At 38.2% G+C, this 219377-nt stretch overlaps 6 protein-coding genes and 1 pseudogene across 19 annotated transcripts; 2 read left to right on the forward strand and 5 right to left on the reverse strand.

The window, feature by feature from the left end:
* Positions 1-6757: 6757 nt before the first annotated feature.
* LOC122492612 lies at positions 6758-14349 on the reverse strand. The gene is made up of 3 exons (XM_043596104.1): positions 14293-14349; positions 13120-13574; positions 6758-8127 (listed from the first exon to the last, which is right to left on the reverse strand). The coding sequence occupies exons 1-3, from the start codon at positions 14347-14349 to the stop codon at positions 8010-8012; spliced, it is 630 nt and encodes a 209-aa protein (XP_043452039.1). The 3' UTR covers positions 6758-8009.
* HNRNPH3 (heterogeneous nuclear ribonucleoprotein H3) lies at positions 12403-24386 on the forward strand. Of its 5 annotated transcripts, none has more exons than XM_043596479.1 (10): positions 12403-12616; positions 17515-17649; positions 18173-18311; positions 18824-19008; positions 19465-19551; positions 19862-19977; positions 21592-21727; positions 22737-22832; positions 22909-23001; positions 23142-24386. In XM_043596479.1, exons 2-10 carry the CDS (start codon positions 17538-17540, stop codon positions 23216-23218), a joined length of 1041 nt encoding a protein of 346 aa, XP_043452414.1. In that variant the 5' UTR covers positions 12403-12616; positions 17515-17537; the 3' UTR covers positions 23219-24386. The 5 variants fall into 5 exon arrangements, with proteins under 5 accessions (XP_043452414.1, XP_043452418.1, XP_043452415.1 ...); XM_043596483.1 differs by having other exon boundaries at positions 18824-18963; XM_043596480.1 differs by having other exon boundaries at positions 12403-12597.
* Positions 24387-24684: 298 nt separating this feature from the next.
* On the reverse strand, positions 24685-74902 carry RUFY2 (RUN and FYVE domain containing 2). 9 transcript variants are annotated; one of them, XM_043596472.1, is made up of 18 exons: positions 74513-74902; positions 72429-72602; positions 68297-68414; positions 65360-65461; positions 62922-63045; positions 62666-62727; positions 61198-61263; positions 56896-56965; positions 54356-54457; positions 54099-54215; positions 52360-52527; positions 51398-51495; positions 48892-49011; positions 39899-40028; positions 39382-39476; positions 32947-32995; positions 27032-27109; positions 24685-26945 (listed from the first exon to the last, which is right to left on the reverse strand). In XM_043596472.1, exons 1-18 carry the CDS (start codon positions 74514-74516, stop codon positions 26802-26804), a joined length of 1821 nt encoding a protein of 606 aa, XP_043452407.1. In that variant the 5' UTR covers positions 74517-74902; the 3' UTR covers positions 24685-26801. The 9 variants fall into 9 exon arrangements, with proteins under 9 accessions (XP_043452407.1, XP_043452408.1, XP_043452406.1 ...); XM_043596473.1 differs by having other exon boundaries at positions 56896-56962; positions 74513-74890; XM_043596471.1 differs by lacking the exon at positions 74513-74902 and adding an exon at positions 74077-74474 and having other exon boundaries at positions 56896-56962.
* A 5324-nt stretch (positions 74903-80226) lies between these two features.
* On the reverse strand, positions 80227-132580 carry DNA2 (DNA replication helicase/nuclease 2). The gene is made up of 21 exons (XM_043596485.1): positions 132410-132580; positions 130794-130976; positions 128788-128971; positions 126696-126841; positions 119033-119164; positions 111979-112198; positions 106561-106678; positions 105840-106005; positions 103344-103538; positions 101833-102063; positions 99275-99391; positions 99087-99196; positions 98138-98247; positions 96789-97013; positions 91402-91595; positions 91220-91309; positions 90931-91135; positions 86316-86405; positions 85329-85511; positions 82564-82710; positions 80227-81376 (listed from the first exon to the last, which is right to left on the reverse strand). Exons 1-21 carry the CDS (start codon positions 132478-132480, stop codon positions 81308-81310), a joined length of 3186 nt encoding a protein of 1061 aa, XP_043452420.1. The 5' UTR covers positions 132481-132580; the 3' UTR covers positions 80227-81307.
* On the forward strand, positions 127036-127113 carry LOC122493656 (annotated as a pseudogene).
* A 6716-nt stretch (positions 132581-139296) lies between the features above and the next one.
* Positions 139297-190826, reverse strand: SLC25A16 (solute carrier family 25 member 16). Of its 2 annotated transcripts, none has more exons than XM_043596486.1 (9): positions 190566-190826; positions 186387-186479; positions 176528-176661; positions 175135-175198; positions 154269-154390; positions 153844-153910; positions 148850-149012; positions 144252-144320; positions 139297-141219 (listed from the first exon to the last, which is right to left on the reverse strand). In XM_043596486.1, the coding sequence occupies exons 1-9, from the start codon at positions 190684-190686 to the stop codon at positions 141063-141065; spliced, it is 990 nt and encodes a 329-aa protein (XP_043452421.1). In that variant the 5' UTR covers positions 190687-190826; the 3' UTR covers positions 139297-141062. The 2 variants fall into 2 exon arrangements, with proteins under 2 accessions (XP_043452421.1, XP_043452422.1); XM_043596487.1 differs by having other exon boundaries at positions 141142-141247; positions 190566-190811.
* A 21247-nt stretch (positions 190827-212073) lies between these two features.
* LOC122492613 (basic salivary proline-rich protein 2-like) lies at positions 212074-213526 on the reverse strand. The gene is made up of 2 exons (XM_043596105.1): positions 213477-213526; positions 212074-212863 (listed from the first exon to the last, which is right to left on the reverse strand). Exons 1-2 carry the CDS (start codon positions 213524-213526, stop codon positions 212074-212076), a joined length of 840 nt encoding a protein of 279 aa, XP_043452040.1.
* Positions 213527-219377: the final 5851 nt, after the last annotated feature.

A 219377-nucleotide genomic window follows, 5' to 3' on the forward strand; every position in this document is an offset into this window, starting at 1 on the left:
TATTCTCTTTCATTGATCTATAAGTCTATTTTTGCACCAGTTATACATTTTGATTACTACAGCTTTGTAGTAATCTGGGATTGTGTCACCTCCAATTTTGTTCTTTTTCAGATTGCTTTGGTTAATCAGGATCTTTTGTGGTGCCATACAAATTTTAGCGTCATTTGTTCCAGTTCAGTCAAAAATGCTGTTGGTATTTTGATAGGGATTGCATTACATCTGTAGATTGCTTTGGGTAGTATGAACATTTTAATATTTGTTCTTCCAATCCATGAACATGGAATATCTTTCCATTTGCTTGTGTCATTTTCAATTTCTCTCATCAATGTTTTATAGTCCTCAGAGTACAGGTTTTTCAGCTCCTTGGTTAAGTTTATTCCTAGATATTTTATTATTTTTGGTGCAATTGTAAATGGGATTATTTTCTTAATTTATATGAAACACTAGAATTTGAAAGCAAATGTATCATTTTATCATTTAGGAAAAATGTGTGAAATTCCAAACAAAATTAAAAGAAATACTAGAAAACTGTATTGTCTTAAGCATGCAAGATTTATTTCTGATTACATAAAAATAGTTGTTGACCAAGTGTAAGGGTTTTTTTGTTTCGTTTTGTTTTTTAAGAGAGAATGAGATTACAAGCAGGGAATAAGGGCAGAGGGAGAGAGAGAGAAGGGAGAGGGAAAGAGAGAGAGAGAGAGAGAGAGAGAGAGAGAGAGAGATGAGAGAGAATCCTAACTAGGCTCCATGCTCAGCCTGATGCAGAGCTCAATCCCATGACCCTGGGATCATGGCCTGAGCTAAAACCAAGAATCAGACGTTTAACCAACTGAGCCACCCAGAAGCCTCAATTCTGCTGCATTCTAAAATCTGAGAAACATTGTTCTAGAACAAATAAAAATGTTTAAGAAACTTACACTTGGTCAGGGCACCTGGGCAGCTCAGTCACGTAAGCGTCTGACTCTTGATTTCAGCTCAGGTCATGATCTCACAGTTTGTGATATCAAGCCCTGAGTTGGGCTCTGCACTGACAGCATGGAGTCTGCTTGGGATTCTCTCCCTCTTTCTCTCTCTGTTCCTTGCCAGCTCAAGCTCGCTTTCTCTCTCTCTCTCTCTCTCTCTCTCTCTCTCTCTCTCATCTCTTTCTCTCTCAAATATAAATAAACTCTTAAAAATTAAAAAAAAAGTGCATCAGAATCATCTTTGGGGGATTTGTTAAAATACAGATTACTGAACTTCATGCCCAGAATTTCTGATTTCATAAGTCTGAGATGAGGCACAAGAATTTACATTTCTAACAGGTTTCCAAGTGATGCTGATGCTATACTTGAAGAATCATATAGAAAATGCATGATGTTTCTAATGCCTTAAATCATAAAAATATTTATCTAAAATGTTATATAATTTGATTTTAATTTTTATTCTTGGTCAAAAAGTAGAGAAAGGAAGAGTTGTTTTTTTTTTTTTTAATGTAATCAATTGATAGCCCTGTTGTGCCCTATGGTGACAGATTATGCTTAAGGTAAAATTCACATTAACAATTTATTTATTTTTTTTTTCAACATTTTTTATTTATTTTTGGGACAGAGAGAGACAGAGCATGAACGGGGGAGGGGCAGAGAGAGAGGGAGACACAGAATCGGAAACAGGCTCCAGGCTCCGAGCCATCAGCCCAGAGCCCGACGAGGGGCTCGAACTCACGGACTGCGAGATTGTGACCTGGCTGAAGTCGGACGCTTAACCGACTGCGCCACCCAGGCGCCCCAACAACTTATTTTTTAAACATTACTTTGTATTTCCTAAATGCCAGGCACATGCCAGACTTTGGGGATAAAAAGATAAATAAGTCACTAGCTCTCTTTCAAAGAATTCTCAACCAGTGGGGAACCCAACATAAAAATTGTAATATGAAAGAAATTACATAAGATGCTTAGGAACATGATGCTAGGGCAATAACTGCCCAGGAGACAGTCAGAGGGAGCTTCAGAGATGAGGTGGCATTTAAGTTGGTCCAAAAACATACACAAAAAAGTGTCTGGCTGTTCCAAAAGTGGGAATAGGTATCTTAGGCAGAGTGCATGGATTGATGACAGGGCAAGCAAATTGGATATAGAAATAGAGGAGCGAAGAGGATAGGAGAGAGCAGAGGTGAGCCTTTAAAGATCTGCTGGAGCCGTTGTCTACAATTTGATCTTCATCTTTGTAGATTTGGAAATCCAAACTTCAGTTCAACAGTGACTGTGTGTCAGGCTCCAATGCCAGGTACCCTGGGAGAGGAGAGACATCAGTGAGTGAGCTATACTTCTCAATCTCAAGGCTCTTCTAATCTTTATTACTGAATATGTCTCTGTTTTTTTTTCTCTCTCTCCCCTTAAAATAAATTGTGATTTCATTTCTGCAAGGAAAAAGCAGCATAACCTCCCATTGAATTGCTGAGAAAATTTGAGGCAGGTAAAGTTTAAGCAGCTTGCCTTTCTTCACCCAGTAAGTAGGCTTGCACAAATTCTGGCATCCTGGTTACCCTAAGGTGGTCCTGAGGTGCAGATACCAGGCAGGGTGTTTTTCAAATGACCCAAATTATTTAATTTAATTATTTATTCTTCTCTAGTTTTAATCACATTCCATTTGGACCCCTAGAGTGGCTTTATATGCCCTTCAAAAATGCCAAATAAATATGCTGTTTAAAGAGGAATCAATTACCCCGAGAGGGTACAAGTTCATAAATCTACATTTATATGATGATTTCTCAATTATTCGTATCTCTTTTTTAACTTTTTTTAAAGTTTTTAATCATCAATTTAGTATATGAATATAATCTCCTTATAAACAATAAGATAGTACAGAAAAAACTAAAATCCCATTTGACAATTCCATCCTACCTCCCCCAGAGATCCATCAGGTTTGTTTTTGAGAACTGTGTGGACACTTTCCTGAATTCTTTTTTGATTTGAGAGAGCGTGTGCAGGAGAGAAGGGCAGAATGAGAGAGAGAGAAGAAAGAAATTCAGAGAGAAAATCTCAAGCAGGCTTCACAGTCAGCACAGAACTGAACATGGGGCTGATCCCACGACCCTAGGATCATGACCTGAGTCAGACACTCAACTGACTGAGCTACCCAGGCACCCTGACACTTTCCTGAATTCTAATCTACCAAGTAAATGTAGAGAAATCATAAGCCTCACATTCAAATAGCTTAGTCATTAAACCTGCCCATGGGTGTGCCTGGGAACACTAATGCTTATTTGTCCCTCTGTAATACTCTTAGTTTGTTTACAGTCTCCTGGGACTACAGACAACAGAAAGTTGATTCCTGTTATTCCCTAGCTCTTAGCACAAAAGAATCCACTTAGCTTTTGCTTATGACTGCTGCCTCAAAACTAGGTTACTCATTAGTAAATACCAGTTTACTTCCTTGAAAATGTAAAATCCTTAAGAATAGAGTACTGGCATTCAAAATGTACATAAACACTGTCTATGTTACTAGCTGGTAAAAAGAAAATAACTATAAAAAATAATTATAAGTAAAATAAGTTTTAAATCAAAATCTGGAAGAAAGTTTATGTTTGAATTAGTTTCATCTAGCGGTGAAGATTATATATATATATGTATGCGTGTGTGTGTGTGTGTGTGTATATATATATATATATATGGCACTCTATTACTTTGTGTTTACTATTATGCATATTTCCTAGACTTAATAGAGCTCTGGAACACTGCCTTTGCTAAAATATTAGCCTGGTTTTGTTAAAATAATAACCTGGTTTTGAATTCCTCACCTATGTTTATGTTCAAACACCCACTGTTTTGGAATTTTTCACATTTCTGTTGAAGTTTACCATTCTCATCATTATGACATACTATTTATCAACCAAATTAAAAAAATTTTATGTTTATTTTTGCAGGAGAGAGACAGGGCATGAGTGGGGGAGAGGCAGAGAGAGAGGGAGACACAGAATCCTAAATGGGCTCAAGGCTCTGAGCTGTCAGCAGAGCCCGATGTGGGGCTCGAACTCACAAACCCCAAGATCATGACCTGAGCCAAAGTTGGATGCTTAACTGACTGAGCCACCCAGACACCCCTCAACCAAATTTTTTTTTAAATTTTTTTTTCAACGTTTATTTATTTTTGGGACAGAGAGAGACAGAGCATGAACGAGGGAGGGGCAGAGAGAGAGGGAGACACAGAATTGGAAACAGGCTCCAGGCTCTGAGCCATCAGCCCAGAGCCTGACGCGGGGCTCGAACTCACGGACCGCGAGATCGTGACCTGGCTGAAGTCCGACGCTTAACCGACTGCGCCACCCAGGCGCCCCTAAATTTTTAAAAAATACTTTGACTACTTGAAAATAAGACCCACATTCTTGCCCCCTAAAAAGTCCAAGGAGTTAGAGTGAACTGAAGAAAATAGGTTATAAACTGATGTTATGATTCTTTCTAAGAAAAACATGATTCAGCACTTTGTTTGCAGTAGTAAAACTTTGAACATAGGCCAAAAATTGCTTAGGCTGTTTCTACTGCAATATAGTAGGTATCCAACTATACTGCATATTTGTATTTTGAATTCTGAATCTCTGGATAGTCTCACAGTTAAAAGACATCAATCTTTTTGTAAAGCACTATGAAATTTTGCTCTATCTTGAAATTAATGGGGAAAAGTGGATCTACAGAGTCTCTAGAGAAAAATGCTATCTCTCTACAACATACTATTTGGATTTAACTTTAGCAATGGTGAGAAATAGTGGGCTTTTTAATATTATAGATCTTATTACAATCTTATGAATAAGTAAACAAAATAATAATAACTCTTAAAAACTTTTAGCCTTCTCTATTTATGTATATCCTTCTGTTTTCTTTATGTACACTTACAAATGCATTCTTACAGAAATATACATATATTATTCAAAAATATTCATATATATGATATATAGAGATATAAAATATATATCATATATATACAAAGTTATATATAGATATAAAATATGTAGTTAACACAAAAGAAAGCAGTAATGGAGGAATAGAGAAACAAAGACACAAGACATGTAGAAAATAAATAGCAAATGACAAACTTATACCATAACTTATCAGTAGCTGTATCAAATGTAAATGGAATAAACTCTCTAATCAAAAGGCAGATGTCAGCAGAATTAATTTTTTTTAACTAATCTAACTATGCTTTCTATAAGAGACACACTTTTTTTTAATTTTTAAATTTTATTCATTCAAAAAAATTTTTTAACATTTATTTAATTTTGAGAGACAGTGCGAGACAGAGCATGAGCAGGGGTGGTGCAAAGGGGGGTGGGGGGGGTGGGACACAGAATCCAACACAAGCTCCAGGCTCTGAGCTGTCAGCACAGAGCCCAACACGGGGCTTGAACCCACGGACTGTGAGATCATGACCTGAGCCGAAGTCAAACACTTAACCCAGGTGCCCCTAAATTTTATTTAAATCCAAGTTAGTTAACATGTGGTGTAATAATGATTTCAGGAGTAGAATTTAGTGATTTATCACTTACATACAACACCAGTGTTCATCCCAATAAGTGCCCTCCTTAATGCACATCACCCATTTAGACCATCCTTGGACACAACACCCCTCCAGCAACCCTGTTTGTTCTCGGTATTTAAGAGTCTCACATGGTTTGCATCCATCTCTCTTTTTATCTTATTTTTCCCTCCATTCTCCTATGTTCATCTGTTTTGTTTCTTCAATTCCACATGAGTGAAATCATATGATATTTGTCTTTCTCTGACTGACTTATTTTCCTTAGCAAAATACACTCTAGTTCCATTCATGTTGTTGCAAATGGCAAGATTTCATTCTTTTTCATCACCGAGTATATATATCACATATTCTTTATCCACTCATCAGTCAATGGACATTTGGGCTCTTTCCATAATTTGGCTATTGTTGATAGTGTTGCTATAAACATTAGGGTGCATGTACCCCTTCAAATAAGAATTTTTATATCCTTCAGATAAATACCTAGTAGTGCAATTGTTGGACAGTACATATCCTGCTTGGGATTCTCTCTCTCTCTCTCTCCCTCTCAGTCCCTCCCCCACCTTTCTCTCTCTCAAAATAAATAAATAAACATTTGAAAATAAATATTTCTTGAAGGCATCCTCTTATATATCTATCCTTACTGTTCTAGTTTAAGGCCTCATCATCTCTGCTGAGCCTTCTCCTAGTCTTCTCTCTTCTCCTCTCGACATCCACCCTCCGTACTTCAGCCAGAAGTATATAATCTGAGGTTGATCTCAATCTAAAAACAAAAGCCAAGCTCTACAAGGTAGCATAAAAACTCCCCCAAGATCTGGTTACTACCTATACCCTTCCTTTATTTTGCAGTGCTCCAGCTGCTTAGAATTCCCACTTCTATCAAATTATTTCCTGCCTCCATGCCTTGGATCCTATTGTGTCCTCAGCCTTGAATGCCTTTTCTAGGTAAATTTTACTTATTATCCAGTTTTTAGCTCAGGAGTTATCTCCGGTTATGCTAATGGTCTTACTCTATGTTCCTCAAACACTCTATGCTTACCTTATTTGAGTACTTTCTATAGTTTAATATATTCATTTAATGGAGTACCTATATGCTCCTCAATTTCTATTGTATCAACAGCAACCATGTCTGCCTATATTAGAAAAACAACAATACATTACATGTGACATATTACTTATTCTGTCCAGAGGTGATACTTGGTATTCATATGAGTTCACAGATTTCCTTGGAATAATTTGCTGCCCTGCAACACAGTGCTTAGAACACCATATTTAATAAAAATTCAACAAGAATGAGCCAAATTTATTAACAATGATGGGACACACATGAAAGAGGATATGACTAGAATTATTTGCTACTAATCTCTATCCTATATAACAACCTAACAACCCACTTTAGAGATTGAAAACTGAGGTTCAGAAAAGTTAAATGCCTCAGAATCAAGCAGCTGGTAGGGAAGTGTCAAAGCTGAGATTGGAACCAAAGCCTCGATTATGAAGACCATACTAAGTTTTGCCATTGAATTTCTTTGTAAAATTTGAAGCATTAATTTATCTCTTGGTTCTTCTATTTTTTGGCCCATAAAATAATAACTTGCTAGCCTGTATTGAAAACTAGTTACTTAAAGTGCTCTACCCCCAATATAATCATCATTGTATATGGAGAGACATAGGTACATATATAATGAAAATTATATTTTCATTTACCACTCAGAAACTGAAAATCATGTGTATGGGGAAACAGTCTGCTACTGTATTATCTGTGCTATTTCTAAGTTATTAATGTGCTTATGACACATTAAAAGCTGTACAATAATTTGATTTAAATTCCTACGTAGCTCACTTTTGTAGCTGTTGTCTCTATTCTTCACAATAATCCACTAGAACAGAAAGAATGTTCAATACTTCTAGTTATTTCCAAAAAATAGAAAAAGGGTGTGTTAGGTGCTTTCTTCCTTTTAAGTTTCCATCTGTTTACTTAGTGTATAATTGAAATTGGGTGAAATATTTTGGTTTCCCTACTCCCAGAATGAACAGTTAAAAGTGACTTAAACAAAAAGTATCAAGAATGTAAACTATGTAATGAAACCTTGTCTTGAGAAATAATTTTGAATCATGACAAGGAAGATCACTGCTTTTCCAAAGACACTAGATAAGTATGATATAAATCAAAGAACAAGCATTTTACAAAACCTTAGTAAGACAGATTTAGTGTTCAAAGGCATCAACTACTTTATAAACACACTCCTAGAAACTTATTTGTGGGTTTTGCTACTTTTTTTTTTAGTTTATTTGCTTTTCATAATGGCAAAAAGATTATGGTAAAATCCAGTTTTTATGTTATTTTAGAATGCTATTGGAGGTATGTGAACAATAACTAATTTTTAGTGAATGTGTCTTCCCTCTCCCAGCAGGGTGCAATCTCTTTCAATTTCTCTTTCTTTTTGTTTCTCTGGGCCCTGCATGGAATTTTCCTCTCCTCTTCATCCTGATGGTGTAATACATGATTACATATTTGTTGTCTTGTTTTCCTCTGGGGAGTGTGGGTACTTCCATTTCCTCTCCTTTTTCATTTTTCTCTCATTATGGCCTCCAACAAGATCCTCTCCGGAGTTCCTCTGATCTCTGTACTAGTAGAAAAGTACTGTAATGACCGAAAGGAAGACAAAGAGAAAACAAAATCTCAAAAGCAGCTCGGAGCCCTTAGTTCTAAGCATCTCTATGGAAACAATTCCACAGAGATCAATCTGGAAATAATCTGTAGGGATCACTGGAGCAGTGATGAACCAATCCACCAAGACTTACAGGATTCAATTTGCCAATGGGAATAGTAGATAGACTTTTTTTTTTTCTTTTGAGAAAAATAGTAAAATAGGAAGCCAAATAAAAATTAGGTTTGCCTCTAGGGCACCTGTCTGGCTCAGTCGGTGGAGCATGCAACTTTTGATCTCAGGGTGTGGGTTCAAGCCCCACACTGGGTGTAGAGATTACTTAAAAAAAATAATAATAATAATAAAAAGAAAATCTTTTTTAAAATTACATTTGCCCCAAAATTAGTGTCCTTTTTTTAAAATGCTTATTTTTTATTTTTGAGAGAGAGAGCGCAAGCGAGAGAGGGGCAGAGAGAGGGGGGGACAGAGGGTACAAAGTAGACTCCACACTGACAGCCCCCTGATGGCGGGGCTTGAACTCACACACCGTGAGATCATGACCTGAAATCGGATGCTCAACCAACTGAGCCATTCAGGTGCCCCTAGTGTACTTTTTTTTTTAATTCAAAGCTACTTGCTGTAATAAAAAAGCAAAAGGAATACATGTACTAATTTCAAGTCCTTCCTAAGAATTTACACTGGCAAACAACAAAGTGCCCAATATACAGGAATTGTGGCCAAAACACAAAGAAAACATTGCAGTTCAGTGGTGAAAAGCCATTAGAATGATTTAAGGATTGTGGCCCAGAACCATACAAATTAAGTATGTGGAAAGAATGCCAAACTCAATCAGGCACTAAATGTATTATTTGAATTCAGGCAAGAGGTAAAAGGGATTACAGCATTCCATCTGCCAAATCAAGTTGAAAGACTGTAAAGGTAAAGTAGTGATGTAACTAGAACCCAGGAAGAACTCCATCTGAAGTGTGGGAGCTTAGAGTCTTACTAACATAGCAATTTTTTTTTTGAGGAGAGGGGCTGAAGGTGTCAGTGACACCAGTACATCAAGTTTCAGGCCTCTTCAAACATCTCTAGCCAGGAGCATAATGGTGGCTCAGTTGGTTAAGCGACAAACTTCAGCTCAGGTCACGGATCTCACGGTTCAGGAGTTTGAGCCCCACGTTGGGCTCTGTGCTGCCGGCTTGGAGCCTGGCACCTGCTTCAAATTCTGTGTGTGTGTCTCTCTGCCCCTCTTCTCTCTCTCTCTCTCTCTCTCTCTCTCTCTCTCTCTCAATAAATAAATAAATAAATAAATAAATAAATAAATAAATAAATAAATAAAACATTAAAAAAAAAGTCTCCAGCCAATGAACTGTCTCCTGAGATGGTAATGTTTGTTAAGTAACTTCAATTTGCCTAAAATGATGCTTGTTCCCTTAATGCATAGGGTTAGGTTATTTGCAACCCCAGGAAGGTCTAGAATGCTTTAAGACCCTAGCCCCTACAGTAAAACCATTTTGATTCAAATCCTAGCTTCCATTACTAGGTGTATGACCTTGAGCAACTTTTTGTACTTCCTCTTTTTTTTTTAATTTTTAAATTTTTTTAAAAGATTTTTTTTTTTTTAACATTCATTCTTGAGAGACAGAAAGATCATGAGTGGGGAAGGGGCAGAGAGAGAGGGAGACAGAATCTGAAACAGGCTCCAGGATCCAAGCTTTCAGCACAGAGCCCAACACAGGGCTCAAACCCACGAACTGTAAGATCATGACCTGAGCCAAAGTTGGACACCCAACTGACTCAGCCACCCAGGCGCCCCCCCTCTTTTTTTTTTAATGTTTATTTATTTTGAGAGAGAGAGGGAGAGAGAGAGCACAAGCAGGGGAGGGAGAGAGAGAGGGGGGGAGAGAATCCCAAGCAGGCTTCGTGCTGTCAGTACAGAGTCCAACTTGGGGCTCAAACCCATGAACCATGAGATTATGATCTGAGCAGAAGTCAAGAATCAGACACTTAACCCACTGAGCCACCCTGGTGCCCCAACTTTTGTACTTCTAAACTCATGCATCTGATCTGTAAAATGGGGACAATAATTATCCTTTAGATTGTAAGGAGTCAGTGAATTAAGCACAGCACTAGCTCAAGCAAGCTCTTAATAAATATGAATCATGTTATGTTATCCAGGTTTTGTTTTTCTGTGTCTTGTAATAATGACCACACTGTCCCATCCCCCTTTCTCCAAGAGGTATTTTGAAGGAGTGGGCTCAAGAAAATTAGGGCATTATGACCTAGCCAATTCTTACTGTCCTACATTTGTCTTAAGCAGGTTTGAGGCTGAATTAAACCATAAATGGACATTTCCATTATATGCAGGTAACTGGTCTCTGGCCTACACCTTACACATTGCAGATCTCATGGGGTAAAAAATTATCCAAGCTTCTCCACTGCTAACACCCCTTATACCCCTTCAAGGTCTTCCCAACTTCTATAGTAGAACGTACAAAGTCTTTGGATATTAAAGGTCTGCAACCTAGTATTGTTGGGGTTTTAGGGTGATGGTGGGGTTCAGAGCTGACGGCCAAGAAAGAATTCTTGAAGACATCTTTGGTGCAAAAAGGTGATTTTATTAAAGCACAGGACAAGATCCGTGGGCAGAGAAAGAGATGCACTGGGGTTGTGCAGAGTGACTGCTTATATACTGTGGAGTTGGGGGAGCTGAAGTCAAAAGAAAGTTTCTTAAAGGGATTTCCATATACTAAAGAGGATTTACAGATTACTGGAAGCCTAGGTGTTGCCAAACTAAGGTTGTTTTTTTACCTCTAGCAAAGCATTATCATTAAGATAGTAGGGAGTTCCCAGAGATTATGCTATTGATGAGATATCTGTAAACTGATGGAAACTATCAGTTTAACCATTTGATTTCTGTCCTTTCCTTTGTTTTTGGGCAGCCAGGGGTACCTGAGGAATATCACACATAGCCCACCTGAGGGTGGGGGGGATTGTGCTAGTTTGTGCTTAGCCCTCAGCTTGCCTTAGTATCCCTCATCAGCATTGTCCACATTTCCAACTACAGGAACATCCCTGTGTTCAAATTCATTTCTTTCCCTCTCTTGCACTTCATGTACAGTTCCTATGTTTGCACTTGCACTGATCTCTTTACCAGGACTGGCCTGCACCCATTCAACAGAAATTTGGCTTGAAATTTTTTTAATTAAAAAAAAAAAAGTCCCTAAGGACTTTGGTGGCGTAGGACAGCACAACCAAAAAATACTAGGTAGGTGTCACTTGCACTGCAATTTTCAAGAACGCAAAGCCCTGTTTATAAAACAACCCTAAATTGTCAGTCCTCAGCACCTGATCCATGCCCCAGGTTATAAAGTGGGAGAGATGAAACTAACAAACAAAAAATAACAAATAGACTCCTCCAAAGGGAGAACAAACTGGTGGTTGCCAGAGGGGAGGTGGGTGAGGGGATGAGTGAAATAGATAAAGGGGATTAAGAGGTACAGTGCTTCCTGGTAAGCAGTGAGTAGTATGTATATACATAATTACCAAATCATTGTTGTATACCTGAAACTAATATAACACTGCATATTAATTATACGTCAATATAGACAAGTGGAGAGATGAACTTTCTCGTGGGACTAGTTGGGGGGAGGGGGTTTATCAAGAAGCCCCTCAGGGAGGATGCCCGCCTGTGGGTAGGGGGCTGGGCCCGGTGCCCTAGCGCCACTACAGGGAAGGAGGAGCCCCAGATTAGAGGCGGAATGGGGGCCTGGTACCCACTATGGTGTCTTCGCAGCGGGGAAACAATATTTTTACCGCATAACGCAAACCTGACAAGAAAATCCCTCTCCGCATTTGGCCTCCGTATCACGTGGCATCCTTTCCCTGCAGGTGACGAGGGCGGGGGGAGGGGTTAGGGTGGGGACTCTATCGAATTTGTTTTTGGTGGGGACAGAGTACTGGAAAACTTTTCCAAACTGCGACACCATGGTTCCTTCAACACACACTGGCTGCAACTGCCACTTCACATCCTCCCCGAATGGGCAGAAAGGTGAGCTCTGAGCATTTAACAGTTTTACAGTAACCCGCGCGTCTAACTAGACTTCCTCTCCCACTCTCCCCACCTCCTCCTCAAACAAATTGGTCGGCCCACCAGCGTGCATGCGCACTTCTTGCCTCCAGCGCCAAGGCGGGAGCGACTCCCAGGTCTCGCGAGAGCGGGTAGTTGGTCTTCGTTGCTCTCGCCCCACCCCCTCCTTCTCGCTCGCTCTCTCCCATCCCCCCAAGCCAGTCGCTCTGCTGCGCAGCTCCCTTAGCGGTTGCCACCGCCTGAGACGGTTGGAAGAACCGTTGTGGTGAGCGCTACACGAGGCGAGCGACTTCTTCCTCTTCACGACCGACCCCTCGAGCGCCAGAGTCGGCGTTACTGTCGCCCGACAGGGTATCTGAAGTAAAAGGGGGTAGGTTGGGCTGGTGGTTTCGAGAGCGGAGTCGGGAGAAGGACGAAAGAGAGACTGGCGGGGGGGGGGGGGGAAGTGTGGAGGTCGCTGCTCGGAGGCGGTCACACTGCGCCTCCCAGGCGATCTCACACTTCAAGGAGGGCGGCCTGCGGTGGGGGAGAACTTGCTCAGGTGAAATTCAGTGGACGAAACTGAGGCCCGAAGTGGGGGTCATCCAGCATTTCCCCTCTTTCCCTGCTGGTTTGGCCTCCGCCATTTTGGGTACGGTGGCGCGGCCACTTCGGCTTCCCGCCCTTCTCCCTCTTTCTACTTTTTTGCCCCTAAGCTTCCTAAAACTGATTTAGAAGGCCGGGGGGAGGTCACAGCGCCCCCGGAAGGGGAGCGAAGCGAGCAGGGAAAGGTTGGGCACTTGGTGGGGCGGGGGGGGAGGGTCTGGGCTGGCGGGCGCGCTCCCGATGGAAATGGCGCCGGATGGGCCTGGCCTCCCACCGCGGCCTCCCTACCTCCGCAGTCTCGGCTGGGCTACCCCGGGCTGGCGGGACTGCGAGTGACTTCTGACGCAGATTCCCAAGATGAGAGAGGCTGGAGCTGGGGGAGGAAAGCCAATGGCGACGAAGGCGCTCAACTCCCAAATCCAGGACAAAGGAGGCAGACGGCCTCCTTTGTAATTCCGCCGCCCGGTGGCGAAGGTTTTTAAGCCAGGCTTGGCTGTCGGACGGAGAGATGGGGGGCGGGGGGGAAGGGGCGTACTCTCCTTAGCTCTCCGGTCTCTAGGGCAGCTAGATAAACGAAAAGTCTCCGGGGAGGAATAAAGGACGCTTAGCCGGCCCTTATATTCCAGATTTGGAACTTCGAAAAGAGTACGTACTGATTCTCCAGAGGGTTTTATTCTTCTCACATTTCTCTTAAACGTAAAGACTTTGTGGGTGATTGTTTTTGTAAGAAGAAAAGCGGGTGACTTCCAATAGGAATGTGAAATGGGCAACTTAATCGTTCGGGTGCAGTGAACTCCGATAACAGCCTTTTGAACTTTTGGGCAGGGGTGGGTGGTTTAGCAGTGGGTTTTGTGTAGTTTGGCACCACACTGAGTAATAATGTAAGTAGGAGTTTTACCTTTGGGAAGCAGTTAAAACAGTGATGGCATAAATTTGTGTAGGAATTTAATTACTTTCAATATTAAGTCTCCAAGAGTTGTATGTAGTGCAGAGAGGCTGTAGAAGTAAAATACATCAAAATACAGTTAGCATTTATTTTCTTTTGGCAGCTAAGCATGTTTTTTATTTAGTATAGGACAGTGGTGATATTTTGGCCAAGAAAAAAAGCCTACTCAACAACAAAAAAACAAACCGAAAGCCCAGTCACGTGGTGGTGTGATGGGGGGGCGGGGGTTCCTTAGAACTGTACAGAGAAGCTAGGTCCGTAATTTTCACTGAGTACCTAAAAAAGTGAGTCAGGGCCTGAGAATTTTATAAAGAGTTCCCGATAATGAATATGCGTCCTTACAAGAACTCTTATTACCTACTTTTTTCAGCTTTAAAAACAAAAAACCTTCCTACTGTTGAAGATGGTCTGATTTTAGTAGCCTTTGAAAAAGCCTAGTTTTCTGTAAAGTAGTACATGATATAATGGCTTTCCTAATTGGATTACCCTAGAAACCTTTTTTTGTGTCCTTTTACCTGCATAATCTGGAAATCCATCTGATTACTAATTACCTTTATATTTTTAATAACCATGTTCTTTTTTTCTTTCTTTGATGTTCTTATTTTGGTATACAAGTGGCTGAGCTGCAATACGTGATGGTAAACTTTGTTTTAAAAAAGAACTCCTTTATAATTTTAGGGACTTAACATCTCCTTTAGGTATTAGTGGTGTGTCTACCTTTTCTACTGATAATTAAGGAGCAAACACATTGGCAAGGGGAAATGATGTAAGATGTTCAGTTTAATTATCACTTTATTGCCAAAATTTGAAGTTCATTCTCATTTTTTAAGACCAGTGAGCTACCATTTATAAAGTCATTTATTGTTACATCAAACCCTAACTTCATTATATTTCAGAAGATAGTATATGCCTCTGTGTAATAAAGGAATTTTATATTTCATTTAACCTCTTAGATGCTTAGCAACTTGGAGATAGAATTCACATACCATAAACTTCACCTATTTAAAATCATGTGGACTTTTGTGACTGGCTTCTTTCACTTAATATCATGTTTAGGAAATTAAAGTCTCACTCAAAAGTGACTTCAGTTGTACTAGTTCAGCTGCTGGTATTTTTAATTGGTGCTAACACTTGGAAGTCTTAAAGCAGAATTGGGATTAGTCGTGAAACTCTTGCAAAGAAAGGTCGAGATGGATTATCCTGAATAATTGGTAGACTCTAGGTAGTGTCTGAGACCGCTTTATTAACGTATTAGAGCAAATTGTCTTTTTGTATGCTTTCAGAGTTTGTCTTGGTTTTGTTTTGTAAGTAGAATTCTAGACTCAAATTTTGAGTTTTGAAGGAATAATCAAGTGTGGCTTTTAAAATTGTGTAGTCTTCATACATGTAGAGTGGAGGAGAGTCATCCTGTGAAATAATTTGTCTTCTGAATCTGGTTAACTTTTTCTCCACTTAAAATTGTGTTAAGTTTATTATTGTGTTTTTTACAGGCTTAATATTTTGTTAGTTTTGTATAGGTCTTTTTAGTATAGACTGATCCAAAAATCAAAACTAGTGTGCTTGCTTGTGTTTCTTAGAAAGGGCTAAAGTTTATAGTGAAGATAAGTAGTTACCATCTTTTTGTTTGTTCCCAAAACAAAATATCTTTACTTTGAAGAAAGAAACGTGCTAAATAATAAAAAGCGTTACACCAAGGTCTTTTTACAACACATTAAATTGATTTTGCAAACTACTTACATGTTTCATAAGTAACATTTGATGTTACATCCTTTAATTTTTCTTTTTTCTATTGAGTCATCTTTTATAGGAATTTTTTTAAGTTGATGCCATTTTTTAAAGTCTTCTGGGTTTTTTTTTTAAGAAAATGGTAGAGATCTTCAAAATGTCGTAACTTTTTCTCAAACTGATTCAGGGTCTACTTTTTTCAGGACTACTCTGCTTTTTATCTAATAGGTGCTATAGAAAACATTTCCAAAAAGCACTCCTTTTTCCTCTGCCTTGGACATAATCCTTCCTTAGGAAGCTTGAAAGCTTAAGCCTATGTTGACTATGGAAAAGACTTTATCTGTATTTCAAGACTCAGGATAGTTTTCTGTCCTTTAATTAAGGTTTCTTTATTTTGTTTGTGGTATAATTCAGTAGTTATACAGGGCCCTTTAAAACCCAGTGACTACCATTGAATGATTAACCATGCTACAGACCAAGCATTAATAAACGAGTCTTAAAAGTAACAGTCCGGTGAAGTATAAGCACCTGTGCTATCTGTATTTTACAGTTGAACAGAGAGGTTAAGAAGTTTGCTTACATCAGCCATTGAGTGGCAGAATAGGGATTCAAAATCAGGGTTTTTTTTTTTTATGATTTTTTGTTTGTTTTCTTAAAAATTCACATCAAGTATTCATGTGCGTAAAAATCAGTTGTAACGTCTGATAAAAAATTCAAAATCTTCCCACTTTGGTGTCTGTCTAGAGTGCCTCCCAGGATTTTTAAAACCACAAAACAAGTCTCAAAGTTGTTATTTACATGCAGAGGTATTTAATAACCACATTTGGAAAATTTGTCCGTTAGCTTTTTTTTAAATGTACCAATTCTAGCAAAAAAAAATAATTTACTTTTTGCAGATGCTACTTCTCACAGTTGCACTGATAATTAGATGGTGTGAAATTAAATATTAGTGAACACTGTTATGGAATGCCTTCAAGCGTAAAGGAATCAAGTGAACAAATTGTTTTGTTTACAGGGGAGGAGGTGGTGAGGGAAAGGTTTGAAATACTCAGGTGAGTAGGATTCCTACAGCTGCTTAGTGAAATTTGTAGCGTCTGGTAAGTTTCTGCAGCTGAAGGACTTCTGCATTAGCCTCTTTAAAATGTACTGGAATTCTAAAAGGATGGTTGTCTCTTGGGAAGGGAGCTGGGTGTGGATGGGTTCTTTTTGGAAGGCTAGGAGGGCTTCTTACTGTACCCTAAAAACAATGTGAATGTGTTGCCTTTTAAAATTTGTGTGTAAAAGTAAAAGCAGTGAGTAAACTCATCTTTAATATACTCCAAACAGGTAGCTCAAAAAACAGACACTGTTGGAAGGCCTTTTGAGGCCTTTTACCCCGATTTTAAAACTTACCCTAATTAAGTCATTTTAAAACTTGCTTTTGAGAAGTGTTTAGATTTAAAGTAGAGATAGGAATTTTTTCTCCTCCTTCAAAAGCAATTTGTTCAGATTTAAAGTGCATCTAAAAAGTTACGACTTTTGTAATGCCATTTTTCTAATATTGAAGGAAGTACTCCATGAACTTTTGGCTTAGGCTCTTGCTGTAAGTGGACACTGGTGGTATGTGCAGCTTTTGAGTAATTAAGTTTTAAAGAATTTGCATAATGATTCAAATGAATAATAAAACCTGAAAAGTGAATGAAAATTGGAGAAATGAGGAAAAGGCTAGAGTTGACAATAAGGTGACAGGAAATGGAATTTGAAGACTAATCTGAAATTGTGTAAGTTTTCTTAAGATTGGGCATTATAAAATATTTGGGCCTTAGAAATTCAGTACTTTGTGGGTGGTGGGACAGGTTTCACTCACTTTTCCCTTTTTGCCAACCCCAAAATGGGAAGGTGTTTTGCCTTTGCATTGTCAACAAGCCATATGTTACATTTCCTGTTGTACACCACTGAGTGGTGTTTCTTCAGTGCCTGTAGCAAGAGTATATTTTGATTGACTGCTTTATGTGCTTGTTTATTTTTTATAGCATTTAAATCAAACGTTATTGAGATGGATTGGGTTATGAAACATAATGGTCCAAATGACGCTAGTGATGGGACAGTACGACTTCGTGGACTGCCATTTGGTTGCAGCAAAGAGGAAATAGTTCAGTTCTTTCAAGGTACCTCTAGTATTAGTCAAAGTTTAGTAGTATTTTAATTATATATTTTTATTATATTACTCAGTTTTTAATTTGTAAAACCCATTTGTTTTGGGGTCTTTTTGAGTATAGTATCTTGGTTAATGTATTATGTTATGAAATATGCTCCAGTTAATATTCAGTACAGAATGTGTAGAATATGTAAAACCTAACTAATGTGCAGTAAACTTAATTGAGAGTAATTATGTGTGATGAACCATGAATTATATGGAGCATAAATTTGATTTGGCTTTTTAAATGTAATATAGGTGAGCTTTTAGTGTATGTAATTTAAAAAAGACACTGGTTGCAAAAAAAAAATATGTAATCCAGTAATATTTGAAAAAAATCTTCCGCTTGTATTATGGGGTGATGGGAAACTTAAGCTTTTTTGTTTTGTTTGTTTTGTTTTGTTTAGACTTGTTTTAAATATTTGATTCAGATGGGAATGTTTCAGCCTTTAACACTGTTCCCCTTGATGGGGTTATTTGTCCTTGGGTTAAAGGGTTGGAAATCGTGCCAAATGGGATAACATTGACGATGGACTACCAGGGGAGAAGCACAGGGGAGGCCTTCGTGCAGTTTGCTTCAAAGGAGATAGCAGAAAATGCTCTGGGGAAACACAAGGAAAGAATAGGGCACAGGTGGGGATGGAGAGTTTGGGATGGTGTTAAATTTTTATTTTTGGGGGTTGTGGGTCACTATTGCTTAAATGGGGGGGTTACAATAACATTTTTCTGGGGTAGTTTAAAAGAATTGATAATTATCTAAATTTAACTTGGAAACTACAGATTTGGGTGGGGAATTAATGCTAATAGTTTGCTTAAATTAAAATTAGATTGTTTCCATTTCTCTATAGGATGTTGATAAATGCTTTTTTATAATCAGCTATTTTCTCTAAACACCTATGATGTACTAAAGGAAACAAGCTAAAATTATTATGAATTGTTTTCAAATGACTAATTTATTTATGTAAAACTTAAATATTAATTATTTAAGTTTGTAGGTGTAAAAAATGTTAATTTATGGTGTATTTAGGCAATTTAAATTGGGTTATGTATCTAGATGTAGAAAAACTTACTGCATTTTTGCCCAGTATCTTATTTATTCTAATACATTTACGCTATAACTTGTACCTTAAACCATTTTTAAATAGGTATATTGAGATCTTCAGAAGTAGCAGGAGTGAAATCAAAGGATTTTATGATCCACCAAGAAGATTGCTGGGCCAGCGACCGGGACCATATGATAGACCGATAGGAGGAAGAGGGGGTTATTATGGAGCTGGGCGTGGAAGTATGTATGACAGAATGCGACGAGGAGGTGATGGATATGATGGTGGTATGTGTATCTAACGAACAAAGGTTCTGTTGTCATTTTCTTAATGTTCCTGACACTTTGTCAAGAAATATAGAAATGGCAGTAATTTCAGTACCTACTAGGTTTTAAAAACCTGTTCATGAAAATATGAATTCCCATGGCCAGCTATGGGACTTGATTGATGCACATACTGGCACCTACATAATACAGAAATTAAAATGAAGATTTTGGCATATTTTGACATTTTCTGTTTAACGTCAGAATGAAAGTTAATTTGATGTCTAAATGTATCCTTTTGAGATTTTTTTTTATTTCCACCAAGCGTTAACTGCTTTTTTTCACATGCACTGAGTTGGGAGTTGCAAACTTGTAATAATAAGATAACCAGACTGCTTGTCACAGAATGTTTCTATAAACTGGATTTATAAAATTTATCTCTTGAAAGTGTATTCATGTATTTCTCATTAAATTATACAGGTTATGGAGGTTTTGATGACTATGGTGGCTATAATAATTATGGCTATGGAAATGATGGCTTCGATGACAGAATGAGAGATGGAAGAGGTAAATATTAAAGACATTCATTTTTAGGTGCATATTAGTATTTTACTACCATTTGTGGTTTAATATAGGTTAAGTGACTTGTATAAAAATAGTCATTTCAGTGCATCCGTACATGGGGCTTTTATACAGATATATACTTACAGTATTTGATATTCAGAATGATTATTTGATGTTTAGAACAACTGTGTTAAGATTTCTTGGGTGGCAAAGAAAAAAGTATAAATAGGAAAAGTTATGTATAGAGAAGAAGTGTTGTCAAAAGACTTTATTACATGTATCAGCCACTTATAATCTTTGGAAATTATATTAGGTATGGGAGGACACGGCTATGGTGGAGCTGGTGATGCAAGTTCGGGATTTCATGGTGGTCATTTTGTACATATGAGAGGATTACCTTTTCGTGCAACTGAAAATGACATTGCTAATGTGAGTAATTTTAGTAATTAATAGTTTTATTCACGTATCCAATTTTGAAGCATTCTTAAATGGACTCATGTTTTTTATAGTTTTAATGTCAGAATTCCTTTAATACTATATATAAATATGTGTGTGTGTGTGTGTGTGTGTGTATATATATATATATATCCTTATCAATGAATTTTTTTTTGCCCATTGTATATTGATTTACTTAGAAAGTCCAGTTAAGAATTCAGTGAAGAGATGCTTAGGTGGCTCAGTTAAGCATCTGACTCTTGATTTTGGCCCAGGTCATGATCTCAGGGTTTCAGGGGTTCGAGCCCTGCATCGGGCTCTGTGCTGACCATGCAGAGCCTGCTTAGGATTCTCCCTCTCTGCTCCTCCTCCCCTCATGCTCTCTTTCAAATAAGTAAACTTTTTTAAAAAATTTAGTGAAAAGTGATCAGCATAGAGTAGAGATGACTGGAATATTATTGCCCTTGTGTCAAGTTTTGGAAGTGGAAATACGTTAACAAGTCAAAGTTCAGTTTGACTTTCTAGCTATATTGTGATTAGAAACAGGAGCTGTGAAAATAATGGGCATAGATGCTATTGCTGATTTGAAATTGGTTGATTTCAAATTGGTTAGAGAATCTGCAAACTTCAGCCCAGGTGCATCTAGTCACATCCATTCTTACCTCCTGAGTAGTTGCCGTAGAGATCCTGGGGGCCTTACAAAGCCAAGACTACTATCTAGTTCTAAAATGAATTTAGCTGTAGATCTTACTGGGAACTGATGGCCTAAGTACCTTTTTAGGGTTGCTTCAACCTAGTTAACTTGTGATTAGAACTAAGTAATATATTTTGGGAGCTGTCCACATATAGTTGGTATAGGTTTATCAAATTCCATTGGTCTAAATTTTCTGCACATGTTTCTAAGTGTCAGGTGACCTATTTATCCTTTAGCAATTTCAAAATACTTTCCTTGGGACGACAGAGGACTTAACTCCTCTCCCTCTTAGTGGTAGGATATGACACATTTTCTGTTTAGAGTGAACTGTGTTTTGGGTTAGAATTTTTTTTTCTTTTAATATCACTTAGCTTGCTTTTTCTTTTACTTAGGTTATTTTTTTAAGTAGGCTTCAAACTGGGTGGAGCTCAACACAAGGCTTGAACTCATGACCGTGAGATCAAGACCTGAGCCAAGATCAAGAGTTGGACACTTAACCAACTGAGCCACTAAGGCACTCTTATTAGCTTAAAATTTTTAATGTTTATTTTTGAGAGCGCAGGAGAGGGGCAGAGAGAGAGGGAGACAAAGAATCAGAAGCAGGCTCCAGGCTCTGAGCTGTCAGCAGAGCACAGTGTGGGGGCTCAAATTCACAAGCAGTGAGATCATGACCTGAGGTGAAGTCAGACACTTAACCAACTGAGCCACCAGGTGCCCCTTATTAGCTTATTTTAAAGAGAATTTCTTTGCATTTTCCCCTAAGTGTATAATTTTATATTCCCAGAACCGTTGTAGTTGATCTGTTAGCCTTGCAATACAGGGCAGTAGAGAGGTTTGTTTTAATGCATAAGGGTATGTGGTAATTTACTTCTGATAATCTAAATAGAAAAATTAATAACAAATGTTTTGTTTAGTTCTTCTCACCACTAAATCCAATACGAGTGCATATTGATATTGGAGCTGATGGCAGAGCAACAGGAGAAGCAGATGTAGAATTTGTGACACATGAAGATGCCGTAGCTGCCATGTCTAAAGATAAGAATAACATGCGTAAGTGGTATATTTGGCTTGCTAACTCATTTCTCAGGTGTGAATTTCTAAAATAACTCTCATTTGTAATTCCTCGTATGTAAGATGTTAGGATCTGTAGATACAATTCTTGGCAGTTATTGGGACCTGAAACCATATGGCCTCTAATAAGTTTAGACTTTTTAAAGGCTTTTTACGGGCCTTTTTAATGAAAAGGTAATTCAGGCTTAGTACTTGACAGGTTATTACAGCTTAAGTTATTAATGAGGGAAAATAGGTATGTTACTTGCATTTGCCTGAGTTCCCATGCCATTTGCAAATCACCACTTAACCCATATGTCAACTAACTCGGGGAAGTTATTTCTGCATGTTATCAAATCCATTTTAAATATTAAATTTTACCCTGACTAGTGATTCCTAAATCTGACTATACACAGATCATTTTGTAGTCAGTAGAAAATAGGTTTTTGTGGACATTACTTTCACGATTCTAGTTCAGTTCTTGGAGACGTGGAATATACATTTTTTTGAGAAAGCGAGCACGTGTAGGGGAAGGGCAGAGGGAAGGAATATCCCAAGCAGGCTCCATGCCCAGCACACACAGCCTGATGTAGGGCTTGGTCTCATGGATCTCATGACCATGAGATAATGACCTGAGCCGAAGTCAAGAGTGGGATGGATGCTTAATCAACTGAGCCAGCCACCCAGGTGTCCCTGGGGACATGGAATATATTTTAAAAAGTACACTAGCTGGTTCTGTAATAATGAATCAGCCCTTTTTATAGATGAGGAACAGAGTCCTCATCCAGTTTTTGCTTGTTCAGGGTTGTACAATTTGAACAAACTTGGTAAGTTAGGTTTGTAGCCCATCTGGCATTCATTTTATCACTCCACTAGGAAGTCTGTAAATAGGAAGTCTATAAACATGCTTTCAGGTTAATATTAGCTAGTCATTATTTTTATGCTTTTATTGATAAATTTGATCCATCATTGCTTTCATCCCTATTAATCTTTTCTTTTTTTCTTAAAGAACATCGGTACATTGAACTCTTCTTGAATTCTACTCCTGGAGGCGGTTCTGGAATGGGAGGTTCTGGAATGGGAGGCTATGGCAGAGATGGAATGGGTATGTAAAGTTTTTTAAATAAGCAGAGTTACACATTTTACGGTCAATCTCAAACTTTTTTTTTTTTCTTTTTAAGATAATCAGGGAGGTTATGGATCTGTTGGAAGAATGGGAATGGGTAACAATTACAGTGGAGGATATGGTACTCCCGATGGCTTGGGTGGTTATGGTAAGTGTCTTTGGTTACTGTGGTTTGATCTGTTAGTCCCCATGTGTGGACATTTTTAAGCTCATGTTATCTTTAACGTAGTATGCACTGATATTTCCTGCTAAACAATTCTTGTGTTTTTTGTTTTTTTTTTTTTAAAGGCCGTGGCGGTGGAGGCAGTGGAGGTTACTATGGGCAAGGTGGCATGAGTGGAGGTGGATGGCGTGGGATGTATTAAAGCATAACCACCAACATCAAAGTCCTGACAACAGTGTCTGGTCTACTAGACTTTCTTACAGATTTAATTTCTTTTGTATTTTAAGAACTTTATAATGACTGAAGGAATGTGTTTTCAAAATATTATTTGGTAAAGCAACAGATTGTGATGGGAAAATCTGTTTTCTGTAGGTTTTATTTGTTGCATACTTTGACTTAAAAATAAATTTTTATATTCAAACCACTGATGTTGATACTTTTTATATACTAGTTACTCCTAAGGATGTGCTGCTTTCATAAGATTTGGGTTGATGTATTTTACTATTAGCTCTACAAGTAGTAGTATAGTGTAATTTTAGAGGACAATGGTTCACCTTTGCATAAACCACAAGTCTTTAATAAGCAGACATCTGGAATAGAGCTTGGAAAATAGTGTAACTTTTTTCTTTTAATTTCTCCTGGACAGTACTGTAAATATATAAAACTTAAAGATGAGTGTAGGTGGCTTCAGGAGTATAAATTCCACTAATTTCTATATTAGTCATTCTTTTTCAAATGTCATTTATCAAGCATAGCTCTGAAATGAAGATCTAAAAGGTATCTGGATTTATGAATATTCCTAATTGTGTTACCTGGGGATGAGAGTGTTGGAAGTTTAAATTCTAGCCCTAGAGTTTAGAATAAGATTCACTCAGCACTTGACTGAAGTACCAAAAATGTTTCCCAAAAAATGATAGTTGTAAGTTATCTCTAAATGTTAGACTAGGTTAAGGTTCTCAGTGACATGAGAATTCAGTACAAAAAGTATTTACTGTGGAGTATAATTCTCACAGCTGTTATTTTCAGTTTTCCTGCCCAATAGTTAAAGTATATGGTTTTTTAGTAACTGTATAAATGATTAAACAAATGTAAGAGACAAGTCCATGTGATAGTCAATTAAAATGAGAGTCCTGGAAGTTGGATTTTGCATTTGATATCTGTTTGGAGTTTTAGAGCCATTGTGTTTAAAAATACTATATGTAGCAAGGAAAAGGTGCTTTTTACTTTTAATCCCTTTGATCAATATGGCTTTTTTCCAAATTGGCTAATGGATCAAAATGAAACCTGTCAATGTGAATTCAGTTATTGACCTTGTTACTTGTTTTTGCTAGAAATGTTATTAATGTAATAAATATCAACATGGGAGATAATAGTGTGGTCTGTCCTAGAATGCTTTGTGTCGGTTACTGATTGTAAATCATATTGGTAAAAGGTGCCGTATCTACGTGAACACTGGACAAAGTGACTCCGAAGGAGTGATTTCTGCTGTTAGAGAAGGAAGCTGTGTTAGCTTAAATGGAGCAGTGACTTGTTTAATGCTTGTACTCCTCCCTTAATTATCCGTTTAAGTATTAGGCTCATACCACTTAACCCTTTAAAGATCCTATGGGCTTTTATTTTCCCAGGACTACCCTATTAAAATCAAGAAATAAAAGTCATAAATGCAAGTTAGCCTTTCAAAGGGCAATTTTTCATATCTTTTATTTGGTTTATAAAATTCACATTTTGTTTTAAAACATCACGGAGTAAGAATTACAATTCCTTGGCACCACCATAGCATTACTGTAGTACTGGCTAGACGGAATGGTTTGTGAGATTCATAGTTTCTATGAGGGCAAATCCTGACAAATAGAAAGTGTAGATTCACAATACAAATTAAGTTTTATAACAAAATCCAAAATTTAGTAATAGTTTTTAAATAAGAGCCCAAACTAAATGAAGCAAGTTGTATTCCTGTCCCAAAGGCTTGCATACAAAAAGCCCAAATCAATGGGGATAATGGGAGTGTTTTGAATAATGAATTTAAAGGGGACTGAAAATCATGGTCTGTTGAATGAAACCAGCCTTGGAATTTAAGCAAAATCACATTCAAAAATTTGTTCTAGTAAGCACAGTAATAAACACCTAGTATTTGAAATTTCATATTTGCTTATTCTCATTTTTAGTAAGCATAAAAATGGTAATTCATCCCATCAATACAAAACAGTTCAAGAATATAATTCATCTCTTGACAATATTTGTCGACATTCAAGAAAGACCACCTAAAAATCTGTACAGCAGTTCCAACTGAAGACCTCAAAAGCTAACTGGATATGGAGAAAATAATGCAAGTAAAATACTGGTTTCGTACTTTGGCAATTTAGAAAATTCGTTTTTTAAACCCAAGTGAAAATATGTATATTCTGAGGAAATGATCCTGCAGAGTAAGCATTTTAGGTAGGAGGGAAGTGGTCATGATTAATTCTCTATAATATTCCTAGGATTAATAAATTCCTATCTGTGTGAAAGATTCATAGACTTAAAGTGCATGGCTAAAAACACCTAAGAGGGGTCTCCCAAGTGGTGATGCTATTCAAAGATTACTCATACAAGGGTAACTTTACATATTCTTGGTATGCTACAAGCAGTATAATGGGATTAGTGTTCACTGAATCTTTCATGCTTGACATAGTTCATGTGTTCATGGCAGGGCTGAGACCAGATCATCTGTTCCAGAAAGAATCCTGCCTTAGAGGTTCTCATTATATGGTGAAGAGTTCACTGTGTTTATAACTGCAGTAGTGGATCACTATGATGTAATGCTTCCTAAAAGTCACTAGAATGGAAATCTAATAAAGTTAATTACCCAAGTCCTATCAAAGGCAAAGTTTAGCTATTTTAGATTTCTCCTTTAATGCTCAGAGGAGAACCAATCAGGAGCCTGTAATCCCTTACTATTAATAAACCTTTTTTCTGGGGACAGATTTTTCTTTTGAAAGAGGTATGAGCCCTCCCTGAAAAAACTAGCAGTGTTAGCAGGTATAGCATATGGAAAGATCTGTAAGAACTTTTTTCTTTTTTTGGTAAAAAGAAAGGTAAAGGAGGATAAGTTTTAACTTCCTTTCAAAGGAAAAAATTGAGGTAAAATAATACCTCTTTAAACCACTGTATCTGAGAAGAACTAATAAATACATTAATGATTAGAGGATGACCAAAAGGAAATTCTATAGGATAAAGTACTGGCCTTTTCTAACGCAAGACGGGCAAATGAAGTAGGGCAGAAAGGACAAAGTTAAGGTTGAAATCTTTGCAAGCTAAGGAAAAGTCTTGAGTTGGAATATTAATACTTGCAAAAAGTCCAATGTATTTCTGATCTTTCTCTGAAAACTGAAGCTTTAAAGTGCATTAAAACTACAGGCATCATCAAATGCCAACTTGACAATCTGGAGAATTAATATGCACCCCTACAGAAGGCCTTTACAAAATAAGGCAAGTGTGTGTGTGTGTGTGTGTGTGTGTGAGCTTTGTTATCTGGCCTTTTAAATGGCGTTAAAAGTTGCATGATTTAAATGGCGTTAAAAGTTAATGAGGAATTAAGCTAAAGTTAAAGCATGCCCTGTTGAAAGTTCTTGAATAACAATGAGCTATTCTATAGCTTCTAATTCCCATGAATGTGTGGAAGATAAAACTGGTAACTAATACCATCTGAAAGCTGCTTAAGAAGGACTGTCTAAACACAGCATATGCAGGTTCATACATTAACCCATTGTAGGTACTTTCATACGTAAGGACTTAGTTCTGGAGTTTTATGGCAAGTTAGATGAGCATCTCTGGATCAGCAATGCGTGACAGGAATCACAAACCCGTACTGGCTTTGGTGAAGAAGGCAACGGCAGTTCATTGTCAGAGCAAGCATTACAGAAAATTTCCCCACAGTTTCTACAGTGGTGCTATTAAATGGAAAAATCAAAGAATGAATAAAATTAGAAGACATGTTTGCACCAAAGCTTTTGGATTCACTTCCTATCTCCCTTACCTTTCTCTTGGAGAGTGAGAATTCCTTTTCACAAAGTTTACAATGTGTTGCTTCTTTGTCTTTCAACCAAACCAGTCCCTAGTAGGAAGAAGTGTGCATATTAATGCTCAAAGTGTTAACAGTAAAAATTACATGTGAAAACATTTTCAACCAAGAACCTCTTGTAGGAATATATAGAAATACTGAAATAGTTGGAGAGAGAAACAAGTATGGGATTTGCTTCAAAATAATCTGGATAAGGAAGAAGGGGTAGGGGTTGAATACAAATAAAATAAGATTGGCAATATATTGTTAAATATTGAAACTGGGTTAACTTCTCTGTACAACTGTATGTGGACATTTCCATGATTTTTGTTTTTAAATCTATTGATGGGAGTTCACTTTAAGAAAGAAAAAACTGGGGTGCCTGGGTGGCTCAGTCAGTTAAGCATCCGACTTTGGCTCAGGTCATGATCTCACGGTTTGTGAGTTCGAGCCCCGTGTCGGGCTCTGCAGACAGCTCTGGGCAGACAGCTCGGAGCCTGGAGGCTGCTTCGGATTCTTTGTCTCCCTCTCTCTCTCTGCCCCTCCCCAGCTTGCACTCTGTCTCTCCCTCTCTCAAAAATAACATTAAAAAAAAAAATTAAAAAAAAAAAAGAAAAAACCTTGGACATTATCTAGTCCAACAATAAGGATACATTTTCACTATGAAATGCACGAGTTTGGCATAATGTATACCATATACCACCATAAGTCCTTAAATTTGAAGAGAATTTGGAAATCACATTTGAAGTTGTCATTTTAGATACCACCTTACGTTGTTTTATATGACTATTAATTTCCCTTAAGTTATATAACAAATTTAATAGCTACTGTGTAGATAAGTAGAAAATGTATGTAAGTAGTCTTTAACTGGTGAGAGTTAACTTGACACCTGAAATTTCTAAATTGACCCATTCTTAACCCATCCAAGACCCTGGCTAAGAACATTTTTTCCCTACAAAAGCAACTTTGTTAGATGATGCCAGCTTTATAATGAGAAGATACTTGAGTGCTTCTGATTCTCACCACATGTTCCTTTTTAAAATAGCCCAGACTAAGGCACAATGCCAAAGAACCAAGCAGATCCTTGAACAAGTTGGGGGTTAGAGGGGCCAATCCACCACAGAGGCAAAAAAATCCACGTATAACTGGAACTCCCCAAAGTTTAACTACATTTAAAAACCTGTTGACCAGAAGCATTACGAATTAACAGTTAATACATATTTTGCAAATGTATTACATGTATATATTATATATTCTTAATCAACTGAGCCACCCAGGCGCCCTATATTATATATTCTTAAAGTAAGCTAGAGAAAAGAAAAAAACCTGGATAGCTACTATCAAATACCAGTAAAGAATCAAATGACTTGGGGGCACCTGGGTGGTTCAGTCGGTTGAGCGTCCGACTTTGGCTCAGGTCATGATCTCACGGTCCGTGAGTTCTAGTCCGTGTTGACTAGAGCTGACAGCTCAGAGCCTGGAGCCTGCTCTGGATGCTGTGTGTGTCTCTTTCTCTGCCCCTCCCCTACTTGTGCTTTGTCTCAAAAATAAATATTTAAAAATTTTTAAAAAATGATTTGAATTGTAGAATTTTTTTTTTTAATTTTTTTTTTTCAACGTTTATTTATTTTTGGGACAGAGAGAGACAGAGCATGAACGGGGGAGGGGCAGAGAGAGAGGGAGACACAGAATCGGAAACAGGCTCCAGGCTCTGAGCCATCAGCCCAGAGCCTGACGCGGGGCTCGAACTCACGGACCGCGAGATCGTGACCTGGCTGAAGTCGGACGCTTAACCGACTGCGCCACCCAGGCGCCCCTGTAGAATTTTTTTTTAAAGCAAGATGAGAACTCAAAAATAATCCAGTGTGGGCCACCTGGGTGGCTCAGTCGGTTAAGCATCCGACTTCAGCTCAGGTCATGATCTCGTGGTTCGTGGGTTTGAGCTCAGCATCAGGCTCTTTGCTGACAGCTTGGAGCCTAGAGCCTGCTTTGGATTCTGTGTCTCCCTCTCTCTCTCTGCCCCTTCCCCACTCATGCTCTCTCTCAAAAAGAAAAAAGAAAACATTTAAAATAATAATCCAATGCAACTTGATGAATGCCATTAAAAAGGAAAGTGACTTCCCAAATGTCCAAAAGTCACCTAGTGGAAGCAGATTTGCTTCCTGCCAAGCTATACCTTAAGGGATGGCAAGCCTGATGTGAAGCAGGTTTCAAAGCAGCATCATTAGGTTCAGAATTAATCTTTCTGACATCAGAGCTTGGCCTTCCAATCTTACTTTAATCTGACTGAATTCACCCTGCCTGTCTCCCAAATAGAAAGGCTGTATGTGTACACTGCAGGGCAAGCCTTGTGCATCAGCTGGAAGGGACCTCAGAGATTAGCAACTCCATTCCCATTTTACAGATGTGAAAACTTGTCCAGAGAGCTGAAGTTGCCTCCTCAAGGAAACAGCAGTTTTCAAGCAGAGCCAAAACTAGAAGCTATCATTCTGTAAACATGGCCATTATTCTCTGTCCAATTCCAAAATGTCAGCTGCCCAACTTACACCCCCAAGACAGGATATTAGAGGATCCTTCTCTGGAGAAACTCAATTGCCCCAGAGAAAAGTCCTATAGATATTAACATAATTTGGAGAGGGTTGCCAACAGTTTGTGAGTTAACAGATTTCTCAATGGTGAGGCTTACCGTAACAACCCACTCTCATCCACCCAGCCAACACACACAGGACTTCCAAGATTTTTTGTGCCTTTATTGAGATGGGAGGATATTCCAACATTTAAGGAATGACAGGCAGGACGTACTTCAGCCAAAGAAACCCAAGAAGGGAATTCAGAAGACAGAATGGCAGTAGCAAAAGAAAACTTAAAATTTTTTTTTTCAACGTTTTTATTTATTTTTGGGACACAGAGAGACAGAGCATGAACGGGGGAGGGGCAGAGAGAGGAGACACAGAATCGGAAACAGGCTCCAGGCTCTGAGCCATCCGCCCAGAGCCCGACGCGGGGCTCGAACTCACGGACCGCGAGATCGTGACCTGTCTGAAGTCGGACGCTTAACCGACTGCGCCACCCAGGCGCCCCAAGAAAACTTTAAAGAAACTATAATGAATATCATCAGAGATAAAATGCAGATTGCTAATTTTAAAAGGAAAAATGAGTAAGGCCTGCTGAATATTAAAAATATGGTAGCAGGGATAAAAATTCTCAGAGAAGTCTGCACCAGAATCTAACCAAGCCTTTTAGGTTTAACTTCCAGTTTACAGGCAATAAGAGGACAGAGGAACAAGTTTGCTACTATGAAACGGCAGATAAAATCCAGAATGTAAGAAACTGGAGGACAGCCCTCCCAGACCCAATCAACAGGTCAATAGCAAGGACAAGAAAAATTAAGTCGCATATAAATAAATCCATTTTCATATGTATACAAAAACAAAAATCTAGACATTTTATAAAGATAGACAAGAATGATAAAACTATAAAGAAAAACAACAGTGGTTAACACAAAATAGAGAATTACTACTGTAAAGAGGAGAATGTAATCTCCCTATAAACTAAGTCACAGAGTATGCCATCGTTTTTAAGTTGTATGAATACAGTTATATACATGGTATGTGTCATAATGAAAAAAATTTTACAGAGTTTAAATAATGACAGCTGGGCAGACACCCATACCCGTCCAAAAAAATGTGAGAGCAAAATAAAAGGCATCTATGCAGATGCACAAATTCTTAAAACATTGACCTTCATTCAACATTTTCCAGGAAGCTATCAAAGAATGCATTGTCCCAAACAAGGGAGTAAACCAAGAAAGAAGTTAAGGGGTTCAGGTAACAGGAGCTCTAACATTCAAGAAGGGTAAAGGGAATTCTGAGAATGGAAGAAAAGGAAAATGTCAAGACAGGGCTAACCAGACCAGACTGGAGCAGGAGAGCAAAGAACTCCAGGAGGGAGGACTCCAAGGAAAAAAAAATTAAATAATTACCTGATTCATTTTACCATGTGGAAAACTTTTATCAAGCATATTATAGAGGTATTTAAAGGTATGAGCAAACTCTGATGTTCAAATACAACAAAACTTTTAAGGCAATTATTAACTCCAGAGGAAAAAAGTAGTTCAAGAAAGAAAATATAGTCACAATATATACCACATGGCCCAACAAAGAATATTTCAATAGCCATAATAAAGTATATCCAGTAAATGAATTCTACAGAAACTTTTACTTAATTATATTGGGAGGACGATGAAGAGCAAACAGACCAAGGTGAGAGTGAGCAAATACTCCTCATCTACCATGTTAACCAGGCAATAGACAGGTCTAAAATAGGGGCGCCTGGGTGTCTCAGTTGGTTAAGCACCTGACTCTTGGTTTCTGCTCAGGTCATGATCTCATGGTTCGTTTTCAAGCCCCGCTTTGGGCTCTGTGCTGACAGCGTGGAGCCTGCTGGGGATATTCTCTTTGTCTGTCTGTCTCTCTCTCAAAGAAATAAATAATAATATATATCTAAAATAGGTCTTAAATAAATGAGTGAATTATACTGCATATTATTTAGAAATAGAGGGATAAGTGCCAGAAGAAATAACCAAGAGGATTCAGAGTAGCTCCCTTCAGATGGCAGGAGCTAGGGTGGATAAGGCATAAGGGGGTGAAGAACAAGAGACTGCTACTATTTTTTTTTAAGTCCTCCTAGCACTAATTTACCTTTTAAATTATTTACATGTAACATTTTCATGTTTTTTGATAAAAAACAAAATGGAGGCACATGGCTGGCTCAGTCAGAGGAGCGTGCAACTCTTGACCTTGTGGTTGTGACTTCAGGCCCCACACTGGGTGTAGGGATTACTTAATTTTTTTTAAGTGTATTATTTTGTTTTGAGAGAGAGAGAAAGAGAAAGCATGTGCAGGGGAGGGACAGAGGGAGAGAGAGGATCCCAAGCAGGCTCCACGTTGTCAGCACAGAGCCCAACATGGGGTGCAAACTCACAAACCATGACATCATGACCTGAGCTGAAATCACAAGTCAAACACTTAATCAACTGAGCCACCCAAGGGCTCCCAAAATAAATAACTTTTTAAAAACGGGAAGCTATGAGGCTCCTGGGTGGCTCAGTTGGTTAAGCATCCAACTTTGGCTCAGGTCACGATCTCGCGGTTTGTGGGTTCAAGCCCTGTGTCGGGCTCTGTGCTGACAGCTCAGAGCCTGGGGCCTGCTTCAGATTCTGTGTCTCCCCCTCTCTCTGCCCCTCCCCTGCTCAGGCTCGTCTCTCTCTGTCTCTGTCTCTCAATAGTAAATAAACATTTAAAAAAATAATAATTAAAAAAATGGGAAGCTATGTGGTAGGAGGCAATCTCACTGAAGTACTCACAGAGAGACCATTTTTCTCCTGTGTTGTAGAAGGGATTCCTGTATCCAGACACATTCAGAATCATATACTGATAGACTGTACTAATCACTTTTCACACATATTAACCTCAATATTCAAAGCAACGCCGTGCAAAATCATAAGGCCATTTCACCAGCCATTTCAGAAGAGAAAACAGACTCCATAAAGGTATGACCTGTTGAAGGTCAAAACCTGATAAGTAACAGACCAGGATAGGAACTCAGGCTCAAAGTCAAAGACTGTTTCACTTTGTCATGCCGTGCTTTGTAGGAGAGTAGATAAAATTATTTCCAAGGTCATTTCCAACATGATTATTAATTCTAGAGGAATATTAGGGAGGAGCTGGATCCCCATCATCCCAGCTCCCTGTTTAGTGCTCCTGCCTCTATACATCATGGGACTCGATTACAATACCTTAGATTCATACAGGACTTTTTTTTTTACCTTCTGTCGGAGACTGTCACATATATCTGTACTTCCCTACTTGAGGAAGACACTTCCTACTCACCTGCAGTGCTTTGTTGGCTTCTTTTATATCTTCTATTTTAAGTTTTGATCTAAAAAGATTATAAAATAGATCCATATTTCAGTAAATACATTAAATATAGAACATCCAGCAATTCATTATTAAGGTATTGGATTTTCATAGAATACAAAGTTGTACATACATGATTCTAATCATCTTTGACTAGAATTATATTTTGTTTTCCTGTGTTTTCTAAATTTCCTAAAGCAAAAATGTCCTTTTTAAATTTAAAAATTGCTTTAACAGAAGAATATTGGCATTTTCATGTGGTTATAACAATATTAATAAAAGCTATCATTTATTGTAGGCTTATGTGTGCCAGACACCTTGCTATAAACTTCACATGCATATACTCATTTAGTCTTAAAAAAAACCCCAAAACCCTATTTTAAAGATCAGTTAAAAACAACAACAACAACAAAGATCAATAAGGTGAAGCCTAATGAGGTTTCACCCCCGTAAGAGGTCACAGAGGTAGTAACTGCGCAAGGCAGGATTCAAACCCTGGTCTCCATAACGCTGGAGCCCACATGCTAACCATTACGCACACTGTTCCTCTACCAGGTGCAAAAGAATGATAAGAATAGAAATATTAAGGAAAATAGAGTTGTGATACTTTTCACCTTTTGAAAACACATGTTAATGAACATGCAGATTACAAACAGCAGTAATTATCTGTGATCCCACCACCAAGAGACAATAATCTACATGTTGAGATGAGTATGTACGTATTTTAAATGGAACCATCAGTTATATAATTTTCCATAAACAGCTCTTTTCAGGTAATATCTCCTGAAAGGCTGAGAGCTGACTGTTATTAAGTATCTGCCACATCATTATCTTAAGTGGTTACGTCGTAAACAACGAAAAATATAAAGTAGTTTATATAATTATCTACTGTTGAACTTTCAACTTGTTTCAAATTCTTTGCCACAAAAATTGTTCATTAAAATTAGAATGACCAAAATATTTTATTATTTTTCTCAGGATAACTTATAAATGAAACTACTGAATCAAAAGGTCCATGAACTAACATCTCTGCTCCTGAGGTAGAACATTAGGAACTTGCTTCATACTACAAATGCTTTGTTCAAGACATAAAAACAAAAATGTTAGTTTTTTACCCAGTTCACACTTTTACAATGGGAATAATCAATGTAAAATTACACAGCTTAAAAGTACAAACACAATACTAAAATTTTCTTGGCTGAATTCACATCTACAAAATGTGCCTGAACAAAATTAATGCTGATGGGAATCATGGCCAAAACAGCAACTGTGCTACACAGAAAAACTGAATATGGAATGAAAGTAGCTTAATGGCATTCACTGCATAAATCGTTATGAATGCCTTCATTCACAGCTATGGACTATATAGAGAGAGAGACACCGTAAAGATTGTCCCCCTGTGATACGAACTGCCAAAGTATCCCAAAGAAAGGAGTATCAGTTACAGTTCCAATAAAAGCAATGTACAAGAACATGTCCTCTTTGTCCTGGACAGGGAGGAAACAGATGCCTATATTATACATTTTAATTAGCTTTCATTTAGGAACAAGAATTTAAAGTGTGTGAAATATATTTGATCATGGCATGAAGACAGCACAGAGAAGGGCCAAAATCAGATAGGAGACTGTAACAAATATGACACAATCGATTATGACACGATTACGATACTAGAGGAAAACACCCATAAATTCCACAAGCCTCTGATAATCCCAAAACCTCTGCTTGTGAGGAAAGAAAACAAATCTGTAAGTTTGTTTACGTGGAAAGAATATCATTTACAGAATACTACATTTGGAAGAGTCCTGGAAATTTTCTTTTCTTAAACTAAAAATTCTTGTTGTTGGAATGTAGGCCTTGGTGAGGTTAAAGGGAAAGTTAGCTATCACCCTTCATGTATTTAAAAAAAATTTTTTTTAATGTTTATTTATTTTTGAGAGAGACAGAGACAGAATGCGAGTGGGTTGGGGCAGAGAGAGAGGAAGGCACAGAATCGAAGCAGGCTCCAGGCTCCGAGCTGTCAGCACAGGGCCTGATGTGTGGCTTGAACTCACAAGCTGTGAGATCATGACCTGAGCTGAAGTCAGACGCTCAACCAAGCCACTCAGGTGACCCTTCATTTATTTTAAACTCAGTCATTATAACACAGATATATTAGTTTACATTCTCTTCCTTGTATACTCCACCCTGACATTTCATGCTCCACATTTTCTTCAAATATGAAGTTTATCTTCATTTTGTTCAACCCTCAAATTAGTCTCTCTACAACTATAATTCACTCAGGACATTTAAAACCTTTCAAAATCTATCAAAAATTATTTTAAAGAATCCTTCAATAAGAAGTCAATAGGAGTAAATATTTCATTAGTGAAAATATTTTTCTAGATAAAATTAATCATTTACATTTAAAATCATAGGTTCAGAAAGTGAGCACTAGAGAGTAATTTTCCCATCCAACCTCATCTGACAAGAAAATGATACTCCAGTTGTGATAAGCAAAGGCACTGTGCTAGCTGCTTTCACATATTTATTCTCAGTTAATTAGAAAAAGAACCCTTTGGGGATTTTACAGCTCTCCAATTTACAAATGTAGAAGTGGGCTTAAAGGGGTTAAATAACCCTAAGTCACAAAGCTGGTAAATGGTAGATGAATACTAATGAATACTAATTTTTAAGTTTAATCATAATTTGAAAATGATTGAATGTTAAGTTTAAAAACTATTCTATCCAGGGGCACCTGGGTGGCTCAGTCAGTTAAGCATCCAACTCTTGGTTTTGGCTTAGGTCATGATCTCATGGGTTCATGAGTTCGAACCCCATGTCAGGCTCTGCGATGGCAGCATGGATCCTGCTTGAGAGAAATTCTCTCTCTCTCTCTCTCTCTCTCTCTCTCTCTCTCTCTCTGCCCCTCCCCCACTCATGTTGTCTCTCAAATAAACTTAAAATAAATAAAAACTATTCTTCCTGAAATATAACTCTTACCTTTTAACAAAATTAAATTTGGTTCCTATTATTCCAAATGACCTTTCTCCTCCCACTCCCCATTTTAAATAATATCCAAATGGTCTATATATAGCCTAAAGGCTTCTGGTGAAATAGAAGCAAAGATTATAAAGTACTGATCCAACCTCAGTCAACAAATTTTGTAACAAATATTCATCACCCTGTGTATCAGGTAAGAATTGGTTTTTACTTAATTTCAATCTGATAGCTTCTAATCACAGGAGTAGGAGGATGAAGAGAAGGAACAGGCATTTCACAGATAAACTGGTACAGGGAAACTCACAGGGGCCACTGCACCTCATCCAGCCCCGATAAATTATTCTCGCCACTCAGAGGACAACAGTTGAGAAAGATAAAATAAATTCTGACTCAAAACGGGCCCTACCCATGTCTTATGAACTATGGTCCCAGAAACAGTAGAGGAAAACTAATAAATCTGCGCCACAAAAATCTGAAGATTAATGAGAAAAAATGTATCATAAATGAAGGACAAAAGACAAACTGGTAAAAAAAAAAAGATGTACACCGTGTACAACTTTTAAAATCCCATAAGAAAAAAATGAGCAAGTCAACCAAAAAATATGCAAAAGATATGAATAGGCAATAAACTATAAATACAAATGCAATACAAATGCATACAGATACTTAGGGGCACCCGGCTGGTTTAGTCGGTGGAGCATATGACTCTTGATCTCAGGGTCGTGGGTTCAAGCCCCATATTGGCAATAGAGATTACTTAAAAAATAAATAAATATAGATGCTCAACCTTGCTTATGGTTAAAGAAACACAAATTAAAACAAGAATTTCAACTGTCAAAGTGGCAAAAACAGGCATTCTCTCCTACTACTGGATGGAGGATGTTTTGTTATGACCAGAATTTTTTAAAGCACATTCTTTCTGGGGCAGCAATCACCTCTAGGAAATTACTTTTCAGATATCCTCATTAAAGTATATCGGGGTGCCTGGGTGGCTCTGTCGGTTGAACGTCTGACTTCGGCTCAGGTCATGATCTCACAGTTTGTGACTTCAAGCCCCGCTTCAGACTCTGTGTCTCCCTCTCTCTCTGTCCCTAACCCACTCGCATTCTGTCTCTGTCTCTCTCAAAAATAAATATTAAAAAAAATTTTTTAAGTATATCAAGATATCAACATGTACATACAAGGATGTTCACAGCAGTATCATTTATAAAAGAAAAAAATTAGAAACAGTTTCAATTATAGCACATCCATCCTATGGAATATCAGTATGTACTGATACAGAAAAACCTCTAATATATTCCTAAAAAGACAAAAAAAAAAAAAAGAAAGAAAGAAACCCACAAACTTCAGAAGAACATGCATACAGTAGTTTACACAGGGGTTAGACATGCAGTCCATACATGCAAAAAAACTTGGTCAAAATGACTCTTGAAAATTCCTTAAATAGCGCATAAAGTTCAGTATAGATTGTTGAGTATATCCAACTTTGAGCAGTAATTTTCATGCAAAATAAAATTTGAGAAACAATGAACCAGTCTAAAGGAAAAAGGGGGGAAAAAGTGAATTCAGGGGCGCCTGGCTGGCTCAGTCAGTAGAGCACACAATTGTTGATCTCAGGGTTATAGGTCCAAACCCCACATTGGGGGTAGAGATTACTTAAAAATAAAATCTTCAAAAGAAAAAAAGTGATGAATTCAGCTATCTGAACATTCAAATGATCATGAGTTTACAACTCCACAGTCTTTAGCACTGCATGGGAGATGGGTGAAAAGTTACTCCCATTTTACTATTCTAATCTGTTTTGGGGTTTTTTTGTTTTTTGGGATTTTTTTTGAGAGAGAGAGAGAGAGAGTGTGTGCGCACAGGTGAGCAAGGGGCAGAAAGAGAGAGGGAGAGAGGGAGGGGGGAGAGAGAGAGAGAGAGCGAGCGAGAGCAGGGCTCACACAAAGCGGGACCCGTGCTTACAAACCATGAGATCATGACTTGAGCTGAAGTCCAATGCTTAACCACCCAGGCACCCCTATTCTAATCTGTTTTAATATTAAGCCTTTATGATCTTAATAAAAGTATTTTTTGTTGTGGGGATTGTACATTGCTGAGTACTTGGCACTTGGAATAGTGCCTGGCATATAATACAAGCTTAATATTTGTCAAATGAATATATGGGAAATAAAGTAATAAACACTTAGCATAGGGTCCGAGTCAAAGTGCTCACTAGGTGGATGCCAGATTAGAATTGAAATCTTTCTTATCAGAGTCACAATGCAAATTGTTCTTTGAATTGATAGAAACAAAAATAGCTTTATCTTTGTTGTTTTTTTTTTTAAGCCAACTCTACCCTCCAACGTGGGTTCAAACCCATGACCCTGAGATCAAGAGCCTCGTGCTCTAACAACTGAACCAGCCAGGTGCCCCAACAGCTTTATCTTTTTGAAAACTGGTATTTCCTTTAGTGGTTTTAGTGAACTACTCTTTCCTGTGGCAACCGGAAACTGGTTTCAAGACTTCTTAAAGAAATCTCATCTTTAGCAATGAAGTCTCCATTCTAGTTATGATTTCTATTGAGTTTAATTTTTACAAATGATATATAGGTACATATATGTAACTAACCACATCCACATAAAGGCCGAGATGCTCAGGTACAGTTTTGTTCTAAGGTGTACAAACTTCCTAACCATATAAAACATCAAAGGGATTTACATAGGTGACAAGATTGCGGGCACTGTAGCTTTCTTACTCTTACTCTTCGGTGTTAAAAAAGGTGACACTTTTTTTTTTTTTTTTTTTTTTTACATGGCAGTGATACATTTAATACTAAATTAAACCTTCTAGAGCTTATCTCAGATACTTGGCAGTATGTTCTATCAGGGCACAAAGATGAAGCTGCTAACCCAAAACACAGACTACACGGAACAAGGAGGAAGGTGTGAGAAAGAACAACATTTCTCCTTCTTGTCTTTCTAGGAACCCAGTAACACTTCACTGCAACAGAACCAACTTTGCTGTATGAAGTTAAGCCCCAACTCTAGCATAAAACACTCTCCACTCCTCACAATGTTAGCTCCTTCTCAAAACAGTCTGAACAAGATCTCTCCAGATAGTTTGGAAATTTGGTTTCTGTTTTTCTGGGAAAAACATATTAAATGGACTTCTGAATTCTCTAATTTGAAGAAATTAGAGTCTTAACTTTTATCTACAGGAAATGTTTAGAGCTAAATTTACTAAACTGAACACAACTTTTAACAAAATCCCTCCAATCCACAGTCTTGCATGTTTATCCTTAAGGTTTTTGTTTGGTTTTGATTTTCCTTAATAGTTCATATCTTTCTTTTCTACATTTAAACTTTTCTTCCTATTTGGTTCGGCACTCATTCATACCTTTATACAAGTCAATGATTACAGAGATCAAGAAAAAAAAGGAGAAATTACTCGCTAAGTTTGCTGCCAAGTTCTTGAAGAGCTTGCTCCTGTTCGTGATGTACTTTTTTCAACTGCTGATTTTCATCCTGGATGTTAAGGAACTCCTTCAAAACAATAAAAAGACAGAAAATGCAATTTAAAGGAAATAAACAAGAAACTCCAAATTGTATACATACAATAATTAGGAACACATATCCTTTAGTTTTTTATAAAAAATAGAACTCTATGTCCAAGTTCTTTCATCGCTGCTCCATCAAATATCACCTATTTCACATTCATTTAATCTCCTTACTGGTTTTGTGTTTTTTAAGTAAACTCTCCAACCAACGTGGGGCTCGAACTCACAACTCTAAGATCAAGAGTTGCATATATTACCAACCGAGTCAGCCAAGAGCCACTTCTTATTGGTATTTTTAAAGATGACTAGTATATTCTGTCTCTTTGGTATAAATATAAATTATGATTTCTCCTTTTAAGTAACTTAGTTTTCAAAGATATAATTTTTAAAAGTTTTACCACCATTTACTTTTTTAAGACTAATGATTTGCTGGGTCTCATTTCTAAGATGAGATAAGGCATCTTTCTCCTTTTGAAGATCTTCCTGCAAAGTCTGCCTCCATTCCTTCTCAATCTTCAAATCAGTTTCCAGTTGCACCCTTGAATGACAAATACACAGAAGCTTAGTGCTATTTATCACACGAGAGTTGTTTGTACTCTTTAGTAACAGCATCTTTTTGGTTGATTGTTTTCACTTTTGTGCATTTCTTCAGGTATTTTCTTTCATAAATATTTTTTGGTAAATAAGTTCAGCAGCACAGGGTTTTTTGATCCCGAGGTATCAACTTATTTGCCAACCACAAAAACTCCTTGCTAAATAATAATTTATGTCATTTTTCAATTCTGTAAACATAAGTACTGTAAGAACACAGAAAATGCCTGGAAGGGCATATCACACGATTAAAACTAGTTACATCTGGGGAATGGAATCAAGGAGAAAAATGTGAGGTTTTAATTATTTACATTTCTGTGCCATGGGAAAATTTTACAACAAACTATATTTCTGATATAAGAAGTACAGCCACCACTAAAGCAATTTAACATCAGTCACAGAAAAATCAACCCTCATACAAAGTGTTACTTTACAGACTACTGCTGAAAGCTGACCAATTACAAGACAAATCTAAGACCAAGGAGACACTGGGGGGAAATCCATACTGCCTGGAAATGCCAATTCACATCTGAAACACCACCTCATCATTCTAATAGGTACTAGCTGGCAAAACAAAAGTAGTCAAACTCCTACATTTTAGGATACTGAAAAGAAATCATTTTGAAAATTATTGCTCATAAGTAGGTATTACAGATGAGGCATATGCTGATAATGCTACAGTTTCTAATACTTTAAATTTTAATTCCAATGTATCATAATATGGACACTATCACAATATTACATCATTTTAATATTCTTGTGTTAATATTTTGATTACTTTTGTTTCTTCATAAAGTTAGCATTTCCATCTACAGCCACATTATTTCTCAGTGAAGTAAATTTCAGATTTTATAATTCAGGATGAAGAGAAGAGATACCTCTAAATGGAATTTACAAATTGTTTATAAATACTATTTCACTATACATTCGAAAAGAATACAGGGACGCCTGGATGGCTCAGTCAGTTAAGCATCCGACTCTTGATTTCAGCTCAGGTCATGATCTCACGGTTCATGAGTTCAAGCCCTGCATCAGGCTCCGCACTGGCAATGTGTAGTCTGCTTGGGATTCTTTCTCTCTCTCTGCTCTCCCCACTCTCACTCTCTCAAAAATAGATAAATCAATTAAAAGGGAAAAAAAAGAATACAGAAACAGGTTTATGTTACTAAAAGTGAAATAACTAAACTACAGAGTGGCCTCATCATCCAGAATCAGAAAAAGACTGAGAGAAAAAGCAAGGGAAAAAAAATTTTAAGTTATTATAAATATATTGTCAAAACACATGTTGACCACCAAAGTTGGAAACCATAAAGGAAGAAAAAAGGAAAAATACAACTACATGAATATTTTAAATATCTAAATGAAAAAACCACTATGAACAAAGTTTAAAAACAGTAAACTTAGAAAACATTTCACTGTCTGTGAAATACCCAGAGTAAATACATAAAGAGTTTTTTTTTTTTTTAATGTTTTTTAAGGTTTATTTACTTCTGAGAGAGGGAGACAGACAGACAGACAGAGACAGAGTGTGAGCAGGTGATGGGCACAGAGAAGGAGACACAGAATCCAAAGCAGTCTTTCAGCACAAAGCCTGACATGAGGCTCAAACTCACAAACCACGATATCATGACCTGAGCCGAAGTCAGACACTTAACTGACTGAGCCACCCAGGCGCCCCAATACATTAAGGGCTCTTACAAATAAATATTAATAAGCTGAACACCCCAAGGGAAAAAAGTAGATGATAGGAGCTGGTAACTAACCAAATAAAGATATATAAAAGGATCTCACCAATACTCAAAGATGTAAATTCAAAGAATTAAGCACAATTTTTCAGGCTAAAGGATTCCTTCAGGTTAACTGATATGATGGTATAGGCCTACGTTAATTGATATGATACAATGTCCATGACATAGTAAATGCCATAAACAAAATACTAAGGAGCATGTAGCATGATCCTCTGTCTAAAAAACATAAAAAACATCTATGCATACCAGAAAAAAGGATACTCACCAAATGTTAAAAAAGTTTGCTCTAATTTTTATTTTCTTCACATTTTTCTGTATTTTCTTACATTTAACCAACAGCATGTAATATTTTCATAGTCAGAAATCAATAAAGTTACTTCTCCAAAATGGGAATTTGTTTTTCTTGGACACAGTCCCAGCTGCCCATTTCTACAGAAACCATTTCAATTTTTTAAGCCATCAGGGAGAATCAAATTGTTCACATGTTCATACTCTACCAAAATGTCACATGTTCACATGTTCATACTCTACCAAAATGTCACCAACTGAGAGACAAACTTACTTTATGGCTTCAGCAGAAACAAACATCTTCTCTCTACAGTTGTACCCAAGACTTATTGAATAGGTTAGCCCTATAGGGAAGGGCCAGGTCCCTACAGTGTTAATTGGATCATCCTTTGGTCAAGGAATAGCTGCATCAATGCAGATAAATATCAGATTTGTCTAAGTGATTCAGTAACACAGAGTACCAGAATTTTAAAACTGTATTCTAGTGACTGGCAAAAGTGTTCCAGTCTTGCTTTTCATGTTTTTCATTTGGTAGGGCACAGGCTTAAACAACAAAATATTTCACATCATTAAAAAACCTGATGACTTAGGGGCTCCTGGGTGGCTAAGTCAGTTGAGCATCCGACTTCAGTTCAGGTCATGATCTCACAGTCCATGGGTTTGAGCTGGCGTTGGGCTCTGTGCTGACAGCTCAGAGCTTGGAGCCTGCTTCGGATTCTGTGTCTCTCTGCCCCTCCCCTGCTTGAGCTCTGAGCTCCGTCTCTCTCTCTCTCTCAAAAGTAAATAAACATAAAAAAAAAAAAAAAAGAAAGAAAGAAACCTGATGAATTAAATGCTTCTTGTGATTTTTGTTGCCAAGGGAGCCTTGAAAATGCTAGCTATCCTTTTATGGAAGCATTAAAATTAAGAGAAAATGTTTGTTTACTGAGTGTTTTTGTTTTGGGGGATGGGTTTTAGTTTCATAATGTACAAATGATGCAAGTTTTCAACTAAGGTGATACTCCTTAGCCTAAAGCCTTATTCTACAGAATAAGAAAAATGTTATTTTTGTAGTAGGTTAAAAGGAACTTTAAAAAAATGATTACAAAAAAAAACGCCCCAAGAAAAGCCTCCTCTCTCTTGCTAAAGAACCGGGAAGAGGTAGCCTAGCATGATAGAAACCTTTGTGACAATACATACCCTGTTTCTAAGTATTAGAAACTGTATTTACTCTGTGACAATACCACCCTGGAGCAGGTGGAAGGTGGAGAAAACCATAGGCCCCCAACCACTGTCAGCAAAAGCTAAGTGGGGAGCCTGGACTTTCACTACCACTCAGCAGTAATGAGATGTCTACCACCCTTATATTAGTGGAGACTATATGGGGAACCTGGACTTTTATCCCTACATCAGTAACAAGGCATTTCTCACTTTCACCACAGGGTAAGTGAAAGCCAAGTGAAAAACCTAAATTTCAACCCCTGCCCAGTGTAATGAGATACCTCTAATTCTCCCCCTCCAGGATGTTATCAGCAGAGACCAAGAGGAAAGGCTGGACTTCCACTCCTACTTTATGGTAACAAGACACAACTCCTCTCCTCCACTGTGTCAGTGGAGAGTAAGTGGAAAGCATAGATTTCAATCCTTGCCCCATAGTTAGGCACCCTTCTCTATCCCATCCAGAATGGTCCTAGGCTTCTGCTATACTCACTTGGTATAAAGAGTCAGTGTCTATATTTCTCCCTGCTGGTGTGGTTTCAGTGGAGAACTGCTCAAATGTAAAATTAAATTAGATGCAGTCTCATAATTCTCAAGACATCCAGAATGCAATTGAAAAAAATTTGTCATAACAAGACCCAAGAAAAATCCCAACTTCGATGAGAAAAAACAGATGCCACCATGTCAGATAATTCTAGACAAGAATTTCAAAGCAGTCATCATAAAAATGCTCCTATGACCAATTAAAAACATACCTGAAACAAAACAGGAAGCTTTAGCAAAAAAAGAAAGGAGGAAGAAAATACACTCAAATGAAAATCTTAGAACTGAAAACTACAATAACCACCCTAAATGGCTCAGTAGAATGAAGATGATGATAAAAGAATGGATTTCAAAACACTACCGTAGAGGGGTGCCCAGCCAGCTCAGTCAGTAGAACAAGCAATTCTTGATCTCAGGGTCATGAGTTCAAGTCCCATGTTGAGAATGGAGCCTACTTAAAAATGAGAAACAAAACACACAACACTACAATAGAAATTACCCAATTTGAACAAGAAAGAAAAAATAGACTGGAAACTTACAGGACTATAAAAAAAAAAAAAAAAAATTCTAACATTCAATGTTATCAGAATTCCAGAGAAGAGAAAGCAGGTGGACTGGAAAATGTATGTAGGAAAAAAGATGCCTAAAAATTTCCAAATTTGTCAAAGATAAACCTAAAGATTCAAGAAGCTGACCAATTGCTTCTTGTCCTTTTAGCTAAGATAAAGTGTAGTATCAAGAAGATGACCATGGGGCGCTTGGGTGGTCACTCAGTTGAGTGTCAGACTTCGGCTCAGGTCCTGATCTCACAGTTCACGAGTTCAAGGCTCACCTTGGGCTCTGTGCTTACAGCTCAGAGCCTGCAGCCTGCTTTGGATTCTGTGTCTCCCCCTCTCTCTGCCCCTCCCCTGCTCATTCTCTGCCTCTGTCTCAAAAATAAACACACACACACACACACACACACACACACACACACACACACAGAAGATGACCAAAGCCCAAAAAGGATAAATCCAAAAGAAAATAATCTTGGGTAAAGGAACAAGGATTCAAATGACAGTGTTTTCCATCAGAAACTATGGAGACCAAAGAAAATATTCAACCCTTTTTAAGTGCTGAAAGAAAAGAACTGTCAATTTGGAATTCTAAGGATATTCTGAAAATATCCTTCAGAAATGAAGCTGACGGACTTCAAGCTGTATTATAAAGCTGTAATCATCAAGACAGTATGGTATGGGCACAAAAACAGACACTCAGATAAATGGAACAGAATAGAGAACCAAAATGGTTCCAAAAATGGACCCACAAACGTATGGCCAACTAATCTTTGACAAAGCAGGAAAGAATCTAATGGAATAAAGACAGTCTCTTCAGCAAATGGTGCTGGGAAAACTGGACAGCGACATGCAGAAAAATGAACCTGGACCACTTTCTTACACCATACACAAAAATAAACTCAAAATGGATGAAAGACCTCAATGTAAGACAGAAAGCCATAAAAATTCTCCAGAAGAAAGCAGGCAAAAACCTCTTTGACCTTGGCTGCAGCAACTTCTTACTCAACACATCTCCAGAGGCAGGGAAACAAAAGCAAAAATGAACTATTGGGACCTCATCAAAATAAAAAGCTTCTGCACAGTGAAGGAAACAAACAGTAAAACTAAAAGGCAACTGACAGAATGGGAGAAGATATTTACAAATGACATATCAGACAAAGAGTTAGTATCCAAAATCTATAAAGAACTTCTCAAACTCAACACCCAAAAAGCAAATAATCCAGTGAAGAAATGGGCGAAAGAAATGAATACACACTTCTCCAAAGAAGACATCCAGATGACCAACTGACACATAAAACAGTGCTCAACATCACTCATCCTCAGGGAAATACAAATGAAAAACCACAATGAGATACCATCTCACACCTGTCACAATGGCTAACATTAACAACTCAAGCAACAACAGATGTTGGTGAGGATGCAGAGAAAGAGGATCTCTTTTGCACTGCTGGTGGGAATGCAAACTAGTGCAGCCACTCTGGAAGACAGTATGGAGGTTCCTCAAAAAATTAAAAATAGAACTACCCTATGACCCAGCAATTGTACTACTAAATTGTACTAGGTATTTATCCAAGGGATACACGTGTCCTGTTTGTAAGGGACATATGCACCCCAATGTTTGTAGCAGCACTATCAACAATAGCCAAAGTATAGAAAGAGCCCAAATGCCCATCGATGGATGAATGGATAAAGAAGGTGTGGTATATATAACCACAATGGAGTATTACTCGGCAATCAAAAAGAATGAAATCTTGCCAAACACAGCTACATGGATGGAACTAGAGGGTATTATGCTAAGTGAAATTAGTCGGAGAAAGACAAACATCATATGACTTCACTCATATTATGACTTTAAGATACAAAATAGATGAACATAAGGGAAGCGAGGCAAAAATAATATAAAAACAGGGAGGGGGACAAAAACATAAGACAGTCCTAAATATGGAGAACAAACAGAGAGTTACTAGAGGAGTCATGGGAGGGAGGATGGGCTAAATGGGTAAGGGGCATTAAGGAATCTACCCTTGAAATAATTGTTGCACTATATGCTAACTTGAATGTAAATTAAAAAAAGAAATTAAAAAAAAAAAAAGAAATGAAGGTGAAATCAAGACTGCAGATGGGAGGAAACAAAACAACTAAGAGAATTTGCTGCCAATAGACCTACCCTAAAAAGAATGGCAAAAGAAGTTCTCCAGACACAAAGAAGAAAACTTAAAATATCAAGAGTGAAGAAGAAATAACAAAGAGTTTTCTGAATTATGTTTCAGGGTTGAAGCACAAACTATAATATTGTCTGATGTAGGGGCACCTGGCTAGCTCCGCTGTAGAGCATGCAACTCTTGATCTCAGAGTTGTGACTTCAAACCCCATGCTGGGCTTAGAGTTTACTTAAAAAAATTAATAAAAACTTTCTAATACTGTCTGATGTGGTTCTCAATATTATGCAGGGAAAATATTTAAGCAACTTATGTTATGAAGGGGAGTGGATAGGGGCACCTGGGTGGCTCAGTCAGTTGAGCGTCCAATTTTGTCTCAGGTCATGATCTCACGGTTCATGGGTTTGAGCCCCGCATTCGGCTCTGTGCTGACAGCTCAGAGCCTGGGGCCTCTCTCAGATTCTGTGTCTCCCTCTCTCACTGCTCTCGCTCTCTCAAAAAAAAAATTTATAAAGGGAAGTGAATAAAAAGATCCAAGTGGAGGTAAGACTTCCACACTTCATTCAAAGTAGTAAAACACCAGTAGACTGTGAAAAGCTGCAAACATACAAGAAAGTAGAGCAATCACTAGAATATCTATACAAAGGAATACACTTAAAAGCACTAGAGATAAATAGGAATTCTAAGTTATATTCAACCCATGAGAAGGCAGGAAAAATGAAATAAAGGAATGAGAAAAAAAACAATAAAATAGTAGACTTAAGCTCTCATATCAACAATTACACTAAATGTAAATGGACTAAATACATCGTTAAAACAGATTGTCAGGGGGCACCTGGGTGGCTCAGTCGGCTAAGCACCCAACTCTTGACTTTGGCTCAGGTCATGATCTCACAGTTTATGGGATCAAGCCCTGTGTCTGGCTCTGCACTGATACTGTGGACCCTGCTTGGGATTATCTCCCTGCCCCTCTCTACTTGTACATGTGCATGCTCGCTCTCTCTCAAATATAAACTTTAAAAAAAAAGATTGTCAGAACAGATAAAAAACGTGAACTATGAGAAACTTACTTCAAATATACTGATAATAATAAATATTAGACCAAAAGTTTAAAGACTGAAAAATGCAAACATTAATTTTTTGTTTACTACATGACATTAACCAAAAGAAAGCAGCTGTGGCTCTATTAATATCCTGTAAAGAAAATTATCAGAGACAAGGAGGCATATCACAAAATGATAAAAAGATTAATTCGCCAAAAAGACACAGCAATCCTAAATGTGTTGGCACCAAACAGAATCAGAATACAAGAAGCAAAACTGATAGAACTAAAAGTAGAAATACACAAATCTACAATTATAGATGGGATATTCAAGAAATGCCCTCTCGATAACTGACAGAACTATTAGAAAATGAGCAAGACTAGAGGAAGAACTTATCACTTCAATCACTGAATCTTGCAGCTTAGCAAGTTACACATCATAAATGGCATGTAGTCTTAATGATCTATTAAATATGATACATAACTATTTCCTATTGTTGTTAATTTTTCCCCACATACTTACTGGGGAATAAATACTGATGTTTATAAAGTAAAAACTAAAATACCCCTGTTAATCTGCCATCACTCCCCTGAGTGAATCTGAATTCTTTGAACCTGAATCTGAATTCTTTGAACTTTTTTTTTTTTTTTAACATTTATTTATTTTTGAGACAGAGAGAGACAGAGCATGAATGGGGGAGGGGCAGAGAGAAAGGGAGACACAGAATCTGAAACAGGCTCCAGGCTCTGAGTGTCAGCACAGAGCCCGACGCGGGGCTCAAACTCACGGACCGTGAGATCGTGACCTGAGCCGAAGTCGGCCGCTTAACCGACTGAGCCACCCAGGCACCCCTGAACTCTTTTCTATGTATATGTAAATATACATATGTACATGGTTTTAATTTTATAAAAAATGGGATATTTCACATAGTATCTGCAACTTGTGTTTTTCTTCAGTCCAATGACATATACTGACATCCTTCCTAGTTGGTGATATACAGATCTATCATATGAAGTACTAATAAAAATATTCTCATAAAACATCATGTTCTATGATAATATAAGTTCCTTTGAGTTATAAAGGCCTATTACACTCAGTATCTGGAAACATAGGTTTTATCATAATTATGTTTTCTAACTTTTTTTTCCCAAGGAGAACTCCACAATCTAGCTGTAATCATTAACGAAAATATAGGTATCCTATCTTGATGTGCAAAAAAGGGGCAGTGGAAATTATGTTAATACAAGTATTTGTTTCCAAGAGTGAAATACTCACAGCTGTTTCTCCTTTTGGGAGATTTGTTTCTGCAGACTGTCGGATTTACTCTGACACTCTTGTAGATATTTCTTGTCTTCATCTTCAGCTTCCATTTGCGCCTTCTCTGCTTGCTGCAATCTGGTGTAATTCAAATCAACTTTGGGTAAAACTGAGGCTAGAACTAGGGTGTAAAAGGGTGAAGAAGACAAATAAAAGAAAAATGGGGAAATAGAAACATTTCTAAATGAAAACAAAGTTTGGGGGGAAACTCACAAACTCAAACGTGAAAGAGCCACACAATGTCTAGAAATTGTTTTGTGATTTTTTTTCAACATAACATATAATATGCCCAGAATACTATCTTCAAATTTGTTTTATTTCTTGTTCATAATTAACAATGCAAAGCAATACAGCCTTTACCACTTATGTAGAGCATTATGAATCAACTTTGAAAGTATAATAGGTGCATTACTGCCTTTTTACAAAACCATGTAAAGCACAGTATTTATGTCTACACTAGGTGAAGGAGCCACATTTGTTATTTACTATGCTAGGATGTGTATGCCAGGAATCAAGTGTGCTACAAGGCCAAGAGCAAAGACCTGCAATTACTTCAAATAACAGCCAAGTCCTCCCTGTAGGATCTTTATGCATTTACTAAATTATGCCAAAAGCTCTGTGTGTGTATGCACATGTGCGTGTTAAGATTCAAAGGAATATGGTATTAGTTGGCAACATTCTCTAGAGATCATTTTTGTTCATCACTGACATTTAAAAATTAGCTAAAAATGTGACTTTCATTTGCTGTTTTTATTTTAAGTCATTGCTTCTCACTGTGCTTAGCTCCACTCCCTGCCTCCCATCTAGGATTTCTTAGATTTAACTTTGATATTTTTATAAGAAAACATTTCCCACATATTCAAGAGACATTAACTCCTTGTAGGGGATCACAGGTAAAATTGCTATTCGACTAGCCAAAAAATTGCCTCTTTTCTTCCTAAAACCATACCAATGGGGCAACCCTGACACATTTTAGAAGTATAAATGCCACTTCTAAGCAAATGAGAGTAACATTCAAGTTATCTCTAAATCTAAATTTAAAACATTAAGGTGAGGGGATAGGGCACATTTCTCTAAGATTACAGAAACCGAAATAAAACTCAGAGTGAGGTAGGGCTTGAAGTTGTGCTATCATCGAAGAGGGCTAAGGGAACTGGAAAACTGAGCTGCTAAAGCACAAGAGAATGGCCAATCTGGGTTGTAAACTATTTTAAAACATATTTAAAAATCAGTAAAGAAGCCATTAGGCCAAGAGGGAAAAAATTTGTGCCAACACATTGTGAAACCAAAGGTTAACTTATTTTGAAACAATGTTTATATTTTCCATCAAAAAGTAGCTAAAAAGATAAAACTGCACTTGAAAATCCTGACCTCCAAAAGGTCAATACTCAAATCAGCCTTTGTGCACAAGGTTTGAGGAATGTGTTTTTGGAAATCCAAGTGCACCCACTCTGCTTTATGGCAGTGTATTACCATAGCAGCTGATCAAGAAGTGTATAGGGTTCCTAATACCCTTTTCAAATACTTAACAGCATAAATTATTTTCTATTTAATATATTATAAAATTGTTGATTCTCTTTTAGTCTGTTTAAATACAAGTGGTTTTCAGAAAGATATATCTTTGACCAGCTTGTACTGGTCTTGAGTGTCACTGCTGGCGTATTTCACCAATGACATTGCAATTGTCCTAGTTTGAGTTAACAAATCATTGTCACTTCATAATGGAATGGACAGAAATCAAAGACAGAAAAAGGTAATAAAGATGTCCAAAATGTAAAAATGGGGATAAAGAAAACAAAAAGAAAAAAGAAGAAAGAGGATGTCAATAAAAGAATATTCATGTCAATAAAGCATTAATAGTTATGTTTTTCATAAGTAGATTCAAAGAAAGCAATGATAAGACATATGTTGACACCAACATGACAGATCAATGGAAATACATTACATTTTCCAACAATAAAAGTGAAAAATGCCAATATAAAACAATTCAATTTAAATAAAATTATTTCTTGGTTTCAGTTGAGGGTCCTAGCTCAAAGAAACACTAAACTGCAAACTCAAGGCCTAATTTCAGATAGAGATGGTGAATGACAAAAGATATGACAATCAATATGCATGGAAATCAATCAGGGATAATTCCACCATAGATTTTGTTCGTTTTTCACTTTTTTAAGTTTTTGCTTGTGTATTTGTTTTATGTAATAAATTGAACCACATGAAATTGTCAATATCAGACCTTTTTATGAAAATCCACAAAATGGTAAATTCAAATGAATCAGCCTAATACAAAGCAACTTGATTCCATGCAACAACCAAAACAAAAAAGGCAAAATCCTACTGGGGGGGTGAGGGGGAAGGTCCTAAACTAAATTTTCCTAATGGTTTTTGTGGCAGCTGTCAGAGTTGAATAAAGAAAAGGGAGAAAAAAAGGAAAAAAAAGAAACTAAGACTGGAGGTTCTGTACCTTTGTTCCAGCTGCCTCATAGCTACAGTAATTTTATTGGTTTTTTCTTCTAGTCGGGCAATTATTTCATTTTTTTCTTTCAAGCCATCTTCAGAACTCTATTTAGAAAAAAGAAAAACTATAGTGGCTTTGATTTTCAACCTGAATACTTTTAAGTTTTGTATACCATTTCACTATGGAATTTTTACTTTGAAATGAACAGTAGATCAAAATACTCCTATGATATAAAGTAAAGCAGTAGACTACTAGTCTGCAATTAAAATGTAATAAAGAAACACACACACACACACACACACACACACACACACACACACACTCTTTGCCTTCAGTGTTTTTTTTTGGAAAACAACAAAATAAACTCTTGTAAACTATGTAAAATAATTTCAATGTAAAGTATTTCAAATTAAATATAAAGAGCTTTTGGCACCAAACTACTTAAACAGTGATGTCCCTTTATGAGAGAATTTGTAACAATTATTGTAGGAAAGCATTTCAATTAAAATTAAATCTTTCTTGGGGCCCTTGGCTGGCTCAGTCAGTACACCATGTGACTCTGATCTTGGGGTTGTAGGTATGAGCCCCATATCAGGTGTAGGGATTACCTAAAAAAATAAAATCTTTTAAAAAAATCTAAATCTTTCTCAGGACTATACTGTATAAAGAATTCACAAAAATGTCCTGCATATTTAGGGTGAATTTTCCCAAAAGATTCAATCTTCATACTTAACCTTTCAGCATTTAAAAGGAAATCAGGTAGGTGATTTTTTTGTTGATACCTTACTTAAGAAATAGTCTGCTCTATTTCTTAAGCTTCCATTTAGAAAAAAAGTCACTGGTTTTGATTACCAATATGGCACAGTTAAAATGACTCATCCCTTTAAAAACCAGATGCTTCATACAAATAGTCATTTTCAATTTCCATTCAACTCAAGAAATTCCAAGAATTTAAGAATGATCCTTACCTGCAACTTTTGATACATCTCTATGTTAATTGATTTAACTTCCTCTAGTTGTTGCCGAAGGCCTATCAGAGTATCTTGTTTCTCATGGATATCTTTCTCCAACAACTTCATGGCAAGTTCAATCTCATGTTTCATACTAACTTGTACTGCTAGCTCATTCTCCACATCCTGCAATTTCAATATATATTCAATTCACACACCACTTCAGGATGTCAAAAATCAGATACACAACAGTTAATAAGAACACAAAAGATTTTCTATTCAATATGCACAGTACTCTTCTGAAGTATAAGCCCCACTAAAGGGAATCAACCAGGTCCTATAACAACATAAAATTCCAAATATTTTCAACTGCATATTTTGCTAAAATGAAAGTATTTTCTAGATTCTGTTAATTATCATTATTCTACTAATTCAAGAATTAAGTATTTTTATGCCTCATTAATTCGGTATTAATTTTCCTTAATCAAAGAAAAAAAGCAGTCAGCACAAGTGAAGGCCAAAGATAACTCAAAAATCCCACCTCATAGTTTTAATTTCTTCTCTTCAAGAATTTTATATCAGAATGAAAAGAATTTTCCTAATATAAATAAATAGCATAACAGATATATAGCAAAAGGGATAGAAAGGCTGGCAATACTCTTTTCTTGACCTGGGTGGTGATTACATAGGTATTAATGTTATTACCCATTAAGGTGTACATTTGTATTTTTCTATAGATATTAGAACAATTTAAAAGGTTAAAAAATAAGTTAATTTTTTAAAAGTAACCTCTATGCCAAACATGGGGCTTGAACTCATGACCCCAAGATCAAGAGTCGCACATTCTACCAAATGAGCCAGCCAGGTGCTCCCAAAATAAGTTCATTTTAAACACGATTTTACTGGGGTGCCTGGGTGGCTCAGTCCATTAAGCTTGACTCTTGATTTCAGCTCGTGTCATGATCCCACGGTTCATAGGTTTGAGCCCTGCCTGGGGCTCTGTGGGGACAGTGTGGAACCTGCTAGAGATTCTGTCTCCTTCTCTCTCTTTCCCCTCCCCACTGGTGCTCTCTCTCAAATAAATATATAAATATATAAATAAATAAAAACTTTCGGTGCCTGGGTGGCTTAGTTAAGCGTCTGACTTGGGCTCAGGTCATGATCTCACAGTTTGTGGGTTCAAGCCCCACGTCAGGCTTTGCTCTCACCAAGAAGCCTGCTTCAGATTCTCTGTCTCCCTCTCTCTTTGCCTCTCCCCGACTCATGCTCTCTCAAAAATAAACATTAAACAAAAAAACTTTTTAATAAATAAATAAAAACTTTAATATGGTTTTACTCATTTCACTCAATCCACTCATTTCACAGTTTAAAAACACTTTAAAGGGGCACCTGGGTGGCTCTGTCAGTTAAGTGTCTGACTCTTGGTTTTGGCTCAGGTCACGATCTCACAGTTCATGAGTTCAAGCCATACATCAGGTTCTGCACTATCAGCACAGAGCCTGCTTAGGATTCTCTCTCTCTCCCACTCTCTCTGCCCTCCCCTGCTCACTCTATCTCTCAAAATAAATAAACTTTAAAAAAATTTTAAAAACACTTTAAAAAACAATTGATAAAGTAGGAACTTAAAAGAACTTGAGGGAGTTGCAAGCTGGTGAGATTTCTATACCACCCAAGAAGATAAGGTTAAAGAAGAGATTTTAAATGGTACTTAAGGGCAAATTATTATGATTATTATTATTTTTGCTAATAATACCTACCTGTCTTAACTGAGATTCATCTCGAAGCTGCCTTCTGGCCTCGTTGTACATTTCATCAAGCCCCTGCCGAGAATGCTTATATGTTTGAAGCTCAGTTTCCACATCTACTTTGGTAACCTAGAAAGAAAACATAAGTTTTTACTATTTAATCATTACTATTAATACAGCACAGAAATAAATATCCAGTCTATGCACAAGTCCTCCAAAGTGGCAATTTCTGACATAAGATGGTCTGTTTGCAATCAGTCTATACTTACCTCTAGGTTCTGCTGTGTTTTCATTAAAATCAATTTATTTTCACTTCGTAATTGATGATTTTCTTCTTGGAGTTTAATGATATTATTCTTTGCTATTGCTAACTAAAAATTACAAAACAGGGCAAGAAAAAGAATTTAAACACCATTACTTATACTTGCTTTACAGGTTATGTTCATGGCTATAAACAACAAAATATAAAATCCTAAAACTAGTCAAATGTCTCACATGTACAGAAGTTTTCGTAAGAAAAATACGCTATTATCCCAAGATACCAGTAAAAAAATTATACTCTTATTTCTACTATTTCCTTTTATTAGTCAAAATATGTTAGTTAAAACATATTATGCTTATCTGATTTATAATATTTTCTGAATACAAAGTGCCAGGAAACAATAAGACTGTAAAGATCTGTGTAAAGACAAGATCTACAAGGAAAGAAGGCTGTGCGATCACTGAAAATGTGATACAGACCTTCACAATAACCAAATAGGACACTCTCTGAAATACAGGAATAATACTGAGTGACCATCACAAATATGAGACATTTCTCAACATCAGAGGTAACCATGAATGACTGAGTGGCTTGGCTCTGATGCCTAGAATGAAAAGAGGGATTCCAGGAAAGGAAAGCAGGGCCTACCCCTAATGTTGGCTTGCACATAAATTTCTGAACACTTCATCAGGGATATAACTTGAACTTTAGAGTGAGCCTAAGGCCAAGAAGAGGCACAAACTAGTGAGCAGCTCTCTCTAATGGTCCCCATCTATCTATCAAATGGTGCTGATGGCCAACAAATGTGAAAAGATGCTCAACATCACTGATCATCAGGGAAATGCAAATCAAAACCATGATGGCTAAAATCACCTGTAAGAATGGCTAAAATAAAAAACACAAGAAACAACAGGTGTTTACAAGGATGTGGAGAAAAAGGAAGCCTCAGGCACTGTTGGTAGGAATATACACTGGCTCAGCCACTGGGGAAAATAGTATGCAGGTTCCTGAAAAACTTAAAAATAGAACTACCCTACCATCTAGTAATCACATTACCGGGCATTTACTAGAAAAAATACAAAAATACTAATTCAGAGATACATGCATCCCTATGGTTATTGCAGCATTATTTACAATAGCCAAACTATGGAGGTGGCCCAAGTATCCACTGACTGATGAATGGATAAAACAGTTGTGGTATATGGGGTGCCTCGGTGGCTCAGTCAGTTAAGCATCCAACTTCTGCTCAGGTCATGATCTTGCAGTTTATGAGTTGAAGCCCCACGGTGGGCTCTGTGCTGACAGCTCGGAGCTTGGAGCCTGCTTCAGATTCTGTGTCTCCCTCTCTCTCTGCCCCTCCCCCATTCATGCTCAGTCTCTGTCTGTCTCTCTATCTATCAAATAAGTAAACACTAAAAAAAATTTTTTTTAAGTTGTAGTATAATATATACAATGGAGTATTATTCAGTCATAAAAAAGAATGAAATCTTGCAATTTGCAATGACATGATGGATAGAGCCAGAGTATAATGCTAAGCAAAATAAGTCAGTCAGAGAAAGACAAATACAGTATGATCTCATTCATGTGGAATTTAAGAAACAAATGAGCAAAGAAAAAAAAAAAAACAACAGAGAAATCAAGAAACAGACTCTTAACTATAGAAAGAACAGACTGATGGTTACCAGAACGAAAGTGGGGGGGGGGGGGGGAGGGCAAAACAGGTGATAGGGATTAAACAGTACACTTATGATTTAAAGAAAAAACTATCAAATGGTCCCAAACCATCAAAACGAAGATGCATTCTAAACTGCAATCATGTAAATAATCATGTGCTCTCTGATTTGGAAAAATGAGGCCACTTCTAAACTAACAATTTTAATTAACATAGAAAGTAGGGTTCATAGCACTCATAACAGATTTCACCCTCTTAGCCCAAATCATTCGGAAAATACAAAGCAGTAACTCTGTGATTTGATAGATTAAAAAAAAAAAAGATCTTAAAGTAACTTTACAAACAGTACTAAAAAGAGAGCAGAGATAAATTTCTGGTCTGGGACCACCAGATAGCCACTTTGACAACGCAGGAAACCAGAACATATGGGATGAGTTTTACACTTGGGAGGGGTGGAGAAAGGGTGGACATGATCATGTAGTGGTGCTTGTAAAGAAAAGGAATCTGAATAGTACAACAAGAAGGACAGTATCATTTTAACAGGAATTTCAAACTATAGGTGAGTCACTATCTACATACAGGTCATCCAGATTTTAGAATGAGAAACATTTATTTATAGAAGAGCTTATAGGAGTGTCATCTTTGGAGCTAATTTCTAGGAGTATCTCACAGATTCACCTAAGAATTTGCCTGAGAATATGTGATTTCTCTAGAACTTCTAATCATCAATTACAACAATATTGCAAATACTCCATCATAATGATGAAAATGTGTCTGTGCACATGCACATGCTTAATATATTCATACTTAAAATGGAAAAGGTTCACAAATACTAGGTCCATGAAAGACAATTATCCACGGCTGGATTACAATACCTCTTCAATCAGCTTAGTATTTGACTTTTCTAATGAGTCAACTCTTGAATGGAGACTGCTGACTGTGCTGCTGAAATTAATAAAGAAAAAACTCATTCAAATCACACAAACTCACAAAGGCAAAAAAAGTATGTTATCTTGGACTTAATGTGTTGACTAACAAGTACCAATTGCCCTGAATTTTTTTTTTTTTTTTGAAGGTTAACTAATCCTTCTTTTCCTTGTTTTTCCTTTTTTTTTTTTTTAAGTTTTTATTTCAATTCTGGTTAGTTAACAGCCCTGAATTTTTGGGTGTAGGAAATTTCATTAAGTTGGATAACTTCATTTGCCTAGGACAGCATTAAAGACTATAGAAAAGGAATCACTTCTGTTAAAATTACATTTTACGCTGCTCATTACTTTTGTTGTCTTCTTAGAGTCCTTCTTACATTTAACTTATAATACTTAGAAATGGATTCCACACAAAGATCATCAAATATTGTTAAAACTAAATTCAAAATTACTTTTTAATGGATGAACTTTAAATATCTACTTTATAAGTGGCTTAATGACGCTTACACAGTGGTCTCCAACACAAACCTCATTCAGTTTCCCCTATCCACTTTCATAATAACTTAGAGACCTCTAAAGTCACCTATAGTTTGAGAACTGTGAATACCACATACACATCAGGTACCTGGTCAACCTGTAGCTAAGCAAACACCCTGACTTTCAAAGATATAGTTGAAAGTCATGTTATGCCACATGAACAACTTGGTTTTTTGCATTTTTATTTAAACTGATCAAGACTGAACATTATTGTACATTTTATTGAGTCTATTTATCAACGCCTTGATTCTACCATCTCAAACTTTAATAAGACATGATATGCTGTATATATTAAAATAAAATCTACAGTAGATTTCAGCACATTTTATACCAGCCTCAGAAATAAATGTTGGTATTTTAGCTTAACTGGTGAAACAAGAAAAATGTTTTTTCATTCATATTGAATCATTTTTAATGTTTTTATTTATTTTTGAGACAGAGAGAGACAGAGCATGAGCAGGGGAGGGGCAGAAAGGGAGGGAGACACAGAATCCAAAGCAGGCTCCAGGCTCTGAGCTGTCAGCACAGAGCCTGACAAGGGGCTTGAACTCACGGACTGTGAGAATATGACCTGAGCTGAAGTTGGACGCTTAATGGACTGAGCCACCCAGGCACCCCGAATCATTTTTAAATATAATCATTCTTGGGGCACCTGGGTGGCTCAGTCCGTTAAGCGTCCAACTTCGGCTCAGGTTATGATCTCACGGTTTGTGAGTTCGAGCCCTGCATCAGGCTCTGTGCTGACAGCTCAGAGCCTAGAGCCTGGAGCCTGCTTTGGATTCTGTGTGTGTCTCTCTCTCTCTGCCCCTACCCCACTACACTCTGTCTCTGTCTCAAAAATAAACATTTAAAAATAAATAAATAAATATAATATTCTTAGGTAAACAACTTGAGTTTTTCAAGAACAGCACGAGCCTGCTTTGGATTCTGTCTCTCCCTCTCTCTCTGCCCCTCCCCTGCTCATGTGCTATCTCTGTCTCTCAAAAATAAACATTAAAAAAAAAAATGACAGAGAGAGAGAGAGACAGAGCCTGAAGTGGGGCTCGGACTGACGGACTGTGAGATCATGACCTGAGCCGAAGTCAGACGCTTAACCAACTGAGCCACCCAGGCACCCCAAAAAAAGCACTTTTAAAAACAATAAATCATCACAGTGGTTTTTTTGAATGAAGGAAAATATGAGTTCTATTTTTTTCTATATCTATTTTCTGTATTTTTGAAATATTCTAAATATACAAAAACTTTCTAATTAGAAAAACAATGAAACATTTTTAAATACATAAAATGTACAAAAATAAGGCACTAGTATTGCTGTAAATGATTTAATACACATAATTTAAAAGAAAATGAGAAAAACTCTCTGAACCAAATGGAATAGACTCTAAGATAAACTGAATAAAAACACTGAAGTATAGAATAGTGTGTTGGGGTGCCTGGGTGGCTCAGTCGGTTAAGCGTCCGACTTCAGCTCAGGTCACGATCTCACAGTTTGTGAATTTGAGCCCCGTGTCGGGCTCTGTGCTGCCAGTTTAGAGCCTGGAGCCTGCTTCGAATTCTGTGTCTCCCTTTCTCTCTGCTCCTCCCCCACTCATGCTCTGCCTCTCTCTCTCTCTCCTTCAAAAAAAAAAAAAAAATTAATAGTGTGAAAGTTATACTACTTTATGTGTAAAAAAAAAAAAGAGAGGAAGGTGAGAACTTTAAGAATATATATTCATATTCTTGTCTATTTGTATAAAGTATCTCTGGAAGCATACACAAGAACTTATTAATGATTCCTGAAAAGGGAAACCAGGTAGTTGTTCAGGTGAAAGGAAGACTTTTTTTGGGTGTGTTTTTTGAAGTTTAAACCATGTGAATACATTACCTGCTCCCAAAAAGGAATAAAGGTTTAAAATTAAATAAATAAGGAATACAAAGTTGCATTTAGAAATATAATCTCAATCTCAGAAATATAAATTACTAAATACACATACATACACACATATTTCGTATGAACATTAAAACTCCTTTAAAAAAGGCACAAATATGGGGCGCCTGGGTGGCACAGTAGGTTGAGCGTCCGACTTCAGCCAGGTCACGATCTCGCGGTCCGTGAGTTCGAGCCCTGCATCAGGCTCTGGGCTGATGGCTCAGAGCCTGGAGCCTGTTTCCGATTCTGTGTCTCCCTCTCTCTCTGCCCCTCCCCCGTTCATGCTCTGTCTCCCTCTGTCCCAAAAATAAAAATAAACGTTGAAAAAAAAAAAAAAGGCACAAATAGAAGATCTTTCCTATCCAACTTCACAGAGAAAGCAAAGCAAGAATTACAGCTTTAGTTTCTTCTTCTAAATGGGAAAATGTTTAATTATATTTTATGCTTACTGAAACTTAGAAAATCATAAAAGTATAAAAAATTATTCATAATACCATCACCCAAAGATTGCCATTTTTGCTACTCATTTTAATTAATGGGAACAGTCCATTTCTAACTACATATCAAAGATTCCTCACTATACCTATGCTATTTTGTCCAAAATGAAACGTGTTGTTAAGTGTAAAATACACATTGGATTGTGAAGACAATACAAAAAAAGAATATAAGGTATCTCATGAAAAGTTTTTATACTGAATGATAATATTTTGGGTATATACTGGATTGAATAAAATATAGTTCTAAAATAATTTCAAGTTTCTTTTGATATGGTTACTAGAATTTTAAATTATCTGTATAACAACTCACATTATACTTCTATTAGACAGAACTGCACTATACTATTTTACATTCAGATCTCTGAAATTCTTCCCAGAGTATTCACTGACAGCTTCAATGCCCAGGTGACACTGTAAGGAAAAAAATTCCACCATGGGAGGCAACAGCCACATTTACACATGAAGCTTGAAGTAGGAAAAATGAATTTTCGAATCATGAAAATGATATAAACTTCCACTATATCTAGCCTTTTTTTCTCAAGGGTACAGGGATAAGTTTGAAATTGAATTTTTTTTTTTTAAGTTTACTTATTTGTTTTGAGAGAGAGAAAGAGAGCGAGCCTGTCCATGTCTAGGGAAGGGGGAAGAGAGTGCCCCTTGAGAAAATCCCAAGCAGGCTCTGCACTGACAGTGCAGAGGGGCTCAAACTCACAAACTGTGAGATCATGACCTAAACCAAAATCAAGAGTGGGACACTTAAGGGTGTCTGGGTGGCTTGGGTGGTTGAATGACTGACTCTTGATTTCACCTCAGGTCATGATCTCACAGTTCATGATTCGAGCCCCGCACTGGGCTTTGTGCTGATACTGCAGAGTCTGCCTGGGATTCTTTCTCTCTCTCCCTCTCTTTCTCTGTCTCTGTTCCTCCCCACACCCTATGTGCCCTCTCTCAAAATAAATAAATAAACTTAATTTTTTTTTTTTTAAAGAGTGGGACACTTAACCAACTGAGCCACCTAGATGCCCCTGAAATTGTATCCTTTTTTTTTTTTTTTTTACCTCTCTTCAGAAATTCTATCTTTAAATTCTCTCAAGGTCCTATTTGAAAATCTGACTCTCATTTTTTGTTAAAAATTAATTATCTCCAAGATTTCTCTGTATTCTTAATTTCCACTCTCTATTCCCTCAACCCGTTCTCAAAGATGTTTAGTAGGAAGGAATAGGGTAAAGCTGACCTAAAAAGGATGAAGAAAACCCCTAAGACAATAGTCACAAATGTACGAAGTATTCAAGTATCCATAATACTTACTTCAGTTGTCTGTTTAATTCTTCAACATAATTCTTCTGGTCTAATATGGCAGCAATTTGAACATTCCTAAAGATGGGGAAAAGTAGTTTTGTGTCAGTTGAAAAGGTGTTCAATGGATGACCAAACAAGTATCTACATCACCTAAAACTGTTGTAAAACATAATGGCAAAAAAATTATCTTGCTTTCATTTAAGAAAAATTTTTTAACATTTTTATTAATTTTTTGAAGAGATAAGGTGTGAGCAGAGGAGGGGCGGAGAGAAAGGGAGACACAGAATCTGAAGCAGGCTACAGGCTCTGAGCCGTCAGCACAGAGCCTAACATGCGGCTCCAACCCACAAACCCCAAGATCATTTAAGTTGGATGCTCAACAGACTGAGCTACCCAGGCACCCCACATTATCTTACTTTTAAAATAAAATTCAACATTTTTACATTAAGGAGGCAGTAAACGGTGTACTAATTATAACCTTTATTAAATCTAGTATTAACAAGTAATCTATTTAACAATACCATTAAAAAATATATTTAAGAATTCTTTTTGCATCAGGGCTCCTGTGAGGCTCAGTTAAGCGCTGACTTCCACTCAGGTCATGATCTGGCAGTTCATGAGTTCTGGCCCCTTGTCAGGCTCTGTGCTGACAGCTCTTCAGATTCTGTGCTTCAGATTCTGTGTCTTCCTCACTCTCTGCCCCTCCCCCACTCATGCCCAGTCTCTCTCTCTCTCTCCAAAATAAAATAAACATTAAAAAAAAAAAAAAGACGGGGTGCCTGGGTGGCTCAGTTGGTTAAGCGTCCAACTTCGGCTCAGGTCATGATCTCACAGTTCCTGGGTTTGAGCCCACATGGAGCTCTGTGCTGACAGCTCAGAGCCTAGAGTCTGCTTCGGATTCTGTGTCTCCCTCTCTCTCTCCCCCACTCATTCTCTCTCTCTGTCTCAAAAATAAATATAATGTTAAAAAAAAATTTTTTTTAAGAATTTCTTTTGCATCAGTATATTTTTTATTGAAATATACTTGATATAACTATAAATTTAAGGTGTACATATTATTTTGATACATTTGTGATAGGACTCCAACTGTAGCAATAATTAGCACAGCTATTATGCTACATAGTTACCCTTTCTCTTAGCTGGAATGAGTGTATTTTAAATTTAAACACTGGATCTTGAAATGAACCAGCATTTGTAAACTTGTGAATAAGTTTTCATCTCTTTTACCACAAAAAACAGCTGATTATTAAAATAGGTCTCAAGAACAGGTGTGACCAAAAGTCATACCTCGTATTAAAGCCTCCTTCTAAGTGATTTTTGCCTTGTGAAACTTTTATATGGAAGCAAAACAAAATAAAGCAGGAACTATGCACAAAAAAATAAATAAAAACTACATTATCAGTAGATGGACCCCATGGTGATTTGTAAAGAGCTCCATAGAAAATACAACATGTGAAATAACTTAGGAAAATCGTACCTTTCTTTATTTCCAATATCTTCTTCATTCTTTAAATACATGGAAAAATCAATCACTCCAACCTAAAGTAAATAATGTTATTTTTATTTAAAGGGGAGAAATATTAGAAGTACATTTAACATGCAACTGAATTTCACTCTTAAGTTTCCTTTCATGTTTAATAGCACTGTTTACAATTTAGAGTTGTAAACTGGATCCAAGAGGAACAGCACAAACTAAAAACTCTCTGCATTTGGTTTTGGTCACTTTCACTTACTTGTGAGTCTAAATCTTCTCCCTTTACACAGAGATTCGCATCTATCACATTCAGGCCAACCAGCAGCCCAACAATCACTGCTCCTTCTTCTTCCATCATTAGTGCATGATACTCATAAAATTCACTGTGGAAATCAAAATAAAAAGCTTAAAACACAAATTTCTTTCAAACATAAATTTAAAATCTCAGCCCAGTAATATAAACATGAAATCCATACAAATTAGGTCTCTTCAAATCAGCTTTTCTAGATGTGAATAACAAACATTTTGAAATATTAGTGTCTATATAGACAACGCAAAAGAATGGGAAACAGAAAAGAGAAAAAAGAATTTTGAGACAGAGAAAGAAAAGAGAAGCAAAGAAATATATATCAAAAGAAAAAGAGGCATCACTGAGGTCTGGAATGTCTGTGACTCTCAGAAGACATAGTGACTATTACTGATCTGATTACAATACTTCTCAGAGTTGACTTTTCAAGCCTAGGATTTATTAAGAGTCTTGGGACAAATACTAAGGTAGGTAATGATACATGAAACATTTCAAAGCCCATGTTCAAATCAACATTTGATATGTACATTGCAAGTGTTCTTAATAATCATCAACTAAAGATACTTATGGATATCTATATACTAAAAAATGTTCAAACAAAGGACTTGTGAAAGAAATAGGACAATCTAAAAACTAAGACTTGACAATTACGTATTCATGGAACTAATTACCATGGTCTCATGCCTTCCTCAAGAAGTCCCATTTACAGTATTTAATCACTTTCATTGACCTTCAGAATATTACTGAGAAATTGCTGATGCTTAAAGTATGGTCATTCTCATTTAACAAATGGGAAGAACCAAGATGTATAACCAGAGTCATAAGTAAAACCAAAAATGACCAGATTTGGGGCACCTGGGTAGCTCAGTTCGTTAAGCATCCAACTCTTGATTTTGGCTTATGTCATGATCTCACAGTTCGTGAGATCAAGCTCCACATCGGGGCTCCATGCTGACAGTGTGGAGTGTCCTTGGGATTCTCACTCTCCTCCCTCTCTCCCCCTTCTCACTCTCCTCCCTCTCTCCCCCTCCCCCTGCTCATACAAAGTCTCTTTCTCTCTTTCAAAAGAAATAAACATTAAAAAAGAAATGACCAGATTCTCCAAAACATTAGAGAGGCACTCCAAGAGAAGAAGTGTAAATGGAGGGACAGCCATGGGCTGCTCCCTTTGACAACTGATTATCTTACTTTGAAATTTTCAAAGTCTGCTTAAAAATATATGGCCTTCGGGGCACCTGGGTGGCTCAGTCAGTTGAGCATCCGACTTCGGCTCAGGTCATGGTCTCGCAGTCCACGGGTTCGAGCCCCCTGTCGGGCTCTGTGCTGAGAGCTCAGAGCCTGGAGCCTGCTTTGGATTCTTTGTCTCCTTCTGTTTCTGCCCCTCCCCCACTCATTCTCTCTCTCTCTCTCTCTCTCTCTCTCTCTCTCTCTCTCTCTCTCTCTCCCTCTCTCTCTCTCCCTCTCTCTGTCAAAAATAAACATTAAAAAAAAATTTTTTTTTTAAATATATGGCCTTCAATTTAAACTGACAGTTTAGGGCGCCTGGGTGGCGCAGTCGGTTAAGCGTCCGACTTCAGCCAGGTCACGATCTCGCGGTCTGTGAGTTCGAGCCCCGCGTCAGGCTCTGGGCTGATGGCTCAGAGCCTGGAGCCTGTTTCCGATTCTGTGTCTCCCTCTCTCTCTGCCTCTCCCCCGTTCATGCTCTGTCTCTCTCTGTCCCCAAAATAAATAAACGTTGAAAAAAAAAAAAAAACAGTTTAAAATTTTTTTTTTCAACATTTTTTCAACGTTTATTTATTTTGGGGACAGAGAGAGACAGAGCATGAACGGGGGAGAGGCAGAGAGAGAGGGAGACACAGAATCGGAAACAGGCTCCAGGCTCTGAGCTGTCAGCCCAGAGCCTGACGCGGGGCTCGAACTCACAGACCGCGAGATCGTGACCTGGCTGAAGTCGGACGCTTAACCGACTGCGCCACCCAGGCGCCCTAAACTGACAGTTTAAAAAGTGCCCACAACACAGGTGAAATAGTTTAGTATGTAAAAAGAAACCTCTTGAATTAAAGTTCCAAATCCCAATACAAATTTTTATTCATAGAATTAACTCTAATTTAGAAAAAAAAAATGAAACTAACTTACAAATATAACACATAAATAAATTTCCTGCTTATCAGCCAAAACAAAGCTTATGGTATTCATTTTTTAGGCTAGTTCCTGATCCGTGTTATGTCCTTACCATGATTTTCTCTCTCATGTTGCTCTTCTTTTATTTTATACCATCTTATTGTATTTGTGTCTCCTTTTGTACCACATCTTTAATTCTCTTTGGAAAATAGGATATAAATGAAATTTTTAAAATGAAAATGAACATGATATAATGGTATGGTACTAACCTTAGGAGATCCCTTTGAATAATTAAGCAACGCAGGTAATCAGCCATTTTTTTTTGCATGAGGGCTAATCGAAGCCATGCTCTTGCACGACCCAGGGGGGTCCTAAAAAGCAAAACGAACTGGTCAGAAAACTGCTCCAACCCTTATAGAATATGTAGTCTATTATACTATTTCTGTTGAGGTACATATTAATAAATAAAAACTGCAATTTATCATGGTTTCATCTTTGTGTCTACAGTTTTAAGCTAGCTCTTTGAGCATGCAATCTAATCCCTGGGAGCTATTTAAGTCTCTATGGTAAACCTGCACCTGCAAGACATCTAGGTAACATTTTATGCCTTAGAAGAAAGGACTCTGAATAGTGAGGCTATTTCTATAAGAAATATTTTGTCCAAACAGACCTAACCCTCTAAAGATGAATATGCAAGGAGCTCCTGGCTGGCTTAATCAGTACAGGTAGTTCAAGAGTAGTTCAAGAGCCACACTGGGCATAGAGGTTACTTAAAAAATAGTAATAATAATAATAATAATAATAATAATAAAAGATGAATATACAAAATTCATCAAATAAGGCAGTATAATGCCTTCAAAAAGTAACTGACATTATGGGATGCCTGGGTGGCTCAGTCAGTTGAGCATCCGATTCTTGATTTCAGCTCAGGTCATGATCTCAGGGTTCATGAGTTCAAGCCTCACATCCAGCTCTGCACTGACAGTGAGGAGCCTGCTTGAAATTCTTTCTCTGCCCCTCCCCTTCACACATGCTCTTTCCCTCTCAAAAATAAACATTAAAAAACAAAAGTAACTGACATCATATCTGAATTTTAAAAATCATAACAAAAAAGAAGGCATTGAGCTGGTAATTAATTAAAGAGAAATCACCAGGCTGCTTGTTATTTTTCAAATGTTTCTCTATCCAGTTGTCCATAAAAAATTCAATCTCACACATCTTATCCAAGTTCTATCATTTAGTAAAAGTAAAAGCAAATTTTACAGAATATGTATGGTTTCTTAAAGAGAAAGATATCATTCACACTTTTATGTTTTCTTATACAAAGAATGTTTCAGCAGGTATTATGGGAGGAAAATTAATCTTCACAACAAAGAGCTAATGAGATTTTTTATGGTTTAGCATTTTAATGAATACCATTCTTCAGAAAACATTTTTTACTCTTGTAGAGTTAGGCTTTTTAAAAACAATATGAACATGTATTTTCATATTAAAATAACCAAATTGTGTATTTCTAAGATTTTATTTTTAAATAATCTCTACACCCAATGTGGGGCATGAACTCACAACCCCAAGATCAAGAGCCAGCCAGGCACCCCTGCTTATACTTCTCTTTTTGAGACTTATAATTCCCTTTTTCTTCTATCTTTGCTGAAAATCACTATCCTTCTTAATATATCATTATAAGATACATCAAGTGTGAACATCACTTGCTATTTAACTCTAAAACCTGAGTTTGAGGGGCACCAGGCTGGCTCAGTTGATACAGCATGTGACTCTTGATCTCAGCATGAGTTCAAGCCCCACACTGAGTATAGAGATTACTTACAAAAAATAATAATGATAATAAATAAGAATAAAATTAAAACTGAGTTTGAATCCTCACTCTGCCATGTATTAACTATAACTTCTCTGACCTTTATTTTTCGCATCTATGTAATTATTATAATAATCTCTACCCTGTAAGACTGAAGTAAGCGCTAAATGAGACAATTCATGGAAAACAATCATTTTATTACCCTGATACAGTGCTTAATAAACAGTAGCCATTTACTTTATCATTCAATTAACTACAACTTGGAAATATTTGGATGTTGTGTTAACAGCCAGAAAACCCTACCATATTCCCTGTAACATGTAAAACTCTCAATTATAAAGCTAAGAGAAAGTACACTGATAATCTGACAGAAAATGCAACGTTTACAACATATTATATATATTTGTTTGGTGAAATGGGCACATGACACTATACATTCCAATTTTCAGAGAAAAAAAGTAATTTGCACCAGTCCCATATATATAAATGTCTTATATGAGAATTCAAATCTCCTGAGCCTATGCCCTGGATTTAACCTAAATCAGGCTTCAGCAAATAGTTACTTGCTGCCGACTAGCTTACTCCTGCAAACTAGCTTAACACTCAGGAAACAGAAATGCATAATGGACACATCTTATTTTATTATTTTTTTTTTAATTTTTTTTAACGTTTATTTATTTTTGAGACAGAGAAAGAGCATGAAGGGGGGAGGGTCAGAGAGAGGGAGACACAGAATCTGAAACAGGCTCCAGGCTCTGAGCTGTCAGCACAGAGCCTGACGCAGGGCTCAAACTCATGGGCCGCAAGATCATGACCTGAGCTGAAGTCGGCCGCTCAACCGAGCCACCCAGGCGCCCCGACACATCTTATTTTAAAGGGACCTACAGTTTCCTGCAATACAATGCAGAATTGAAGTCACAGAATAAAGGAGTGAATACAGTGATAGGGTATAAATGGAAAAGCAGTTAGTTCTTACTGAAGGGGCTAAAACAGGGGGCTCCTGGGTGGCTCAGTTAAGTGTCAGACTTTGGTTCAGGTCATGATCTCATGGATCGTGGGTTCGATCCCCACATCAGGCTCTGTGCTAACAGCTCAGAGCTTGGAGCCTGCTTTGGATTCTGTGTCTCCCCCTTTCTCTCTGCCCCTCCCCGACTTGCGCTCTGTCTCTCTCTCTCAAAAATAAACCTTAAAAAAAACCGAAGAGGCTAAGAGAAAGTTCATAAAGGAAATGAAATTTGAGCTAAGCCATATAGAAAGAATAGAATTTTATTAGGAGAGAATGCAAAAAGGCTACTTATAGCTAAGAGAAGATAATAGAGTGTAAGGTACTTTTAAGAAACAGTAAATATTCTTTTGTGGTCAGAAATGAACAAGTAATAAGATTACTTACTTGAGACCAGGTAAATCCCGGACACTGGCTCCTATTTCCTCTGCTTCTGGGTACAGCTTTTCCACCAGTTCCAAGGGGCCCCAGATAGTTTTGTTATAACTCAAAAATGATTTTCTTACTGGAAAAAAAAAAAAAGTACATATAATGCATACAACTTCAACATATAAAATTGTAATAACTTCCTTTTAAATATTTAGTTTCAACGTTTCTAACTTAATACACAATTATTCAAAGACCTTTCCTCTCTTATCACTACACAGCCCTACTGATCAGAAACCTATTTATCAGGATCCTGATATTTTTCCTTATCAGAAATATGCATCTTGGCCATTCTTCCCTATGAGAAATATGCAGGCAGGTAATTAAAGTAAAAAAATAACTGGGATTATTCTTTACCAGTATCAAAATAAAGAAGTTTGGCAGCCCTAGCAGGGTGATCTTTATCAGCTTATTAAATAAACCAAAGACAAATAAGTAGTTATTTTACTTTTAACATAAAGGGTGTGAGAATTGGGTAATATAAAAAACCATGAAATCACTACATATTTCTTTCTTAGTACTGACCAGATCTCCTGCAGATCAAGGGTGATTATCATATGCACTAACCAAGGACAATCACCAAGATAAGCAATTTTTCCTTTCGGGGGAAAAAATCAGCACAAAGTAGCTTCACATTGATTCATCAAGACAAGCCTATGACTGTTAGGACATGCCTCCTGATATTTTGTGAAGTAAAGGCAAATAAATTCAGAAAAGAATTTAGGTATACCTGGATGGCTTAGTGGGTTAAGCATGAGAATCTTGATTTCAGCCCAGATCATGATCTCACAGTTCCACGACAGCTCTGCACTGACAGTGCGGAACCTGCTTGGGATCCTCTCTCTCCCTCTTTCTCTGCCCCTCCCCGGCTTGCTCTCTTTCTCTCCCTCTCTCTCTCTCTCTCTCAAAAATAAATTAATTAATTTAAAAAAAAAAAAAGGAAAGAAGAGTTTAAAATTTAACTATTTGGCCATCACTTTGCAAATTCCATTTCTGCAGCATGGGAGAAAATAAAGGTTTTTGTCACTGCTGTTTTTTTTTAATAAAAGTTTGTCGAAAAGCAAATTAAAGCTCAAGGTGTTAGGAGTGCCTTGGGTGGCTCAGTTGGTTAAGTGTCCGACATGGGCTCAGGTCATGATCTTGCAGTTTATGGGTTGGAGCCCTGCGTCAAGCTCTGTGCTGTCAGCTCAGAGCCTGGAACCTGCTTGGGATTCTGTGCCTCCCTCTCTCTCTCTCTCTCTCTGCCCCTCCCCCACTCATGCTCCAACTCTCTCTCTCTCAAAACTAAGTAAACATTTAAAAAAACAATTCTTCTTAAACTCAAGGTGTTAGATCAGATTGGTGGCTTCTTGATGTATTGAAAGAAGTATTTAGAGACTGATAATATTAAGAGTAGGAAAAAATATGATGTTTGATAAATCAGTGAAGCCTTCATAGAGGCCAGTTGCCTATATCCTTTGACCCAGTAATTCTACTCCTAGGAATCCTCTCCTAAAGAGAGCAAGTATACAAACACACGTACCCAACAATGTACTTACAGTACAATTTTTTTTAACTTTATTTATTTTGAGAGAGAGAGAGAACATACAAGTGGGGAAGGGTCAGAAAGAGAGGGAAGGAGAGAGAGTCCCAAGCAGGCTCCGCGATGTCAGTGCAAAGCCCAACATGGGGCTCAAACCCATGAACTGTGAGATCTGTGAGAACCGAGCCAAAATCAAAAGTCATAAGCTTAACCACCTGAGCCACCCAGGAGCCCCAACACAATATTAATAGTAAAAAATTGGAAGCAACCTAAGGGTACACTAAGAGGAGGACAGTTAATTAAGTTATGGTATACATATACTATGAAACTTTATAGAGCCATTAAAAATGTGATAAAGATCTCTATGTAAATGGAAAGATCTCCAAACCGTATCACCAATCTTTTAAAACAAAGTCACAGAATAATACTTATAGCATAATTCTATATACAGTAAAAGAAAAAAAAAAAACAGAAAAGAGCTAGAACAATGACAAGGAATAGACAAGGAAGAGAATGAAGGAAACAGTTTTTGTTCTATGTGCTTCTATGTTGTTTGGTTCATGTACAAAAAGAGTAGATTTCACTATTCTTTACACAATTTTTAAGAATTACTTTGTTTTCAGAGCACCTGGGTGGCTCAGTGGGTTGAACATCCGACTGTTGGTTTCAGCTCAGGTCAAGATCTCAATTTGTGAGATCAAGCCCTGCATGGAGTCCTGGGACTCTGTCCCTCCCTCTCTCTCTGCCCCTCCCACCGCATGCACCTGTGTGCACACTCTCTCTCTCTCTCAAAATAAATAAAATTAAAAAAAATTACTTCATCGTCAATTGAAGAAAAAGTGGAATCTAAAAAAAACAAAATAAAAACCAGAACAGAGTGGTGGTTGCCAGAGCCAGAGAGTGGAGGCAGAGGAAATGGGTAAAGGTAGTCAAAAGGTATAAACTTCCAGTTATAAAATAAGTAAGCCATAAGGATGTAATGTACAGCATGATGACTACAATAATACTGTCATATATTTGAAAGTTGCTAAGAGTAAATATTAAAAGTTCATCAAAAGAAAAAAATTGTTAACTATGTATGGTGATGGATATCACCATATTGTGGTGATCATTTCACAATACATAAAAATATCATATTATGTTGTATACCTGAAAATAATGAAAAATATCATATGTTGTATATCTGAAAATAATGTTAATTATATCTCAATAAAAATTTTTAATTAAAAAAAGAAATTAGTACTTTAATAACATCACATAGAGTCTCAAATTTCGATGTCAAGGCTCCTTCTCAATTTTATGTAAAGCTCTTTTGCTGTTTACATTGATCCTCACTTTCCTGCCCCTTAGAACTTCTAGGTCTGCCCAACTTAACCAGGTTCATACTAGACCAACAAGGAACCAGGCAAGCTTCTTTTGCATTATAATAGTCACTTCTTTTGCATTATAATAGTCACTTGGGTATAAACTCTTACTCACAGAGCCCCTACACAGCTGATCAAAAGAAGTAGAGACCAAAACTACCAACAACTGTTAATACAATAAGTAAAAGAATAGTTATTACACAATGTATATTAAATAACTAAATGTAATATAAACATTTCACAAGTAACAATAAATTCAACTGTGTAGAAGAATACAATATCCACTATCATCATCATTTCCAGGGAACACTCACATTTCTACGATAACCCAATCCAGAAGAAAATCTTTCTAGATCTCTTCCAGGGTCCCAAGGAGGTTTATATTTCAACAATCAACTATTTTTTAAAAAATTTTTTTAATGTCTACTTTTGAGAGAGAGACAGCATGAGTGGGGAAGAGGCAGAGAGAGAGGGAGACACAGAATCTGAAGCAGGCTCCAGGCTCTGAGCTGTCAGCACAGAGCCCAACATGGGGCTTGAACTCACGGACCACAAGATCATGACCTGAGCCTAACTGGGACTCTTAACCGACTGAGCCACCCAGATGCCCCAACAATCAACTATTTTAATGTATTTGTTCAATAGGCCTGAAACTAGCAATAAGACTTCATATTGGGATCACTAAGCTTAATTTTTTTTTTTAAATTTTAACATTGTTTTAAGCTTAAAATTTTTTAAATAACTATAATTCCCCTAGAAAACAAATCACTTCAGAATATGTTGGGGCGGGGGGAGGAAATGGAAAATGTTTTTACAAAACACTAAGTAGGCATCTTTTTTTTTTTTTTTTTTTTTTTAATTTTGAGAGAATGAGCAGAGCAGGGCAGGGCCAGAAAGAGGTAGAGAGAGATTCCCAAACAGGCTCCAATGTGGGCTCGATCTAATGAACCGGAGCCAAAACCAAGAGTCAGATGCTTAACCAAATGAGACACCAAGGAGCCCCTAAGTAGGCATTTTCCGAAGACAACTTACTTAAGAAAACATAAAGCAGTAGGCTGTTTTCTCCCAAAACCAACCCACCCAGTATTTTTCAAATGTAAAGTAACAATAATTATGGCCTCAACAAATACCACATTTTCCAGGATGTTTAAGATGGAACAAGGGGATTATATATTAATTAGTTTTTTTTTTTTTAATCTCATGATACCTTTAAGACCATGTTTCAGACAATGTTCCATAACAACAAAGAACTGCTGCAAGGGGGGATAGTCAGAATCCAAAGTGCGGCCAAAGCTCAGAGCAGATTCAATGAGTCCTTTGATACTCAACTTAGCCATGTTTAACAAGTTTGCTCTCTCTACAGCTGTGGGGTCTTTTGTAGCTGAAAGCACAAGAAAGGAGTCCATCATCATTTGCAAGACATGACATTGAAAAATATACAAACCCTTTCATTCTGCTGTAAAATGAACAATGCTGTTTTTCTCTGGTTGACAAATTAGTCTCCCTAACTAACCCACGCTTTTTTTTTTTTTTTGTCTCTCACACACACCATAGAACATTACCATGCCTATCCAAGACACAGTTTATGGATTATTCTCAAGACCGTGCAAATTTGTTATTTTCTGGTATTTATTTTACTTTTTGTGGTACCTCTTCAGGGAGAATGAATTTTGATTTTTTTTTTTTAATGACTTCTGGAGCTAAGATTGGAGTAATAACATATTTAAGAGTCTCATGCAAAAGGTGGACAGCAGTAGTCCAAGGATGAATCTCAAGGCAAAAAATGTTCAGAACTGGCAATAAAAGGCAATTACAATTTTAAAATTACAGTATCATCTATAAATATGACAGGTAAATAAAAACAACTGGACAAATAAGGGGATACAGGCAAAGCCATTCAATTCTTTCATTTTAGCCCTCTTTCCATCTTGTTTTTTCCTTGCTACTGTAGTTCTGTATTTCATGACTCCTTTATTTTCCCAGAGGAAATAAAAGCAGAGTCCTTATTTCACATTTAAGTTTCCTGCCCCTCCACACAGCTGATTCAGTCAAAAACTAAGTTAACAGATACATTTAAAAAAAAAAAACTGATTTTTAATTGATATTTTCATATCACAAAACTCCTTTTCTTCCCCACAAATTTTATTCTTAATTTAGAAATTCAGATGTTTCCCCCTATTCTCACCACTGTTGTGACAGGCAGGAATATTTACAGCCAACACAGATGACAAAATGAAGTGCAGAAAAATGAAAGCACTTAGTATAACCTTTCATAATCTCTGGCAAATCTACTAGTCCAAGTGAACCAAGTGTCCGTTCCTCCTCTACTGAACAAAAGTCCAGGGTTTCCAATGATCCAGTATTCAAGTTCTGAGCTAAGGGTGAAACCTGAGTCAGAATTCTAAGCAACTAAAAATGCAAACACCCACAACAGCTATGACCAAGCTAACTGGTGGAAAATCTGCACACACATCATTCCTTCAAATCTGCATCGTGGTATGATTCCCTCATTTTTCGGAAACCACTTGATGTTTCATAATCTGTACCAATTCTCATTTTTCTTAACAGTGTGGATCACGATCCGTAACTTGTGAAGGGACAAGCAGACAAAAGGCGCCTTTACAGCTGCTCCGAGGCAGGTCCATGCTCCGCGCCCGCAGCTTCCTCGCCCGGGAGCGTTTACACGCCGACCGCGCCCCGCCCGGGCTCGAAGATGTGTCCGGCTCTTCGCAGCCCCAACAAGGCCAAGGGCCGGTCCCCTCGTCTCGCCCGGGCCCAGAGTCCCCTCCCTGCCTCCCTGCAGTAAGGCTGCCCAAAGGGCTCGGGGCGCCCCAGGTTCCCCACGGAGGGCTCACCCGGGGTCCTGCGCGCCATCGCTGCACCTCTCCCGCCCTTGGCGTCGGGCACCCAAGCCAAAACCTGAGACGCGTCTTCCCTCCGCCACCCCCAAACCTGAAAAGTCATCGCCCGTCCGCGGCTGTTCCACCGACCCGGGAGCGGCCCCCTGGCCGACCCTGGCTTCGCCCCTTGGAAGTCGTCAGACAAGGAGCCCTCGGCCATTAGGCCCTAGAACCCGGGCGGGGTCGGAAGGGAACAAGGGGCGGCCGCGCGTTGCCATGGCGATCCCCGGCGCCCCCGAGTCCCCGGCTGCCCCCGCCCAGGTCCAGGCCCGGACTCGGGCCCCAGTGGCGACCCGAGGCCTCGGTGCCTATCACCACGGGTCCTCCTCGCCCGGCCGCGTCCTAGGACGGAGAGCCCAGGGTCCGCTCGCTCTCGGTCCGCTCCCCTTACCCATGGCGGCGACGGCGGCGCGGTCTCGGGCGGGGACGCCCTGGGCCCCGCCAGCAGATTCCTTCAGGCGCGCGGCGGCCGCCACGGCGTCTGCCACCAGGCCTGCCGCGGCCCACAGCGCTCCCGGCGGCGGGAGGACGCCCGGGCGGTCCCGCGGCGCCGCGAGCGGGGGGCCGCGGGGCCTGCAACCCGCGGGAGAGAAACCCGCCCTCGCCAGGCCTCCTCGCGTCCAGTCGGACCGGAAGGAGAAGGAAGAGGAGCGTGAAGGTGACCTCGCGTGTGAGGAGCCTGAGGCCGGTCACCGGCCGGACCACCAGTCTCTCACCGGGGGGCTTCGCTGGCGCGCTGGGGCCGCTTTGCCAAAGGGTGCGAGCCACGTGCAATCGTTTCCATCCACACGGGGGCGGGGCTCATCTGACACACCTGACCGCTTCCCTTCACTCTTCTCAAACTCTTAGGGGAGCAGAAGAATTTAGAAAATCTGAAGCAGTTAACAGTAGGCAGAAATCTGCTGCAACTAAGCAGCCCCCAAACGACTTTTAAACTAGTAAATACACCGGCAGGGGGAAGGGCCACACTAATCAAGGGACAGAGGTATAGAGATAAAGCTACCTGTTTCTCATTTAAGGGGGCACCTGGGTGGCTCAGTCGGTTAGGTATCCGACCTTGGCTCAGGCCATGATCTCACTGTTTGCGAGTTCAAGCCCCGCATCGGGATCTATTCTGATCGCTCAGAGCCTGGAGCCTGCTTCAGATTCTGTCTTCCTTGCTCTCTGCCCCTGCCGTGTTCACACTCTGTCTCTCTCTCTCACAAAAATAAACTCAAAAAAAAATTTTTTTTTAAGAGGAAAAAAAACCCACATGGGCACATGACGGTAGGTTAAGCCTGGGAAACTTAAGCTATTACCTAGTTAGATCAGCAATTGTTAAGACAGTGGCGGAGCCGGAAAGACTGAGAAATTTCATGAAAATGGGGCTCTGTTTTTCTCTTCAACACCTTGGCCAGTATAGTTCTGTTATGTTTATTTCTTTTGGTTTTTAATTTTCTTTACTGTGAGATAATCATACATAAAGAAAAAAGTATAAAACATATATACAGTGTCATGAGCAAGCTATAAAGATACAAACACGAGTTGTGTTTTTCCACAATGTCAGCCTTATTCAGTCATAAAACAAGATTAACATAATTATAAAACAAGTTCAGGATTCTGAACTCAATGACATTTCACCACGTGATTAACTGGGGTTTACAAGTCACACAACAAAAGATAACACAGCCAGTAGGAAGTTAACAAACCGAACCAGAAGTCTGTGGGTGTGCAGTTGAGATAAAGCCTCAGTCTTGTTGGGTCACCTCTTAGCATTTACATATTATGTTCAAGCACTGAAGGATCTCAGTTTTGTTCTGAGATCCATCAGGCAGAGCCTTCAGCAGCAGCTGCCTTTTTGAAGTGTTCACAGAGGGGTGTCTGAGGTGTCTTGACGGTTTGCTAAAATATCCTCCCTTTTTTTATTTAATGTTTTTATTTATTTTTGACAGACCAAGCATGAGTGGGGGAGGGGTAGAGGGAGGAAGACACAGAATCCCAAGCAGGTTCCAGGCTCTGACCTGTCAGCACAGAGCCGGACTTGGGGCTCAGACTCAGCCAAAGTCAGATGCTTAACCGACTGAGCCATGCGGATGCCCCTTTTTAATTTTTTAAAAATGTTTATTTTTGAGAGTGCACAAGCAGGGGAGGGGCAGAGAGAGAAGGACAGAGGGTCCAAAGCGAGCTCCACACTGACAGCAGGAACTGTCCATCCAGGGGTGGAACTTGTGAACCACAGTATCATGACCTGATCTGAAGTCAGATGCTTAACCAACCGAGCCACCCAGGTGGCCCAATCCTCCCTTTTTTAAAGGAATTGAATTAGTCTTCGGCTCCTGCAGAGCTCCTCTGCTTCTGCTTGTTATCAGACTTGTACTGGGGTACAGTCAGCAGGTGCTGGTCTCCTCAAATATCTGATTGCTGCAGTACCCTTAACTGCTTGGTTATTGCTGGACATAAGTGACTCGCTCTCTACAAGTTTAAAGAATCATTATAAAATGAACAGCTGGGTGACTACCACCAGATCAGTGAGCACAGGATGGACCCATTCACCATTCACCTAGCCACCATTCATCATCCCCCTAGGTAAATACTATTCTGGCTTTTATGAGAATCATTTCCTTGCTTTGCTGTTTCTACCATGCAAATATGTGCCCCTAAACCAAGTAGTTTATTTTTCCTGTTTGTAAGCTTTTCACAAATGGAGTAACATGAATTTTATTACACTTCTTTTGTTCAACATCAATCATGTCCAAGTTCCAGGTTGTAGGGTTTCCAGGTTGTATGATATATATCCTTATGCCAATGTGCAAGAGAGTCAGTAGGTCATACCGTTAAGAATAGGGGGGCGCATAGGTGGCTCAGCTGGTTAAGCATCTGACTCTTGATTTTGGCTCAGGTCATGATTTCACAGTTTATGAGTATGGCTGGTGAGTTTGAGCCCCGCTCTGCACACACTCTCTCAAAATAAATAAGGTATGCCTTTCTTTAAATTCAATGACAAACTTGGGGAGTCTGGGTGGCTCAGTTAAGCATCCGACTCTTGATTTTGGCTCAGGTCATGATCTCGGGGTCTGTGAGTTCAAGCTCCATCTCTGCTGTCAGTGCAGAGCCCACTTGGGATTCTCTCTCTCCCTAACCCACTCGTGTATGTGTACGTACTCACTCTCAAAAAAAAAATAAGCTTAAAAAATAAAAAAAAAAAATTTACTGGGGCACCTGGATGGCTCAGTTAAGCTTCTGACTTTGGCTGAGGTCACGATCTCACGGTTCATGAGATTGAGCCCCGCATCAGGCTCTGTGCTGACAGCTCAGAACCTGGAGCCTGCTTTGGATTCTGTGTCTTCCTCCCTCTCTGCTCCTCCCCCACTCGTGCTCTAGGTCTCTCAAAACATAAATAAACATTAAAAAAAAATTTACTGACAAACTTTTTAAAACTTTTCTCAAAATGTATCAGCAGTTTGGTTTTTCTGTTGCTCTATGTTCGTTCTAATGCTTAGAATTGTGAGAATTTCTTTTCTGGCCAATCTTCTAGGTAAGCGATTGTATGATGGGTCTATTTTGTATGTATCTCATTATTTTACTGATGATACTGAGCACTTCCCCCATGTTTAATATTTGGAGTTTCTCCTTTGCAAAGAAACTGTTCAGATCTTTAGCCAGTTTTTCTTTTGCCCGTTTTCTTATTGGCCTGTACATGTTACTTAATATTCTACATACTAGTTTGGTGTCAATTATGTGTTGTCATTTTCTAATATTTTCACTGTATAGAGACTTTGATAAATATAAATTCTTACTGTCCTTGTAGTTGAATTTATGGTTTATGCTTTACTGTCTTAAGAAATCCTCCCCACCTCAAGGTCATGAAGAGTTACATAGCTTTTAAGAGTTACATAGCTTCATCTTTCATGTTTAGGCCTGTTGTTGCACCCAGAATTGATTTTAGTGAATGGTGTGAAACAGGATCAAATTTCACTTTTTCCTTATGTGTAGACAACTATTCCATTATCCTTTCACCACTGATCTTCCATGCCCCCTCTATTATTAGTGCACATGTAATTATACATCAGTTCCTAGGCCAGAGTCTTTTTCATTTTCAAAACCACTCTATGAGGATAGAATTAGCTCCATTTTGCAGATGAAACTAAACTCTAAAAGGTTAAATAGCTTGCCTCTCTATTCAGAGAACTAAGGGACAGAACCAGAATTTGAGCCAATATAAATTGGCTTGATTTTCATATATCAAGATACAGGAAGTTTTTAGTGTTCCGAGGAGTCTAAAACTCATTACAAGTCTAACCCCTTCTATCTTGCTATTAAATATTGAAATATGACTGACTTTGTTCATTTTTCTTCTCTCCAAGTGATGGGTAAAGAAGGAAGTATTTGTATTCTAAGTGCATTTGAGAAAGCATATAAAATTAAGTATTTATTTTATAGAACCATGAAAACAAAGGAAAAGAGCTTTATTTCCTAGGTTGCTTTTCCCCCAGGGACTTTATAGGTGACAAGTAGGAAAGATATTTAATTCAGCAATAGACCAGTTTTATTTAAAGCAAGCAAATAAATTCTCCCTTTGAGGTAGATATTCTTAAGCTCCAAAATATACATTTGCTGGGTATTCTAGTCCCCTTGTGTTGAAAAGAATTGGAATTTAGTGTCTATGTTTAAAAATTTTTTTTTAATTTATTTTTGAGACAGAGACAGAGCATGAGCGGGGAAGGGACAGAGAGGGACAGGGACAGGGAGACACAGAAGGGACAGGGAGACACAGAATCGGAAGCAGGCTCCAGGCTCCGACCTGTCAGCACAGAGCCCGACATGGGGCTTGAACTCACAGACTACAAGATCATGACCTGAGCTGAAGTCGGACGCTCAACCGACTGAGCCACCCAGGCGCCCCCTAGTGTCTATGTTTAAACTAAATTAACAGGATTAAAGTAGAATATTAATCTATTCTAAGCCCTTGATTTACTAAAGCTAACAATCTAGGTTTTTAAGCTTACTAATATCATCATATAACAAAAATACTATTTTTTAAAAGCTCATCACTGGGCACCTGGGTGGCTCAGTTGCTTGAGCATCCAACTTCGGCTCAGGCCATGATCTCATGGTTCGTGAGTTCGAGCCCCATGTTGGGCTCTGCATGGACAGCCCAGAGACTGCCCATCTCCCTCTCTCTCTGCCCCATTCCCGCTGATGCATGCACACACATTCTCTCTCAAAAATACATATTTTTTAAAAATAATAAAAACTTAAAAAATTAAAAAGCTCATCACATACTGAAGTATAGCAGTGAAATTAGATGACATCTAGAATTTGCTTTAAAACATCTCAGCAAAGGAGAAAAAGAATATTGAAAATATTGCAGCAAAATCTTCCATTACATATGGGTGATGGGTATATTACATATGGGTGATGAGTATATGTATATACAGGAATTTACTGTTCTACTTTTGTGTCTTTTTTTTTTTTTTTTTGAGAGAGAGAGCGAGCGAGCGAGCAGGGGAGAGGAGCAGAGGAAAAAAGGGAGAGAATCTTAAGCAGTCTCCATGCCCAGTGCAGAGCCCGACAGGGATTGATCCCACAACCCTGGGATCACGACCTAAACCGAAATCAAGAGCCAGATGCTCAACTGACCGAGCCACTCCAGCACCCCTTTTGTGTCTTTTTTATATGTGATATACCCTAATATTTTCCACTCTTTTCCTTTAAAAGCAAAGCTGGTTGTAACCTATTAAAATTGCTTTCATGTGCCAGTATTGGGAATCATGGTTTGTAATCCATGGTCTCTAATACTTCCTTGTATGTTTCTTTTAACTATACTAAACTATTTTTGCTGTTGCCTATACATTTCTTTTCCTTTTCCCATTTGTTGTACCCTCTATCTAGATTTGTCTACAATTTATGCAATTCTACCCAGTCTTTACCAGACTTTAATAAGATACCTTCTCCAAAAAGCCTTTTCTTTCCCTGCCAAAAGAATGGTTTCCATTTTTGTGCTACAAAAGTATTTATATACAGCTTTACAGCATTATCAACATTTCACTTGTTACTACCTGAAAAAATGCTGGGCAACCCTGAACTTAATTAGTAATCAGGATTAATAATTGATATACTAAGGTCTAACAGTAGAAAACAATTTATTTAATAAAAAACTTCAAGTAATTTTTAAGGAACATGTGAGGTGAGGTAGAAGCAACAATTTTAACACATTTAACATTCATTAAAAAAAAAAATACAACCTTGAGAGAGATATCCTCCCACAGAAGATGGATACAGTAAAGTTAAAATTGATCACCATTTACTTAACTTAAGCATTTTGAGGCAATTATTTTACAAAAATATCTTTATTCCCAAGAAAAAGAGAGAGAGAGAGAGAGAGAAAACTGAGTAGTGTTTCAAAACAAAGGGTCATATGAACAATAGGTGAAAATAAACTTTTTATCATCAATTCAGCAAACAAAACTTCTCAAAATAATTATTTTCTTTTATATCAAAATCTACTGAAAATAACAAGTGGGAGATTAAGGGGCAATCAGGAATTAGGGAGAAATAATAAATTTATAATTAATAGTTTAAAAGACTAGATTTAAAGTAAAAATATACCTTATACCAAAAAGCAATAGTCAGGGGAAAAATCCTGAAAAATGGTCTTTGGATCAGAGATCTCAAAACACAGAAAAGAATCACACCTGTGTCCTCATCATCATAAGGCTGTGCTTAGGTAATAAAAACAAATAATTTTCTTTCCCTAATCTCTTAAAGAATGAGCAAAATATGATAACCTATAAAATCAAATTAGTATTGAAATTTTAGTCTTAAAGTTTCTCAGATCCTAGAGTTAACCCATCAATAAAGCTGATAAAAATTTGTCAAACTGTTTCTAGGTCACACAAAAACATACTTATAGTACGTATAAACATACTTTTCAGTTTTGGGTACACTTATACTGAAACAATACTGTGTTAAATTCTGCATAGTGATAGAACTTTATGTTTAAAAGATTATACCAAAAAAAATAAATAAATAAACAAAAAACTGGAACTCTGAGCAGAGTACATTTTACATTATTTCATATCCTTGGGATAAAAGTGATCTTCATAGTCTAACCAGACACTTTTCACAGATATCCAAATTATAAATAACAGGTAATATTTAGAGAAGATCACTATGCCAGTGAAAGAAAATCAAGGAAAACAGTGCTTTATCTTCTTTGAAAACCACCTAATACATGACAAAGACTTTCATGTTCCTCTGATGGAAGATCCATGATGTAAAATAAATTAAGGAAGATATACTTAACACAAAATGGAATTGCAGGAAGACATTTATGACATTATTCAACATTTTGTAATTTGGTTTAAAGAAGTGCTAAATGGATAATAATGTACCTAAGCAATAAGGTTTATATATCATAGCCTAAGACCTTCATATAATTTTTTAAAAGATGATTTATCTTAATAACCCATAATATGACTAGGAATAATTCTCCATTTTTTAATTCTTTCAATTTAATTTTTCCACACGAGAGCACGAGCAGGGGAGGGGCAAAAAGAGGGGACTGACTCAGAACTCAGTCTCACAGATTGGATCTCATAATCGTGAGATCATGAACTAAGTCAAAATCAAGAGTCCAGATGCTTAACTGACTGAGCCATGCAGGCACCCCTTTTTGTTTATATTAATGTTCTGTTCCAGATTAAAGAAAAATAATTATAAATTATTGTGAGAGGATCCAGAAGGGGTAAGAAACATGCATTCTGCTCCTAGGGCAGCAGATCAAGTCCCTTTTCTTCCCTTTCTCCCTTCACAAATCATCCTTCTCCATCACCTTCATTATTTCAGTTTTTGCTTAAAATTACTTCCTGTGACAGGGCACCTGGGTGGCTCAGTTAAGTGTCCAAACCTGATCTGAACTCAGGTCTTGATCTCAGGGTTGTGAGTTCAAGCCCCATGTTGGAGTCCACACTGGGCATGGAGCCTACTTAAAAAAATAATGATAAAGTAAAATAAAATAGGGGTGCCTGGGTGGTTCAGTCAGTTAAGCCTGATTCATGGTTTCAGCTCAGGTTACAATCTCACAGTTTGTGAGTTTGAACATCACGTTGGGCTCTGTTGGGCTCTGTGTGCATGGACAGTGCAGACCCTGCTTGGGATTCTTTCTCTCTGTCTCTGCACCCTCCCTGCTCCCTCTCTCTGTCTCTCTCTCAAAATAAATAAACTAAACTAAAATAAAATAAAATAAATAAAAATAAAATTAAAATAAAATAAAAATAAAATAAAATAAAATAATAAAGTAAAATAAAATAACTTCCTGACAATTGTTTTCTCTCTTTCCTTTGTAAAATCAGGTCTTTGAAATATGCCCACAGAAAACACAGGACACTAAGTTTTAATTATACAAGTACATAAAATACTCACAAAGCACAAATGTGACCATATACAAAACAAAAAGGATATTAATTTTTCTGAGTTTAGATGATGAAGTAACTTCCCCAAAGGAGGATAGCGGTTTAGTGAGGGTACACATCCCAGAAGAATTAGTTTATGTTTGGCTCTGGTTATAGCAACATTAAGACGTCGCCAATCTCTCAGGAGTTCACCAAGCTGAAAGAAATAATTTTCAATTTATTTGAGTTTTCTTATATATTTAAGTTTGTTATAGCAAAGAACAGTTTGTTGTGAACTATTTTCCTACTTTAAGCATATAGTGCAGAAAAGATTCACCAACACATTTAAAATTCTATAGGCAGTTGGAAAAACTTGTTCACAACACCAACTTACAAATATTTTATCTTGGGTGCAATATCCTAGCTATAATTTAAGGAACTGAAGCTATATCCACTCATTATAACATTGCTGGTTACAGCAATAAAAACTTGTAATAGCAGAAGACTCAGAGGAATGATTAAACTGACTGGGTAGCTTCGTCGGTTAAGGATCCAACTTCAGCTCAGGTCATGATCTTGTGGTTCGTAAGTTCAAGCCCTGCATCTGGCTGTCTGCTTTTTCCACAGTGGCTACACCAGTTTGCATTCCTACCAACAGTGCATGAGGGTTCCTTTTTCCCCACATTCTCACCAACACCTGTTTTTCCTTGTGTTTTTGATTTTAGCCATTCTGACAGGTGTGAGGTGATACCTCATTGTGATTTTGATTTTGATTTCCTTGATAATTAATGTTCTTTTCATGTGTCTATTGGCCATCTGCCTGTCTTTGGAGAAATGTCTATTCCTGTTTTCTGCCCATTTTTTAGTTGGATTGGTTTTTTTGGTATTGAGTTGTATACAATTTGGGTTTTTTTTTTTTGGTAACCTATAATTCCTTTATGCAAACAGGTATGAATCAGTATTCATATTTCCTTTTTTTTACACAGAAGGTAATGTATATACTCTAACGGACTTTCCTTTGTTCACTTAAAAAATAGCTTACAGATCTTTCCATGTCGATACACAGAAAGAGACTTCATTCTGTTCTTACAATTGCATAGTTTCTTATGGTATATAAGTGTCATGGTTTGTGTGTATGTGTATATCTATCAAAATATCTATCTATATAGATATATGTATATGTTTTCATGTATATGTGTTTTTAGTGTTTATTTTTGAGAGAGGGAGAGAGAGAGAGCATGAGTAGGGGAGGGGCAGAGAGAGGGGGCAGACAGAGGATCCGAATCAGTCTCTGTGCTCACCAGAATGGAGGTTCCTCAAAAAATTAAAAATAGAATTACCATATGATCCAGTAATTTCACTACTTACTAGGTATTTAACCAAAGAATACAAAAACACTAATTTGTATGTACCCTAATGATTATTAAGCATTATTTACAACAGCCAAATTATGGAAACAGCCCAAGTACCCACTGATAGATCAATGGATTGGTATGTATACATATGGAATACTTGTGAGCCATAAAAAAGAAAGAAATCTTGCCATTTGCAACAGCATGGATGGATCTACAGGGTCTAATCCAAGTGAAATAAGTCACAGAAAGACAAATACTATATTATTTCACTCATATGTGGAATTTAAGAAACAAAACAAACATACAAAGAAAAAAGACAAAAAACCAGACTGTTAACTCTTAAAAAACAAACTGGTGGTTACCAGAGGGGAGGTGGGTAGAGGGATATATGAAATAGGTAAAGGGAAGTAGGAGTACATGATCACCATGGGCACTGAGTAATGTATAGCATTGTTGAATCACTGTATCACAAACGTGAAACTAATATAACACTGTATGTTAACTATACTGAAATTAAAATTAAAAAATAAAAAACAGGGGCACTTGGGTGGCTCGGTTGGTTGAGCATCTGACTTCAGCTTGGGTCCATGATCTCATGGTTCATGGGTCCAAGCTCCATATCAGGCTCTGCACTCACAGTGTGGAGCTTGTTTGGGATTCTCTCTCTCTGCCCTTCCCCAACCACCACACATGTGCATGCATGCTCTCTATCTCTCTCTCAAAATAAATAAACAAACATTAAAAAAAATTATGATTATCTGTAAAGGTGAGAACTGAGTGGAAGAGGAACTGGTAGAAAGGAGACTTTTTACTACATATATTTTTAGAACCTTATGAAGGTATCTCATATAATCTAGAAACAGGAATCAAAAGAGGTAAAAATGCAAAAAACAAAACAAAACAAACAAACAAACCCTGGAATTATATATAAAATTAAGAGTATATCGAAGGAAGCCTCTATGTTTAAAATGCCCCAAACACAACAGCCAAAAGATGGAAGCAACCCAAATATTCACTGATGGATGAGCAGACAAACAAAAGGTGCCCTTTCCATGCAATGCAATATTACTCAGCCTTAAAAAGGGACAAACTTCTGACATACTACACAGTGGATGAACCTCGAAAATACCACGCCGAATGAAACAAGCCAAGTACAAAAGGACAAATACTGTACAAGTCCACTTAAATGAGGTGACTATGGCAGTCAAATTCAGAGACATAAAGCAGAATGATGTTTACCAGAGACTGGAGGGACAAAGAATTGGAAGGTTGTTATTCATGGGTATAGAGTTTCAATTTCTCAAAATGAAAAAGTTCTGGAGATCTGTTGCAAAACACTATGAATAAACTTAACACCACTGAACTGTATATTGAAAAATGGTGATGATTTAAAATTTTACATTACATTTTTACCACAACCTAAAAAAAAGAAAAGAAAAAAATGTCCCAAGCAAATCAGAAGAAAATACAATGAACTCACAGGTCCATCTTTATTACTTCTAACAAAAGTTACTAGAATGATACTTTTGTCTCTTCCTTGGTATTTGTCTACGGTGTTAACTTCAACCATTCCAATAGAAGAATGGGACAATAAATCATTGATGATCTTTAACTGCTGCCTGTATGGTGCAATAATACCAATATCAGAGGGTTTACATCCAGCCTAAACAGAAAAAAAAACACAATGAAAATGAAAATCCTGATTTCTGTTAAAGCTTTACTAAACTTATTAAATGTGTGCCCAATTAATGTTTATAACAGATCCTCTTGTTGCAAGGAGTAAATACAATTGCTAAATTTGCTCTAAATCTATATCTGTATTTCCCGAGATTAAATAATTTCCTCAGGGCACCTGGGTGGTTCAGTCGGTTAAAGGATCCAACTTCGGCTCAGGTAATGATCTCACAGTTCATGTGAGTTTGAGCCCCACATTGGGGTCTGTGCTGACAGCTCCGAGCCTGGAGGCTGCTTCAGATTCTGTCTCCCTCTTTCCCTGCCTCACCCCTGCTTGTGCTCTGTGTCTCTTAATGAATAAACATTAAACAAAATTTTTAAGTAATTTCCTCAAACATGACTCCCTTGATTTTTATTGATTCATGGCAGTATAATGGTTTGCATGCCACTACAACAGTGCTGCCATTAAAAAAAAAAGTACAAAAAATACATTACACCCTGCTATCCCTTACATTGAAGTTTCCAATCCCCAACCATACTGATCATACTGACTACAACCCTACATGACACAATCAGAATTATCTGATGTTACAAAAAATTAACCTAAATGGAAACCCAAATTACCATTATAAAAAATTATATCCTAGATAGTTTTCTCAAAACAGAACAAAAGCAATCAGGCTGCATCTTAATGAACAAGGATTAACGTTAATTCTTACGTTCCTTGCATTCTAACATTATACTGCATTTCACTTTAATATTAATTAGCCCTCAAAATTAAAATTTAAATTACCTTAATAAACATTGAGGTCAGGAAAACTATTAGTTTGGCTTCTGTTATATTGCTCACACCACCCTTTTCAACTTGTTCTGGTGCTGGAACCTAAAAAGAAAAATAGGTTAAGAGTACTGTCAGTACACAGGTAGCCATAGAGACTAAACAACCAGTTGTGGAGACCAGTGAAAAATATTGTCATTTTAAAAACTGAAGGTAAAAGATGGGGTGCTCGGGTAGCTCAGTTGGTTAAGCACCCAACTCTTGATTTCAGCTCAGGTCATGATGCCAGGGGTCCTGGGATTGAGACTCGTGCTCAGCATGGAGCCTGTTTGGGATTCTCTCTCCTTCTCCCCCTCTCCCCCACTCACTCTAGCTCTCTAAAAAAAATTAAAAATAAAAGTTGAAGGTAAAAGAATAAAAATGAATGACATTAGCCACTTTCAGAAAGTCACCCAGAGGCACCCCATCTTAAACATCCTACAGTTCAGATTAAAATCTCTGTGAAAGCTGACCACACATTGGGCTTCACATAACTTCCTTTGTTATCTCCCAGTTTATAAGCATCAGAAGCTAGAAAAGATAAGTAACTTGCCCAAGACTTCACAATAAATCATAGCACTAGGATTCAAACCTAGATCTGAACCTAGTATCTGTTCTCTTTCCATATTCTTGTTGCCTTTTATTTTTTACTTTTATAATTTACTTATTTTTAAATTTACATCCAAATTAGTTAGCATATAGTACAACAATGATTTCAGGAGTAGATTCCTTAGTGCCCTTACCCATTTAGCCTATCCCTCCTCCCACAACGCCTCCAACAACCCTGTTTCTTCTCTATATTTAAGACTCTCTTATGTTTTGTCCCCCTCCCTGTTTTTATATTCTTTTTGCTTCCCTTCCCTTATGTTCATCTGTTTTGTATCTTACAGTCCTCATATGGGTGAAGTCATATATTTGCCTTTCTCCAACTGACTAATTTCGCTTTGCATAATACCCTCTAGTTCCATTCACGTAGTGGCAAATGGCAAGAGTTCATTCTTTCTGATTGCCGAGTAACACTCCATTGTATATAGATATACATCACATCTTCTTTATCCATTCATGAGATGACGGACATTTGGGCTTTTTCCATACTTTGGCTATTGTTGATAGTGCTGCTATAAACACTGGGGTGTGCATGCCCCTTTGAAACAGCGTACCTGCATCTCTTGGATAAATACCTAGTAGTGCAATTGCTGGGTTGTAGGGTAGTTCTATTTCTAATTTTTTGAGAAACCTCCATACTGTTTTCCAGAGTGGCGGCACCAGCTTGCATTCCCACCAGCAATGCAAAAGAGATCCTCTTTCCTCACATCCTCGCCAACGTCTGTTGTTGCCTGAGTTGTTAATGTTAGCCATTCTGACAGGGGTGAGGTGATATCTCACTGTGGTTTTGATTTGTATTTTCCTGATGATGAGTGATGTGGAGCATTTTCTCATGTGTCAGCTGGCCATCTGGATGTCTTCTTTGGAGAAGTGTCTATTCATGTATTTTGCCCATTTCTTCACTGGATTATTTGTTTTTTGGGGTGTTGAGTTTGGGAAGTTCTTTACAGATTTTGGATACTAACCCTTTATTGGATAATGTTATTTGTAAATATCTTCTCCCATTCCGTCGCTTGCCTTTTAGTTTTGCTGATGGTTTCCCTCGCTGTGTAGGAGCTTTTTATTTTGATGAGGTCCCAGTAGTTCATTTTTGCTTTTGTTTCCCTTGCCTCCGGAGACGTGCTGAGTAAGAAGTTGCTGCGGCCGAGGTCAAAGAGGTTTTTGCCTGAATTTTCCTCTAGGATTTTGATGGCTTCCTGTCTTACATTTAGGTCTTTCATCCTTTTTTGAGTTTATTTTTGTGTATGGTGTAACAAAGTGGTCCAGGTCCATTTTTCTGCATATCACTGTCTAGTTTTTCCAGTACCATTTGCTGGAGACCGTCTTTATTCCATTGGATATTCTTTCCTGCTTTGTCAAAGATTAGTTGGCCATACATTTATGGGTGCATGTCTGGGTTCTCTATTCTGTTCCATTGATCTGAGCGTCTATTTTTGTGCCATCTTGTTGCCTTTTATACAAATAATGAAGCCCATCGTTCCCTAGGTTCTACCATCCCCGGTAAAACTCTCCGAGGACTATTTTGTTCCTACATAATTCTTAAGTAATCTTGATGATGACGTTGATTATACATTATTATTATTATTATTATTATTATTATTATTAATTACAGTAGGCCCCATTGCCCAACATGGGGCTTGAACTTAGGACCCTGAGATCAAAAGTCACATGCTCAGGGCACCTGGGTGGCTTAGTCAGTTGATCATTCAACTTCAGCTCAGGTCATGATCTCATGGTTCCTCAGTTTGAGCCCCTCATGGGGCTCACTGCTGTCAGTACAGAGCCTACTTTGGATCTTCTGTCTCCTTCTCTCTGCCCCTCCCTGGCTTGTACTCTCTCTCTCAAAAGTAAATAAACCTTAAAAAAAAAAAAAGAGTTACATGCTGTGCTGACTAAGTCAGCCAGGCAACCAAATCTTGATTATTTTTTACTTATTTTTTTGCATTTTTTTAAAAGTTTATTTGAGAGAGAGAGAAGAAAGCATGCATACACATGGGGGGAGGGGCAGAGAGAGAGGGAAGAGAGAGAATTCTGCACTGACAATGTACAGCCCGATGCTGGGCTCAAACCCACAAACCATGAGATCATGACATGAGGTGAAGTCGGATGCTTAATGGACTGAGAGACCCAAATGCCCCAATCTTGATTATTTTTAATACATTTTATTTGGATTCTTGATGCTAAGAAAGAAAAAAACTGAGTAGCAAAAACAAAAAATGATTGGTGAGGAAAATAATTGTAAATTATAACTAAAAAATTGGAATTGAGGTTTCTAAATGTAATCATTTGTGAAATCAGTTTACTGAAAAAATTTCCCAGAGCCCACTTGCCCCTATTTATTACTCCTTGAACCTGAAATGTTAAGGGCAATATCCAAGAGAATGAAAATTCCATCATGGTACACAGTGGGGTCCTATTTTTATTCTTATTTATTAAAAAAAAATTTTTTTTAATGTTTATTTCTTTTTCAGAGAGAGAGAGAGAGAGAGACAGAGCACGAACAGGGGAGGAGCAGAGAGAGAGGGAGACACAGAATCTGAAACAGGCTCCAGGCTCTGAGCTGTCAGCACAGAGCCTGATGCGGGGCTCGAATTCACAAACCATGAGATGACCCGAGCCGAAGCCAGATGCTCAACTGACTGAGCCACCCAGGCGCCCCTCTTACTTACTTACTTATTTTAAAGTAAACTCTATGCCCATTGTGGGGCTCAAACTCATGACCCTGAGATCAAGGGTTGCATGCTCTACAGACTGAGACAGCCAGGCTCCCCTGCAAGAGGGGCCCTATTTTTAACAAAGCTGACTCCACTGATCATAATAACAAAAGATATAATTATTTTATACTATATGCATACATATAATTGATAACTATTCTTATCTGAAGTCATATAAAGACTTCCAAATCAAGTGCTGGGAAGCACTATATAAAACACACTATTGAAATACAAGGTTAAAACTTTTTCTTAGTCCCTAGAAGTAAGAATCAAGTCATTGAAAGTCCTTGTGAAGATTTTCGTTTAATGACAAGTTTGTAAAGAGGTCTTTATGTGCATATGTGGAGGCAAGAGGTGGTATTTGGGAAATATCTGTACTGTCAAGCTCAATTTTGCTGTGAACCCAAAACTCCTCTAAAAAAAGAAAGTCTCCATTTGTAAACCCAGCCCTTTGATAACATCAATGCCAATTTCTTTTCTAAGAAATGTAATTATACACTTGAGTTCACTTTCTTTTCTTTTTTTTTGGTTAACTTTCTAGCTTTCCTACTTTAAAAGTCAATTTTGACATCTATTAATTCCAGAATAAAGTGCCTTCCAAAGATACTGGGTCAATAGAAAGAAGATTCTTTTGTGTTGAAGTAAAAGAAATACACTAGTTTTAACTGGTAAGTTCTATTAAAGCATTCACTATTAAAAACTCAAGAATTTGGGGCGCCTGGGTGGCGCAGTCGGTTAAGCGTCTGACTTCAGCCAGGTCACGATCTCGCGGTCCGTGAGTTCGAGCCCCGCGTCAGGCTCTGGGCTGATGGCTCAGAGCCTGGAGCCTGTTTCCGATTCTGTGTCTCCCTCTCTCTCTGCCCCTCCCCCGTTCATGCTCTGTCTCTCTCTGTCCCAAAAATAAATAAACGCTGAAAAAAAAAATTACAAAAACAAACAAACAAACAAAAAAACTCAAGAATTTAAATAACAGGACTTGAGGTGCCTGGGTGGCTCTGTCAGGTAAGTGTCATACTTCAGCTCAGGTCATGATCTTACAGCTCATGGGTTTAAGCCCTGTATTGGGGTCTGTGCGGACAGCTCAGAGCCTGGAGCCTGCTTCCCATTCTGTGTCTCCCTCTCTCTCTGTCCCTCCCCCCACTGATTCTCTGTTTCTCTCAAAAATACATAAAACGTTAAAAACAGTTTTTTAATGTTATAAACAAACAAACAAACAATAGGACAAAAGGAGAAAAACCAAGAAAATACTTAGGTTTTGTTGTTGTTGTTACCTTATCTGTATTAAGAAAACAAACAGGATTGTTTGGCTCAAATACTCCAATCATCCAAGGATTTTCAGAATAATCAGCATAAAATTCCAGTTCCAGCTTTACAGCTTTAAAGTTAGGTAGGTTTATCACTGCATTGGCCACTTTGTCTGATCCACACTCCAGCTTTCCTTCATATGTCAGTTTATTACTTAAGGACATAATTTTACTAAGGGAATTACAAAAATAATTTTAGTTCTGGTAGATGAAAACGAACATAAAAATCACTCATAGCTGACACTCTTAGAAATACCTGTTCATTCTGTACTGCACAGTTAATTGTACGACAGCATTCTTATTCTGTTCCAGCCTCTTGAATAAGCTTTCACTCATGCCAAGAGCTCTGTCAACAAATCAAATTCAGGCTTATCAGTATACTGAAATGGTTCCTTAGGAAGAATCTAATTTAAAATTAAAATGTCAATGTCTGCTTACCTTGCTTCATGGTTTAGCACCAAGGGAGGAAGCTGCTGATGATCCCCCACCAACACAAATCTTTGCGAAAAAAAAAGTGGCCCTAGGCAGACTGGTTGGCTAATTTGAGAGGCTTCATCCACAATACAAAAATCAAAAGTTTTACGAGAAAATATTGGATGGTTTATTCCCATACACGTTGTTGCCACTATACGCTAAAAACAAAGAAAATAGATCAGTTATCTAATATATATAAGAAACATAACTTGCTTTTCCCATTTTTTAAATTAAAGGCTCAAAAAGAAGATTTTTGTCCCAAACAACAGAAATCCCGCAATATTATTTAATTCTGAAACATTTACAGTATGCAAGAAAAATTTAATTTTTTACTACAAATTGAAAAATCAAGTAAATTTTCTGGACACTATAACAGTGCTCAAATTGGGATATTTCCCAACAAAAATCTGAAACATTCAAGAGGCAGTAAGTTCATTTTTTAAAAGTTTTTATTTATTTAGTTAAGTAATCTCTACACCCAATGTGGGGGGCTCTAACTCACAACTCAGAGATCAAGAGTTGCATGCTCTTCCAACTGAGCCAGGCAGGCACCCTGATAATTTTTTTAAATGTGAACCAGGAGTTCACTTCTGGGAAGTGGAGTACTTTTCCTCCCTCCTCCCACAAAGCACACAACTAAAAATTCTAAAACATTATATATAAAACAAACATAAGGACTCTGAAAGGTGGAGTAAAGGTAGACCAGTTGGACACCTTGGGACCCAAGGAACAGCACAGAAGTTTGTTCCCTGGATTTTCTTTTGGCCTCACATATCCCAGCTTTGGAGCTGAAGAAGCTAGTGACCCAGGAGCACCAATGGTGCAGACAAAAAAACCTCAAACAAAAGCCAAAGGAACAGGAAAGACAAAGCCTTGTATGCAGAAAACTTGTATACAGCCACTCTATCCTAGCCAAATACCACAGAAAACACTGTGATCTTACATAACCCCCACCGATGCCAGCAAAGGCACCCCAATATCCTACTGAGGTAGTAACAGAGAAGCCAAGCAGGGAGCCGGGACTTTCATCCCTGCTAGTTGATAATAAGCGCGCACCATAAAGTGTCAGTGGAGACCATGTGGGGAACCTAGACATCCACCCCATCCAGCAGGAACGAGGAGCCCCCACCCCATGTGTTAATAGAGGCTGAATGGTAACCTGCATTTCAACTCTCACCTGGCAGCAATGAGGTGGCATACACTCCTGCCCTATCAGAGTAATGTCAGAGGAAAGTCAGCTTAAACAGAAGTTTTAAATAATATAATATAAAAGTGTTCTGGTTTCATCAAAACTAGGAAATCTAGGAAAATCTCAAACTGAATGAAAAAAAGACAGTTAATAGATGCCAACTCCAAGGATGAAACAGATGTTAGAATTGTATAACAAAGATTTTTTTAATTTTTTAATGTTTTTTTATTTTTATTTTTTATGTTTATTTATTTTTGAGAGTGAGAGAGACAGAGCACAGGCAGGGGAGGGGGAGAGAGAGAGGGAGACACAGAATCTGAAGCAGGCTCCAGGCTCTGAGCTATCAGCACGAAGCCCTACACAGGGCTCAAACCCGGAACCGTAAAATCATGACCTGCACCGAAACCTGACGCTTAACCAACTGAGTCACCCAGGTGCTCCAAAAGTTTCTTTTTTTAAGTTTATTTTCAAAATTTTTAGTAATCTCTACACCCAATGTGGGGCTTGAAATCACGACCCCAACCAAGATCAAGAGTATATGACAAGGATTTTAAAGCAGCCATGATAAAAATGTTTCACTGAAAAGCTATGAACATACTTGAATCAAAAAAATACAAAGTCTCAACAAAGAAATAGAAGATGAAAGCAAAAGCAAATGGAAATTTTAGAACTAAAAACACAATAACTGAAATTTTAAAATCATGGGGCGCCTGGGGCTCAGTCATTTAAGCGTCTGACTTTTGATTTCAGCTCAGGTCACGATCTCATGGTTCTTGAGTTCAAGCCCAATATAGGGCTTCAAGCTGCCTATGTGGCGCCTGCTTGGAATTCTCTCTCTCTCTCTCTCTCTCTCTCTCTCTCTCTCTCTCTCCCCATCTCTCTCTGTCCCTTCCCTGCTCACTCGCTCTCTCTCTCAAAATAAATAAACTTTTAAAAAAATTTAAAAATCATGGAATAGACTCAATAGCAGGGGACAGGGGAAAAATACAGTGAACCAAGAGACAGAAAAACAGAAATTATACAGGCCAAATAACAGAAAGAAAACAGACTGAGGGAAAAAAAATGAATCTAGTGGAACTATCAAAAAATCCAACATTTGTGTCTTCACAGTCCTACAGGGAGAAAATAAAAAGGAAAGAGCTGAAAAAGCACTAGAAGAAATCATGGCTGAAAAAGCAATCCTGTCTGAAAATGTCCCAAGTCTGACAAGAGACATTAAATCTATATTAAATCTATAGGTTCAATAAGCTGCGAAAACTTCAAACGTGATAAATAGAAAAGAAAAAACACTACAATACACACCATTATTAAAATTCTAAAAACTAAAAGAAAAAAATCTGGAAAGGAGTCCAAGAAAATAACAACTTGCTATAGGGGAAAATATTCTAATTCAAATGTCAGCATATTTCTCATTAGAAATAACAGAATACTTAAAAAAAAAAATCATGGAATCCTTAAAAAAGTGGTAGAATATTTTTCCAGTACTAAAAGAAAACAAATTATTTACCCAGAATCCTATAAGTAACAAAATAATCCTTCAGAGATGAAGACATTCTCACAAGGAAGGAAAACTAAGAGAATTTGTTGCCAATAGACCCACTACCCTAAAAGAATGAATAAAGGAAGATCTTTAAACAGAAAGGAAATAATAAAAGAATGCAAATTTGGAGGGAACATCAGGAGAGAAGAACATAGTAAACAAAAATATGGATAAATAAAATAGGTTTTTCATTTCTTCCAAATTATGTTTCATGGTTGAAGCAAAAATTAGAACACAGTCTGACACAGTCTATGTAGGAGGAATATTTAAGACAATCATAAACAGGAGAAGGTAAGGGACATAAATGGAAGTAAGGTTTCAAACTTCACTAGCACTAGTAAAATGACATAATCAATGGACTGACTATACATTATGTATATACAATGTAATGCTTAGATCAAGAGAGCATCCACTAAAAGCTATTCAAAGTGATACACACAAAAACACTATAGAGAAATCAAAATAGAATTCTAAAAAGTGTTCAAGTAACCCATAAGGCAGGAAAAACAAAACAGAATCAAAAAAGAGAGAGAAGCACCCAGCTGGCTCAGTCAGTAGAGTGTGTGACTCTTAATTTCTGGGCTATGAGTTCAAGCCCCATGTTGGGCAAAAGGATTACTTAAAAACAAAAACAGAAACAAAAACAAACCACTAAACATACAACTACCAAATGATCCAGAAATTGCACTCCTGGGCATTTATCCAATAGACTTAGGTTCACACAAAACCCTGTACGTGATTGTCTCCAGCAGTTTTATTCATAATAGCCAAAAACTATCCAGATGTTTTCAGTGATTGAATGGTTAAACAAACTGTGGTACATCCATACAATGGAACAATACTCCCCAGTAAAAAAACCCAACTATTGACACATTCAATAATCTGAATCTCCAGGGCATTAGACTAAGTGAAAAACACCAACCCCAGAAGATTACATATTATACGATCTCATTTATATAACATTCTTGAAATGACAAAATTGTAGAAATGGAGAACAGACAAGTGGTTATTAGGGGTTAAGGAGGGGGTGGGGCAAAAAAGAAGTGGGTGTAGTTGTAAAAGTGCAACGCAAGTAATCCTTGTGGTAAAGGAGCTATTCTGAAGGAGCTATTCTGTATCCAGACAGTATCAATGTCAATATCCTAGTTCTTTACTAGTTTTGTAAAATGGTGCCATTGGGCAAAGGATATACATGATGTCTATTATTTCTTACTACTGCATGCAAATCTATAGTTATCTCAAATACTAAGTTTAATTTTTAAAAAGTCAATCAGATATACATCTTAGCCACTTCAAAATTTTTCAATAACTGCTATAGACATTTGACAAAGGACTTGAAGGAACAGCCTATTACATTTACTTTAAGAGATTTTTTTTCAGACAAAAATATCAGTTAATTCCAGAGGGGCACCTGGCTGGCTCAGTAAATAAAGCATGTGACTCTTGATCATGGGGGTTGAGTTCGAGCCCCATCTTAGGGGTGGAGATTACTTAAAAATAAAATCTTTAAAAAAAAAAACAAAAAACAAAAACACTTCCCATAAAAATATATACAAAACATTAAATAATAAAATAAAAGCTAGGTTCTATATCAAAGTCTGGAAATACCTATAACAAGTCTGTTCATGTACCATTGCTTTGAATTTGAACTTGCTAAAAAATCCCGATTATTAGTAATATAATAACATGTAATATAATAATGTGTTTGGTGTTCCTCTGGGTTTCTGGCACAGAGCTCCTAAAACCCTTGGAATTTCCTGAGTGCAAGGGGTGAGAGGAATATCTTTTGTTATTCATAATAAATCCCTTTCAACCACACCTCAGTTTATGCTAATGAGATGGGAGTTGGTTGCCAGAGGAACAAACCTAGAGATTAAAGAGTCAAAACTTTCAGCTCCACCCCCTCCCCTCTACCTCAGGGAAGGGGAGAGGGGTGGGGATTGAGCTAATCACCAACCACCAATGATTTAATCAGTCATGCCTACATGATGGAATCTTCATAAAAACCCTAAACAAAGGGGTTTGAAGAGCTTTTGGTTTGATGAACACCTGGTGTTGAGAAGGTGGTTCATCTGCAGAGGGCATAGAGCTCCATGCCCCTCTCCATATTCCTTACCCTATGCATCTCTTACATCTGGCTGTTCCTGAATTGTACCCTACATAATACATCCAGTAATATAGTAAGTAAGTAAAGCACTTACTTGAACTCTGTGAGCCATTCTAGCAAATTCTCAACCCAAGGAGGGGGTCATGGGAACCGCAATTTATGCCTGGTTATGCAGATAACACAGAAGGCCCAGATTTACAACTGAGAACTGAAAGGGGTAGTACAATCTTATTGGGACTGAGCCCTAACTTGTGGAATCTGCACTAACTCCAGGTAGTTAGTGTCAGAAGTGTTTTTGAGTAAAGAGCAACAAGTTTTCCTTTATTAGGATATTTTAATCTAGAAGATGGGAGCCCTGAATAAGAAACCAGAAACCTCGTCTCAGTTCAAAAGCAAACAGTAAATTATAAATTAATAAATTGGTCAACGTGACTGAATTTCCCAGAATGCCATTACTCCAATCACTCTAGCTGCAAAAATTACTGTTGGCATTATCATGCAATAATTGTACTTACATGACTATTGTAGAGTTCTTCTAGAAGAGCTAAGGATGTAATGGACTTGGATCGGCAAACTTCCTCCTCTGTGAATTTCTGGATGTCTAGATGTACCTTCTGAGTCTGACCCAAACGCAAAAATCCTATTTTAAACTTTGCTAACTTCAAAAGAATATTGTCAACAGCAGAGTGTGTATAGCTGGTCAACAGAACACTAAAACCACAGGCATAGAGAATTCTTACCTAATAGTGAATAAAAGAAAGGAAAATAGCATTATTTTTAACTCCAGATAATTTTTAACATGCTTATATTTTTCAAACAGAATCAGAAAACTTAATAGTTAGGAAGCATATCTTAAGAGCTGAGCCAAGGTAACTTTTTATTAAGTTAAAGTGTTTTATGACAAACAATCATATGGCATTATTGTTATTAAGGATATGTTAATAACATACTATTAGTGATAATAAAATTGAATACATATGAACTTTGAATAGTGCCTTGCAAACAGTATTAATCGATAAATATTTGTTGCCATCATTTTGGTTATTCTAAGATTAGCACAGAAATTTACTGACATGGAGGGAGAATACCAGAAAAATCTATTTCAACTACTTCTATATAATTTATCATTTTTATTTACTTTATTGTTTAATGTTTATTATTAAATATTTATATTTATATATTTATATATATATTCTATAAATAATTATACTTATATAAATATTAGATTTATAAATATTTTCTATTTACACATATATTTTAAAATTTTTAAATATTTTTAAATACTTAAAAATTTTTAAATATTTAAAAATGTATAAATATAACATTATATTTATAATATATAAACATATATTATATAATATTTAAATATATATAAATATTTATATTTATATATTAAATATTTATTATTTTTGAGAGACAGGAAAAAAGTGTGCACACATGCACGCACATGCAAGCAAGGGAGAGGCAGAGATAGGGAGACAGAGGATCTGAAGCAGTCTCTGTGCTGACAGCAGAGAACCTGATGTGAAGCTTGAACTCACAAACCACAAGATCATGACCTGGGCCCAAGTCAGATGCTTAGCCGACTGAGCCACCAGGCATTTTTTAAAGGGAAGGAAAACATACAATGACATACATGCCACCAACAGAAAGAGATCTCAGACAATCCTAAATGCAGGAAACCTACAACATGATTACAATTTTTTGTGACTTAGTTTTTCTATTTCTCCTGTCATTCTAAAAGGTTAATTTGAAATGAAGACTTGATTTAAAATTCAGCCCTTTTGATAGCAGACATCACACTGTCTGAACTTAGAAGCTGATTTAAATACTTAGTTTCTAAGCAAAAGAATAATAACCTTACGAGAGTACATATGGTAGTTGTTTTTCCTGTTCCAGGCATGCCCACGATGAGTGTGTAGTCTTTTGAAAGAAGTACCTTTTTCATTGCTTGCCTCTGAGGTTTATTCAAACCTGCATTTAAATTTTAAAATAATGGGAAAAAGAATGTTGGATTTCAGTGAGCAAATTAACTAGAAGAAAAGTAGCCTTGGGGTGACTGGGTGGCTCAGTCCATTAAGCCCCGTCTACGGCTTAGGTCATAATCTCACAGTTTATGAGTTCAAGCCCCACATCGGGCTCTGTGCTGACAGTGCAGCCTGGAGCCTGCTTCAGATTCTGTGTCTCCCTCTCTCTGCCTCTGCCCTGCTCTCTCTCTCTCTCTCTCTCTCTCTCTCTCAAAAGAGAAAGCAGCCTCTATTCAAGTCTGTTCTTCAATACATCTGTCTCTTTCTTCTTTTTCTTTTTCTTTCTTTCTTTCTTTCTTTCTTTCTTTCTTTCTTTCTTTCTTTTCTTTCTTTCTCTCTTTCTTTTCTTTCTTTCTTCCCTCCCTCCTTCCTTCCTTCCTTTCTTCCTTCCTTTTTTAAATGTTTATGCATTTTTGAGAGAGAGATATAAAGCACAAAGAGAGGAAGGGCAGAGAGAAAGGGAGACACAGAATCTGAAGCAGGCTCCAGGCTCTAAGCTGTCAGCACAGAGCCCTATGAGGGGCCTTAACTCAGGAACTGTGAGATCATGACCTGAGCTGAAGGTAGATGCTTAACCGACTGAGCCACCTAGGCGCCCCCAATAGGTCTTTTCAAAATAAGAAAATGTGACAGTGATGTTAAAGTGTATATGTAAACTGTTTCCTAAGAGAATCTGTCCAAAAATTATAACTGCAAGTTAAATAAATAACACGATAGACTATGACATACATTACATTATAAATACAACCAAGAACAATGGTAGAAGACATGCTCATTATCACATACCTTTCAGAATGCAGGCAACTGTATCCTTTGCATCATGTGGAAGAACAGAACTGAGGTAGGATATAAACTGAGGTTCACGAAAGTCAATGATCAAATCTCGAAGTTTCTGACTGACAAGGAAAAAAATGCTTTTAGTAATATTCCTTAGGAAAGTGGGGTAAATTTCAGATTTATTCATTGTTACAAACCTGACACGAGTATTTTCCATCAATTTAGAAAGATTTCCTAATGGAGTATCTATATCACAATTCTTTTCTTCCTGGTCCAATCTGAACAAAGTTGATTCTGGGAGTACTGACAAGTTCCTACAACAGCAAAACACATGTACATAAATGTTTTTCATTTAACACGGTCAGTCTATGTAAGAAATACACTGCTGTTTGCTAAGAGTAAATGGGCCAGAATAGCTATTAAAAATGGCTACTAGGCCCTAAAATTCATACTTGCCAATCAAAGACAATAGAAGAAGGGTGGACTGGCAGGAAAAGAGAGAAAAGTAGGGTACAAGACACTAAGGTCAAAGCAGTTAATCAGGAACCTACATCTGCTGACAATTCACTAGCCCTTGGTTTACAGTCTAGCCTGGGCTCACCACCCCCAGAAGGATCCTGAACACATGGCCCCTCTCTCTTCTAGCCTGGAGCACAGGTCTCTTTCCTGATGCCTTCTCCCACTCTTCCTCCAGCTCCTCAAACCCTAGGGTTCCTTCCATGGTCCTGTATACTGCTCTTCCTTGGAATTTCCCTTTGGTTCCAAGCCCTTATGTGGCTCTGACCTCATATTCCTCTTCCAACTGGTTGCTCACCCAAGCTTCAGGTTTGGATATCCATCAGGCAGCAGTATCTTTCCACATGGCCAAACCAAGGCTATTAAACTGAATATATTCAAAACTGAACAAATCTTTATCCCTGCTGAACCTGATCCTCATTCTGTGGTTCTGATCCCAGTTAATAGCACTTGCTTCTATACCACTGTTTTATTCTTCCCTCTCCCTTAACCTCACCCTCTTCCCAACCTGCATATTCAACCAGCATACATTGTAAAAGGAGAAAATGAAATGGTGAGAGCTCAGAATAAGCTTCATAGCTGACAAAGGGGGTCTAGCCTGCCTGCCATTCATGTGATTGTGAGAACTAGATCAGATTATGTCTACATAAGCATTATAAAACAGAACATGCTAGATAAATGTTTGGCAGTTTGGTAGCTCCTCAAAATATTAAACTCAAAATAGTGCATAGCCCAGCAATACCACTGGTAGGTACCTACAAAGGAAAATAAAAAATATATTCACATATGGGGCGCCTGGGTGGCTCAGTCAGTTGAGCATCCGACTAGCTCAGATCATGATCTCACGGTTCATGAGTTCAGGCCCTTCATCGGGCTCTGTGCTGACAGCTCAGAGTCTGGAGCCTGCTTCAGATTCTGTGTCTCCCTCTTTCTCTCTGCCCCTCAAAAATAAAGAAAACTAATAAAAAATATTTAAAATATATATATATATTCACATAAAAATTTGTATGTGTATATTTATAGCAACACTAGCTATAACACCCAAAATGTGAAAACAAGTCAAATGTCAATCAGCTGATAAATGGAGGAGCAAAATGTGGCCTATCCACATAACAGAATATTATTCAGACATACAGAAATAAGGTACTGGTAAATGCCAAAACTTAGATGAACCTCATAAACATTATACCAAGTAAAAGAAGCTAGGCAATAAACAACAACAACACATATTTTGATTCTATTTATATGAAATATCCAGACTAGATGCATCCATAGAGACAGAAAACAGAATAGTTGTTGCCAGGGACTGAGGGGAGATAGACTGCTTAATGGGAATGTTTCCTTTCAGGGTGATGAAAATACTAGATAGAAGTGACAGTTACACAATATACTGTGAATGTATTAAAGGTCACTGAACTGTATGTTTTTAAATGGCTAGTGGTTAATTTTGTGTTATGTGAATTTTACATTTTTTTTTTTTTTTTTTAATTTTTTTTTTTCAACGTTTATTTATTTTTGGGACAGAGAGAGACAGAGCATGAGCGGGGGAGGGGCAGAGAGAGAGGGAGACACAGAATCGGAAACAGGCTCCAGGCTCCGAGCCATCAGCCCAGAGCCTGACGCGGGGCTCGAACTCACGGACCGCGAGATCGTGACCTGGCTGAAGTCGGACGCTTAACCGACTGCGCCACCCAGGCGCCCCTACATTTTTTTTAAGAAAAGGGAATGAAGTGGGGCACCTGGCTGGGTCAGTCGGCGGAGCATGCAACTCTTGACCTAGAGGTGGAGAGTTCAAGCCCTAGGTTGGGCATAGGGATTAGTTAAAAAAAAAAAAAAAAAAAAAAAAAAAAAAAAGGAAGGAGTGGGGGAATGAAGTATTGACATGTGCTACTCCATGAAGATGAATCTCAGTAACAGTATGCTACGTGAAAAATGCCAGTCACAAAAGACCACATATTGCATAATCCCATTTATAGGAAATGTTCAGAACAGGCACATTTAGAGAGACAGAAAAGAAACTGGTGACTCCCTAGTGTAGGGGGTGTGAATACCAAAGGGTACAAGGGTTCTTTCTGGAGTAATGAAAATATGCTAAAACTGACTTTGGTGATGGCTGCACAACTCTAAGGATATACTAAAAACCATGGAATTGTATACTTTAAACGAATGACTAGTATAGTATGTAATTTACATATCAATAAAGCTGTTACCCACCCCCTCCAACGGAACTTTTCATTACCTGTCTAATAAACAGGTTACTGATGTCATGTTAATCTCCTTCACATATCCCCTAGACAAAGCAAACAGTGTTCTCTCTTCTCCACTTAAAATAACTCTATCACCTGCCATTAGATTTGTGATAGGCATGGCACCATTTTTACGTTGAAAATTATGTAAATATTGCCCATCACAAACTGTCTTTACACGTTCTGTTCTAATCAGGTTTCCAATGCAGTTGCCACTCTCTTCCCTATGAAACAGAGAGAAAGAGAAAAAGCTTCCATTTACATCATATATATAAATACTGTATTTGCATTTTTCCACAATTTACTTGTTCCTCTGACCCCTGGAAGTTATAATGGTAACAATGAGTCCATCATTTTTACATTTTCTACAATCTACACTGAAGTGTTAGAAATGCTAAGGAAACATTCTGTTAGTTTTAAAATAATCTCTCACCAAACCATCCCTAGACAAGTGCTAGGAAGCACATCCCTTGTACCCACAGGCTGGTTTCTCTGAACAACATGTATCAGCACTTTGAACTCTGAACAATACCTCAACTTCATATGCTGATACATGTAACATTACAGAAAGCAAATGGTAATAACGTTTCCTGAACCTGATGTGAAGAAAATAGTGCCTATTTCTTTAGTATTTATAAAAGGATTTGTAATTATTCTTATTAAAATAATGGCAAGCAAACTGATAATTCCACTGTTTCTAAGAGATAAGTATTAAGCATTTACAATCTCTCAGGCACTACTATTAAATACTATACAACTTCAGAAGCTTGTTGGCATGTACACTTGACACATTCACTATACTTATGGAGTCTATCAAAAGCTACTTACACTTTATCCACTGTAATGACTCCTTGTGTTAAAATTTACTATTAAGAAAATGATTCAATTATTTCTAAAGTCACATTAAAATCAATATTCATTCTCAAAAGTTATAAACAAGTAGATCAAAAGCAACTAAATACTAAAGAAAAATACTATGTAAAGATAACAAAATTACTTATTTATATGCAACTTGTAAAAAAAATAGATATCACAAAATGACTAACCAACTTTAGAAAATTTGAATCCATTATTTATAAGCAACTTGTAAAAAAACAGATCTCACAAAATGAAAGATGGACCAACTTTAGAAAATTTGAATCTGTATCAGAACTTACTAAATATATAAACTTTATAAAATACTAAGTGAAACTTCATTAACTTGTACTCTACTAGGATGCTAAAATTCACCTTATGATATATTAAACTTTATGCTCTTTTCAATGATAAACAAGGACTTACCAATAATTTTTAAAATAAGATTTCTCAAGTCATATTTAACCTACTAAAAGTAACAATTGTGCTCTACTTAGAAATAATTCCTTCATAGCCATCTAGAGTTGGCATGAATATATGAAACTGCACATCTCTGAAATGTTATTACATATCCTGACATTTTTCCAAATGTCATCCCATTAGCTAATATAAGTTACTGACGTTTTACTGTATTAAATGGACCACTCACATTTCTGAAGCAGGCATTAACCATATATGTTGGTGATTCTTTTTATTATCCTTTGATTGTGACTCCAGGGTTAACATTAGACACCAAAGGCTGAAATACTCCAAGTGTGAAAGCTTCAGATGTTGGGTTTCTTCTTTTATTTTGGGCAGCATGCCAATCGGGACTGAACTGTCATCCATCTGTTGTTCAACTGCTCTAAAGATATAGCTCCAAGTCAGAGATGTATATAAAATATTAGACTGGCTAGCTATAAAAATGAGGCTATTTCTAAAATAAGCACATGTATATGATGATCACCATAGCTTATAACCAAAGCTCCTAATTTTCGTTAAGTCATTTCAACATGTTACAAGCAAAATGGCTTTTTATAAAACAAAATGCATAAGAAACCCAGTACTGCATTATTTTGCTTTTAAGGACTATCACCCTAACTTAAGTTTGGGATACTCTAGTTTTCATTCCTATATGTAGCAAATCTTGGCTTTTTATACAATTTCATTTCTCAAAATCACAATATTGTACATCCAGCTCTGTATCATAAGAATGTCAACATAAAAACATGGAGAATTGTATGGAATATAAATTCTGCTTAATACTAATTTTGGGATTATTGTATAGAAATAAATGTTATAGAGGCATACAAAACATAAAGAATAAAATAAGATTTCTTCTGACTTTAAGAGATCATTTATTTGATAAAATACTTTTAAAAGTCCTTTATGGGGACCTGGGTGGCTCAGCTGGTTAAGTGTCTGACTTCAGCTCAGGTCATGATCTCAAGGTTCGTGGGCAGCCTGGAGCCTACCTCTGATCTGTGTTTCCCTCTCTCTGCCCCTCCCCCGCTCACACTCCGTCTCTCCCTCTCAAAAATAATAATAATAATAAACATTAAAAAAATTAAAAAGTAAATAAATAAAAGTGCTTTATGTGGGAGCGCTTGGGTGGCTCGGTTGTGTCCAACTTTGGCTTAGGTCATGATCTCATGGTTCGTGGGTTCGAGCCCTGCAAACAGTTCTGTGCTGACAGCTCAGAGCCAAGAGCCTGCTTTGGATTCTGTGTCTCCCTCTCTCTGGCCCTCCCCTGGTCACGCTCTGTGTCTCTCTCAAAAATAAATAAACATTAAAAAAAAAAGTCCTTTATGTGAATAGACTGAATTAGAACTTTGGACTTAAACAAAAGAACTTTGGTCTTGCTTTGATATTGTTTCCTACTCTGTATTTACATCTAACTACTTTTTTGTGTCCTTCAAGATTTCCACTGGCCTACGAAGGTCCATAAGACACCTAATAAACTCCCCATACATAGAAAAATACACATATAGGCACCTGGCTAGCTTAGTCAGTAAAGCATGCAACTCTTTATCTCAAGACTGGAAGTTAGAGCCCCATGCTGGGTATAGAGATCACCTAAAAAAAAAAAAAAAAATCTTAAAAAAAGAAAAGAAAAATAGACACCTATAAACAAAACAAGTCTGTTGAATCATACTAAAAGAAACAATTTCCCTGTTTTTAACTAGACAAGGCATGAAATTAAAATAGCAACTAAGAACTGGAAGATTTCTTAAATATCATTTAAGAAAAGTTACTTAGAATTCCTATACTAATTCCCTTTTTCTCTTTTTAAGATTTTTTATTTTGGGGTACCTGGGTGGCTCAGTCGGTTGAGCATCTGACTTCGGCTCAGGTCATGATCTCACGGTTCATGAGTCTGAGCCCTGCGTTGGGCTCTGTGCTGACAGCTCAGAACCTGGAGCCTGCTTCAAATGCTGTGTCTCCCTCTCTCTCTCCCCCTCCACTGCTTGCACTCTCTCTCTCTCAAAAATAAATAAACATTAAATTTTTTTTTAATTTTTTAAATTTAAATTATTATTTTTTTTAATGTTTATTTGAGAAAGAGACAGAGAAAGAGAGAGGACATCAGTAGGGAGGGGCAGAGAGAGAGGGAGAAAGAGAATCCCAAGGAGGCTCCACGGTCAGTGCAAAGCCCGATGTAGGGCTCAACTCCACAAACAATGAGATCATGACCTGAGATGAAATCAAGAGTCAGACGCCCAACCAACTGAGGCGCCCAGGTGCTCCAAAGATTTTTTATTTTTAAGTAATCTCTACACTCTGCATGGGGTTCAAACTTACAACTCCGAGATCAATTCGCATGTTGAGCCAGCCAGACCAGTTGAGCTAGCCAGACGTCCCTTAACCAGATTCCATTAAGTCCTAAAATTATTTCATTTCCCCAGAAACTATTTGCAGCAAAAATAAGTAACCACTTTTGGAAAAAGCTTAGAATGCATTCTATTATTCCCCAAGGAAAAAGGCTGCTTACAAAATATGAACTGTGCTTTTATTCCCCCTACTCTCTTCATTTTAGGAATACTACCCACAAAGAAAAATAACTAAAATGAAATCATCAATGCCAGACCATACAACAAAGTTAAATCCTTTTAAGTTGAGTAAATACTTAACTGGAACGAATACTTTTGGAAGGCAATGTTTTTACCTGCTATAAAGAGCACAGTTGCCAACATGTGAACAGTATTTACAAGTTTGCTCTTCCTCAATTATTTGTGGCAAAGCAGCAAGGTTTGTTTTCTCCTTTCCAACAGAAGATTTGCTAATACGGTTAGACAAAGAGAATGCCATCTGGTTTCTTAGCCTTAATAATTCTATGGGGGAAAAAGGGGGGTAGTTTAAGAATTAAGTAAAGCTTATTACATATCCTTCTCACATAAAGCTTTCAGATTTAAAAACATAAAATAAACAACATTCGTATTTCCCATTACACTAGAATAACCACTGTTAACAAATTGGCATATATTTCCCTTCAACTGTTGCTCACTTGATAAGTTCTTTTAAACAACCATATATCTCATAAACAGTAAATATTGTGAAGTTGGTATTTATAATTAAATTTTAAGGATGAATACAGCTATCTAGAATGTCTCAAATATAAGACAGGAAGCTTAAAATAAATTTTTGAATAATAAAACTTTAAAAGGTTAATGTTTTCATCTATACAGTATATTGTTCAAATTCTTTTAAAAATATACCACAATCAATCAATCAATGAATCAATCAATCCACAACTATACATTACAACCTGTATTAGGCCTAGCAAATACAGTGGATACTGCCAGGTATATACACAGATTGCCAAATGTTAAAGGAAAAAAACAAACAAACAAAACCCAGGGAAGTAAATTGAGAGAGAACAGCTCAACCTCTTTTATCAAGATGTTTGGCGGGCACAGGGTACATGTGGCCAGTCTTGAGGTAAAGGAGCAGGCCGGCCTCTGGATCAGCTCTCCTCTCTTGACTTAGCAGTGTGTACAGAACAAGCTGTGAAAAAACATTGTACATTTTGTCAAATAAAACTTGAGCTCTCATATTTCCATGCATGTTTAGCAATCAACACATATTGTAATTTTAAAGTCAAAAGGTCAATGAAGTTATTTCCACTTTGAAAACAATACAAGGCAAATTAGTAGAGGTAACAGGATAATTCAATGACAAATATTTAATTTCCACAACATGACCACTGTTTATACTTCTCAGTTTTACACCAAAAAGAGATACATAGAATTTTTCTTAGTAAATATTTAGATTTCCAATAAATTAAAGAGGGAAATTAACCAAACTATATTTCACATTCTGAAGTTAACAGACTTTAGACACTATTTTCCATGTTTAAAATAAGTGAACTAAATAAAATAAATAAAATAAGTGAACTAAACACAAAAATGCGTGTTACTTATGTCATAGTTACTGGGACAACTAAGTGAGACTAACTCTACAGCGTTCACTGCTTTTTGCAGAGCATGAGTCATTATTAACTGCGTTAAATTTATGTGGTGCTCTCCTGGGAAACCATCTAAGACAAGTCAGAAACAGCTGGTTTACAGTTCGTGAAAACACCTTAGCAGTAATGGCAAGTCATTCAGTCACAGACACCCTACTAACAAGTTAGCTTGTTTTCCAAGAGATTTCCAAGATGAAAATGTTGAATGATTTGTCTTTAAATCATTCTAAAATACCAACACCAGTCATTGTAATTAACATGCCTACATAGGTCAAATTATAATTACATTCTTGTTTTCTAAGCTATATTTAAAATATAATGGGGCACCTGGCTGGCTCAGTCAGTAGAGCATAAGACTCTTGATCTCGGGCTTGAGCCCCCCATTGCATGTAAAGATTACTTAAAAATAAAATATATTTTTTAAATTTTATTTATTTTGAGAGAGAGAGCATGCACACAAAAGCTGGGGAGGAGAAGAGAGAGAGAGAGAGAGAGAGAGAGAGAGAGAGAGAGAGAGAATCCCAAGCAGGCTCCTGGCTGTCAGCACAGAACCTGATGTGGCGCTTGATCCCAAATCAAGATGCCCTTACATAATATCCTGATGAAGGGCTGTTGCTTCAATATTTGAGCCTATGAAGCATGTTTTGGGAGGCAGTTTTACAAACATACTACTCGTGTTCGTGTTCCCTGATACAGCATCGGTACCAAATAAAACTTTTGAAAAACTTTTTTAAATTAAAATCAATCCATAAGTGACAGGGTAGAGCCTTGGGGCTGTAGACCAAGGGAGTCATCTGAAATTGTTTCCTTCTGTGCTATTTTTCCCTCCAAAGGAACTGAGGCAGAAGGAAGGAATATAAAGAACTCTGATGCTGGAACTTATTAGAAGGGAAAAGTATCTGAAATGACATTTTCTTATATTGTAACAAAAGGAAATTGGGTTGAAATTTTACAGTATTATTATAATTCAACTGTATCACAAGTTAAACAGGTTTCTTTTTTTTTATATATAAGCTGGTTTAGATATCATAGCTCCATATAATATTTTTCCTTTAAAAAATGTGTTTTGGGTGCCTGGGTGGCTCAGGTCATGATCTCATGGTTTGTGAGTTTGAGCCCTGCATCAGGCTCTGTGCTGACAGCTCAGAGCCTGGAGCCTGCTTTGGTTTCTATGTCTTCTCTCTCTTCTGCCCGCCCCCCCACCTTGCCCCCATTCATGCTCTGTCTCCATCTCTCTCTCAAAAATAAATAAACATTACAAACATTTTTTTTTTTTAAATGTGTTTTAGGGGTGCCTGGCTGGCTCAGTCAGCAGAGCATGTGACTCTTCATGTCAAGGTTGGGAATTCAAACCCCATGCTGAGAGCTTACTTTAAAAAAATAACAAAATTGGGGCTCCTGGGTGGCTAAGTTGGTTAAGCATCTGACTGGCTCAGGCCATGATCTCATGATTCATGGGTTTGAGTCTCACATCAGACTCTGCACTGTCAGCACAAAGCCTGTGTGGGATTCTCTCTCTCCTTCTTTCTCTGCCCCTTCCCTGCTCTTTCTCTCTCTCAAATAAATAAACTTAAAAAAAAAAAAAAAAGACAAAAAAATAACAAAATTTAGGGGGGCCTGGGGAGCTCAGTTGTTTGAGCATCTGACTCTTGATTTCTGCTCAGGTCATGATCTCATGGTCCATGAGATCGACCCCACGTGGGGCTCCGTGCTGAGTGTGAAGCCTTCTTGGGATTCTCTTTTCCCTCTCTCTCTGCCCCTTCCCCAAGTGCTCTCTCCTGCTCTCAATAAATAAACAGAAAAAAAAAAAAAGAAAAAAGACATGAGTTTTGGTAACATTATCCATTTATAAAGACCTTCCTTAAATTAAGTTAGTCTATAACATGAGCTTTTTCTGCATTACCAAAGTGAAACAGTCAGATCTTCTAAGAGGGGATATATATGTCTTTCCTCATCCCCAATACCTATATAACTCAATGGTTTACTGTAATTTCTTCAATGTCTCTTTTTTACTTTTTGTTGTTGTTGTTAATTTTAGAGAGAGAGAGAGGGAGAGAGAGAGAGAACACACACGCATGACTAGGGGAAAGTGGCAGAGGGAGAAAGAATCATAAGCAGGCTCCATCTTCTACCCAGAGCCCAACCTGGGGCTCAATCCCACAACCCTGGGGTCACGACCTGAGCGGAAATTAAGAGTCAGATTCTCAACCCACTGAACCACCCAGGTGCCCCTCCTTCATTCCTGAATAGTGAATATGCAATATAAATTCCAATATTTAAAAAAAAAAAATTTTTTTTTAACGTTTATTTATTTTTGAGACAGAGAGAGACAAAGCATGAATGGGGGAGGGTCAGAGAGAGGGAGACACAGAATCTGAAACAGGCTTCAGGCTCCGAGCTGTCAGCACAGAGCCCGACACGAGGCTCGAACTCACAGACCGCGAGATCATGACCTGAGCCGAAGTCGGCCGCCCAACCGACTGAGCCACCCAGGCGCCCCATAAATTCCAATATTTTTGTTTGAGCCTTGCTCTAATCATTTTCCTCGTGTTTTAATACAAGAAATACTATATTATTCTTAAAATTCTTCTTGTAGCTTCTCTTCTTGCAAAGATAAAAGTTTCAACTGACTAAAATTAATTACAATTAATATTCTTTGTATACAGTAATATTCTTGAAGGTAAAGTCAGAATGGCAACCTTAGAATGTCTTTGAATCTTGACAACTTTAGATGCTAAAATGTTTTTATATTTCTCTTCCTTTTAGCAATCAAAAGTGATTTCAATCAAACTTGTCATTAAAAAAAGTAAAATTTTCGGTCACATGTACATAGAACACTTTTTTTCAAATCTTTGACTTCAAAAACAGCTTTTCTTATATCTTGGCATGATTTTCCTTCCTCAAGAGAGCTTTAATCTTTAATTAATTTAATCTTTAATTCATTATTTTAGCCATTCCTGTATTGCCAAAGTGAAAAGTTCAAGTCTTCTAATAGCAGAAATCTATTTTTTCCTCTACCTCCAATATCTGTAAAACCCAATAAGGGGTGAAACACCAATTCCCAAATGGAAAAGCTTGCATGGGAACATTTGGTGATGGGTATACAATTAAGAATGGTGAGACAGATTTAATGAGAAAAAGTCCCTTTAATCGCTAATTAAGTATTTTGAATCCGAACAGTACTTTATATAAAATCTGTTGAAACTAAAAAAAAAAAAAAAAAAAAAAATCTGCTGAAATATCATGTAAAATTCCAAGGGCAAAAGGAAATTTAAGTTATATTACAAATGCTATGTTGTTATATTATTTATTCCCATAATATATATTATACCATAATAATACAATAATAGTACTATCTTTTAGTTTTACCTTTGTTGGTATAAAACTGTCTAGAACATAAATAAACTTAAAAAAAAATATTTGGGGCATCTGGGCTCAGTCGGTTAAGCACCCAACTCTTGATTTTGGCTCGGGGCATCATCTTGCAGTTGGCGGGTTCAAGCCCCACATTGGGCTCTGCACTGATAGTATGGAGCCTGCCTGGGATTCTCTCTCCCCTTGTCTCTCTCTCTGCTCCTCCTCCACATGTGCGCTCTCTCTCTCTCTCAAAATAAATAAATAAGCTTAAAAAAAAAAAAAACCTGTTTAGAATATGCCACAGACTGCCAATGTGGAGATGGGCAGAGGGAATGAAAATAATGAGAAAATTGGGAGGGGGGGATGCGCTGAATAGGTAAGGGGCATTAAGGAATCTACTGAAATCACTGTTGTACTATATGACAACTAACTTGAATGTAAATTTAAAAAAATAAATTAAATGAAAAATAAAAAAATTTTTAAAAAGAAAATAATTAGAAAACAAAATAAAATTTCATGTTAATTGCTTTAAGTCATTATAAATAATATAAATTCCAGATTGTTTTGGAAGACAATAAAAGACTGTCGGGTTTATACATACCTAATACAAATCCATATTAAGATTTCTCAGAAACTTTAATACGCTAACATGCATCATTACATCTTCAAATATACTTGGTTTCTGCAACTTTTATCACCAAAGAATTATTTTTTTAGGAGTATCTGTTTCATAGTTTGGCAGCATAAACTTGGCAACACTGGCCTACAAATTCAGCTATCATATTTCTTTGCTGGGGAAAACTTTCTGCTATAGCTATGTATACATTTATAAACAAATTGAGTACTCTGGGTACGTCCCAAATTGAAAAGGACTGAGGGGCTCCTGGCTGGCTCAGTTAGAAGAGCATATTGATTTAGGAGTCATGAGTTTGAGCCCCATGTTGGGTGTAGAGATTATTTAAAAAAAAAAAAAAAAAGTACTATATGAAACTTAAATAACAATTATACAAATTGAACCAAAATATGTAAGCAGACCTACATTTTTCTCAGACCTATTTTTTTTTCATTGTTTTAATGTTTTATTTATTTTTGAGAGCGAGAAAGAGAGGGAGACAGAGTATGAGCGGGGAAGAGGCAGGGAGAGAGGGAGACACAGAATCCGAAGCAGGCTCAAGGCTCTGAACTGCCAACACAGGGCCCGCATGGGACTAGCACCCACAAACCATGAGATCATGACTTAAGCTAAAGTCAGATGCTTAACCGACTGAGCCACCCAGGCGCCCCAAATATATATGTTTTTTAAATGTGTATTTATTTTGAGAGAGAGTGCAAGTGGAGAAGGCGTAGAGAGAGAGAATCTCAAGCACGACACACGACTTGATCTACAAACCATGAGATGACTTGAGCCAAAATCAAGAATCAGACACTTAACCAACTGACCCACCCAGAAACTCCCAATTTTCTTATTAAGACTTATACCCACCTGACTACGATGTTCGATAGAATTTAACTCTTTGCCAGTTTTAAGTTCCAAAGGCATTATCTTATATTTCGTTTTATATCCTCGATGTATTTTCACACCAACTGTGACATCTATTTTGCCTTTCAATCCAAACCTAGGGGACCAAATGCTTTCTTCAATATCCAATGAATTTATGACTTCAATATTACACGTTGAATTATTGTTACTACCATCACTTGGCCTAAAAAACAAAACACAAAAATACTTAATTAGAACACTTAGCTCGTTTCTCATATGCTGGCATTAACTTCATTTTACAACAGAGAATGTGGGGATGGGAAACCATCCACATACCTTTATAGCAGTGATTCTCAAAGTGTGGCTCCTAGACTGGCAGCATCAGCATCACCTGGGAACTTGTTATAAAAGCAAATTCTCAGGCTCCACTCCAGACCTACTCAATCAGAAACTCTCTAGGTGAAGCCGAGCAATTTGTTTCACAAACTCTGCAAGTGATCCTGATGCATGCTCAAGTTTGAGAACTGCTATCCTATAGCCTCTAACTAATGTAATTTAAATTTCCTTAATGTTTATCATCTATCCTTTTCAGTTCATTTCTACTACAATCTTCCTAACTTGGGCCTTTAAATTCCCCAGTCCTAGATTACTACAGAAGTCTATTTAGACTATGGAAGCCACAATACCAATCTGAATATTCTGATATACAATTATTACACTGATTAATATAAAATGGCTTGAATATGGTTGCACCCAGGGTAGCAAAGGTGTGTTCTTCATTAACACCATATTAAACTGTGTATGAGCTACCTTTCCCCATCACCTATGCAGTGTGTGTCTTGATTATCCAACATTTCACCGCTATACTCCCCACAACTATCTTCAAAAGGACCTCATGTGCTCCTACATTTCCTCATTGTTTTCTTTACTTAATCATTAAATGAATCCATCTCTGTCACTATCAATATTTAAAACTAAGTACTCAGCATTGTTGTTTGTATTACAAGAGGTTCTGAGTTTAATATCTTAACTGTTAAAAAAGCCAAGAGCACAGGAAGGAGGAAAAAAAATCTATAAACATCAAAGGAATTAGGGGATGAAAATAACTTTCCAAGCCTCTTATACTTTTCTTAGATCTAAGATTTATTTTCAGAGCAGTAAGTTATTCTTCAGGAGAAAAGTCAGATAAGCACTAACTTTTATTAATCCTATTTCAGACTCAAAGCCAAATAAGATATTAAATCTAATGGAAATCTTACATGAAAAGGAAAATTTTTCTAGTAATAAAATGTAGTTTAAGGGCACCTGGGTGACTCAATCAGTTAAGCAGTCTTAATTTCGGCTTGGGTCATGATCTCACGGTTCGTGGGTTTGGGCCCCACATGTGGCTCTGCAATGATGGTGCAGAGCCTGCTTGGCATTCTCTCTCTCCCTCTCTCTCTGCCCCTTCCTGGCTCACTCTCTCTCAAAAAAAAAAAAATTTTTTTTTAAGTATTTTATGACATATAAAAATTGAGATTTATTATAACCATCAGAATACATGATTTAGTTGACTCTGGTTTACTAATTTTATGTTATTTATTTATATCAGCAGCTATTTCTTAACAATATGAGAATATTTTTTAAGAGAAAAATTGCCACCTTCAGTAACTTTTTTAGCTGTTTCAGGATGCTTCAAATATAATCTCCAGGTATGTATGAAATTCAAGAAAGCTACAACTTATCTGAAATTTCTTAAATATTATTGTTTCCTCTACCCAAATGTTACCTAATCGTGTTATATATTCAAATATGCTGTGAAATAACACAAACTTTGTTATTCACAAAATGTTACATATATACTTAATAGAAGATAGGTAATGAAACTGTTAATGTTGCTAATAAAGTTCATTCCCCTAGAAAAAAAAGTAATGTGATTTTACACCTAGATCTGTGGAATAAATGACAGTATTTGAATTCAACTACTATGATTTTAATCAACATAATGCTATAAAACTCCTTCAAGAAGGACCTGATGGAGAATAGAGTATCATGAAAATGAAGAAAATATACATTTACCACCAATTGATGAGAAAGGTGTCTCTTTAAAAGGCTTTTAAAGGTCTCATTCTTGGGATGCCTGGGTGACTTAGTCGGTTAAGCATCTGACTTTGGCACAGGTCATGATCTCACGGCTTGTGAGTTTGAGCCCTGCATCGGGTTCTGTGCTGATAGCTCAGAGCCTGGAGCCTGATTCAGATTCTGTGTCTCTTTCTCTCTCTGCTCCTCCCCCGCTCACACAGTCTCTCTCTCTCTCTCTCTCTCTTTCTCAAAATAAACATTAAAAAATTTTAAAAAAAATAAATAAAGGACTCATTCTCTGTGCTATATACTAAATTTTTTGTTGTCGTTGGTTTTGTTTTGTTTTGTTTTTTTAAAGACTGGCTATAAACTGCTGGGAAAAGGGCACAAGCTAAAATACAGAGGAGCGCCTTCTTCACAGACATATAAGATTCCGTTAGAAATAACGGAGACAAAGAAAAATCTTATACCAAAACACAGAGATGAGAACACTGAGCTGGGAATCTTGGTTCCTACTATAGACTCAACTCCATCACTGTTTCTCATATAAAACCTAAACAAGTCACACTACATTTCAAGTCAAAGACAACTCTGAATCCCACCCTTTCCCCAGCTTCCTGATATATTTCTTCCAGCCTACCAAATCCCTTGTTGATCCATCCTAATCCCTCAGCCTCCTTTGATGGAGTCTACTCATCTCCCCCTCTGTCCTTACATAACACACCCTTACCTCCCAGAGTTCTGTGCCTCTTCTGTTGCCCTGCATGTTTTCTTTGAGCAATGCCCTCCACTCCTATGTTTTCAACTACCAGCAACAGAGTTTTGGAGAGAGTTAGTCTCCCTGTAACACTAGTACCTAGCATAATCCTGAGCACAGACACAGCATATGGAATACATGTTTGCTGAATAGGTTAAGTCCATGAGTCTATGAGAAAATGCAGCTTATGACTGCAAAAACACTAAGTTTTAACCAAAAGAAAAAACATGGAGACAAAATGCTAAAACAATTAAAGAGTAAAAGAAAAGCTAATATCTGAAACAACCATGAAAATGGATATTCACTACAATTTTAACTTTCAAGCAAATTTAAAGAACTCCAAAATAAACAAGAAAGGAAAAGAAAGGTGTGTAGTGAGGGAGGGTAAATAAGGATAAAGAAACAATTAGGAACAAGAGAAATCAAAAATTCAGCTTGTAATTATTACAGAAAATCAAGAGACAAGAATGACAGAAATACTACAAAACAATGCAAGGAATCAAGAAAAGAATGACTACTTAATAAACACTTAGTTGTTTATCACAATGAAGACTAAAGAACCAAGATCCATGCCCCATCCTAGACACAGGCAATCTGCTCCAAAGAAATAACAAAGAATGAAGCATTTATAAATTTATAAAAAACACTACAAGGAGAGGCTGGGGGTTGGGTGGGGGACACCTGGGTGTTGGACTTTGGCTCAGGTCATGATCTCACGGTTCACAAGTTCGAGTCTCACATCAGTCTCGCTGCTGTCAGCACAGAGCCCACTTTGGATCCTCTGTCCCCTTCTCTCTGCTGCTGCCCAGCTTTGGATCCTCTGTCCCCTTCTCTCTGCTGCTGCCCAGCTTGCATGCGCTCTCTTTCTCAAAAATAAATAAACATTGAAAAAAAACAAAACACTACAAGGGGGCACCTAGGTGGCTCAGTCAGTTAAGCATCCTACTCTTGATTTCAGCTCAGGTCATCATCCCAGGGTCGTGGGATTGAGCCCTGGAGTCTGCTTAAGATTTTCTCATTTCTTCTGCCCCCCTCCCTGCTCAAGTGTTCTCTCTCTCTAAAAAAAATTAAATTAAATTTAGTTTATTTTTAAAGTTTAATTTATAAATAAATATGTATTTCAAAATAAAAAAAATAATAAATAAAATAATATAAAAATCTAAATCCTGGCAAACTGATTGTGGTAATGGTGCACAACTCTACAAATATACTGAGAGTCACTGAACTGTAAATAATAATAAAATAAATAAAAATAATTAAAATCCTGCTGGCAGATATAGGATTTCTTAAATTATCATTTTTTTAAAGCTTATTTATTTATTTTTGAGAGACAAAGAAAGAGGGTGAGCAAGGGAGGGGGCAGAGAAAGGGAGGGAGAGAATCCCAAGCAGGCTTTATGCTATCAGCACAGAGCCCAATGCAGGGGGAAGAGCAGAGAGACAGAGAAGAAGAGAGAATCCCAAGAAACTTCTGCGCTGCCTGACTTGGGGCTGGATCTCACAACTGTGTGATCAAAACCTGAGCCAATGGGGCGCCTGGGTGGCGCAGTCGGTTAAGCGTCCGACTTCAACCAGGTCACGATCTCGCGGTCCGTGAGTTCGAGCCCCGCGTCGGGCTCTGGGCTGATGGCTCAGAGCCTGGAGCCTGCTTCTGATTCTGTGTCTCCCTCTCTCTCTGCCCCTTCCCCATTCATGCTCTGTCTCTCTCTGTCCCAAAAATAAATAAACGTTGAAAACCTGAGCCAAAATCAAGAGTCTGACACTTAACCGACTGAGCCACCCAGGCACCCCAGACACAGGACATTAAACATTACTAGCAACCTTCTAAAATGATTACAAAATTCTCAGAGAATTCTAGCAATATGTAAAAGGTTGTAAAATTTCTAAATATCTTTGATGAAATAGTCCACTTCTGAGATTTCAATGCCAGGAAATAAGTGTTCTCATAGTCAACCCTTCCACTAGTGTACCCGCATTCCTTCTCCACACTCAAGACATAACTGAACTCTCCCATCTCTCAGGATGAATTCTGCCTTCTCTGTGGAACTCTCCCTGTCAGCATATGAACATGTCATACTTCCCATCTTCAAAACAACAGCAAATCTCTCTTAACCCCACATGAGCCTCTGCCTACCATTCCATTTCTGTGTGTTCTTTCATAGAACAACCTCTCAGTATGGTTGTCTAACTCCCTGTCTCCAAATCCTCCTCTACCAGTCTCTCTTGATGCCCTTCTAAACACACCTGCTCCCCTAGAATCACTGCTGACTATTCTTTCCCTCTTACTCCACATCCAATCCAAAATCTATCAGTTCCACCTCTCAAGTCTGACCAAAATCCAACTGATTCTCATCACTTCCACAACTCTCACTGTGGTCTAAGCCACCGGCTTCTCTTACTTGGATTCTTGAAAGAGCCTCCAAATTGGTCTACCTCTGCCCTTATCCTACATCATAGTCCCAAAAAAGCAGCCAGAATGGGCCTTTTAAAAGTAAATCTGAGCAATGCATAAACTAGTACAGGGGTTAAGTCACACAGCTAAATTGTGGCAAAACTGGGATTCACATCTGGTCTCAGTATCTCCTTTTTTCTTTATTAAAAAAAAATTTTTTTTAATGTTTATTTTTGAGAGATAGAGTGCAAGAGGGGGAGGGGCAGAGAGAGAAGGAGACACAGAATCTGAAGCAGGATCCAGGCTTAGAGCTGTCAGCAGTGCCTGATGCAGGGCTTGAATCCATAGAAATGCAAGATCATGACGTGAATCTAAGTCAGACACTTAACCAACTAAGCCAACCCAGTCACTGCTGTCCTTTGAACCAGGGAACCTCAGACAACAAATTGATCAAAGGAACTGACGGTTCCCAAGATTTCTGTTGCACAAGTCTTAAACAAGTTATTCAGATCACAAAATGTCCTGAGATAAAATACTAAGAATGTTGAAAAAAAATATTAAGAATATTAAGAAAAAGTTAAGAATATTTACATGAATGGAAGCCGTGCCTATTCAAAAAAAAAAGAAAAAGAAAATGTTGCTCATTTAAAAAAAAAAAAAGTTAAATCAAAACCCTCTGTGCAAACTCTCCAGTGGCTTCTTATCTAATCAGAACAGCAGCCAAAGTCCTGACATGCTTCTTCCAAGGCCCCAGGAAAGCTACTTCTGCTCCTTCCTGTCTCACTCTGCTCCGGCCACCCTGGCAAGTGTGCATCACCCAGGGCTTTTACCTGGAACGTTCTTCCTGGAGACAGCTGCACGGTTACCTCCTTGATTTCCTTCAGGCTTCACCTCAACACCAGCTTGTTACAGAGGCCTTTCACAACCATTCAGTGGAAACATGTCCCACCACCACCACTACCAACTCCACTTTCCTTCTCACATTATTCCACACTGCATTTATCACAATCCAGCCCCCTGTTATTTACTTGTTCAGTAGTCTAGAAGCACCTTGAAGTCAGCTGCTTTTTTTTCATACAATAATCCCAGCACATAGAACATCATTACTTGGCACATATTAAGCATTCAATAAATATTTGTTGAATGAGTAAATAATGAAAGAGAAAAAAAAAAGTATTACCTATTATCAATGCTACTTTAAGGGGGAAAACAATAAAATCCCAATGCCAAACAGCATTAAATGGTTAAACGCAGGATTTAAACATAAAGCACAAATCCACAGGACAATCAACAGATGACATAGTCCATATGTGATAGTAATAGAAATATATATGAAATTAGGACCCCCACAATATTTACAAATTGGTTATTTAAAAAACATACTGACAGGGGCGCCTGGGTGGCTCAGTCGGTTAAGCGGCCGACTTCAGCTCAGGTCATGATCTCACGGTCTGTGAGTTCGAGCCCCGCGTCGGGCTCTGTGCTGACAGCTCAGAGCCTGGAGCCTGTTTCGGATTCTGTGTCTCCCTCTCTCTGACCCTCCCCCATTCATGCTCTGTCTCTCTCTGTCTCAAAAATAAATAAACGTTAAAAAAAAAAAAATTAAAAAAAATAAATAAATAAAAAACATACTGACATACAAAAATCAGAAGAGTTTATTATAGTGAAAATAGAATTTTTATTCACTAGATTATTTTTGGTTTTGGAAAGACAGAACTGTAATTTATAAAATAAGCAAACAAAAGCTAGTTGTAATAACTTGACCTTTTAAAAAGCTTTAATTCAACATACAGAATAAAATCCTAATCTGAACATATGAACACCATATAAACAAAATGAGTTTCTTACAGAGAGAGCTGCATCTGAGGGAAGTCAGTTGAAATATATTTATGCATGAAATCTCCGGCCCATTTAGAAAATGAAGGAAGATACTCCTCTACTTCTTGTTTTATCTCATCTTGATTCAAATTTAAGCGATACCTGCCAAAATAAGAGATTAAACATGAAAGCATGAATATGAAAAAAGTAAGGACAAAAATATCCAAATAAGCAACTTAAGTTACCCAGCAACTAATTAACGGATATATAACGCGGTGTATACATGGGGCACCTGGCTGGCTCAATCATAGAACATATAACTCTTGATCTCAGGGTCATGAGTTCAAGCCCCACATTGGGGATAGAGTTTACTTAAAAAATAAATAAAATCTTCTGTGGGGGTGCCTGGATAGCTCAGTCAGTTAAGTGCCTGACTTCAGCTCAGGTCATGATCTCATGGTTGGTGGGTTCAAGCCCCATTTGGGGCTCGCTGCTGTTAGCACAGAGCCCGCTTCGGATCCTCTGTCCTCCCTGCTCTCTGCCCCTTCCCTGCTCATGCACTCTCTCTCAATAATAAACAGACATTTAAAAAAAAATTTTTTTTTTTAATGTGGTACATATGTACAATGGAATATTATTCAACCTTAAAAAGAAAGACAGCAGAACCCTCTGAGCCCTCCAAAAGAACTGGTTCAGCAGGGAAGACAAAATTAGCAACCCTAGCTCTGCCAAGATTGTGTCTCCTGGGCATAGCAGCAACCTCAAGCTGAAAGAGAAGCTGAAATTCCTCAAGCCAGAGAGCAACTGCTAATACCAAAATACCCCAAATGATCATACATTCAGAATACCAGAGGCAAAGGTTATCCTTACAAAAGGCTGCTTCAAATCTGGCAACTTCCAGTTGATAAAAGAAGATGTAGGCGAGAATGCGGGAAAACAAGGATTCATGTAAACTAGGACAATGCCTATAGAGAACAATTTGGCAATAATTATCAAAAATGTTATTTATTTTTGGGGCGCCTGGGTGGCTCAGTCGGTTAAGCATCCAATTTCAGTTCAGGTCATGACCTCACAGCTCATGAGTTCAAGCCCCATATTGGGCTCTGTGCTGACAGTTCAGAGCCTGGAGCCTGCTTCAGATTCTGTGTCTCCGTCTCTCTCTGCCACTACCCTGCTCATGCTCTCTTTCCTTCAAAAATAAATATTTCAATAAATATTTTTTTAATGTTTATTTATTTAAATAATCTCTGCACTCAACATGGGGCTCAAACTCACAACCCCAAGATCAAGAGTCACATGCTATTCCAACTGAGTCAGCCAGCCTCAGTATTCAAAATACTAGATGTACCCAGACTAGATCCTGTCCTGGAGGGGAAAAGATGGTATGAAGGAAGGACATTATTGGACAAAAATGTGGACAGATCAGACAAAAGTATTTTACCAATATTAAATTTCCTGACGTTGAAACCATATTGTGATTACATAAAAGAAAAGCCTAATCTTAGGAAACACACACTATACATTATGATTTTTTACTTCAGGGGCATAAGCCCTGAGCCCATCTGGCTCATCATTAGTGACAACGAGCCATGAGCAAAGTCCTTGGCTAGCAGCAAGCTGCCTCATCAAGCACTTAGGCCCCTCACCCAGCCATCAAACATCACCACGTGCCTGGCCCCAACCACAGAGAGTATGGGGAGTAAAGGCCTGAAGGCAAGGTGAGCAAGATCAGCTCTTCCCATTGCAGTAAGCATCCTGAGAGCACAGGGCACCCCAGGATGTCCAGGGCCCTGCTCAATCTGTTCTATACTACACAACCTTAGGGGAAAAAAATCTATACACACGCACACACACATTTAGCAGATGAATCTGAGTAAACAGTACATGAGTGTTGACTGCACTAATCTTGCAACTTTTCTTTAAATTTGAAATTATTTCCAAATAAAAAGATTTTTTAAATGTTTTAAGTGTACATATTCTGTGGCCCAACAATTCCACTTCTAAGTATTTAACCCAATATATGCCTCACAGGTGTGAAATAAAAGATGTATAAAGGTATTTCTTAGGGGCGCCTTACTTAGTACAGCATACAACTCTTGATCTCAGGGTCGTGAGTTCAAGCTGTGCATTGGGTATGGAGCCTACTTTAAAAAAAATCTTGGGGCATCTTGGTTGAACATCTGACTTTGGCTCGGAACCCACAGTTCATGGGTTCAAGTGCCATATCAGGTTTTGCGTTGACAGTACAGAGCCTGTTTCGGATTCTGTCTCCCTCTCTCTCTGCCCCTCACCTGTTCAAGCTCTCTCTCTCTCAGAAATAAACATTAAAGAAAATGTTTTTAAATCTTTAAAAAAAAAAGTTATCTCTTATAGGATTGCTAATAAAAGCAAAGATTGAAATGCCAAGGAGATACTTAAATAAATTACAGTACATCCATACAATGAAACATTATGTCATTATTAATTAAAAATGAGACAGCTTGATGAGTACTGATATGGAATGATCAGCAAGATTTAATCTTTAACGTGAACTTAAATCTTTAAGTGAACAATAATATACATGGTATTCTACAATTTACCTAATGAAAAATATATAGGTGTGTGTGTGTGTGTAGGTGTGGATGTGTGTATACACACACACACATACATTGTCACACATAAATGTTTGAAATCTCTGTGAAAGGATATATAAGAAACTGATAGCAATGGTTGTCTTTAGGGAAAGGAACTAGGTAACAAGTAGGATACAGGGAGAAAGGACTTACTTTTTTACCATATACCTTCTTATACTATTACAATATGGTAAACATAAATTTATAATCTGTTTAGAAATAATAACATTATTTTAAAAATACCTGCACAATTGGGTACTCATTTCCTTTTTTTATTATTATTTAATTTTTTTAACCTTTATTTTTGAGAGAAAGAAAGAGAGAGAATACAAGTGGGGAAGGAGCAGAGAGAGAGGGAAACACAGAATCCAAAGCAGGCTCAAGTCTCAAGCTGTCAGCACAAAGCCCAATGTGGGGCTCACTCATGAACCATGAGATCATGACCTGAGCCAAAGTCAGATGCTTAACAGACTGAGCCACCCAGGCACCCTGTGTAATCTTTTCCTAAATAACTTTCTCTAACCATCTTGGAGCCATTCTTTACTGTCATAATCTCCTTAGGCAGATTCTCCCAAGTGTTTTATTTCTTACAGAGCAGGACTCTATTTAAAATCTCCAAACCAGGGGCGCCTGGGTGGCGCAGTCGGTTAAGCATCCGACTTCAGCCAGGTCACGATCTCGCGGTCTGTGAGTTCGAGCCCCGCGTCAGGCTCTGGGCTGATGGCTCAGAGCCTGGAGCCTGTTTCCGATTCTGTGTCTCCCTCTCTCTCTGCCCCTCCCCCGTTCATGCTCTGTCTCTCTCTGTCCCAAAAATAAATAAACGTTGAAAAAAAAAAAAAAATTAAAAAAAAAAAAAATCTCCAAACCAGTTCATACTCATTATTTAATGTCTTCTGCATCTAAATTCTCCCTTTTTGCCAAAAACCATAAAATACCTAGGAATAAACCTAACCAAAGAGATGAAAAACGATTCACTGAAAACTACAGAAAGCTTATGAAAGAGATTGAAGAAAACACAAAAAAAATGGAAAAACAGTCCATGCTCGTGGATTAGAAGAACAAATACTGTTCAAATGTCAATACTACCCAAACCAATCTACATATTCAATGCAATCCCTTTCAAAATAACACTGGCATTCTTCACAGAGATAGAACAAACTATCCTGTATGGAACCAGAAAAGACCCTGAGTAAGCCAAAACAATCCTGAAAAAGAAAACCAAAGCCAGAGGCATCACAATTCCGCACTTCAAGCTGTATTACAAAGCTATAGTCATCAAGACAGTATGGTACTGGCACATGAACAGACACATAGATCAAGGGAACAGAATAGAGAACCCAGAAATAGACCCACAAACATATGGCCAACTAATCTTTGACAAAGCAGGACAGAATATCCAATGGAAAAAAGACAGTCTCAGTGCACCTGGGTGGCTCAGTCGGCTAAGCTTCCGACTTCAGCTCAGGTCATGATCTCACGGTTTGTGAGTTCGAGCCCTATGTCAGACTCTGTGCTGACACCTCAGAGCCTGGAGCCTGCTTTGGATTCTGTGTCTCATTCTCTGTCTGCCCCTCCCCAACTTGTACTCTGTGTCTCTATATCTCTCAAAAATAAATGTAAAAAAAAAAAAATTTTTTTTTAAAAGTCTCTTCAGCAAATGTTGTTGGGAAAACTGGACAGCGACATGCAGAAGAATGAACCTGGACCACTTTCTTACACCATACACAAAAATAAACTCAAAATGGATGAAAGACCTAAACATAAAACAGGAAGCCATCAAAATCCTATAGGAGAAAACAGGCAACAACCTCTTTGACCTCAGCTGCAGCAACTTCTTACTTGACATGTCTCTAGAGGTAAGGGCAACAAAACAAAAATGAACTACTGGGACCTCATCAACATAAAAACCTTCTGGGGGTCCCTGGGTGGCTCAGTCGGTTAAGCTTCCAACTTTGGCTTAGGTCATGATCTCACGGTTTATGGGTTTAAGACCCGCTTCGGGCTCTGTACTGACAGCTCAGAGCCTGGAGCCTGCTTCAGATATTCTCTCTCTCAAAAATAAACTTAAAAAGAAGTTTACTAAGAAACTTTAAAGAAAATTAAACATCAAAAGCTTCTGCACAGCAAAGGAAACAATCAGCAAAACTAAAAGGCAACTGATGGAATGGGAGAACATATTTGCAAATAACATATCAAATAAAGTGTTAGGATCCAAAATCTATAAAGAACTTACCAACTCAATACCCAAAATACAAATAATCCAGTGAAGAAATGGGCAAAAGACATGAATAGACACGTTCCCAAAGAGGACACCCGGATGGCTAACAGACACATGAAAAGATGTTCAACATCACTCATCATCAGGGACATACAAAAAAAAAAAAAAAAAAAAAAAAAAAAGGCACTATGGTTTCCTGCTTGCTCACTTCCTTAGACACTTTAATCTGAAGTAGCACCTGCCATGTTGTGAGAACACATTAGACAGCGCTACAGAGAGGCTCACGTGGCAACAAAATGAGGCCTCATGACTACAACAGCCAGCTAGGAATTCAGGCCTCATGACAACAGCCATGTGAATGCATCATCATGGAAGCAGATCCTCCCTTCAAATGACCAGCTCCACAAGGGAGCCCCACGGGAGACCCTGAGCCGGTACCTTCCAGTTAAACCACCTCTGAATTCCTAACCTAACATAGTTTGCTAACAGAAACTATGAGGTAATAGATTAGACACGAGTCATTTAAAGCTACTAAGTTTAGATGTGATTTATTTCAGGGGAATAATCAATACCACATGCAACAGATAAGGCATCACTGTATGTTGACTAGGATATGACCAAAAAAAAGTTAAAACTCTGAAATGCAAAAAACAAGTGTTGGCAAAGATGTGGAAAAACAAAAAACAAAAAAAAACAAAAAAAATCCTCTGTTGCACTGTTGGTGGGAATGCAAACTGGCGCAGCCACTGTGGAAAACAGTAGGGAGGTTCCTTAAAAAATTAAAAATAGAACTACTCTTTGATCCAGTAATCACACTACTGGGTATTTATCCCAAGAATACAAAAACACTAATTTGAAAGGATTTATGCACTGCCTATGTTTATAGCAGCATTATTTACAATAGCCAAATTATAGAAGCAGTCCAAGTGTCCATCGGTAGATGAATGGATAAAGAAGATGTGATACACACACATACACACATGCGCACACATCCATGTATAATGGAATATTACTCAGCCATAAAAAAGAATGAAATCTTGCCATTTGCAACACCATGGATGGTTCTAGAGAGTATAATACTAAGTAAAATAAGTCTGTTAGAGAAAGACAAACACCATATGATTTCATGCATATGTGGAATTTAAGAAACAAACCAAATGAACAAAAAACAAAAGAGACAAACCAAAAAAGACTCTTAACTATAGACAACAGAGGGTTACCAATGGAGGTGAGTGGTGGAATGGTGAAATAGGTGAAAGGGATTAAGTGGTACACTTATGATGAGCAGAGAGTAATATACAGAATTGCTGAATCACTATACTGTACACTTGAAACTAATATAACACTGTATGTTAACTATAGTGGAATTAAAATTTTAAACTTCATTTAAAAAATAAGTTTCTAATTTTAAAAATTTTTCAAATTTCTAATTACAAAAAAGAAAAATGGGGTGCTGTGTGGCTCAGTTAACTGTCCCACTGTGGATTTCGGCTCAGGTCATGATCTCAGTTTGTGAGTTAGAACCTTGATCAGATTCTGCATTGAGAGCATAGAACCTGCTTGGGATTCTCAGTCTCTCTCTCCCTGCCCCTCCCCTGCTCATGCACACACACATGCTCTCTCCCTCTCAAAATAAATGAATAAACTTTAAAAAATAAAAATAAAAAGGCAAAATGTAAATAACAGCTGTGTTTTACTGAAATGCAAAGTGGCAAATAAGGCAATAAGTAGAACTCTTTAAAGCAAAAGCTTTATGAAATCTACTCATATTCTGAATGTCATGCTATGTAGTCATGACCAAGGGACAGCTTCTGTGTGTTTCAGTTTCTTTCGGTTGCTGTGAGATTATATAAGATGTCTAAAAGCACTGAACACAATGCCTGACACATGTCAGGGATCTAAAATGTTTTCAAGACAATAGGTCATATGACATTAGTAAATAAGTTGTGTGGCATTTTGGAACACACTTTTTCCATATAAACAGCGAAACAGAATTACATCTGGGAAAAGCAGATTTATGTCAACTAGTCTGGAAATCAAAATTACCACTAATAAAAATACTTCTGTGAAAAAAAGAGTGTCTGCAATAGGAGTGATGACAGAACAGCAGATTATGCCAACCCCTCTGCATGTAATCACTCACAAAATGCCAACAATTAGGGGCGACTGGGTGGCTCAGTCAGTTAAGCACCGACTTTGGCTCAGGTCACGGTCTCATGGTTTGTGAGTTCAAGCTCCACGTCAAGCTCTGTGCTGTCAGCTGAGCCTGGAGCCTGCTTCTGATTCTGTGTGTCTCTCTCTCTGCCCTTTCCCCGCTTGCACTCTGTCACTCTCTCTCTCAAATATAAATAAAACATTAAAAAAATAAAAATAAAATAATAAAATAAAATAAAAAATGCCAACAATTAGCCATTTGTGGGTTTGTATGTATTTTCTCCACTGTCACAAAAGTCTGCAAAATAGGATTTACTGCCTTTTTCAAAACCTTTCAAAAATAGTAACCTGTTCAATCCTAAAACTAGCAAAGCTAGAATGTAAAACCAAGTCCATCTGATTCCCAAACCCATACAATTTTCAGTATGTCACATAACTACAAGTAAGGCAAAACATTTTTTACACTGAGAACAGCTGAAGAATCTATTGCACACATGTACAGAATATTCAGATATTTTTAGCTCAAGAGTTTCTATTCTGCAATTTCAGAAGCTCTTCACAGAACTGCAGTGGGGTACTACAACCCTGGAATCTATATTCTAGTATTACTCTGATTTATATTTAATACTCTAATAGCCAAATACCTTCTGGATTCCAGGAATAGATTTTATAATAGAATTGTACCTACAGCATGTCTTGTACTACTTACATTTCCTTCAGATGTTTTATTTCTCGAATAGTTTGAAAAGCATATTCTTGTAGTTTTTCTGGGGCAAAGCTATTGCTTATTGCTTTTTGAAATACTTCATGAAGAACTGTACCAATCAGCATTTGACGTGTGGCTGGATTACAGCTCTATTTAAAAAAAAAAAAATCATATATTTTATTCCACACTATTAACACACATGATCTCATATTTATTACCAATTTTAACTACCATAGCCAAACTGCACTAGTGAGACAAATGCTAAAATATTAAACAATTTTTATTCTAGTAAGTAGAATTACAGATGACTTTCACTTTCTTCTATTCAGAACTATCCGAATTAAAGACTATACTTTCAGGGATCATTTCTATAGTTTGTTATTAGAGAAGTTTCTCTGAACGTAAAGAATTACCCAAATTATTTTACAAGCATGTTATTTTTAAAGAAAATCAGTAATTTCCACTTTGAAAATATTAAAAATTACCTATATGAAAAATTTCAATGTATTTTCAAATACTTAATATATTCTTTTCTAATTTCACTTTATAATCTACCGAAATAAAATGCAATAAAGCCATGGCTCATAAACTCATGTAAGTAAAAGACATTATTCAAACATAAAATTTAAATTTACAGCACAGATTTCTGACAAGTTCTCTCCACTCAAAAAGAAATAGTTATTTAAAAAAAGAAAAGGGTGCCTAGGTGGCTCAGTCTGTTGAGTATTCTGACTTCTGCTCAAGTCATGATCTCACAGTTCGTGGATTCAAGCCTTGCATCGGGCTCTGTGCTGACAGCTCAGAGCTGGAGCTTGCTTCAGATTCTGTGTGTGTCTCTCTTTCTTTGTCCCTCCCGCACTTATGCTCTGTCTCTGCCTCTCAAAAATAAACATTATAAGAAATTTTTAAAGAAAAAAAAAAAGGCATATTATTTCTCAATTAACCCTTTTCTTAGCCTAGACATTCCCCTTAAAGCTATCAAAAAACTAGATAAAGTCCACCAAAACATGCTTCAGGAATTTAAAAAATTAATTTACAGAGGGATTCTCTGTACTATTCATGCAAGTTCTTAACAAGTCTAAAAGAACTACGAAGTAAAAAGTTTCTAAAACAATTTTGGTTTTCTACATAGATATAAATTGTATAATTTTTAAAATACACTGAAAGGAAGAGAAAACTCTTAATAAAAACCCAGGTTCTTCAGTAAATGGAACTGAAACAAAGAGGGTAAGAATAGGTAGAATATAGATTAAAAAAAACTTAGACCTATCAAAACATAAATCAAAGACTCTGGGGGTGCCTGGCTGCCTCAGTTGGTAAAGCATCTGACTCTTGATCTCAGGGTTGTGGGTTCGAGCCCCACACTGGGTATAGATATTACTTAAAAATAAAATCTTAAAAAAAAAACCAAAAAACCTTGTTTGAATTCTGACAAACCAACTGAAGAAAAAACTACTTTCTATTAAAGACATTACAGAGAAATAATGGGACATTATCTATCTGGGCATTATAGATAAACTGGGCATTATATTAATGAAAGGAAATACTTTTAATTTTATGGTGTATGATAAAGGTATCATATTTATATTTTTAAAAGATCCACCTTCATTTACATGCAAAATAATATAATGTTTGAGAACAGCAAAATGGGTATATGGGAAATTATTCGAATCATCTATTTATGTATGTTTGAAATTTTCCAGAATATTTTTTTATGAGAGACAGTCACATTTATTTTTAGTTTATTGGAAATCACATGAAGCCAAGTTTGGAAATTCCTAGAAGCATTAAAAAATATCATCGCTTACATTACTTTTATCACTAGAATTAATTATTTTGTTAAGCACTGATCAAGATTCAAAGGATTCAGTCACCTGGACTTGAGTCCTAGCACTGCCACTTACTAGCTACAGTAACTCTCACCAAGTCATTTAACATTTAACCTCTCTGAGCCTGATTTTCCTCATCTGTAAAATGCAGCTGATTATTACCATCTACCTCACAGGAATTTGTGACGACTAAATGAAATAAGAGTATAAAAGTGCTCTGTAAACTCTAAGACCCTGCAGAAACATTAGCTGTTAATATTATTCACCCTAAAAGTTTCACTTAGGACAGCTCTTCTCATACATCGAATACTACTGGCTATGCTTGTGCCAGAAATCAGTATGTCTGGATATAGAATCAAATATCCAAAATCTTCATCTATTATCCAAGTATCAGATATGCAGTCTCCCTCCAAATGAATGATGTCCCCTGGCTCCACTGGTAAAGAGCACCTAAAAATAAAGCAAAATATACATAGTTTAGGTTCCTATATTTAAACATGTTAAGGAAGCTTCAAAAAGCAAATGAGTACTTTATCTGAAGGAATAGTATTTGTAAATTTCTGGGTCTTTCAAAATAATTTCATACTAGGATGCAGTCTTCAGAATCAACTCCTACTCATTCTACTCCTTTCTACCTTTGAAATACAACTGAGAACACTCAGGGGTCTTCCTTAAATACCAAAAAGGAAAACTGCTTAGTGTTAGCATCATTTACTGCAAAAGCTATCAAATCTTTAATAGCGTGAACACATAGCTCCACTTATGGATTAGCTTATTTCAATAATAATTCTCTCATTCTTAAGATTTTTAGCATTTCTACAGTTTATGTAAGTCTTGAGACATGAAGACAAACCCAATGTGTTAAGAATAAAAACATACTGGGGCACCGGGGTGGCAGTTGGTTAAATGTCCAACCTTGATTTTGGTTCAATCTCATGAACCGTGAGATTGAGCCCTGATTTGGGGCTCCAGCATGGAGCCTGCTTGGGATTCTCTCTCCTCTTTCTCTGTTCTTCCCCCAAGCTAATGTGCATACACAACCTCTCTCTCTCACTCTCTCTGAAAATAATGAATAAATGCTAAAAAAGAAAAAAAAAGAGAACAAAATCGTATTTATCATTCTTATCTAGACAAAGAGCCTAAATAGACAAAATTAGACCTCCACTTTCTCTGAATTTCCCCTTTACCCCTCACATACCATACTTTGCTTGTGTAGAGAAACCTAGGGTTTCAGAATGTTCTTATGCTGTAATTAATTTTGCTTTTAGTGAAAATAATTACGAGTTTTAAGCTGCAATCTTAAAAAGTATTGGGAAGGGGCGCCTGGGTGGCTCAGTCGGTTAAGCGGCCGACTTCGACTCAGGTCATGATCTCGAGGTCAGTGAGTTCAAGCCCCGTGTCGGGCTCTGTGCTGACAGCTCAGGGCCTGGAGCCTGTTTCAGATTCTGTGTCTCCCTGTCTCTGACCCTCCCCCCGTTCATGCTCTGTCTCTCTCTGTCTCAAAAATAAATAAACGTTAAAAAAAAATTTTTTTTTTAAGTACTGGGAAACTTTGGAAGTAGTCATCTAATAAGGTCCTTTGTTTGGGTTTGGGCCCCGCGTCGGGCTCTGTGCTGACAGCTCAGAGCCTGGAGCCTGCTTGGGATTCTGTGTCTCCCTCTCTCTCTGCCCCTCCCCTGCTCATGCTCTGTCTCTGTCTTAAAAATAAATAAAAACATTAAAAAAAAATTAATAAGGCCCTTTGTAGTTAATTTTCTTTTTTTATGCTTATGTTTTTGGGTTTTTTTTTAATGTTTATTTATTTTTGAGAGAGAAAGTGAACAAGAGAGGAGCAGAGAGACGAACCCACAAACCATGAGATCATGACCTGAGCTGAAGTCAGACGCTTAACCAACTGAGCCACCCAGGTGCCCATATGTTTATTTTTGAATGAGAGAGACAGAGCGTGAGTACGGGAGGGGCAGAGAGAGAGAGAGAGAGAGAGGAGAATCTGAAGCAGCCTCCAGGCTGAGCTGCAGCACAGAGCCTGACATGGGGCTTGAACTCACAAGCTGTGAGATCATGACCTGGGCCTAAGTTGGACACTTAACTGACTGAGCCACCCAGGTACCCCGTACTTAATTTTCAAATGACAATAAAGATCAATTTCAGAATAAGGGCTTTGAGATGCTGAGGTAATAAGCAAAATGTCTACATGGAATTAATTCAGGTTCATATCTGCTCCCTTAAGACTCTTAAGCCAGATCAGTGCTCAAAGTCACACAAAAATTACCAGTCATTCCTAAGGATACACAGTTCTTTATATTCTAGTGACTGAGAAGCAGTGATGATTAGGTGCTTTTCATGGTTTCCTTCTTCATTCTGTACAGTATTGACTGCTAATACCAGGTACCGGTTATCCATTCCTCGGCTCAGAACTGTTTTAGAAAAGGAAGCTTCCACTTTCTTCTGAAATCTGAAGCATACACAAACAGAACTACTGTAGCATGAAATAAGCCATCCAATTTCCTTTATCTACAAACCAGCCTTCTAGTTTTCTAGGTTTGTTTCTTCTAGAAAGCTTATCACAATGACCATTAGCTAAAATACGTAAAAATTAAGAGAGCAAGGGCATAGCAGAATTCCGATTATAAAACTTCCCAAAAGTAATGCCATTTAAAACATGCTTGTGATACGAGTTTTTCCAAATACTGTATAGGTTCTCAGGAGCTCTGTGAAACATCCATGATTATGAGGATTAAGGATAAACTGAGAAATATCAAATAACAAATTCCTACCACTGGTGCAAACCCTTCCAAAGTACAAATAAAAGCAAATGTCCTGTACACCATCTTTTTTGTAAATGAAAGGTATTGTTAAGGAAAACCATAGTGGAGGTGGTTTGCTGAAATACTACCTTGAGCCACAGTATTGTATCAATCTTTAGGAGCCTACTTAGAAATTATCTAGTTGTACCTACTATTTAATGAAGAAAATCTTTCTGTAAAATCTCAGTATGAATCAACTAGCACCTACTTCCTAGAGAAAAGCAAGCTTAATACCTGTCACATTAGTTCATTCATACAGTGACTCAACTCAGAAATTTTTCATTTATAATGGGCAAGTCAACTGCACAATACTTTTATCCATTGATCCTAGCCGCCTGAAAACTATGCAGGACTGCTCTAACCGCTCTAGAAAATATTAAGTCCCTCTTTAGTCCTTCCAGTTTGATTGCAGTCTTTATCAGTGACAGTACAAGAGTCCACAGTCATTACCTCTCTAATTATAATACCAAATGCCTTCCTATTACCCTCAAACTATCTTTGTCACCCAACCCTAGACTCTTACTACTTTGTAATCGCCTCATTCACCTACTCCAGGGAGCCTCAGGCTGCGAAATTCCCAAAGGTCAGTTGGGACACCTTAAGGATCTCGCAAAGGTATTGCTGATCAAAACCCAAAACGCAAAGATCCGGCAACAATAATTATCATTATTATTAACTGAAAAGAATTCCACATTATGCTGGTCAAGTTGCCCTGACCATTTAGTCCAAGTTGAGGATGCAGAGTTCTCCGTGGGATAAGTTTCTCCCACTACATAAGGAGAAAAGCATCTAGCAGTTGCAATTTCCTTTTATGAAGGCTAGTTTAAGGTGACTGGCACTCCCCGAATACGGGCAAGAATGAACGGTTGAGTAAGCAGTTTTCGAGCTCTGGCCCAAGTGCGGACCCAAAGAGAACCCTATGAAACAGATCCCAGCTCGGGAAACTCGTCCGGCACCCTGGGACCCAAGCGGGATCATTTTATCCCAAGCCTGGCTTCCCGGAGGCGTGGGTGCCGCCTCTCCCGCTCCTTTCTTTCAAATCTCCCGCCTTGCTCCCAAACCCTCCCTCCGCTCTGCTCACAGCTCCGCCGGCGGACCAGCCTCTTCCCCGAGACTCTTCTTCAACAGCTCCAGTTCTTCCAGCTGCAACATCACGAGGGAAGACACTGCAAACACACGCCAGTTAAAACCAGGGAAACGGAGAACCTCAGAGAAGGAAAAGAAGCGCGAGTCCGCGAGGCGCCGCACGCATGCGCATGTCCGCCTGCCCACCGCAGTCCCAAGTGACCTGCGCGAAGCAGCCCCTCCCAGCCCGGCATGCTCCACGTGGAGAGCGGCGCTTGGGCAGAGATTTTAAGAGATCCTTGCTCCCTTGCTTATGCGTTAGGAAAATTGGGGGTGTTCTTAATCTGGCCCAAATATTCTCGCATTTTCTCTAGACACGCCAACGCATGCTCAACACACACTCTTAGAACAGAACCAATTACCCAAACCCAGGCGTCCCTTGTTAGCATGCAGAATTTTCCATTGTTTTGGGAGAAAACCTTGCCTTTTTTTTCTGGAAAATTGAGAAAATAGAAGCCATCAGGTAGGAATTTCCTCATGATACCACGACTTTCTACAAAAGTACTAATATCCGTGCTTGTCTTATATCCTCTTTCCACTTTTTCAACAGTGGACAAAGTCCACTGATCAATGAACAATCCTATTTGCACTCATTCAAGGGCCTTTTTTTCTTCAGCTACTCCGTCGTTCTCTTGTATCATCAATGTGGACCTCACTAGTAGGTTCCTCCCAGACTTGTAATGGGGCCCAGTGTCTCCCACCTTTAAAAGATGTTACCTTGGGGAGCCTCGGTGGCTCCCTTGGTTGAGTGTCTGAATTTGACTAAGGTCCTGATTTTGCTGTTGGTGAGTTAGAGGGCCTGCATTGAACTCTCTGCTATCCCGGAAGAACCTGCTTTGGATCATCTGTCCTCCTTACTCTCTGCCCCTTCCCTGCTGGTTCCATCGCAAAATAAATAAACTTTAAAAAATAAATAAAACAAAATAAAATAAAAGATGTTGCCTTGATGGATTTACTCCATCTCTCTCTTGGCCATCCTGAGAGCAAAACTTTATTTTTTTATTTTTTCAATAATCTCTACACCTAACATGGGGCTTGAAGTCACAATTTGAAAGAGTCACTGGCTCCACTGACTGACCCAGCCAAGTGCCCCTATCCTCCCATTTAAAAATAATCTTTATGGGGCAGCTGGGTAGCTCACTGGGTTAACCATCTGATTCTTGATTTTGGGTCAGGTCATGATACCATAGTTCTTGAGTTTGAGCCCTTCATGGGGCTCCCAGCTGACAGCATGGAGCCCACTTGGGATTCTCTCTTTCTCTCCCTCTCTCTCTGCCCCTACCCTACTCTTAATTTTTAAAAATCAAAATAATCGTTATTAAAAGTTGTCTTTTATATTCGTGTTTATTCATACAAAATTATGAGAAATTTCTTGGGGGGAAAAAAAGCCTTGCCTGTAATAGATACAGATTTTCTTCCTTTCTTTCTTTTTCTTTCTTTCTTTCTTTTTCTTTCTTTCTTTCTTTCTTTCTTTCTTTCTTTCTTTCTTTCTTTCTTTCTTTCTTTCATGTCTATTTTTGACACAGAGAGAGAGAAAGAGAGAGAGCAAGCACGTGTGGGGTAGGGGCAGAGAGAGAGAGGGAGACACAAAATCCAAAGCAGGCTCCAGGCTCTGAGCTGTCAGTACAGAGCCCCATGCAGGGCTCAAACACATGAACCATGAGATCATAACCTGAGCCAAAGTCAGAGGGTTAATGGATAGAGCCACCCAGGCGGCCCAATACATACAGATTTTCTACCTGTGACACCACACTCATCTGGTTTTCCCCCAACCTCACAGGCCCTCTTCAATCTCCTGTATTGTTTCTTCATTTTCTGCCCAATCTCTAAATGTTGGAAGTCCTCAGAGTTCAGTTTCTGGACATATTTTTCTATCAACCAGTTCCCTAGGTTTTTTCAGACATTGTCATGGCTTAATTTTATTATTATTTTTTTATTCTCATGGCTTTAAATACCATCTCTATCCTGCCAATTCTCACATTCATGTGTATAGGCAAGGCTTTTCCTCTGAATTCAAAAACACAACTACTGCTTGATATCTACACTTAGCAATATGGGGGGGGGGGGGGGGGGGGGGGGGGGGGGGGGCGGGGTCTTTAATTATAACATGGCCAAAATGGAATTTTTATTTTCTTGACAGACCTATTATTCTTCTCAGTAATAGCACTATCGACCCAGAAGACAAGGCTAGAAACTCAGAAGTCATCCTGATTCTTTTCTGTTACTACTCACATCCAATTCATAGGCAGACACATAGATTCAACTTCTAAAACTATCTTAAATCTCTTCATTTGTTTCCATCTCCACTGTCACTACCCTATCATTGTCTCTAACCTAGAAAACTGCAACACACTGTTTTGTTCTAAGTTTATTTATTTATTTTGAGAGAGAGGGAATGCATGCCTGTAAGCAGGGGAGGGGCAGAGATTTTATTTTTAAGTAATCTCTAAACCCAACGTGGTGCTGGAATTTACAACCCTGAGATCAAGAGTCACTCTGTCTTCTGACTGAGACAGCCAAGTGCCCCGGTCTCTTCTGTTCTAATGTGATTGTTTTTTGGTTTTGTTTTTATTTTTATTTTGAGAGAGAGAGAGAGAGTGTTTGAGTGGATGGTGCGGGGGCGGGGGGGGGGGGTGCAGTGGGAGAGTGAGAGAGAGAATCCCAAGCAGGCTCCACACTCAGCACGGGGCCAGAAGTGGGGCATGATCCCACAACCGTGGGACAAAGACCTGAGCCAAAATCAAGAGGCAAGTGATCAACTAACTGAGTCACACAGGCACCCCTAAAGTGATTAGTTTTTATAATGAATCAATGGTGAATTTTGCTAAGTACTTTTTCTGCATCTATTGAAGGATCATGTGCATTTTCTCCTTTATTCTGTTATTGAAAACTGACTTTATTAAACAATTTGGCAATCCTAGGATAAACTCGGATGTATCTCTGGGTTTGATTTGCTAATGTGTTGACTACTTTATTTTTTATTTTATTTTTAATTTTTTTAATGTGTATTTATTTTTGAGAGCAAGAGACAGAGAGTGACTGGAGAGGGACAGAGAGAGGGAAACAAAGAATCCAAAGCAGGTTCTAGGCTCCGAGCTGTCAGCACAGAGTCCAACATGGGGCTGGAACTCACAAACCACGAGATCATGACCTGAGAGGAAGTCTGACACTTAAACGACTGAGCCACCCAGGAGCCCCTATTTTCTTTTTTTAAAGTAATCTCTACACCCAACTCATGACCCTGAGATCAAGAGTCACATACTCTACTGGCTGAGTCAACCAGGTGCCCCAATTTGATTATATGTTGTTAAGGATTTTCCAATCTTTGCTTTTGAAAGATACTGGTCTATAATTTTCTTGTAACAACTTTGTCAGGTTTGGATATCAAAGTTATGCTGGCATCATAACATGAGTTGGGAAGTGTTCTTTGTCTTTTAATTTCTGGAAGTTTATAGATTCTTTCTTTCTCAGATGTTCATTAGAATTCACATCTGAGTCTGGAGTTCCTTTTTTTTTTTTTTTTTTCCTTTTTTAAAGATTTTATTTTATTTTTTAAAGTTATTTACACCCAGAATAGGGCTTGAACCCACAAACCCAAGATCAACAGTTGCACACTCCACTGACTGAGCCAGTCAGGGACCTGGAGTCTGGAGTTTCCTTCTGGAAGAATTTTTGATGAATTCAATTTTTTAAATTGGCTGTGAAGATTTTTTTCATCTATGGTAGTTTCTATGGTGTGATTTTCAAGGCATCTGTCCATTTCATCTAAATTGTTACATTCCTTGGCAAAGAGTTATTTAGGAATGCCTTGTTATCTTTTTAATATTCATAGGATCCACGGGCGCCTGGGTGGCTCAGTCGGTTGAGTGTCCGACTTCAGCTCAGGTCAGGATCTCGCAGTTCGTGAGCTCAAGCCCCACGTCAACTTCTGAGCCGTCAGCCCAGAGCCTGGAGCCTGCTTCCGATTCTGTGTCTCCCTCTCTCTCTGCCCCTCCCCCGTTCATGCTCTCTCTCTCTGTCTCAAAAATAAATAAACGTTAAAAAAAATTTTAAAAAAGTATTCATAGGATCCCTAGTGATGTCTTTTTAATTCTTTTTTAAAATTTTTAATGTTTATTTTTTTTAATTTTTTTTTAATGTTTATTTATTTTTGAAGGAGAGAGAGACAGAGTATGAGTGGGGGAGGGGCAGAGAGAGAGAGAGAGAGAGAGAGAGAGAGAGGGAGAGAGACAGAGGCACAGAATCTGAAGCAGGCTCCAGGCTCTGAGCTATCAGCACAGAGCCCGAAGTGGGACTCAAATGCACAAACCATGAGATCATGACCTGGGCCAAAGTTGGACATTCAACTGACTGAGCCACCCAGGTTCCCCTTCTGATTTCTGTTTTTACTGCAAACTTTGTGGACAAAGTAGAGTGATCTTTGTAAAAACATAATCAGACAGTTTTATTCCCCTGCTGAAAACCTTCAAGCATTTCCCATTGTATTTAGGATAAAAAACAAAATTATTACCATATCCTTTAGAGCCCTCAGTGGTCTGGCCTTTGTCTATTTCTCCAACCCCATTTGTTGCTACTCATTCACTCACAAAGTTTCATTCACAGTGGACTTTTGACAATTCCTATGCAAGCCAAGCTGTTTCCTGTTTGAGGCTATTCTCTTCACCTGAGGCCATTCTGCCCCCACAATTCTGCATAGTTATTTCCTTTTTATCCTCCATGTGTCAGCTTAAAGTATAGCATATTAAAGAAACTTTTCCCTGATGATTCTAAAGTAGTTCTCTGATCCTTACACCCAACAATTATTCTCTATAATGTGGCCTATTTACTTAATAAGCATTTTCCATAAACTATCATAATTTTATTGATTAGTTTATGTTTATTGACATGTTCCAAATTTATTTGACGTTAGAGTGTCATCTAAATAGGATATTACTGGGGCGCCTGGGTGGCTCAGTCGGTTAAGCATCCAACTTCCACTCAGGTCGTGATCTCCCAGTTCATGGGTTTGAGCCCCACATCAGGCTCTGTGCTGACATGTCAGCTCAGAGCCTGGAGCCTGCTTCAGATTCTGTGTATCCTTCTCTCTCTACCTCTCCCCTGCTTGTGCTCTCTCTCTCTCAAAAATAAACATAAAAAATGTTTTTAAATAGGATACTACTGTGTTGAAGTATAGCATCATGGCTAGCAGAGTAGGCTGTAGATTCACTGGCTGAATTTGAATCCTAGATCCACCACTAACTGTGTGAATTTGGGCAAGTTATTTGATCTCCCTGGGCCTCCGTTATTCCATGTGTAAAAAAGGGATATCAAATAGTACCTATCTTATAGTTGTTGTAGAGATAGAGTTAAGGCATTGAAAGCGCATAAAACAAAACCTGGAATATAGTAGGTCCTCAGGAAATATGCATGACTTATTTGTCATCAATTTCTAGGGTCTAACGGTCTGTTTTTCAAAGAATTGATGTGAGGAATTGTGTAAAGTGTTCAGTTGTTATCCAAGTATGTCAGGTATCATTGGCCCAACTCCTCAAGGCAATGCATTATTCACATAATATAGGTTTTATTATTTGCCATTCATCTTTGCTCAAATTAGCAACAAGACATTTCCTTCCTTCCTTTCTCCTTTCTTTCTTTCTCTTTCTTTCTTTCTTCTTTCTTTCTTTCTTTCTTTGTTTCTTTCTTTCTTCAAGACAGAGACAGCATGAGCAGGGGGAAAAGCGAGAATCCCAGCACAGAGCCCAATGTGGGCCTCAGACTAATGAAACTGTGAGATCATGACCTGAGCCGAAACCAAGAGCTGGATACTTAATTGGAGGAGCAACCCAGGCACCCCAGTAACAAGACATTTCTATGAAACAAAACAAATGAATTTCTTAATTGTTCTTCCCATGGTCTAATTGTGCCTTATTTCTGCCTACTGAACATAAGGTCTCCAAAAACGGGGACTGAGCCTTCCTTTTTCCCATCAGTATACATCACTGAGCTCCTATTATGGTGCTACATCCTGTGCTCCTTATAGGAAATGAAGGCATGGCTCTGCTTTGGAGAGAACCAGTTCAGGGGACACAGGTAAAAAGGTAATTACCATAAAGTGTGGTACATACTGTTTTAGAAAGATACCTGGTGTTAGATGCTACTGAACATTCAAATCAGACTATAAGTACAGCTAACAGATCTCCCAAGGTAAGCCCCCCATTATGCTGATACAATGCCTGACACACAATGGATGTTGAATACCCAAGGGGAGAATAGTGTAAGATATTAGTATATATACCCATTAAACTTTCTTTTTTTTAAAGTTTTATTTATTTAATGTTTATTTATTTTTGAGAGAGAGAGCGTGAGCTGGAGAGGGGCAGAGAGAGAGAGGGAGCCAGAGGATCCGAAGCAGGTACCAGGCTCTGCACTGACAGCAAAGAGACCAATGTGGGGCTTGAATTCACGAACCTCGAGATCATGACCTGAGCCAAAGTCGGACACTTAACTGACTGAGCCACTCGGGCGCCCCTACCCATTAACCATTCTAACTCCATACCCTTGAAAACTAGGAGTGGTACCTCACTTACTGCCTAGACCAGACCACTGTCCCATTCTATAGATCAAAGGGGTATTCTCAAAAAAGGCAGTAAAAGAGTAACAATGGAAATCAAAACAGAAATAGTCAATCTTCAGTGGAAGATAACCTGGCAAGATACACTTTGGGTCATCAATCTGAAATAAATCAAATATAACTATAGTCATTATTTTAAATATTCTTGCATTCTGACTATTGATGTTTATCATTTGTGCTTTAATAATGTGAATAGTTAAAAAAGAGAAATAATGGTCCAAATATGAATAAAATTCTGTAACATAGAATGCAAATTTTTATTTAAAAAAAATATTTGCAGTCCTCTTTTATTGATAACATAACTGAGATATTTATTTCATACATTTAAATTATCTTGTGACTTGATAACAATATTTAGCTACAGTATAGCCCAGAAATGAAAATATACAAAATACTTTCAAGAACACACGTATTTCTACCTGTGGGGTACACTTACAAATCATACAAAGACACATATTTATTTTAAAATAAAGACTTTGAAAATGAAACCAGTTCATCTAATTTTTACCAAAGTATGACAAGAAATCTTTTATGCAAACAAAATTAAAATTGAAGCAGAAGTAACACTTTTCGACTTAGTTTTCTAATGTCCTAAAAATCACATCAATTAGATGGTAAGTAGACTATTGTGGTGATTGTTTTGCAGTAAATACAAATATTGAATCATTACATTGTGCACCTGAAACTAATATATTGTTATATGTCAATTTTACCTCAATAAAAAAAATTATAAAGTTAGAGCAGTTAAAATAGTTTGCATTGATCAAAAAAAATCACATCAGTTCTACAAATTGCTATGTCTGAGGACAGAACTGTATTTGTTCCCTTTCCACTTCTGTCATGCTTACAGTAAGAGATAGAAAGTACTCTAAACACAATAAATGGAATTCTTATATTTTAAACCATTTTAATATAAAGGATAGCAAATCAAATCAGTTTTATGTTTCTACTTAAGTTTATATTGCACTAAAATTATTTTACATGGAAGAACTAGTTGATGTATCATGACAAAATACCTTAGAAACATTCTTTGACATTCACATCTATATTAATAGATATTTCACAGTTCACTTAAATAAGTTTTCTAGTATATACCAAATCATGTAACAAAAACAAATCTATAATGCTAATCTGTTTTGAGAGCAAAGATATTCAGTATTTATTATTACTGCCTTTGGGAAATATATTGACTTTTAAAAACAAATTTAAGTCAGTCATAGTACCTAGTAATAACATTTGAGCAACACCTGAAAATTCTTCATTTATTGTTGAGCTTCTACAAGGCTAATTTTTAAATACAGCATTTATTTTATTTAAAAACAAAGAGAAAAAGTGTCAGTCCTTTTATGCAGTGGAGCAGAATTATGAGAAGAGAGATACTAAGAATAATGTTCAATGCTGGCTTCTAAACTACTTCCCTCCCACCCCACCCTGCCGCCCCAGTAATCTCTACACCTAACATGGGGTTGGAATTTATGACTCCGAGATTAAGAATCTTAATCTCAGCTCTCCTGGCTGAGCCAGCCAGGTGCCCCCTAAGCTACATTTTATAAACATAAAAATTCAGTTCTCATCATTCTGCTGCAATATAACCAAGCCTGTTTATTACAATAATAATAACCAATGTTAGAGTCTTTGAAAATCATGATTATACTTAAAGCTTGGAATTAAAGCATGATAAAGCCTAATGGCAACCTCTTGAATCCCATTTTAAGTTAGTGTACTCCCAAAAAACATTTTAAAACAGTTTCAAATAACCTAACTGATTAGCCAGCATCAGCTTAGGAATTTTTTTCAATGTTCTCAGTTATAACTTTTGGCATCAAAAAGCACGGTAAGCACTTTTGATTTGTTATGAATAAAAAAATCAAGTACTAAAATACCAGTGGTTCCTGTGACTAGGGAAATAGCCCCCTTCAAGTAATGTTCCCCTCAAAATTAAAAGAACATTTATGTCTCCCTGTGAGAGTTTACTCAGGAAAAGAAATCACGATTTTCTTCAGTTGAGGTGAAAAAACTGCTTCATAAGTTCATATGTTGTAAAAGCCACTGCTTGAGAGGGAATACAGCGAATGTAATTAAGAGATAAGCCACGATATAATCCTCTTCGAATTCCATGGTGTCCATAGACGTACTTCATAGTCTCCCACATGGTACTGAAAGACAATAGTTAAATGATGACACCTTTATGCCCACTGATGAGATATTTTCAGGATCCATAATAGCATTTTTAAAAGAAGTCAACGGGGCGCCTGGGTGGCGCAGTCGGTTAAGCGTCCGACTTCAGCCAGGTCACGATCTCGCAGTCCGTGAGTTCGAGCCCCGCGTCGGGCTCTGGGCTGATGGCTCAGAGCCTGGAGCCTGTTTCCGATTCTGTGTCTCCCTCTCTCTCTCTGCCCCTCCCCCGTTCATGCACTGTCTCTCTCTGTCCCAAAAATAAATAAACGTTGAAAAAAAAATTTTTTTTTTAAAAAGAAGTCAAAATGTCAAGGGCACCTGGGTGGCTCAGTCAGTTGAACATCTGACTTTAGCTCAAGTTATGATCTCACAGGTTCATGACTAAGATCCCCACATAGCTCTCTGTGCTGACAGTGAGGAGCTGCTTGGGATTCTCTCTCTCTCCTTCTCTCTCTGCCCCTCCTCTACTCACCAGATCTTCTGTCTCCCTCTCAGCCCCTCCCACACACCCTCTTTCCCTTTCCTTCAAAAATAAATAAACATTTAAAAATAAAAAAGCCAAAATGTCATCTTGAATAGCTTTTGGAAAGCAAGTGTTAAAACAAGGTGAAAATGCACCATAAAACAGCAATTCATTCCAAACAAGTACAAGCATTATACACAGAATTGCCGGCTCATTAATACAATTTACTTTGTTTGGACTATGTAAAATTTACTGGCAACACTATATCATAAAAATATTTGAAATATTTATGTATTCTTTTTGAGGGATGTATGCTCAGTTGCCCATCAAGCTTCCATTTCAACTCAAGTTTTATACTACAACTAGCAGATGGTTATAGAACTAATGGTTAAAGGACTATCAGATATAGGCAATAAAGACTTTCTAGTTTCGGTGTTCCTTCCTTTCAAACCAACATTTTGGCTTTTGCCTTTCTCTTTTGATAGGCAATCTGGACTAAAATCTTCAAAAAACCTTTTAGGCAATTCAAAGGCAATTCAAAGTCCTGAGCAAATGTTCTGCACACCACCCAGAAAACAGAATGATTCTAAATCTCTACAGATTATAGAAAACTCTAGAGCTGTGCTGGGTAATGATGGTAGCCACTAGCCATGCATGGTTAGTGAGCACTTAAAATGTGGCAAGTCCAAATTGAAATGTGCTGTCAGTATTAAATACACCCTGGATTTCAAACACTTAGTTTCTTTATTTTTTTAATGTTTTCAAATGTTTATTTGTTTTTGAGAGAGAGAGAGAGAGAGAGAGAGAGCCAAGAAGGGGCAGCGAGAAAGAAGGAGACACAGAATCTGAAGCAGCCTCCAGGCTCTAGCTGTCAGCACAGAGCCGGATGTGGGGCTCGAACCCACAAACCGTGAGGTCTTGACTTGACCCAAAGTCTGGGCTTAACTGACTGAGCCACCCAGGTGCCCCTCAAACACTTAGTATTAAAAAAAGGATGCAAAGTCTTGAGATGTTGAAGTGATAATATTTTTGACATATTAGGTTAAATTAAAATATTTAACTTTTTTTAAGTTTATTTATTTAAGTAATCTCTACACCCAACATGGGGCTCAGACAAACAACCCCAAAATCAAGAGTTGCATACTCCTCACAATGAGCCAGCTGGGTGCCCCTAAATTAAAATATTTTAAAACAGTCATCTGTTTTTTTATACTTTTTTTTTAATGTGGCTACCAGAAAATTTTTAATTATATAAGTGGCTCACATTATATTTCTATTTAACCAAGCTGCTCTAAAGTGACTTTTAAAATTTTTTTTTTTTTGAGAGAGAATGAGAAAGAATGCGCACGAGCACATGTGCAAGTGAGTGAGGGTGGGACAGAGACAGAGGGAGAGAGAGAATCCCAAGTGGGCTCAGAGCTGTCAGCGCAGAGTCTGACTCAGAGCTCAGTCTCCCAAACCATGAAATCATGACCTGAGCCAAATCAAGAGTCTGACACTTGACCAACTGAGCCACCCAGTGAATTTTTTTTTTAATTTTTTTTTTCAATGTTTATTTATTTTTTTGGGACAGAGAGAGACAGAGCATGAACGGGGGAGGGGCAGAGAGAGAGGGAGACACAGAATCGGAAACAGGCTCCAGGCTCTGAGCCATCAGCCCAGAGCCCGACGCGGGGCTCGAACTCACGGACAGCGAGATCGTGACCTGGCTGAAGTCGGACGCTTAACCGACTGCGCCACCCAGGCGCCCCCATAATGTGAATTTTTAACAAACTTTTAAATAATCTTTACACCCAACATGAGGCTCAAATTCAGAACCTCAAGATCAAGAGTTGCACACTCTTCCAACTGAGCCAGCCAGGTGCCCCTAAAGCGAAATTTTTAATAGGGATTGGGACTTGGGGTACCTGGGTAGTTCAGTCAGGTAAGCGTTGGACTTCAGCTCAGGTCATTATCTCACGGTTCGTGAGTTCAAGCCCCGTGTCAGGCTCTGTGCTGACAGCTTGGAGCCTGGAGCCTGCTTCGGATTCTGTGTTCCCCTCTCTCTCTGCCCCACCCCTCCTTGTGCTCTGTCTCTCTGTCTTTCAAAAATGAATAAACATTGGGGCGCCTGGGTGGCTCAGTTGGTTAAGCATCCGACTACGGCTCAGGTCACGATCTCACGGTCCGTGAGTTCAAGCCCCGCGTCCGGCTCTGGGCTGATGGCTCGGAGCCTGAAGCCTGCTTCCGATTCTGTGTCTCCCTCTCTCTCTGCCCCTCCCCCGTTCATGCTCTGTCTCTCTCTGTCTCAAAAATAAATAAACGTTAAAAAAAATTTAAAAAGAATGAATAAACATTAAATATATATATATATATATATATATATATATATATATATATATGTGATAATATATATATATGGATTGGGACTAGATTGAAAGTTTGTAAATTTACCAAAGGATACTATGGAAGATCTGAACTACTGGTAAGACCACAGTCCTATCTCTATACCTACTTTAAACATTACATTTCCTAAAGAAAATGAACAATGACAAATGGAAAACTTACAGGCACTTTTCAAATTCTGGAAGAACAGTTCCTAATTGCATTCGCCGACGAGTTACATCAAACGGGTAGCTAAAAGAAGAAAAAGGCAGAAGGATATAAAAATGATTTCTAGCATTGTACTCAACAATTATTGAATACAAAGTCCTACATGTTATTTCCCTAGGAAATAATGTGTTCTTATACCTTTATTGTTTTGTCTAATTTAGGAGTCAGGACATAAGCACATGAATACAATCAAACAGCAATAAAGAGGTCTTGCCTTTGCTTATGTGGTTCTATTGGGTTAGATGATTCTCTCTCATCACCACAATATAGAGTTCATTCCTCAAGGCCAAATTCAGTGCCACTTTCTGAAGAAACAAACTGGGTATTTTTCATTGTTGGAACCCTAGGACAGGGTTTCTCAACTTTGGCACTATTGACATTTTAGGTTAGATAATTCTTAATTGTGAGGATCTATCCTATTCAATGTAGGATGTTTAAGCACATCCCTGGCCTCTACCCACTCCATGCCAATAGCATAACCCCAGCTGTGACAGCCAAAATTGTCTCCAGATATTAATAAATGTCCACTGGAGGCAAAATCACCTCTAGTTAAGAACCACTACTCTAAAAATATTCAGCAAGCCCCCTTGTATACAGTAGACCAACAAAAAATTTTCCTTAAAGGCAAAAATTAACAATACAGATACTGCATTTAGAGAACAGAGAAAATTGTGTTAAAAAAAAATTTGCCTGAGGGGCACCTGGGTGTCTCAGTTGGTTAAGAGTCCAATTCTTGGTTTCAGCTCAGGTCATGATCTCACAGTTCGTGAGCCTGAGCCCCACATTGGGCTCTGTGCTGACAGTGTGGGGCCTGCTTGGGATTCTCTCTCTCTGCCCCTTCCCTGCTCATGCTCTGTTTCTCTCTCAAATTAGGTACACTTGGGGCGCCTGGGTGGCGCAGTCGGTTAAGCGTCCGACTTCAGCCAGGTCACGATCTCGCGGTCCGCGAGTTCGAGCCCCGCGTCGGGCTCTGGGCTGATGGCTCAGAGCCTGGAGCCTGTTTCCGATTCTGTGTCTCCCTCTCTCTCTGCCCCTCCCCCGTTCATGCACTGTCTCTCTCTGTCCCAAAAATAAATAAACGTTGAAAAAAAAAAAAAATTAGGTACACTTAACTAAAATATAAAATAAAATAAAATAAAATAAAATAAAATAAAATATAAAATAAAATAAAATAAAATAAATAAAATAAAATAAAATAAATTAAATTAAATTAAATTAAAATGCCTGAAATGAAATATACAAAAGGAATCTCTCTTAAGAGTGGGACCCCAGGTGATTTTTTTAAATTACTTTTATTTTGCTAATATTGACTACTTGTCAATGTAGTTAAACAATTTATGTAATTTATCTCATTCCATCTTCATAATTGCATGAAATAGGTATTGTTATCCCAACATTAAGAAAATTGAATCTTACATTCTCAAGTGTCACAAAGCTGCTTTTTACTTTCCTATTCAAAGATCTCCATGGTACCTAATATATACTTAAGTGATATATGACAAAAATAATGATATATTTGTATAATTATATATATATATATATACACACATACATATATATATATTTTGTGTGTGTGTGCAAAAAGGTGATTTTATCAAAGCATGGGGACAGGACCCGTGGGCAGGAAGAGCTGCCTATATTTATATTCATAATGAAATGTTATAATTAAAAAAACATGTGGGGCTCCTGGGGGGCTCAGTCAGTTGAGTGTCCAACTTCGGCTCAGGTCAGGATCTCATGGTTTGTGAGTTCGAGCCCTGTGTCGGGCTCTGTGCTGACAACTCGGAGCCTGGAGCCTGCTTAGGATTCTGTCTCCTTCTCTCTCTGCCCCTCCCCCATTTGTGCTCTGTCTCTCTCTGCCTCTCAGTAAAAAAAAATTTTTTAATAATTAAAAAACATGTTTTTTAACCAAACAGCTTAAGAAATAGCATTACCAATAATTGAAGTTCTGTATGCATTTCAATAGCATCTCCAGGAATTATTTTTTAATGGGGTAGTGAGAAGAAGAAATTTTATGGGAATCAAGGGAACAAAAACCTCAGTCTGAAGGATTCAGTTTCCAAGCCGGAAAAGACGTATGTGAGTAGAAGGAATTGGTTAGTAGAAGGGAGAGAATGTAAGAAGACAAGGTACAAGGATTAGAATACGGGAAAGAACAATGGGAAAGAAAGAAAATAGCATTCTAGGCAATGTTCTACAGTAACAAACAGTAAGACATAGTGAGTATTTGGATACGTACAATGTGAAAAATGGTTTCAAGGTATTATTAGGGCTAGAAGATTAATGGTTATCAATAACAAATAAGAAAGCTGGGAGCTGAGGATTGTCACCAAGAGGAAAAAAGGAATTAATATCTGAACTATGGAGTTTGCACTGATGGCAGAAGTCCAAGCAGAAATATGTAAGAGCTTGCTATACAGAAGTAATGGAGAGGAAGTAATGGAGAATTAAATAAAATTTGTTATCTGTGCAGAGGTGACCACTGAAACCATAAAGATAGATGAGCTATTCTACACATTTATGGGAAGAGCATAGGACTAAAGCCAGGCTGCGCCTTAAAATATCAGCATGGATAGGAAGAAAGAGGAAGATATGAATCAGTAAGATACTTGAAAAGGTGGGGGTGGGTGGGTTGGGAAGGCAGATGGCTAAGGAGAGGTAGGTACTGTTACAAAACTGAAGGAACTAGGGGCGCCTTGGGTGGCTCAGTCGGTTGAGTGTCCGACTTGGGCTGAGGTCATGATCTCGCGGTCTGTGAGTTCAAGCCCTGCGTCCGGCTCTGTGCTGACAGCTCAGAGCCTGCAGTGGGCTTCAGATTCTGTGTCTCCCTAGCTCTCTGCCCCTCCCCCACTCGCACTCTGTTTCTCTCTCAAAAATAAACATTAAAAAAAATTTACAAAAACGAAGGAACTAGAACAATTGGAAGGAAGCAAAAGAACTAAGAGGGAGCCTTTGGATCTGGTAAGAGTCAATGGGTATAGAATACAGTTTAAGAAAAGAAATGAGAAAGAAAAGATTTGAAGGATCTAGATTGGAAGTGAGTAGTAGTAAAGAAAAAGGTAAGAGCAAGAAGAGAATCAAAATAACTAGAGGTGCATGTTTCTACAAATGCGCAAGGTTCCACAGCCAGATTGCCAAAAGTAAACCACCACCTTTTTTTCTTTACCTTCAACCTAGTATGATCTGCTTCCACACACAAGTATACGGAATCTGCTTTCACACAAGTAATCCTTGACTGTAAAATCCAATGAACACCTAACTTTTCAGTACTTATATTACTTTGATTTTTCTTTTCCATTGGATACTCTTTTTCGTCTTTGTGACAATACTACATCCTGTTTTTCAGGATACTCCTCAGTCACAGAAAGCTTTTCTTCTTCTTCCTGAAAAATTCCTGCTTCATAGTGTTCCAGCCTCTTTTTATCTCATCTACACAATCTCTCTTGGACTAGGGAAATCCTTTGAAGCTACTTTTTCAATTACAATACAGCAATCCCTTTATCTATATTCAGCAAATGTCCCAAAACCTAGTACATTGTCTGACACAAAGGAGGTCTTCAAGATTTAATGCAAGAGAAGTGACTGGGTCACTCAGTCAGTTGGGTATCTGACTTCGGCTCAGGTCATGATCTCAGGGTTCATGAGTTCGAACTGCATCAGGCTCTCTGCTGACAGCCCAGAGCCCACTTTGGATCTTCTGTCATTTTCTCTCTGCCCCTCCCCCACTCGTTCCCCCTCTCTCTCTCTCTTCTCTCTCTCTCTCACAAAAATAAACATTAAATATATATATATACATGAGAGGGAGCAGGGATGGGCTAAATGGGTAAGGGGCATTAAAAAATCTACTCCTGGGGCGCCTGGGTGGCGCAGTCGGTTAAGCGTCCGACTTCAGCCAGGTCACGATCTCGCGGTCCGGGAGTTCGAGCCCCGCATCGGGCTCTGGGCTGATGGCTCAGAGCCTGGAACCTGTTTCCGATTCTGTGTCTCCCTCTCTCTCTGCCCCTCCCCGGTTCATACTCTGTCTCTCTCTGTCCCAAAAATAAATAAACGTTGAAAAAAAAAAATTAAAAAAAAAAAAGAAAAAAAAAGAAAAAAAAAATCTACTCCTGAAATCATTGCTTCACTATATGCTAACTAATTTGGATGTAAATTTTAAAAAATAAAAAATAGGGGCGCCTGGGTGGCTCAGTCGGTTAAGCGTCCGACTTCAGCTCAGGTCACAATCTCACGGTGCATGGGTTGGAGCCCCGCGTCGGGCCCTGGGCTGATGGCTCAGAGCCTGGAGCCTGCTTCTGATTCTGTGTCTCCCTCTCTCTCTGCCCCTCCCCCGTTCATGCTCTGTCTCTCTCTCTCAAAAATAGATGAACGTTAAAAAAATTAAAACAAAAACAAAAACAAAACAAAACAAAAAATAAAAAATAAAGTTAAAAAAGAAAAAGATCTGCAAAGTGGTAAATATATATATATATATAATAAAAAATAAAATGAATAACGCTGAAAATCAAGATTGAAAAACTGCAATTTGATTGGATTAAGTTAATGAAGAAACTTACGATATTGTTTGTGCTATTGCTCCAGCAACACCACCACAAAGTAAGTTTATGTGGGTTTTCAAAACTAAGACATTAGGATTGTCTGATGAAGGTCTGCCAAGAAGGGTAGGGGCATGGGAAAGCCCAACACTCTTTAAGGTACCAAAAGTAAAAAATGAAACACCTGAAAAACAAAACATAAATTCACCATGATGCTTAAGATTACATGAACCATGAAAAGATACCATTCTTTATAATAACCAATTAACTCAAAGAACAAACTATACATTTCCTGATTTCTGAAAGAAAAAGGCTTAATTAATAAGTAACCTAAAGATAACAAGATACCTATAACAATTATCGCTATGGTTTTTATACACTTATACTTCAATTTACTGAATAAAGGCAGTAGTTGGGTATAAATGCCAACTTATATATTAATAGGATTAAGTAGTTTTCTAAGGTTTCACATCAGTAAAAGTTAAATTCATGATTAATAATTACAAGTAAATACTACAACTTAAATTCACAATAACAATGATGGTGATAAGATACAAACAAAACATTCAGAAGTGACAAAAAATTGTTATTTTAACTCAGTGCCTAATTTTGTCTCCAAGGAAGAGTGGTAACCATGAGATAAATGTTCATATTGAATCACAAAACACATGAAATCTAGTAAATATTAAATTATCAATAATATGCACTTAGTGCTTGCTGAACATTTATGATTGCATAATAGACCCATTAAAGTCTTACATTAACAAAATCAAGAATAGAATTCAAGCAATCCTATCAACTAAGCATTATTCAAGATACCTTGATATCTACTAAATTTTAAAATATATTTAAAATATACTTGATGCTTAATAAGAAATAAGCACTAACAAAAATTTAGTCTAGGAGAATACCTCAATATATGCATTTATTCCTTATACAAAATTCTCATAACTTTGTAGTATTTTGAAATGACAGTATACAATTTTAGAATATTCATACACTTTTATATATTCATACACTAAAGACTGAATCTAAAATCTGAAAAAGTTCACAATGGTGAAATTCGTAGCAAATTAAATGTAAGTTAAAAAAATTGGAAATACCTAAATAATGTGGAATAGTATTCAGTGAAAATATGACACAACTAATAAAATGATGTTTGTGAAGAGTACAGATATATGTGAAAAATGTTTGGGAAATGGGGAAAAATTAAGAAACAAAATTATATATATACTATAACTAGGTTAAAATATATTTAAAAAACAAAAAACTTAGAAAGAGAGGAAAATAAGACCAAAAAATTAAAGAGTTCTTCTTCCAGCATAATGGCAATCTAGGTATTCTGAATGACTTTGTCATTGCTACAGGTCTTGCAAAAAGAATGAGAACGTCTCCAAGAACCCCACCACCACCACCTTCTAAAAACAGAAGCTGGAGCTCATTTGGGAGTTGTGGGCCCATGAAAGAAGTGAAGTGACTTTTCATATTGATGCCAATAGCAGCAAAGCTATTGAGATGCATCTTGCTATTGGGTCTACAGAAGATGGAATCACTGGGTCTGAAACTCAGAGATTCAGATCAAGTAATGGGTTCATAATTAAAGACCACCAACATAGGAGGAGGCAAATAAATTTATACATTTATAATAGAGCAGGTAAGAGTTAGCCAAAATAAGTGAACAAGGAAGAAATACTTTAAAACATAACAAAGAAAAGCCTCTAGTGGAAATCAAATAGCAAGGTACAGAAACAAGTACAAATGTATCAATAATCACAATAACTATCAGGTGAACTAATTGGCAACTAAAGATTTTACAGACCAGATTTTTAACAATATCCAGTTATATAATGATTTCAAAAGAAATACCTAAAACATAAAGATATGAGAAAGTAAAAAATAAAAGGATGAAAAAAGATATACTAGGCAAATATTAACTTGGATCTGTCCAAAAGCTAATTATGAGTTAAGGGGAGGGGGCAGGGATTTGAACAATGATAATATACTAGATGATATTAAGAAACTTTTTTATGGGCACCTGGGTGACTCAGTTGGTTAAGTGTCCAACTCTTGGTTTTGGCTCAGGTCATGATCTCACAGTCCATGAGCTTGAGCCCCACATCGGGGCTCTGTGCTGACAAGCAGAGCCTGCTTGGGATTCTCTCTCTCCCTCTCTCTCTCTCTCTGCCCCTCCACTCACGCTCTCTCTCTCAAAGTAAATAAATAAACTTAAAAAATATGTTTAAAGTTCATAATAGTGTGTGGTTATGCTTTTTAAAAAAGCATAGACAGGCACCTGGGTGGCTCAATTGGTTAGGTGTCCCACTTTGGCTCAGGTCATGATCTCACAGTTAGTGGATTCGAGCACCACATCCGGCTCTGTGCTGACAGCCTGGATCCTGCTTCAGATTGTTTCTCCCTCTCTCTCTCTGCCCCTTCCCCACTCGTGCTCTCTCTCTCAAAAATAAATAAAACATTTAAAAAATAAAATAAAAAAATTAAAAAGCTGGGGCGCCTGGGTGGCGCAGTCGGTTAAGCGTCCGACTTCAGCCAGGTCACGATCTCGCGGTCTGTGAGTTCGAGCCCCGCGTCAGGCTCTGGGCTGATGGCTCGGAGCCTGGAGCCTGTTTCCCATTCTGTGTCTCCCTCTCTCTCTGCCCCTCCCCTGTTCATGCTCTGTCTCTCTCTGTCCCCAAAATAAATAAACGTTGAGAAAAAAAAAAAAAAATTTAAAAAAAAATTAAAAAGCATAGAGAGCTGAATACTGAGATACTGTGGAGCTACTTTAAAACAATTTGGAATGAGGGGCGCCTGGGTGGCTCAGTCGGTTAACGGTCCAACTTCAACTCAGGTCACGATCTCGCGGTCTGTGAGTTTGAGCTCCCGTCAGGCTCTGGGCTTATGGCTCAGAGCCTGGAGCCTGGTTCAGATTCTGTGTCTCCCTCTCTCTCTCTGCCCCTCCCCCATTCATGCTCTGTCTCTCTCTGTCTCAAAAATAAATAAACGTTAAAAAAAAAAATTAAAAAAAAAAACAATTTGGAATGAGAGTGGAGGGAGTATTTAAGGGTACAGATGAAACAAGATTGGTCCTGAGTTGATCACTTTTGAAGATAGGTCATAGGTGCATGGTGGCTCATTATACTATTGTCTACTTTTGTATACATTTCAAAATTTCCAAATTTTAAGAAAAAACAATTAATAAAATAATAAACTCATGGGATGCAGCTGAAGCATGATGGCGGGGCGGAGGGGTGGGTAGGAAGCCCACATTAGGAATAAAAAAACCCAAAGGTTGAAAATGAAACAGGTAAGCATCCAACTGAAGAATAAACATGACGAAAAAGGAGATAATTAAGAAATGAACAAGAATCAATGAAAGGTAAAATAAAGGTAGACTAGAGAAAAACACAAGCCAAAATTGATTCTTTGCAAAATCAAATAACTGATCAAAAAAAAAAAGTGAAAAAAGGAGCATGGCAATAGAGTAGATGTCAAAATGATATGAAGAAATAAGGGAAATCTTTTGCTAAAAAATTGAAAATTAATCCAAAAAGGTCAAATTCAAAATGGTAAAGAAAGGCATGAATTACCAAAAATGGTTCACAAAAGATAAAAAATCTGAATGGTCCTACAACCATTTAAGAAGTTAAACCAGTATTAAAAAAATCACCCACAAAGAAAACTTTCAAGAAACAGATATTCTAATCATCTTATAGAGATGGAAGATGAGGAAATACTCTACAACTCATTTATGAGACTTATATAACTTTGATACCCAAACCACACTTCTCTCTCTTTTTTTAATGTTTATTTTTGAGAGAGAGAGAAACAACGTGCCAGCAGGGGAGGGGCAGAGAAAGGGAGACACAGAATTCGAAGCAGGCTCCAGGTTCCGAGCTGTCAGCACTTAGGCCAAAGCTGGAACTCATGAACGGGGAGATCATGATCTGAGCCGAAGTCAGATGCTTAACCAACTGAGCCACCCAGGTGCCCCTAGATGTAGAACTTCTAAAGACAATTAGCAAACTTAATCCAACAGGATATAAAAAGGTCATTATGTCATAGCCAATTTGACTTGATCTTGGAACATCTATTAATATCATTTATCATAATAACATATTAAAGGAGAAAGCTATAAGATTACCTCCATAAATGCAGGCGAGGGTGTCTGATAAAATTCAACACCAAATCAGATAAAAATTCTTAGCAAAACTTCCTTAACATCATAAATGAACATTAAACTAAATGAAGAAGTATTACAAACAGTCCCTTTAAAATAATTAATGAGCCAAAATGCCTACTATCATCACTTCTATTCACTGCTGCACTGTAGGTCCTTAGCATAGTACAGTAAGTGAAGATAAACATAAATAAATAAGGAAATAAGGATTAGAATGTAAATAAGAAAAAGACACCATGTGGACAGGATACGATTGCCCACATAGGAAACCCAAAACATCTGCAAGTAACACAGTGGCTGGCTATGATACCAACAAGTAGGATAATGGCTAGCTATAAAATCATAAAATTAAATCAAGTAATAAACTAAAAATGTAATTTTCTAAAAGACGCAACACAGCTTACATGGTATCTATAAATATATCTAACAAAAATGTCCCGGAACTGTATAAAATTTCATTCAAAATCCCAACAAGTGTTTTTGTGCAACTTCAAAATGGATTTTAAAATGTGCAGGAAACAGAATATCTATAGTTCCTACATTCCTGGAAAAAAAAAAAAGCATAAGGTAAATGGACTTGTCCTACCAAATATAAAGAGTGCATAAAACTGCACTTTATTCTTATTTTTAGAAGTAGCACTGTAAAAAAAAAAAAAAAAGCAGTAGCACTGTAGATCACTGGGGAAAGGAGGGACTATGGTGCTGAGTCAAATGCTTATCCTTAGGGAGGAAAGAAATAATTCCTGAAGGAATTGGGGCTTAAATACAAAATGCTACAATTTAAAAATCATTCTTAGAAAAAAATGAAAGATCAAGATTCTGCCAAATTTGAAAATACCTGCATACGGAGCCATTCCTAATATAGTGGGCATCAGGCCTCTGTAAAATCCAAGGAAACCACCTTCCTTTTGAATGAAGAAAAAGTAGAAGTGAGATTATATTGTGTTTATTATGATAAACATCAAAAAGCAAAAGCATACATTACAATGAAAAATTATTCTGGGACCCAACCTGAAACACAAATGTGTCACAATCATTATTAACATCAATAACTATAAATAAAATAGCTTATATAACTTTCAAAATATTTTTCTAAATATATAAGGACATATTATAAGGGCACCTGACTGGCTCAGTCAGTAGACCTTGTGACTCTTGGTCTTAGAGTCATGAGTTCAAGCCCCATGTTGGCATAAAACGCACATTATTAAAAAAAAAAAAAAAAAAGACACAATATAAACAAGAAAAGTAAATGTGAAATACCTTTGCATAAATTGTTTTGAATGCATGAATAATTCCTGTATAAGTGTGTTCCCCTTTCACCTGGAATGCTAGGCGTACTCTAACCATGTCAAGTGGGTAAGTACAGATAACTGCTGTCATACCTGAAAAAAAAAAGGAAAAACTTAAAAATGTAATAGAAAATATATATCTCTTTCCGATCATTAGTAGTGCTCTCAAAATATACCTATGATGAAAACCCAATGCAATCGAAAGTGATATTACTTATAGAATTAAATCATAATATTATCAGTTGAAAAACAACCTTGCAAGCAAAGGGTCAGTTTGTAAACTCTTTCAAAATTCTTCCCACTGTGAAGTTATATTATTAACACCAAAACAGTGCAGTGTAGGTGTATGATGAGTATTTTTTTTAAATTCTATTTCTTGTCTATTTCCAGGAAAGATACCAGAAAGGAAAAACTATCTCCTAGCACTAGGCAAGATATTTGACTTTTTATGTATTATCTCTAATCCTAAAATGAAGAGATGCTTACCTATCAAAGGAATTTTTTTAAGTTTATTTTGTATTTATTTTGAAAGAGAGAGATATACAAGTACTTTGGATTATAAGCATGTTTCCAGAAGGAATTATGCTTACAAATCAAGGTTTTACTCTGTGTGTGTGTGTGTGTGTGTGTGTGTGTGTGTGTGTGTATTATCGTCTTCTTTATCCATTCATCTATTGATGGACACTTGGGCTGCTCCCCTAAGTTGGCTATTGTAAATAATGCTGTAATAAACGTAGGGGTGCATCGTCCTTTCAAATTAATGTCTTTGTATTGTTAGGGTAAATATGCAATCGTGGAATTACTGGATCATATAATAATTCTATTTTTAATTTTTTCAGGAACCTCAATGAGGCCTGCAACAGTGGCTGCACTAGTTTTCATTCCCATCAACAGTGCATAAGGGTTCCTTTTTCTCCACATCCCTGCCAATATTGTTTTTGTTTGTTTGTTTGTTTGTTTGTTTTTGAGAGAGAGCAATAGAGAGAGAACGTGTGCACGTGTCAGGGAGGGGCAGAGAGAAAGGGAGACAGAATCCCAAGCAGGCTCTGCACTGTCAGCGTACAGCCTGATGTGGGGCTTGAATTCAAGAACCCACGAACCATGAGATCATTACCTGCCGAAGTCAAGAGTTGAACTTTTTTTTTTTAATGTTTGTTTATTTTTGAGAGAGGAAGAAAGACAAAGCATGAATGGGGAAGGGGCAGAGAGAGAAGGAGACATAGAATCCGAAGCAGGCTCCAGACTCTGCACTGAGAGCAGAGAGCCTGATGCAGGGCTCGAACTCACGAACCATGATCATGACCTGAGCCGAAGTCAGATGCTTAACCAACTGAGCCACCCAGGCGCCCCAAGAGTTGAACTCTTAACCAGTGACTGAGCCACCCAGGTGCCGCTCTTGAGTTTTTTATTTTAGCCATTCTGACAAATGTGAGGTGATATCTCATTGTGGTTTTGATTAGCATTTCCCTGATGATGAATGATGTTGAGCATCTTTTCATGTGTCCATTGGCCATCTGTATGTCTTCTTCCAAGAAATGTCTGTTCATGTCTTCTGTCCATTTTTTAATTAGATTACTTGGTGTGTTTTTTTGTGTTGAGTTGTATCAGTTCTTTATGTATTTTGGATACTAACCCTTTATTGGATATATCATTTGCAAATATCTTCTCCCATTCAGTAGGTTGTCTTAGTTTTGTTGATAGTTTCCTTTACTGTGCAGAAGCTTTTTATTTTATTGTTTATTGTTTTTAATTTTATTTTTAAGTGATCTCCACACCCAACATGGAGCTCAAACTCACAATCCCAAGATCAAGAGTCACAGGCTCTATGGACTGTGCCAGCTAGGTGCCCCCAAAAGCTTTTTATTTTGATGTACTCTCAATAGTTTTTTTTGATTTTGTAAGAATCTTCTATTTTTGTAAAATACCAAAGAAATGTATGTTCAGTGTAGAAAAATTTTTAAAAATAGATAATAAAAATTAAACATATACATATTCATCCACCAGTAATAACCACCTACATATATAATATCCCAAACCCTTATACATGTGCATTTACACATGTAAACACACGCCCACATATATATTATGATAATAGTATAATTCTGGGATAGCTGGCTGGCTCATTCAGGAGAGGATTTGACTCTTGATCTTCAGGCCATGAGTTTAAGCCCCACTTTGGGTGTAGAGATTACTAAAAAATAAAAAAACGTAAATTTAAAAAATAATTTTAATATGTAATTCTATTTTGTAGCCAATTTTTCTACTGTATGTTATATTACGAACATCTTCCCATGTGAGAAAAACATCACCTGGATGTATCAAAATTTATTAAAACAATCCTCTTAGACATTTAGGTTGTCTAACCTAATTTGATATATGCTCCATTATTTGTTATATGATATTGTAATAGTGAACAAGGTTTTGGTAAATGATTTTATAACTAAATATTTTTGTGCATCCTTATCCTTTCCATTATGGATAAATTCCTAAATTAGAATTATTAAGTCAAAGAGTAAGGCTTTTTTTTTTCTAAATTCTACTAGTTAACATACGGTAAAATTGGTTTCAGGTGTAAAAGAGTAAGGCTTTTAATAGAAAAATTGTCTTCCAGAAAGATTGTTTCAATTTATAATGTCAGTCATTGGAATAAAAGTCCTATTTTCCTGACTTCTCAGAGTATTAGATAATTATTAGACAATCAGAATATTCAATTATTGGATAATTTCCCCAACATTTCATGGACAAAAAGCATTCTGTGTTATTTTGCCTTCTTTCTCATTTGACTTTTTATCTCTTTTTTTTTTTCTTGAGGTTTTATAACTTTATTTGACACTCAGTTGTCAGTTCTCATCCACATTTTTGTTTGGATAGATTTTTTAAAAGTGGTGACAGATTTTTGAAAGTGGTTACCTGCTTGTTACATAGGTAACCAACACCTATAGCTTCTTTGATGAATCTTCATCCTCATTACAGCTTCTGAACAACCTCACTTGAATACAGTGTGAGGGACATTCCTTATTCTTTTGGCACAGACAGTTTTGTTGGGCCTAATGTCAATGTGTACATCTGGAGTTCCCATTTCCTTCAGGGAAAATTTCTGGATCTCTATGAGTACATGAAGCACATGCTTCCTGAAGACTACTCCATGGATGTACTTGTGGATGGTAAGGTGTGTTCTCTGGTCACTACCTTGTAGTCAGCAGAACAGCCTTATTTTCACCATCCCTCTTTGCAGAGCCGTTCTGGGCCCAGGTTGGGAAGGGAGAGTGCAAGGTATTGTCATGACTCCCTTTTCCTACATAGGCTTTTTTTTTTTTAAGATTTTATTTTTAAGTAATCTCTACACCCATCTTGGGGCTCAAGCTTAACAATTCTGAGATCAAGGGTCATACATTCCACCAACTGAGCCAGCCAGGCACGCCCAGGCTTTTAATACTATCTTTTAAATAAGATAAGTTCATCTTTTTATTAGTCTTAACAAATAAAAATAAAACTTTTATGCCACAACTTTGACTCAGATTAGCCAACAATGTAAAAGTGATTTTATTTAATTTCCATTTTCTTGCCCTAATTTAACTTAAAAATTTTTTTAATGTTTATTTGTTTTTGATAGAACATAAGGGGGGAGGAGAAGAGAGAGAGAGGGAGAGACAGAATCTGAAGCAGGCTCCAGGCTCTGAGCTGTTAGCACAGAGCCAGACACAGGGCTCGAACCCACAGACCACAAGATCATGAGCTGAACTGCAGTCGGTTGCCCAACTGACTGAGCCACCCAGGCGTCCCACCCTAATTTAACTTTTTAGTTTTAAATTATTTTTTAGTATCTGTTTAATATTATTTAATAGACCTGACATATCTTACCCCATTTACTTAACAAATGCTACTGTAATTTTGCATCCATTTTTTATCAGCGCACACCTAAATCTATACTAACTTTCAAAGCTTCCACTGCTCTCTAAAAAAAATCTACATCAGTTTGCCATCCTTACACAGGAGTTGGAAAAGAGTGTTCTTACGTTATTATCTAGGTAACTTTCATAGCATCTCTACCTAGATGATTAAAACATTACCTGAGCTAAAAACCTACACAGCTAATATACAGGTAATATTTCAATGCAAACAAACACACGCAACCCTTAGTTCTCTCTTGAGAATGACAAAAATTAAATTCCTCTAGACAATGAAGGGAAAGTCAATTTGAATAATATGTGAAGTAATGGAATTTAATTTATAATTTGAGAGAGAGAGAGTATGCGAGCGGGGAGAGGGGCAGAGAGAGAGAATCTTAAGTAGGCTTCATGCTCAGCTCAGAACCCAACAAGAGGCTTGATCCCACAACTCTGGGATCATGACCCGAGCCAAAATCAAGAGAAAGACACTCAACCAACGGAGCCACCCAGGTGCCTCTGGAATTTAATTTAAACACAAGCAGTATTTTGGATCAAGATTAGCCTAATGATGGTCTGAACAGGTTAGACTCATACAAGAAAGGTTGATCTGGTTTTTTTTAATTTTTTTTAATGGTTATTTATTTTGAGAGTGAGAGAGCATGAGTGGGGAAGGGGCAGAGAGAGAGGGAGACACAGAATCTGAAGCAGGCTCCAAGCTCTGATCTGTCAGCACAGAGCCCAAGGTGGGGTCTGAACCCACAAACTGTGAGATCATGACCTGAGCCAAAGTCGGACGCTTAACTGACTAAGCCACCCAGGTGTCCCAGGCTGATCTATTTTTTTAAAGTTTATTTATTTATTTATTATTTTTTTAATATGAAATTTATTGTCAAATTGGTTTCCATACAACACCCAATGCTCCTCCCAACAGGTGTTCTCCTCTCCTCAATGCCCATCACCCACTTACCCCTCCTTCTCACCCCCCCATCAACCCTCAGTTTATTCTCAGTTTTCAAGAGCCCCTTATGGTTTGCCTCCTTCCCTCTCTGTAACTTTTTTTCCCCCTTTCCCTCCCCCATGGTCTTCTGTTAAGTTTCTCAGGATCCACATAAGAGTGAAAACATATGTCTTTCTCTGTATGACTTATTTCACTTAGCATAACACTCTCCAGTTCCATCCACGTTGCTACATAAAGCCATATTTCATTCTTTCTCATTGCCAAGTAGTATTACATCGTGTATATAAACCACAATTTCTTTATCTATTCATCAGTTGATGGACATTTAGGCTCTTTCCATAATTTGGCTATTGTTGAGAGTGCTGCTATAAACATTGGGGTACAAGTGCCCCTATGCATCAGTACTCCTATATCCCTCGGGTAAATTCCTAGCAGTGCTATTGCGGGTCATAGGGTGAATCTATTTTTAATTTTTTGAGGAACCTCCACACTGTTTTCCAGACCAGCTGCACCAGTTTGCATTCCCACCAACAGTGCAGGAGGGTTCTCATTTCTCCACATCCTCTCCAGCACCTATAGTCTCTTGATTTGTTCATTTTAGCCACTCTGACTGGCATGAGGTGATATCTCAGTGTGGTTTTGATTTGTATTTCCCTGATGAGGAGTGACGTTGAGCATCATTTCATGTGCCTGTTGGCCATCTGGATGTCTTCTTTAGAAGAGTGTCTATTCATGTCTTCTGCCCATTTTTTCACTGGATTATTTGTTTTTCGGGTGTGGAGTTTGGTGAGTTCTTTATAGATTTTGGATACTAGCCCTTTGTCCGATAGGTCATTTGCAAATGTCTTTTCTCATTCCGTTGGTTGCCTTTTAGTTTTGTTGATTGTTTCCTTTGCTGTGCAGAAGCTTTTTATCTTCATGAGGTCCCAATAGTTCATTTTTTCTTTTAATTCCCTTGCCTTTGGAGATGTCAAGTAAGAAATTGCTGCGGCTGAGGTCAAAGAGGTTTTTTCCTGCTTTCTCCTCTAGGGTTTTGATGGTTTCCAGTCTCACATTCAGGTCCTTTATCCATTTTGAGTTTATTTTTGTGAATGGTGAAAGAAAGTGGTCTAGTTTCATTCATCTGCATGTTGCTGTCCAGTTCTCCCAGCACCATTTGTTAAACAGACTGTCTTTTTTCCATTGGATATTCTTTCCTGCTTTGTCAAAGATGAGTTGGCCATACGTTTGTGGGTCCAATTCTGGAGTCTCTATTCTATTCTATTGGTCTGTGTGTCTGTTTTTGTGCCAAAACCATGCTGTCTTGGTGATTACAGCTTTGTAGTAGAGGCTAAAGTCTGGGATTGTGATGCCTCCCACTTTGGTCTTCTTCAAAATTACTTTGGCTATTCAGGGTCTTTTGTGGTTCCATACAAATTTTAGGATTGCTTGTTTTAGCTTCGAGAAGAATGCTGGTGCAATTTTGATTGGGATTGCATTGAATGTGTAGATTGCTTTGGGTAGTATTGACATTAACAATATTTATTCTTCCAATCCATGAGCACGGAATGTTTTTCCATTTCTTTGTATCTTCTTCAATTTCCTTCATAAGCGTTCTATAGTTTTCAGCATACAGATCTTTTACATCTTTGGTTAGGTTTATTCCCAGGTATTTTATGATTCTTGGTGCAATTGTGAATGGGATCAGTTTCTTTATTTGTCTGTCTGTTGCTTCATTATTAGTGTATAAGAATGCAACTGATTTCTGTACGTTAATTTTGTATCCTGTGACTTTGCTGAATTCATGTATCAGTTCTAGCAGACTTTTGATGGAATCTATCAGGTTTTCCATGTATAATATCATGTCATCTGCCAAAAGTGAAAGCTTGACTTCATCTTTGCCAATTTTGATGCTTTTGATTTCCTTTTGTTGTCTGACTGCTGATGCTAGCACTTCCAACACTATGTTAAACAACAGCGGTGAGAGTGGGCATCCCTGTCGTGTTCCTGATCTCAGGGATAAAGCTCTCAGTTTTTCCCCGTTGAGGATGATGTTAGCTGTGGGCTTTTCATAAATGGCTTTTATAATGTTTAAGTATGTTCCTTCTTTTTTTTTAATTTATTTTTAAACTTTATTTTTTATGTTTTAAAATTTACATCCAAATTAGTTAGTATATAGTGAAGCAATGATTTCAGTAGATTCCTTGATGCCCCTTACCCACTCATCCCATCCCCCTTCCCATAACCCCTCCAGCAACCCTCAGTTTGTTTTCCATACTAATGAGTCTCTTTTGTTTTGTCCCCCTCCCTGTTTTTATATATTTTTTTGTTTTCCTTCCCTTATGTTCATCTGTTTTGTCTCTTAAAGTCCTCATATGAGTGAAGTCATATGATTTTTGTCTTTCTCTGACTAATTTCACTTAGCATAATACCCTCCAGTTCCATCCATGTAGTTGGAAATGGCAAGATTTCATTCTTTTTGATTGCCGAGTAATACTCCACTGTATATAAATACCACATCTTCTTTATCCATTCATCCATTAATGGATGTTTGGGCTCTTTCCATTAAGTATGTTCCTTCTATCCCGACTTTCTCGAGGGTTTTTATTAAGAAAGGATGCTTATTTATTTATTTTGAGAGAGAGTTAGAGTGTGCACAATCAGGGGAGAGGCAGAGTAAAAGGGAAAGTGGGAGAGAGAGGATCCCAAGCAGGCTCCACACTGACAGCTCGGACACAAGGCTCAAACCCATAAACCCTGAGATTGTGACCTGAGCAGAAATCTAGAGACACTTAACAGACCTAGTTACCCAGGTGCCCCAAGAAAGGCTGATTACCATATCTGTAGTTTAGCTGTAAGTGATATTTTAAACCTTCCTTTCTTTAGTTTGCCCATAGCAATAAAAACTAGCCACTATGTGCCAAGCACACCATACCAGGCTCTCTATAAATACCACCTCTAATCCTCACATGCCAAACACCACCAACAATCCTACCAGGTAGAAGATGGATATTATTATTACTGCTTTGCAAATGAAAAAATTGAGGTTCAAAGTAGTTAAGTAACTTCACAAAATTCATATAGTTTCTGTATCACAGAGTAGGATTTGAAACAAAGTTTTCTGACTCACATCATGACATATGTTGCTTCTTGTAATTTTGTTTTCTTGTTAAACATTTGCTTAGTAATTTCTATACTTAACTTTTTATTCAGAAATTCCACCAGTCCAGTGATTAGAACTGTCAATTCCCCACTGTAGCAGTTTGATTTGTGAGCTCTTTCTTTATCTGTGCTATTTGTTTCAAGCCATTCATTTTCAAACTATGTAACATATTTATATGTTACCTATCGCTATTCAAGTCAGCCACCTAGGCCGGGCAAGGCAGTGACTTTCCTAAATGGTGTCTTTTAAGCTGCATCTAAATTAATATAGTACAAAGGTGATGTTCCTGAGACAAGGTTTGGCAGTAACATTAAAGTCACAACAAATACCTTATTATCCAGATATTTGTAAAACTATATGTTTTTGCAAGTTGGCTTAATTTTTTTTACAGCTTGTGATAAAGATTTTGCAAGGGAAATTTTTAGAAAATAAAATTAGAGATTCTCTATAAACTAGTTCCATCTTTATTGGTATATTTCATATTAAGAAGTTTTAACAAAGAAGAGAATCAAAGGGCTGACCATTTTAAGGCTTGATTGTGCTGACATAACACAACCTGGCTAAACATCAGATTTTGCTAAGATTTTCCCAATTCATCAGTATCCATTTTATTTTTACCACATCTATTAATTTTTACAACTTTTTTTTCCTCTTCCCTAATCGGTATCACTTTGGTCTTGCCTCTCCAATTTGCTCTCTGACTCCATTTATTTCTTCTTTCCTTCTCACAATGTTCCAAATCTTTTAGTTGTCTTCTTACTGGCTTTGGGTGGCTTAACATAAAATAACTGTGAATTAACAAAGTGGCAAAATGATGATTTGGTTAAAAAATGAGTATATTCAGAAATCTGTAAAAGGTAAACAGGGCATCAGCCTAAAAGTTGCAAGACTATGAGTCACACAGGAACTGGCATAACCTAATTGTACATAATCATTGGCAAAAAATGATGCCAATGATTATTGGAAGGCTAAACTCATTATCTAGTTTCACAATTTTTTTTAGCCAGTTTATTTTACCATACTTTTATATGGTATAGTTCTTTTAAATTTGAACAATCAATCAAATCTTCCTAAAGAAAAACAAATCTGTTAACAAATGTTAAAAAGAAATAACAGATTTATAGGGCACCTAGGTGGCTGACTTTGGCTCAGGTCATGATCTCCCAATCTGTGGGTTCAAGCCCTGCATTGGGCTCTGTGCTGACAGCTCAGAGCCTGGAGCCTGCTTTGAATTCTGTGTCTCCCTGTCTCTCTGCCCTTCCTCTGTTTGCACTCTCTCTTAAAGATAAATAAACATTAAGAAAAAAAATTTTTAAGGAAATAGCAGATTTAGAAGCAAAAAAGAAGGCCCAAAATGGAGCCACTTGTGCTAAGTCCATGTCACCAAACCAGGTCTTAATACTTAACCTAACTGCAGTTTCAACCTTCTCCAGGAATGTGCCCACTATTTCTTTATCCCTTTCCCCTTCTGCCTGTAGAAGCCTTCCATTTTGTACACCTCCTCAGAGCTCCTTTCTACTTACTAGATGGGATGCTACCCAATGCAAGAATTGTTGAATAAAGCCAACATGATCCTCAAATTTTTTCAGTTGAATTTTGTTACTTAACATAAGGATACAAAAATCACCAAGGTTTGTTGCTGGTTTTTAATATTCTTAAAAGCAACTTAATGATTTCAATATAATTTTAAATCCTGAAATATAAGCGGAGGATTCTTAATAATTTTGTACTCTGTAAATCTTGAAAACTCATTTATGACTTTAAATGTTTACTTATTTTTGGAATAAAGAGGAGTAAGAAATATTCCTTTGATAATCATATTTTACCCTTCACTCTAAATATAAAAGTATAAAGCCCTCTCACAGGGCTAGATGTAGATTTCTACAAACCCTAACTGCAGATAGGATTACTATGTCTTGCATTGTTGAAACTAAAAATAATATTGCACTGTAAAATAAGTTTGAGGACATCTAAGTTCTGATTTTCCTCATGATGACTACATCAGTGCTTTTTAAAAATACCAAATAGGGGCGCCTGGGTGGCGCAGTCGGTTAAGCGTCCGACTTCAGCCAGGTCACGATCTCGCGGTCTGTGGGTTAGAGCCCCGCGTCGGGCTCTGGGCTGATGGCTCGGAGCCTGGAGCCTGTTTCCGATTATGTGTCTCCCTCTCTCTCTGCCCCTCCCCCGTTCATGCTCTGTCTCTCTCTGTCCCAAAAATAAATAAAAAAACGTTGAAAAAAAATAAAAAAAAAAAAAGAAATACCAAATGTCCCTGCTTTGCCAGAGACTTAGGCATGTATATAGTCTACCTGTCAAGTAATCCAACACTAGATTTTCTTGGCTTGAACTTTTCTCATTTCAGCTAATTTATTTTTATATTATTTATTTCTGACTAATTTTGACTGTTGTGATCAAAATTGATCAAATGGTCAAAAGAACTTATGAGTATGGACCCAAGAGTGAGCCTGCTTGCATTCAAATCAGGTTCTACCACTAACTGGCTGTGTGATCTTGAGCAACTTACTTAACCTGGGTGTCAGCTTCAGAATCTATAAAATGGACATCATAATAAGTCATTACCCAAATCAGGGTTTTATGAAGTTTAAGTGAGTTAATATATGTAAATGCTTAAAATAATTCTCAACATATAGTAAATATTATATCTAAGTGTTAGCTATTATTACTCTCCCAATATGTTCTTTTTCAAGCCATTCGTTTTTTGACCTTTTCTTTTGTGAACCAAATCATTTGTCTCCTCTTTTGACCCAAATTCCTCCATTCTCAATCTCTTCCTGCACTTCAAGACTTCAAATAAAAAGAAAAAAAATCAAAAAAGAACAGTAAAAAAAATAAGAAAAAGAAAAAAGAACATCAGAAGATTACTGAAGAAGAATATGCAACTGAGTGGGAACTTAACTTGACTGCTAGTAATCAGACTGACATATATATCCAAATGGTGACTGGGATTTTCAATCCATAAACCTAGTGTCTCCCATTCTGGCCTTTTTTCTATACTCACATATCTCTTCCTTACTATTCTAACTAGCCCTGCTTTACAGAGAGGTCAAAAAAGTCCTCCAAGGGCAAATAAGGGAAATCAGAAAATACCTACTTCAAATAGTAGTGTGATAGTTTTCCTATTCCCCCACTTTACAACCACAATCTAATACAGAGAGCAGTGTATCTTCACCTACTAGGAAGCAATGAGACTCAAGTTGAGACATGTTTGCAATCTTTGTTTATGTGCAAACTTCTCTTTTTCTCCCTTAATCAAGAAACTGAGGACTTAATGATGAATCCAAACTGACTAAGACTGTTTCTTCCCTAAATGCTAATCTTATTATTATCTCTATAGTCTAGAATCCAGGAATTGTGGTAAACCAAGGACATACTTTAGTCAGCAATTAGATTTTGCTGATTTGCAAAGCTTCAAAGAGCTCAACACTACCTCATAATCACTGTATAAAAAACAAAAATCCTCTGATTGGAAATTCGATTTGTAACCACGATACCAAAGACAGATCCTTGGTCATTAAAACTTTGGAGATCATATTCTGAAAATATGGAAAATACGAATTTTTTATTCTGCTCCAGCAAGAAGCATAAAGAACTTCTTACCAGAGGAAGTAACACTGTACAAGGAGGAGGCAGTAGAAGGAAGATGAAGGAGGACTTCAACTGCCTCCGTTTTGACCTCATCTATACTTTCTAATTGCTTAAGTTTGTCTTTCCAACTTCTCTCTTAACTCAGGCAAAAGACCAGCAAGCATCCTTGATGGGAACTGAAACTACCCCCTCAAGCAATGATGACTGCTAGATGCCAACAGGACCCTGTGTGAATGACACCAAGACAATGGTTGACCTGACCTTTACTGTCCACCGACCTTTGTCCCACATTTTCCTTATATAAACCTAGAAGTATTTTCAGCACTTTAGAGACAGTCTTTGAGACATTAGTCTACTGTCTTCCAGGTGTTGGCCTCACTGAAACAAATTTCGTTTTATTTCACTACCACTCAGTCTCTGCCTTTGGATTTTGTCAGTAGTGAGTGGCCAAACCTGGTCTGCTTGGGACCCCTAGAACCAGGTGCTCTTGTACCCCAGTTACAAAGAACAGAATAGGTATTAGAAATTGGATAATACAGGGTTGAAGCAAAGGAGCATATCCAAGCCGTCATCAATTAAACTCCTTCCTCTCTAACTTCTCAATGAATATGTAAGTAGATTTCAGTTTTCAGAGATGGCTTCCCTCCTCACTCATTACCTTCCTTCCCATCTGAAGCTACATGTAGGAGCAGCATCCAGACTTCATGTACACATCCAAAGAGATTAAAGTTCAATGAAAAAAAATGAATGCATTTAAAATAAACACTTTAGACAAAGGAAGGGCTCCATGCATCATAGATACAAAAGATAAGCTGGAAAGCTAAGGAAATTGGTCTAGAGTAGATATCCAAGAAAGTTCAATTCTACTATATCCTGTCTTTTGGAACCACATCACTACGTCAAGCCTGATGATTAAAAAAATATCAACTGTAAAGAACTAATAACCTGTCTACAGTTATGTGCAACCTCTAATTCAAATATGACATTCAGGAGCCACACTTGAAATCATTATTACTCAAAAGAATAACTGTGTGTGACTGGATGCCTTTTTAGTATAGTAGTTTCATGTGGAAATCAGATGTTTCAATAACCGCATGACATTAAGTCAAAGAGCCAAAGGGCTAGAGAGCAGAGATCTGAACATCATGCCCATCCCACATTCAAATCAGGCCTCAAATCTATTAACTAAAGAAAGTAAGTTCTGAAATCAAGAGTTCTACTACCAGCTCAGAAGAGTAATTTCTCCAAAAATATAGGAAGCTTATTGCATCTAGATTCTGGATCAGGGCTCAAGGGAGAATAGCATTCTCTTTTAAATATTAAATTCTCTGGGAAATGTGCCTCTATGCCTCTTTGAGAGTCTCAAAAGAGCAGTTTGTTCTAACAATCAACCTGTTCTGATAATAATCTAATAATAGCACCATAAAGCCATTCTCACTGCTAACATCCAGCCTAACCTGCTTGGTTGCTATACATGCTATACTGATTGTTAAATATTTTTAGTATCACCTTTATTTGTTTGTTTATTCATTTATTTTTTGAGCAGCAGGCAAAAGTTTATTAGAGTATAATATCAGAAAGTAAGAATAGTATGACAGTTCTCTTTACAGAGGGGGGCATTGGAAAGTGAATGCCCCCAATATCACCTTTATTTAAACTAAAATTTTCCCTGTGTTACAAATGAGACAGAAAGAGGAATAAGGAATTTAGGTGGCTGGCTCAAGAGCATGTAATAAGTCTCTTGAGCTGGCATGGAAGGTTTAATAATATTCCCTCATATTTAAGGAGGACCTCAGATCTTTCAGAATATTTTCATAGCAGTTCTTTGACTTTCAGAACAACTCAGAAAGAGAGGGAGTGGGGCAAACACAAATTCCACTTTAACAAATGAAGAGTGAATTACAGAAGGCTTAAATGATCTGCCCATGGTCAATGTAATACAATGGAGGCCAGCCAGGATCCAGGAAGTGTTCAGTACATTTGACCTCCCAGCCTTGAGCCAAAACACCAAAGTGGAGTAGACCAGAGCAAGCAAAGCTTGAGATAAGCAAGCAGAATTCAGCTTATCACTTCTAGTTTCTAACTCTTCTCTCTTTTTCCTGTCACTGTTCATTCCATAAGAACTGTCAGAACAAGACTGATTTCAAACAATTGAAACAGAAGGAAAGAAGAGGAAGACCTCTGTAAATATACAAACCTTGATTCTCAGTCACTAGGTTTTCCTTTTTCTGGCTGACTGAGGTTCCACATGTACTGGATTGTAGTTATAGGATGAGGGAAAAGTTTGAAATTCAGAAAAACTTTAAAATAAGCTCTGTTGAAATGACTGTGAAAAACACACCAGTTTTTATTTTGGCAGATATAGAAATTTCCAAACATACTTTCAAAGGCCACCTAAGGTACAGGAGCAAAGATACCTAATATAAATAAAATTAACTAGAACACTCATTTCAATGATTTATAATCATAGAAGCAAAATGTAAATTATAATACTTAAACATGGTAATAAAAATAGAAATACTCAATAATGGAGGCACTAGTCTTATCTGTAATTGCTAGAATTTTTAAAAACTTTTTTCTTTAAAACTTAAAATTTATGGGGCACCTGGGTGGCTCAGTTGGTTAAGCGTCCGACTCTTAGGTTTCTGCTCAGGTCATGATGTTGTGGTTTCATGACTTGGAGCCCAGAGTAGGGCCCTGCACTGACAGTGTGGAGTCTACTTGGGATTCTCTCTCTCTCTCCCTCTCTCTTTGCCACTCCCCTGCTCCAGCTGTCTCTGTCTCTCTTGAAGTAAATAAACTTAAAAAAAATTTTTAAATTAAAGTTCCTATTGGTTATTATTATTTTCTAATATGTACTGAAAACTAGATGTTAACATGTCTTTCATTTCAGAAAAATGAAACTAGAAATAGCATTTGAATGAATAATGCTATTCAATAATACCAAGTGCTGTGAAAAGGAAATAAAGTCTCCATGATTTAACACATGTTCACAATCCAACTTAATCTTTCTTATAGCCTTCAAAGAAAGGATTTTGATCAGTCATTTGTAAAGTTAAATTTATTTATTTATTTATTTTAATGATTATTTATTTATTTATTTATTTAAAAATTTTTAACGCTTATTTATCATTGAGAGACAGAGAGACACAGAGCGTGAGCAGGGGAGGGGCAGAGAGAGGGGGAAGCACAGAATCTGAAGCAGGCTCCAGGCTCTGAGCTGTCAGCACAGACCCTGACTCGGGGCTCGAACTCACAAACCACTAGACCATGACCTGAGCCGAAGTCAGACGCCCAACCGGACGCCCAATCGACTGAGCCACCCAGGTGCTGCTTAATGTTTGTTTTTGTGAGAGAGACAGAGACAGAGACAGAGTGTGAGCAGGCAAGGGATAGAGAGAGAGGGACACACAGAATCTGAAGCAGGCTCCAGGCTCTGAGCTGTCAGCACAGAGCCTGACACGAGGCTCGAACTCACGGACCCCGAGATCATGACCTGAGCCGAAGTCGGAGGCTTAACCAGGCGGCCCTGTAAGGTTAAATTTAAAAGATACAGGGTGCCTGGGTGGCTCAGTTGGTTAAGCATCTGACTTTGGCTGAGGTCATGATCCCACAGTTCCTGAGTTTGAGCCCCATGTCAGGCTCTGGACTGACAGCTCTCTCCCTGCCCCTCCTCCATTCACAATCTGCCTCTCTCTCAAATATAACTAAACATTAAAATGAAAAAATTAAATATTAAAAGACAGTGGGGTGCCTGGGTGGCTCAGTCAGTTAAGTGTCCAACTTAGGCTCAGGTCATGATCTCACAGTTTGTGAATTGATGTCTCTGCATCAGCACAGAGCCTGCTTTGGATCCTCTGTCTCCCTCTCTCTCTGCCCCTCCCCTGCTTGTGCTCTCTCTCTCTCTCTCTCTCCCGCTCTAAAAAATAAATAAGCATGAAAATTTTTTTTTTAATTTAAAAGACAGAAAATTCATTCATTCATTCATTCATTCATTCATTTATTACTTATTTTTATTTTAGGTGTTTTTATTACAGCACAGGGATGGGACCCATGGGCAGAAAGAACTGCCTAAAAGAAAATTTAAACAGTAATGTACAAAATCATACATTTTATAATCTGGAATCTTTACTAAAATTTCTTTTCTATAAAAATGAAGATAATCATGGCATTTTCCACATAGTATTTTTCTGTAGACTACATATTAAGTGCCTGAGGATTACATGTCAAGTGCTCAGGTCTATATATGGTACATAGCAAATAATCAATACTTGTTAGCTTATGTTAGCTAACCAGCACTGTCATACCAGTGTAACATACCGAAATATTTCGATACCAGTTGGCAAACAGCTGTTGCTCCAACTCCCTAAGATCCCTACCATGGCTCTGGTACCCCTCTTAACCCACCAGAATTCCCACCACCACTACTACCACATGCTATCTCATGCTACAGACACTAACAAGTTAATTGGAGGCTTTCACAACCTGTGCTATTTATTAGTACCTCTATAGTTGTGTTGCTAAATATTTTGAATATTACTCCTGATCATTTTTACTACTTATTGAAATTGGATCAGCCAACCAGGAGTCAAGAAGAGCTAAACAGGGGTGCCTGGGTGGTTCAAGTCAGTTAAGCGTCCCACTTTAGCTCGGGTCATGATCTCATGGTTTGTGGGTTGGAGCCTTGTATCAGGCTCTGGGCTGACAGCTCAGAGCCTCCTGCTTTGGAATCTGTCTCTCCCTCTCTCTCTCAAAAATAAATAAACATTTTTTTTAAAAAGAGCTAAATAAACACTGGATAAGGCAGAACCATAAAAAAAAGACTATATATCTAGGTGGAAAGGTAAGGCTGAGTCTCCTTGGTTTCAGAGTGTGATATTCTACCTGGAAAGTCCCTGAGACCTGTCATCCAAGAGCAAGCCTGTCGTCCCAACCAGTAAGATAGATGATTATCTATAGTCATAGTGTCTCCAACATCTATCCAGATTTTTGTTGTCTTTTGAGGCCTACATGCTCAACACATTTGTCCCCATTCCTCTCCACATCATACCACATATGCAGATCTCAAGGGCTTTAGATATTCTGATATGTGGAATTTTTTTTACCACTCTTTTATAGCTACATATTTAAATAACTGTTGAGGGGTGCCTGGGTGGCTCAGTCGGTTAAACATTGGACTTCAGCTCAGATCATGATCTCATGGTCATAGGTTCAGGCCCTGCATCGGGCTCTGTGCAGACAGCCCAGAGCCTGCAGCCTGCTTCAGATTCTGGGTCTCCTTCCTTCTCTGCCCCTCCCCCACTTGCACTCTGTCTGTCTGTCTCTCTCTCTCTCTCTCTCAAAAATAAATAAACATTAAAAATGGGTTTTAGGGGCGCCTGGATGGCTCAGTCGGTTAGGCGGCCGACTTCAGCTCAGGTCATGATCTCGCGGTCCGTGAGTTCGAGCCCAGCGTCGGGCTCTGTGCTGACAGCTCAGAGCCTGGAGCCTGTTTCAGATTTTGTGTCTCCCTCTCTCTGACCCTCCCCTGTTCATGCTCTGTCTCTCCCTGTCTCAAAAATAAATAAAATGTTAAAAAAATAATTTAAAAAAATGTGTTTTAATTAAAAAATAAAAAAATAGGGTGGGAGGGAGGGGAGGGTGGGTGATGGGTATTGAGGAGGGCACCTTTTGGGATGAGCACTGGGTGTTGCATGGAAACCAATTTGACAATAAATTTCATATATTGAAAAACATAAATAAATAAAAAATAAAAAATAAAAAAATAACTTGATATGATAAAACTGCAGTGAACATCTCTGTTGTTAAATATGTCACTGTATACATCTTTACTTCCTCTCTTAAATAAAATCACTGAATTTAGTATATGATACAGATGGGGCTTAAAATCAGAAAAAAGCATGTTATCAAGTAAATAATGTTGGCATAAGTAGCTAGTCATTTGGAAAAAAATTTTATTTAATCCTTACTTCATTTTTTACATAAAAACAAACACTAGGGATGACTGGGTGGCTCAGTCAGTTAAGCAACAGACTCTTGATTTCGGCTCTGGTCATGATCACATGGTCATGGGATAGAGCTCCAAGTCAGGCTCTGCACTGAGCATGGAGCCTACTTGGGATTCCCTCTCTTGCTGTCTCTGCCCCTCCCCTGTTCACACACACACGCATTCATGTATGTGCTGTCTCTCTCAAAATAAATAAACTTAAAAAAAAAGTTATCAGTGCCTTAAAATAAATAAATAAAATATGAAAAAAATCAACATAAAAATCATCAATATAAAAAACATTTTAGTAGAAAACATGATCAAATGTTTTTATCTTAGACTAGAGAAGGCATTTCTAAACACCACAAAAATTTTTGAAGCCAAAGAGGAAAAGAGTAAGCAACTGGCATGTAAAACTTATGGGTGTGTGGGGTATGTATATTTGTGTGTATGTGTAAGAGAGAGAGAATTGTGGAGGATTATTCTTTTTTGTTGTTGTTTTTACATTGTACTTTATTTCTCTCTCTCTCTCTCTCTCTCTCTCTCTCTCTCTCTCTCTCTCCCTCTTTTTAATAATTTCTATTTAGGGGCCCCTGGGTGGCTGAGTTGGTTAAGTGTCTGACTTCAGCTCCGGTAATGATCTTGCAGTTTGTGGGTTCAAGCCCTACATTGAGCTTTTTCTGCTGTTAGCACAGAGCCTGCTTCAGATCCTCTCTACCCCCCAGCCCACCCCTCCCTTGCTGATGCACACATTCTCTCTCTCTCAAAATAATAATAATAATAATAATAATAATAATAATAACAATTTCTATTTAAAATTTAGTTGGCTAACATACAGTGCAGTATTGGTTTCAGAAGTGGATGATTTTTCTTAAAAAAATCACAAATAAGGTTAAAAGACAAATCTAAAACCGAGAAAGAAACTATTAGCAATACTTGACAGAAAAAAAAAATAATGTCCTAATTCCCAAACTTATAAACATAATTTTTCCTAGTTGTTTTAAGCAAAAATGAATATTTAAAAAATAGAAACAACTCAGGTTGCAAGTAAAAGAAATACGAATGGTCAATAAACATTGGAAAGCTGATCAACCTTACTCATAATTAATTGCCAAATATTGGGGCGCCTGCGTGGCTCAGTTGGTTAAGTGTCCAACTTCAGCTCAGGTCATGTCTCGTGGTTCGTGGGTTTGAGCCCCGCATTGGGCTCTGCTGACAGCTCAGAGTCTAGAGCCTGCTTCAGATTCTGTGTCTCCCTCTCTCTCTGCCCCTCCCCCCCTCACACTGTCTCTCTGACAAGAATAAACATTAAAAATAATAATAATAATTGCCAAATATTAAAAATCTAATAGGACCCACTGTTGGTATGGTATAGTAGGAGGAAAAGCCATTAAAAGCATTATGAAGATCAGTTTGACAATGCTTATCATAATTTAAACACACATATCCTTTGATAAAGTAATTTTCCTTCTCAAAATTTATTCTACAGATATAATAATACAACTATAATGGTTATTTGTGAAACAAAAACTGAAAATATTCCAAAGACCAATCAATAGGGGACTGGATTAAATAAAGCATGATATATTCAGGGATACCTGGATGGCTCAGCTGGTTAAGCATCCAACTCTTGATTTCAGCTCAGGTAGTGATCTCTCAGTTCGTGGGTTTGGGACCCACATGGCAGTGCGGAGCCTACTTGGGATTCTCTCTCTCTCTCTCTCTCTCTCTCTCCCTTTCTCTGTCCTTCCCCCACTTGTTCTCTCCCTCTCTCTCAAAATAAATAAACAAAAACTTAAAAAAGAAAAAGCGTGGTACATTCATACATTAGAATATAACACAGGTCGTTTAAAAAAAATAAGAAAGATCTATGTATTGATATAGAAAACAGTCTCGAGATAACGGTAAAAGAAAGATTCCAATCTTATAGAATAGTACTGGAAAAAGCATATGGGGCACCTGGGTGGCTCAGTCAGTTAAGTGTATGACTCTCAATTTCAGCTCAGGTCATGATCTCTTGGTTTGTGGGTTCAAGCCCCATGTCAGGCTCTGTGCTAACAGTGTGCAGCCTGTTTGGGATTCTCTCTCTCTGGCCCTACCATTTGTGCTCTCTCTCTCTCAAAATAAATAAACTTAAAAAAAAAAAAGCATACATAAGGAACAGCTAATAGTGATTAGTGATTGTTTTTAGGGAGTGGAAATATTTGCACTGTATAAAAGTTTGTATTATTATAGTCATTATAATATTTTTAATGTTTTTTTTTAACATTTATTCATTAAAAAAATTTTTTTTAACATTTATTCATCTTTGAGAAACAAAGAGAGACAGAGCATGAGCAGGGAAGGGGCAGAGAGGGAGACACAGAATCCAAAGCAGTCTCCAGGCTCCAAGCTGTCAGCACAGAGTGCGACACAGGGGCTTGAACTCGTGAACCACAAGATCGTGACCTGAGCCGAAGTCGGACACCCAACCGACTGAGCCACCCAGGCACCCCAATATTTTCGAGAGCCAGAGACAGAGTGAAAACAGGGGAGGGGCAGAGAGAGAGAGGGAGAGACAGAATCTAAAGCAGGATCCAGGCCCTGAGCTAACAGCACAGAGCCTGATGCAGGACACAAACCCACGAATGGTGAGATCATGACCCGAGCCAAAGTCAGACACTTAACCGACTGAGCCACCCAGGCATTCAAATGTTTCTTTTTTTTTTTTTTAATTTTTTTTAATGTTTATTTATTTCTGAGGCAGAGAGAGACAGAGCATGAGTGGGGGAGGGTCAGAGAGAGAGGGAGACACAGAATCAGAAGCAGGCTCCAGGCTCTGAGCTGGGCACAGAGCCCGACGCGGGGCTTGAACTCACAAACCGTGAGATCATGACCTGAGCCGAAGTCGGTGGCTCAACTGACTGAGCCACCCAGGTGCCCCTCAAATGTTTGTTTCTTTATAAAGGCGCAGTGGCCTCTTGTTTTTTCCAACATTTTAAAAAATATTTGAAAGAAAAAAACAATTTCCAGAAGTAGAATTGTTAAAGGGAATGTATGTTATTCATAATTGTACATTTAGACCATTCCTTACCTTCTCCTACTGTAAAATACTTTTTTTTTTTAGTTGGGATATTAATGATTTCTTATATAACTGAGTGTACAAAGATGAACAATTCATGTTACTTAATCAATGTCATAATATTATCTAAACCAAATTAAGTATTTTAGTAGAAAATTAATTTGTCAGAAATGAAATATACCCACTCCTCTTACCTGCCATGGATCCGGCCATTAATCTGTGCACATGACCAGAAACTCCCAGTTTTGTAGTAATTACCTAGAAACCAAAATACCAAATTAAATGGAATATTTTAAAAATACGTCTCATTTCACTGTTTAATAATGAAGAAATTTCAAAAGAGTTACACAACTAGTAAAAAGAAAATTAGTAAATGAAGTGACCACAATTGTAACACATCATAAGGTCAGGTATTTCCTATGTAGCTTTTATGCCAATTCTGCTCTTTTACAATCTAACTTAGAATTGTCAAATATACTATATTGCACATTCCTGACCACATATACTTAAAGTGTGAGTGGCAGTAGTACAAATAAAATGCCACTACAATGAAGTCTTGACATATTGATGACACCAATTCTGACTGATTAGCTTGGAATGTTGTTCTCATCTCCATTGCTTACTTTTCCTTTTAAGACACCCTATGAAATTTAGCATACTTAACCATTCTGTGTCACTTTCACTCCCACAGAAAAGAGAACGTCAATCAATGAGTAGGATGGGAAAAGTTGTTAATTGATTGCATTACTCAAAAACAGACTTTCACAATATGATTTCACTATTTTATTTGTAAGAAATCCAAAGCTACAATGTTCCTTTCCTAAAACTGAGAAACAAAAAGCACATTAAAAAGCTATTAATATTTTCTGTATTTATTATTACCTATTTGAAGTATATTTTGGCTCTTCTTCGTAAATGTATACATAAACAATTTGCTCAAAAATGACTAACAACTGGGGCGCCTGGGTGGCTCAGTCAGTTGAGCGTCTGACTTCGGCTCTGGTCATGATCTCACGGTTCGTGAGTTTGAGCCCTGCGTTGGGCTCTGTGCTGACAGCCCAGAGCCTGGAGCCTACTTCAGATTCTGTGGCTCGCTCTCTCTCTGCCTCTCCCTTGCTCATGCTCTGTCTCTCTCTGTCTCAAAAATAAATAAAACATTAAAAAAAAATTTTTTTTTAATGACTAACAATGCTGGACTAGATAACTCCAAAACCAAGTTACATTTAAAAATTTAGGGGAGCCTGGGTGGCTTAGTCAGTTAAGCGTCTGACTTTGGCTCAGGTCATGATCTCACTGCTCATGGGTTCGAGCCCCACATGGGGCTCTGTGCTGACAGCTCAGAGCCTGGAGCCTACTTCTGATTCTGTGTCTCCCTCTCTCTCTTGCTCCTCCCCCACTTATGCTCTGTCTCTCTCTCTCAAAAATAAGTAAACATTAAAAAAAATTTAAACTATCACAAGTCTTCTTCCTTCAAAAAGGCATTACTTTACCCATTCATCCAAAGTAACTTTAAAGGCCAAAGCAAATGCCTGTCAACTAAGTATGATATTCAAACACAAAAGGAAAACAAGATAAAAGTTCAAATACCGTTTTATAATGCTCAAATGCCATAAACTGGATTGCACCATAGGGAAAGATTCGAATCATCATTGCACCATTCCCTTTATACAATCCAAGGTATCCTTCCTTTTGGGGAACAGCACGCAATGCAGAAAATACTCCTATTTTTAGAAAAATGTTTAGAAGAAAAATACTATTAAAACAGAGAAAACTAAATTCAAATTTTCATGACAATCACAGAAAAGATTACTATATCATCATTCATGATACAATTTTGCATGAGGAATTAAATGAGTTGTAATTTATGTTTAATAGTTAAACCTACTTAAAATATTTAAGTCCAAATTACATAAACATACCTCATATAAAAATATAAAACATATTATAGCAAAAACAGCTATAAATTGTAGTAAAGTAGATTATAATTATCACAAATTATATTATTTTACAGCAATTTAGAAAATCTAACAGAAATATATTCAATGACCAGATATTACACTGCAGGTGGTTGACTCTGAAAGGATGAAGGAAGGTTTCCCAGACTGACCTAGATACATGTGTGGTTTGTTTATATAAGGAAACTGCTAAATAAAAGAAAAAAATTTCAAAACTACCTATTATAACTATTTAAATTTGGGGGGAATTTTCATTGTTAGAACACTTTAATTAGGAAGAGTGATAAACAAAGGCCTGAGTTCTGATCCTGTACATTTATATAAATATAGATATAGATATAGATATAATTTACTCTATTAATGTCAATACTAGTCCTATTTGCTGTACAGACTTCTCATAAACACATCAATCCTTATATTATTAAACTACTTAAATTCAGGTTCTTTTCCAAATTTTTCAAACAAAAATTTGATCAAATATAAAAATAAATCATTTTGAATTTTTAGAATGCAAATAACCCTTTGATCTCTTCCTGCAAATTAAAGTTGTAGGTACTTATTAACATTAAAAAAAGATGTCCTAAAAGCATTTTTTAATAAGTAGATATCTAAATGAACTAATAGTTTATTAAAAAGAATTCTATATTACATATATTATATATACCTATATATATGTATAATATATAATATGTATGTAAAATTCTTCCCAAACACATGAAATATTAAACTAAATATACTTCCCCACATCCAAAAAAATTGTTCTTAAAGACGCCCTCTTGCCAAAAGAAGGGGCAAAGGTTAAGCCCTGTTTAATTTGTTTCAAATGTGTTCGTAACAGTTTAAGGATAATCAAATTTAGAACAATAGCTACCTTGTAGAGACAGGAAGGCTGTTGATGAGGGAGAAGTAGAGGTTTCAAATGTACCAGTAATGTTTATTTCTGAATCTCTGTGTGGGTCCACATATGTTTTCTACATTAGTCTTCAAAACTCTTTAATTACCACAAATAGTGTGTTAAAACAGATTTTAACAGAAACTACTAGTAGAAGTGAAATAGATATAGCAATTTCAAAAAACGAAATCCAAAAAACAAAGTGGGGGAGGTTGCTGGGGAGGATGGAATACAAGAAAATGCAATAAACAAAACATTATGATGGTGAGTGAAAAAAATCAGTGATCACAAAAAAAAAAACCCAAAACAACAAATAACAGAAATACAGAAATTCCACTATTAAAAGCCAAAGATCCTCAAATTCTGTTAAAAGTCCATATCTAACATATGCTTTTTACAAAACTCTTACCTAAAACAAAATAACAGAGAAAGGAAGAGCGAGAATGAATGTTGTATGTTTTCAAATGGCTTTTAAATATACACTGAGATGATTATAGTGTTGTTTTTCTCCTTTAACCTATAGTCTGTACTATTTTTACTTTGGCATATTTTTACTTTATGGTATAACACTGGACCAATTCTTACAAATTTACAAGCATGTTTGGAAAGACTATTCTCTGTAGGGGGGTACAAAGTTTTCTGTGTATCTTTTATATCAAGCTTGTGTTATTTAAATCCTTCCCTGCATCTTTACCTATTTTATCAAGCTAGGATTAGAAGGAACTAACATTTGGTAAAATATAGCATATGCTTGTGTATATATACATTAGTTCTGAAAGGAAATGGAAGTAACTGGTAAAAATGTTAATTCCAAGGAAGAAATAAGGGAGGGAACAAGATGTTTTTATACATGTTGAATTATAAACTTGTGAAAACATCACACATTCAAAAAACTAAAAATAAAAATTTTAAAAGCAATGAAATTAAAAGTAAAAATTTTTAAAGAATCCTATTATGACTCATCTACCTATTTTTATTTTTTATAAATAGATTAAATAAATAAATAAATAAATAAATAAATAACAATTATCAGAGAATACTATGAAAAATTATATGCCAACAAACTGGACAACCTGGAAGAAATGGACAAATTCCTAGATACCCACACATTACCAAAACTCAAACAGGAAGAAACAGAAAATTTGAATAGACCCATAACTAGTGAAGAATTGAATCAGTTATCAAAAATCTCCCAACAAATAAGAGTCTTGGGCCAGATGACTTCCCAGGGGAATCCTACCAGACGTTTAAAACAGAGTTAATAGTTATCCTTCTCAAGCTGTCTCAAAAAATAGAAATAGAAGGAAAGCTTCCGGACTCATTCTATGAAGCCAGCATTACCTTCATTCCCAAACCAGACAAAGATCCCACAAAAAAGGAGAATTACAGGCCAATATCCCCGATGAACATGAATGCAAACATTCTCAACAAGATACTAGCAAATCAAATTCAACAGCATATAAAAAGAATTATTCACCATGATCAAGTGGGATTCACTCCTGGGCTGCAGGGCTGGTTCAATATTTGCAAATCAACCAATGTGATACATCACATTAATAAAAGAAAGGTGAGAACCATATAATCCTGTCAATAGATACAGAAAAAGCATTTGACAGTATGCTTTCTTAATAAAAACCCTCAAGAAAGTCAGGATAGAAAGAACATACTTAAACATTATAAAAGCCATTTATGAAAAGCCCACAGCTAATATCATCCTCAATGGGAAAAAACTGAGAGCTTTCCCCCTAAGATCAGGAACACGACAGGGATGTCCACTCTCACCACTGTTGTTTAACATAGTGTTGGAAGTCCTAGTATCAGCAATCAGACAAAATGAAATAAAAGACATCAAAATTGGCAAAGAAGTCAAACTTTCACTCTTCACAGATGACATGATACTCTACACGGAAAACGTGAAAGACTCCACCAAAAAGCTGCTAGAACTGATACATGAATTCAGCAAAGTCACAGGATACAAAATCAATGTACAGAAACCAGTTGCACTTCCATACACCAATAATGAAGCAAAAGAAAGAGAATTCAAGAAATCAATCCCATTTACAACTGCACCCAGAACCATAAAATACCTAAACCTATCCAAAGATGTAAAACCAATGCTGAAAACTATAGAAAGCTTATGAATGAAATTGAAGAAGATACAAAGAAATGGAAAAACATTCCAGGCTCATGGATTGGAAGAATAAATATTGTTAAAATGTCAATACTACCCAAAGCTATCTACACATTCAATGCAATCCCAATCAAAATTGCACCAGCTTTCTTTTAGAACTACAATTCTAAAATTTGTATAGAACCACAGAAGACACCGAAGACACCGAATAGCCAAAGTAATACTGAAGAAGAAGACCAAAGCGGGAGGCATCACAATCCCAGACTTTAGCCTCTACTACAAAGCTGTAAATCATCAAGACAGCATGGTATTGGCATAAAAACAGACACACAGACCCAGTGGAACAGAATAGAGACTCCAAAATTGGACCCACAAAAGTATGGCCAACTAATCTTTGACAAAGCAGGAAAGAATATCCAATGGAAAAAAGACAGTCTCTTTAACAAATGATGCTGGGAGGGGCACCTGGGTGGCTCAGGAGGTTGAGCGTCTGACTTTGGCTCAGGTCATGATCTCACGGACCGTGGGTTCAAGCCCCACGTCGGGCTCTGTGCTGACAGCTCAGAGCCTGGAGCCTGCTTTAGATTCTGTGTCTCCCTCTCTCTCTCTGTCCCTCCCCTGCTCAAGCTCTGTCTCAGTCTCTCTCAAAAATAAATAAACATTAAAAAAAAAAATGATGCTGGGAGAACTGGACAGCAACATGCAGAAGGATGAAATTAGACCACTTCTTACACCATACACAAAAATAAACTCAAAATGGATGAACGACCTAAATGTGAGACAGGAAACCATTGAAACCTGAGAGGAGAAAACAGGCAACAACCTCTTTGACCTCAGCCGCAGCAATTTCTTGTTCGACACATCTCCAAAGTCAAGGGAATTAAAAGCAAAAATGAACTGGGACCTCATCAAGATAAAAAGCTGCAAAGGAAACAACAAAACTAAAAGGCAACCGATGGAATAGGAAAAGATATTTGCAAATGACATATCAGATAAAGGGTTAGTATCCAAAATCTATAAAGAATTTACCAAACTCAACACCCAAAAACCAGATAGTCCAGTGAACAAAAGGGCAGAAGAAATGAATAGACACTTTTCCAAAGGAGACATCCAGATGGCCAACAGACACATGAAAAGATGCTCAACGTGACTCATCATCAGGGAAATACAAATCGAAACCACACTGAGATACCACCTCACACTGGTCAGAGTGACTAAAATTAAACAACTCAGGAAACAACAGATGCTGGCGTGGTTATGGAGAAACGGGAACCCGCTTGCACTGTTGGTGGGAATGCAAACTAGTGCAGCCACTCTGGAAAACAGTGTGGAGGTTCCTCAAAAAATTAAAAATAGAACTACCCTACGACCCAGAAATAGTACTACTCAGAATTTATCCAAAGGATACAGGAGTGCTATTTCACAGGGCACATGTACCCCAATGTTTATAGCAGCACTTTCACCAACAGCCAAATTATGGAAGGGGCCTAAATGTCCATCAACTAATGAATGGATAAAGAAGATGTGGCTTATATATACAGTGGAATACTACTTGGCAAGGAGAAAGAATAAAATCATGCCATTTGCAGCAACATGGATGGAACTGGAGGGTATTATCCTAAGTGAAATAAGTCAGTCAGAGAAGATAGATATCATATATTTTCACTCATATGTGGAGCTTGAGAAACTTAACAGAAGATCATGGGGTAAGGGAAGGGAAAAAAATAGTTACAAATAGAGAGGGAGGGAGGCAAACCATAAGAGACTCTTAAATACAGAGAACAAACTGAGAGTTGATGGAGGGTGAGGAAGAGGGGAAAATGGTGATGGGCACCGAGGAGAGCACTGTTGGGATGAGCACTGGGTGTTGTATGTAGGCAATGAATCAAGGGACTCTACCCCCAAAACCGAGAGCACACTGTGTACACACTGTATGTTAGCCAATTTGACAATAAATTATATTAAAAAATAAAGATAAATAAATTAAAATAAAATGAAAGGAAGGTGATGGGTATTGAAGGGGCATCTTTTGGGATGAGCACTGGGTGTTGTATGGAAACCAATTTGACAATAAATTTCATATATTAAAAAAAGAAAAAAAAAGAGAGGAGAAGTCAATAAAAATAAATAAAATAAATAGAAATTCCTTTTGCAAAAAAATAAATAAAAGCAGTAAAATTAAAAGTAAAAATTTTTAAAGAATCCTATTATGACTCATCTACCTTTATTTATTTATTTACTTACTTATTTATTTTCAAATATTTGTTTTTGAGAGACAGAGCACGAGCAGGGGAGGGTCAGAGAGAGAGGGAGACACAGAATCTAAAGCAGACTCCAGGCTCTGAGTTGTCAGCACAGAGCCCAATGCAGGGCTAAAACTCACCAACCCTGAGATGATGACCTGAGCTGAAGTCAGACGCTTAACTAACTGAGCCATTGATTTCAGATTCTTTATTTCGACTCAGGTCATGACCTCAGAGTTTGTGGGGTCGAGCCCCATGTCAAGCTTGGCACTGGCAGTACCGAGCCTGCTTGGGATTCTCCCTCACTCCCTCTCTCTCTGCCCCTTCCCTTCTGCTCACATGCTCTGTTTCTCTCCCTCTCTCTCAAAATAAGTAAACTTAAAAAAACAAAAAGAAAATGAGCTATAGTTTATATACAACATAAATATCCATTACCCCTTTTAAGAAAAATCACATTTTAAAAACACAATTGGAAAAACAATTTATTCTCTTTTTTATGTTTGTTTATTTATTTATTTATTTATTTGAGAGAAAGAGACAGAATCTCGCACTGTTAGTGCACAGCCTGACGCAGAGCTTGAACCCATGAATCCTGAGATCATGACATGAACCAAAATCAAGAGTTGGATGCTAACCAACTGGGGCCACCCAGGCATCCCGATTCTTTTTTTTTTTTAATTGAAGACAGTTGACACAATGTTACATTAGTTTAGGTTTACAACTGTGATTTGATAACTCTATATGTTATAGAAAAAACAACGGACTCATTCACTCGGTAGAACACGTTAGAACACGTTCCTTGTACACTAATGCTGCATAAGTCATACAGAGCACACATCATTCCTATCTACCAAAGCATGAACCTATAAAGCAATGAAGTGGTATGAGTTAGTTGCCTCGACCTAATTTCTTTCTTGGTCTCTGTCCACATTAATTCTTTTTCTTTTAAGTCTTTTCCCCTCTACTTGAAAAAGTAATATATGTTCAACATGTATTAATATTAGCTTAGGGGAAAAAATTTCCTTAAAATTTCACCAAAGTATTTATTAAATAAATTAATAAATAAGAAAATTAACCAGTTAATGTTTTTATTTCTAGCCTTTGTCTAAGAATATATTTATATAAAATGCAATATGATTAAACCATTTTGTAATATGTTCTTTTTTTAAATTTTTAAAAATGTTTATTTATTTTTGAAAGACAGAGAGACAAAGCACAAGTGGGGGAGGAGCAGAGAGAGAAAGGGAGACGGAATCCGAAGCAGGGTCCAGGCTCTGAGTTGTCAGCACAGAGCCTAACGTGGGCTTGAACCCACAAACTGAGATCATGACCTGAGCTGAAGTTAGATGTTTAACCACTGAGCCACCCAGGAGCCCCTGTAATATGTTTTCATTTATCTAATACATTATGAACATTGTTCCTAGACAATATATAGATATATAGATATAGATATAGATATATAGATATATAGATATAGATATATAGATATAGATATACATATACATATAGTTTTTTGTTTTTTTTTTAAGGAAGCTCTAGGGATGCCTGGCTGGCTCAATCAGAAGAGCATGCATTCCTGATCTTGGGCTGAGTTCAAGCCCTATGTGGTGTAGAGATTACTTAAATTAAAAAAATAAATAAATAAAATAAAATAAAAAAAAATAAAATAAAATAAAATAAAATAACAACTTCATATAAAAAATAAAAATAAAAAATAAAGTTAAGCTCTAAGCCCAATGTGAGGCTGGAACTCACAACCTTGAAATCAAGAATCACATGCTTATGGCACCTGGCTGGCTCAGCCTGTAGGGCATGCCACTCTTGATCTTGGGTTGTGAGCTCCAGTACCACGTTGGACATAGAGTTTACTTAAAAAAAAAAAAAAAAAAAAAAAAAAGAGCCAGCCAGGTACCCCCAATTAATATTCTTTTTACAGTTTTTGTGTGATTGGAAAATAGTCTACAATATAAATTTATTTATTTAAATAACACTTATTTAAACTTAACCAATTCCCTATTATTGAACATTTTGGGGTTTGTTTTTTGTTTTACTAACATAAATAATGTTTTCATCCTTGTATATATGTCTTTGAGCACATTTCTTTTTTTTTTTTAATGTTTATTTATTTTTAAGAGAGAGGGTGAGAGCATGAGCAGGGTAGGGGCAGAAAGAGAGGAGGGCAGAGGATCCAAAGAGGGCTCTATGCTGACAGGACTCAATGCAGGACTCAAACTCATGAACCCTGAGGTCATGACCTGAGCCGAAGTCGGACACTTAACTGACTGAGCCACCCAGGTGCCTCATATTTCCTTCTTAAAAAAATTTTTTTTTATTTTATTTGAGAGAGAGCATGAGCGCACACAAGCAGGAGAAAAGCAGAGGGAAAGAGAGAATCTTAAGCAGTCTCCATGCTCAGCGCAGAGCCTGACAGATGGCTCAATCCCACCAACTTAGGATCGTGACCTGAGCCGAAATCAAGACTCTAGCACTCAACCCACTGAGTCACCCAGGTGTCCCACATCTTTGAGCATATTTTTCTTTTTTTTTTAACATTTATTTTTGAAAGAGAGACAGAGTGCAAGTGGAGGAGGGGCAGAGAGACAGGGGAGACACAGAATCCAAAGCAGACTTGAGGCTCTGAGCTGTCAGCACAGAGCCCGACGTGGGGCTCAAACCCACAAACCATGAGATCATGACCCAAGCTGAAGCAGGACGCCCAACCAACTGAGCCACCCAGGTGCCCCTGAGTATATTTCTGATTAGTTCCTTACAATAACTTCCTAGAACTAGAATTGCACGGTGAAAGAATATGTATCTTTTCAAGATTTTTGATGCATATTACCAAAACACCTTCCAAAAAGGCTATAAAAAAATTCCTACTCCCACCAATGATATATTATTAGAGTATCCATGTTAATCAAATGGCTGATTTTTGTATTTGTAAGGAACAAACAAGAGCTTGATATTCTTTAACAATTGAAGTTTATCCATACTAACTGCATTGAATTTTATTTGCACTAAGATTTCTAGGAGCTTGGTTTTTTGTTTTTTTTTAACGTTTATTTATTTTTGAGACAGAGAGAGACAGAGCATGAACAGGGGAGGGGCAGAGAGAGAGGGAGACACAGAAACGGAAACAGGCTCCAGGCTCTGAGCCATCAGCCCAGAGCCCGACGCGGGGCTCGAACTCACAGACTGTGAGATCGTGACCTGAGCTGAAGTCGGACGCTTAACCGACTGAGCCACCCAGGCGCCCCTCTAGAAGCTTGTTTAACTGGGTGTTTAAAGGAATATGGTTGCCTGTCTGACTCAGTCAGTACAGCCTGCAACTCTTAATCTTGAGGTTATGAGTTCAAGTCCCACATTGGGTGTAGATTACTTTAAAATAAAAAATAATAAATAAAGGAATAAACTTTACCTCCATCAATAATTGGATATTTTTTTTAAAAATCAGGTTGAGGGGCGCCTGGGTGGCGCAGTCGGTTAAGCATCCGACTTCAGCCAGGTCACGATCTTGCGGTCTGCGAGTTCAAGCCCCACGTCAGGCTCTGGGCTGATGGCTCAGAGCCTGGAGCCTGTTTCCGATTCTGTGTCTCCCTCTCTCTCTGCCCCTCCCCCGTTCATGCTCTGTCTCTCTCTGTCCCAAAAATAAATAAATGTTGAAAAAAAATTTTTTTTAAAATAAAAATCAGGTTGAGGGTCACCTGGGTGGCTCAGCCTCTGACTCTTGGTTTTGGCTCAGGTTATGATCACAGGGCTGTGGGATCAAGCCCACACTGTACTCTGCACTAAGCATGGAGCCTGCTTAAGATTCTCTCTCCCTGTCTCTCTCTGCCTCTCTCCCCCACACTCACTCTTGCTCTCTCCCTAAAATGAAAAAAAAATCATGTTGACAAAAATAATAATAAAAATAAAAATCAGATCGAGCAGTTACATGTGTCTGGAAAAGATGTGACTTGTTAATCCCAATAAACAAATAGTACTTACTTCAAGGATTCTAAGATTTTGCTTTACAGAATATCAGTACCCTTAAATTGATAATATATATAACCACTAATTGCAAGTGAAAAGTTTAAAGTAGGTAAGAGATAAATCTCATGCAAAATTTGCTCCCAAACTTGAATTCCCTTTTGCGTCCTCTTTCCACTAATTCACAAATGGAAACCAACCCAGTAGATGGATAATGTTTTCATTCATTTTTTATCTTTAACATCCATTAACTCACCTAAATGTTTGTAATGGTGATTGTGAGCTTGTAACAAAACCTTTACTCGATCCAAAGGAGCAACTGTTGTTTTGGCACAGCATCCAGCAATACCTGAAAAATTTTTAAACAGGATGAAATTGCACACTATTTCTTTCCACATGGAAATCGTTATTTATTCAGCCAGCACACCTCCTGATTTCTAATTTGGTCTCCACGGGTAGAACTGCCCAGTTGCAGGGATAGGCAGATGATTGGCCCCCATTCCCTGTAACTTAATAATTGAGCATGTCAGACTTAAAAATAAATTCGGAGAGTGTAAATCTTCCCTCTAATACCTGATGAACACTAGGAATCTTGCTAACTGTAGTTAAGGAGACAGACACTTGAAGGTATTTACCCAACTGTGAGGCTCTATTTCAAGTAACCTCTACTTCTAGATGACTCTTTCGTTGAAACAACCAACTTTTACCCATAAAATTCAGTTATTCATTTATATATCTAGCAATTATGTATTTGGTCCCTAACACACGCCCCTGTGGAGACATATGGATGACACTAATGTGTATACATGGGCTTTAGTGTAGGTCAGAATCCAGGGCAGCCCTACCTCCTTGCATGCTTATAAGATGATAATATATAAAGACTCTTTACTATAGATTGTTCATATGTTGAAAACTAATTCCCAATGTGATAGTATTTAGAGGTGGGGGTTTTAGGAATTGATCTGGTCTGGAGGGTAGAGCCCTCGTGAATGAGATTAATACCCTTATAAAAGCCCAGAGAGGGGCGCCTGGGTGGCTCACTCGGTTGAGCGACCGACTTTGGCTCAGGTCATGATCTCACAGTCTGTGAGTTCGAGCCCCGCGTCGGGCTCTGTTCTGACAGCTCAGAGCCCAGGGCCTGTTTTGGATTGTGTGTCTCCCTCTCTCTGACCCTCCCCCGTTCATGCCCTGTCTCTCTCTTTCTCAAAAATAAATAAAAAACGTTAAACAAAATTTTAAAAAAATTAAAAAAATAAAAGCCCAGAGAAATCCCTGGCCGCTTCCACCAGGTGAAAACACAGTGAGAAGGTGCCCTCTATGAGGAAGCAGGTCCTTAACAGACACCAAATCTGCTGATACCATGATTTGGCTTTCCTGGCTTCCAGAACTATGAGAAATAAATGTCTGAAGCTTCCAGGTTGATAGGAAGGAAGGAAGGAAGGAAGGAAGGAAGGAAGGAAGGAAGGAAGGAAGGAAGGAAGAAAGGAAGGAAGGAAGAAAAAATGTTGTTTATAAGCCAACTATCTAAATTATGGTATTTTTGGTATAGTAGCCCAAATAGACAATTTTGTAAAGTACCTTACATGTTGTAAGCACTTGATAAAATAGGCTGTTATCATTATAAAATGATGGATTAAAACTCTTTGGTATCTTTTTGTGACTACTTTAAGCTCTTCACCATTGCATATTTGATCCAGAAGGTACAAAAGGACTGGGATTTTGTGGGTCTCCTTTACAACTATATCCCCAAAGACCAGTACAGGGCCTGGCACATAATAGGCACCCAAAAGATGTTTGTTTAATGAATGAACATAGACTCTTACTTTACAAACTTTTTAAAATGTAAGACAAAATCACTCATTTATTTAATAGCCTAGCATGTAACTAATATTAAAATCCATACTGTGAGATATCTAAAAATAAAATGCCTATCGTATTCAAATTCACATATAAGCTTTATATATTACAAGCTTCTCTTATCTTAACTAATGAAAATAATAGTCATGGCTGCCTCAAATTGAGGATAAATGAAAAATATTTTGCATTTGGGTATATTTGGTTTCAGAATGTTTTGTTGTATTATCTTTTCAGTCATTATTATAAAATTTGGAATGTGTGCAATAAGTAGTTTTCTTTGATAGTATCTTAACTCATTTCGTCACATTACTTTATAGCTCAGTTGATCATCACAACAATCCATTGAGTTAGGTCATGAAGCTTTTATCTTCCTTTTGAGCAAATGAAGTTATTTGCCCAACACTGCTGCTAATCAACAATAACAGTTAACAAGTATTGAATGTTTACTTTATACCAGGTACTAGGCTAAGAGATTTAACTGAGGGCATTATGCCAAAGCTTTTATGGGTACTATCTCATTTAATCATTACAATCTTCTGAGGTTGGTACTATCCTTTTCCCACTTAAAAGATGTGGCAACAGGGGGACACCTGGGTGGCTCAGTCAGTTGAGTGTCCGACTTCGGCTCAGGTCATGATCTCATGGCCCGTGAATTCGAGCCCCGCTTTGGGCTCTGTGCTGACAGTCAGAGCCTGGAGCCTGCTTTGGATTCTGTGTCTCCCTCTCTCTCTGCTCCTAACCCACTCGCATTCTGTCTCTCTCTCAAAAATAAATAAGTATTAAAAAAAAAAAAAGATTATAAAGTACTTTAAAAAATAATAAAATAAAAGATGTGGAAACTGAGGCACAGGGAGGCTAAATAACTTGCCCAATGGTATTTTTTTCTTATCACTTGAACCAAGAATTCCTATACAATCTTCAAAGTTATTCACACTTACCAAAAATTTGAAGCAGCGCTTTACCAAATAAGAGACCAAAGAATATGAAAAGATATTCAGCATCATACGTTATCAGGCAAATGCAAATTAAAACTACAATTAGATACCATTAAACACCTATTTAAAGGGAAAGCACACACACACACATACACAAACACAGAGGACACAAACTCTGATAATACCAATACACTTTAGAAAACAGTTTGGCAGTTCCTACTTCACTCCAAGTAAAAGTCGGAATCTTTTTTTTTTTTAATGTTTACTCATTTTTGAGAGACAGAGAGACAAAGCACGAGACGGGAGAGGCAGAGAGAGGGAGACACAGAAACCAAAGCAGGCTCCAGGCCCCAAGCTGTGAGCACAGAGCCCAACGTGGGGCTTGAAACCACCGACGGTGAGATCATGACCTGAGCTGAAGTCAGACGCCCAACCGACTGAGCCACCCAGGGGCCCCTAAAAGTCAGAATCTTTACAATTGCTTGCAAAGCTCTTCATTCTGCCTCCCCATTACCTCTAACCTCCTTCCCCCATCAACACCACTTGGCTCCAGCTACATGGCTCTCCTTCTGGCCTGAAATGCTCCTCTTCAGACATCAACTTGCTCAACTCTCTCACTTCAAGTCCGCTCAAGTGTCATTCTCTCCAAGAGACTTATGACCGTCCTATTTAACACTGCACCCACTCAGCTTTGCGTTCCCTTGCCCCATTCTCCTTTTACTTCTCCCCATTGCATTCATCACCTTCTCACATACTATGTAACTTACTTTCTCCCCTCAAATCCCCAATCAACGTAAACTCCAGGAGCTTTGTTTTGTTCCATGGTATACACTGACCATGTAGCAGGCACATAGCAGGCACTCATATTCCTGGTATAAATGAATGAATGTCGTTTTTATCAGAAGAACAAAATAATTAAATTATTAATACTACTGCTGCCTACAGATATTCTTTCCACAAGCCCTCATAACGTGGAATTTTTTAAATTCCCAGCCTTAACAAGTAATTAAGTGTTGACAACCCGGACAATCAAATAAGAGAAGGCAGTGACTGAAAGACTTCTTTATGGTAAGGCAGAGGAAATTTCTGAGAGACAATTATGAACTTTCTGGCCTCACAGTAACAGAGATAGAAGGGCTGCACCAGCTACCTATCATGTAACTATAGAGCAGTTTACTAGAATCACTGGAAGCAGTTTTGGTTGTAGACAGTTTTACACAATTTCCCTCATCATCTTTAAAAAGCTGACCTCCAGTATTTGTTTTCTTTAAAGCAAACAGCAAAATCCAACTCTACAATGGGTCATTTATGGTCTTTGCAAAAGAAAAGGGGGCCCAACATGTCTCACTGAAACCCTGGCACTCCGCTCTTTCCCCTACTTTCCCACCCCGAAGAATGGGTGCTTGGTTCGGCCCGTCCACATCCCCAGCCGCTCCCAGACCCCTCGAGGCCCTTCTTCCCCAGGATCCTGTTGTCACTAGTCAAGTGGTTATCAGAAAGAGTTACAACAGGTCAGTGCAAACAACCGACCGGGCACTGAAGCAGCCAGAGTCCAAGAATGTCATCGCGGCCGCAAACACCGGATCTGCCCAGGATCCCGCCCTGCCACCCGAGCGCGCCGGCTCCTCTCGGCTGACACCCACCTCCGGCCAGAAAGGAGCGCAGCCAGTAGAAGTCCCGGCGGGCGGTGGGCCCTCCGGCTCCCGCCGCTTGCGGCATCGCGGGAGGGGGATCGGCCGCTGTCAGGGCCGCCGCCGCCGCCATCAGGACCAGGGCCGCGACGGGAAGTCGGGTCGCCAATTTACAAGCCACTGGCTGGAGACATGACCAGAGCGGGCGGTGACAGAGCACCGACCGCCGCGCGGGCGGGACGGAATAACACCAAGCGGCGCGGCGCGGGCTGATGGCGTACACCAGGGGCGGGGCCTGGGCCCGCGCCACGAGTGGGAGTCACCCACGCTCGCCACCTCCCCCGTACAGCCTCACCCAAGACCCTCCTCCCGGCCTCGCTTACCAGGCCTCTGCTGTTCTGATGGAAGAAGGAAAGCGTGGCCAGGGAGAAGGTCCCACCAAAACCCACCTCAGAAAGCTCTCCCCGCCAATTGACTTGTAATTGCCCTAGCTCAGATGAATCCTTTCCAGAAACAACCTTTGGTTCCTCACTGCTCTTTCCAGGAACCTCTGAAATTGCACCATCTCCCGCCAAATCAGTTCTGCCTTCTCAGAGCTTCCCACTGAACCTCGGTTTCTACTCTCCCTAACCACCTATTAAGCTTCCACTCCACCCCATCACCTCTGTCAAAGAAATATTGCTAAAGCAAATTGCTCTTTCTTTGGGGCCCTACAAATTACACAATTACTATGCTTGTCCAGCGTTTCTGAATCTATGCCTCTGCTTAACCGAACTCTGCTCCCCACCAGCCCAGTCTCTGCCATAAAATCTTAGGAACTTTCCAGTTGCTTCTCCGCACCCGCACTGTACTCCAAGACTTCTACTTAACTACTCCTTAGGGGCACTATTTCTCTCTCTCTCTCTCTCTCTCTCTCTCTCTCTCTCTCTTTTTTTTTTTTTACAGATTTTTTAATGTCTATTTTAACAGGGAGAGTAGGGGAGGGGCAGAGAGAGAGGGAGATACAGAATCCGAAGCGGGCTCGGAGCAGCACAGAGCCCAACGCCGGGGGCTTGAGATCAGGACCCGGGCTGAAGTCGGGCGCTTAACCTGCTGAGCCACCCAGGTGAGGGGCACTATTCTCTTACTGTAAGCCCCTCATCACTTCCAGGCTGGGCAAAATTCATTCCTATTCTTTATGACCAAAGTTGTTCTGCACTTGTTTTGTCTCTTTCAGAAACGATATTAGAATTTTCTTCAATAGTTATTCCAACCTTTCTTATTATTGGCACCGGTCTCCTCTTTCTCTTTCTATGGATATGCTTCTGCAAGGTCTTTCTAGACACATGTAGTCACTAGTAATGAGTCCAGATTTATAATTTATTTTCCTCCAGGTTCCCAATTTTCAGTTTCTGCCAGAAAATACAGACCTATATAATAATATCATTATTTATATGTTACATGTCTAATGTGTAGAAACTAAAGCTCCCCAAATGGAATGGTTGCACTGTAAATGTAATTAATGCTACTGAATTGTACAATTAAAAATGGTTAAGGGGCGCCTGGGTGGCTCAGTTGGTTGAACAACCGACTTCGGCTCAGGTCGTGATCTCATGGTCTGTGAGTTTGAGCCCCGTGTCGGGCTCTGTGGGGACAGCTCAGCGCGTGGAGCCTGCTTTGGATTCTGTCTCCCTCTCTCTCTCTGCCCCCCCTCCCCCACTCAGGCTCTGTCTCTCTCTCTCTCTCTGTCAAAAATAAATAAACATTAAAAAAAATTTTTTTAATGGTTAAAATTGTAAATTTTAAATGAAGTGTATTTTACACAATAAAAAAATACAAAGAGAAAGCTCCTTACATTTTTTTTTTTAATGTAACAACAAAGGAGAAATTACTTAACTAGCAAAACTGCCCCAATTCCTAGTGCTAATGTGGATTTCTCCCCCAGGCCTGTAGGCTATACTGGTACATCTCTTCTCTTCCGTTTCCATTTTCAATGAGATGTACCTTACAGGTTCAGCTTATCATTTAATGGCTCCCAACTCCAAAACTCAATCCAGATGAAGGATGGAAAGTTGATATAAATGATAACTCACAAGTCTAGTGATTTCAACATCCTTTATTTATTTATTTATTTATTTATTTATTTATTTATTTATTTATCTCTACACCAAATGTGGGGCTCAAACTCACAACCCCAAGACCAAGAGTCACATGCTCTTCAGAGTGAGTCAGCCAGACACCCTAACATCCAATTATTTCTTCTCCATCTATGCAACCGGTTACTACTAAACTACCTAACCTACAGATGTTATAGTGTCCCAGGGCTCAGTCAGCGGGTCTCTTCAATAATCACACTCACTCTAGATCTTACCCAACCTCACAGTTTTATTATATTTTTATTATTATATTATATTATATTATATTATATTATATTATATTATATATTTTTAGGTAAACTGTACACCCATCGTGGGGCTTAAACTCACGATCCCCGAGATCAAAAGTCTCATGCTAGGGGTGCTTGGGTGGCTCAGTCTGTTAAGTGTCTGACCCTTAATTTTGGCTCAAGTCATGATCTCATGATTTGTGAGGTCAAGTCCCCTTTAACAGAGCCTACTTGGGGTTCTCTCTCTCCCTCCCTCTCTATACCTGCCCTGCTCCCGCTCTATCTCTCTCAAAATAAGTAAACTTTAAAATAATAATAATAATAATCTTTGGAAATAGATTAAAAAGTGAAATAAAATTTTCTGGGGCACCTGGCTGGTTCAGTCAGTAGGGTATGTGACTCTAATTTAAATATTTTCCACAGGGGTGCCTGGGTGGCTCAGTTGGTTGAGTGTCCAACTTTGGCTCAGATCATGATCTCACAGTCCATGAGTTCGAGCCCCGCATCAGGCTTTGTGCTAACAGCTTGGAGCCTGGAACCTGCTTCAGATTTTGTGTCTCCCCCTCTCTATCTGCCCCTCCCCTACTCACTCTCTCTTTCTCTCAAAAATAAATAAACATTAAAAAAGATTAATAAAGGGCACCTGGGTGGCTCAATCAGTTAAGCATCCAAATTGGTCTCAGGTCATGATCTCAAAGTTCATGGGTTTGAGCCCCACGTCAGGTTCTGTGCTGATAGCTTAGAGCCTGGGGCCGGCTTAGGATTCTGTGACTCCCTTTCTCTCTGCCTCTCCCCCACTCGCATTCTCTCTCTCTCTCTCTCTCTCTCTCTCTCTCTCTTTCAAAAATAAATAAACATTGGGGCGCCTGGGTGGCGCAGTCGGTTAAGCGTCCGACTTCAGCCAGGTCACGATCTCGCGGTCCGTGAGTTCGAGCCCCGCGTCAGGCTCTGGGCTGATGCTCAGAGCCTGGAGCCTGTTTCTGATTCTGTGTCTCCCTCTCTCTCTGCCCCACCCCTGCTCATGCTCTGTCTCTCTCTGTCCCAAAAATAAATAAACGTTGAAAAAAAAAATTTTAATAAAAAAAATAATAAATAAATAAATAAACATTAATTTTTTTTAATTTAATAGATATTTTCCACAGCATTTATCAGCTTTCCATATATATTATATACAAGATTTATGTTATATATAAAATGTTTCTATATCAGTTTCCCTCCACTAGAATGTAAGCTCAAATGACGTTAGGACTTATCTGTTTCATTAATTGGGTATGTCCTTTGACACTGAATAGGTGATACATGATGGTGGATCTACTTAAAGACCAAGCTTTTCTTTTTTTCTTTTTTTTTTAAAGTTTATTTATTTATTTTGAGAGAGAGAGAGAGAGAGCGAGCATGTACCAATCAGGGAGGGGCAGAGAGAGAGGGAGAAAGAGAATCCCAAGCAGGCTCCGTGCTCAGTGTGGAGCCCAACACAGGGCTCAATTTCAGGACCATGAGATCATGACCTGAGCCAATATCAACAGTCAGACACTTAACTGACTGAGTCACCCAGACACCCCTCTTTTATCATTTTTTTAAAGATTTTATTTTTAAGTAATCTCCACATCCAACATGGAGCTCGAACTCACTACTCCAAGATCAAGAGTTGTGCGCTCTACTAACTGAGACAGCCAGGTATGCCAAAGACCAATCTTTTCTCTCTGTCTTTCACTTTTAGAATATCTAGCAACTAGTAGCCAGAGGCTAAAAAAGTAGAGAAAAATCAATCCACTTCCTCAGAGATTGTATTATTTCATGGAATGAATGTGAACCTAATAGTAAAATACATATAATACAAATAAAAGTGGGGATGCAGGAGAAAGATCATATTTGCTAGTGGTCATCAGGGAAGGAGATAATGAAACTGTCCTTTGACATGGCTAAGCATGGACTAAGGCAAACATATATACACATACACACACACAGAATAAGAAAACTGAACTTGTTCAAGAAACAAGGAATAGTCCAGTTTGTCGATCCTTGATTCCCTCTCCATGATGGCCCAACACTTGTGTGGCAGACTACTGACCAATAATGTTAGAGAAGTAGGTCAAGGCTATATCATGAACTGGTTTAATCTTTGGCTAAAGAGTTTAGACTTAGTTCAATGGATAATAAGAAGCTGATAACAGCTCAATTTTAGAAAAGTTAATCTGGAAGAGATGAATAGAATGTTTAGGAAGGGAGATACTAACAGATCCTTAATAAAGAAGCCAGTTGGGAAGCTTTTGCAACAATCCAGGCAAGAGGGCCTGGGTGATTCACTTGGTTAAGTGTCTGACTCTTGATTTCATCACAATCTCACAATTCATGAGATCAGTGGGCTCGAGCCCCATATCAGGCTCTGAACTGACATCCAGGAGCCTACTTGGGAGTTTCTCTCTGTCTCTCCCCCACTTGTGCTCTCTCTCTCTCTCTCAAAAAATTAATTAATTAGAAAAGAGGGCTGATAGGAGCATAAAAACATAGCGACCTAAAAGGAAATTGATGGAGGAAAAGCCAAAGCTGCTGCAAACCTTTTTGCTAGAGTGATTAACAGACTTGATGGTATCACTAACAAAATAAGGAAGACAGAGGAATTGGCTTAAGACACAGAAAGGTTAGAAATGTTAGCACAAAAACAAAAAACAAAACACAAAGACAAAACAACAACAACAACAACAACAACAACAACTGGGCGCCTGGGTGGCTCAGTCGATTAAGCATCTGACTTTGGCTCAGGTCATGATCTCACGGTTTGTGAGTTCCAGCCCTGCTTCAGGTGAACATGAGCCCCACTGGGTGAGCTCTGCTTCTCTCTCTCCCTTTGTCTCTACTCCTTGTTCACTTGTGCCCTCTAAATTAATTAGTTAATTAATTCAGTCTAAAAAAAAAGATGAAATACAAAAACAACAGCAAAAAAAAAGCCAAAATATTTTTTTTAATGTTTATTTATTTTTGAGAGACAGAGAAAGAAAAGTGCGAGCAGGAGAGGAGCAGAGAGAGAGGGAGACACAGAATCCAAAGTAGGCTCCAGGCTCTGAGCTGTCAGCACAGAGCCCGATGTGCTTGTCTCAGCACAAGACATGAGATCATGACCTGAGCCAAAGTCGGACACTCAACCAACTGAGCCACCCAGGCACGCAAGCCAAAATAATTTTCAAATAAACACTGTATGTATAATGCAGCATTTGAGTGAGAACATACAAAATACCAAAACAAAATTTGTTTTGTTTTTAAGTTCTACCCTCTAAGAGGGGCTTGAACTCATGACCCCTAGATCAAGAGTAGCATGCTCTACTGACTGAGCCAGCCAGGCATCTCCTGCAAAGGACAAAGTTTTGACAAAGCTTTTTTTTTTTTTTTTTAATATGACAATGTATGAATACCATGTAGACCATATATAACGATAACTACCTGAAAAGCCTTCTTTGAAAACTTTCCCATCCCCACATGCACCACCGTGTTATGTGAAATAGGGAGAAATTGGAGTGCCAATTTGTAAATGTTTATTTATTTATTTTTGAGTGGGGGAGGGGCAGAGAGAAAGGGAGAGAGAATCTGAAGCAGGCTCCACAAGGGCTCTGTCAGCACAGAGCCCATTGCAGGGCTGGAACTGTGAAATCATGACAGGAGCTGAAATCAAGAGTGGGATGCTTAACGGACTGAACCACCCAGATGCCCTGCAGTGCCATTTTAATAAACATTGGCATGGACCTTAGCTATCTGCAAGTCTTCTGTTAAAGAGTCTTTTAGACCGCAGACTTTCATTTACTTGTATCTGTCAGGAATGTATCACAGATGCCTAACTAATTTCAATAACTTTGGGGCATATATATTTTATCCTATGTCTAACACAAGACCTTTGCTCCTTTATTTATTTACTTATTTTTGAGAGAGGGAGAGAGGGAGAGAGAGTATGCATACACAAGGGTAAGAGGGAGAGGGACAGAGAATCTGAAACAGAATCCAAGAGGAGCCTAACGCTAGGCTTGATTCCATGACCCTGGGGTTATGACCTCAACCAGTATGAAGAGTAGGTCACTCAACTGACTGAGTCACCCAGGTGCCTGGAGACCTTTGCTCCTTCAGTGTTGAATTTATCCACAAACAAAATTTTAAATATTTAAAAATGTTTATTTATTTATTTTGAGAGAGACAGCACATGCACGTGCACACACGTAAGCAGGAGAGGGGCAGAAAGAGAGAGGGAGAGAGAGAATCCTAAACAGGCCCCTTGCTGTTAAGGTGGAGTCCAATGTAGGGGTTCACAAAGCATGATATCTCACGAAGCATGAGGTCATGACCCGAGCCCAAATCAAGAGTTGGAGGCTTAACCAACTGAGCCACCCAGGCATTCCTAAAATGTTTTAGATGTCATGCAACATCACATGAAATTGGACATCTTTGTTTTCTTTTGTATGCATATAGCATATTTTAGTATATCAGAAGAAATGCCATAACTATTTCTGAAATGATACACAAGACACTGTCTAGCAGTGATTACCTCTGGGGGATGGGACTGATGAAACTTAGGAGACCTGTACCTTTTACTTTTCATTATACACTTTTTTTATGGTTTGGATATTTTCTAAAGCATACTTTGGTTATATTTTTGATCTATGGTAATTAGATATTAAGAAATTGCATGAGATGAACATAATTCTTAATATTTTCAACTTTTTTTCTTTGTAATTAAGTAGGCTCTATGCCCAATGTGAGGCTTGAACTTATGACCCTGAGATCAAGAGTCACATGCTCTACCAACCGAGCCGGCCAGGTGCTGCTCAACTCTAGAAATAATATTAGATATTCTGAAGTTGTGACATCAGATTTCCATGGCTAATGTGAAGTTGAGAAAAGTTTGTGAACATAAGGTCAAAGCTAATAAGGAGAGCAGAAATTTTAGGAAATTGCTTCAGATTTCTTTTTTATTTTGGTTTTAATAATCTGGTATTTGAAAAAATGAAAACCAACATTTTTCTTTTTTTTTTTAATTTTTAAAATGTTTAATTTATTTTTGAGAGAGAGAGAGAGGCAGACTACGAGCGGGGAGGGGCAGAGAGAGAGGGAGACACAGAATCCAAAGAAGGCTCCAGGCTCTGAGATGTCAGCACAGAGCCCGACGCAGGGCTCAAACTCATGAACTGTGAGATCATGACATAAGCTGAAGTTGGACGCTTAACCAACTGAGCCACCCAGGTGCCCCAAAACTGACATTTTTTGAGTCAAGTCTTTTTCTGAAGCCCATCAAATCTTCACATTAATTTTTTAAATTTAAGTATAGTTGCTGCACATTGATTTCTAACAACACAGTAGAATAAGAAAGAACCAAAGCATTGAATGTTCTCTACTTAGATAAAGATCTTAAGGACTCACTAAATATCCGAGTATAAGTTTCTAATCTGTAAAATATGAGTGATCCCCTCCATGTGATGCAAATATCACATGAGATCATTGAGGCATAAGAGCTACTGCAGTGCTCAGCACATATTAGGTGCTATATTCCTCTCACTTCCTTAATATGTACACCCCTAGACCTACAGAATAGATCTATATTCATTCAGTCAACACACATCCACTGTCTACCTACTGTGTTCCAGGCATTATGTTAGATGACCAAGATATACAAATTAATAAGACAACATTTCTACAGTCTTTTGTAAGAGAGCAAGCAGCTACAAAAAGTGAGCGCAATTTGTCAGTTACCTATTTTATATTAGGAGTATGCATGGAGTACTATAAGGCAGAAAGAGGGGAGAGACCAATTCTATGGGAGGAGTGAGGAGATTAGGAAAAGAGACTTGAGCTGAGCCTTGAAAAATGAGTAAGAGTTTTCCAGGCAGTTGTAGGAGAAAGAATATTGCAGAAGAGGAATTGTATTATGTCAATGTAGTTACAATTAGATATAGCAATAAACTAGAAGTTGTTTACAGAACTGACCTAATTTATTCTTTCATTCATTCAATAGGTATTTCTTGTACAGACGGTAGGCATCAGAGATGCAATAGTTGATAAAAACATGGTCCATCTTGATCTCAGGGTTATAAGTTCGAGCCCTATGTTGGATGTGGAAATTACTTCAAAATAAAACCTTAATGGGGCACCTGGGGCACTTAGTTGGTTAGACGTCCAACTTTGGCTCTGGTCATGATCTCACAGCTCGTGAGTTTGAGCTCTGCATTGGACTCTATGCTGACAGCTCAGAGCCTGGAGCCTGCTTTGCATTCTGTGTCTCCCCCCGCTCTCTCCCTCTGCCCTTCCCCTTTCATGCTCTCTCTCTCTCTCTCTCAAAAATAAATAAACATTAAAAACATTTTAATAAAAAAATAAAACCTAAAACAAAGAAAAAAGCTTGGCCCATGTCCTTCAGGGAGCTTATACTCCAGTGGGAAAGATCTTAATCAAATAATCACAGCAATTCATGTAAAATTCAAACTGAGATTAGTACGTTTGAGAGGAGGTTTAGTACATGGTGATATAAAACCATAAAAAAGTAATTTGACCTAAAACAATTTACTTTTTTTTAAAAAAATATTTATCTTTGAGAAAATGCAAGAAGGGGAGGGGCAGAGAGAGAAAGGGACAGAGAAACTGAAGAGGGCTTTGCCCCCACAGGCTGACAGCAACGAGCCTGATGTGTGGCTCCAACTCATAAACTGCAAGATCATGACCTGAGCCAAAGTCAGACACTCAAGCCACTGAGCCACACAGGTGCCCCATTGACCTAAATAAGTTTAGAGAAGGCTTCTTTGAGGAAGGAAGTGATGCTTAAACTCAGAAGTGGAGGATGACAAGGGCTTAACTGAGGAAAGGCGTAAGAAAAAGCATGCCACAAAAAGGAAACAGAGCCTCTGGTAGGAGAGCTGGTGTTTTCAAAGGTCTGATCACAACCTCAAATACATTACTATACTATGTCCTTTAAGGGTCAAGAATTCAAATGCCTTCCAGGGATCAGGCAGGTCACCTATGCTGACAAATGTATGAGACAATAGAGGGAGCTGCTAGACTGGAGAAGTGTCAAAGTGTTTGTCCAGCCTACAATGAAACTTGTCTGCAAATGAAATTAACTGGTTCATAAGAACAAAATTATTGGTTTGCAACTATAGAAGAAAACCACTGTGACTAGAGTAGGAAGAACTAGGAACTGTGTGATATAAGATGAAATAGAGAAATAGGTCAAATTAGGGGCGCCTGGGTAGCTGAGTTGGTTGAGTGTCCAACTTTGGCTCAGGTCATGATCTCATAGTTCATGAGTTCGAGTCCCTCACTGGGCTCTCTGCTGTTAGCACAGAGCCCACTGCAGATCCTCTGTCCCCCTCTCTCTGTGTACCTCCACCACTCAGGCTCTCTCTCTCAAAAATAAATAATAAAACATATATATATATATATATATATATATATATATATATATATATATATAATCTTATAGCCACTAGAATCCTTGTAGTCACTGTGGAGGTCTTGTCATTATCCTAAAAGCAACACAAAGCCAAAGTGTTAAGCCGTGGTTGACATGGTCAGGTGTACATTTCAAAAAAGATCCTTGCCCATAGCTTGGATAATGTAACAGAGACAAAAGCAGATATGAGTAGACTATTGCAAGATGTGGCACTTAGTCTAGAGTAAAGGCCACAGAAATGGAGGGAAATGGATAAATGGACTCTGAAGTGATAAAATGGATGAGACTTGGCAAGGGATTCAATAAGGCAATGGGGAGAGGAAGATGTCAAGGATAATTCCTAGTTTCCTGTTAACATAATTTTATGGATTCACCACCGAGGCAGGGATCACTAGAAGAGAATCAGTTTACTGTTGGTTTAGAGCAAAGTGGAAGGACAGAGGAAAGGATGAGTTACTTGGTTGGGCCATATTGAGTATGCAGAGGCCTTAGAGACACCCAAGAAGAGATACTAAAGAGTTGAATATATAAGAAGCAGCCTGGGCTAAAGATGTAACATTAGTAAATCAAGGTTAAGGAGAAAGTGAGAACCTAGAATTCAGCCTTGGGTAACTAGAACACTTAATGTCTAGATAGAGAATCAAAGACCGGCAAAGGAGACTAGGAAGTAGCTAAAGATGTAGAGGGTAAAACAAGAGTTATAGAAGCCAATGGAAAAGAATAATACAGTATAAGGGGCACCTGGGTGGCTCAGTCGGTTAAGTGTCCGACTTCAGCTCAAGTCATGATCTTGTGGTTCAGGAGTTAGAGCCCCACGTCTGGCTCTGTGCTGTAGCTCAGAGCCTGGAGCCTGCTTCAGATTCTGTGTCTCCCTCTCTCTCTGCCCCTCCCCCACTCACACTGCCTCTCTCTCTCTGTCTCTGTCTCTCTCTCTCTCAAAAACAAATAAGCATTAAAAATTTTTTAACAAAAGAATAATACAGTATTGGATGATGAGCACTGAGTAGCATGGAATTACTGAAGCATTATATTGTACACCTGAAACTAATAAAGCACTGTATGTTAATTATGCTGGAATAAAATTAAAAATAAATATGGGCACTTGGGTGGCTCAGTCGGTTGAGCAACCGACCCTTGATTTCAGCTCAGGTCATCATCTCGCGATTCTGCTCTGACAGTGTGGAGCCTGCTTGGAATTCTCTCTCTCTCTCTCTCTCTCTCTCTCTCTCTCTCGCTCTCTCTCTGCCTCTTCCCCACTCGTGCTCTCTCTCAAAAAAAATAAATAAAACTTTTTAAAATTAAAAATAAATAAAAATAAAGACAAAATAATCTTACAGTGATTAGAATGCAAGAAAAAAGTGTAATAAATATAGCTTTGGAAATGTTGAGTTTAAAAGGTCTACAAAGGGTCTAGGTTGAAATAATCTGGACCTCAAAAATGGACTTAACATTAGAAAGATAAACTTGGAAGTTTGGGGCACTTAAGTTGCAAGTTAAGCCATATTTATTTAGAGAACAGAGTGTAATGTTGTAAAGATGGTCCTCGATCAACAGTAGCAATTACTATTCACACACTTGAGCAGTAATAACACTGATGGATTTACTTACTGTTTTCATCCCAGAAGATAAAAACACTTTGGAGATATTATCCAATTGCTTCTGTCAGTCAATATTTGGTCTGTCAGCAATATTTATTGAGGGTATTATAGTATGAAGTCCTATGGAAAGATAAGATACAAAAGAAATAGAAAGTATGAGTGTCGCCCTGAAGCCTTCAGGCAATTGGGGAAATAAAATATTGACATATGTAATACTAATGAACAGTTACATATTTATATACTTAATAAAGTTCAACACTATTCTTCATGAATGCTGAAGAGGGATGATAATTCAGAGGCTATCTACATTTGGTGGAGTTGTTCAAGAACAGTTTTCTAAAGGAACTGAGTTGTCAGTGGATTTTATTTTGTTTTATTTTGTTTTAATGTTTATTTATTTACTTTGAGAAAGAGAGAGTGCAAGAAGGGAAGGGGCAGAGAGAGAGGGAGAGAGAATCACAGATGGGATTCCCGAGTCAGGGATTGATCCCACAAACTGTGAGATCACGACCTGAGCCAAAATTAAGAGTCAGTCAGACACTTAACCAACTGAGCCACCCAGGCACCCCTGGATTTTTAAAAATTTTTTAATTTTAATTTTATTTTTAGTTTATTTATTTTGAGAGAGAGAGAGAGCATGCACACGTGTAGGGGAGAAGCAGAGAAAGGAGAGAGAGAGAGAGAGAGAGAGAGAGAGAGAGAGAGAGAGAGAATCCAAAGCAGGCTCCACACAGTCATACAGAGACTGACATGAGGCTTGAACTCACAAACTGTGAGATCATGATGTGAGCCAAAATCAAGAGTTGGTCGCTTGGGGCGCCTGGGTAGTTCAGTTGGTTAAGCCTCTGACTTTTGCTCAGGTTATGATCTCATGGCTCTCATCTGTTCAAACCCTTCATTGGGCTCTGTGCTGACAGTTCAGAGCCTGGAGCCTGCTTTGAATTCTGTGTCTTCCTTTCTCTCTGTGCCTCCCCCGTTTGTGCTCTGTCTGTCTCTCTCTCTCAAAAATATATTAAAAAATAAAATAAAATTAAAAGAGTCAGACGTTTAACTGACTGAGCCACCCAGGTGCCCCTCCTGGATTTTAAATAATAGAATTTTAGAGATGGTAAGGACCTTGCAGATCTTCAAGGCAAAGACAAATATTTTTGAAGTGCTTCTTATATATAAGGGGAGGCGATGGGAAAGGGACCCACAGAGATCCTGCTTTGTGTGGGCCTAGTATAGGTCTTTTACTGTCATGTTTAAGGTATGGTGACACTGTGAAGTTTATCAAGAAGTTAGTCTCAGTTGTGCCAACATAGAATTGCGCAATTGCAGCCTTAGAGTTTAGATAGGACCCCAGGGAGGCATTTAACAAAAATTTCTTGAGCTATTTGTTATTTGCTATGTGCCAAGTCCTGCGCTAAGCACTGGGAATATAAAATGAAAGATAAGCCCTTTGAAGGGTGTACAACTTGGTAACTGGTTAGAGTGTGTGAGAAGTGCTTGATGTGGAAATGCTACAGAAGCAGTGTCAGGGGAGCGGCAATACTCCTAACTCTGCCTGGGTCATTACGTGAGGCTTCAAGGAGCTCTGCGAGGTGGGTTTTGAGGGATAGGATAAGTTTGCCAGGCTGACAAGAATAAGAGCAATATAGAGGAAGGAGAGACAGAACAGAAGGGATGACATTCCAGGCAGACCTGTATCTGTTCCAACCATTCCATCCCTTCTATTCACAAAGCCAGACAAAATAAGTTTGTTAGGAGAGACTCACAGGGTAATTAAGTCGGCTTTGAACGAATCTTCAGTGAGGAGGAAGAAAATGTCCAGAAATAATTCAGTCAATTGCTTTTCAAGTGCCTAATAAGTAGAGGTCATCTCGTGTGACTCAGAGAAACATCAGAGTGGAGCAGGTCCCAGCATGTTTCAGGTGAAAATGAAAGGAAAGTAGATCAGGAACATCGCATATGGCTTCAGAGGTGAGAGATAATGGGCTGGAGTTCACAGAGCAAAGCATTCTGTGCTAGAGATCCAGCTTTGGAAGTGTTCTGCGGGTCCTAAAGTGCTTGCAGTGAGTGCCAAGAGAACTCTGAAGAAGAGAGAGAAGATGGTGAAGTATTTTGGCTGGATGTGTAAGAGGAGAATAAGGATGGACTGCATGTGTTACATAATTCCAGGATGGAGGCATTTCAAAATTAAGCGTGGACAGGAAGGAGAACGAAACTGTGTTGTGAATGTAACCTCAGGAGTGGGTCAGTGGACTCAGGAATAAATAGGTGTTATAGGAACAAGAAAAAGCAAGAAATACCATTTGTCAAGGAGAGAAACGGAACTTAAGTTAAATGGGAGAACAAGATCAGGCAAAGGGGTGACCTAGGCATGATACGCATAAAGACTCTGGGGCGCCTGGGTGGCTCAGTTGGTTAGTCCTCCAACTCTCGATCTCAGCTCAGGTCTTAATCTCAGAGTCGTGAGTTCAAACCCCATATTGGGCTCTGTGCTGGGTGTGAATCCTACCTAGGGAAAAAAAAATACCTCTAGACAGCAGAGAAGATGGAGCATTGAAGACGAACTGGAGATACTAAGAGAAGGGCTCTTCAAAAACAGTAAAAAAAAAAAAAAAAAGTCTTAAATAAAGTAGCATGGACACTATGGGCTCAAGGGGGAGAAGTTAAAGAACAGTCATATAACAAGGCAAGAAACTTCAGCTAAGGAAGGAAATAGTACTGCGGAGGAAGGGTAGGAAAGGTAAGAAATCTATTGCTTGAAGCCCTTACTTGACAGCCTGAGCTATGGGCAGCTTTGGAGGTGAGGAAAAAATGAAGGCTTAGAACAGGTCCCATGGCAGAAAGAGGCTAAAAATCTCCACAAACACAGATTGTTGAGGAGCAATAAAGACTTCAGGCAGATTTAGGGCCTAAGATTTTGAAGCTGGCTAAGTCTGAGAGAATTCTGCTGCTTGCAAGCAGTAGAGAAAAGGGATGAGGGGGATGTAAAGGTCAAGTGAGGGTGCTTCCAGGTTGAGTTTGGGAGAGGTCAAAAGAAGAATTAAATTAGTGGGTTGAAAAGGTTACCAATGAAGTTGCCGGAAGTTGCCGGACAAGACATAAATGTAGCAAATGGCTACAATCTTGTCATAAGAAGTAGGGAAGGAGCTTGCACCGAAACAGGCTCACCTGACCACATGCAGACAGTTCTCCATTGGGGGTTTGGTCCTTTTGGAGTTGTCTATAATACAAAAGGTCTTGTTTCTTCATTATAACTAGAATATATCTTCATGCTTTACAATCACTGTGAAGACATGGTAATTCTAGTTCCTTCCAAAACAATTCTGGCAATCCCAATTTTCTTCTCCTTCTTTCTACTACTTTGATTTCCTTTCTTCTGCCTCCCCCATGGAGGTGTCTTTTGGTTTGCACCTACTATGTGTTCTATGTACCCTGTGTATTCTTTTTTTTAATTTTTAAAAAAAATTTATTTATTCTTGAGAGACAACGTGAGCAGGGGAGGGACAGAGACAGAGGGAGAAGGAGAGAGAGAATCCCGGGCAGGCTCCACACTGTCAGCATGGAGCCCTACATGGAGTTCAAACCCACAAATAGTGAGATCATGACTTGAGCCGAAATCAAGAGTGGGATGCTTAACCGAATGAGCCACCCAGGCGCCCCATACCATGTGTATTCTTGACAATTGTTGAATTCAATTTAAAAACTTGAGTAAGAAAAAGATTTTAGTTCTGTGTCTGCCATTAAATTGACCAGTAAATGCCAATTCCTGCAAACTTGCTCAGTGCAAATTCTCGAGTAATTCGCTTGGGTCTTTTTTGCTCTAAGTTTTTCTTGCTCTCTTGAACTCCTGGCAGAATTGACAGCATAGTTCTTTTTCAGTGCTAAGCTACTATTGCAGATTTATCTTGCCCAGCCTCCCCTCCTATCTCCCAGGATCATGCAAATGTGCTGTGCTAGATCACCAAGGGACAATTAGCTCTCCCCTACCTACATTACATCTATCTATCTATCTATCTATCTATCTATCTATCTATCTATCCATCCATCCCTGAGCTCCATATAGAAAATACTTTGTCTTCTTAGCCATTTATACTACCAGGATTCCTCACCAATACTAGAACAGTGTTGCCAAATTTTGATTTTATTATTTTTTGTTTTATTTTAATTCCAGTATCGTTAACATACAGTGTTATATTAGTTTCAGATGTACAATAAAGTGATTCAACAATTTTATACATTATTCAGTGCTATAAGTGTACACTTAATCCCTTTCACCTCTTTTACCCATCGCCCACCCACTTCCCCTCTGGTAATCATCAGTTTGTTCTCTATAGTTCAGAGTCTGTTTCTTGGTTTCTCTCTCTGTCCCTCTTTTTCCCCTTTGCTCATTTGTTTTGTTTCTTAAATTCCACATTAAGAGTGAAGTCATATGGTATTTCTATTTCTCTCACTTCTTTCTCTTGGTATTATACTCTCTAGATCCATCTATGTTGCTGCAAGTGGCAAGATTTTGTTCTTTTTTATGGCTGAGTAATATTCCCTGTGTATATGCGTGTATGTGTGTGAGAGAGAGAGAGAGAGAGAGAGAGAGAGAGAGAGAGAGAGACCTCTTCTTTATCCATTCATCTATCAGTGGACACTTAGACTGTTTCCATAATTTGCCTATTGTAAGAATGCTGTAATAACCCTAGGGATGCATGTATCTTTTCAAATTCATGTTTCATATTCTTTGGGTAAATATCCAGTGGTGGAATTACTGGATCATATGATAATTCTTTTTTTAATTTTTTGAAGAACCTCCATACTGTTGTCCACAGTAGCTGCACCAGTTTACATTCCCACCAACAGCACAAGAGGCTTCCTTTTTCTCTACATTCTTGCCAACCCTTGTTGTTTCTTGTGTGTTTTGATTTTAGCCATTCTGACAGATGTGAGATGATAGCTCATTGTGCTTTTGATTTGCATTTCCCAGATGATGTGCTGTTGAACATCTTTTTCTTTTTTTTTTTTTTTAAGTAGGCTCCACATTTAACATGGGGTTGACTCAAGACCCTGAGATCAGGAGTCACATGCTCTGGGCACCTGGGTGGCTCAGTGAGTTAAGTGTCCCACTCTTGATTTCACCTCAGGTCATGATCTCATGGTTCGGTTAGTGAGATTAAGCTCCACATTAGGCTCTGCACTGACAGCGTGGAGACAGCTTAGGATTCTCTCTCTCATCTCTCTGCCTCTTCCCTCCCCCAAAAATAAATAAAATAAAATAAATTTTAAATGTAAAAAAAAGATGTTTTCAAAAACGTTAAAACAAAACAAAAAAAAAGTTGTGTGCTCTACCAAATGAACCAGCATCTTTTTGTGTCTGTCGGCTGTGTATCTTTTTTGGTGAAATGTCTATTCATGAACTTTGCCCATTTATTAGGTGGATTATTTGTTTTTTTGGTGTTGAGTTGTATCAGTTCTTTACATATATTGGATACATACCCCTTTATTGGATATGTCATTTGCAAATATCTTCTTCCACTTAGTAGCTTGTCTTTTAATTCTGTTGATTGTTTTGCTTTTTTTGCTGTACAGAAGCTTTTTATTTTGATGTAGTCCCAATAGTTTATTATTCCTTTTCTTTTCTTGCCTCAGGAGTCATATCTTAAAAAATGTTGCTATAGCCAATGTCAGAGAAATTACTACCTTTGGTCTCTTCTAGGGTTGTTATGGTTTCAAGACTCACATTTAAATCCTTAATTCATTTTGAGTTTCTTTTCTTTTTTATTTTTTTAAAAATTTTTAAATAATTTTTTTAAAGTTTATTTATTATTGAGAAACAGAGAGACACAGAGCATGAGCAAGGGAGGGGCAGAGAGAAGGGGAAGCACAAAATCTGAAGCAGGCTCCAGGCTCTGAGCTGTCAGCACAGAGCCCAATGCGGGGCTCAAACTCACAAACCAGGAGATCGTGACCTGAGCTGAAGTTAGACGTTTAAACAACTGAGCCACCCAGGCACCCCAATTTTCATGTATGGTATAAGAAAGTGGTCCAGTTTCACTCTTTTACATGTGGTTGTCCAGTTTTCCCAACACCGTTTGTTGAAGAGATTGTCTTTTTCCAGTATTGCCAAATTAAAAAACTTTTGAGAATCAAGATTATTTTTTTAATTTTTTTTAACGTTTATTTATTTTTGAGACAGAGAGAGACAGAGCATGAACGGGGGAGGGGCAGAGAGAGAGGGAGACACAGAATCGGAAGCAGGTTCCAGGCTCTGAGCCATCAGCCCAGAGCCGGATGCGGGGCTCGAACTCAACGTTCTGCGAGATCGTGACCTGAGTTGAAGTCGGACGCTTAACCAACTGAGCCACCCAGGCGCCCCAAGATTATTTTCTTTAGGGTAGAAACTGTGTGTGGGATGCATGTGTATCTGTGTATATGCATGTGTGTTTGAGGAGAGTATATCTATTTTTTTTTTCCCTAGGGCACTGCCTAAGGTAAATTAGTAAGCAGGGCAGCTAAGACGAAATTAGTTATATCTTTAGGAAGTTAAATCAACACAGTTCCAGGACCCACATATGTGTAAATAAATCTCTTTTCTAGAGAGATGATTGGAATAAGACAGGAATTCTTGCTTTGTTATTAAGGAAGAATAAGGTGAGGTAGCTGTAAGGAAAGTGGGAAACTGCTTAAACATTTATTCCTGGATAATGAGTTCTGGAAAGAATTTCACTTCCTTTTCTTCTCCTTGAGTAGACATTTCATATTACTGTCTAGCTCCTCATGTATTGTTCAACCTTTCAGTTTCTATGAAAATATCAAATCAGACCCCTTTTCTTTCTTTTTTTAAATATATATATTTTTAAGTTTATTTAATTTTTGAGAGAGACAGAGACAGCGTGAGCAAGGGATAGGCAGAGAAAGAGGGAGGGAGAGAGAATTCCAAGCAGGATCTGCGCTGTCCGCACAGAGCCTGAGTCAGAGCTTGAACTCATGAAACCATGAGATCATGGCCTGAGCCTAAGCCAAGAGTCAGACGCTTAACTGACTGAGCCACCCAGGCGCCCCCAGACACTTTTTGGATAGGATCAGATTGACTGATGTTGTTCAGTGAGATGTTAAGACTCAGATATCAGAGTGGCTGTAAATATCATCTACATGCTGATGTCTCCCAAATTTGTTTTTCCAGAGGAAATCTCTTTTCCAAATTCAAAATTATCCCAGACTTGGCCAATGGAAGTGATCTATACTTTTTTTCTGACAGGCACATAGAGTTTCCAATGTCTTCCTGTTGTGAAACACAGTGAAAACTATTGTATTTCCACAAAAACAATCCCACCTTCAGGACCTTTACACTTGTTCTTTCCTACACATAAAATCCCCCCCCCCCCCCAGCTCCCTCCCTTATTTTTTTCGGACCTACTCTATGAGCTTACTGCTGTATTTAAAATTGCAGCTTTGGGGCGCCTGGGTGGCTCAGTCGGTTAAGCGGCCGACTTTGGCTCAGGTCATGATCTCGCGGTCCGTGAGATTGAGCCCTGCGTCGGGCTCTGTGCTGACAGCTCAGAGCCTGGAGCCTGTTTCAGATTCTGTGTCTCCCTCTCTCTCTGTCCCTCCCCTACTCGTGATCTCTCTCTCTCTGTCTCAAAAATAAATAAACGTTAAAAAAAATTTTTAAATTGCAGCTTTCCTCATCACTTCCTTTCCCCTTGCCTGTTTTTCTCCCACTCCCTATGACTATGACCATCTGATGCACTACATATATTTTGCTTATTTGACTTCTTCATTTTCGGCCCCAACCCCACTCCATGATGGAATGCAAGCTTCACAAGGACAGAGGTTTCATTTTGCTCACTGCTGCTTCCCTAGATTTAGAACTGTGCCTGGCACATAGTATAGGTTCAACTAACATTTACGGAATGAAGAGAATGAGTGTTACCATGGATATTTTTCTACATCTTTGTGTGATTTTCCCATTTCAATACTTAAAATTTTTTTAATGTTTATTTATTTTGAGAGAGAGAGAGAGAGAAAGAGAGAGAGAGAGCAAGCTCATGGGGGAAGGGCAGAAGGAGAGGGAGAGAGAAAATCCCAAGCAGGTGCCACACTGTCAGTGTAGAGCCCTATGCAGAGCTTGAACTCACAAACCTTGAGATCATGACTCTGAGATCAGAACCATGAGATCATGTCTGTGAGATGAGCCAAAATCAAGAGTCAGACGTTTAACAGACCGAGGCACCCAGGTCCCCATTTCAATAGTTTTTATTTTTATTATTTTGAAAAAATTGTAAGAGACAGAGACAGAGTGCGAGCATGGTAGAGGCAGAGAGAGAGGGAGACACAGAATACAAAGCAGGCTCCAGGCTCTGAACCACAGAGCCCTAAGCAGAGCTTGAACTCATGAATGGCCAGATCATGACCTGAGACAAGGTTGGCTGCTTATAGGACTGAGCCACCCAGGGGCGCCTCAATACTTTTTAAAGATAGTCATTTCAGTTAACTGACAAATGCCAGGATGTTGCTGTTTCATGATAATCTTTTCCCCTTGTTCTTCTTTTTCAAATGTTCTTTCTTTTTTGTTCTTTATAGAGATTAAGTTATGAGTCAAACTCTCCCAACATTCTTTTCATCTAAGTCCTAGGAGATTGTTTTTGACAAAGTATTAATAATTAGGTTTTTTTAAACATTGAAAAGAGTCCGCTTTTGAAGATAACATTTATTTTATTTTATTTTTAACGTTTATTTATGTATTTATTTATTTATTTATTTATTTATTTTTAAATGGGCGTATTCATCCTTTTTTTTTTTTTTTTCAACGTTTATTTATTTTTGGGACAGAGAGAGACAGAGCATGAATGGGGGAGGGGCAGAGAGAGAGGGAGACACAGAATCGGAAACAGGCTCCAGGCTCTGAGTCATCAGCCCAGAGCCCGACGCGGGGCTCGAACTCACGGACCGCGAGATCGTGACCTGGCTGAAGTCGGACGCTTAACTGACTGAGCCACCCAGGCGCCCCTAAGATAAGATTTATTTTAAAAGCCACATTTTAAATTTCCTCCAACTAACATATTTATCTGACCGTAGCACTGAAAACACTGTAGTGTTCATTTGCTCTGCTTGCCAACCCAGAATGTGTGTTCTTCCCGGGCAAGAGGCAATTTTTATTCATCTCTGTATACCTATATCCTGGCTGAAGAATAAATTTGAATGAATCAATCCGTGAGAAAGGTTGAAAGTTTAGGAATCTATCTCAAAAGAACAATCTGGTTATGCTTATTAAAGCAAGTATAACAAGAATACAAATTTTGTGCAGGATGGGGTAGAATGGTGTTGAAGGCAATGATAGAATGAATCTTTCTCTTCGGTTGAAGTTTGACCTGGGAGGAAAGATAGTTCCATGAACAGCATTTTCCTTACCACGGTGAGCCCATGAAAGATCTGGATTCCCTTGTCTGTGTAATGACTGACTGCTGGAAGAAGCAACAGCCATCAAACATTTAGGGAGAAATTCCAATGCCCCATTGAGTCTTAATTTTGGCATAATGCCACTTGGTTATTCCTTTTAATGCTAAAAACTTACTTCTTCCGATGCCTTCAATTTTTCATCCATAAAGTGAATATGACACCCCTCAACATACAAGGCCAGATAGCTAACAAAAAATGTTATGACATCTGCAGACATCAAGTGTTGAGTCAAGGAAACACAACCGTCCTCTGGCCTCTCTTTAGTGTTGAGGGCAGTTTACCATTGTCTGCAACTCAGATATTGCTCAGTTGTGTCATCTCTGATCTGGCACTCCCTTGATCTATCTATAAACATTCAATTTAGAAACCCTAAAATTTTTCTCTCAGCCCAAGAACTCCTCCGAAAAAAGATAATGACAAGAAAACCTTAACACCTCTCTCCCTATCCAATACTCTCCTTTGACATCACACACACACACACACACACACACACACACACACACACATACACACACACACACCCCCCACACACAAAGGTGTTATGAGAGAGGAGGGCTAAGGGGAGGGGTAAGGGTCGAGAGGGGAGTCCAGCTCCAGTTTGGGGAAATCCAGCTCGCGTTTTGACTCTCGCTCAGCGGTGCAGGGTCCAGCCAAGGCAGAGCCCCTGCTTCACTCCCAGAGGTCTGTCCTGGGGAGACACTACTGCTCCGGGGGGCTGACCTGGCGGGGAGTGGCAGCGCAATCCGCTCCCGCACTGCTTTGTGCGCGCAGCCGCCGGCCCCTCGGCTCCCGGGTCTGCCCCCTGGGACAACCCCCTGCCCCGCCCCAGTCATGCAACTCTACCTGCTTCTCCTCTGTGGACCTTTGGGAAGCTGCCGCCCACCCCAGGGTCTCGGGCCCTGACCCTGCCAGGCAGCCGGTAGGTGTCCGCCCGGGGCCCGCTCGCGCCCCTCGTGCCCGCCGAGACTCTGGGCTCTCAAGTTGTGGGGACCAGCGCGAGTTGGAAAGTTTACCCGAGGGCTGGTGCGGGCTTGGAGCCTGGGGCACGCGCGCTGCCCTCGGAGCCGGCGCCGGCCAGTGGTGAGTTGGGGCTGGGGCAGAGGGCAGGGTTGCAGGGACCCTCACACCGAGGCCGGAAGGGGGTGCGAGGGGCGGTACTCGGCTAGGGCTGGGTGAGGGCCGGAGCTCGGCGTCCGCGGGTCCTCCGGGTCCGCTAGGGTGGGCCCACTCCCCGCGGCGACCCCCTGCCCCGAGCCGCTTGGGGCGCTTTTGTTGCGGGTGGTAAACAATGCTCCCGGCCGGAGGACGCGGCCGCCGGCCCCGGAGGCCCAGCTGCGGCGCTGGACGAGGGGAGCGGGGCGGGGGCGCCGCGGGCTCGGACCCCGGGCGCCGCCGCAAACCGGGCTTGGGGGAGGGCAAGTGTGCCTGCGGGGATCCCTGAAAGTGCCGGAGACTGATGCGCCTCGGAGGAGAGTCGCAGGTCTGGCTCCTTAAGGTGAGAAGGCAGAGTTAGGGCAAGTTGCGGGTGAGGAGCCCGTCCTGGCGCACAATCAAGCGCACCCCCAAACAGGGTTTCTCCCTCCCCCATGCTTGTGTAGGGGACAGATTTCTTTGGGAAACTGTTGGCACTTCCCTCCCTGAGCATTTCGGGGAAGGGACTTCATAGATGAAACTTTAGAGTCTGACCCGAGGTGACCTGGAGTTACAGCGATCCGGGAAGTAGGGAATAGGGAGTAGAATTAGTGTTCTGTCAAAATGGCTTTTGAAAACCTCTTTTGGGCGCCACCGGGTTGCGGAGCGCCCTGGCGTTGCGGTCTGGTCAGTCCCACCCGCGGGGTCCGGGGAGCTGGCCCCCGGGGTGGGAGGTGCGCAGAGCTGGGTGCCTCCGACGAGCGGTGCCGTCCGGGAGGGGCCGAGTCCCGGCCAGGGCCGCAGGCACTTCACGTGTCGTGGAGGGACGGGGCTGGATCTCTCTCCCTCTCCCCCTCTCCTCTCTTCCTCCCTTCCCGGCCCTGCTTCTCACCCACACCCTCAACTGATAGAGCTTCTGGAAGGGCTACTTGCAGTCCGTATAGTTCCACTAAAAGTGGTCAGGAGGTTACCGACCCGCCCCAGCAGCCTTCCACGTGAATGGGGAACCCAAATTGCGCATTTCTGACCCAATAAAAATGAATATATCACCAAGAACAAAAATTGCTTGGATTAGGAGTCTTTCCCCCGCCCCCAACTCGTCATTTTCCCAAATTAACCATTTTGCATAGGTCACCCCTGTGCCACTTCTCCCCGGTTCCACTCTCGGGCACCAAACGAGCTGCACAATACGTAATGGTAATAGCTTATGAAGAGATAAAGGTTAAGTGCTTCGAGACTTAAGCGAGTTAAAGATAAGGTGCACGGTCTAGTGTCCGCCGGGTGCGCTGCGCACCGCACCGGGATGAGTTGAAGGGCGGCGCTGTAGGGTAGCAGCCTCAGGTCTGCCCTGAACGAAATGTGCTCACCTTCCCTTCTCCTCCCCCTCCGACGATATGAAGTAAAATAAAGACGATGGTTTCTTAAGGCCCAAGATGCCAGATATATATGCATCCATACTCATGTATTTGGGGCTTGTTAACCAGTTAGGGCAAGAATTATTTAGAGCATATCAGGAATGTATGACTACAATTAAACAAGGGTGGTGCACCAGATAGGTGCATAGATAAGGAGATGCTTGGAGATTAGTCCGTATTATTTCCAAGAACTGAAAGACTTCGGCACTGTGATTTTGGGCGTGTTTCCTGATTTTACCAGTTTTGGGTTACACTTCCCTCCCCAAGTAAGGGATCTTAAATAGGTTGGTTGTCAGCCTCTGACACTGTTTAAAGCCAGGTTATGATTTCGGTTAAACTTCAGAATCAAGATATTCTGGAGTTATTGGCACACACTGTGCCTTTCTCTTTGCACAGATTAGTAGCTCAGATTTACAACTCTGCGACCATCACTTACCATTATAATGAGAATTAACTATGGCACTCAGCTCTGGTTTTCCAGAATTGATGGGTCTGAGGTTTGGATCACCACTGTTTCTGCTCTTTGTTTCTCTTCCCTCTCCAATCTTCTTTATCTGGTTTGTCCATCCCCTCCCCCACTCTCTCTTTGCATCTATTTTTCTTTCCCTGCACAATTAAATTTCTTTTTTCTCTCCCCTAGGTCTTTTTACCTTTAGTCTTCAGCGTTTTGATCCCAGTTATCTTTTTTACATTCTAGCTTTATTACTACAAAAGTCTTCCCCTTAGTTTTTCGCCCACTCCCCCTTCCCCTTTAGACATTTTCTTCCTTCTTATGCTTTTTACTATTCCCAGTGTGTTTTATACTTTTCTTGTTTTTGGAAGAATCCTTCCATCTCCATTTTAACTTCTCCCTTCCCTTTTCTGTGGCTCTCTTAGGCCTTTTTTTTTTTCTTGCTCTCTGCAGGGCAGCAGGGGTGTTTTACATATGGAAGGAGCCTTTGACTAAATCTGCTGGCATTCTAGTGAGTTTCCTTGAACAGCCTTTCCTTGTGCAGAGGGCTCTCACACTTCCTGTGGTAGAAGACTATCTAGGAACTGCAAGCCGCCCGCCCACCTCCTCTTCCTTTAGATGTAGAACTTAGTTGCTGGAGGAAACTAAGTCAGGTGGTGCCTTTTAAAAGAAATGCTGTAAGTCTTGTATTTCTCAGTCAAGTGCAGTAGCCTTTAAATTCTAAGGAGCTGAATGGAGTGACTCTGAAATCAGAGCTTCTTTTGCCTCCAGCCATATGAATGCAAATACTCACCACTTTTTTGGCCACTGCTGGTAGTGGGAAGGGTTGCAATATAATTTTAAATTGACATGCGGGCTGGATGGTTACATCAGTTCAGCCACTTCCTGCCCAAGGGACTTTGGGAGATCCAGGAGAAGGAGGAGGGATGGAGGTGGGAGAGAATTTTCTGACATGGTGCTGTTGTCAATATTGTCCTTTACAGACAACTGACATAGTTCATGAAGTCACTTTTTATTTTCTAGACCAGGGAATTACTTCAGTAATTATAAAAAAGGCCCTCTGTAGGGAAAGATTGAGTACTTAGTAAGCTCAAATAATATTGAGGAAAATACCTGATCGTATTTGCTCACCAGTTTGGTTAGGTTAAGTTTAAATTATTTGTGAATAGTTAGTCAATCCTTAGACAGTCAAATATTTATTGCCTGCTCCTGCCACTTCTTCCCTCTGTCTTTAACCTTATACTCTCTACTTTAGGTAGGCATCATGTCTTTTCATGTTTCAAATTATGTGTTGGCCTCTTGAATCTCCTACTGCTCTAGTCCTCTACATCAGAAGGATATTTTAGTAAAAAGAATTTTTATTTGTGGTGCCCTGTGGTGGAAAGATTTGTTAACTAATGTTTTATATCTCACAATTGTTGGGAGTTTTGTTTGCTTGTTTCATTTTGTTTTCTCTTCCAGGAAAATAAGAACCCACAGAATAGTATCAATTGCAAATAAGTAGGACCTATGATCTGTATTTAATAACAGAGACACTATTCTCTTATTTTCTGCTCTGATCGTGTTATCCTATATCTATCTCTGTAGCACTCAGAACTCTTCAATATATTCTAGGGTAGAATAAAATTGATTTTGAGAAATATTGAAACGTCAATTTTCATCAGAAATGAAAAATGTAAGTGGAATTACTTTTTGGTTGTAAATATACCTTTTTGTAGGACTTAAGTACTCTATAATAAATAAAAGTAAGAAAAAAGGGGGAAATGGAGCATTTAATAATGTGTACAGGTTAAAAAGGAAAATAATTTTCAGGAGATCTGTGGGGATAACTTCATATTTAAATAGGAACCTATTTAATAGAATGGACTGCATTGTTTTTTTCCCCCCACAAATTTCAAAAAAAGCTTGTTGCCTCTCCTCCCAGAGTTCAGCCCTGGGGATAACTTAGTTTATCACAAAAGAAGGTCACATTTCATCATTGGAGCCTTGGGTGATAAAATTAGGATCTTGTGGGAGCCCTTATTTTGTTTCTGATTGTCTATTTCTTTGGCTGGGTGGTACCCAGTGGTTTCTCCCCTGCAGTTGGGTTTTTCAGGGGTCATTGGCCTCTTTCACGATCTCATAAAAAGGCTGTTACCATTTAAAGAGACCACATCTTCCCAATCCATGTTGCTCATACCTTTTCCATTTCCTTGGCAGGCTCTTTTTCAGGAGATAAGGTTTGAATGGTAAACATTATCTTAATTACAAGGCTGAATTTCTAAAGCACTTTAATTTAAAAATATAAAAGAATATATGAGGCTGAGATCAATTTATAAACTACTTTCAAAGGCAGATCCCATGACACCTTCTGGTATATCCAGATTACTTGCCTACATAACGTGAATTTTAATTTTCGTGGCCTATTGCAATACCTAGATTATATGCTCCTAATAATTTTTTAGAAATGCAATCTTGATGCAAGAGATAAAGCAAGCTTATACTGATATTGTTGAATTTCTAAAGAATGGAAAGGATTGCTTTTTGCTATCTGAAAAAACATCCTTATAAAGACTGCTGACTTTCTGGAGATTAGAATTGGAATGTCTTTTGTTTTCTAAAAATACTGGTACAAAAAGCAATGGTCTTTGGAGAAAATATCTAACAGTTTTTCACAGCCAAAAAATTAGTGCAAGCCAAAAACCTTTTTTTTTTTTTAAAAGGGGGAAAGCAGTAAGTTTAGATACCAAGAACTCCAGTATTCTCCAGTCTAGTGTTTGTATTTAGCACACATTTATCAAACTTATTTTTCTTGTAGTTAATGTTATCGCTGCCCATTTAAAAAGTCTGTCTTGAGGTGGGGATGGGGCACTTGCCTGAGTGGCTCAGTTGGCTATGCTTAGCTGAGGTCATGATCTCTCAGTTTGTGAGTTCAAGCCCCAAGCCCCTCATAGACTCTGCACTGATGGCTTTGAGACTGCATTGGACTCTCTGTCTTCCTCTCCCTCTCTCTCTCTCTCTCTCTCTCTCCCGCTCATGCTCACTCAATGTCTGTCTCTCAAAAATAAATAAATAAACATTAAAAAATAAAATAATTAAAAAGTCTGTCTTGGGGGAAAAATTAAGTAAAAAATCAAAAATCTGTCTTGGGGTGCCTGGCTGGCTCAGTTGGTGGAGCTTCTGACTCTTGATCTCAAGGTTGTGAGTTTGAGCCCCACACTGGGTGTAGAGATTTCTTAAAAATAAAATCTTAAAAAAAAAAAAGAAACAAAAAGGCTATCATTATTTCTTTTTAAAGTTTACTTATTTATTTTGAGAGATAGAGAGCGCAGGAGGGGCACAGAGAGAAAAATATCTTAATTTTTTTTTTAATGTTTATTTATTTTTGAACCAGAGAGAGACAGAGCATGAATGGGGGAGGGTCAGAGAGAGAGGGAGACCCAGAATCTGAAGCAGGCTCCAGGCTCTGAGCTGTCAGCACAGAGCCCGACATGGGGCTCAAACCCACAAACCATGAGATCATGACCTGAGCCAAAGTCGGATGCTTAACCAACTGAGCCACCCAGGCACCCCGAGAAAAATATCCTAAAGGCTTTGACTTTAACTCAATGAGTGCTCTGGGGTCTTTTATTGCAGTGTGTAGCTTACTATGTGTTAGGTGATAACAGAAACAGAAGAACTAAATCTTGTTTTGCAGTGTATGGCAGACTGGGTTAAACTGATTCCATAATGATAACCATTTAGCTTATCTCTTTTTTTTTGTTTTTTTGGAGTTATAAGCAGCCTTTATTTTTTTAAGTTCCCATTTATTATTAAACACCTAAGTATATGCCAGCACTATGCTAAGTGTTTATACAACTCATGTCATTTTATTCTCATGGTAACCCAGTGAGGTCAGTACTATTATGCTTCCTATTCTATTACACATGAGGAAACTGAGGTATAGAGAGACTGAAGAATTTATCAGAATCACATGGCTAGTAATGTTTCTGAGCTGGAAACTGAACCCAAGTCTGCCTATTTCCAAAGTCCTTCCCTTACCTTCCCCGCTCCCTCCTCAACCTCACATAAGCTTTTCCTGTAGGAGCCCAATGATACCTCAAAACGACCTCAGTTCAGATGTAGAAACCTTGATTCAGTTAAATAGGATGTGGAAGGAACTAGCAGGTGATCACAAATTCAAACTCGCAGCTTTCTGATGGGGCACATCTCTCTAGCCACTAAACCCACCAGTGTGTCCCAGGATTACCTGGATCAGATCAGTGCAACAAAAACAAATGCACAACTTGAGAATGATAGAGGGCTGTCAAGTTTTTACTTGGCCAAGTAATAACATTATAAAATAAATCTATCCCTACCTTTTCAAAAAAATAAAGGACTTTTACTTTTCTAAAAGGAAGGACATTTTAATGAGAGAAAACAGGGAGGCATTTCAGAGTAAGGAAGAGTTGTCTAAAATGAATAAATTCAACTTTATGGAAAAACTTTATACTGCCCTTTTTGCCCCTGATTTTGCCACAGACTGTTGATCACTTGGTTGCAGGCCAAGTTTTTGGTAACTATTCTCCTACAACATATTTTCTTACAAATCCAACAACGTGTTAACTGTTAAAGAATCCTCACCAACCCAGCTGTCCCACTCTTGATTCTGTGATCTTTAGGGAATAGACTGATACATCTTGTATGGTGAGCTTCATTCTTACTCATAGTTTGGTCTTATTTTGGGTTAGGGTAAGCAATCAAAGGAGACCAAAAGACAGTGGTAGCTCTTAGTCCCCTTTCATTTTCTCCTTTTTCTTGCTTACCTTTCAAATAATAGTTGCTTGCCTAGTATGCTTTACTGTTCTAATTATCTCATTTTCTCTTTATTTCCAATTTCCTTGCCTAGGCATTCATCATGAGACTTTTGGGATCCTTGGTAGAAGGGATTTAGAACCAGCAGTCTTTGGATTAAGTCGGGTGAAAGAGAAAAGAGGGACCTCATTTCTGGGTGTGGGCAGTGCCCACCACAATGCCTTCCTTACACA

This window comes from Prionailurus bengalensis, chromosome D2, assembly GCF_016509475.1.
Source record: "Prionailurus bengalensis isolate Pbe53 chromosome D2, Fcat_Pben_1.1_paternal_pri, whole genome shotgun sequence".
NCBI lineage: Eukaryota > Metazoa > Chordata > Mammalia > Carnivora > Felidae > Prionailurus > Prionailurus bengalensis.

Excerpts from the sequence above, each read along its gene's own strand:
- DNA2 (XM_043596485.1), bottom strand. The coding sequence starts at position 132,480 with ATGTTGCAGCTGGAAGAACTGGAGCTGTTGAAGAAGAGTCTCGGGGAA. Across the intron at positions 130,977-132,409 it reads GCTGGTCCGCCGGCGGAGCT|ATTTCAGAAGAAAGTGGAAG; the intron begins GTGAGCAGAGCG and ends TGTATGCTTCAG. Across the intron at positions 98,248-99,086 it reads AGTTGCCTGCATTCTGAAAG|GTTTGAATAAACCTCAGAGG; the intron begins GTATGTGATAAT and ends ATTTAAATGCAG.
- LOC122492613 (XM_043596105.1), bottom strand. The coding sequence starts at position 213,526 with ATGCGCAATTTGGGTTCCCCATTCACGTGGAAGGCTGCTGGGGCGGGT. Across the intron at positions 212,864-213,476 it reads AAGGCTGCTGGGGCGGGTCG|GAGCCAGACCTGCGACTCTC; the intron begins GTAACCTCCTGA and ends TCTCACCTTAAG.
- LOC122492612 (XM_043596104.1), bottom strand. The coding sequence starts at position 14,349 with ATGGTTATTAAAAATATAAAGGTAATTAGTAATCAGATGGATTTCCAG. Across the intron at positions 13,575-14,292 it reads TGGATTTCCAGATTATGCAG|TCACCCGCTTTTCTTCTTAC; the intron begins GTAAAAGGACAC and ends TCCTATTGGAAG. Across the intron at positions 8,128-13,119 it reads GCCCAGCCGAGACTGCGGAG|AGATCAGAGGAACTCCGGAG; the intron begins GTAGGGAGGCCG and ends CTACTAGTACAG.
- HNRNPH3 (XM_043596479.1), top strand. The coding sequence starts at position 17,538 with ATGGATTGGGTTATGAAACATAATGGTCCAAATGACGCTAGTGATGGG. Across the intron at positions 18,312-18,823 it reads AAGGAAAGAATAGGGCACAG|GTATATTGAGATCTTCAGAA; the intron begins GTGGGGATGGAG and ends ATTTTTAAATAG. Across the intron at positions 19,978-21,591 it reads CTGAAAATGACATTGCTAAT|TTCTTCTCACCACTAAATCC; the intron begins GTGAGTAATTTT and ends TGTTTTGTTTAG.
- SLC25A16 (XM_043596486.1), bottom strand. The coding sequence starts at position 190,686 with ATGGCGGCGGCGGCGGCCCTGACAGCGGCCGATCCCCCTCCCGCGATG. Across the intron at positions 176,662-186,386 it reads TCACCATTACAAACATTTAG|GAGTATTTTCTGCATTGCGT; the intron begins GTGAGTTAATGG and ends TTCTAAAAATAG. Across the intron at positions 149,013-153,843 it reads AGGAATGGCTCCGTATGCAG|GTGTTTCATTTTTTACTTTT; the intron begins GTATTTTCAAAT and ends TTTGTTTTTCAG.
- RUFY2 (XM_043596470.1), bottom strand. The coding sequence starts at position 74,281 with ATGGCCGAGGGCTCCTTGTCTGACGACTTCCAAGGGGCGAAGCCAGGG. Across the intron at positions 62,728-62,921 it reads GAGAAGATTTAGACTCACAA|GTTGGAGTGATTGATTTTTC; the intron begins GTAAGTGAAAGT and ends TATTTACTTTAG. Across the intron at positions 39,477-39,898 it reads AAATCATTAGTCTTAAAAAA|GAGTTCCTTAACATCCAGGA; the intron begins GTAAATGGTGGT and ends ATTGTTTTGAAG.